At 53.8% G+C, this 229,918-nt stretch overlaps 70 protein-coding genes and 1 pseudogene across 71 annotated transcripts, besides 1 other annotated feature; 37 read left to right on the forward strand and 34 right to left on the reverse strand.

The window, feature by feature from the left end:
- Positions 1 to 269: 269 nt before the first annotated feature.
- NCS57_00108800 (Zn(2)-C6 fungal-type domain-containing protein) lies at positions 270 to 3,057 on the forward strand (the record flags this gene model as incomplete). The annotated part of the gene is made up of 7 exons (XM_053051161.1): positions 270 to 359; positions 645 to 757; positions 887 to 1,757; positions 1,812 to 1,867; positions 1,926 to 2,000; positions 2,050 to 2,246; positions 2,339 to 3,057. The coding sequence occupies 7 exons, from the start codon at positions 270 to 272 to the stop codon at positions 3,055 to 3,057; spliced, it is 2,121 nt and encodes a 706-aa protein (XP_052919676.1).
- A 2,183-nt stretch (positions 3,058 to 5,240) lies between these two features.
- On the reverse strand, positions 5,241 to 8,694 carry NCS57_00108900 (uncharacterized protein; the record flags this gene model as incomplete). Its single annotated transcript, XM_053051162.1, has 4 exons — positions 5,241 to 5,760; positions 5,817 to 7,933; positions 7,983 to 8,540; positions 8,593 to 8,694. The coding sequence occupies 4 exons, from the start codon at positions 8,692 to 8,694 to the stop codon at positions 5,241 to 5,243; spliced, it is 3,297 nt and encodes a 1,098-aa protein (XP_052919677.1).
- A 1,709-nt stretch (positions 8,695 to 10,403) lies between these two features.
- Positions 10,404 to 11,936, reverse strand: NCS57_00109000 (uncharacterized protein; the record flags this gene model as incomplete). The annotated part of the gene is made up of 2 exons (XM_053051163.1): positions 10,404 to 11,587; positions 11,882 to 11,936. 2 exons carry the CDS (start codon positions 11,934 to 11,936, stop codon positions 10,404 to 10,406), a joined length of 1,239 nt encoding a protein of 412 aa, XP_052919678.1.
- Positions 11,937 to 13,862: 1,926 nt separating this feature from the next.
- On the reverse strand, positions 13,863 to 16,234 carry NCS57_00109100 (SYMPK-PTA1-N domain-containing protein; the record flags this gene model as incomplete). The annotated part of the gene is made up of 5 exons (XM_053051164.1): positions 13,863 to 13,987; positions 14,038 to 15,440; positions 15,499 to 15,626; positions 15,680 to 15,845; positions 15,900 to 16,234. The coding sequence occupies 5 exons, from the start codon at positions 16,232 to 16,234 to the stop codon at positions 13,863 to 13,865; spliced, it is 2,157 nt and encodes a 718-aa protein (XP_052919679.1).
- A 650-nt stretch (positions 16,235 to 16,884) lies between these two features.
- On the forward strand, positions 16,885 to 17,218 carry NCS57_00109200 (Cytochrome c oxidase assembly factor 3; the record flags this gene model as incomplete). The annotated part of the gene is made up of 3 exons (XM_053051165.1): positions 16,885 to 16,895; positions 16,957 to 17,081; positions 17,130 to 17,218. 3 exons carry the CDS (start codon positions 16,885 to 16,887, stop codon positions 17,216 to 17,218), a joined length of 225 nt encoding a protein of 74 aa, XP_052919680.1.
- Positions 17,219 to 17,717: 499 nt separating this feature from the next.
- On the reverse strand, positions 17,718 to 19,806 carry NCS57_00109300 (uncharacterized protein; the record flags this gene model as incomplete). Its single annotated transcript, XM_053051166.1, has 3 exons — positions 17,718 to 18,125; positions 18,181 to 18,664; positions 18,713 to 19,806. The coding sequence occupies 3 exons, from the start codon at positions 19,804 to 19,806 to the stop codon at positions 17,718 to 17,720; spliced, it is 1,986 nt and encodes a 661-aa protein (XP_052919681.1).
- A 685-nt stretch (positions 19,807 to 20,491) lies between these two features.
- Positions 20,492 to 22,373, forward strand: NCS57_00109400 (Nucleolar protein 12; the record flags this gene model as incomplete). Its single annotated transcript, XM_053051167.1, has 4 exons — positions 20,492 to 20,502; positions 20,562 to 20,628; positions 20,682 to 21,821; positions 21,882 to 22,373. 4 exons carry the CDS (start codon positions 20,492 to 20,494, stop codon positions 22,371 to 22,373), a joined length of 1,710 nt encoding a protein of 569 aa, XP_052919682.1.
- An 813-nt stretch (positions 22,374 to 23,186) lies between these two features.
- On the reverse strand, positions 23,187 to 24,940 carry NCS57_00109500 (Tubulin alpha chain; the record flags this gene model as incomplete). The annotated part of the gene is made up of 5 exons (XM_053051168.1): positions 23,187 to 23,662; positions 23,717 to 24,220; positions 24,288 to 24,598; positions 24,672 to 24,730; positions 24,929 to 24,940. 5 exons carry the CDS (start codon positions 24,938 to 24,940, stop codon positions 23,187 to 23,189), a joined length of 1,362 nt encoding a protein of 453 aa, XP_052919683.1.
- Positions 24,941 to 26,582: 1,642 nt separating this feature from the next.
- NCS57_00109600 (uncharacterized protein) lies at positions 26,583 to 27,771 on the reverse strand (the record flags this gene model as incomplete). Its single annotated transcript, XM_053051169.1, has 2 exons — positions 26,583 to 27,261; positions 27,308 to 27,771. The coding sequence occupies 2 exons, from the start codon at positions 27,769 to 27,771 to the stop codon at positions 26,583 to 26,585; spliced, it is 1,143 nt and encodes a 380-aa protein (XP_052919684.1).
- Positions 27,772 to 29,896: 2,125 nt separating this feature from the next.
- On the forward strand, positions 29,897 to 30,654 carry NCS57_00109700 (uncharacterized protein; the record flags this gene model as incomplete). Its single annotated transcript, XM_053051170.1, has 4 exons — positions 29,897 to 29,911; positions 30,039 to 30,115; positions 30,237 to 30,533; positions 30,585 to 30,654. The coding sequence occupies 4 exons, from the start codon at positions 29,897 to 29,899 to the stop codon at positions 30,652 to 30,654; spliced, it is 459 nt and encodes a 152-aa protein (XP_052919685.1).
- A 740-nt stretch (positions 30,655 to 31,394) lies between these two features.
- On the reverse strand, positions 31,395 to 32,515 carry NCS57_00109800 (uncharacterized protein; the record flags this gene model as incomplete). Its single annotated transcript, XM_053051171.1, has 5 exons — positions 31,395 to 31,864; positions 32,008 to 32,088; positions 32,168 to 32,332; positions 32,389 to 32,444; positions 32,493 to 32,515. The coding sequence occupies 5 exons, from the start codon at positions 32,513 to 32,515 to the stop codon at positions 31,395 to 31,397; spliced, it is 795 nt and encodes a 264-aa protein (XP_052919686.1).
- Positions 32,516 to 32,971: 456 nt separating this feature from the next.
- NCS57_00109900 (uncharacterized protein) lies at positions 32,972 to 33,671 on the reverse strand (the record flags this gene model as incomplete). Its single annotated transcript, XM_053051172.1, has 3 exons — positions 32,972 to 33,113; positions 33,205 to 33,443; positions 33,552 to 33,671. 3 exons carry the CDS (start codon positions 33,669 to 33,671, stop codon positions 32,972 to 32,974), a joined length of 501 nt encoding a protein of 166 aa, XP_052919687.1.
- Positions 33,672 to 34,571: 900 nt separating this feature from the next.
- Positions 34,572 to 35,526, forward strand: NCS57_00110000 (uncharacterized protein; the record flags this gene model as incomplete). Its single annotated transcript, XM_053051173.1, has 2 exons — positions 34,572 to 34,902; positions 34,967 to 35,526. The coding sequence occupies 2 exons, from the start codon at positions 34,572 to 34,574 to the stop codon at positions 35,524 to 35,526; spliced, it is 891 nt and encodes a 296-aa protein (XP_052919688.1).
- A 1,634-nt stretch (positions 35,527 to 37,160) lies between these two features.
- Positions 37,161 to 37,496, forward strand: NCS57_00110100 (uncharacterized protein; the record flags this gene model as incomplete). The annotated part of the gene is made up of 1 exon (XM_053051174.1): positions 37,161 to 37,496. The coding sequence occupies one exon, from the start codon at positions 37,161 to 37,163 to the stop codon at positions 37,494 to 37,496; it is 336 nt and encodes a 111-aa protein (XP_052919689.1).
- Positions 37,497 to 38,653: 1,157 nt separating this feature from the next.
- NCS57_00110200 (Nudix hydrolase domain-containing protein) lies at positions 38,654 to 39,829 on the forward strand (the record flags this gene model as incomplete). The annotated part of the gene is made up of 1 exon (XM_053051175.1): positions 38,654 to 39,829. The coding sequence occupies one exon, from the start codon at positions 38,654 to 38,656 to the stop codon at positions 39,827 to 39,829; it is 1,176 nt and encodes a 391-aa protein (XP_052919690.1).
- Positions 39,830 to 39,992: 163 nt separating this feature from the next.
- NCS57_00110300 (Cupin-2 domain-containing protein) lies at positions 39,993 to 40,550 on the reverse strand (the record flags this gene model as incomplete). The annotated part of the gene is made up of 1 exon (XM_053051176.1): positions 39,993 to 40,550. One exon carries the CDS (start codon positions 40,548 to 40,550, stop codon positions 39,993 to 39,995), a length of 558 nt encoding a protein of 185 aa, XP_052919691.1.
- Positions 40,551 to 44,085: 3,535 nt separating this feature from the next.
- Positions 44,086 to 45,946, forward strand: NCS57_00110400 (uncharacterized protein; the record flags this gene model as incomplete). Its single annotated transcript, XM_053051177.1, has 3 exons — positions 44,086 to 44,599; positions 44,766 to 44,934; positions 45,016 to 45,946. Exons 1-3 carry the CDS (start codon positions 44,332 to 44,334, stop codon positions 45,944 to 45,946), a joined length of 1,368 nt encoding a protein of 455 aa, XP_052919692.1. The 5' UTR covers positions 44,086 to 44,331.
- A 398-nt stretch (positions 45,947 to 46,344) lies between these two features.
- Positions 46,345 to 47,967, reverse strand: NCS57_00110500 (uncharacterized protein; the record flags this gene model as incomplete). The annotated part of the gene is made up of 1 exon (XM_053051178.1): positions 46,345 to 47,967. The coding sequence occupies one exon, from the start codon at positions 47,965 to 47,967 to the stop codon at positions 46,345 to 46,347; it is 1,623 nt and encodes a 540-aa protein (XP_052919693.1).
- Positions 47,968 to 48,385: 418 nt separating this feature from the next.
- Positions 48,386 to 49,206, forward strand: NCS57_00110600 (annotated as a pseudogene). The gene is made up of 2 exons: positions 48,386 to 48,544; positions 48,634 to 49,206.
- Positions 48,386 to 49,206: a sequence feature.
- Positions 49,207 to 49,747: 541 nt separating this feature from the next.
- NCS57_00110700 (uncharacterized protein) lies at positions 49,748 to 51,845 on the forward strand (the record flags this gene model as incomplete). The annotated part of the gene is made up of 5 exons (XM_053051179.1): positions 49,748 to 49,875; positions 50,052 to 50,149; positions 50,223 to 50,426; positions 50,483 to 51,496; positions 51,553 to 51,845. The coding sequence occupies exons 1-5, from the start codon at positions 49,823 to 49,825 to the stop codon at positions 51,843 to 51,845; spliced, it is 1,662 nt and encodes a 553-aa protein (XP_052919694.1). The 5' UTR covers positions 49,748 to 49,822.
- A 588-nt stretch (positions 51,846 to 52,433) lies between these two features.
- On the reverse strand, positions 52,434 to 54,370 carry NCS57_00110800 (uncharacterized protein; the record flags this gene model as incomplete). The annotated part of the gene is made up of 10 exons (XM_053051180.1): positions 52,434 to 52,516; positions 52,567 to 52,728; positions 52,785 to 52,912; positions 52,962 to 53,073; positions 53,130 to 53,356; positions 53,405 to 53,479; positions 53,533 to 53,603; positions 53,655 to 53,725; positions 53,773 to 53,849; positions 53,904 to 54,370. 10 exons carry the CDS (start codon positions 54,368 to 54,370, stop codon positions 52,434 to 52,436), a joined length of 1,473 nt encoding a protein of 490 aa, XP_052919695.1.
- A 2,424-nt stretch (positions 54,371 to 56,794) lies between these two features.
- NCS57_00110900 (Structure-specific recognition protein 1) lies at positions 56,795 to 57,286 on the reverse strand (the record flags this gene model as incomplete). The annotated part of the gene is made up of 3 exons (XM_053051181.1): positions 56,795 to 56,824; positions 56,874 to 57,091; positions 57,229 to 57,286. 3 exons carry the CDS (start codon positions 57,284 to 57,286, stop codon positions 56,795 to 56,797), a joined length of 306 nt encoding a protein of 101 aa, XP_052919696.1.
- Positions 57,287 to 62,021: 4,735 nt separating this feature from the next.
- On the reverse strand, positions 62,022 to 62,859 carry NCS57_00111000 (CENP-H domain-containing protein; the record flags this gene model as incomplete). The annotated part of the gene is made up of 3 exons (XM_053051182.1): positions 62,664 to 62,859; positions 62,448 to 62,613; positions 62,022 to 62,397 (listed from the first exon to the last, which is right to left on the reverse strand). Exons 1-3 carry the CDS (start codon positions 62,821 to 62,823, stop codon positions 62,022 to 62,024), a joined length of 702 nt encoding a protein of 233 aa, XP_052919697.1. The 5' UTR covers positions 62,824 to 62,859.
- A 302-nt stretch (positions 62,860 to 63,161) lies between these two features.
- Positions 63,162 to 67,680, forward strand: NCS57_00111100 (Autophagy-related protein 11; the record flags this gene model as incomplete). The annotated part of the gene is made up of 3 exons (XM_053051183.1): positions 63,162 to 63,286; positions 63,341 to 67,511; positions 67,567 to 67,680. Exons 1-3 carry the CDS (start codon positions 63,219 to 63,221, stop codon positions 67,678 to 67,680), a joined length of 4,353 nt encoding a protein of 1,450 aa, XP_052919698.1. The 5' UTR covers positions 63,162 to 63,218.
- A 285-nt stretch (positions 67,681 to 67,965) lies between these two features.
- NCS57_00111200 (uncharacterized protein) lies at positions 67,966 to 69,159 on the reverse strand (the record flags this gene model as incomplete). The annotated part of the gene is made up of 1 exon (XM_053051184.1): positions 67,966 to 69,159. One exon carries the CDS (start codon positions 69,157 to 69,159, stop codon positions 67,966 to 67,968), a length of 1,194 nt encoding a protein of 397 aa, XP_052919699.1.
- A 604-nt stretch (positions 69,160 to 69,763) lies between these two features.
- Positions 69,764 to 70,768, forward strand: NCS57_00111300 (uncharacterized protein; the record flags this gene model as incomplete). Its single annotated transcript, XM_053051185.1, has 1 exon — positions 69,764 to 70,768. One exon carries the CDS (start codon positions 69,764 to 69,766, stop codon positions 70,766 to 70,768), a length of 1,005 nt encoding a protein of 334 aa, XP_052919700.1.
- Positions 70,769 to 71,969: 1,201 nt separating this feature from the next.
- On the forward strand, positions 71,970 to 73,826 carry NCS57_00111400 (Ubiquitin carboxyl-terminal hydrolase; the record flags this gene model as incomplete). Its single annotated transcript, XM_053051186.1, has 1 exon — positions 71,970 to 73,826. One exon carries the CDS (start codon positions 71,970 to 71,972, stop codon positions 73,824 to 73,826), a length of 1,857 nt encoding a protein of 618 aa, XP_052919701.1.
- A 1,666-nt stretch (positions 73,827 to 75,492) lies between these two features.
- On the forward strand, positions 75,493 to 76,926 carry NCS57_00111500 (Apple domain-containing protein; the record flags this gene model as incomplete). The annotated part of the gene is made up of 2 exons (XM_053051187.1): positions 75,493 to 76,053; positions 76,123 to 76,926. The coding sequence occupies 2 exons, from the start codon at positions 75,493 to 75,495 to the stop codon at positions 76,924 to 76,926; spliced, it is 1,365 nt and encodes a 454-aa protein (XP_052919702.1).
- A 3,768-nt stretch (positions 76,927 to 80,694) lies between these two features.
- Positions 80,695 to 83,690, forward strand: NCS57_00111600 (Zn(2)-C6 fungal-type domain-containing protein; the record flags this gene model as incomplete). Its single annotated transcript, XM_053051188.1, has 4 exons — positions 80,695 to 81,540; positions 81,633 to 81,689; positions 82,244 to 82,730; positions 82,816 to 83,690. 4 exons carry the CDS (start codon positions 80,695 to 80,697, stop codon positions 83,688 to 83,690), a joined length of 2,265 nt encoding a protein of 754 aa, XP_052919703.1.
- Positions 83,691 to 84,883: 1,193 nt separating this feature from the next.
- NCS57_00111700 (N-acetyltransferase domain-containing protein) lies at positions 84,884 to 85,534 on the forward strand (the record flags this gene model as incomplete). The annotated part of the gene is made up of 1 exon (XM_053051189.1): positions 84,884 to 85,534. The coding sequence occupies one exon, from the start codon at positions 84,884 to 84,886 to the stop codon at positions 85,532 to 85,534; it is 651 nt and encodes a 216-aa protein (XP_052919704.1).
- Positions 85,535 to 86,380: 846 nt separating this feature from the next.
- NCS57_00111800 (NADH-ubiquinone oxidoreductase 49 kDa subunit, mitochondrial) lies at positions 86,381 to 87,896 on the forward strand (the record flags this gene model as incomplete). Its single annotated transcript, XM_053051190.1, has 3 exons — positions 86,381 to 87,028; positions 87,083 to 87,824; positions 87,880 to 87,896. The coding sequence occupies 3 exons, from the start codon at positions 86,381 to 86,383 to the stop codon at positions 87,894 to 87,896; spliced, it is 1,407 nt and encodes a 468-aa protein (XP_052919705.1).
- A 263-nt stretch (positions 87,897 to 88,159) lies between these two features.
- NCS57_00111900 (Ubiquinone biosynthesis monooxygenase COQ6, mitochondrial) lies at positions 88,160 to 89,669 on the reverse strand (the record flags this gene model as incomplete). The annotated part of the gene is made up of 2 exons (XM_053051191.1): positions 88,160 to 89,454; positions 89,501 to 89,669. The coding sequence occupies 2 exons, from the start codon at positions 89,667 to 89,669 to the stop codon at positions 88,160 to 88,162; spliced, it is 1,464 nt and encodes a 487-aa protein (XP_052919706.1).
- Positions 89,670 to 90,231: 562 nt separating this feature from the next.
- Positions 90,232 to 92,385, forward strand: NCS57_00112000 (uncharacterized protein; the record flags this gene model as incomplete). The annotated part of the gene is made up of 2 exons (XM_053051192.1): positions 90,232 to 91,685; positions 91,800 to 92,385. 2 exons carry the CDS (start codon positions 90,232 to 90,234, stop codon positions 92,383 to 92,385), a joined length of 2,040 nt encoding a protein of 679 aa, XP_052919707.1.
- Positions 92,386 to 93,064: 679 nt separating this feature from the next.
- Positions 93,065 to 93,989, reverse strand: NCS57_00112100 (ATP synthase subunit 4; the record flags this gene model as incomplete). The annotated part of the gene is made up of 4 exons (XM_053051193.1): positions 93,065 to 93,087; positions 93,140 to 93,362; positions 93,423 to 93,871; positions 93,959 to 93,989. The coding sequence occupies 4 exons, from the start codon at positions 93,987 to 93,989 to the stop codon at positions 93,065 to 93,067; spliced, it is 726 nt and encodes a 241-aa protein (XP_052919708.1).
- A 358-nt stretch (positions 93,990 to 94,347) lies between these two features.
- On the forward strand, positions 94,348 to 96,115 carry NCS57_00112200 (CBF domain-containing protein; the record flags this gene model as incomplete). Its single annotated transcript, XM_053051194.1, has 3 exons — positions 94,348 to 94,955; positions 95,009 to 95,894; positions 95,948 to 96,115. The coding sequence occupies 3 exons, from the start codon at positions 94,348 to 94,350 to the stop codon at positions 96,113 to 96,115; spliced, it is 1,662 nt and encodes a 553-aa protein (XP_052919709.1).
- A 1,422-nt stretch (positions 96,116 to 97,537) lies between these two features.
- NCS57_00112300 (uncharacterized protein) lies at positions 97,538 to 100,208 on the forward strand (the record flags this gene model as incomplete). The annotated part of the gene is made up of 3 exons (XM_053051195.1): positions 97,538 to 97,872; positions 97,931 to 99,877; positions 99,932 to 100,208. Exons 1-3 carry the CDS (start codon positions 97,559 to 97,561, stop codon positions 100,206 to 100,208), a joined length of 2,538 nt encoding a protein of 845 aa, XP_052919710.1. The 5' UTR covers positions 97,538 to 97,558.
- Positions 100,209 to 101,303: 1,095 nt separating this feature from the next.
- Positions 101,304 to 102,343, reverse strand: NCS57_00112400 (uncharacterized protein; the record flags this gene model as incomplete). Its single annotated transcript, XM_053051196.1, has 4 exons — positions 101,304 to 101,900; positions 101,953 to 102,062; positions 102,114 to 102,239; positions 102,292 to 102,343. The coding sequence occupies 4 exons, from the start codon at positions 102,341 to 102,343 to the stop codon at positions 101,304 to 101,306; spliced, it is 885 nt and encodes a 294-aa protein (XP_052919711.1).
- Positions 102,344 to 103,128: 785 nt separating this feature from the next.
- On the forward strand, positions 103,129 to 104,599 carry NCS57_00112500 (uncharacterized protein; the record flags this gene model as incomplete). Its single annotated transcript, XM_053051197.1, has 3 exons — positions 103,129 to 103,321; positions 103,419 to 104,368; positions 104,426 to 104,599. 3 exons carry the CDS (start codon positions 103,129 to 103,131, stop codon positions 104,597 to 104,599), a joined length of 1,317 nt encoding a protein of 438 aa, XP_052919712.1.
- A 4,196-nt stretch (positions 104,600 to 108,795) lies between these two features.
- Positions 108,796 to 111,128, forward strand: NCS57_00112600 (uncharacterized protein; the record flags this gene model as incomplete). Its single annotated transcript, XM_053051198.1, has 3 exons — positions 108,796 to 110,770; positions 110,822 to 110,960; positions 111,020 to 111,128. The coding sequence occupies 3 exons, from the start codon at positions 108,796 to 108,798 to the stop codon at positions 111,126 to 111,128; spliced, it is 2,223 nt and encodes a 740-aa protein (XP_052919713.1).
- A 657-nt stretch (positions 111,129 to 111,785) lies between these two features.
- On the reverse strand, positions 111,786 to 112,720 carry NCS57_00112700 (Proteasome endopeptidase complex; the record flags this gene model as incomplete). Its single annotated transcript, XM_053051199.1, has 2 exons — positions 111,786 to 112,475; positions 112,595 to 112,720. The coding sequence occupies 2 exons, from the start codon at positions 112,718 to 112,720 to the stop codon at positions 111,786 to 111,788; spliced, it is 816 nt and encodes a 271-aa protein (XP_052919714.1).
- A 681-nt stretch (positions 112,721 to 113,401) lies between these two features.
- NCS57_00112800 (uncharacterized protein) lies at positions 113,402 to 118,030 on the forward strand (the record flags this gene model as incomplete). The annotated part of the gene is made up of 3 exons (XM_053051200.1): positions 113,402 to 113,503; positions 113,594 to 114,248; positions 114,303 to 118,030. The coding sequence occupies 3 exons, from the start codon at positions 113,402 to 113,404 to the stop codon at positions 118,028 to 118,030; spliced, it is 4,485 nt and encodes a 1,494-aa protein (XP_052919715.1).
- A 335-nt stretch (positions 118,031 to 118,365) lies between these two features.
- On the reverse strand, positions 118,366 to 118,731 carry NCS57_00112900 (uncharacterized protein; the record flags this gene model as incomplete). Its single annotated transcript, XM_053051201.1, has 2 exons — positions 118,583 to 118,731; positions 118,366 to 118,525 (listed from the first exon to the last, which is right to left on the reverse strand). The coding sequence occupies exons 1-2, from the start codon at positions 118,597 to 118,599 to the stop codon at positions 118,366 to 118,368; spliced, it is 177 nt and encodes a 58-aa protein (XP_052919716.1). The 5' UTR covers positions 118,600 to 118,731.
- Positions 118,732 to 119,720: 989 nt separating this feature from the next.
- NCS57_00113000 (DNA-directed RNA polymerases I and III subunit RPAC1) lies at positions 119,721 to 120,979 on the forward strand (the record flags this gene model as incomplete). Its single annotated transcript, XM_053051202.1, has 2 exons — positions 119,721 to 119,846; positions 119,900 to 120,979. Exons 1-2 carry the CDS (start codon positions 119,781 to 119,783, stop codon positions 120,977 to 120,979), a joined length of 1,146 nt encoding a protein of 381 aa, XP_052919717.1. The 5' UTR covers positions 119,721 to 119,780.
- A 323-nt stretch (positions 120,980 to 121,302) lies between these two features.
- On the reverse strand, positions 121,303 to 122,852 carry NCS57_00113100 (NEDD8-activating enzyme E1 catalytic subunit; the record flags this gene model as incomplete). Its single annotated transcript, XM_053051203.1, has 4 exons — positions 121,303 to 122,515; positions 122,568 to 122,573; positions 122,624 to 122,722; positions 122,779 to 122,852. 4 exons carry the CDS (start codon positions 122,850 to 122,852, stop codon positions 121,303 to 121,305), a joined length of 1,392 nt encoding a protein of 463 aa, XP_052919718.1.
- Positions 122,853 to 123,503: 651 nt separating this feature from the next.
- Positions 123,504 to 126,565, forward strand: NCS57_00113200 (Telomere-reg-2 domain-containing protein; the record flags this gene model as incomplete). The annotated part of the gene is made up of 3 exons (XM_053051204.1): positions 123,504 to 124,335; positions 124,388 to 124,816; positions 124,869 to 126,565. The coding sequence occupies 3 exons, from the start codon at positions 123,504 to 123,506 to the stop codon at positions 126,563 to 126,565; spliced, it is 2,958 nt and encodes a 985-aa protein (XP_052919719.1).
- Positions 126,566 to 126,775: 210 nt separating this feature from the next.
- Positions 126,776 to 129,286, reverse strand: NCS57_00113300 (Protein kinase domain-containing protein; the record flags this gene model as incomplete). The annotated part of the gene is made up of 1 exon (XM_053051205.1): positions 126,776 to 129,286. The coding sequence occupies one exon, from the start codon at positions 129,284 to 129,286 to the stop codon at positions 126,776 to 126,778; it is 2,511 nt and encodes an 836-aa protein (XP_052919720.1).
- A 2,576-nt stretch (positions 129,287 to 131,862) lies between these two features.
- Positions 131,863 to 133,357, forward strand: NCS57_00113400 (G-PROTEIN-RECEP-F1-2 domain-containing protein; the record flags this gene model as incomplete). Its single annotated transcript, XM_053051206.1, has 2 exons — positions 131,863 to 132,558; positions 132,617 to 133,357. The coding sequence occupies 2 exons, from the start codon at positions 131,863 to 131,865 to the stop codon at positions 133,355 to 133,357; spliced, it is 1,437 nt and encodes a 478-aa protein (XP_052919721.1).
- Positions 133,358 to 133,604: 247 nt separating this feature from the next.
- On the reverse strand, positions 133,605 to 134,111 carry NCS57_00113500 (uncharacterized protein; the record flags this gene model as incomplete). The annotated part of the gene is made up of 1 exon (XM_053051207.1): positions 133,605 to 134,111. The coding sequence occupies one exon, from the start codon at positions 134,109 to 134,111 to the stop codon at positions 133,605 to 133,607; it is 507 nt and encodes a 168-aa protein (XP_052919722.1).
- Positions 134,112 to 135,182: 1,071 nt separating this feature from the next.
- On the forward strand, positions 135,183 to 137,699 carry NCS57_00113600 (uncharacterized protein; the record flags this gene model as incomplete). Its single annotated transcript, XM_053051208.1, has 1 exon — positions 135,183 to 137,699. One exon carries the CDS (start codon positions 135,183 to 135,185, stop codon positions 137,697 to 137,699), a length of 2,517 nt encoding a protein of 838 aa, XP_052919723.1.
- A 241-nt stretch (positions 137,700 to 137,940) lies between these two features.
- NCS57_00113700 (U6 snRNA-associated Sm-like protein LSm2) lies at positions 137,941 to 138,415 on the reverse strand (the record flags this gene model as incomplete). The annotated part of the gene is made up of 4 exons (XM_053051209.1): positions 137,941 to 137,972; positions 138,033 to 138,135; positions 138,186 to 138,333; positions 138,402 to 138,415. The coding sequence occupies 4 exons, from the start codon at positions 138,413 to 138,415 to the stop codon at positions 137,941 to 137,943; spliced, it is 297 nt and encodes a 98-aa protein (XP_052919724.1).
- Positions 138,416 to 139,155: 740 nt separating this feature from the next.
- On the reverse strand, positions 139,156 to 141,829 carry NCS57_00113800 (CULLIN-2 domain-containing protein; the record flags this gene model as incomplete). Its single annotated transcript, XM_053051210.1, has 3 exons — positions 139,156 to 139,333; positions 139,388 to 141,660; positions 141,761 to 141,829. The coding sequence occupies 3 exons, from the start codon at positions 141,827 to 141,829 to the stop codon at positions 139,156 to 139,158; spliced, it is 2,520 nt and encodes an 839-aa protein (XP_052919725.1).
- A 704-nt stretch (positions 141,830 to 142,533) lies between these two features.
- On the forward strand, positions 142,534 to 143,066 carry NCS57_00113900 (Small nuclear ribonucleoprotein Sm D1; the record flags this gene model as incomplete). Its single annotated transcript, XM_053051211.1, has 3 exons — positions 142,534 to 142,547; positions 142,654 to 142,703; positions 142,765 to 143,066. 3 exons carry the CDS (start codon positions 142,534 to 142,536, stop codon positions 143,064 to 143,066), a joined length of 366 nt encoding a protein of 121 aa, XP_052919726.1.
- A 320-nt stretch (positions 143,067 to 143,386) lies between these two features.
- NCS57_00114000 (uncharacterized protein) lies at positions 143,387 to 144,388 on the reverse strand (the record flags this gene model as incomplete). Its single annotated transcript, XM_053051212.1, has 1 exon — positions 143,387 to 144,388. Exon 1 carries the CDS (start codon positions 144,152 to 144,154, stop codon positions 143,387 to 143,389), a length of 768 nt encoding a protein of 255 aa, XP_052919727.1. The 5' UTR covers positions 144,155 to 144,388.
- A 635-nt stretch (positions 144,389 to 145,023) lies between these two features.
- Positions 145,024 to 149,396, reverse strand: NCS57_00114100 (APH domain-containing protein; the record flags this gene model as incomplete). Its single annotated transcript, XM_053051213.1, has 9 exons — positions 145,024 to 145,902; positions 145,969 to 146,032; positions 146,083 to 146,400; positions 146,456 to 147,107; positions 147,158 to 147,482; positions 148,070 to 148,097; positions 148,184 to 148,564; positions 148,616 to 149,232; positions 149,298 to 149,396. The coding sequence occupies 9 exons, from the start codon at positions 149,394 to 149,396 to the stop codon at positions 145,024 to 145,026; spliced, it is 3,363 nt and encodes a 1,120-aa protein (XP_052919728.1).
- Positions 149,397 to 150,872: 1,476 nt separating this feature from the next.
- NCS57_00114200 (Transcriptional activator HAP2) lies at positions 150,873 to 151,805 on the reverse strand (the record flags this gene model as incomplete). The annotated part of the gene is made up of 1 exon (XM_053051214.1): positions 150,873 to 151,805. One exon carries the CDS (start codon positions 151,803 to 151,805, stop codon positions 150,873 to 150,875), a length of 933 nt encoding a protein of 310 aa, XP_052919729.1.
- Positions 151,806 to 160,747: 8,942 nt separating this feature from the next.
- NCS57_00114300 (Thioredoxin domain-containing protein) lies at positions 160,748 to 161,561 on the reverse strand (the record flags this gene model as incomplete). Its single annotated transcript, XM_053051215.1, has 4 exons — positions 161,179 to 161,561; positions 161,063 to 161,108; positions 160,841 to 161,006; positions 160,748 to 160,776 (listed from the first exon to the last, which is right to left on the reverse strand). The coding sequence occupies exons 1-4, from the start codon at positions 161,490 to 161,492 to the stop codon at positions 160,748 to 160,750; spliced, it is 555 nt and encodes a 184-aa protein (XP_052919730.1). The 5' UTR covers positions 161,493 to 161,561.
- Positions 161,562 to 162,459: 898 nt separating this feature from the next.
- On the forward strand, positions 162,460 to 162,936 carry NCS57_00114400 (uncharacterized protein; the record flags this gene model as incomplete). The annotated part of the gene is made up of 1 exon (XM_053051216.1): positions 162,460 to 162,936. The coding sequence occupies one exon, from the start codon at positions 162,460 to 162,462 to the stop codon at positions 162,934 to 162,936; it is 477 nt and encodes a 158-aa protein (XP_052919731.1).
- Positions 162,937 to 168,825: 5,889 nt separating this feature from the next.
- On the forward strand, positions 168,826 to 171,381 carry NCS57_00114500 (Ras-GAP domain-containing protein; the record flags this gene model as incomplete). Its single annotated transcript, XM_053051217.1, has 5 exons — positions 168,826 to 169,027; positions 169,093 to 169,226; positions 169,279 to 169,527; positions 169,577 to 171,170; positions 171,221 to 171,381. 5 exons carry the CDS (start codon positions 168,826 to 168,828, stop codon positions 171,379 to 171,381), a joined length of 2,340 nt encoding a protein of 779 aa, XP_052919732.1.
- A 1,247-nt stretch (positions 171,382 to 172,628) lies between these two features.
- Positions 172,629 to 175,089, reverse strand: NCS57_00114600 (uncharacterized protein; the record flags this gene model as incomplete). Its single annotated transcript, XM_053051218.1, has 4 exons — positions 172,629 to 172,976; positions 173,035 to 173,490; positions 173,546 to 174,227; positions 174,287 to 175,089. 4 exons carry the CDS (start codon positions 175,087 to 175,089, stop codon positions 172,629 to 172,631), a joined length of 2,289 nt encoding a protein of 762 aa, XP_052919733.1.
- An 870-nt stretch (positions 175,090 to 175,959) lies between these two features.
- Positions 175,960 to 176,826, forward strand: NCS57_00114700 (uncharacterized protein; the record flags this gene model as incomplete). Its single annotated transcript, XM_053051219.1, has 2 exons — positions 175,960 to 176,077; positions 176,129 to 176,826. The coding sequence occupies exons 1-2, from the start codon at positions 175,975 to 175,977 to the stop codon at positions 176,824 to 176,826; spliced, it is 801 nt and encodes a 266-aa protein (XP_052919734.1). The 5' UTR covers positions 175,960 to 175,974.
- Positions 176,827 to 177,764: 938 nt separating this feature from the next.
- Positions 177,765 to 178,750, reverse strand: NCS57_00114800 (Histone chaperone; the record flags this gene model as incomplete). Its single annotated transcript, XM_053051220.1, has 4 exons — positions 177,765 to 178,137; positions 178,188 to 178,496; positions 178,551 to 178,590; positions 178,642 to 178,750. The coding sequence occupies 4 exons, from the start codon at positions 178,748 to 178,750 to the stop codon at positions 177,765 to 177,767; spliced, it is 831 nt and encodes a 276-aa protein (XP_052919735.1).
- Positions 178,751 to 179,835: 1,085 nt separating this feature from the next.
- Positions 179,836 to 182,930, forward strand: NCS57_00114900 (MRNA 3'-end-processing protein RNA14; the record flags this gene model as incomplete). Its single annotated transcript, XM_053051221.1, has 4 exons — positions 179,836 to 180,435; positions 180,487 to 180,918; positions 180,968 to 181,976; positions 182,026 to 182,930. The coding sequence occupies 4 exons, from the start codon at positions 179,836 to 179,838 to the stop codon at positions 182,928 to 182,930; spliced, it is 2,946 nt and encodes a 981-aa protein (XP_052919736.1).
- A 1,642-nt stretch (positions 182,931 to 184,572) lies between these two features.
- On the forward strand, positions 184,573 to 187,585 carry NCS57_00115000 (uncharacterized protein; the record flags this gene model as incomplete). Its single annotated transcript, XM_053051222.1, has 2 exons — positions 184,573 to 184,923; positions 184,979 to 187,585. 2 exons carry the CDS (start codon positions 184,573 to 184,575, stop codon positions 187,583 to 187,585), a joined length of 2,958 nt encoding a protein of 985 aa, XP_052919737.1.
- Positions 187,586 to 189,453: 1,868 nt separating this feature from the next.
- NCS57_00115100 (MFS domain-containing protein) lies at positions 189,454 to 191,227 on the reverse strand (the record flags this gene model as incomplete). Its single annotated transcript, XM_053051223.1, has 4 exons — positions 189,454 to 189,838; positions 189,895 to 190,438; positions 190,494 to 190,870; positions 190,923 to 191,227. The coding sequence occupies 4 exons, from the start codon at positions 191,225 to 191,227 to the stop codon at positions 189,454 to 189,456; spliced, it is 1,611 nt and encodes a 536-aa protein (XP_052919738.1).
- A 14,600-nt stretch (positions 191,228 to 205,827) lies between these two features.
- NCS57_00115200 (uncharacterized protein) lies at positions 205,828 to 206,931 on the reverse strand (the record flags this gene model as incomplete). The annotated part of the gene is made up of 1 exon (XM_053051224.1): positions 205,828 to 206,931. The coding sequence occupies one exon, from the start codon at positions 206,929 to 206,931 to the stop codon at positions 205,828 to 205,830; it is 1,104 nt and encodes a 367-aa protein (XP_052919739.1).
- Positions 206,932 to 208,473: 1,542 nt separating this feature from the next.
- Positions 208,474 to 209,319, forward strand: NCS57_00115300 (uncharacterized protein; the record flags this gene model as incomplete). The annotated part of the gene is made up of 1 exon (XM_053051225.1): positions 208,474 to 209,319. One exon carries the CDS (start codon positions 208,474 to 208,476, stop codon positions 209,317 to 209,319), a length of 846 nt encoding a protein of 281 aa, XP_052919740.1.
- Positions 209,320 to 209,655: 336 nt separating this feature from the next.
- NCS57_00115400 (Lgl-C domain-containing protein) lies at positions 209,656 to 212,782 on the reverse strand (the record flags this gene model as incomplete). Its single annotated transcript, XM_053051226.1, has 3 exons — positions 212,628 to 212,782; positions 210,431 to 212,535; positions 209,656 to 210,383 (listed from the first exon to the last, which is right to left on the reverse strand). The coding sequence occupies exons 1-3, from the start codon at positions 212,744 to 212,746 to the stop codon at positions 209,656 to 209,658; spliced, it is 2,952 nt and encodes a 983-aa protein (XP_052919741.1). The 5' UTR covers positions 212,747 to 212,782.
- A 2,369-nt stretch (positions 212,783 to 215,151) lies between these two features.
- NCS57_00115500 (uncharacterized protein) lies at positions 215,152 to 215,838 on the forward strand (the record flags this gene model as incomplete). The annotated part of the gene is made up of 2 exons (XM_053051227.1): positions 215,152 to 215,558; positions 215,607 to 215,838. The coding sequence occupies 2 exons, from the start codon at positions 215,152 to 215,154 to the stop codon at positions 215,836 to 215,838; spliced, it is 639 nt and encodes a 212-aa protein (XP_052919742.1).
- A 3,821-nt stretch (positions 215,839 to 219,659) lies between these two features.
- On the forward strand, positions 219,660 to 220,082 carry NCS57_00115600 (HET domain-containing protein; the record flags this gene model as incomplete). The annotated part of the gene is made up of 1 exon (XM_053051228.1): positions 219,660 to 220,082. One exon carries the CDS (start codon positions 219,660 to 219,662, stop codon positions 220,080 to 220,082), a length of 423 nt encoding a protein of 140 aa, XP_052919743.1.
- Positions 220,083 to 222,217: 2,135 nt separating this feature from the next.
- NCS57_00115700 (AA-permease domain-containing protein) lies at positions 222,218 to 223,977 on the reverse strand (the record flags this gene model as incomplete). The annotated part of the gene is made up of 4 exons (XM_053051229.1): positions 222,218 to 223,146; positions 223,230 to 223,416; positions 223,579 to 223,794; positions 223,864 to 223,977. 4 exons carry the CDS (start codon positions 223,975 to 223,977, stop codon positions 222,218 to 222,220), a joined length of 1,446 nt encoding a protein of 481 aa, XP_052919744.1.
- Positions 223,978 to 224,716: 739 nt separating this feature from the next.
- On the forward strand, positions 224,717 to 226,054 carry NCS57_00115800 (uncharacterized protein; the record flags this gene model as incomplete). Its single annotated transcript, XM_053051230.1, has 3 exons — positions 224,717 to 224,845; positions 224,984 to 225,501; positions 225,556 to 226,054. 3 exons carry the CDS (start codon positions 224,717 to 224,719, stop codon positions 226,052 to 226,054), a joined length of 1,146 nt encoding a protein of 381 aa, XP_052919745.1.
- Between the last annotated feature and the right edge of the window lie 3,864 nt (positions 226,055 to 229,918).

The following is a 229,918-nucleotide window of genomic DNA, read 5'->3' on the forward strand; positions in this document are numbered from 1 at the left end:
CCTGCCCCTCCTATTTTATTCTCACCCTCGCCTGGCCTGTCCGCTTGCGAAGCGTCGCACATCGCCGCTCCCTGGACGGGGCCACCTGAGCTCAACGCTCAACCACCTTTTCTTTCGCCTCGGGGCGCCCTGCCCAATGGAGCCTACCGATTACACCTGGGAATTACAGTCATCTTAGAGAGCTTTTTAGAGCTGCTGTTTTCCCAATTCCTCTCTCGTCGCACTCACATGTGAGCATACGGTCAGAAAGCTGCCCCTTCCATCCCACTATGGACGCTGGGCCACCATCATCCAGCAACGTCTCACCCGGGCCTGGGTCGCAAACCAGTCGGAAAGAACGCGGCGCCATTGCAGCTCAGGTACGTTGAAGATTTGCCCGTCTCTGAGCATCTGGTTCATTCATTCATTCTACCCGTCTCTTGATGGATGTCTTTGTTCTGTTCCCTGTTGAAGATCCTGGCTACCGCTCCCCTCATCCATGGGGCCATCGCAGGGCAGGACAGGATCCCCCCAGTGTTGTCCCCTTCTGCTCTCCATGGATGCCAACAACTCCCATCTGCCCCTGCATCGCCTGTCTTTGCTCCATCCGCTGGAGATGTACATCTCCATCAAGTCGATCCGAGCTGTAGCTGATGTGCCTCTAGGCCTGTGAGACGTGCCGCAACCGAAAGCAGAGATGTGATGAACAGAGGCCAAAATGTGGTACGTGTCAGAGATTCAAGCTTGACTGCCGATACCGAGAACCTCAACCCACAAAGTATGTCTTATGAAAAAGAGCCTGGCAAAACGGCATGGGAGCCGAGCATGGCCATTCCACCGCGATGCCGTTGTTTTCTCGGCCGCCGTCCACCACTGGCTGCTCAAGTGTGCTAAACTCTGCATGCAGGAAGGACAAGACCTTGGTTGAGATCCTAGACCGCCTCAAAACTGTCGAGTCCAAGATAGACAACTTGGGCCTCAGAGAAACCACGACTCCTCCCCTCTTTAGCACTTCGCAGCCGGCAACCGCCTATCCCGCGAGCACGCCGCTTCTGGTGGACCCCGAAACCCAAGATCCTCTTCCGGGGGCATCTCTCCCCTCAACGAGCCCGACGCCTTCCCACCAAGGGGGAGGCTATCGCTATGACTCTTCAGTGTCCAGGATGCTGGAGTGGCCTGTCATGCGCCAGATGTTCGAGAGCCTCGGCCAAAAGCCCCCATCGCCACTGGGCGAGCACGATATTCCCGCGCTCCCAAGGGGGCTCCGTGACTCAAGCATCGCTCTCCCCTCAGAGGGCCTTCAGCCAGTGGGCCTTTCAGGAAACGCCAGCCTTCAGGTGCCTCTGCAGCTCACGGGGTCTCCGTCAGCTCTCAACCTCAGCCCTCCCAGTGTCGACTGGGAGACGATGCAACGGCTCAGCAAGGGCTACTTTGATGTCATCAACTTCCTCCACCCCATCATGGACCGGCAATGGTTCAACTCCAACACACTCACATCCATCCTCAACAATGGGTTTCAGGAAGGAGCCATCTCGTCGCTTGTACTACTCGTCCTTGCCCTCGGAGAGGTGGCGCTCACGACTTCTGAAGTTCCGATATCGGCATACAAACAACGTCCATCGGGGATCAAGGGGGGGACTATTGATCGGCCGCCTGGCCTCGGGTACTTTAACGAAGCAAGAAAACGAATGGGGTTCGCACTTAGCGAGGTCAGCCTGGAGAATATTCAGATGTTTGCTCTGGCGGCTCTGTACCACCAGAGCTGCGGACAGGCCCTAGTAAGTGCTGATACTCGGCCAGGCTGGACAATGTTGTGCTAACTTGTTCCCCAGGAGTGTTGGAGGATGACAGTGTACGCATCCTTGGCTTGCCAGGCTTTGATAACAAGGTTTGAACCCCCATTCAAAAGCAGGTCGGTGCACACTAGGACATACTAACAGACATAGCAAACCCAACGAGCTTCATGGCCCTCGAGCAGATTTGATTAAGCGGATATTTTGGCATTGCTCCATCATGGAAACGTATGAAGACTGGTTGCGTTCGGACGTTCTGTGCTGATGGCCCATACAGATGTTTTCATATGGAGTTTGGGCTGCCCCTGACTGGACTGGAGAAGCTGGACGATGGCATCGGCCTCCCAGACTTTAGCGGGCCTATCACCGACGACGACTATATTGGCAACCAGGCAACCCATTTTCAGGAACACTTTGCATCACAGATTGTCTTGCGGAGGCTTTCTGCGAGTTTCCACTCGACTCTCAGTAAGGGTTAGTGACCAGGAGGTCTAGCTGTGGCTAGTAGTTCTTTCAGGATACGCCTCAACCCCGTGATAGTGACCAGTGATGCTAACACGTCTCAGCATTTGGTATGAGCTCGGCTCTTCCTCTGCCAGGTTTTGGGTCTTTTACAGGGTCGTCTAGCAGCGGTAGCCCAGCCCTGATGAAGCAACTTGACGCACAACTTGACCAATGGCGGGGTATGCTCCCAGGCCACCTTCGATGGCAAGACAGCTTGAATCAGTCGATGGGTTTCTCGGACCCCTCGCACGATGCCTTCGGCGCTGTCTACACTGGTCAGCCTCTGCAGAGCACGTACATGTTTACCCCTGACCTCGACGCACCCCCTGCGAGCTACCCATACGCCGCCGATATCCAGGTGGCACTCCTCCGAACCCGATATTACTACAACAAGTATCTCATCTACCGACCATGCGTGTTCAAAGCTCTCCACCATCCAGAGAGCTTGACGCGCGAAGACGCCGAAGGTGCGGCAGAGTGTCTCAAGGCGTCGCTCAAGTGGCCGATTGCCCTGTCACCGCCGTGCACCAACAAGAGGCTGGTGCCGACCACCTTCTTCTGGTCACAGAACCTGTTTGGCATTCTCATCCTTCTGCATCTATCGCAGCAGCACCCGATGCTGCTACGAATTCGGTCGTCGCTTTGCGGGCAACGCTTCGACGTGGAAGCTACCGAGAGTGTGAACGCATATCTAGATTGGCTACGCGACATGAAGAAGATAGACTCGACGGCGAACTGGTGCTGGAATATCATTCGCTTGATCTACCGACTGGACGACTGAGGAGGAGGAGGAGGAAGAGGAGGGTATGATCTAGAGGCTGCAACAGTGGGGGCAGCAACGGGTGGAAGACTAATGGGTTTCTGCGCTTGACATGGTGGGTTTCGGCGAAGCGTGGCATGATTTTTTCAGCCTTGGAGACCAAGCGTCATCTTTGGGTGCTCAAAAGTTTGTTTGAGACAGTTGAAAGATTATAGAGGCGTTTGGACGAAGCCATGTTGATCACGTCAAGGGGGGACAGGCTCTGAAAGAATCTAGTATTGATACCCAACCTACACACGCCCACTCACCTACTGCATTTGATTTTCCCGCCATGGGTAGGAGGGCATCCTTGACACGCGCTCTCTCTTCATTTCCCTCGTCTCAACATTGTCTTGGCTGCTGCCGATCAAACCGGTCACATTGGCTCAGGGTCTCGTCTGGATGGCAATATGAGCGGACAAGGCTGGTTCCAAGAGGCTGGCTGATGCGAGCCAATGCACTCCCTGGGACCGATTTATGGGCAGCGAACCGATCACGATAAGATTTGGGGTCGATGAAGATCACGGATTGTAGCAAGCTCATTGGCCGACGCGGCCCAGGCAAGACACGCAAAGACACGAGACGACGATGAAGGGGGGGCAGGCGACCAGGAGGTGAGAGGTCGAGAGTGCATGTCTGGGTTATCAATAACTCGACCAACAATTGAATGGGTGATGCTTGGATACGAGCTCCCATCCCTGGACGGTATGTTAGGTAGGAACAGTCATTCGCCAGAGGGTTGAGAATGTCGGGCACGGAAGGGAACGGAATGGGGAATGGGTTGACAGGCGACACACAGTCCAAGCATGGGTCGATGTACACTATATAATGCACTGTGACTGGGATTGTACAGTAATGAAGGTAGTCTTGTCAAATCTGGCATAATGTCAAGCTACTCGCTCTCCAAATGTTGAATTAAAATCACTGGCCCCAAAGTCATCCGTAGACCTACCCGTCCCGAGACACCTTCGTCGGCCGACTCCCCGAGGAGCCACGCCCGGGTCCGTTAGCGGCGGGCGGCGTCCAGCTTTCAAGCCGGGAGCTTGCTTGCTAGCTCTCCAAGTTAACTTAGTTGGTGGAATAACAAACACGGGCGTAGGGCTAAGCAGCCACTACGTAACAGCACTTACATTCGAAACATTACTACCAGTACGTCCGTTCCCACGTCATTTAAAGCCCGTTTTGTTTCCTCGCATCCCCAATCCCTCGTGGCGCCCGAAAACGGCGAAACCGACGGCACGGGCCGGGGGCAGGTGGGGGATGGCCGTTTGAGCGTGGGATTTTATTGTCCGGCGGCGGAGGCGGAGGCGGAGGCGGCGCCCTGCGGTAGTTGACATGAGGTGCATCAGTGGGCCATCCCATCATTCGGCTCGGCCGATAGGATTTTTTTTTTTGTGAAACATGGTGTCAGAAGCTGATGTTTAAGGGTGCCAATAACTAAAGCTGCGGGCAGTAAACTTGAACCTCGGACCCGAGTTTCTTCTGCAAGAACCCATCATCTCGGCTTCACCGCAAAAAAGCAACAGAGAGTCCACCACCCTGTCATACAATGGATCCTATCTGCATGCATCAAGTTATCGCTCACACAGTTGATGCTCTCACAGAGATACATCATCATGCCCTTACAACGTCACCGCTGCTTCGCGTGGAGCGGTCGGGCCGCAGCTTGTGTGCGGCGTAGTATCATTTGTGCAGCAGCATCAATGGACCAACTCAAACGAGAAACTGAGTGATAAAGACTTGATTATCAATCATTCAACACCTGCGCATTTTCTTCTGCATCGATATTTACCCAAATGGGCTCAATCAGCGTCATCATTAATTAAATCAAACGGCTGGTATTTACCGAGTAGTTACTTGGCGCTACGTACTGAGGGGATCTCTAACAAGGATCATGATATTTTCTAACTCGTCTATCTGATCCCTCCCTGTGTCTCTAAACACGGACCATCATATCTTTCATGACGAGACAAGCTTAATCAAGCTCATGCCTCGACCAGTTGTCAATTTCCTTTTCGTACCCGCCAAACCAAATCAAATCAACCAGTTCGCACATCCCATAAAACCATTCCATACACAATCAACAAACAACTCGCATACCCTCGTGTCCCACTTCCACCCTACACCCTCTCACAAACCTCCACTCCATCCCATCCATTCATTCTTTACCAGAACTGGTACTCTTGCTTCCCGTCTCTAGTACTGTCAATCGTGCCATAGGCCTGCCCTCCAGTCGTCCGAAAGCCCTGCGAGGTGCTGTTTGACTCGCCGATATGGTCCATTTTTGTCACCATTCTCAACGCGGGCTCGCAGAGAGCCGACAAAACACCATCTTCCATGAGCTTTTCGACCGTCCAATGCGTTCTTTCCCCAAACACCAGGCCCAAGTTTTCCTCAAAGAGTTCCTCTGCCCGCGTAGACGAAATGTGAGCCTCGAACCACTGTGTAGGTGATCCCTTTCCAGGTGGCGTCGTAGGAACTGTTTGACCTCGGAATTTGGTCTTGTGCTTGTTTGACGCGTTTGCAAACTTCTTGACGATACGTGTCATTGTGATTGTCAAGCAGCTGCGGCCCTTGGGCCCATTCTGATACTTTGCCAAATGTCGAATGTTGATTCTCTCAATTTGCCATCCAAGCCTAGCATCCTGGTCGGCCTCGATTTCGATCTCCCCTGTGTTCTTTGTCCTCGATAAGAGTTAGTCTAATAGTCAGATTGTTCGAACAAGGCTCCCACGACTTACGAGATGCTCATTGAGTGAACCAATGACCTCGCAAAGAGCTTGAAGGCTTCAGGTACCGCCTCCATGTCCACCCGGCTAATCGCAAATTTGACGTCCCAAGCCCGTCTGGCGCAGTGAACATACAGATGAGACAGCTCCTGAGTTGCGGGGAGGCATTCGTACTCAAAGGTATCGGCGTCCACCTTGACCACAAGGGAAGTCGCCCCGTCGTGAGATTTGCAGACGATTTCATAGTAGACCTGTTTTTCGCTGAGCACCCATGAAGTCTTACCAGCAGTCAGCTGCGAAAGCAGATCAGCTTCCGCGCCATTGGTCGTCAGAATCGTGTAGAAGCCAACGGTGCCCTGACTCTCATGTTCGTTGCTGTTGAGTCTGTCCAACACTGATTCTGACGACCAAGCAGGACCTTGCCCAATGTTGACCAAGGATGGCGGCTGATTCTTGAAGCACACCCTGCCAAACTTTGCTTCTAGACGAACCAGACCAGGCGTGACTTGTAGAATCCTTACCAGTTCCTGAAGTTTTCCTTCAGCCTTTGCAACCACTTCGATGCCTTCCATGAAATCTGGAGTCACCAGGTCCATCCCTGGGACAGCTCGCGTGGCACTGACCCGTAGGCTGGTATCTCTCGAAACTGTCGCCAACCCCAGGCTCATTCCTCTAGATGGATCATCGTTTTGGGATGGAGGCTCATTTTCCACAAAGGTTTGAGATCCCATGGCGTTGACACGAGTGTGATTCTCCTTCTCTGAACCTGCTGGCTTGGGAATCGCCGGGACAGTCGAAACTCGAACGTTTGGGCCAAAAGGAGCCTCCTCGTTTTGCCCTTCCGCAGGTTTCTCCTTCGAAGCGATACTGGCCCAGGTAGGACGGGAGGCCGCTTTTTGCCTCATGGTCTGGAAGAATTCTTTGGTAGCGTCTTCCTGCTTTCTAAATACCACGCCGGAACTGTGACCCGCTGCCGACTTGTTTTCCTTCCCGGACTGAGAGTTTTGCTTGCATCTGTCCATGGAATCCATTAGGGCAGGTGTGTGGACATGGCAGTCGAGATAGTCCATCAAACTCTCTCCTGGCGGCAATGTTTTTTGTTTCTCACATGTGTTGCCACCTTGATTTAGGCCAGTCTCCATCGCGAGGGTAAAGGGGTCAACAGGAGCAAACATCCCATGGAATTCCTTGACAGGGGACTCCGAATCCAATAGATTTGGGATATAATCGTCCCCGGGCCTCAGCCTTGGTGTCCGAGCACCAACAGGTTGACGAGAGGGAACCGTTTCTTCAAAATTGAGCAGTTCCAAGTGCTGTGTCTCGCTGTTTTTGGGAGTTTGTTCGAGACCAGTTTGAAGATCTTCTGATCTCAGGTCAAGAAGAGCACCACCAGCGAGCGTCATGGCCGAGGCAGTCATATCAGGGGTGGTATCATGCTGAACTTCATTTCCCTCTGAAAGGCCGGGGATCAGTTCCAGACTCCCTTTAGCGTAATTAAGCTCGATGCCGTCGATCCAGTTTGCCACTGAAGTTTCGGTTGGAAGTGGTGACCTTGAGCCCTGCCAGGAATCGCCACGTAATTCTGAGAAGAGAATTCCCTCCAACCCAGTCTCTTTCTGTACTTTGTTCTTGCCGGTCGCGGAACTGAGTATCTTGGGTTCGTATCCTTCGTTCTTGATGTTAGCAAGTCTCTTGGAGATTCTGCTCGTTTCTTTGGGTGTCTTGACGGTATGCGGTGAGGGCTGTGCGGTTTTCTTGAGCACCTGCTGCTGTCGACGGGTCTGATGGATACTCCGAATCTCTGTTGAAGCTGAAATATTGGGGCGTTTGTTCGTGTACTCATAGTGAACAAACGGACTGAATCCGAGCTTTAGGTCTTTGGCTAATTTGTGCTCCAAAGGGTACACGGTCGGGTCGAGACTCAAGCGGCCCCTGGCATCTGCTGTTACAACTCTCAAAGATGCGGCTCCTTCGATCAGCTTGCGCTCTTGATCAGCTCCGAAAGTGATGGTGGGGTCCATGTATGTCAAGTTCGAAAGACCGGTATGTGTTAGACACTGGTATGAAACTCGAAATGGGCGTGCCGCTTCTGCGAGTATCAGATGCGATTCCTTGGTGAAGGGGGCATCCTGAGATTGTTAGAAATCCTGTATGAGATAGGAAGAAGTCGAGAATTACCATGAAGCTCAGGAGCGTGTCAAGCTTCCGTATCGCGGTTTCCAGGGACTGTGCATCGCTTTCGGTTCCAATATAGGCCAGAGTCTCGGTGCAGTTGTATGTCACCTGAAGATTCCCAGGATCTTCAAGCTTCCGCAAACTGGCCCTGGAGTCCAAGGCCGGCCATAAGATGTCGAACTTGGAAGTCAAATCTGAGATGGTAGCCCCTTCAACACATTCGAGGCCTCTCCATACTGTTTTGTGGGGGAGTTCTTGGATGTGCTGAGGGAATCGGAAGGTGTCGTATTTTCCCACGCTGGCCTCCAATCCCTCAGAGTACACTGGCCATGAAACAATGTGAGGCTTGTCTGCCAGGACCTCGACGTCTGGCTGAACCTTGGATCCCCCAATGTCAAGCTCATCCTCTTGATCAGCGTCTTGGTCAATGGCACCGGCTTCTTCTTCGAGTAGCTGTTCCAACCGAGACTGCATCCATCGGAGTATCTCGGCTTGGTATTCGACATAGGCGATGACCTTGAACCACGGTACTTGGGGGTCATAGAGAATCTCGAGGACTTTCTGCACAGCAATGTATTAGAGCCAAACCGTTTACTTTTCACGCTCAACTTACCGAGGGGCCCAGAGAGTCTTGCAGATCTGTCATGACCAAGGAGACTCCTTCAGGTAACAACGGAGGGTTGCATGAGATGTAAAATTCGATAAAGCCTGCCATGGTTACTATTGCATCCTTGATTGGAATGCCGATCCTAGGTGGGTTTCTCAAGCAGTAGTGTTAGTACGTTCGCGACATCTTTTGAGAATTGAGAACCGCGTAGATCAACATACCTTAGTAAACAGGCAAGATACGGGAAACACTCATTTGCCACAGATGAAATCAAATGTTACAAGAAATCTAAAAGACGGTAGCAAATAGCATGACCACCCTCCCTGTCGCAGCGCTACCTGAGATGCGGCGTGGTAACGAGTCCGAGAAGGTAAGGCGAAAGCGGCCGCGGGTCGCTCGGTCGGATAAGGCAGCACGAGGATCCAGGTCTCGCGAATAGAATAAATCTGGCAAGGAGAATTAACCACGTGATGTTCAAGGTTGTGGTATCGCGGCCGCTTGTTCGTGAGTTAAGGCTTGAAGGTCTTGTCGATATGATCGAGGCGGGGGGGGGTCGCGGCCGGCAGAGCCAACGGTACGGGGGTAATAAGGCAGAAGAAAAGAACTACCCTCGGAGGAGGGTCTAGAAAACTACAGAATGTGCCTTAAGACTTAATACCTCGCGATGTAAAGAACTCGGTGGAAAGTAGTCCTTTTTGTTGATGGGCCTGGGTTCGTGATGGGAGGTGTTTAGGAGAAAGCAGAGATTTCTCACAACAAGATCAGAAACTAAAGAAGGAGGGGTACCTGACCAGGCGGTTAGAAAGAAGGAAGGCACATCGGATTCTTCTCCTATGCACCTTCCCGCGAGCAGTTGTTGGCAAGTGACAAACACTGGTAGACCGTGCGGCATCGGCCCTCACGACTGTGAATTAAGGAGCTATGGCAGTGAATCACTGACCGATAAAGAAGTAAAGATAAGGTAGGTATCTCATAGAAGCTAGCATAACAGGAAAATCTCATCTCTTCTAAGTATTATTATTACTATGGTTGTGATAAAGTTCTTATAGACTGGGCGGGTTGGGTCATTGGGGGTTGATGAGCTGGTCTCAACTTGTGAACGGGCTCGCGAGCATTCTTGCAAACAAAGAAGGACAACCAGCTTTGACGTGCATGGATCCGAAAGCAATACGAGCCCAAATAATATATTCATTGGCTGCTTGGGTATCCCACGTTTTCCCAAGGACAAGAAAAGCTGGCTTAACCCTTTGCCTTTGCCTTGGGCTGTCCCTCTTATCAGCCGCCTCTAAGAAAATCCCAGGTTCCATTCTTTTTCTATTTTCCCGAGTCCGTTTCCCTCATAGTAGGGCAATTTCCGAATTCAACGAGCCACCTGAGCTGAGCAGAGTGGCACCAAACTTCCAGTGCCAGAGAGGCACGCCCAACGCCAGTAGCGCCTATCCCTGCCGACCCCAAGGCCCCAAGGGCGAGTCGTGGTGAGACTGGGGAGAAAAACAAAGCCATATCCAGTAGGTAAATGTCCAGTCCATCTATCTGAAGTGAAGAAAGAAGCAAACAGCAACAACAAGGTATACAATGAGTGGTATCAAGGCAGCAGTGGTCGTGACAGTGTTCGTAGACGTGAAATCGAGGAGCTGTTGATGAAACATCAAGAGGAGAGAGGGTAACTGGAGTAAGCGGCAGGACGAGATGGGTGCTGATAGAGCCTCGGAGCAGTCGGGTTCAGTAAGAGGTCAAGTCAACCTCTTTGTTCGACCTGGTCCGAGTATTGAGTGGAAACGAGAGGCTGGCCCCTCACGACATGCGCGGGGCTGAAATCATTGCGCGCCTTTGACGTTCTCCTTGACGTTCAACGCCCACTTTAGCTTGGCGAGTGCCTCCCTGGACTGCTCTAATAGGCGCTCCTGCTCATCCTCTCGCTTCCTTGCGTTGGTCTTGATGTCCTTGAGCGCGTCCTCTTGAGCCTTCTTGTACTCTTCAAACATGCGGGCGATTTCTTCCTTTTCATGTCGAAGCTGCTTGATGTTGCTGTCTTGTTGGTCGCAGAGGTCCTTTAGTGTCTGTATCTTATCGTCGTCTTTCCGTCGCTCTTCGTTTAGTTGATCGATCTCGGTCTTCATTTTGGAAACGGCCCGCTTCACCTCGTCGCCTTGATCCCGCCAGTGTGAAGAAATGGCGTTGTATCGGCCTTCCATCAGCTGTGCATAATTTGTTGCCTCTTCCACCTGGACTGTCGTCTCCTTCCTTGTCTTCTCCATTTCGTCCTTCCAGTTCCTTTCCCGCTCTAGGGCGCTGACCGTCTTTTTCTTTTCGAGGTCGACGGTGGCTGTTAGCGATTCGACCTGGCGTTCCTTGCGGGCTAGCAGAGTCTTTGTGACGTTGGCTTCGAGGAGCCGGCTCTCATAGTCGCTGACGATGCGCTCCATCTTGTCCTCGACCAACTTTGCGGCCTGCTTGGCCTCGTCGGCTTTCAGGCGCTCGATCTGGATATCTCGCTTGAGGGATTCATTGTCGCTGACGAGCTTGTTGATAACACGCCCAGTCTTGCCCAAACCCGCCTTGCCAATCGTCGAGTCCCATTGACCGTCCGCGTGTTCGGGTCCGTCTGACATTGTGGAATGATCTGGTTCCGGGGTAGGTTCTACCACTCGAGGTGCGCCTGTGCTCCAGCGAGAGGGTGTCGTTGATGTGTTGTTTGGATCGGCCTTGGCCTTGACGGGGGTCTGGGCGTGGTGGTTCGGCTCGGGGTTGTTGGACATGGCGCTGGCGGTGCTGTTGACGCTACTCGAAAAGGCGCTGTGCTTGCTGTCGGGGCTTGACTCGGAACCCTCGAAGCTGGGTACGCTCCGGATAGTGCTCGACCTGGCGACTGCCGGCTTGTAGGTCGCGGGGCTCCGGCCTTTCATGCTGTTGATGGAGCCGGTGGAGGCAGGCGTCAAGGTCTTTTCCTTCTCGGCGGGAGCATGTAGTTCGGTGAATCTGGCGGCGAGAGAGGCGGCGGCTGGAGAGAGTGGGTGAGATTAGCGCAAGTTTTTTTTTCGACGGCCGACATTCATGCGGAGGAGTGGAAAGAGTTTTTGCGGGAGTTAAGTGAGTGAGTGAGGCTGAGGGCTGAGGGTGAGAAGACATTGGACGGGCAGGACGGGACGGAGGGAATGCAGATGCGCCCCGTCAAGATGTGGGGAGCTGTTTCAAAGATGGGGCAGCATCAAGAGATGCAGCTGAATATTCGTAGATAGGTAGGTTGACTCTATCTGAGCAGAGCATCCTTTGTGCGGTATGCGTACATACGTACCGTTGACAGCGTCCTTGTGAATGGAAAATTCCTTTTTGTGCAGGCGATTCCGCATTGCACCGGGACAAGAGGCGGAAGGGGGGTGGCTGTTGATGTTGATGTTTGTTGTTGTTGGGTAAAGTTGCGAAAAAGGGAGGAGGATTGGACAAGCAAGCAAGCAAGCAAGCTTCTCCCCGGCGTAAGCGTCGACCAGTGCAGCACAATAGATTAATCGGCAAGCCAAGTAAAGTAAACACACGCACAGCCTTCGCCTCTTTTTTTTTTCTTTGTTTTTTTTTTTCTCAAGGGAGGGAGGGATGGCTGGGCTTATGCCTGGGCTGTTAGTTCGGGCCTCTGGCTGGGTTACGCTGACTGGCGTTGGCGTTGGCGTTCAATCTTGGGTTGGCTCCCGCTCGCTGTGGCTCTCCCGCTGGTCCCCCGTTCTGCCGTCACCGCCGCCCGCCGTTGGAAGGACGCCGCGTTGGATGGATCGACGGGTAAGTGGAGGATGATCCGTATCCAATCCCGCAATAAAACTGGTTTGACGGACGCTCGCTCCGGGGGGCCCGCTCACGGCTCTTTTTGACTCCTGTTTAATGGGAGGTCCGGGTCGTAGAGATTGATCGGCCAGGTTTTGTCAGTGGGCGGAAATCGCGAGATGAAGCAGAAGAAGCAAATATGCGTATGCCGTGCTAACTGCGACCGGGGATGGAAGATGAAGGAAGAGAGAATGTAAGATTTGAGCATGAGCATGAGCATGAGCAGCACGAATAGAATAGCTAATCAATCCCGCCCTGGGGCCGGTGGACGTCACGGACCTTCAGGTTGAAACTCTAGACGCTGATGCCACAGCAACATGAGATTCCGGGGCATGACGGGATTTCCCAAAACACGCAACCCATGTTTACGACCTGAATGGAACCCTTGGGAAAAGCGCCCGTGAAGACCCAGGATGCTCCGGTGAGCCTGCAGGGGGGTCCCGGCCTGGAGGGCATGACCCGGCTCGGCCGCCAAGGCCTTGTATCATAGTCAAGCACGAGGAATCTCACCTCTCATGCGCTTTCAGATAGGAATTCCAGGAATGCCCAGTTGAGGCTGAACCGTCACTAAGAGATAGGCTTGAATTCGTCAAGGAAGCGGCATGACGATAATGGACCCTTCTGTCGAGGCTTCAACCCGCCACCCATCATGGCCTACATTCCTGTTCCCGTCAACGTCCCAACGCCTGATCCCTAAATTGCATTTCTTGGAGCCTAGGCTGCTAATACGCATCACATTACGACGAGCTGTCAGCCTTGCTGAACTCCATTCTGAACGCCAAGGTTTTATTTACACGTCTCGTATGCATTATCTCTTTGTTATCTCTGCTCGCTTCATCCCCAGCGAGGCCTTGAGAACCATTCGTTCAGCCATCCGCTTCTGAGAATAGAAACGTCACGCCAATTATGACAACTAGGCTTCAGAGCCCGTCAATTCTTCCACTGTTATTTGCTCACACTCATCTCATCCATGTCGTGATACACATCAATACCCCTGATCTGTGCCCGCATCCATTCACATCCATCACGTATCCGTGCTCGGCTTGCATCGAAAGATGCTCGCCCCTGGTTCAATTCTTTTGCAGCCACTTGATACAATAATCATACAGCCCGACAGTGAGGTATCTGGCTGTTCCCTGTCCATCATCTCTAGACCCAGCCTATGTTATGTGTGTGCAGCATCGCAACATTGCCCCTTAAAACGCCTCCCAATGAATGCCCTTGTTTTCGGGCCAGTTTTCGACGGCCCGCCCTCTTTGTTTATAGTTGATGTGTATCCATCCGTATGGGCGTTCCGAAAGCGAGCCGTGTTCCCACCACAAGCCGCTCGTCATGACCACCCAACTCCGTCGTCTGTAGCCTTTACATTTTAATACAATCCGAAAGCATCATTCGCGGCTGCCTTGCACTTTCGTCGCCAAATTTCCCCATCTTACGCCATGGCTGTTTCAGGCCAGAGGGCTTCAAGCTGCGATGGCTGGTGCTGTCGCCTGCCCAGCATTGTCGCCAGCTGCCTCCCGTCCTGCCTCCATGAAAGCAGGCCGATACTTGGACAGATACTTGCCCGCCATAGGCCTCGCCTCCTCGACTAGACACAAGTCAGCATATACCACTAAACGGGATACAGGTTTAACTTACACTCGGTCCAAATATCTTGCACCGTATCCAGAGCAATTTCCTTGATAGGCGGTCGCATCATGACCAAGTAGAGCAGGCTTGTTAGGGCCAACTGCACAATGCTGGGATCGCGACACATGTGCTTCACCCGAGATAGAATATTCCGGTTCAGCTCCGGAATCTCGCTCAGGAATCGCGTGAGCACCTTGTCCTGGGCGTTCAGATATGGCAAGAACCCATCAATCAGCCGCAGGCAGCACTTTTCGTAGTGCAGCAGTCGATCGCCGCCTGACTTCTGCTGTAGCTTGTCGTTGTACCATTCTTCACACAGCCACGAAACTGCCACATCGATGTGTTTCCGGAAGTCTTCCATCACGTAGGCATAAAGCACGTCGCGGATGTTACTGCTGAGGGATTGCGGTGCTGATGGGTCACCCTCGTCCTTCACAGATACTCCCTCGAGGCCAGCCACTGACCGCGTCGCCAGTCGTGCCAGTATCGTCATCCACGAGTCTCGGTTTCCAGAGCTGGCAGCTAGCCTACTGAAGCCAGCCTTGCTCTTCTTTGAGGGATCCTCTAAAGATTTCATCATCTCAATCACCCGCGTCACGGTCCCGTTACCCGCTGTTAGAGCCGTTTCCGGTGTCAGTGCCTGGGGTTGGTGAAGGTGGAACGACTTCAAAGCAAGGCTGTCCTCTAGACCTGACGACGCATCGTGAACAGGAGCGCTATCTAGCTTGTTGAGGATCTGTTCTGTATCCTCAGCCTGGTAAAAGTCGGGCTCGTAGTCGTCGTCGTCTTCATCCACACCCAACGGGGCGGTATTGGGGTTCAGTTCGGGAGCTGGAGCACTGGCAAGGGCGTCTAGACGTCCACGGATACCATCAACCGCCTTGGCCAACACTTGCTGATCGATACTCGCAAGCGTCGTGACTGCGATCTTGGCCACCATGGGTGCAGGGACCTGGAAGATGTCAAAGTTCCTTAGAGCGTCATTATCGATCAATGTGAACACATCTGCCAGGCTGTGCGTGCCAGGACCCAGCGGGGGCACCTGGATCTGGGCGGGAGTCAGCCGTTGTCGTTTAGCATCATATCCGTCATGGTGCTGTGCCGCGAGAGGCCGTTTCCTTCCCGAGTCGTCGAATATCTCAGCCATGGTGCGCATCATACGCTCTACGTGCTGCTGAATCCTGGGCGTCATGGGGTTGTGAGGATCTCGCTTCATCAGGTGGATCAAGAGCAGTCGACTTGTCTTCTCCATCGATTTCATCATGACGCGAGTTTTGGGTGTGAGGGGTGAGTTTGCGAGCTTGAGGGGGTTGAAGTTGAGAAGAGCATTGACAACTCGATTCGAGGTTGCCGGGCGCGTTCTCACGAGAATAGACAAGCAATTGAGCGTCGCATCTACGACCAATGCATCACTACCGATCACAACGAGTCAGCTGCCGAGACCGGAGTCTGTGTTACCGTCACTCTCACCTGCTCTCTTGAAGCACTATAAGCATTCGGTCCAGGAGCCCTGATGCTTCTGCCTCCAAATTCCGGGGGTCGAGGGACTGGTGGCCCGGGGGGACTTTGTCCAAGGAGACATCGAGAGTGCCACCATACTGGTATTATGCGTTAGCGATATCCTGTGCGAACCAGTCTCTAGAAGCCATACTCTGAGCTCAGCACCAGAAGCGACACTCTGCGCCAAAACCACACGTTGCGCAAACTTTATGCAGCAGATCCTCACGGAAGGGGCTGCGTTGTCCCATATCCGTAAAATCTTCTGCTTGATTGCCACCATTCTCTGCCACGTAATTGTATCGTAGCTGTTATTTATGCTGCATCGCAAAAATTAGTCTCAACCTGTACAAGGTTAGGGAGTGCGGACGTACATCCACCTCAACGCTAGCGGATAGATGCTGGCGGCGCACTGGATCACGCTCCGGATGACTTGGGGGTCTTCTCGATCATTCTCGATCATCGATTCTAGTGTCGCCAATACGTAGGGCTGCATCGTCTCCTTCTCTCCGTTCGGCAGCGCTGGCGTCGCAAAGGCCTCGGCGAGGAATTCGGCGCCCCATCGTCGAAGTTCGATCGCCGCGTTCGGTCCAATGATGGGGAGGATTCCTCTGACGATACTTGGATAGTATTTGACGTCTCCCAGGACGAGCTTTCGGGCATCGTTGAGCTGCCGGATCTGGTCCGACACTGACAGGTTCGCCGCCATGGTTGTTTACTGAATGTCTTCGATCGGCAAGGATGGTAGCAGGGAGAGAACCAAAGGTCTAGCTATGACTGGACGAAAAGGATACCATGAGTTGAAGAGGAGCGGGCGATGGTAGCAGCGGCGGCAGCTGTGAGGATGGCAATGCGGCTCTTGGAGGGTGGTCGCGCGACTAGGCTGCTGAGCTTGCCAGTTGTGTACTTTTTGGCATCCTCCGCATCAAAGGCCCAGCATCAGCAAAGACGGAAACAGAGGTCCAGTATCGAATATCCGGTGTCGCAAGGCTTTTAATTCGAGGCGCACCAGCTTCCTGGGCGTGCGCTGCGCGTCGTTGTCTTTGTGACAAAGGGCGAATAATGTATGCAGAAGCTGGGCTCCAAGTTTTGGCGACGACGCGGGAAGTAAAGAAGACGGGACGTGGAACAGACCCTTGCAACGCACGCTTTAGCTCCACCAGAGGAAAGGTACCTCAGACGTCACGACAGGCGTGCCTCCAGCCGAGGTTCAGCCGCAAAGATCTTCCACTGAAGTGACTCTGGCGCATCGACACCCATTTGAAGTGCCGACTGATAATCCCAGCAATTGTCAATTTGTCCGGCTTCTACTTTCTCTGCTCTTGATTCATTCTCGTGCTAATATTTACCATCTCCAAAATGCCTCCCAGGTTCGTTCATCTAGGTTCTACATAGTTGTGCATAGTGGACTGATCATGACCTCCGAACCAGCCCGCAATCGACATACTACGATCGCCGCCTGCGACAAGGCCCTGCCCTCGTTCGAGCCCGACGACCTTATCTTTTCAAGAACGCCGTCACCGGTCTTGGCCTCTTGACCGTTGTCGGAACCATCTGTACGACGAGCCGCCTCCATGCTACCGCCACGCGCTTACACTGCCTAGATTACTATACCCTCAACGCCGTTGGCCAGGACAACTTTGAAGATGTCAAGGTCCCTGATGAGCCTCGGAAACCCGCCTCTTCCAAGTAAATTCTACATATGATAGGCCGCACGCCTGGGGAATCATCTCTTAGATCAAGGTTGCGAATCAAAGCATTGGAGAAGTTAAAAGGAGGAAGAACACCAAAGCAGCTATGTCATTCATGCTACCTGCCACACAGAACGCCTGTTATAACCCCAGAGCCTGCCTGTACAACACGTTGGCGAACTCTTCTGCGCAACATGTATGAATAAATGATCACCATTGTACAATAAGTCTTGAAGCCCGCGAGCCCTCGCCCGCTGCAACCAAGATTCTGCCCCTCTCCAACCGTCATCAAAAGAACCGCGCTGTCCACCGTAGACACACCCAATGCTCTAACCATGTTCGAGTCCAGACAGAAAAAGGAAAATCGAATACATCCGAGCTTCGGCCGATTGTTTTCCATGGGTATCACAAAACGAGTACAAAAGCAATATACTCCATCCTTTCCTAACAAGTCCTATAATAGGGATGACCTGAAATGCACTGGTCTGTGCAATCAATTGCTCAAGCTGCGGCTGCTTTCGATCCTCGGCTTACACTCGAGAGGCTGCCAACCCGTTTCATTGGGTTATGAGCTGAGTTGATCATTGTCCGTGTCAGCTCGGGGGATTCTGACAACCGGTTTGGCAATGAAGGTGAATGTTGCTTAGGATGAGCGGCGTTCAGGTTGGACTTGATATCCGCTGCTGCCGGGATCTGGCCCTGCGGTACTGCGCGACTGGCCGCATTCTCCACTTGTCCCTCGACCGTTGCCACTGGTGTTGGATATATCTTGTGGGCTAGGTGGTTTGGGTTGGCCCAAGGCGTTTCCCGGAGGAATTGCTCACCCGCTGGGCCAAGGCGATCGAATGGCGGCGTATAGTACTCTTCGCGTCGCTGTGGTGGTGGCTTTTGCCGGGCTCGTTTGGCTCGCTTACACAAGTCAGCTCAGCAGTCTCGGGGAGTTGACCTGACTTTGTCAACATACCTCAATAGCAGCCAGGTCATCATCAAGTTCCGAGGGGGACGCTCCCGTCATTTCTGGCCCTGCAGGGAATCCTTCATACTTGGCAATGCTGGCCAGAGTCGAAACCTCGGTGTTGTAGGCAATGGCATTCCGTACTCGCTGGGCAGGATCCTTGGGGAAGAGCAGGCCGCAATCTTGCAGGCTATGCGCGCTTCGCCTCGCTGTTTGAATGTCGTACCACTCCTGGTTGAGAGCTTCCAGCGTCTTTTCTCGCTTCTCTCGTACCGCCTGATAGTATTGACCCCAAACTTGAGCTCGCTGAGCAACTGCGCGCCTCTCATGTGCCTTGACGCGATATTCGAGCTCATTGTTGATCTCTCGGAGCTTCTGCTCCAACCGGTCATCCAGACACTGCTTCATGTTAAGGTACTCGGGATGCGTTGGGACACTGGCGATGAGGGATTGCTCCTCTTCCTCGAGTCGTTGAAGCCGGTCCTTGTACAGTCTGGATGGTGTCAGCGCCATCTACCAAAGATGATGAACCGAGGCCTACCTGTCTCTGAATACCCCAAACATCTCCTCGATATGTGTCCAATCTTTAAACGCGGCGTGTTTTCGCTCCACTGTCGTTGGGTGAGTATGGTCAACCGAGTTGGGAGTGTTGGCCGGGCGATCCTTACTCTCTTCATCGTGCGCAGTAGCTGCATCAACCTCTTCGTCCGCATCAGCCTCCAGCTCCTCTCCATGTTGCTCTACATCAGTCCCCCGAGCACTATCACGGGCCCCGTCATGGCTGCCATTGTCTGTATCATGATCGGCCTCCGCGGCGGCTGCCACTTTGCGTTTTGATCCGCGCGTGCCCTTCTTTGTCGCGCGAGTTGTGCGCTCTACCGCTCCATCCTCGCGAGTTGTGGACTTCTTTCGTGGAGAGACATCTACCTCTTCAGCAGGGGTTTGCGTACCGCTGCTTTCGTTGGCTGGGGTTGGTTCATCTTCGTGCATGACCGTATCCTCAGCTTGCTGGGGAGTCTCTGCATCGGCCACTGGGACCGAGCTGGTCCGCTTCCTAAGTGGCTGCTCGGTTTCTGACTGATCGGCGGCTGGTGAGCGCTTTCGCTTGCGGTCTTGGGAGTCATTCTTATGGTCATCTTCCAATGCCGCGTCATGCTTTGTCGCAGGTTTCGATGGGGATTCTATTCCGATTGTTGGAGAGCCTATAGAGGCGTCGTCTCCCATGGTGGATTCGTCGTCGTGATGGTCGTCTAGGTTGGCGGTTCTTCGGAGCTTGCTCGGGGTGTGTTCAAAGACTTGGCCCTCGTTGAATTGATCCACAACGACGTCCCTCTGTCGCTGGTGCCTCGGGGTGTCGTAGAGCCGCTCAGTCTCTGCTTCAGTATCGTTGCCGTCCGAGGTGTGGGCATCGGAGAGGACGCTGTCAGAATCGGAGGTGGCATGAGGCTTCTTCTTGGGGGTCGGCCTGGTGCTGTCTTCGTCGTCATTGTCAAGATGCATGTGTTCAATGTCCTCGTCGTTGTCGTCCTTGGTGTCAACCTCGCTGAGGGGACTGGAGATGTTGCTGTCCTCATGATCAACAACCCCAACTGCAGGTGAGGAGAGGGGCGGGGGCGCGGTAGCGGTCGCCGCCATGGTTGTTGAAAGACGCGATGACGTGTCTATGGCCTTGCTCAATGGAGAGAGTAGGTAGGCTTGCAGTATCGAGTGCAGAAGAGTGGTGGTGGTGATCGGCAGGTAGGTCGGAGCAGCGCGACCGTGGAGACGAGTGATGAGGAACGGCAGCTGGGTGATTGGGGATCGGGTGTCGTGAAGGGTGGACTTGAAGAGGCAAAGCCGAGCTAAAGCGAAGCTGATTGAAACAGCCTTTGTCCTGCTGCGGCATGGAAGACGCGAGAGGTGCTGACAAGGCCAAGGGCTTCCGGTGACGGACGGTTGAGTTGAGAGGAGGGGACAGAGAGAGGACGGAGATGGACGGTGGACGGTGCCGGTTTGCGCTGGGGGGCCAGGGCCTGCGCCAGTCGCCAGAGGAAAACCGAGAGCGGGCTGAGAATGACGGGGCAAAAGCGGTCATCCGCGGCAGAAACTGGCCTCGGGGGGTGTGCCATGATGGAGCACCCGGCTCAGACCAATGACGCATTGTTCCGGCCAGCAAGGCTTCCGGCGCACTCCAAATCCACGCCCACCCAGAGGTTCATGTGGACCCTCTGGAGCTGGACTTTTTCTGTGCCTTTTTCCAGTCGCGATCCAGAGGCTGGCACTTTTTTTTGCAGCAGGTTAGCGAGTTGGCCGATTCTGTCAGAAACAAGTCTCTGAAATCATGGCTAAACGGTGAGTTCTTCTACCATTGCTCGTCTCGTGCAAACAATGGAAAATCCTGACTGAAGCAGCACAAAGGGCTTGACGGCCTCTTCCAAGGCTGTGGACCCCACACTCGACGCTCTGTTTGCGGCCAGCGTAAGTTTTGCGACATTGTTGTCTTCTCTGCCCTCCTGGCTAATCAATTATAGGCTGGTCCTACCAAGGCTCCCGCCAAGTCAAGATACTCGGCATTGTTGGAACAGAAGCCGCGAGAAGCACCCCAACCAAAGGTAGTCTTGGAGGAGGAGAACGGTGAAGAAGACGACGAGGACGACGAAGTGCTTTCGGAAATCAGTGAGGAGCTGAGCTATGGGGAGGATGATGAGGATGAGGACGAGGATGAGCAAGACTCCGAGGCTGAAGAGCAAGAGGACAGCGAAGGGGATGAAGACGACGCAGAGAGTGCAGACGAGCCCATGACAGATGCGCCAGCCGAACTCGATGCTATTATCGATGCCGCCGAAGGCAAAGAAAAGAAGGACCGGAAACGAAAGCGCAAGAATGATAATGACGACCTCGAGGGCAACTACCTGAGCAAAGTTGCTGCAGAGGAGGAGGCTGAGCGTGCGGGCAAGCGACAGAAGAACGATGGCTCAAAAGAAGACGGTGAGAAGGCTGAGGGTGAGGACGACGACGCCAGCGGCGACGAGAGCGACATCCCCGTCCACGAGACACTGGCCAAGGAAGACAAGTCCTCGGATCTGGAAAAGGCAGCTCGGACAGTCTTCCTTGCCAACGTTTCCACCGAAGCTATATCCTCCAAGACGGCCAAGAAGACACTCATGGCCCATCTCTCTTCCATCTTGGAAAAGGATGCATCTCCACCGCAGACCATTGAGTCCATTCGCTTCCGCTCTGTCGCATTCGCAGGCGGCTCTCTGCCAAAGCGTGCGGCCTACATCACCAAGTCGCTGATGGACGCCACAACCAAGTCGGCCAATGCCTATGTCGTGTACTCGACTATCGCGGCTGCCCGGGAGGCCGTCGCAAAGCTCAATGGCACCCAGGTGCTTGACCGACACCTGAGGGTGGACAGTGTTGCTCACCCCAGTCCCACAGACCACCGCCGATGCGTGTTTGTTGGCAACTTGGGATTCGTTGATGATGAGACTATCCTCGCCACCAACGCCGACGGAGATACTACACAGAAGAAGCGAAACAAGACTCCGTCCGATGTTGAGGAGGGCCTATGGCGCACCTTTAGCACTCAGGGCAGGGTCGAAAATGTCCGAGTTGTCCGAGACTCCAAGACTCGCGTGGGCAAGGGCATCGCCTATGTGCAGTTTTATGTAAGTCTCCGCAAAGTTTGCCACTTACACGGATGAAACAAGGGCTAACAAGATTTGTAGGACGCCAATGATGTCGAGGCCGCACTGCTCCTTGATGACAAGAAGTTCCCGCCCATGCTCCCCCGCAAGCTGCGTGTTACTCGAGCCAAGGATCCTCGCAAGACGGCCCTCGCTCAGGAGCGAGCCAAGGCCAAGGCTGTGGCCACCAACGGCGCACCCAAGAGCATGAAGTACAAGCCCAAGGCGACACCTGAAGAGCAGTCCATGGCTGGCCGCACAAGCAAGCTCCTCGGCCGCTCCGCCGCCATCCAGCAGCGTCACGGAAAGCGTCCCTCAAAGGGCTCTTCCGAAGAGGTTCCTAACCCCCTTGACGAGATCAAGACCCCAGAACAGGTCATCTTTGAAGGCCGACGTGCCACATCCAGGGACGCTCTGCCCAAGGACCTCAAGTTTGGCAAGAAGGGCAAGAACAAGAGCAAGCCCAAGGCCAAGGGAGGCAAGCCGCAAAATCGAAGCGCTAGGAGAGCTGCCGAGTGGAAGAAGAAGAGCTGATGCTGATTCTCGACAGCGGATGACGCATGGATGGGGTAGTTGGTGAGAAGCGGCCGTGTGGGCTTTGAGTGCGGAAAGCGGATGTTTGAGAAGGGCCCCGCGCCCGCACGGGGATCGGAAAAGTTGTGCTGTGAATTTTGGCCACAGCCGTAAAGGTTGCTTAGATGAAATAGAAGTACATATTCCTCAAGCTCACGAGTTCAGTTCGGATATTGAGCAAGTTTGCTTTTTTTTAATGCTACGATTCTGGGCATCTTTTTTATTGCATTGTGACCCAAATGGTTGCTGACATGGCTTCCTCAACTGAAATGTTGTATATCACTAACAGCACATTGGCACATAGCTGAGCAAACGACACGATGGCAACTCTGTGGTTGTTAGTAGAATACCCCAAACCAACCATATTAACTCTGCACAACCACATTTCACACCAATCAAGTCAAGAGATACTCCAATTTACTCTCATTAAAGAAGAAACAGATATCATCAATTTTACTTGCCTGCTTTATCAGAAATAAGTGCCAACTTGCGTCAAGGGATAACCTCGTCTATTAGGACCTGGCTCCAAGAGAAAAAGACCACGTGCTAGCGGGATACCCTGAGCCAAACTTTGGCGTCTGGTGGTAAACACATCCTTCCCCCCTCCATGTGCCACCCAACAACAAATATCGGGAATCTTAATCAACATAATCCACAGCTCTCTTCTCTGTACATTGCATCGCCATAGGCGCGAGCCCTGGCAAGACCATCGCTTCAACACGCCTTGAAAGAAGTCGAAAGAGGTTATACAAGCCAGTCCCAAGATGCAACTGTCTAGTACTCGACCTCCTCCTCGGGCTCGAACGAGTCGGCAGCAACCTCCTCGTAATCCTTCTCCAGAGCAGCGAGATCTTCACGGGCCTCGGTGAACTCGCCTTCCTCCATACCCTCGCCGACGTACCAGTGGACGAAGGCACGCTTGCTGTGCATGAGGTCGAACTTGTAGTCAAGACGCGACCAGGCCTCGGCGATGGCAGTGGTGTTGGAAAGCATGGAAACGGATCGCTTGACGGAAGCAAGACCACCATCCTCGGGAGCCGCGGGAACAGCCATGGGCTTCTGGTAGTTGATGCCAAGCTTGAAACCAGTAGGGCACCACTCGACGAGGTTGAATGAGGCCTTGGCCTTGAGGGCAGCAATGGCAGCGTTGCAGTCGCGGGGGACAACATCTCCACGGTACAGGAGAGCGACGGCCATGTACTTGCCGTTTCGGGGGTCGCAAACCACCATCTGGTTGTTGGGCTCGAAGCCTGGGAAACGTCAGCACAATTGGCGTTCATGACCAAGTTGCGATCATCACTTACACTGGAAGGTGAGGTCGTGGACCTTGAAGCTCTCGTGCTCGCTCTTGGCAGAGGAGATGACAGGAGCGTAGCTGATGAGGGGGTAGTGAATTCGAGGGTAAGGAACCAGGTTGGTCTGGAACTCGTTGAGATCGACGTTGAGAGCACCGTCGAATCGGAGAGACGAGGTGATGGAGCTGACAACCTGGGCGATCAGGCGGTTCAGGTGCTCGTACGAAGGACGGGGGATATCGAGGTTGCGACGGCAAATGTCGTAGACGGCCTCATTGTCGACGAGGAACGTGCAGTCAGAGTTCTCAATGGTGCTGTGAGTCGACAGAACGGCGTTGTAGGGCTCAACAACGGCGGTCGAGGTTCGGGGAGCAGGGTAGACGGCGAACTCGAGCTTAGACTTCTTGCCGTACTCGGTAGAGAGGCGCTCGAGGAGGAGAGCACCGAAACCGGAGCCGGTACCACCGCCGAAGGAGTGGAAGATAAGGAAGCCCTGGAGAGAGTGGCAGTTGTCTGGTCGTTCGATTTAGCAGGGGTTTCAAGGGGTGAGGCGCGCAGCCTCAGGGTTTGCGAAACTCACCAGCCACGCGGCGGATGCGATCCATGACATTGTCGACCATCTCCTTGCCAATGGTGTAGTGGCCACGAGCATAGTTGTTGGCAGCATCTTCCTTGCCGCTGATCAACAGCTCGGGGTGGAAGAGCTGGCGGTAACCACCAGTTCGGATCTCGTCAATGGGAGAGGGGTCGAGATCGACAAAGATGGAGCGAGGAACATGCTTGCCGCTGCTCGTCTCGGTGAAGAAGGTCTCGAAGGAGCCTCCCTCACCAATATCGCCAGCATTGGGGTCGGGACGACCATCGGGGCCGAGGCCGTGCTCGAGGAGGTAGCTATTCAAGATATCGGTCAGCTTCGGGGCCGGGGGTCGAACGATGGCGACGGTAGCGGTGATGGTGGACGTACAGCTCCCAAGCAGAGTTACCGAGCTGGGTACCAGCCTGGCCCAGGTGGAGGTGAAGAATCTGGATCACGGAGCATCAGCATCAGCATCGCGAGCTTCGTTTTTGGTGGTGGTCTTGGTGGACGATAGGGGTCCCGGCCAGAGGACACCAAGTGGAACAGCCGACGCCATGCCGGGAGCGGGAAGCTGCTGCTGGCAGCTGAGCTCGCTGGCAGGGAGCGGTCTCACGGCGACAACATATGGATGCAATGCAACTTACCTCGCCCTTCATTGTGTATGAACGAAGCTAAGGGAGCTACGACCAGAGGTGGAGTTGGGGGAATGGGAGAGAGATATACGCGCGCAGCGCTTGAGGAAGAGAAGGGGAAGGGGGAGACGGGGGCGTGGTGATGATTTTCCGGCGGGTGTTTGGGGATGGAGGTTCTGTAGGTGTAGGTGAGTGGGTGCCCGCAGGAGGTGGGCATTGGCGGGGTCGACAACAAACAAACCATGGGCCGCGCGCGCCAAAAAAGCAGCTCCAGCGTCTCAGGTTATCCCACGGGGTACCTCTGGCGCCAGCCAATTCCCGCGCAGCCACCATGTACCCCCGTGGTGCCTCACCGCCAATTGAAAGCGCAGCATGGGGACCCCTGGCGGGCGAGGGAACTGCAACTTTGCCTTGCCAGGGGCGGCTCGTGTGGTGTGCGAGCAGAGGTGCTAACATGCTACCAACGGCCTCTCTGCCCCGGCAAATGTTGCTGATGCGAATGGCTGATGGTGGCTCGAGCTGCTCCATAGGTATCCGTATCTAGTTACTGCACAGATCGGTAAGCTGTGCTGAGTTGCCCCGTGCTCCTGGAGGCGACAGAATGACCCTTGATCCGCCGTGTCGTGGCACCTGTCAAAGATGTTCCAGGGCAACCTTTAACGGGCAACATGACGTGATGTTTCCATCTAGGTGTCTCTAAAAGCTGACAATATTCAATTGACTTTATTGGGTTTCAAAACGGTTGCCTATTCCTAGGTAAGCTTGAGAATAGTATTCATAAAGTTGTCAGAAGCTTAAACCTGGGCAACACTAACAGTTCCGGTAGCGGACACTGCGGAGTATATACGAGCTCAATCTCAACGATAGTGACAAAGAATTGCTTCAGAGACAAACCTCAGATGTTGACTCCCACGCCAAGCATCCCAATTCATACAAATGACCATCCATAGATCCGTTTAGATGCTGCCTAGATACGCGAACCTTAAGATCGGAGATGCCTCAAGATTCATGCACCTGACGACCCCAAGGCTTCCATCCAGGAACCGTCCCTATGCGTCTGGGTCGCGCGCGATTGTCCAGTCAAATCCGCAGCTGCTCTGTTGCCTTGCTGCAACCTCTACAGGACCGCAAACCAATCGCGACCCAGCAGTGGGTGTGTTCTTGGGCAAGGAGCTGGAGGCAGCCACATTCTGAAAGGAATGTTGGATGAGGCCGTCTTCAAGAGATCGACATTGGCAGTCTCTAGGTATGTGGTCGGGTCTCGTCATGGCTCTTGACGCCCAGAGCTTCATCGGTGATCAAGTCTGGGATTCTCGATGTATCCATGGGTATTTCAAGGTTGTTGATACACTTGAAATACAGTGAGCACCGTATGACGGATCATGCTTTCTCATCCAGATATCATCATCCTGTCCAACACCGCAGATATCAAATTGAGAGAAAGTCAGAAAGATGAGAATTAATTGTTTTTAACTTATGCCTTTTCCCGTGTAGCCTACCCGCTCAATCCCTCCAGCATTTGTAGGTAATTACTCAAAATAAAAGGTCCTCAGCAACACGCTGGGACCGTGCAAAGTGGTATCATATGGAGGTATAGTAGGCCGTTTCCCGTCTAATTCATGATCCCTCACCCTCCTCCTCTTCTTCAGTTTTAGGCACCAGCCGTTCAGTGCTGTCGGTTCTGATCCTGGTTCTGGTTCTGGTTCTGGTCCTGGTTCGACTCGCTCCGCTCCAGCTCTTCGATGCGGCGCTGGATCGCCGCCTTCTGGACTTGCAATGCCCTGAGCTCCTCATCCCTCGTCGTCAAATCATCGCTCAGGCGACTGTCATTGTCCGTCACGCTGGTCGAATCTGTCGCAGCCTCGTATGCAGGGGGTGGCTCTCCGTGGCGGTTCCTGTCTCTCCTGTGGTGTCCGTTGGCCGCAGCATAGAAATCGTCTCCCAATCCGCCAGTGCCATGTCTGGCACGCATAACGTCGAGCTCGTGTGCCCGCTTCTTCTCTGATCGAACCCGGTCTCTGCGGACGAGGAAATAGGCGATCGCTCCGATAACAAATAGCACAAACACCGCGACACCAACTCCAATCCCAATGCGTGCAGCCAGAGACAAGGTCTTGGCTGGCCGGTGAGGGCCAATGTCATCCTCGTCTTTAAGTCCCAATGCATCCTTGTCCCCGTCTTTGAAAAGGGCTCGAATTGTGTAGACAGCAATTGTTGCGCTGTATAGCGTGGTTGTTGAATCAGATAGAACGTCGTATGAACGTGCTGTGTGGTTGTAACTGATGGGAACCGCCACCACCGTGGGCACTAATCGCTTGCACAAGTTGCCATCCAAGGAATATGCCCTACAATGATCAGCGCGATTCATTCCACGTCTACTGGAGGACTTACGATGAACAACAAACAGCTGTGGTGGTTGCATCGTCATGGGCCTCGTCGGTATCTACACGTAGCTCTGCCGTCGTCCACCCATGAGGACATGTAGCTGGACTGAAAACACCAGTGCGACCATCCGTGAACATGCCGTCAGGGTAACACGATAGTGACTTGGCCCCAGGGATGGGCTCCAGGTCGAGCCACGCAACAGGGCCTGTGGCGCCAGGCTCTGGCACTCTCTCCGCATCATAGGTCCATGTACAGCTGATTGGCACGGTCCAGGGAGTAGTCATTGGAGGAAATGTCTGGTAATCGTCGAGGTCATCGTCGGTTGGCGAGGGCGCCAGCACTGGAGATGTCGGGGTCGGTGTCTGGTTGGAAAGAGATACGGTTGACGAGGGAGCGGCTGATGACGAAGACGGGTCACTCGAATCGGTGCCGGAGAGAGTCAGCGACTCTGCATCCTCGAGGGACGACATGATATCAAGCGGCCACGATGGATCCCCAAGCTTGCAAGAATCTGGGCCGCCAGGCCGATTCAACTACAAGCTGCACAGGCCGTGCTTTGCTTGCAGTTTACTCGGCGGTTCAGCAACAATCGCCAATATCGTCCATCCGGGGCCTGCGGTCGGTTGCTGTGTTGGATGCAGCAGCGCGTGGAGCTGGCTCGTGGTGTTGGGAAGGCGACGGGCAGCGCAGAGTCGCGGCGGAGGGGCTCACGAGGCTTCACGTCAGGGCGAATGCGCAGGCGATGACAAGGTCGAGGACGGCGTCTCTGGCGAGTTGGAAGGCCATCCGGGCGGAGGACAGCAGGAGAATATGAAGTAGGCGGATGGAATGGGGGTGGACGAGGAGACAAGGAAGCAGAGCAGGGACAAGAACGACAAGACACGACAAGAGAAGCTAAGGAACGAAAAGAGCCGGACAAGAAGAGAATTGGTCCATGCCAGCAGCGAGACGACAGGTAGCGTTGGTGTTCCCCCTTCTGAGGCCTTTGAAGTCTTGGCGAAATCTTATCACGGGTGGATGCCGAGAAACGCCAAGCCCAGCATTGCACCGATACATTGTCCACGTTGACCGCTGCGAGTCTGGGCATTTGCCGCTTGCCTGTCGTCTTGGTCGCAGCTCCGTCGGAGCATGGAGGTTTTGCTCCCACATCACGGATCCAGGCTGCGCTGCGGTACAGGTAGCTACGGCTCTGTAGCGGCGAGGGCGACCGTCTACTCACCATCGCCAATGCGCCATGTACATAGACAGAGATGGTCGACGCGATGCGATGCGATGCGCTGCGAGAAAACGCCGAGCTCTGCTCATTTTGGGGCGCCCATGACCAATCTGCCCAGGCGGGCGCTGGCCAATGCTCGTAGCGGCCGGCCAGCAAAAGCCGAGCCTTTTGGCCCCAGTGCCATGGTCTTGGCTGATGAGTCGCGGGTTTCTGGGCGACTCGGGGCCTCTGACGAGGGGGAAATGAAGCCGGCTTCGCTGTGCCGAATATGCGGTCTTGGAAGTCTTGGGAGTCTTGGAAATCATGCCCACCGAGAGCCAGAGCAGAGCGACCTCGCATGCGACGACGGCATTGCAGCGAAACCGGGGACTCGGCGACGACCCATCACTTTGTCTTTCGTCATCCTGGTGATTCAAAATGGGTTCATCACCCCATCTCCGGGAACAGGCAGTTGTAGGATCTCAAGAAGCGCAACTCGGCACAGGCAGAGAGGTCAGCGCCGAGCAAACCACAACACGGGCGAGGTTGCACCGCCCAGTGTAGGACGAGGACACAAAAGAGAGGCGAGAGTGGACAGTAGCAAGAAGATGACGGGAGGTGATGCGAGCCGGTTGTCTTGGCTGGGCTTGCTCGCTTCTTTATTCCAACCAACAGAGAAAAAGAGAGAAAAGACAAAAGAAGCGGGCAAGAGGAACAAGGTTGCTCGGTAGCCCGGTTGGCTGATGTCTTGCGGTGGATGGGCAAACTGTCTGAGTTGACGGCAGGCCGATAAGGTTATGGTGGTACCAGGGTACTTGGCGCGAATAGGGTCATTCAGGTCGAAAATGCGGTGCTGGTCTTGGTACGCATTCCACCCGCAAACTTGCGCCGTGTATCCGTATCCGTACAGCATTGGCAAAGCAAATTCGCAACTCTTGCCCCTCTCCCTTTGCTTCTTTCCCAAGGTTGAAACGTGGATGAGCTCATGGATCAGAGAGGTCAAGTCTTGGACATCTTGGGTCTCGGGCATGCAGCTACCGTAAGGTCGCGCCGTTCCGGCACCGAAAACCGGACAGGGATGTATCGGAGCTCGGGCCACCTGCGTTCTCCACACATCTGATGCAAGCCTTCAGCGAAACCGGAACCTCGGCGCACCCTTTTTCCGGGTTCCATTCTCGAGAATTCGCTTCCCCGGTTTTTGAAATCACACAGGTCATCTCAAGGTCACATGACATGAGGGGTGAAGGGCACGAAAACCCTACTGCCAGAATTTTGGCTCCAATTCGTACCCTGCTGCCCCCAAGCGACTCAACAACCGCCTTCAAAGTCGACTCCATCCCGGCCCATCCATATTCGCTCTTCGGTAGATCAGCGAATTCAATCAACACAACACCGCGATCATGGCTGACGAATACGTACGTGTGCCCTCGATTCCTCTCCCTCTCGTCAACCGCCGCGCCGCCGCCGTCGCGCTCACCCGCCACCGCTCGCCGACAATGCAAAACGGATATGGAATTTGACTGACTTGTGCCTGGTTGATAGAACGCTGAGGAGGCCGCCGAGCTCAAGAAGAAGAGAGCCTTCCGAAAGTTCTCTTACCGAGGAATCGACCTTGACCAGTATGTTGATACCGCGACCCTGCGCTCCCCCCGCTCGACCATGGAAATGACTGCATCTTTGGATAAAGGGCAGGGGGACTGCACAGAACGACTCATGCTGATATCTGCTCCCTCCCAATAGGCTCCTCGACCTCTCCTCCGACCAGCTCCGCGATGTTGTCCACGCTCGCGCCCGCCGCAGGATCAACCGTGGCCTGAAGCGCCGCCCCATGGGCCTCATCAAGAAGCTCCGAAAGGCCAAGCAGGAGGCCAAGCCCAACGAGAAGCCCGACCTCGTCAAGACCCACCTCCGAGACATGATTGTCGTCCCCGAGATGATTGGTAGCGTTATTGGTATCTACTCCGGCAAGGAGTTCAACCAGGTCGAGATCAAGCCTGAGATGGTTGGTCACTACCTGGCTGAGTTCTCTATCTCATAGTACGTTTCCCGATCACTTGTGCAAAATCGCAAACGCTGACCCTCCCCCAGCAAGCCTGTCAAGCACGGTAGGCCCGGTATTGGTGCCACGCACTCTTCTCGTTTCATTCCCCTCAAGTAAGAAGGTTGCGGTGCGGTCTTGGGTGGTTTCTGCATTCACGGACATTTATGGGCGAAAAGGACTGGTTCTGGTAGATGGGCAACGCATCTATCAAAGTTGCTGATGACAATGGGTACCACGAAAGTACAATAAAGGAGCATTGTCCGCTTGATGACTACCCTTGACTATCGCTGATGTTTCATAATCTGGTGACGCTTGTTTCATGCCGTCTTTCCTGGTCGTCTGCCACACTTGCTGCCCATCTCGTGAAGATTCAAATTCGAACTCCTCAGGCTACATCACGCATCACCTCAGATACCCCAATTCCCAACGTCTCCGAGACCGACTCTACCACCAAATGCCTCGTCAGGGCCGAGCCATCTACCTACCCTCCGAAGTCTCTGTCTGAGGCGCTGGCCCCTCGTCTGGGGTTGTTGTTGGGATCCTGAGGCATGCTGTTGATGGTCTTCATGAGGCTGTTGCTGGTCTGCTTGAGGTTGTTGCTGGTCTTCTAGGGGTTGCTGGTGGTCATGTGCAGGTTGTTGCTGGTGGTCAGCTGGGGGTTGCTGCTGGCCTTGTACGGGATGTTGCTGAGTCTCTTGGGGTTGTTGCGGGGGATTCACATGTGTGTCTCGCCGTTGATTCTCAGATCTCTTGTGTGTCCGCTTTGTGCCACACACAAGACAGGGAGGGTGTTTTTTCTTGTAGTTGATGAGGATCTGCTCGCCCGCATTGACAGGCCTGAGGAGCCTGACGGACATCTAGTTCGGGTGATCAGATTCGACCCAAGCCTTTGCATTGGCGCATCTACCGCAGGCATGGTTGATGTGTGATGCGATTTTGCAGATGTGGACTCTGCTCCCGCTCGTGTCTACGGAGGCATATGTCTTGACAAAGCCCTCCAGCTGTCGGTGCTGGCTCTCTGACAAGCCTGCCCGAGTGCTCAGCCCGCGCAGGCCGGCAAATTCGTGTTGAAGTTCCTCACGGGTTGGCCCGTTCAACTCATTCCACGCAAGGGCAATTCTTTGATGACGTCGCCAATGCCAACGAGGTTTGTCGCAGGAAAATAGCGGGGTCTCGTGGATAATCCGGCGGCCTGCAGCCATGTTGAGACGTGCACAAACGCCGCGCCGTGGGTCAGGGTTGTCGATGGCGTCGCGGACGTCGACGGCATCCAAGTTCTCTTGCAGAGGTTCTTCCACGGCGGTGGCTGTGGATTTGGAAGTGGCACCTGAGTTTGTCAGCTCTGTGAACATGCCAAGGTATAGTATGCCATGCTTCCACATGTATAGCTAAACTGTCTTGCTTCGAGGGGTGCAGGAAAGCAGGTGGGAACGCATTCAAACAGGGTAAGTCTCTGGATCGATAACGTACCTGAACCGAAAGTGTTTTCTGGAGCTAGGGGTACCGGGTGTATTCCTTCGGGACTCCCTGATCCATGTCGTGAAGAAGTTCCTGCATCACTGTGAGCTGAAAGTCCAACAATTGACCTACAGTGCTACCCCAGTTCCAGGATGAAGAGTGTATAACATACCATGAGCATCCCTTGGCGAGGAAGAACGTGCAAAATGGAATGCATCCGTTAGATCACGGCTTGGAGGGTTGTTCATGTCTCCCGTAGGGTCACTAGACTCCAAAGGACGGAACAATCCATCCTCTGCCGTTTGAGAAGCCTCTGGTTGCGGCTGTGAAGAGGATGCTGGATCTCTGTGAGCAGAACGTCGAGCACAAAGGATTCACATGTGGGCAGCATACCAGGAACGTTGGCTCTATCATGAGACCCATCACCGAGGTCGGTCAACGAGGTAAGCCTATCAACGTCAGCGTCGTAGAGAGAACCCGAAACATAGGGGTCATACTGTGTTCTCTTTTCAGCTGCCATGATTGATTCTGTGGGGCTTGATTGGACAGTAAATGCTCGGTGGATGGTTGAGTGAGTAGTGATTCTCTTAATGAATAACTAGCGATGTGGACGATGAACGACTGATGAAATCCAAGATGTTGAGTGTTGAAGAGGGGAAAGGGAGAAGATTCCACTCCGGGAAGAAGAGGCTATGAATATAGCCAGGTGTCTGTCGTAGCTGCCATCCATGAGATTCAAGTTAGCTAGCTCAGGAGCCAACGTGATCTCAAGCGGACGGAAGGCATCATCGTGCGGGAGTAGGTTCGACCGCAGTTATCGGTGTTGGGATCACCGAGGGCACTTGCCTTCTGAAATGGGGGGAAGTAACAACACCATCGACACACGACAAATAAGCAATTGCGAAGCGAGCAGTAGTCCCTGACTGAATGAGAAATGAATTCATGTGTGCCGATCCACGTTCTAATGTACATCCCCTCATTCCTGCTTCTGGGCGGCCAGCTTCTTCGCTTTCCTCTCCTCCTCCTCGAGGTGCTTTTGTCGGAAGTGCTCGACAACGTAGTCCATGTTGGCAAGATGGCCAGCCTGGTTGTTTCGGGGAGAATAGGACTGAATGGCCCTGTTTCTTTTGTTAGCAATTGTTGAATGTGACTTCTCTCCTCCTTGTTGCTCATGTCGTCGAAGAGTAGGGGCAGGAGGGGATGACGAACTCGGGGTATGTGACATCGACGAATCGGTGCTTGTTTCCACCGTTCTCAAAGAGGTTTCGGTCGAAGCCAGCCTGTTCCATGGCCTTGGTGTGTAGAGCGTTGATCTCCTCCCAGTCCTTGGCGCGCGACTGGTACTTGTCGATGAGGCTGAGGAAGACAGACTTGTCGCCCTCCTTGGGGACGAACTGGTAGAAGAGGACGGTGCCGAAGAAGGCGCCGACGGTGAGGAGAGATCCGGTCTAGAAGGGCAGGTCAGTTCAGCACGCGAGATTGCCATTGGCCTCATCCGGGAGGCGCGCGGGGACCGTAGACGACGTGATGGCGGCGTTGCGGGTGTTTTGACGTACGCTGAACGACTCGTTGACCTCGGCGGGCTTGTGGTGGCCGTGGGCCTCGGAAGCGTAGGTCCGCGCTGTCCGCTGCAGCTGTCGGGCCACGCAGGCTGCCCTCTGTCGTGCGGCGAACATGTTGGGCGGGATGGGCGGCGTTCAATTGAGCGATTGATCGTGTGTTCCTCGTGGGAAGAAGCCGCATCCAAATCCACCGGATGAGGTTGTCGCCGGTCCGCGGGTTCATCCCGGGTTACGTAAGACAGCTGCACAGCCGTTGACCAATTATGTCTCGGAAGTTGGTAATTTAGCTGTTTAGCACCAAGATGGGTCAAGAATCAACAACGTCGAAGTAAACAGATGTCAAGGAAGTTGAACTATTTTCTATCACGGTAATTACATGGCATCTGGGCGGGTTTCAATAAATATGTTTTGTCTTTAACGTATAGAAGCCTACGGTTTACGGCTAAGTACCCGACTGAACCTGTCCTTAACAGCCCACACAATGCTCTTACAAGCTCCTCAGTGAGCGCTAACTTCAACATCTTATTCCATCAACACACCCAGGGAAATCAAAACTTTATTTCTATCGATATTGACCATCTCCGAGAACGTTGCGGCTCATCAATTCAAGCTAGCTCGTCGCTTCACTTCATACGTCACAATCCGCCGACGACAATGGCTGACTTGAGCAGCCCACTCGTTTCCGTCCTACCCGAGTTGGGCATGTCCAAAAACCAGGTTATAAATGAAGGTTCTCCTCTTGATTAGTCCACAATACGGGCGGCTTTACCTCCTCAAATTTCGGATCGTCTCGATGGGTCGTGACGTATTCGGCAAGCCAATCTCCTTGGCTTCAGCCAAGTGGCTGAGGTGAGCCAGCTGGTGTAAAAACACCAAGGTGGATTCATATTTGGGCGTGGATGAGATAATTCTCTTTTCTCGATGAGATACCATGGCCTTTTATATGGATTTAAAAGGCCATGGGCCGGCAGAATAGTCCCAGACCGTCAGGCCCAAAGACACCTCTCAAGCATCATGGCAAAAACAGTATTCATCACTGGCGCGAATTCTGGTGTTGGTTTGGCTGCAACCAAGCTGTTTCTCTCGAAAGGCTGGAACGTTGCAGCTACAGCTCGAGATACGTCTTCCCCAGCCCTCCAAGCGTTGGACGAGGGATCGGGATCTCTCCTTGTCCAGTACCTTGATTTGTCCAAGGCCCAGACCTTTGGGCCAGCCATCGCGGGAGCTACCGGAAAGTTTGGCCAGATCGACGTCCTTGTCAACAATGCAGGATACGGCCAATACGGCGTCTTGGAGCAACTGGACATTGATGCCATCCGGGACAACTTTGAAGTCAACGTTTTCGGTATGGCGCTGTTACTGTTACAATCCGCATTATGGCGGAGGGCTGCATGCTGACGAGTGAATAGGGACCATGGGCCTCATCAAAGAATTCATCCCTCACATGCGCGCGACAAGTCAGGTAGAATCACCTTCCCGTATCATCTATGTTGGGTCAGGCGGAGGGCATTTTGGGCTGCCACTCATCGGACCCTATGGAGCCAGCAAAGCAGCCATGAACATTTTCATGGAGTCGCTGGTGTACGAGATGGAGGGTGTGAACCCCCCTATCCGGGTGAAGCTGGTCTGTCCACATGGCGGCATCAGCGAGACCAACTTTGGGCAGACGTCGATGCAGATGGCAGGATTGGACAAGATGACGCCAGAGATCAAGGAGAGATACGGCGCCTTTGTCGAGAGGACGCTCCAGCGGTTCGGCGCCATGCGGGGCCAGAGCATGGCGGCGTCGGAGGCTGCCATGACGATTTGGACGGCGGCTACGGAGGATTCGACAAAGCTGAGATACTTTGTTGGGCCTCGCGACGGGGGGAAGAACCTTGAGCGCAGGATGCAGGGTGGTGAGGCTGGGGAGGACGCTGACGAGGTGGACAAGAGATACATGGATGGGATGAGAGGCACGTTTCTGTGAAACGTGATCGAGATGGTGCCCTCTGGAACGGAGAGTATATTCAGCCGACCACAATTGGTATCATTGCCGATCCTGTTTGAGGGCGCGCATCTGTATGTACATTTTCAGCGCCCAGCCGGCGTCCCCTGTCTCACATCATCCCGTTTGTTTGACGGTCAGCAAGGGACAGACATGTATGATTCAGCTCGGCGATGAGATGGATAGGCAGACAGTTGCCAGCATTTGGCCAGAGATAAGCCGCCCCGATGATCGAGCCGTGACGTGAGAAGTGGCACAGAGAGACTTGATTGTGATGAAGCCGTTGCCAAACAAAGCGGGAAGCCGTCAAAGCTCCGGGCAAGCCCAATTGACCCTGACCCAGTCGGAGGTGTTCCCCGCGATTAGAGCTCGGGTGATAGAGGAACAGAGGGGCTTGGAGAGACGGGCCGGGACGCGTGTCGTCATGAGTGTGTCTACATTCGATCCAACACCATCCATAACTACTGTACTGTACCTGGGCGCCGGACATACCGTGCCCTGGGGCTGGCTTATCTCGTCGCTGTGCCTCCCCGCAAAGCAGCGGCAGCGAGCGCCTCATCGGGCCTAATGGCAATGGCATGCCCCAGGGAGAGTCCTTGCATGAGGTCAATAGCCTCAAGGTAAATTCCGTCCAGTGCTAGAGCGAAGCACTTTTTAACCCTTTTCGCGGCTGGCGCAATGCGGGGAAGGTTCCAATGGTCACAAATGCATCATCTTGGCATCCCACACACTCTCTCTCTCTCTTTCGCACGCCTTGAACAACAACAAACACCTCGACCGATCATATCACATTCTCCGTGACAGGACAGCCTTAGGTTAGCCACTCCCGCCACGGCTACTGTACAGTGCTGTATGGTACATGCCTACAGTAGCAGTGAGGCCAGCAAATTCGCTGGCCCTCTCACACCCACTTACTCCCATGCCTACCGGCCGCTTGTCCGTGTTTGTGATTCTCTGCCTCATCTTGGCTCCTTGAGCTCTTCTTCCCCCTGGCTCCAAGCCCAGGTGAAACGGTCAGATGATGGCTTTGTGTGGTGACACACGCTCCCTCCCAAGGCGTCTCGACTCCCCTTTTTTTTACCCTTTGAAAAGGTAATTTACCTGGGTTGACACTGTACTGCTGGTAGTCTCTTTCAGACTGGCCTGCGTCATGTAGCAGTCACTTGTACGTGCGTTTCTTTGCCCCCAAACAGTCCTGAACCTTGACTTGTCTGCGGGACATTAAAAGGAACGGCAAAGCCCCCTTGGCTTGATCAGGTCGCCTCATTGTTTGCGCCTTGGTCAGATAAGGCTGTTGTTCTTCTTTCTCTATCCATCCATACATGCCTGGCAAACGCATATAAGCCGCTCTCATCGACAACGATTGCCACTGCGCCCCAGGATGCTTACGTTGTCACTGCAGCGAGGCCTCTTTCTATCTGTGCTACAAAACAACTAAACAATCAGGAGTTCAACACTTTTTGAAGCCCAGCTTCTACTACTATTTACCTGTTCCTCACTGCCTACCTACCTAGCCTCTTCTCCCCCATCTCTACCTACTCCACTACCATCCCTCCTCTCCACGACACCACACCTAGGTGCCAGACTACACATCTACTACTACTACTACCTTCAACATGTGCCATACCGTAATCGCTCAGCGGATGTGCAAGGTCTGCCACCGTAGCCTCGGCGAGACGGTCATCGACTTCACCCGCTGCGCTCGTAAATGCTCGAGCCCCTTCTACTGCCTCACACCCGAACCTCAGATGGAGCTATGTAACGTCTGTACCGCGACAGCGACCCTTTCCACACCGGTACTCGCACAGCAGGCCATCGAGGACACGTCCACAGCCGCCGCCGTCGCCGCTGCCGCTGCTGCCTCGGCCGGCACGAGTCTCTACGAGAGTCCCTTTGCCAAGGCGGCGACGTATCCTGGCCCAACAGTCACTCGGCATACTGCTGCCCATTGAGTTTTGGACGCGCCAAGCTACGATGGGTCGGGTCAAGGGCGTCTGCGTGTAAGAGGCAAAGGGAAATTGAAATGACGAAACGAACCAGCATGTAAATTGGACATACCAAGGGAAATTCAAGCGGGAAAGGCAAAGGGATAGGGAAAGGGAACAAAGGCGCAAGAGGACAATGACAATATGGGAATCAATGGATGCTTTGCTTTACCTGTAGTGTCACCCAAAGACACTTGACGACACAAGGTCCCGGCGAGGACCGCTCTACCGGTACAAAGAGAGACCACTGGAATTGGTCGTGATAGGTACCCAGAGCCAAGAGATGATGGTCTCAATGGGGACACGGTCGTTGCAAGTACATACCTAGTTAGCAAATTGAATTGCGATGAGAAAAGAAGAAAAGAAAATGCAAAGATCGACCTGATTCCTTGTAATTGATGGAAGAACTAATGCCATTAAGCGGGCGGTCAAAGCTGGTTGACCCGCCGTAAATCCAGCAGCCAACACTTTTTTTTGGGGTGAGACGTTCTCCTCTGGCGTGTGCTCCAGCTGCTAGTAACGCTACAGACGCACGCATCATGTGCATTTGCTTCACCTTGTTTTCGCTCAGGGCACCCAGCTCAGCTCTACACGGCCATGTGTGTTCCAGACAATCAACGCTGAACAACAACCCACACGACTCGAAACGTGCGTGAGCAACCTACCGGGCACTCATACGCGGCCCGACTGTCGTACAGCCTTCGTCCTCATGACTCGGAGAGGGCTGCTGTAGTTACCTGTCTACAGCGGAGGGACCACAGAGCCGCCTGCAGAGAGACAACCTCAGCTCGGTCAAGGGTTCACGGATGGACGGGATGCAGTACCAAAGCGGATTCCGCCGCGAATCTCGGAGAGGGAAATGGCGGGAAATAAACATTTCGGTCAATGACAAGAGCAAAAGCCTGTGGCCACTACGGTACGGACACAATCGCCCATGACATGAGCACCTGCCCGTCCATGGTTCACGGACCAGGAACTGGTATAACTACCTGCCCAAGCCGACCTCGTGTGGATTTTTGAATCCTACATCTTTACTCTCTTATCCTCTGGGAATACCTTCATTAACAACCTCTCCTGTGGCTCCTAAATCCCTGCTTGGGAACCTAATGGTCACGCGAGTCATGATGGCTTCAACACGATTGGCCAAGCCCTCGGTCGAGGCTGCTCAATCTTCATGCCTCAACCAGTGCTCTGCAGCAGAACTTGTATATCCTGGAACCCCCTCTCACACTCTCGATATGACCTCGCTCTACGGAGTCGTTCAGCAGGGGAACAAGATCGATGCCCTGGCCCTAGGGGATGTCTGGGCGTTCCACATCCAGGGCATCGACGAAGTTGTGGGCTACATGAAGGACGACGTCCAACGAGACATGATATGGGATGAGAACTTTATCATGAACCAAGACACACGGACTATCCTTCTCAACCCCAAGATTCAGGCAGGAGAGAATATTGCGACGGCATGTTGCAGAGTCTTCTCGAACCTATGTCTCCTGAACCGCGGGCGGTTCAACAACTGCATTGACCGTTGGCTCGCTAAGGATGTGCCACGGCGAGAATTCCAGCCTCTACATGTTGCTGATAGCACACGGCAAGATCTCACCATTCCCCTACCTATCCGAGGGCTGTTTGGGGTTGTCACGGTGGGAGTCCACCTCAACGTCTACGCCGTCAAGCAGGTGGACGGCAGGGAGAACATCGACCGCATCTGGGTCTCGCATCGAGCCAGGGGTGTTAATGTCAGCTACCCGGGTATGCTGGATCAGGTTGTCGCAGGCGGCATGGATCCAACCGATCGAGTATCGGGAGTCTTGTCCCCGTGCGTCACCCTGAAACGAGAGGCACGGGAAGAGGCGGGCTTGTATATCGACCTCAACACCAGAGAGGTCTTTATGGGCCAAGAGGATGGCACTACAAGACTGGTTGGCTCAGTCGAACAGGCTCCCGCCATCACCTTCTATGACTGCAAGGACCATAATGCAGGTTTCATGAACGAAGGTCATCTGGAGCCTGGAGTTCGCTTCGTGTACGATCTCAGGGTCGACACGAGCTTTCAGCCGCATGCCGAGGAGCGTGGTATCGAAAGGTTTGAAGCTCTTTCGGTGGACGAGGTCAAGCAGAGCCTCCATTCTCTAGACTGGAAACCTAACTGCGGGCTAGTCATGGTTGACTTTATGGTCCGCAAGGGGCTTGTCTCGGAGGCAGACGACGTCAGGCTGGGAGACATCATAACAGGACTACAGCGACCACTCCCATTCAAGTTTGCACAAGATGGATTTCGGGTTTTGGACGGTTGGTAGAGATTATCAAATTGGCGTTTTGGGTGGCCTCTTTGGATTCAACGGTTAGGGGGATACAGAAAATGCTTAGAACAAAAGTTTTGGATGTATTCATGGCCACGCATTTTGGCTAGGCCCGGTAAGAGGTAAAGATAATGATAAGTTGGCTTCTTTTAATACGTTCCTATACAATGTTGCTTGCCTCCTCTGCGATTCTTCCCAGGTCAGCCATGCCATGAACCTCGAGCTCCTTGCCCTGGACCTTGATCGGGGCCGAAGGCAGAAGCGTGAAGCAAACCCGAGCCACCTCAGTGCCCGAGTTCTTCCAGGCATGATTGGTCCCCCTCTGGATTATGATATCGCCTCTCCGGAAGGTTCTGGTGGCGCCGTTGTCGAGGACACAGTCAACCTCGCCCTCAATGACAACGCCATAGTCGATGCTGGCGGTTCGGTGCATGACAGCCGGGAAGCCAGGCCAGAAGTCAACGACTCGTAGGGTAGATCCAGACTCTGGAGCTAGGTCCTTCTCATAAGGGTTCTCTCTGTAGGCCTTGAGGTCGTTTCCGCTGTTGAGGTCATGGGAGTTGTCCAGGTGGATGTACGATGAGTGGATGGAGAAGCCGCCGCTACGCTGCTCCTCGACCTCGAGGGGGACAGATTCGTCCCAGATTGCGTTTCCCTCGGCATCGTGGGTGGTGATGTATCGCTTGACGGGAGGGAGGGGCTTGGGCTGAGAAGACATTGTGAAGTGGTTGTTGTTGGTTGTGAACTTGGATGTAGTGTTCGGATGAGATGCTTGATTTTTGTAACTTGTTCGTTTATTGTGGTTCTTGTGAGTTTCTTTTTGACTCTTACATCTCTGTATTCTCAGAAGAACACTCTCTCTTTATAGTTATCCAGAATCCCATCCCGAGGAACTACATTCTATGTGAAGTCATGGTGACATGAACAGCCAACCAATAGGACGTCAACTTGGGCAGTGGATGTCAATGAACAGGCCAATGGCGCTCTTCCGTTTCCTCCATCTGGTACATTAGTCAACATCAAGTCCTCCGCCCAAAGTCCATCATCTGAAGCCATCGCGAGTATTACACATCACCAAGTTCCGTGGAGTTTGCACGGGACTTCGGTGGTGTTTAGAGATTGGGTAAGCATGTGCATCACTAAGCGAGAAGGGGGGCAGGGGTATCCACAGACCGATCCCCCGTCTGTTTCCGGATTCGGATGAGGTGCCTGCCCGTTCCGGGGTTCCATCGTGTTTCAGCAGGTACGTACCGTACCGGGGCCCCCTCGCTAAACGTCCCATTTTACCCTCACGCCAAGGGAGGGGAAAATTGGCAAGGCTGAAACTGCCATGTGCCAAGGAAATGAGGAATTGTGTAGGGCCATTGAGGGTTTCGTTTGTCAGGCTCGGCAAGCCCGTGGAGACCTTGATGACTTTGTTGTTCCTCGTGATAAAAGAGGCATGGGGTGCTGGTCAAACTGTCAGCCGGGCTGTCACCGCAAGTTGATCGAGCAATATAACCCGGCAGAGTGAGTCCCTGGACTGGCTGGCCTAGTCTGCCTTGTTGCTAAGTGGGCGCATGAGACTATCGATGAGGCTTTCCGGCAACCGCCAACCAGGCTGGTCAGGACCCTGGATAGGTGTGAACAGCCAAGATGGCAAATAGGGTGAGTATTTCGTCGCCTCGAGGTGACAATGAATTCCAACAGATGCCAAAATAAGCTTCAAGATGTAATTCTCGCAAAGTGGAGGAAGTGCCGGGCTTGTTCATAGGGCTTGTCTGTCACTTCAACGATCCACCAGGTTCATAACCCCACCAACGTACGACCAATATTGCACCTTATTCAGCCGCTGGAATGCAACAGAGCCCAACTTAACGACTGCCAATATATGTAAAACTACACCGTTTGAGAATCACTAACAAGTTGATGCCGAAGAGTCCGTGAATAACGTCAAATCCACGGATCACCATGAGTTGTAGGGTAGATGCACTTTATCCAGCCCCACATAAAATGGGCAAGTGAATGTGGAATTCAGATGCAACTTCCCCCGGTTCAATGTCCATGGATAAGATCCATGCATCGGCTCTCCACAGCCCCCATTCCAAGTCCACATCACTTGAATCCTTCATCGCCCACTCCAGTCCTTCGCCTGCATCAATTTCATGCGGTCAACCAGCCAACCCGAGGATGGCTGCCGTGGACAAGCTGCCGACGCCCGCCCACCATCAAATTTCCCCTCGCCCCTGCACTGCCAGTTCCGCCTCTCCAGGCCAAACTGGAGCGGGAAAGGTCCGCCCTACGGTTTCATCAGGGCCCAAATCGACACTCAGACGCCATCGGGTCAACTGAGCCCCGAGCCGCCAGGCAGTGTCAGCTTTTAGCGGCAGACCGGCTCAAGGAGCTTTGCGATTTTGGGCTCCTTGCCCATGCCTCTGGGATATGAGCAATCAGCCAGCAATCCCTCGCCCGTGAATGCATGGGTTTGCTGTCTCGGACGGCGGGCCATAGTCGTCCACACGTTGTCTCGGCAGGGGGCGCTCGTGCTGTCCGCCTGGAGTCTCCAGCGGTGAAGATGCTGACCAAAGCGCAACGGTGAGGCTGCTTGAGCCGCACATAGCAGTCCAACAGTGAAAACCAACACTGGGAGGAGCAACAAGGTCGGTTACCCGCACCACGAATCCATGCCCTGGAGCTGTGCTACTTGACCGATAAAATCCGTGCTGCCTCGATTAGGTACGATCAGCAAAATCACTGCAGCCGGGCGACAACAGATGAACAGGGGACGCCTGTTAGCCTGTGAGTCGACATCAAGTGCAAGGAGAACGGGAGGCTGCGCTGCCTCGTTGCGAGGATATGGATCAGAACAAACGGCGCACCATGCAAACCCTCGTAAACGGGGACCAATGTCGGCCCTAGGCTGAGAAACAATCTGCTGCTGCTGGTAGGCCGAGCATGATGGTGGAGAGACGGAATATGAGGGGTGGGCGGCCGACAAAGTAAGCAGCGACCAATCACTCACCCGCATCAGAGACGGCCTCCTCAAGCAATATTAGCTATTATTGACATTGATTTGATTGTAGGGGAAGCGCATGGACAATGTTTGGACTCCAAACGCACGGGAACAGTTGCATCACAGGGTCGAAAGTTTGCACACGGATACACTCTCGTCACTGACTAGAGTAGCGACATGAAATGCTTGACTGGCACGATACGACACGACACAGTACCGGAAAAGTGAGCAACATGGAGGGCATCCAAAAATGGCACCCTTCAAATCGATCGTCGGCGGCCCCCTTGAGCTCGTTCCAGAACGCAGCCTCATGCGCCTCCTCAAGAGGGCAAGCCCAAGCAACGGGCAGCGGTAAAGACCTGGCCTGGGCCATACTCGAGGATGGCGCAGCCCTCCAGGAACAGCAGGCATATCTTTACGTGCTACCCACCTGCCGATGTCCGCTACTCCGCTGCATCACTTGGCATGTCCAACATGATTGAGGTCTTGGTCCCCCAGGGGGTACCTCGCTGGGCTGAGCCCTGGAGGGTGTCGGTGCTCGTCAAATGAGAGATACAGTCAGCAAGCCCCATCGGCGGACAGCGGAGTTGTCAACAGCTCCACCGGATGCTGCTCTCTCCGTTGACGATGCTTCGTTTGCAAGAGACTATGGAGGTTCAGATGAGACGGCCAAGGTACACAATGTCAACGGCAAGCATCGTCATGACTGTATTGCATCGGCAGAAGGTACTTTCCCCGCCATGAGTTTATCTCCATTGTCTAATAGTGGAACAGCAACCTTGAGATTCGCAGAACCATGTGAGCTGGTTGAGCTGTTTTTTTCTGGGTCGACTCTCGCAGAGGCGGGAGACGGTGGTCCATTCTCAGTCCAGAGCTCCAATAAGAACGGCTGGCTTTTCAGCTCTAGACGCTAAGGCTGCTGGCGCCAATAAATGTCACCAAGCAGCGCCACCTTGCTAGGATTAGAACAGAGCTAGCAGGGGCTGAGGCCCAATTCGAACACCCACGAGTCCCCTGTGGCCATTGAACTTTCCGCTAGGCTGGTCCGGGGTCCCTGTATCACTCTGGCACCACATGTACTGGGCTGCGCTGCACTCAAGGCGCCGCGCCGCCCATGGAGGGCTGCTCATGTACGCAGGGCCCAGCAACCTTCCTAGGCAGAGTCAGAGAGAGACAAGCCAAAGAGAGAGAAACAAAACCCCCGTTGATCCCTGCTCTGCCGCACCTCTGGTCTCTGGAATCTGCACATCTCGCTCACCTGCTTGTCGTGACCCTCTGGCAAAGCGTCCTGCTTGAATCCGTGTCGGACAGCTTCAACATATCGCGGAGGAAGGGACTCACTCACACCAAGGATCGGCGGACCCCTATTCACTGCTGTCAGCCCGACGACAACAATTGCAATTGCAGAGTGAAAGGAACTCGGAAGAGAGGGAGGAAAGCTTCACCCAACACATCGCCAACTCGAAACCCAAACCGGAGCTTGGAGAAGCTATACAGGTTCAGCGCAATGTATCGCTCCGCTGCCCTTTTGGCTCTGGGAGCCCTTGGCTCACCTGCCACTGCCGCCTGGCTTAAGCCGGCTGCCGATTCCACGCTCGATGCTCCAGTACAGACGGGCCACCTGGGCCCAGATGCTGGCGAGGACCACCAGATGGCCATTGGATGGTCGCCTGTCCCTACCAACGCGCCCAGACTCGCTGGTGCCATGGATATGCGCTTTGCCCTGGGCAAGCGAGCTGAGTTGTCCCAGACCTGCGGTTGGGGTTCACTAGGAAGTGAGTTGACACCATTCAAACCCGACTGAGCTCTATTCGAAGGCGGTTAGACGAGTGTCTATGTATGGAGCGCTGGCGAGATATCCAGGCGCTTCACCTCGAATGAGATGCACCAGTGCATCTAACCTAGTCGCCAAGACCAAGTCATTAACATAGCATTTTATAGACTCCTTCACCTGCGTTTCTAGCGACGCTTCTTGCGCTTCTGATGCCGGATACGTTGGCTGCTGTGAGACTGGACGATCCTGCAATGCGATCAAGACCAAGTGTATCGACTACGAGGCCTCTTCGGCTGGTGATTGCGACATCCTTGACGACTTCCAGACCATGTGCTGGTACGTTTGATTCTCATATGCTTGGCAATTTGGCCAAGGTAGTACCGCTTTGTATGGCTCTTTGCTAACTAACACGAACAGTGGCTCCTCTGCGTTCCCCGCCTGCTATACCCTGACTGGAACGAGCAAGGGCGAGTCGTTCACAGTCCTGGCCTGCTCCGTCACCTCTGGCACTGGAAGCCTGTTCTTCTCGGACCCCTTGGCTACCACCAACAGCGATGATGAGTCTACCGCGACCGATGACGAATCGAGCACCACCGACGACACGAGCGATTCTACTGCAAGTGGTACCGCTACCGGAACTGACGCCTCGGACGTTACTGTCACGGTCGACCCATCTCCCTCGCAGACTACGAACGGCGGCGACGACGATGACGGCCCCAATGTCGGTGCCATTGCTGGTGGCACTGTCGGTGGTGTCGCCGCTCTTGGTCTTGTTGGTCTCGCTGGCTTCCTTCTGTTCCGCCGCCGCAACAAGAAGACGACTCCCGGAACGACTCCTCCCTCCGACGGCACCCCTCCCGTGGCTCCCGCTATGGCTCAGACTCAGAACCCCCAGAACCCTCAAAGCCCCGGCCCCAGCTTTGTTCCTTCATCGCCGTCCAACGCTGCCTATCCATCAGGCGTGCCCTCCAACTTCCAGCCCGGCTACCAACAGCCCTACGACCCCAACGCGGCTGCCGCCTACGGCCAGCAGGCTTACTCTCCTCCCCCTCAAAACTATGGTGGCTACGCCCAACCGCAGCAGGGCTTCCAGAACCAGTATCCCCAGCAGCAAGGTTATGGCCAACAGGGCCAGTACCCCGCTCAGTACGGTGCCGGTGGTTACCAGCCTGCCCAGTCCACTTCGCCTCCTCCTGGTGGCATTACACCCAGCCCCGGTCCCAAGGAGGGCGAGCCTGGTTTCGCTGGACACAACACACATTCCCCTGCGCCCCAGCAGCATGAGGCTCAGGAGCTGCCTGCCGTCAACCCCATCGGTAACGAGAACAACCGCGCTGAGCTTGGTTAGGAGCCTCGCCGCTGGTATCATGGGAGCGAAGAGGGTTTCTTTTTATGTCAAGAGGTGGAATTTCAAAGGTGACTGATAAGAGGGTCGCCTTTCTGGGAAGACGAGGGAATGGAACATGAAGGCAAGACAAGTCGAATGGATTGCATGGTTATTAATTGCATGAATTTGTATTATACCTCGTTTCTAGCGCGGTCGTATCTGGGGTTGTTTAGTTCATGAGGACCCAATATTATAATGCCCAATATCCCAGTCAATATCCCAGCCTATATCCCGGATCGTCAATCTATCTTGCAACCAACGAATGAACCAACCAACAACCAACGATTATGGGCATGTCATTTTTCATCCCATGTCGTTTTCATCCGATCTCTCTCTGTGCCTCAGAGCCTCATGCGGGTCTATGCTTCGCCACTATCCAACTGCTCCCCAACAGCCTGCTTCCACCACTGCTCCCAGTCGAGAACCTTGCGGTCGAGCCTCGCTTCCTCAGCGGCAAACACCATAGCATGGTTGCGAAAAACCTCGTCGAGAGTGCAGCCGATATACTCGTTCTGAGCCCGAGGTGCCTCCCAACCGTGGTTCTTTACGCGATCGCATGCCATGACAAATTGGCGCGTGAGGCCTAAGTCCCCGCCGCCATGGCCGTGGTCCTCGATGCCCGGGCGGTATGTGTGCGTCTTGCCCGTGTTGAAGTCCTCGACGACGATCTTGGCCGAGTCGGCGTAGATCTCGCCATGCTCCCCGTAGATATTGGAGTAGCGCTGGCAGATCTTTTTGGTCTGGGCGACCATGTGGAAGGTTGCCATTTTGGCTGGCTTGTTGGACTCTGGCCAGGTGATGGTGACGACCTGGTCGTCGCAGACGTCGTTGTCAGCCTCAAAAACGCAACGACCGAACCAGTTGCGGGACTTGACCTCGGACTCGGGAGTAGACTCGTCGTAGTCGTCCTCGAGGGCTTGGGCCAGGACCTCCTCCTTGGCTATCTGTGAGGGGTAGTCCTCGATATCGTGGACGACGACGCTGATGGGCCATCTCGTGTTGCCCGCCCCCAGGCCTCTGAGCTTGGGACCGAGATAGATGTTCTTGGCTGAGAACTTGCAGCCCTCGTCTCCCAGGGGGCACTTTGTGCAGTTGGTGGCATCCCCCGCGGCCTTGGGCTTGCGGCTCTTCTTGAAGAATTGGAGGCTGCCAGATGAAGAGACGGTTTCAGGGAGGTGAGGCTCTCCTTGTCCCGCCTTCTCAGGGGAGCAAAGCAGCCATAGTAGAAGGTCGATGTCGTGACAACTCTTGGTTAGCAGCGAGGGCGCTGTAGTCTTCTCGCTGCGCCAGTTGCCCCTGACATACGAGTGTGTAAAGTGCCACCAGCCCACAGGCTCGGTGTGGACGACGCTCAAGATGTCCCCAATGACGCGCTCCTCGAGGAGCAGTCTGCGTAGCATCATGTTGTGCGGGCTGTATCGCAGGACGTGGCCAATAGAGAAGACCCTAGAAGCTTGCGAGGGACGAAGAGCCTTGTACATGTCAAGGCAGTCCTGAAGAGAACAGGCGAGAGGTTTCTCGCACATGATGTGAAGCCCAAGGGGTGCCAAGCCGACAACGACTTCGCGATGCATCTCGTCCAAGACACACACAAAGGCCCCATCCACGCCCTCAGGGACGTTCTCCTCGCCCGAAGCAGCCCTCCTCCGCCGATCTTGCTCATACTCGAGAAAGTCTCGCCAGTCCAGGAACGACTGGCCCTCCCCGGGGTCACCGTCACCCCAGATGTGGCGGCGGCCCAGGGTTTCTCGCTTGAACTTGAGGGGCTCTGCGACAGCGGCGACGACGCCATTGGTGACGCTGTCGATGGCCTCTGCGTAGTTGCGGCCTCGCGAGCCGGCGCCGATGATAAGGAAGCGAGGAGGGGTATCCGACATGTCGGGCTTTGGGGGAGGTATGACACGGAATGAAGACTGCTCTGGGACGGTCTCTTGCTTTTCGGATGTTGTAAGCTTGGAGATCATTTTCTTTATTGAGGCCATTGTCAATGAGGTTGTGTAGATTCGTAGACGGTTTGTGAGTCGAGTATGCCGTTTATATAAGTTGAGGTTGTTGAGTTTAAACGTCTGCCTTGCGAGTGAGAATGGACTTATGCAAGCCTCTGACACCTGACTTTTTGGTGGTTGTATTCAGGCAGCAGTCGCAGGCAGACAAAATATGTTCGATAGTGATAATTGGGACATGCAATCTGCAATGGCTTGCTTCATAATCTGTCGTATCTCTCGAGTTGAGCTGTCAACAACATCCGGCAGTTGGTGAGATGGCATCGAACAAGCCAATGAGGGGTCGCGAATTAGAATACGCAACGTTCCAGCGCGTTGGTTTGATGCTGGATCACGGGGGTTGGAAGCGGACGCAGTCGCTGTTAGTGGGCTCTGATATGCTCCACTGCTGCAAGCTCATCCACTACTAGCGACTGAAGCCTTGGAGGCTACATGCAACCGTCCACATCCAGAAGAAGAAAAGAGAAAACCTCGAATTATGGCCACGGTAGAAGGTCAGGCTGATAACCAGCCCAAGAGCGCCAGCGATGATCCCCTCGTCTGGATCGACTGCGAGGTACGTTTCTACTTCAACGTTGCACTCGGTGGCTGCAGATGAACTACCGTCAGTGGTGAATTTTATGCTCACATGCCTGCCTCACTTAGATGACGGGTCTCGACCAGGACAATGATGAGATCCTCGAGATCTACTGCATAATCACCACGGGCAACCTCGAGATCCTTGACGAGGAGGGCTTCCACGCCGTCATTCACTGGCCGCAGTCCCGCCTGGACCAGATGGATGACTGGTGCACAAAGACCCACGCCGACTCTGGCCTCACCGCCGCGGTCCTGGCCTCGACCACGACGCCGGAGGAGGCGGCCTCGGCGCTGCACGAGTACGTGACGAGGTTCATCCCGGAGCGTCGCCGGGGCCTGCTGGCGGGCAACAGCGTGCACTGTGACCGGGCGTTCCTCCGCCGGGAGCCCTACGGCCGTGTGATGAAGCACCTGCACCACCGGATCCTCGACGTGAGCTCCATCAAGGAGGCGGCGCGGCGGTGGTGCGCAAAGAGGATCGTCAACAAGGTGCCCAACAAGAAGGGCCGGCACAAGGCCAGGGACGACATCCTGGAGAGCATCGAGGAGGCGAGATACTACCGGGAGGTCATTTTTCGACCGACGTTTGACGCGGCCCCGGCTGGTAAGAACAAGGGGGCCAAGGCTGCGCATTCCTAGACGAGATAGGTGGGTATCTTATTGAGTATCCGTTCTTTTCATGTTTTGGAGCTGGTGCGGTGAGCATGGGAGCTGTCCTGCCAAGCTCATGAGCTAGTTGAGGAGCTCAATGAGGGACATGACATGACACTCAAGCTGTAGCTCATGAATTGGCTGTAGCTGGCTCGATGCCATTGGTCTATGATTTCTGTATATGGACTGCTCAATATAATTTACTCACAAAAGTCTTGGAACAAGGAGGACAAGTGGACAAGCTATGGCTCCCATCATGAGAGCTCTTCGCGCTAGGAGCCCCTCAACGAACTCCGTCTACTTCACTGTACCACACTGTGCAATGCACACAATCAACGCGGACAACACAGTACCAATTGTGCCGCCCCTCCATTAGCGCAAGTGATATCATCCCCTCCAAACCCCACCACCACCAACAAACAGCTTTCCCCAAGATTGGAAGCTCCTCTCCTCCCTCCCCGCCGCTTCTTGCCCAAAGAAAGGTTGTCCGTCGCCGGGTGGGTTCTGTCTCAGTCTCACCACCTTTTCCCTTCTTCATTCCTCTTCCTCAACAATCAACAAACCTCCCCTTTCTTTCTTTCTTCAGCCCTCGTATCCTACAGCCATGAGCGTCCAGACCGTCGAGTTCACACCCTTTCAGGACCAGAAGCCCGGAACGTACGTTGTCCCTCTATCTTCTCAACCCCGCCATCCACACCCATTGAGCGAGCTCCGACCTTCTCCATCCCACACCGTTTACTCCCGAGAGCTGCTCGAGGCTTGTTGTTTATCATCGAGATTTGCCCTCGCTCGCTCGGTTCATTAGAATCTGTACTGACCTGCAATCCTCACAGCTCCGGGCTTCGCAAGAAGGTCGTCGTCTTCCAGAAGCCGCACTACAGCGAGTCCTTCATCACCAGCATCCTGCTGTCCATCCCTGAGGGAGTTGAGGGTATGCTATGCCGGGACCCGAGAAACGTCCTCCGCCGCGGACGACACGAGCCATGATCTGATCCATGTGATAGGTTCTTTCCTCGTCATTGGTGGCGATGGCCGATACTGGAACCCCGAGGTTATCCAACTGATTGCCAAGATTGGTGCCGCCTACGGCGTCAAGAAGCTCGTCATCGGCCAGAACGGCATTCTCTCCACTCCTGCTGCCAGTCATGTCATTCGCCTTCGCAAGGCTACCGGAGGTATCCTCCTGACTGCCAGCCACAACCCTGGTGGTAGGTTTCAATGCCAGACTCTTCCTCTCTGTACATCTCCCTCTAACAATTACAAGGTCCCGAGAACGATTTCGGTATCAAGTACAACCTCTCCAATGGCGGTCCTGCCCCCGAGTCCGTCACCAACAAGATCTACGAGGCCTCCAAGACCTTGACATCCTACAAGATCGCTTCAATCCCCGACATCGACATCTCTACCGTCGGTACCCAGACTTATGGCGACCTCGAGGTCGAGATCATCGACAGCACGGCCGACTATGTTGCTATGCTCAAGGACATCTTCGACTTTGACCTGATCAAGAAGTTCTTCTCTACCCACCCCGACTTCAAGATCCTCTTCGATGGCCTCCACGGTGTCACTGGCCCCTACGGCAAGGCTATCTTTGAGCAGGAACTCGGCCTGTCCGACTCTACCCAGAACTGTGTGCCCAGCCCCGACTTTGGTGGTGGCCACCCCGACCCTAACCTCACCTATGCCCACTCCCTCGTCGAGGTTGTCGACAAGAACAACATTCCCTTCGGTGCTGCTTCCGATGGTGATGGCGACCGAAACATGATCTACGGCGCCAATGCCTTTGTTTCTCCTGGCGACTCTCTGGCCATCATCGCCCACTATGCTCACCTCATCCCCTACTTCAAGAAGAACGGTGTCAACGGCCTTGCTCGTTCCATGCCTACCAGCGGTGCCGTTGATCTCGTTGCCAAGGCCCAGGGCCTCAACAGCTACGAGGTGCCTACCGGCTGGAAGTTCTTCTGCGCCCTCTTTGACGCCAAGAAGCTTTCTATCTGCGGTGAGGAGAGTTTTGGAACTGGTAGTGACCACATCCGTGAGAAGGATGGCCTGTGGGCTGTCATTGCTTGGCTCAACATCATTGCCGGTGTCGGTGTCGAGAACCCCGATGTCACTCCCTCGATCAAGGAGATCCAGAAGGAGTTCTGGACCAAGTATGGACGTACCTTCTTCACCCGTTACGACTATGAGAATGTCGACTCGGATGGCGCCAACAAGGTTGTTGGTGAGCTGAACAAGCTCGTTGCTGACCCCAACTTTGTCGGCAGCACCATTGAGGGTGAGTGAGATCCTGATGCTAACTTTCTGAATGTCCTCCCTAACTAACACCCCCAGGCCGCACCGTCACCAAGGCTGGCAACTTCTCCTACACGGACCTCGATGGCTCCGTGGCCTCCAACCAGGGCCTGTATGCCGGTTTCTCCTCTGGTAGCCGAATCGTTGTCCGACTTTCGGGCACTGGCTCCTCGGGAGCCACAATCCGTCTGTACATCGAGCAGCACACTAGCGACCCCTCGAAATACGAGCTGGATGCTCAGGACTTCCTGAAGGAGGAGGTCAAGTTCGCCACGGAGCTGCTCAAGTTCAAGGAGCATGTTGGCCGTGACGAGCCCGACGTCAAGACCTAAACGAGAAGCGCGAGAGCTGGTCATCTGGCTGCTGGACGAAAGAGATGGAAGCAAAGTAAAAGATAATTCTGAGATTCTGAAATTGTTATTCGCATGCATGCATATATATGACAAATTGAGCGTTCTTGAGACAAACCAACTGAGATGAAAACAGAGGGTGTGTTGAGAACCAAGGAATACGGCAGCTCAAACTGACAGACATCACGAAACGAGGGGGAAAAAAAGAAGAAAAAAGAAAAAGAAGAAAACAATTCTCAATATCGAAAAACACGAGACGTGCCCTTCCAACTGACCAAGGAGAAAAGTGAAGCCCTGCTGGCTATCGTACAATCTTATCCCGCGACTCTTGATGGACAAAAGTGAAGTAGGTCGTTGCTCGTAAAAAACCGTCAAACCGTTGCTGGAATAAATACTCGTTGGGCGCCGTCGCTAAAAAGATGAATCGAAATCAAACGCTGTAGATGAGAGAGAATAGAAGAAATAAAGAGGAACGAAGAAGAAAAGTAGAAGAAGAGAAAGAAGACAAAAATACAAGAGGCAGATGGTTGGTGTGTCAATCTTGGACGTAGCAGGAGGCGAATTATCCTCTTAGGTCTTGGTTGGTGATTCTGTTGCTGTCGTTGTGCTCATGTCGGTCGATGGGGCAAAGAGTTCCTTGAATCGCTTCGTTGCTAAGACAAAGTGTGAGATATTGTTTGACTGCTAAACGGGTCAAACTTACCCTCTTCGCTGACGAAGCAAATCTCAAAGGCACCAGCAGCGCCTCGTCGCTGATTTTGCTGCCGATACTCCTGGCAAAAGACGTAGAGCTGGACGTCGGCGAGCCGTACCTTTGTCTTACTGACCCGCTTGATCCATTTCGGTGAAGCAGACTGGTGAGTGACTGCGAGAGTTAGCCACCCAATAGATTTTAGCAGTTGAAGCTGGGGTTTGACATACTGAATGCCGTCCACACGGGACATTGGCGGAGTTCGCCGTCCCAGACAGCGGCGTGGAGGCGGAGACCCTTTGTCATTGTATCCTCGTAGACGATGAGGGAGTGCATAAAACCGTCATCGACAATTCGACTGTAATGGTTAGATGTGTGATTAAAAAGAACTATGATTTGAAGCTTACGCTTGAAACAACTTGCGCTCACCCCGTAGGATGAGGTCCTCTGTGGCAACTTGAACAGTAAGGCTGTTGCGCGTCTTGAATGACACAAAGCAGCAGTACATGAGAACAAGTTCTATGTCAAGTTAGCTACCAAGACAACTCAAAAACCACTATGAAAGGGAGATATACCTTCCCAGGTCATGAAACACAGGTTCGCCCACAGCTTGGCGCAACCCTCATTGGGGCTCCACCGCCAGAACTGTAAACTGCTTCCATCACGTTCAACGCACAGTTCATGTGCGCCGCGGAGTGAGAACCAGGGGCTTCCCATGTGGTAGATCCGTAGGAGGAAGTATGGGCACCTATCTCGGGTGCTTTGATAGACGATCAGGGTTATTTGCCGTTCATTAAACGGGCTGTTCGTGTAAGTGGATTGTCGCGTATAAGCGGAGGTCTGATCTTACCGCATGAATAGAACCCTTGCATCGCTAGGCATTCTGATTTGATTCCAGGGAAGATGTGGACCGTATGACTTGGACCTGGATATGATTAGTTGGAGCAGATCACGTTATGAGTTACATGGAGAACTCACGAGTGCTGGTGCTTTAGTGCAGTGCGGGAAGGCAAAGGTAAAGAAAAGATTTGCTCGGCCCAGTGTACGCTCTAAGACCCCGTTAGAGATGTTCATTATCAAGGTATTCAACGTGAACTGACCGAAGTAAGGTTCGAGTCGTCTAGTATGACATCGGGACGAATCGAAGGGTTTAGACGGATAGGAGGAGGGGCTTCTCATGATTAGCATCATGTCTATATTGGGAACGCCTACACTTACGGATGCCTCTGGCCTCTCGCAGTTGCATGATCTGCAGTCGAACACTTTCCATGGAGTTGAAGTCAAAGTTTGGTGACCTTACGGGTGTCAGTGAATGGGATTCACGAGCGTTGGGCGATGTTGGAGCCAACCTGGTTAGCAGCTCTCGCAACAATGTCAAGAAATGGTTGTAGAGGATGAAGCGTTGGGGTAGTGAGAGACCTCCCGCTTCTTGGGTCATGGAATGGTACATCTTTCGCCAACGGTTCTCCTTGGTGAGAGTCCTGTCTTCATAGTGTGTGGTGATGTCTCGCAGGGATCGTGACAGACAGGGAAGGATGATTTCCAGATAATCGAGCACGACAGGGACGCGGGAGAAATGGGTCTGGGAGTACTCGGCGAGTTCACGGAGCAGTTGGGCCGAGATCCTGATCTCTTCGGTAGTGACAACCAGATGGGCGTGAGGGGCTTCGGGAAGAGAATTGCGAAGCCCTACGAGATGAAATGCAACCTTGTCTGCCCGTTGTGCTTCGAGCAGACAGCCTTGAAGTAGATGCAGCCCAAGCTGGCCGCTTGGGACCATTTCCATGTTGGTAGGAGAGAGGGAAAGCGAGTCCATGGTCGATTAGGGATTATTTCATCCTATGAGGATGAGTTGAGTATTAGAGTGAATAGTGTATATGGCGGTTTTCCTGTTTCCTCCCAGTGCTGCCCTTGTGGCCTCTTGATACTGATGAGGAATAATCGATCGAGGTACCAAATGCGGTGAGGAGGAGGTGCTCGCCGGCGGGGAAGTTGTCGTGGGGTCGGGGAGCGAAGTAACTCTGAGTAGATGGAGGGTGCTGAGAGATGGATGAATATTGATGGTTTGTTGGATATCCTATTTCTAGATAGGAACCAAGGATTAAGTCAAGGGTAGAGAAAAGAAGACGTGTAAATAATAATAGGGCAGGATAGGATAGGAGATGAGGGGACGGCCGATGCAGGTCGTCAACAAACGTGTGATGCGAGCCGGGCAATCTGTTCAACACCATCCAGAGGGTGCACCCGCGCCAGTCTACCCATACCCATGGCCTTCCCTGACGTGGTCGGTGCACGGTTCTTATCGTGCTCCATGAGTGAGCCCATCAGGTCGATGCACGTAATGTCGGGAGGCTCTTTGGGGATTCGTCTTGTCCTCCAACTAAACAAGGGTCTTGACCACCTGATGCCCATATCCCGCATTTCCCGAGGATGAGCTCTGCGGGACATCAATTTTGAGGTTCCATCAACACCAGCAGCACGCAAACACATTGGGGGGCAATTGCGCAGTGTGTATGGCCGAATTGAGCTGGGGAATTGGCGCGCCTCGTCGAGTCAACTTCTCAGGCGTTGCCACGATAGCAAGCGTCTCTCGACATGACGCCAGACCAATGCATGAGGAGCTCGGGGCCGGCGACTGGGCTAGATCGGGGAGTGGGTGGGCACTGGGCGCTGGGGAGACAATGGAAATGGGTGAAGGATGGCCATTATTCGAGGCCACCGTCCACTCAGAGTCGAGGTGCGACGTGTTGCGACGGCGGCGACTCTGGTGGTGCATCCGCGGCAGGTGGACTTTGTGTGGAGAAATCTGATGATGATGGAGATCGCAAAGGCCCTCGACGACCTCAAAGCGCCTTCAAAGCGCTTGGGAACAGCGTCTGTGCTGGGGTGCAGGTCCTCGCCTCGTGCGCTTCTCAACGCACAAACTCCACTCCATCCTGGGTGGTCGTCGGCTCAACGGCGCCCTCGTGCTCAAGCTCGAGCCTTGCTCAAGGGGCCATCCTGGCCATGAGGCTCGGCCGGCCACGACATGATGCCACTCTCGCCGCGCTCTGCCGTGGGGTTGCACATCCATGACAGCCGAGTCATGACAGCCTTCATGTCATGTGTGAGGTATAAGAGGCCGAGGGGGGCAGCTCACTTGTCTCTTCTCACTCCTTGTCCCTTGGCTGGGTCGCAACCCTCTGCGCCCTGCGACTGGTTGCTTCACTCGATACGACAACGTGGTTCCTCTGGACGATGCTGACGAGAAGCATAGTTGTATTGGGTTTCGGAACGTGATGGAGGTGATGAGATCTCGACCCAGCCAAGCGTGTTTCGAAACCTCGCTTCATCGACAGTGGGGGGACAAAAGTGTCACTTTGTATACGCGAAAACCCTCGACTATCGGTACCTGAAGTCAACAAGTGGAACCTTGTTCCAAGGCACTGAAATACGATAAAATTATGAAAAAATATGGTATAAGCAAAAGAACATATAGATTACATAGGTCTATCAAATTCTATCTCCCAATTGGCAATTATTGTTGCAAATCGGTATAAATGTTGGATAGTCTAAGTATCGTAGGTAAGCGACTAAGCTGGATACCGAGGGATACCCTGACCACCGTGTTGTCAGTAGCAGCCTTCCTCATCTGCTCATCTCAACACCACCAGCAACACCACCAGCAAGCCACCACTAGCCACATATCAGCCACATATCACCGGCCTCAATTGACCCGTCACTTGAGTCTCACCATCAGCGCCAGCGCCAGCGCCAGCCTCACATAATCACCAGGTCAACACATCGCATCTACATACATCATGCATAGTCTCACTTCCATCTCATACAGTGCCTAATGGGTTCGCAAATCGCGTTGGCTGTCATGTATTTTGCACATCAAATATTTCGTGTTGCTGAAGCTCCCATGCTTTGTACAAGCATCTTATTCCTCATTGATGACCCGAGCTCATTATCAGATGCTCATGATCATGGGCGTTCGAGTGGGAGCATGCAGCTCGACCAGCCGCCCTCTAGACCTTAATAACGCGTCGAACGACCATATCCCTTTGAGTTTCCGGTAACAAAAATGAAAAAGCAAAGCACCCATCCTGTGCCATCATACAACACCGCCGAGACCAAAATACAAGGAAAGAGAAGGACATCAAGTGCGAGCATCTCCGATGCGACTCTGAATGCGGCGACTATTCCCAGTCACATCACGTTCATCAGCGCTTGGTGCCTCTCAGTGTGGTGCCTCTGCCTAAGAGGACTCCTCCTCTTCCTGGTCGGCCTGCACAGTAATTAGCAACGAATTCTTACAAGTCGGCGGTCACACGTACGTTGTAAGCCTGCTTCTCATCTTCGTATCGCTTCTTGTCGGCAGCAGCCTTGGCCTCATAGGGGGCACGCTGCTTCTCGTTCAGGGCCTTCCATCGCTCACCGAGGAGCTTGCCGACCTGGCCGAAAGAGATGCCGGGGTTCTCCTCACGAACGTTCTCACGCTGCTCGTTGGCGAAGAACATGTAGGCAGAGAGACCACGCTTGGGGGCGTTGGGGTCTGGACAAGTTAGTTATTATCCCTTAAGAGTCTTGATCGTAGGCGACACCATTGGGTTATGCTGCGACAGAGAGTGTATGCGGCAGCTGCCAATGACGGCATCGGATCAGACAGATCGGGGTTGAATCAGGACTTACCCTTCTTGCCTCGCTTCTTCTCAACCTTTCCACGCTTGCCAGCAGCAGCCTTAGGCATCTTGGATGTGTTCTATGATGGAGTGTGAGTCAAACTTGCTCAAGACTTGGAATGCGCGAAGGTGAAGTGATGGAGGAAGGGCGCTGGGGGGAGAGCCGAAAGAGCCATCGCGGTTGACGCGATGCAAACGACGAGGGGTAGCTCGAGCTAAGCTCGGGCAATAGGTGGTTTGAAGAGATGGTGGATGAGGCGCAAACGCAATTGCGTTCTTCGTCGCGTGAAAATCCGTGTTTGGTGCAAAGAAAAAGCTGGATCCAGGGAAGGCGCGTACCTTGGAAATGAATTTGGGAACGAGAAAGTGGTGGTGATGTCGTGAACTGTGATGCGCTTCGGTCAGCTATGCTTGCTTAGACAGGCGCGCAGAAGGCGAAGGTGAAGATGATGCAACGCGAGCGAGCGACGACGCAGCGCGCAACTCCCAAGATGATCAGGTTTTTCAACAAAGATAAAAACGGGATCGGAGAGTTGACGCGACGCAATTCGCACGAGCAGATGCGGCAAAGAATAAGAGAATGGGTATGTGGTGCTGGTTCTGGTGATGCGCGTCGCAGAGAAAGGTACTCACCACAAAGACGTGTCGAGCGTGGACGAGTAGGTATAGAGAGACGCGGGTATGAGGGAGGATTTTGGGTGAGAGATTGTATGGGAGAGGAGAGAGGGAGGGAAAATGTATGGGGGGAGGCCAAGGCAGCCTTTTTACTATGGGGAGGTGATTGTGCGTGGGGAGGGAACGCGGCCTGCCCAGCTACCACACTTGGACGGACTGTTATGCTGGGCACTGGCAACAACTGGGTGCGGTGCTTGCTTCTTAGACGAGACCCCCCTTCCTTCCCTTCCCTTCGGACCCTTCCTGCCCTTTGACGAAAAAATGGGTGCGCGCGCGCACTCTGGGCTGCGGTGCCTCGAGCTTGCTTGCCTGGTGCTGGCCTGGTGCTGGTGCTAGTAGGAGGTACTGTCGCAGCAGAGCAGCCTGTACCAAGTACCTGCCGCACCTGCCTGCCCTCTTCCCCCCTTGGCCCTTCCTTGGTGCTGGGGGAGAGCGACCAGGACTCAAACCGAGCCCGGACATCCAAGCTCCTCAGAAGCACCTGCCTTTGGCCACTCACCAGCCTGCAAGCCTGTGGTCCTGCTGCTATTATTGCGTGGTACTGTACAGGTACAAGCCGCACGCAGCCCGCCGCGCCGAGGTACAGTACAAGGGCCTTGTACCGCGACACCTGCTGCGCAATCCGCACCGTATACCTGGACCCAAGGCCTTTTTTGGGGGGGCCGACGGGACTTCGACTGGGACTCGCAAGCCCCTCTGCCTTTGACCATGAGTGATCACCCTTGCTGTTGACCACACTCTGTGCCTCTCCCCCTCCACTCTCCTTCTCCGACTCTCTCTGCTCACGCTGTCTCCGTCTCCCTGCCCGGCCGCCGCTCAGTCTCGTCCTTGCCCAGTCAACGAGCTCAGTCCAGCGGGTTCTCTGGGTGATACCGTACCCGTGCCCTGCCGCCGCCCTCATCCGTTGTCTCCCTCCACCACTTCCCAGTCCCTCCACCTCCACCTCCCTGAGGCCGCTATCCTTCATCAATCAATCTCGGGCTTCCAGTCGCGCTCGACATGGACGCTACTGACACCCTCCTCCCTGTCTGCGCGCCATTTGTTTCTTTGCTCTCGTTACTTGTGCCACACCATTGCCTGCTGCGTACAACATTGCCATTACGGACCGTGACTGTGGACTACATTACCTTACCCCCATACCTGGCTGGACTAGGAGTGAGCTCCTGCGCCGGCGGCAGAGGAACTTTAACCCGCGTACTCAACCCGCAGCGGACTGGCGTACCAGGCGCTGACGTTCCCCGACTCCATCCAACGCCATCTCGGGCTGTCTGTCTGTCACCTTGCCCAAGCGCGTCTTCCTCGTGTCTCGCCCATCGGTCCTTGTCTTGGGTAGACTTGATACTGGCTGGCTCCTTGTTAGCCGTTTGGCTCCAGCCCAGCCGCCTCTGCTCTGGGACTCGACTCGAAACGTCGACGCTCCTCCTCTTGCTAAGAAAACACCCGTCAGCAGGGCAGATTGTCGCCCACAAAAAGTGGCTCTCTGAAAAGTGATACCTTGCCGTACTCGGAGGGAGGCTGGCTGATGATTGAGAGACTCTGGTGGATGCTCATTGTGTTGCTAATTCAGAGTTTGGCGCTGCTACGGCGGAGCACCCTCACCTCACCACCACGAATATCACTGTTGCACCCTGGCATCGGAGCATGCTAAGACTGGGGAAAGTATCCGATCTTGTTCACGACAAAGAATCCGTGCCGGGCAACCGGGCGACTAAACGCGACCACCCGCTTTCGGGTTCGTCTCTGTTCCCAGCTCTGCCGTTTGATAGACGGGCAGGCAGATGAACGTTGTCTCTGGAAACCCCAGCGCTATCCTGTGCCCAAGACAATCTCGGGCTATGTTTTACCTCACTCTCCAACTCTCACACCCCTGCGCTGCGCTGCGATACGCCGAGGCTACTGCCTCAAGCATACCGTATGTGCACACTTGGCGATGACACTACCTAGAGACATTTGTATCACTTGCACAACCTCCGATGGCCAGCAGAGATGATATTGATACAATGGGCGTAACAAGCTGGCCCTTGCCTGCTCTGGGCGACATCATCTCGCCTCTTGTTACGGCTTTCGGCGCCCATGGTTCTTCTGACTATGCTCTCACGCCAACCAATTTTACCTACGCACGATCAACTCTGGGTCGCCTCCGTGACTGTCTCTCATCAGTTCTAGACCATTGGGATTTTTCCCCCGGCGCCTTATGGATTATGCTTCCTGCTGATAACTGGAGCAACGATGGACTGGCGGGGTACTTTGATCATGCATGACGGAGAAGTACCGTCATACGAATTTTCCATGTACAGGTACAAGCCGGCGCGTACCCTCCTCACATGGATTGGATGCTCGCCTCCTCACAGCCATCCCCTTCATACCGGCCTCAACGCAACGACACCTCCCTGTGCCGCCTTGCCTTGAAGGGGAGAAGACAGAGTCCAAACATCATCACAATAGGCGCTCTAACCTACAGCACGTTTTCATGGTTCCCTGAAGCGAGCTTGAGAGGCACCATTTGGTTTGAGACTACACCCCAGCCAACTGCTGAAAGCCTGGCCCTCGTTTCCCATGCCACTCTTCCAGAGTCAGTGTGCAAGGACACAATATGGTCCTAGCTTCCGGCGCGGAAAGGCTGGTATTGTGTGCCATTGAGTGTATCACCGCAGTTCGGGGTTGTCGACTGGCATTCCTTCTTCAAGCGAGTTCTGCGGAGAACAAGACGAAGATCATACGCAGGAGGTGCATCATCGGTCGTTGCCCCTCGATGCCATGCACATCAGTGCTCTCAAACGCACCGAGAAAAACACGGCCAAGACAGGCGACAAGAAATGGCAGATGACGAGGGATACCTCATGACGCATACATTGTCTGCGGGCGCAGCGGGTACCACGAGTCGTGCGAAAAGGCCTTGGTGGGCTACCCAGCCTACCGCGCGCCGGGCGTGGTGGAGGTAATGGGCGTGGTAGGAGGAACTCCTAGCCTCCAAGGCAAGGTGCAGCCGGAGCAAAGTGACAAGCAAGCAAATTGGCCGGCGAGGGCGGGTTTGCCGGGCTTGTCTGGATAGGCTTGTCTGGGCTGTGCGCGCCATTTGGTCGCGCCGGGCCAAAACAAGGTGCAGAGGCACGCCGTAAGTGGCCCACGAGAGAGGTACCAGCAGAGACTTCCAGCGGGTACGCGACACACCTGTCTTTGGGTGGTCATGTAGTCCTCCTGGCATCTGATACTGTGCTGTACCTGGGCGCCGAGCGGGCTCTGGGCTCGCGCCAGAGCTCAGAAGGGGAGCTGAGCGTCCCCCCGCCCACGCAAACACTCTGCGTTCCTCTCCACTCGCTCTTCTTCCTGCCAGGGCTTGTCCTTCTGCCCCTTTCTATTTCCTGCCACCTGCTTTCTGTCGTGCTCCTTACTTGCTGCTGACCTGAGGGAAATGGCAAAACGCGCAAGGTTCAGCGCGCCTCGATGGCTGCCCAACCCGGGGCTAGTGACGACTCTTGCGGCTTGCCGATCTGGTCTGGTCTGGTCTGGTGTCTGGTCATTCATTGTTTCCCAGGGAGATTGGGAGAATGATTTCCGCAGCGGATTTTCCGGATCAGAACGCCTCCCCCCAATCACCCCATGATTGATTTTTCCCAACTTCTCGTGCTTCCTTGTCGTTTCTGCTCTGTCTCGTCGACGTCCGAGCTTCCAGTGCCGTGCGTGCCTCGAAATCGCCAAGCCATATCACGTGCATCCACGCGATGGTCATAGCTCCCTACAGCTGCTAAGCCCTATCGGGAGTTCCTGGTGGATGGAGACGAGGGAAATCATCTGCTGGGACTGGCGAATTCTTGGGAAATCGAGCAAGGGAAGATGGCCAGAAGAGATGGGTCCATGATTCGAAGCCTGACACCTGCATTTGCATGACGAGCTGTTCCAGGCACTGCCGTCGACGCGCATCGCTAGTCGCAAACTCACGGCTCAAGGCGCGTCGTCAGAGTTTTCTTTGAGCCCTCGAGAAACCCCAGCAGATCTCGAGTCTCCATCCTAGGGGTACGTATCTCACTAGAGAGCCGGGATGCAGACCGGTGCGGAGGCCATTCCCAGTTGTGGATGGAGCAGGTAGTCACGATGAACATTCTCGAAAACTCGGTGTCATGTGTGGTATCATTCTTCCATCTCAGGGTCAAGAACAACATCGAGTAGCTCATCATCGCGCGCCCAGTCGATCCCGCTGCCGGCGATTATCCCGCTTGCCACGCCCTTCATTACTCTCCATCTCTGCTTGCTCACCTTGAGCTCTGCCTCGAGTTTCGCTTGCTCTTGCATCATCTTGGTGTTATTCGGCGGAATCCTCTTCTTTTTCTTGGCCTCCTCTGCCAACTCAAATAGCTCTGCCGTTGATGCCACGTTTTTCCGAGAGGCAAGCAAAGTCTCGCTCTGCGTGGAGGTCAATTCGTCCCAAACTCTGCCAGTCTTGGCCGCCTCCTGGGCAACCGCAATGGATGCCTCGTCTCTGCGTTCCACATATGGGAGAAGCTCACTGGTGAATGTCAGCCATGCGTGATTGTGTGGGAAAACAGGGGATCAAACCGTTCAACAGGCGCAGCTTCTGTCCCGCCATGGACGGCTTTGAGGATTGGGTTGGCCATTACAACGGCGTCAATCACCTCGTTCCTCAGGACATACTTTGCCCTCGACTCGAGAAGCTCCAACTGCGCCTTGCGTGTTTCTTCTGGTGTGAATGATGATGGTTCATCTGCGGGTATGTGAGCTTATGAGACAGAGTTTTTGCTCGCAGAAACAAACCTGGCTGGTGAGAGCGCTGCGCGTTGATGATTGCGATTTCTAACCGAAGCTGTTGTATTCTGTCGTAGAGGGCGAGGACCTTCTCCTCATCTTCTGATATGGGCAAATGAGATGCTTCATCCTGGCCGTTGGCCATGGGGTGATCGATCGAGTCCGCCATGAGAAAGGAAATATCACTGTTCTTCTCTTCGTGGCGATAACCTCAACCAGACAACCGCGTCGTGAAAGTATATGCGCAATAGAGGATGAGAGCCATGTTGATGTGGCTGTGCAATGCGGCTGAAGACTGTGGCGCATACTACCAATAAGCGCAGGCAGCCGTCACAAGGCACCGGTCACGCTAACATGCACTCCCAAGGACAATCACGGGTGGCTTGGATGTCGGTCTAACTTTCGTCACGCGAATACACACACTTTATGAGAAAGTCAGGCATCCCTAAACACCGGCCTTATCGTGCTAAGCTCCGGTGATTCTGTTCATATATTCCCTGACCCACGTTCTCGCCCTCGCCGGTCGCGCATCGCGGCATCGCTTTCCATGGGAGATGTCTCGGGATGGCTCTCCAGGTGTTGATAGCCCATACGGGCCAGCGGCTGGAGGTCGATATCGCACAGTTCTCCGTGTATGACTCCCCATGTCAGATCTTGTTCCCGATTGCTTGCTAACTTGGCCGCAGCCTCGATGATCTTAAAGCCTGGGTCTCCAGGAACACCTCGATCCCACCTCAGCATATCGTCGCCTTGACCCCTCACGGGCGCACCGTCAAGTTTGCCAACCTGCATGCGGAGGTGTGTAACACGTCCAAGGACAAATCGTCTCTAACTCGCCCAAAGAAAGAAGTCTTCATCTACGACATCCGAATAAGCGCGTCGGGGGCCGCAAACCTGATCGTCCCAATCTCTGCGCCAAAGCCTTACGCTATCACAAGTGCGCCGAACTCGATCGACGACGTACAAGCGATATCATCATGGCAAACCCTGTACCAGGATCGCCGCAACTGGGCGATGCGCCTGGCGGAAGACTGCGGACACATGAATGCAGCTACACACGCACGATACGACGAAATCGACGTCATCATCAAGTGCCTGGATGCCGCAGTAACCAACCTCGAAATCAGCATCAAGCAGATTGAACCGAAATACACTGACCTGAAGAAGTGGGTCACACCGACCTTGGAAGAGCATGGAAACCTGGTGTCGAGATGGGAGCGATGTCTCGACCTTGCGAAGAATACCCCGATTTCGCCCTTGATGGTCAAATTCATGACTCGACGAGAGATCAAGAAGTCTAGACCAACCCTGGAAGACCTGATCGAGCTGGATACTGCGAAAAAGGCAGGGAAGCTAGCACCAACCGCTCATCGGAGGTTCAGTGACAAGGCCAAGGAACTCGACAATGCGGCTTCGCGCATGTACCAGGGCTTGGAAGCATTGATTGGCGACTTCGAGAAGTTGATGAGCCGCTCTGCTTTAACTCACAGCGCCGACTCTGCACAGCTCCTCGAGGACATCGAGGCGGTAGTGAAACAGATGGACTCTGACTATCGCACGGCTCTATCATACAGCAATTCGCAACGCGACCTCGCCCAGGCGTCCAAAACAGCCTCTATTCACACTGAGCATATGGTGCCAACATTGAAAATGCGAGCTCAGGAGATGGACGGCATGCTTCACTATGCCACCGATGCGCGCAACTCCATCGCCTCCGAGTCGGCCAAGTTTATGCGATACGTCACAGAGATTACATCTCTCCACAGCAATGTCAAGACCCAGATCAACGTGCTCAACCAGTCCGAGGACGACATGACAACATTTGATTACTTGCGTCTGATCCATCAGCTCCCTTATATGTACGCTGCCTTTGTGGCAGAAGCTGTTCGACGCCGAGAATGGGTCGACAAGGTCAAGACTGATTCGTCGACCCTGGCGAACGAGATGGCGCTTTTTCAAGACGAAGAGTCGAAGCGGCGGCGCAAATGGCAAAAGATGATTGGCAGTATGTATGGGCCAGACCTAGACACGAATGTCATGGGTCTCGAAGTCAACTTGCTGGGAGAAGACATTCCCTGGCCTTCGGTGACAAAAGAGGATCTGACAGATTTCATTCAGATCCTGCAAGAGCAAGATATTGACCAGGCTGTTCTAGGCGACGTGGTGAAGCTTGTGCAAGATCTTGATCATCCGACAAAGCAGCAGTCCAAGAGACTCAAGGCCTTTAAGAATGGGAGTGTGCATGAGGCGGCTCTTGGGAGGAGCGGGCTGATGATCCGAGGAGATGATGATCTCCTCCGGTCGCTCCAGGACGACAAGGGCAAACTCGAGAACAAGCTCAAGACAGCTGAGAGTCGGGTTCGGCGGTTGGAAGACCTACTACATCGGCAGAGCCAAGCAACTCGTCCGGGAAATCTCTTCCATCCTTCAGGTCCTCCTCCACAACGCGAAAGGGGCAACTCCGGTTCTTCGGTCAGATCAAGTCGGTTCGACGACCGCAGACGATCTTCAGATGGCTTGGATCCATTACTACGCCGTGTCACTCAGTTGGAGAATGAGCTACGGGAAGAGAAGCAGCGTTCGACTCGTTTACAGCAAGAGCTCGCGGCTCAAGCAACCCAGCATGAGGATGTGAAGAGCCACAATGAAGACTTGAAACGCCGACATGAGGACCTGAACGGCCAGATACAAGAAGTTAACACCACCAAGAAGGATCTACTCGAAAACATGGAGGCATTCAAGCGCGAGTTTCTCGAAGAAAGGAAGTCTCTGGAGAGCGAGATCAAGACTCTCAAAGCCCGCCTGGAGGACACTGAGGACGAAATCGAGCATTTCGATGAGTCTAGGCAGCACGAAAAGGCTGGCTATGTTGTCAGAGTGGAAGAGCTTGAGGCCGAGATTGAGCAAATCAACAAGCAACGCCAGGACGATGCTCTCAAGGCTCAGGGCCAAGTCGAATTTCTCAGGAAAGAGACGAGGATTCAGAGGGAACAGCAGGATGCTCTGGAACGACAGGTGCAGTCAGCTCAAGAGGAAGCTCGCAATGCCTCAAGAATGTTGGCCACCGCCGAGGAGACCTCGGAAAATCAGTGGCAGGCCTTGACAAAGCTCTATGCGGAGCTTTCACCCGATGTTGCCATCCCTGACAACTTGGTGGATCTTTCAGACTCTCTCCTTGCTGTAGCGACAGAGATCATTGCCAAGCTGCGCAACTCAGATGCCGACATTGATCTGCTCAAGACTGATGTGGAACACCTCACAGCAACCGTCAAGGAACTGCGGGAACAGATTTCTGAAAAGGATTCAAAGCTTTCTGAAGATGAAATCACAACTGTCCACCTTCGGGAGAGCCTCTCCAAGGAAGAGGCAAAGGTCTCTGCTCTAGAAAAGGAGCTGGCAGATGGCAGAGAGCAGCTGACTGAGCTGCGTGCTAAACTCAGTGACGGTGAAACTGGCTCGGAAGCCTTGCAAAAGAGGGTCGAGGAAGAAGAGAAGAAGGTGATGACACTGACGGAAGAGGTAGCATCGAAGCAGTCCCAGGTCGGCAGTCTGGAGGAAGAGCTTCACCTGTTCCAGGAGAAGGTTGAAGCCCTCCAGGGCAAGCTGTCTACTCTGAACACCCAATATGAGCAACGAGATGAGAAGACAAAGGATCTAACACAGCGACTGTACTCGCAAAACGACCGCATGTGTCGTCTTCTCGAGCGTGTGGGCTTCGCCATTACGCGGAAGGATGGGGAGGTGACGGTTACCAAGATTCCGCGAGCCGAGAGGAACGTCCAGAACCCCAACGACTCATCCGACCCTGGCTCATCTCTACGCCGATCAGGAACTCTGAGCCGTGCCATGGCCGACAGCACGGATCTTGAGCTCCTCTACTGGCTCAGCAACTCGGACATGCAAGCTGAGGGCGAGAAGTACGAGGCGTTCATGAACAAGCTTGGCAATTTCGACATGGACCTATTCTCGGAGACCATTTACCGCAGAATTAAAGAAGTGGAACACATGGCACGGAAATGGCAACGAGAGGCACGGGCTTACCGGGAAAAGGCTCACCACTTGCAAAAGGACTCGCACGAAAAGATTGCGTTCAAGCACTTCAAGGAGGGTGATCTCGCCTTGTTCCTACCGACGCGTAACCAGCAGGCAGGAGCATGGGCGGCCTTTAATGTCGGGTTCCCTCACTATTTCCTCCGAGAGCAGGATGCTCATCGACTCCGTCACCGGGAGTGGCTTGTTGCCCGAATCTCGCGGATCCAGGAGCGTGTGGTGGACCTCTCCAAGAGTCTACAGCCGAGCAACGAGACGGACTCGATCAACGACGAGGAGAATGATAACCCTTTCCAGCTGTCAGATGGTCTACGGTGGTATCTAATCGATGCCTTCGAGGACAAACCAGGGGCTCCTTCGACTCCGGGCATGGGCAAGTCAACGGTGGCAGCCAACACGGTGGAAGCGACGGCAAACATTCATACCCACGCCACGGGCGCCAGGGGTAAGAGCCGTGACAGCGTCGCCAGTATCGAGGGTATCAACAAGACTCTATCCAAGAGTCTCGAGAGCAGACGCAGCAGCACCGGGTCCAGAAAGGCTCTACCGTTCCAGCTTGGAGGTACGACTTTGTTAAAGAACAGCGCCCTGGCCAGCGAAACAAACTCACTCCGAGCTCACCCAACAGACACCCCTTCCGGCGCGAGTCCCACACAAGGAGGGCTTCTCACGGCGACCAATGCCAGCACTGCACACCGGGCAGCAGCAGACGGCCAAGACGCACAGAGGAACGAACAAGCGGACAGCCTTGCCAAGTCGCCCCCGAGCGAGTCATCAGCAAAAGGCGGCGGCGCCCGACCGGACGAGGTACGAAACGTCGACTCCCTTCTAGGACCCTAGGTTGCTGATGGCCACTTGGCAGCCTCGGATTGCGGTACAGCGGGAGGACTCGATTGAGAGCCAGACGAAGAAGTCGGTTGTATGGGATTCACTGTGGAGTGTGGACTACAACTATGAGGGTAGTGGACGAAAGTAGTCCAGATGTGCGATTGTTTGAGTAGGATTTCACTTGTCACGGTCTGAGCCAAAACTCCTGGGAAGCCTTCATCATGGTGTTATGGAAGGGTGTTTCTACTGGATGCATCAGCGGCACTTTTCCTTTGTCCTATGATATACAGGCGGGACGGTAGATAAGGGCAATGTTTTGTTTGATTTTGACAGCTATCTATGGAGGCACCGACGTAAGAACTGTCTAGGCAATCTTGGACCAACTCTCGATGGTGTCTGTCAACAGTCAATACACAACATTTGGGCAATCGTGTCAAGTCTGGGAGTTGGGCACAACCAGGCGCAGCTCGCCGCCTGGGCGAAGGCATTCCTTGAGGAAGTGGATGTAGTTGGTGAGTTTGGTGTCAGGATTGTGTTCATCCCCTGGGAATACCAGAAACTCGTCATCCTCTTGTTGCGCAACATACTCCTTACTGCCGACCGAGTTGGAGTCAATCAGGTGGGGGACACCGATGAGAACAAGGGTCTTGAGACGAAGGTGCTTACCCAGCTTGACGAACAGGGCCTCGAGTGGTTGGCGCCTGTCTTCAGGGATGCCACGGATGTCTAGACAGAGGCTCTCAAGGTTGCTGAGAAGCGACCATTCGAGGTCAAACAAGGCATCTCGATCGCGGCAGTACCTTTCCACAGCAACATGATCGATATCCGCCAACTGTTGAAGGGGGATCAGGGAAGAAAAAGTGCGGCGCGCTATCGAAGACAATAGCTTGTCACCTTTGCGAATCATGAGATGGCGTATGTGCTGGCACTCGAGAAGGGAGTCGTCTGGCTTCAGCCGTCTTGTCCACGCCTGAGCGTTGGGGCCGTTCTGTCCGCCAAACAAGTCAACAGAAAAGGGAACATTGTCAAGCAACCTGGTGCTTAGAAGGGGGGTCTCCTCAACGACCTCGGTGAAGTCAACAACTGTGAGCGCCTCGATGGCTGCATCAAGGGACTTGATGTCGTCGCCTCTTGGTGCCTCCGACACACGCTTCTTGATCCCGTCAAGAAGCACCGCTGCCTGGTCCAACAGGCGGTCCATATACTCCTCGCCCTTGAAACGATCATAGACGTGGACGCGGTTTGCAAAGTGGTGGTTCATGAGTTCCTCCCTGAAGCTGGTCTCTTTTTCGGGGGAACACCTAGGAAAACAAAACCCAGGGATACCCTCCCTCTCGGCGATAGGCAAGTCAAAAATGCAACTCTTCTCAGAAGGGACAACTTCGATCTTTCCACGAAGATAGTCATCCGTTCTCCCGTCCGGCCCTGGGGTGGGCTTCTGGAGTTCCCCTCGAGTGTAGACAATGGTGGAGAAGTATTCGCTGTGCTTTCGGCAGGTCATCTCGCCGTCAAGGGCTTCGCTTATCCAGCACTTGACCTTCTGTGTGTCACGCTTCGCAAGCTCGAGGGTGTGAGAGATTGCCGCCCGGTCGGCTAACTCGGTCTTATTACCTAGTTTGTTGGCCATGTTGGTAGCTGTACTAATCTATATGTAGTAAGTTGATGGTTGTTGGTACTGGTGAGTGAATTGTTATTCTCGAGGCTGATCACAAAAGCTCGAGTTGGAATAAGTTTATGCTATACTTATACTAAGTCAAATGCTTGGTCCTTTGCTCTTCATTGTTCTTGCTTTGATGTTTATAGACAAAGGCATGGTGGTGTTCACAACCAGACTTGGAGGGCGTGGGTATAGGGGTCTTTTTGCGTCTTTGTCCGTGTTCTAATTCGGGTTACACGATTCGACGGGAACAACAAGAGACTCAAAAGTTAGCAGTGATATATCTTTCAGGTCAGTGAGTTTCTGAGCCATCATGGCTTTGAATCAATAACATGGTGTTGTTGGTAGAGTTGCACTGAGTTAGACCGCTGACGTCAGCTTCCAGTGAACGTTCCTGGCGTCGGTATTGTCGCTTATCGCAACCCTTGTCATGACGCTCGATAAGGCTGAGTCCCTCTCCTAGCGGGCGGCGGCGCCTTTGGACCGCCTCTCTTTATACAAACTCCAACCGCACCCGACGCCCGGAGCGCGAGTCTTCAATGGGGAATCAGCCATGTAGGCTGCCATCTCGTCAATGGCAATGATCTCTCAAACGTCACAGGCGCAGCCTGACGCGCCAGACTCGATGCGCGTTCTGCCCACCGAGCTGCTCTACCACATCATCGAGTCCGTCCTCCCCTCGAATCCTCGCGCCTTGATACCGCCGTCGCACATCTCGACAAAGACGCTCCTCGCCTTGACTCGGGTCTCGCGCGACACGTACCGATTGGCTACTCGACTTCTGCGAGAGCGATGCCTCTATATCGACACGGACCGCCGCCTGGCCGACCTCTTGCTCTGCGTCCCTCGCTTTGTCCCGAGCCTGCCGCCCGTCTTGTCCCTGCGGAACATCACATCTCTCTATCTGGCTCCGTTCGGTGAATCCCTCGATGATCAGCCCACGGCGATCTGGGTGCGGGAGCTCTTTTGCGAGGTCTGCGAGACGCTGAGGAGGCTGGTGGTTCTCATGCCATTCCAGAGCCTGGATCCCCTCGATGACCACCTCAGCATCCGGAGAACCCTCCGCGAGGGGTTTGAGCGGCTGCACAGGCTGCAGGAATTTGTCTGCCTCGGCGACTATCCGGCGCTGAGTGTCCCCGACAGCCCCACGGACGTATGGAGGCTATGGCCCGACCTCGAGCGCCTCACGCTGTTCGGGGCGCCGGTGGACAGCCACTGGCTGTGGTGGGACATTGCGACGCTCCCCAAGCTGCAGCATGTCATCCTCGCGCGGTCCCTCAATGTCGAGGCCACCAACATCAAGGATGAGTACTTTCATAAGCTGCCCCGGGATGACGCCAAACTCGACCGGGACATCAAGATCGTGCTGCTAGACGCCGGGTTCGTGTGGAGGGGGGTCAAGACGGATCGCTGGAAGCAGATTGACCCCAAGAAACGCATGACGGTTGAGCTGTACGATGTTCCCACCTCGTTCTACGGTGACGAGATGCCCCGAGAGCTGGTGACGACGTGGGTGAGGCGAGGAGCATTAGATGGAAGCTTGTGGGATTGGCAAGGGACCGTTGTGGAGGAGTCTTGACAAGCAAGTCACGATATAGATAACTTGAGATATAATACCGGGTAGAGTCGAGGACGGTCTAGACCTCGAAGGCGTTTGTAAATGATTATTCACACCGACGCAAAACTAGGCTTCCCTGTACAACTTGTATATGGATCATCTGGTATCGAATGGAGATCTCGTGAATATCTGTAATCTGTGGATATTTCTGCTGAGTCGTTAGAAACTCGGTGCCTGGTTCCCCACGTTCGGCGAGTTGTGGATCTAGAGACCGACCGCCAAGTTCTGGTGATCCGGCAAAACGGCAAAAACAACAGCAGACCAACAGTAACGCAGACAAATGGAAATGCACCTCTTCGGACTATTATTCCTAGTACGCGGATCACAGCCCCTCCCCCCTCACTCGAGGGTCCCGCGAGATCGCAGTCCATCCGCGGGTTTAACGGGAAACGGTGAAGGTCCAGGGTAGCAGATATCCGCGCCTCGCTGGTACGTTTGGTGGTCAGCAGCAAACGACCTTTCCCCCACCGAAGCTTCCGAGGCCTGTTCCCGGGGGAAGGAGAGGGGGCGGGGGATCCACCGAAGCCCCCAAAGGACGCTAGAAATCCTCCACCGGAGCCCCGTGCCCGAGCTGCTCCCCCCTTGCGACCTGCCTGAATAGGGCGACCCTTCAGCGGGTTCGGCCCATTCTTTCGCAGCGGGCTCCGGCTTCGCTTTTTCCAGAAAACCCGCCATCGCCATCGGATTGGAAACCACCTTGCTGCCCCCCCAAAAATACATACGCCCTTTTGCTGCGGTTCGACGTTTATCGTCAAACTCCCCCTCCACGCCGCCATTCGGAACTTTTTTTCTTTTCTTTTTTGGCCTTGAGATTTGGGTTACAGTCTTGGTTGCATCTCTCCACATCATTCCTCCCATCCCGACTCCCTCTCTGGCATCTTCGACCTTGCCATGTCCTCGTCGGCCGTCCCAGACAGGAGCTAGCAGCAGAACACAAAAAAAAGGCTCTGAAACTCTATCCGTAACCCAACCCTCCCTCGCATAAAGAAAAAAACAGCACCGGGCATGCCCGCGCGCCACAGCCTGCTGTAAAACCGTTTGACCTGTCAGACTCGAGCTTGATTCCCACTTGCTGCTGCTGCTGCTCGACCCTCGAAACCCCCCGAGATCCCGATCCTTCCGAGCACCGTTTGAACGGTTCCCGCTCCGCTCCCCGTTGACCATGCCCGACAAGTCGGCGTCGGTCGTCACCTACGCCGCCGGAGCCTCTCTCGCCGCCGCCGCCCTCATCTACGTCTTTGCGCCCAACTTTTCCATCGACCACGATCCTGCGAGCTCAAAGAAGAAGTCCATTGTCGGTCTGCGGAACCAGGCCAATGACTGCTTCATCAACTCGGTCCTCCAGGCCCTCGCCGGCCTCGGGGAGCTGCGCGTCTACCTGATCCGCGAGACGCACCGTCGCCGTATTGAGGATCCCGCCGTCTATGCCAGTCTCGTCCAGCCCGAGGGCAAACAGATGGCACAATGGAAGCTACAGGGTCTGCAGGAGGGTCTCGTCACCCAGGGATTGAAGGAGATGCTGGATGCGCTTAACGAACGCCCCATCTATAGGAAGTCCATTTCCCCTTTCCAGTTCGTCAAGGTCCTGGAGGCTGCTTTTAAGCAGAGGATTAGCCGCCAGCAGCAGGACGCGCAGGAGTTCCTGCAGATTGTCGCTGAGCGGCTCAAGGATGAGTATCACTGCGGCCAGCGCGCAAGACTCCACGCTCGGAGAGGTCTCATAGCCAGGCCCAGCACTGTGAGCCTCGATCAAACGTCGAGCAGCCAGGTCAACGGGAATGATAGCGATGGATCGTCACAGGAGCAGTCAGCCAGCAACGACAACGGTGATTCTGCCATTGAACCGTCCACGGAAGCCGAGATCCCCCAGATCAACGGCCAATTACCAATTGAAATAGAGGAGGGCTTCCCCATGGAGGGAAAATACGAGTCCCATCTGGAGTGCCAGACTTGTCGATACAAGACCAAGCCACGGGAGGAAACCTTCTGTACCATCACACTGGCTGTGCCACAGGTCTCGAGCACAACCCTCAACGGGTGCTTTGACGGAATCTTCAAGACCGAGTTTATTGACGACTTCAAGTGCGAGATGTGCCGCCTGCTGCAGACAAGGAACAATCTAAAAGACGAGATTGCCAAGTCGACATCTGACAGCTTCAAGGCGCAAGCCCAGGAGAGCCTCGATAAGCTGCAGTACGCCATTGACACCGACCCCGAGAACCCCCCAGAGGATGTGGAGCTTGGAGATATGCGGTATGCGCCCAAGCGGAGAATCGCAAAGACGACTCGCATGTCCATCTTCCCCAAGATCTTGGCCATTCACCTCTCGCGGTCCATCTATGACGCTGGGCAGATGACGCAGAAGAACTCTGCCAAGGTCTCTTTCCCAGAGCAACTGCCCCTGGGTGGCTTGATGGACCAGAGGAAGTACAAGCTTCTCGGCCTTGTAACCCATCGTGGTGGACATAACAGTGGTCACTACGAAGCCTTCAGGCGGCAAAATCTCCCTGCCCCCTACTCCAACCCAAACACTTTCCACCCTTCCGAGGTCTACAGCAAGACCCCGACGCCTATTTCTACCCCGGTGATTGGGGCTCGCCCGACACACAGCCCGGCAATCTCGACCCCTGATCTCCTCTCGGCATCGTCGGGCGACAGCTCGTCGACGCCGTCCCTGGAGTCAATGGCTGCCCCTCCGAGGAGCGTTCCCTCGGATCTGCGCACCTCGATTAGCCTCCCAGCAATAGGCAAGAAGGACTCCGAGACTGTCAGTCTTCGCTCTGTCGCCGCATCTACCAAGTCGGCGCTCTCCAAGCTCACGTCTCCGAAGCAGACACACGACAGCCCGTCACCTCCAAAGCCAGTGGTTTCGCCGCCCAGACGATCGAAGAGGCGCAAGACGACGGACAAGTGGTGGCGGGTCAACGACGAAAAGGTGCGCGAGGCAAAGACCAGCGAGGTGCTGGGCATGCAGCGGGAGGTGTATCTGCTATTCTACGAGCTCGAGAAGGATTCCTAGTGGGCTTCGGCTCGGAAGCGTCTATTCTCGGGCCGTTGATCATGTGCCACGAAGTGATGGATGTGTATTTGTTACTGCTGATGTTTGCTCTACTCAAAGGGGGCGTGGCCGGGACTTTTTGGTGAAAAGTCGGCCCGTGTTTCATCTTCATGCTTGTTTATTATTTTTGTTGCATGGGTTGGCGTTGCAAAATGCCGGTGTTTCGATGTGGTTTAGATTCCATTGTTTCTTGATGAAGGATATCAGTACTTTTTTTTGGTGGGAAGACGGGGTTGAAGTTGAGCGGGTTTTGTAGATGGTGACGGTCTTTCAGAAGAAGATAGAACGGTACCAGGCGTACCTGCATATGAAAATCAATACAGCGCATCTCTTAGAACGATAGTCCCTCTATATATCTTGTCTGGAGAACTGGAGTATGGGAGTACAATACATCGTCGGAGCTATTCTCTTTGCTAGTGTTTGAGAGACTCTGTTTCGGCTGTTCCTCACGTCAATTAGTTGCTCAAGCTCAACCGCAACCGAAACAAGGACATTGTGGGATACCGATATTGGATGCTACCTCGCAGCCTAGGGTGGCCTTCTAGAAGACACACCATGTCAGCCTCGTTGCAGACTGCAGAACTACTGGCATGTTTCCGAGAGCAGGGTGCTTCTAGCCTGCAGATTGTCAACAGCACCTGCCGAGAGTCTTACTCGAGTGATGACCACAGGGAACACAATCAATATCCTTGTCATCATGCGCATGATGCATGTCATGAACGGCTGTCTCAATATAGCCTTTGTCCAGTTACGGTCATGGTGTGTACATATTAGGCAAGATAGAGTTTCTTGGCTGATACGAGAATAATGGGAAAAATGGCTAAATTCTATTTTGACGAGGGTTCGGTGATCACCTGTGTTGGCTTTGAAACAATATCCTTGTCTGTTTATGTTGGCTCTCCTTTTTCCTTTGGATGGACGGGCCGACTATGTTGTGTGATCATGCTAGGTATTTGGTCATATTCTGGAGCAGTCAGCTTGCCTGAATAAAAAGAACGGTTGATAGATAGAAACCGGCAGACACCATCACCGATGAAAATAAGGATCGATATAGGGTATACAGAGGCTAATTGAAACATTTCACGATCCAAATCTGCCTTGGAGGGATTCACAAGATTGCGCATCACCCTAGCAGCCAATCATGTTCATCTCATCCCTTGCACCCGCGGCTGCTGAGTCATCAAAAGGAGTCGAGGCCAACGTCAAGCATGACGACCCAGCCTTGGTCGTTGCTGTTCCAAGCCTGATTTCGTTGCATCTGGCCTCATCGATAATCATCATTTCACTCCTTTCTTTTCATCTGGATTCTGAAGTCCTCGGATTGAAGCTGGTTGTGTTTTTTTCTTACTCTTCATGCTGAAATTGTAGACGCAAAAACCTACAGCTACGACTTGCCCATTTCAGTGGTCCAGAGTGGGCAAAGGATCAGCACACACGTCTGCATTGACGTTTTCTCACTTGGATCAAGGCATTGACAAAGAAGAAACGTTTCCTTTGCGGTTATGAGAACTTCATGAGAATAGTAGCCTCATGAGAATGGTGCGGCGCAAAATTGGCACCTCAGCAAGTCACATCGGCTCCCCCTGAGCCTCACATCACCACATTCTAAACTCACCCATTTCCCAAAATGGCTATACTTTCTCGCCGCCTCCGTCGTCGTCTCAAGACTCCCTTCATCCTAATCATCCTCTCCCTCTTCATCATCTACTCCATTCTCCCACACGACTCAGCCATCCGCTTGGCCCTCGTCTTCAACGTATCACGCTTCTTCAACCTTTTACGCGGCGCCACGACAGACCGTGACGCATGGCTCCGAGCACCGGCGCGGTATAGCGTGGATCTGAGCACCGAGGTCGGCTACCTCATCAAGACCGGCTATGGTACCCGCCACCGCGTGCCCGACCAGCTCGCTGCGTTTGCCTCAACCGGCGGCTATCTGGGAAAGGAGGGTCAGAGTTTTCTCGTCGTTGGCGATTGGACCACGGTGAACCAGACGGATGCGGCGCTGATGGGCGTCACTGTGCATGATGCCATCAAGAGAGTCATGGAGACCAAGATCCGAGGCAAGGTTGAGGATTACCCGAGGCTGGTCAAGTACAGGAGCCTCCAGGAAAAGCTCGAGTCAGGAGATGAGGATGAGGCTCTGAGAATTGGCCAGAGCTTCGGCTGGGAGTTGGATGCACTCAAGGTATGTCCGTCCCTTCCGATAGTTGGTTGGCGTTGGCCAAATATGGATACCAAAACTAACCTCATGCAGTTCATCATGGGCATGGAGATGATCTACAAGGAGCTACCCGGCAAGAAGTGGTACATCATCCTGGACGATGATACCTTTCTAGTCCGCCCTTCACTGGAGCTCCTGCTGGGTCATGTTGACTACCGCAAGCCTCAGTACATTGGCAACGCCGTTGGAGACTTCAAGGCTCGCTTTGGGCACGGAGGATCTGGCATTCTCATCTCCGGAGAGGCCATGAGGCGCCTCTTTGAGCACCCGGGGATCGTCCAGGAGGCATACACCGAGTCCATGACTGAGACGTGGGGTGACCGGCTCGTAGCCACAACGCTCCAGAAGCTGGGGATCTATATCGAGGAGAGCTACAACCATCACTTTAACGGCGAACCGCCGTCAATCACGCGCATCTGGGGCGACCGTTTTTGTTCACCCCTGGTCTCCTTCCACGGCCTGCGCAAACCCGGTGAGATGCGCCACGTGGGGCAGACGCTCGCCGAAAGAGACCAGCCAGTGCTATGGCGCGACGTATGGGAGCTGTTCGGGGGCTCTCCCATGTCGACGCTCGAGGGACGACCGACCGAATTGACAGCCGACCATGTGGGCAAGCCTGACGAGCACACGCGTTCGTGGGGGGATGTGAGGAGCGCAAACGCCTGTCAGACTCGATGCCAGCAGAGCGGTAGGCGGTGCTTGGCATGGACATACGAGATGGAGAACGAGAGGTGTCACACGAGCCCTTGGGTTCTGCTGGGGGCGGATGGCGCTACGGCAAAGGCATCGGGGGTGAACTGGCCTGAGGTGAAGCCACTGCTCAGAGCCTGCTCATGATGGAGACGGTGAGCTTCTGTGCAGCTGAGAAAGGGAGGATCCGAGAATTCAGTTCGGCTAGGGGCCAGCCCAGCTGTCGAATTCGAGTCCGGGACAGAGGGTATGGTTTGGGATGGGCTCCGGTGCATTGTTTTGCAAGGATGGGCGGCTTCGCCTGGCGGTATGGCACGCATGGAGTTCGTTAGACGGTGTATCATATCATGTATCATAGGTTGCCATAGGTTGTCATAGCTTGCCCCTTTTAGCGTCGACAGCAAAGCAAAAGCACGGCGTCTCATTGGAACAGCATGCACGGCCGGGCTAGCGACTCAAGAGCCGACCGATTTGGATAACCGGCGTGGAGAGGGACACTGGAACGTGGATCCCATCGTACGGAGGGGGCCCGGGGAGGCTACGGCGGTAAAGCCCGACCGACGTTCCAGGAATTCGGGAGCTAATCGCAGGCGAGTCACCAAGGCGAGATGGTGAGATGCGCGAAGGGGACGTGGTTGGCCAGACAGTCTGCAGCCCCTTGTTGACGGCTTTCGCTCGCTTGCTTCCCGCCGCGTCTGTCAACCGGGATGTTTGCTGATGGTTGTGTGCCAGGATCCATCCATCCGTCCATCCAGCGAGCGAGCGAGTGTTGAGGAAGCCATGGTATGGTTGGATTGGCGTCGGGTCGGCTGAGTGTGGAGAGGGTCTTCCTTTTGGTTCCATCAGATGGAGGTGTCGAGCTGAGAACTGAATCAGTCGCAGCAGCTGAAGAGGAGCTGCGAGAGTCAGTCAAACTCAGACATGGCTGAAGGCAAACAACGGTCGGCTGTGTCACTATGACTGAGGCAGTCCAGGACCCGTTTTGGGCCCTTTTCCCTCCTGTTTAGGCATCTGCCTCGGAGATGGAACATGGCATGGTGAGGTTACACAAGAAAGATGATAAGTACCAGGGGGTGTGAGAAATTGGAAGAAAGGGAAGAACCTAGGGAAGGGGAAAAAAAAAGGTTCCCAAAGGTCGGTCGGTCCAGGGGGGGAGATGAGATGAGATTGGGGGGGAGTGTGGGCAGCGAGGAAATTTGACGGTGGCTTGGCGGGTACCGTTGTACCTTCCATGTGCTGTGCTGAAGTTGCTTCCATGGGAAGGGCCGGGTAAAACACACCTTCTGTAGAGATGGAGATATGGAAATGTGCTGCCCTGTGCTGTCCTGTACAGTAATTATGACGCTAGAATGATGAGCCGAGGATCGGGGATTTTCTGTGACGATCGGTACTGTAGGTTATGGCTGGATGGCTGGTGCTTGCTCGCCCCGTCCGTCAACCTCGCGTGTGCCCAACTGAGATGGATTCCCGTGAGATTGGATCAAATGTGGGTTTGTGAAGGTTTGGGTAGGTTCGCTGTCACCAGCTGGACGGGCTCGGGTAATTGAGTAGGTACATTAGCGTCTTGGGACCTCCCTGGGAGCTAAGGGTTTTAGGGACTCGTTCACTCGTGGGGTCCAGTGGCTTGCGGGGGATGGATGGGACCTGGAAGCAATGGATCCAATGGAGGGAAACAGGGCCCTTGCCTGACAGTTTCCATTTGTCTGGTCGTTGGACAGTAGAGGAACGGGCCCGATGGGCCCGATGCCAGCACGCCCCTTGGAGTTCCCACGTCCACGTCCGCCCATGGATGATTTGATTTGATTTGATTTGCGTATCGTACCCAGAGGGAGAAAAGAGAAAACAGAACCTTACCTTTCTTTACTCCATAGGTAGGTACCTGGTCGTCTTGTCTTGCGAAGTACATACCCCTAAGGTCAGTCCAAGCGACCTTTCCCAGTCGTTCACAGCTCACTCCTGAACCACCACCACCACGACGCATACGACTTGTCACCGCCAAAAGCACGAATAGACGGACTTGTCGGGAAAAAAGGGGGGTGTGTGTCCTCGATTGTTGGGTGGACGAGCCTCGCGGCCCCTTGCTCCCTACGAACCATGAGTGGCACACAATCAAGCACGGGCGTGCGCCCTGCTATCAAAGCTCTTTCTTCTTTCACTCTCTGGCTGCTGGGTTTGCCCAGGCTTGTGCTTGTCCAGATGGAGTTTTGATGTTTTACCATGATGCATGCTCTGGGATTTCCTGTCAGACACCCATCTTTCCCTTCCCTTTCCTTCCCGGTGCGACAAGAGATTGCAGAAAAAACAAACCGGTCCCTGTTGGACGGGGACAAAGTGCGATTCCGTGCCGGAGGATGCTGATGCAAGTGGTTAATCCCGTCCATGGATCTGTCCCGGATCCATATCCTATCCAATGCCCACCCCCTAGCCGCACTTGTGCTGAGCCGCGTGCCCTCTTCACAAAAGTCATGGAAGCCAAGGAGTGCTACCTATGCTCGCCAGCTCCATGCCAAGTAAGGTCAATCCATGCTATATCCGCTGTCATGCCTTATGGACAGGGTCACTACTTGTTGTTTCGCAGAGGGAGCTTGGGTACGGTAGGTACCTGCCTACCGTATCTACCTAGCTTAGGACTAGCTGCCAAAATAATGAGCTGCCGTTAGACTTGCCCAAGGTGGTAAAGTCTGGCTGAGGGAGGTTGCTTCCAAGGGACCAGCCTGCAGTTGGATGGAACCGTAGATTCTCATGCCCTGATACAACCAAGACTAAGACCTCCACTGCCACTGCCAGGATGGAAGCTCTGGAAAGCTTGAACGCCCTTACTGCTCGGATTAAAAAAACCCGACCGTTCAATCAGCTTGTTCATGCTGGTCGTTTGTGGCAGGAGCATGAGCAGGATGCGCCGCTAATGCAGCTGCCTTTCAGCAAAAGCCTCTCTGTAGCTCGAGCTGGAGCTTCTATTCTTCCGCGCGGCTGATTGCCCAAAGAGATGGGAGGGAGAAATAAAAAAAATTAATTAAAAAAAAACTTATTTTTTTTTTGTCCCCCAACCTCTTTTGAGCCTCCCGGCCCCGTCTCTCGCAAAACATTAATCCGACTTGTTTCCCATCTTCAAACCTCCTTCTCCCCCCGAGAGCAAGCGAGCGAGCGCAGCGCCCAGGTTGTATTCGGCCTCTTGTCCTGCCTGTCCCCACGATTGGAGACTAATTTTGCCCCCCGTTCGTCTCCATTTGCCCGTTCCCCCTACCTCTCGCTTTTTTTTTTCCTGCCTAGGCTGGATTCTTCTCACAGGGAGAAAGAAGCTCGCGCGCTTGTTCGTCGAGTATCGATCGTTCCGCATGGCACATCGGCCTACCAAGCCCGGCTGTCCCCACTAGAAACTTACAATTTGCGGCCAACACCACCACCACGGTCACCACTCCCACCACCACCACGCGGCAGCCGGGCAGGGGGTAGAGTGACCTCGATGTTCGACGACGACAGCGAGTTGATCCAATCCATCCCCCATCCCCGTTTGTTCCCGATCTCCTGGAGCCATCCTCTGTCTCCCGTCTCCGATCCCGCTCCCCATCTGCCTGTCGCGGCAGCGCCTCGTCACCTGTTGTTGGCCTTGGCCCAGTCCACCATCACGGCTTTTGCCTCTTGCCTCTGCCGCAGGCGCATCGCAAGCCGCATCGTATCGCGTTCACCACGGTAGCTTGCTTGTACGGGGCCCGCTGCTCTCGGCCCTGGTTCCGGAGACGAGACCCTCTTACACGCCTCTTGCCCCCCTGCTGCTTCCACGCCCTGGGCTGCTGCTATTCACCTTCCCTGCCCAGCAGGTCCTCCTCCGTGGCCTAGGGTCGCCTCCCCCCGGTCGCCTCTCGTTATTCCTGACTCTTGCCTCGTGGCTCCATAAAATTTCTAATTAAAAACAACATGGCTCAAGAAGTCCAAGGGCAGAGTCACGGCGACTCTCCCAGCAATCCTCTAGTTTCTGCTCCGACGTCGACATCTCCCTCTCTAGCTCCCATCGCCGCGTCTGCTGCTCCCCCAGCCTACGCCGCCAGTTCAGCAACCGCACCTCAAACTGCTGCAGCCGATACGACCCTCCCGTCCATCGCCGCCGCCATTGCTGGCACCTCTTCCTCAACACCATCGGATAACCCGACCGCCTCGACCGCCTCCGCAGCTCTTCCCTCCGCACCCGTGCCCGCCGCCGACCCCGACGTCCCCGCTGCCTTATTCGCGCCGACATCTACGCCGGCCTCGGCTGCTGCTGTCTCTGCTGCCCCGTCCGCGGTCCCTCAGCAGAACGGCGACAGCAGGGCCTCCGAGGGTGCATCGACGCCCTCGTCCAATCCGGAAATGTCCAACCAGCACCCAGGAGCTCCCCATGGCCAGCCTGTGAGCTATCCAGGTCCCTCGACGCCGTACGCCACGACGGTTGGCGCGACCACCGCCCAGTATGCTTCTTATCCTGCTGTGACGAGCCAACAACCGGTCGATGCCTATCGACCGAACCCCATGCCCGTTGGGAGCAACGTCATGTCACTACCGAGCATGCGTACGATCGATCCGGTCCCCCAACAACCGGGGCCGTCCGTGACGAATCCCCAGGGCATGCAGATGAGCATGCCCATGGCGCCTGTGTCGGGAGGTTTGCCATTCTATGGCCACCACGGAATGCCGATGGCTGCGGGTTACGGGATCCCCTCGGACCCCATGTCTCGATACGCGCTTCCGCACGATCCACGACTGTTGGGACATAGGGGGCCAAAAAAGGTGTGTTGGAACCTCGAAGCTCGACCTTTCAAGAGGTCTTGTGTGAAAATACGGTGAGGAGAGTGAGCTGACGCGGGATTCATCCGTGGTAGGAAATTAAGCGTCGGACCAAGACAGGATGTTTAACCTGCCGAAAACGCAGGATCAAGGTAAGCTGTGATTTCATCGTTGTTGAATTCCTCTTGCGGCTCAAGGCTTTGCCCTACGTGACGAGACGAGACGCGGTTTCTTGGGAGGTTGGGCTGGGAGGGGGAAAAGGGAGCAAGATACACACCCAGCGAGCCACGGCCGGTCACAAGCTGACCGAGATGGTTGCATTGTACTGGCGGTTCCTTGCAGATTTGCTCGTTTGCCATGGAGCTACAGCAGAAGCGAGCAAGACTCAAACTCACGTAGCGTCCGTGGTCAATGTTTCTTCCTCCCAGTAGAGCCTCCCTCTGTCCGAGACAATGCGCGCCCCAAGCTCGCCCAGATTGCAAGCTTACCTCGCAAGTAAGCCACTGACGGAGAAACCGTTTGGAGGCCGTTTGCTGAGCTTTGCTGAGCTTGCCATTGGCCGTTTTGTCGTGTCGCGCCTTGTACGGCGTCTCGCATGCTGCGGCACTGCCAGCCAGCTGCTTGCCCACCTCGCCCTACCTATTTTCTCTCTCTGGTGGAGATGCCCACCCCGCCCAACACCAATCTCTAACATATTCTGTGCCAGTGCGACGAGACTCATCCTACCTGCAACAACTGCAAAAAGTCAAAACGCGAGTGTCTCGGATACGATCCGATCTTTCGACAGCAACCGGGCGGTCAATCGTCGTCGAATATTCAGCCTGCGCCCTCGAGCCAACGCACTCCACCTGCGATACCGAGCTCTGTGCCCTCGACGATCCCCTCGTCAATCGCGACCAACCCGGGCCTACCTGCACGGGCGACCAACTCCTACGGTAGTCAGCCGTCTATGCTCCCAAGCTCCTACGCTACTGCACACGCGACCACTGCCAGCCCCAACCCGTCCATCACCTCGCTCAGCTACGAGTCCAGCCTCTCCACCGTCGCGTCTCCTCCCATCAAGTCCGAGTCCGGATACGAATACTCATCCGCAATCGATCCGGCACTGCAAAGCCTAGCTTCATCATCGGCCCAGGACGGCTCAAGACCAGTTGACCAAAAGCCTATGGTGGACAACAACCTGCATCTCAGAGGTGGCGCCCCCTACTTTTGATTTTCCCCTCGTTCGTCGTTTGCTGCGCTGCTGTGAGAACATCCGCTTACGCATGTTTTCGACAGCCAAGAGAATGAAGATCGATGAGATTATCGACCTCCTGGGCGCAGCCCCACCTACCCAGCAGACGGCTCAAACTGAGGAAGTCCTCAATGAGGTGACCAAGGTGTATCATGAGATGTACGCACCCGGGCTGAGCTCCTTCTTTGAGACTGGGTGGTACTACTTCGCGGAGAGTGGAAAGATGTCGTTTCCTCGGGACCCACGCTTGATGGACTTGATGGCGTCCTTTCTCAACATCCTGGAGGCCGTGAGGGCCAACGACCATGCCCAGATGGCGTATTCTGGTATTCTCGAAACACGTATTGTGTGGGAGCTTGCTCGGACCTCGTACCAGTCCCCTGACCAGGCACCTTCCATGGGTACCATGGCACTACCTCGAGATGGTGACGCAAACGAGGCTAAGAACCGCGTCAAGGTTGTGGAAGCACTCTTGTGTGGTGACTATTTGCAGGCCAACCCCCTTTGCCCGCCTTTGCAGGATGTCGACCCTCACCGGACCCGTCAGTTTGATTTCTGGTACAATCTTGCAGAATTTGTTCGCATACGCGAGAACCCAACACTACAGCCGGCCGTCAAAGCGAGGGACGATGTTCTTACCCGGATGCGTTATCTTCTTGATGGTCGCGAGAATCGAGATGTTCTCTACTCGATTGCGGTTGTCCGGGAACTGTCGCCTCACTTCGACCCTAGTTATGGCAACACAATTCCCGCGCACCTGGATGAGAGCGACCCCAAGAACAGGCTCGCAGTGGCCTCCAAGTTTATTCTGGATGAGTCCCAAGTCACAGGAGGTACAACCAACGTGGTGCGGCGGTTCAGCGATATTGCCTACAGATCGTTTGTTAACCCGGGCGTCAACGTTACTCGGAGGACTTAGGCAGCAGCCGAGGCCGCTTGAGCGGTTATACCATGGATACCATTGCCCGAGCTTGATTGTGGACGAGAACCGGTTTCGATATATCACCTTCAGGTTAATTTTCTTATGTTTTAAACAGAGTTGGAGTCGACTCGCCCGTCACTCTTTTCACCCACATTTCCTATCAAAAGCACCACCTTGTTACTCTGGAGCGGCTATCTCGCTTGTATTCGTTGCATCGTTTGGGAGGCATGGCGAGGGGTTCACATAAAAGTTTCTTTGTCTGATTGCTTTTTTTGTTTTGTTTGCTTTGGGCGTTTGTTCCCTACGGGGATGTGGGAGGCACTTTGTCTTTTCTTTATTCCCCCAAAGTTTGGACGGCCTACAGAGTTATTGGCCGAGGCGTTTGCAGATAGTAATGGCCTAGACTGGCTGAGTTGTACAACTAATGCTCCTGCGACATGGCAGAGAGGGAGAAGGAGGCGGCGGTTTTCTTTTTTTTCTTTTTTTTCTTTCGTCTTGGGCAGAGAAAAGGCACCGGTAGAGACTGAACATGGAGCGATTTCTGCAAGGAAAGGGATACCACACAGCTTGGAGGAATTCTAGAAGCCACGCAGTGGCAGCCATACCCATGTACGATATGACGGCCGTTTGAGCGTGCAAGGCAAGACAAGGCAGAGCAAAGCAAAGCAAGGCGAGGTTGAGGTGTAAGAGATGCGAAGGAATAGACAAGCGGCCTAGGCCATGTTTCCGGGAGAGCGTTGTCGATGCAAGATTGCCTGCCTAGTTCGCCTTGCCAGCAATGGTTGGTTGATTAGCTTTGGTTGAGACAGCTCTATTGTTGTGTCGTGCGTAGCCTTGCAACTCTCCGAATGAGTCAAGGATCTGGGATGTTGACACCACCAAGTAGCCAACAGGACAAGGTCAGCCCCACGATCAGTCAGCTTGTCCTGTGAGGAATACGAGCACCTACCTGAAAACCACTAGCTCCGGAGGAGAATAAGATCCTTTGTAAATCAGCAGATGTGACTGTGCGTTATCGGTGAATCATGTCCACCCCTGGCATAGTATGAGATTCCCTCCGCCTAGAACTATGGTTGGAAACTCACAATTGACAACCACCATCACTGGTCGCTCCAGGGATAGACTACGTGTTTGTTCAAGCAACCTTGGCCTGAGTCCCATATTACTTGTCCTAGGTATCCCCGTCCAACATGGCGGGCCCTACAATACTATCCTCGCCCTCACCCCCTAGTGAGGAGGCCGGCACTATCCTCTTGGAGACGGAACGGCTCATCATCCGCCGATACTTCCTCTCCGATGCCCCAGCCATGGCCGAGACGGGCAACGACACCTTGGTCACGGCCAATCTCCGAGCGGGGTTCCCATCGCCATATAAACTATCGGACGCTGAGGCCTTTCTCTCCACGGCGTGTAAGCCTGATGGCACGGCCTACCCTTATCACAACGGCATCTTCGTCAAGCCCCTCACGGCGGACAACCCATCCCCGGAGCCGCGCTTCATCGGCGCCGTGGGCATCATTGCTAAGGGCGACGTCTACTTTCGGACGTGGGAACTGGGTTACTGGTTGGGTTCTGCGTCGTGGGGCAAGGGGTACGCAACTGAGGCGATCGGGGCGTTTGTGAGGTGGTGCTTCGATACGTGGCCTGGGCTAAACAGGATCGAGGGGGAGGCATACGGACGCAACGAGGCAAGCCAGAAGGTCATGAAGAAGTGCGGGTTTGTTGAGGAGGGGACGAGGAGGGGAGCAGCGGAGAAGCTTGGGGTGCTGATGGATGTGGTCAACTTCGGATTATTGAGGAGTGACCTTGAGGGGGTGAAGGAGTTGGTGAGAGATTCATGATGGGATTGGGGCAGAAGGAAGGAGGTGACTAGGCGTAGAGGCATATGGACTTCGTAGGCTTGGTTCGCGTGTTAGGTAGTCGTGAGGATATACATGGAGTTTATGAGTTTATGTCAAAAAGGCCTGACATAATTGTTGATTCACCTCTTGCGCCATACTCATACTAAATGTGTCATACATTTTAGTCGAGTGACTATCTCATTGTTACCGAAACACGATTAGCTACTGGTATAAGTCAAACTCATAATCAATTGCACTATACCTGATTAGATGAATGCTTGATTGTATTACACATAGACTATTGGACTTGGTGTTGAGTTGTGGCGATTTCCTAACTGCTCAGTACATAGGTAACATTATGTGGATGACGCCGTACATGGAGGATGAAACTTGGCTGGAAGTCTGCCTCACATTGCAGAGATAGTACAGGCCCAGGAACATTACTACTGCTTCAATTGTATTCGAATGATGTACTATAGATCGAGAATAATTTTATTTAATTTTTCCCGAGCTTTACAGTCACATTGCCATGTCTATCAACTCTCGGCCGAGATGGATTGGACAATTGGTGACGGCGGACGCTCGGGTAATTGTATAAAAACGAACGAGTAATGGTCGGACGTTGATTGGGCAGACCCCCGCATCAACAATAGTCCGGCCCACCACCAAGAGCAAAGCTCCCAGGTTTCAACAGAGATCCCCGGACCGCGGGAGATGACGGGCACAACCACCAAGGCGAATTCCCCTCCATCAACCAGCCATTGACCTCGAGCCAGAGGCCCTCCTGGGAGACTCTCTTAATCTCGCCTCACTCACGGCCGACCCTCCCTCTCCGCTCCTCTCACAATGGCCTCCCTCAGACTCGCCAGCCGAGGCGCCCAGAGCCTGTGTCGAATGCGGCCCGCTGCCCTCGCCGCTCGCCCCTTCTCGACGACCTCCCTGCGAAAGTACGCCGCTGCCGAGCCCGTCGGCACCAGACTCGTCCCCGTCGATGAGGACTTTGCCAATCCCAGCGATCCCTACGGCCTGTCCCGCCAGCTGCCCGGTGCCACCAGAAAGTCGCGCGAGAACTCGGTCGAGGACCGCAAGGTCCGACACTACACTGTCAACTTTGGTCCTCAGCATCCCGCCGCCCACGGTGTGTTGCGTCTGATTCTTGAGCTCAATGGCGAGGAGATTGTCCGCGCCGACCCCCACGTCGGTCTGCTGCACCGAGGTACCGAGAAGTTGATCGAGTACAAGACATATCTCCAGGCCCTGCCTTACTTTGACCGACTCGACTACGTCTCCATGATGACCAACGAGCAGTGCTTCGCCCTCGCCGTCGAGAAGCTGCTCAACGTCGAGATTCCCGAGCGTGCCAAGTTCATCCGAACCCTCTTTGGCGAGCTCACTCGTGTCCTTAACCACCTGATGTCCGTCCTCTCTCACGCTATGGATGTTGGTGCTTTGACGCCTTTCCTGTGGGGTTTCGAGGAGCGTGAGAAGCTCATGGTAGGTCAATGGCGGGCAATTGGTTGAGAATGACAGAAATTGACGACTATCAAGGAATTTTACGAGCGTGTCTCGGGTGCCCGTCTCCACGCCGCCTACGTCCGACCCGGTGGTGTTCACCAGGATATCCCCGTTGGTCTTCTCGACGACATTTACCAGTGGGCCACCCAGTTCGGCGACCGTATCGACGAGACCGAGGAGATGTTGACCGACAACCGTATCTGGATTGAGCGATTGAGGGGTGTCGGTGTCGTTCCCGCCTCCGAGGCGCTGAACCTCTCCTTCACCGGTGTCATGCTCCGAGGTTCCGGCGTGCCGTGGGATATCCGAAAGAGCCAGCCCTACGACGCCTACGACCAGGTCGAGTTCGACGTCCCCGTCGGAACCAACGGAGACTGCTACGACCGATACCTCTGCCGAATGGAGGAGTTCCGACAGTCCCTCCGCATCATCCACCAGTGCCTGAACAAGATGCCCGCCGGCCCCATCCGCGTCGAGGACTACAAGGTCTCTCCTCCTCCCCGATCCGCCATGAAGGAGAACATGGAGGCCCTTATCCACCACTTCCTTCTCTACACCAAGGGTTACGCCGTTCCTCCCGGTGAGACCTACTCCGCCATCGAGGCCCCCAAGGGCGAGATGGGTGTCTACGTCGTCAGTGACGGTAGCGAGCGGCCATACCGATGCCACATCCGAGCCCCCGGTTTCGCTCACCTGGGTGGTTTCGATCACGTCTCCAAGGGTCACTTGCTGGCTGATGCTGTGGCGGTTATTGGTACTATGGATCTGGTGTTTGGTAAGTTACTCTGGTTTTTTGCGGTAGAATATGCACATGCTAACAACCATCATAGGTGAGGTCGATCGGTAAAGTCGAGTGGAAAAGAAAGAAGATTAGAATGGGTTCCTTTTGTTTGTAATCATAGCTGATAGGGAGACCACGGTAAATACTCCCGCAAATGTCGTGCGCTCGAGCGAGAAGCTATGTAGGTAGAGGTGATGTTGTGCTGTGAGGTATCAATGAAACATGTCAGTTCCAACATTTTTGGCTTTTGACCTGCCCTAGAGTGATTATGTACAAGTCTAATGTTACAGATCAAAGAGTACATGCGTTAAGGGGAGTATAGAGGGGTTCTACAGCAGCTTGATGCCGGTGCCTGAAGCCTGCTGCATGAAGAAATTCTTCAGGGGTCCAAAGGCATTGACAGCCCTGAGACCAACTGAGCGCAACGGAACCAGAGGACCGCTCTCCACAGAGTAGAGCCTGTGGAGCTTGTCACAAACGCCGAGGATGACGTGGTTGGCAGCATAGCGCTCACTGTTGTACGACTCAAGAGACAGCTGCGTACCCAAGTCCTGACCGTGAGACACGGCGTACTCGATGGTCTTGGCCAGGCTCTGAACATCACCCTGACCCTGGTTCAGGCCCTGGCCAGCGAGGGGGTGAATGGTGTGCGCCGCATCGCCAACGAGGGCAACGCGTTCGCCGGTATAAGTGTCGGCATGACGCAGCTTGAGGGGGAAAGATGCGACGGTGCCCTCCTGAACGCCAACGACGGCTTGAGGGATCGACTCGGCATCAATGGTTGTGTGCTCCATGCGCCATGAGAACTCCTCCGCCTGGCCATCTGCTTGGGTGTGCATGAAGCCAATGTCGACAGGGCTGAGGCGGAAAGCGGCATTGACCATGGCGATAAAGTCCTTGGGGGAGAGGCTCTTGAGAAGGGCAGCCTTCTCTGGCGTGGTAGACCAGACCAGCGAAGCATGGTTACCAGGAAGGGGCAGCATCGCAACGGGACCCGTAGGTAGGAAGCGTTGGTAGGCAATCTTGCTGAACTCGCCGCCCCATCCGTCACCCTCCAGCTCGAGGGTTGCCACAACGCCGTGTCTACCATAGTCCCAGCCGCGGCTGTTAATACCAGCAAAGGTACGCACGGGGCTGTTGGCTCCGTCTGCGCCGATAAGAAGACGTGCCGCTAGGGAATGACCACCTGAAAGCTGGACGATCGGCCACTCGCTCAGATCAACCTCTTCAGTCTCCTTGCCCAGATCAATATTCTCCACCTTGGTCTTGTCGAAAATGTCCACTCCGCCAAGCTCATGGAGCCTCTTGAGAAGTCCAGACGTAAGATTGAGGTTCTCGGCCATGTAAGCGATCGTCTTGTCAGCGGCGGAGCCCGGAGGCCAGTCGAACTCGATGCGGGCACCCGTCACTCCATCCCACACCTGCATTTCCTGATAATCCTGGATACGCTCGCGCTTCATGTGCTGCCATGCGCCTATAGTGTCGAGGTATCGGGCCGAGGAAGGGGTGAGGGAGCTGCATCGGTTGGAGAATTGGGTGGGAGGGAGCGAGAACGACGAGACCTTGGAGAGATCCTGGGCTTCGACGAGGGCGACTCGCAGGCCGGCGGTGACGGGATTGGCCCCTGTTCGAGTGTTAACAAGATTCTGAATATAAATATAGAAACGTACGAAGAGCTGTGAGGAGACTCAGGCCCGCTGGGCCGCCTCCAACACAGACGACATCGTAAATGTTGTCTTGAGCGGCAGTGGACGCCCGGCGGATCTGGGACTGGTATTGGCGGACACAGCTCCGACAGACAAAGCTGGACTGTCCCAAAACAGACCTTCTGGCTAGCATGATGTGTGAAAAGTCAATTGAGCCCTCAATGCCAGAAAAACGCCGTCGTGAAAGGCAAATCACGACTCACGATGTGGGATGAGACATCGCTTGAAGCTCCCCAGCGAATGTCGTCCCTCAATCGTTCGATAGCTCGCGGGACAAATGTGGCGCATCGTGGCTCTGTGTGGCGGTGCAACCACCGCACGGGTCAAGTGACAAGGAACGTGCAAGTTCAAGGCTCCAGTTGCCACAGACAACGGCGCTATCAACTTATCATTGCGTCAAGGGTCTTTGTATCAACAATCTGTCCAGACGAGAGGGAAAAGTCCATCACCCCACCTCGAGCAGGAATTTCTCACGCCGCCTGGGCATCTTTTGCAAGACGCTACTCGCGACTGCGCTGCGACCATTGCGGTTTCAGGTGATAACGCGGGCGCAACGTGCAGCTATCTTTGTTGTTGATCTTGCTGCGTGACCTCACCTACACAACGTGGACGGTCTATGATCTGCGGCCATCCCACACTCTTCCATCCTTTGCAACTTGTCCTACCATATCCCAAGCTCCAACAGAGCAGACATCATGGCGGACGTTGAGGATTACCTCGAGGAGGGCTTTGACGCCCACAAAGTCACCATCCCGCGACTACGATCTATACTCGTCACCCACAACATCGAGTACCCCGCAACAGCAAAGAAGGCACAGCTGGTTGAGCTAGTCGAGGAGCATGTCTTGTCTCAGGCTCCCAAGCTCCGAGCCCAGCGGGCAAGAGCCAAGCGATCTAGCATGGGTATCGTCAATGCCGGTAGCGCCGAAGACACGGGTACCTGGGACGACTATGATCTTGCCCCCCCATCAGTCTCGAAACGGCGATCCAAGTCTCCTCGAAAGGTGTCAAGAGGAATCAAGACTGAGGACGATGTCCCAGCAACCCCCGCCTCTAGGCTTAGAAGCCCGACGAAGCGGAGCACACGATCCGTGAGCCGGGCACTCTCCCATGTCGATGACCACGATGACTATGAGGCTCCTCGCTCGACCCGTCAGACTCGGCGAACCGTTACACCTAAGATCAAGGCGGAGCCCGAGGAGGAGGAGACCATCATGCCAGATCCCGATGAGAGCGTCTTCACATACGATAACCCATTCCAGAGTGGGAGCTCGCCCGCTCAGAAGACTCCAACCAACCGACGACGCACAACTGGCGGCGGAGACACTATCCGAAGCGTCAAGTCGACTTCGAGGCGACGAACAGATGGTTATTCCGATAATTATGAAGAGACGCTTGAAGCCCCGACTCCCAAATATCGCGAGCCAACTCCCAAGTATCGTGAGCCGACTCCTGATCTACTTGAGCCCGGCGAGGAGTTCACTCCTGATGAGCAACTCGAGTTAGAGGAGGCAGCAAGCAGAGGGGAGACTACGATTGAGCCGCGCAAACCTGCTGGTCAGGTCGCTCGCAAGGGTGGTCTTGGCGCGCCCCTGCTGGTCCTCTTCATGGCCCTCTTGGGCGCGTATCTTGCCTGGTATCGACAGGAGAAGATGGCCGTCGGTTACTGTGGGATCGGAGCACCAGCAAAGTCGTTGGTTCCACCAGAGATTCCTGTTCCTGACGCTCTCCTCCCATACATCGAGCCTCAGTGCGAACCTTGCCCTCAGCACGCCTACTGCTTCAAGGACTTTTCTGTTCAATGCGAGCATGACTTTATTCTCAAGCCGCACCCCCTGTCCTTTGGTGGCCTAGTTCCTCTGCCACCTACCTGCGAGCCTGATGGCGAAAAGGCTCGACGAGTCAAGGCTGTAGCCGACAAGGCCATTGAAGAGCTCAGAGAACGTCGGGCCAAGTATGAGTGCGGAGAGCTTGTTACTGAGGATGGCAAAAAGGAGGAGTCTCCTGCCATCCCCGAGCAGGAACTTAAGAAGACTGTCAGCCGAAAGCGCTCCAAGAGACTCAACGAGGATGAGTTCGATGAGCTCTGGGCTGCTGCCATTGGAGAGGTTACTGCAAGGGAAGAAATCGAGATTGTCGAGACAGCACCGTAAGTTCCATCTCTTTATCCACACGCGTCGACAACGGGCTCCGCGACAACGACGACATTGCCTCAAACCGTTTCTGACCAAAACACTAACCAGATCCACTATTGACCCTACAGACCGCCCGGTTCCCCCGATCTTCCAGAACGACGGCTATCGTCCACGTCTCTCGCTCGCCTTCCGCTCACCTGCGCGCTCAAACGATCGCTCAGACTCAGCCTGGCAAGATATCGACTCACAATTGGACTTTTAGTCACGTCAATCTTGACTGTCTTGTACATGCGAGCCCGATATCGCAAGCATGTCGCTACCTCGGCTCAAGTTCCTGCTCTGGTTGACTTGGTCCTGGGAAGATTGGCCAACCAGAAGGAGCTGGGTGAGGAAGATATCGATGACCCTTGGTTGTTTCTGCCTAACCTGAGAGATGATATCCTACGCTCCGTGCACTCGCTCTCGGAGCGTGAGCGCATCTGGCAGAGAGTGCGAGTTGTGGTTGAGCAAAACAGCAATGTTCGAACCAGTCAAAGAGAAGGTCGCAGCGGCGAAGTCGGCCGTGCTTGGGAGTGGATTGGTCCTGTCGCAGGCGATGGAGCTAGAAGACGACGAAGTGGGCGCGTGTCACTCGGCCCCGGAGTAGATGAGTCTCCAGCAGCAAAGGGGACTCCGGAGCCCAAGAAGTGGGAAGATCCGAGGCCGATCTACTAATAGCTGTTCTCACAGCAGATTCTTCTGACCTGTTTTCACAACAGACAGTCCTTTACCATATTTCTTTTTTATCTATTGGTCTTGATGCGCCGGGCGGATGGGTGGGTGGTTACCTATGCTTTGGATCTTGAATCCGTGGAGCAGATGGCCGGCGTTGAGGATTGCTGGTTTTCTCGAGTGTATAATTACCCATGTACAGACGCACAATAATTTCTTACTGAACATTCTCAAGGTCATTTCGATCTGTGATCTGCTTCTTGTTGTCAAGCGTGTGCGCGCCCCGTCAGTTTGTCTGCCAGCCGCGTACAGCAATCCAATGCTAGATGGCATTACGGAAGATTGACAATTGATGTTGGCGATTCCAATTGAGTCACTGTAAAGAGAATAGACGACATCGAGTGTTGATATTTGTTTTGATTTTTTGCTCAACTCGGAAAATAGGATAGGCGATATCGGAGATCCCGACCTTTCCCGAAGAGCAAATTATAGCTCCGACAAACCCAATTGAAACGCAATTGACCCTGTCTTGACGTATCTCACAGGCAACAGCTTTCCAGCACTGAAGGAACTAGGGTCTTGATTGATTCGGCTAATGCACAGGTGTTGTTTTATGACACAAAAGGGGTACAAAGGGAAACCGTGGAATCTAGGGATCGAGACTCTAGCGGCGGTTGGTCATCTATTGCTTGGCGGCGACGATCTCTGTAAACTGTGTCAGCATAGTCAATTGGATGTCCAGGGCATATCCACGCACTCTCAACGTCGGCAACGCTCTGCTGGAGGATCTGCTGGAGGACCTTGGGGTTCTCGAGCTCCTTCTGGACCTTGGCGATGACAGACTGAGCGAGCTCCTTCTGCTGTCGCTGCTTGACCTGGCCCTCGTATCGGACCCAGGAGTCAAGGACGCTCTTGGCCTCGGCGGCCAGGGCGGTCTTCTGCTCGAGCTCGAAAGCCTCAGCCTCGAGCTTGGCGGTTTCCTAACACACAATGCCATCAGCACATGTCGCCTCGGGGTCCGACGGCCATCTCGGAATTACCTTGGAAACCTCGAACAAGTTCTTGGTGATCTCGACGACGCTGCCCATCTGCTTGACGTCCTCAATGCGGCCCTTGACGGCCTCGGTGTGGTCGGCACGGGCGCTGTTGAGGATGTTCTTGATCTTGTTGTTCTGCGACTCGGCCCACTCCTTGTAGGCAGGGCCACCGTACTTGATCAGGCCACCCCAGACGGAGAGCAGGCAGATGGCGATGATGGTCTCCTCGTTCATGACGTAGTACTCGCTGGAGATGCCGTAGATGGAGAGACCGGCGGCGGAGCTCAGGATAGCGGTCTTGCTGAGCAGGCTGTTTCCGGGGAGGGCGTCGATGAGACTCTGGGCCTTCTTCTTGGGCTCCTCGGCGGGGACATTGCTGTTGAATCGCACGGCGGCGGCGGAGATGGCAGGGGCGGCTCGGCGGGCGAGGACGGGTCGGAGGAGGGGAGCGCCTGTTTGGGGTCAGAAAGAGTCGTCGCGAAGGCCAATTGGGGTGGGAATTGGGCCGGGATCGAGTATCGAGGGCTCTCAGAACGTACCGACGGCGCTTCGGGCCAAGCGTGACGCCATTGTGAGATGGTTACGTGATGGGGGTATCGTGGGCTTGTCGTTGATCGGGGAGCTGGAAGTGAGGTTGAGGTTTTATCGCGCTAGCTCGGCAACAATCAGATGCACGTGACCTTGAAAATCGGAGGGGATCTGGCACGGCCGGGATTTTGCCGTGGGAGGGTCTTGGCGCCGGGGTCAGCTGTGATTGGGCGAAATTTCAACAGTCAAGTAAAGATTTCTAGACGTTGAACTTTATGAACTTGAATGAACCGAAGTTTTGAGACCTGCAACAGAACCGGCGATATTTGGGTCTTTTTTTTTCTTTCTTTTCTTTTTAATCTTATTGTATAGGAGATACATCTAAGGAGACGCGACAAAAATGCCCAAGGCCGCTACAGAGGAGCGCTCCAAGCGCAAGCGGTCCTCAGCTCAAGAGAAGCCCACCAAGAGACGGAGGTCATCAAGCGCCAGCGATGAGTCCGAGGATCCCAACGCCAAGATCCTGCTCATGGAACAAGGCATCCTAGAGTCGCGGAAGAACTACAACGACATCACCGTCCTTCTCAGCACCGCCAATGACTTCAAAAAGGGCGAGCCCGAGAGCATGCTGGCAACCGTCGCGCTCTGCCGCATCTTTGTGCGGCTGCTCACCCAGGGCGCTCTCATCTCCAAGAAGAGCCTGTCCGAGAAGGACTTGGTCGTCGTCGGCTGGCTCAAGGAGCAGTTCGGGGAGTTTAAGAAGACTCTGCTCGCAATGCTTCGGGATGAGGAGCTGGCCCCGACCGCCCTGACTCTTTGCATGAGGACGCTCAAGGCTGAGGGGCAGTTTATGTATGACAAGGAGGAGTACATTTTCCCTCGGGCATTCCATCGCGACATTATGGAATCACTCCTTATGAGTGAGAATGAGGACGCAAGCAAGGTCTATATCGAGGAGTTTGCTGAGCAGTATGACGACATCCGCTACTTTACATTCAGCTCAGTCAAGTACGTGATCTTTACAACCTCTGGTCAACAGCCTTAATTAACATTTTATCTAGGTACATTGTGGAGAAACATTCAGACAATAATGCTTCACCAGAACTCTTTGATCGATGTTTTGCGCTCTTGTCTGCTCTAGATGGCGTCCCAGAGTCCGCTGATGAGCTGGAGGATTACTACGTCCCGCGGCCAAAGAAGAAGGCTCATCCTCTTCGAAATGTCACCCAGCACAAGAAGCAAGGCCAAGAGGCATGGCTTGCCATTATGACCCTCGCTGAGGAAAAGGAGCAGCGCAAGCGGATACTCGACATCATCTCGACCGTGATTGCTCCCTGGTTCACAAAACCGGAGCTGCTCGCCGACTTCCTGACCAACTCCTACGACGTCGGCGGTTCCATGTCCCTCCTGGCCCTTTCGGGTGTCTTTTACTTGATCTCGGAGCGGAATCTGGACTACCCCTCCTTCTACACAAAACTCTACTCCCTTCTGGATCGCGATATTCTTCACTCCAAGCACCGATCACGATTCTTCCGCCTATTGGACACCTTCCTCGCCTCAACCCATCTTCCGGCAGCGCTCGTCGCTAGCTTTATCAAGCGCCTCGCCCGGCTTTCGCTGAATGCGCCCCCCAGCGCCATCGTATTTGTGACCCCCTGGATCTACAACCTGCTTAAGCGTCACCCGACATGCACATTCATGATTCACCGAGAGGAGAGGGACCCCGAGGTCAAGAAGCACATGAGCGAACATGGCGCTGAGGACCCATTCCTGCCGGACGAGACGGACCCAATGGAGACGCAGGCGATTGACAGCTGTCTCTGGGAGCTTGTGCAGCTCCAGTCTCATTACCACCCGAACGTTGCCACTATTACCAAGGTCATCTCTGAGCAGTTCACCAAGGTTTCTTACAACATTGAAGATTTCCTCGACCACTCATATGCTACTGTAAGTTGTTGCTACGTGTGAGATTAATGACAAGGTTCTAACCATTGTTATAGCTCCTCGAGGCCGAGATGACCAAGAACGTCAAGAAGGCACCTGTCGTCGAGTTCCATATTCCCAAGAAGGTCTTCCTGCCACATGAGACCGGTGACGCTGAGCCCGACAGCCTGCTTGTCAAGCTGTGGGACTTTGAGGGATCGCCCCAGACCGCTGAAGTTGCGTGAAGACGATTTAAAGGACTGTAAGGATGGCAAAAGCTAGTTTGTTGCGTATACCCAAGTTAGACTCGCGTGTAATTCTTAGAGACGTGAGGAACATGGCGCAAATGGCAATGTGTTTGGGCATTCCACGAAAAGTTGGTACTCTAGAATGATATGCAATGGTTACTTTGTTAGTCTCAGTATGGACACAGGTTTCAATGTAGCTGGATAGGCGAGCTGCGGCGCTGAGACAAGCCTTGACGTCAAAATGCTGTATTTCCTTGCACAGCATGTGGTATTGGTCGTTGCTAGGGTTGCTGAGTGCTTCTTAGCAAGCCTCACACGAGGGCACAAGTTCTTAAAGCAGGGATACTCTTGCTATCTTGCAACCTCAAGTACCTAATCCTAGATAAGAGGCAGTGGCGACAAAAAGAAACGATGCTGAGTTGTCGTCCCGGTGGCAACAGAAACACCAAGAGCAAATACTCACCAATCGCGAAACAAGGCAAAAAAAGAATCATCAACAACAGCAAAAAGAAGCAAAAAACTAACCGACGTGGGCCTGATTCGAACAGACGCCTCCGAAGAGAATAGATTTCTAGTCTATCGCATTAGACCACTCTGCCACCACGCCTTTGCTTGTGATAGGTTGCATGGTGTTGCGGTATATTGCGCTGGCTTGACGGCGCGTACCGGACGTGATACCGAGCTAGTGGTGACAACCGATAGCTAGTGGGGCCGGTGATGTTGTACACCATGATCATGACAACTCGCTGGCTCCTCTTTGATGTTGCGGTAAAGATGAAAAGAGGAGTTTCGGCTAACATGTTGTTCAGCGAGAAACGTCCTCAGCTGGACACATGTCACCGGGAACCCAGCGAGTGAACGTGGTGAATCTAAGACCCAACAGTTGTCATGTGGTAACGCCTTGAAGCCCCAAGTTGGCGAGGGCCGGATATGGCCGATTGACTGGTGAGTGTGGAGCAGACATGCGCATCCAGGCTGCAAGGCATGACCGACATTGCTGGCCTTGAGTCGCATACCAGAAGAAAGGAAAGAAGAGACAAGGAGCTAGGTTCAACACCAGAAATGTTGTCGATCTACAGCCATGATGATATTCACTTCTGACATTGACCTCCTTTTTACCTTTCTCTGCAACCCCAACTCTCATCGCCCCCCGCTGCGGGGATTGACCCGACGGTAACTTTGGTGGCCGGTTAGTGGGAACCCAGCTAAAAGTGCCCTGGGCCAATTATTGCTCCAGGCGAGCGCCCCCCTGTAGCTGGCCGATGCAGGCGCCAAACTGTAGGCAGGTAGCCCCAGGTAGCTGACATCATCACTGATCCATGGATTTGCGGCTTGGTGGCACGGCGCAGTCATTCCTACGACTTTCCCACAACCTTGGACGCTTCCTTTTCTTCTCCTTTTCACATAATTCCATAGTGTCCCTGTCTTCAGGAGCACGATATGGCTTCGAACAATCGCTTTAGCAACTTGGCCAACCCAAGCAATACTCAATCGCCTGGCACTCCCACCCAACGACCGGCTGCCTCTGGCTCCGCCTCCGCCTCCAACTCTACCCCCGATCGACCCAAGCCCAAGAAGAGGAAGGGACACCGAGGTGGCAGGAAGAAGCGCGCTCGCAGAAAGAGTTTTGCGGCGTTTGACGAGGATGATGGACGCGACGAGGCTGAGGAGGCTGCCGGGGAGGGTTTCTTCAACCTCCCCACGGCCAATTTGAGCGACGCGAGCATTGATAGCGAGGCATTGTTAGATCATCGGTGAGCTTGGCTTCCATGAACAATTGCTTCCATAACACCCAACTAACATGTAACTTAGTGGTCACCACCCTATGCGTCCCAGACGATCATCGACGGTCCCAGCCCCGGTCTCGCCCTTTACAGGTCCAAGTAGCAACCGTCTCCGCTCGATCCCAGCCGTTTCCGCCGAAGAGGAGCATCCAGAACATTCACAGTGGGATGAATCCGCGCCTTTGCTAGGCGAATCGAGGCTACGACGTTCACAGACTGGTCTATCTGGCTACGGCGCAAGTGATGCGGTATCAAGTCACAGCCGAAGTCGACGACCCTCCAACAAGTCCTCCATGACACGGCTAGGAACTTCATCTGGCGCAAAGGACCGTTACGATGTCAACCATCCGCCATCCATGCCGGGCTCTCCCACGTTTGGCACCGCCGATCGCATAGAACTCAGTCTAGGGGATGTCATGATACGGGATGAACTCGGCAGCGTCCGTGACGACTCCCCACATCGCTTGATAGGCGAGATTGACGGCCTTTCTGATGTTGGGAGTGTTCTAAGGGATAATCGACCTGAGCTTGGTCGAAGAATGGTGACTGAGGCTGAGCAGGATGTTTGCTTCCCAGGTCCTGGTATGTCCGAAATAGGAGATGACGAGCCTCAGTCACGAGGTCAGGAGCAACGCCAGTATCGAACACGCCGTCGTCGCGGTCAATGGCCCGACTTGTCCATCCTGGAAGAATGGAGTCACATGGAGAAGGAGGATCGAACTGAGGAACGTCGCGTCAAGAAGATCACGGAGCCGCAGCTCATTAATGGACGGCTCCGCCCGTTGCGCAAAGGCTGGTTCCAGTCAGATGAGGAAACGCCTTATCGGTTCACCTATTTCAACGAGGAGTTCCAGAGCACGATTCACAGTCAGACAATATCCGAGCTTGTCCAGCCTGGTGGCGGCTTTCGAGAGCTCTTCATTCCAGATCCTAGAATTCTCTCCGACGATGAGTCTGATGAGGAAGATTTGGACCCTGTCACTATTCCCACCAAGGCTCGCAATCAGGGCTCGGGGACAGATAGCGAGTCCAAGGCTAATACGCGCCAACCCTCATTGTCAGCTACCCGCGATACTCTCGAGACCCGGCCTGAAGGAACGACATCACCCTCGAAAGATCCTTTGGCACATGTGACCTCGAGAAGCGAGTCAGGGCGCGCAACTCCGTCGGGCCGCAAGTCAGCAGAAGAAAGCTTGTTGCACATCTCACAGGACACTACGGCGGGTTCAAAAGACAAGATCATAAGATATGGCGAGCGACCAGTCTGGTGGCTTGATGTTCTCTGTCCCACAGAACCTGAGATGAAGGTCATATCCAAAGCCTTTGGCATCCATCCACTTACTGCAGAAGACATTATGCTACAGGAGGCTCGCGAGAAGGTTGAGCTCTTCCGGCATTATTACTTTGTCAACTATCGAACCTTTGATCAAGACAACAACAGCGAAAACTTCCTGGAGCCTGTCGATATGTATGTGGTTGTCTTCCGAGAAGGCGTCCTGAGCTTCCACTTCTCCAAGACGCCGCATCCTGCCAACGTTCGTCGACGAATTCGTCAGTTGCGCGACTACTTGATACTATCTTCGGACTGGATCTCGTATGCCATTATCGATGACATCACGGATGTCTTTCAGCCCTTGATACAGAATATCGAGGATGAGGTCGACGAGATTGACGATGCCATCCTCAAGCTACATTCATCCGCCGATAAGCGGTTGAAGGAAGATAACTCGAAGCCAGACGACGCTGTCACAACGTCTGATCCTAATAGTGACATGCTTCGACGTGTAGGTGACTGCAGAAAGAGGGTCATGAGTCTATACCGCTTGCTGGGCAACAAGGCGGATGTTATCAAAGGATTCGCCAAGCGCTGCAATGAGCGGTGGGAGGTTGCGCCTCGGTCCGAGATTGGCCTCTATCTTGGTGATATCCAAGATCACATCATCACCATGACTGCCAACCTTGGTCATTACGAAAAGTGAGTTGTCTATGTGTATAAGACCAAGGGACAAAGTTGTACTAACACGCATAGAATACTTGCTCGATCTCATGGCAACTATCTCGCCCAGATAAACATCCGCATGAACGAGCGCCAGGAACAAACAGCCGACGTGCTCGGAAAACTCACCGTCCTGGGCACAATCGTGCTTCCCATGAACATCATCACCGGTCTGTGGGGCATGAACGTTTGGGTGCCCGGTCAAGAGTATGAAGGCGACCTCACCTGGTTCGTCTGGATCACGGCTGGTCTCCTTTTCTTTGGATTTGCGTGCTACATGATAGCCAAGAGGGTATACAACATTGTATAAGGGGCGCTCCTACATCTAGGAGAGCCAAAGCGAAGGATACACACAAGAGTGCTACTTTCAAGAGTTGGGCACACATGATATAGCGGTTGGCACACAGTACACAGTCTTGCCGCCGTCCCTCTTTTTTTCCTTTCAATTTTGCCTATTGGCATTTTCAACCTGTAGGCCTGGAGTTTATCACGGTACAGTACTTGTTCGTCTGGAAATGGCTGGTTGGTTTAGGGGGCTTTGGGGGCGCATCCAGACAGTACATCTGGCGCTAGGCAGTTCGGGTTCCCAATGCTTTCCGGTGAGCGGTTTACATGGGAGGGCATACATAAAATTGACATGTCTTTTGGGGCGCGAGCCGTAGCGAAAACCAAGTATCTTAGCTATTGTGACCACCTTCTTAATTGTAGTGTTGAAGATACGCAAAGGAAACCCATCTCCAATGTGCCCTAGAAGTACTTCGCACCAAATCTAAAAATCGGAAACGAATTGCATCAACGAGCCTCAACATAGATCAACTGGTTCATGCACGGCTGAATAGATTGATTACGTGGAATAGAAGCTGTCATTCTTGCCCACTACCTTTAGTCCTCACTACCCTACATCACCCCGGAAGCACAACTGGGTTCGCATCGGAACCTAGACAATTCGTAGATATTTAAAATGACACCGGGAATAGAATACTGTTTCATTTTCTCTTTGGTAAACCTCAGTCGCGGGTATCTGTTCAATCCCTGTCCGATAACTATTGCAATCGCGTTGCCTCTCTTACACCATCATGACGATAGCCCTCACAACGGCAACTGGCTTTAAAGACACCGCCATGTTACCCTCTCCTCCCTGGCATGACGGAGTTGTGACCACCAGAAAGGACGTCCGGACAACTGCAATGTCGCATCATCTGGCTACCAACCCTCACCCTACGACCAGCAACTGGTTAGGAACCATGCTTACGCCTGGACTATGTAAATCAATGGCCCACATCTGCGCCTGAACGCCTAATACATCCAAATACCCTCCAAGTGCATGATGCGAGACGCCTCTGGCGAGTCTCTTGACTCAACACGATTGGCGAATCACTGCGCACGAATGTATCTATACATGGAATCACCTCCGCTGGCCAGCAAATGTAGCCCGGAGAGCCAAAATCTGTTGCCTCTCAGCCTCAGGAAGCATGTCGATCTGAGATTGAGGAAGCTCCATGACAGCTCGCATCAGAGCATCAGGATCTTGGGCAGCCGGCGCGGGCGCAGCGGCAGGAGCGCCGTAGGGCTGAGCAGGCGCCTGATATGGCATACTGGCGACTGGAGGAGTGTTACTCGCTCCGGGGTAGCCAGGCATTGGGGCGGGAGGATAGGCAGCAGCCGGTGGGGGTGCTCCGGGCTCGACGACCGACTGAATAGCTTCGGGGGAGACGAGACCCATGAGAAGAAGAGCCTGAAACACTGCGTATGCCAACTGTGGTGCTTGCTGGAGAAGCTCGGCAGCTCGCTGAGGTTCGTTGGTCGCGAGTGTCTTCATCTGGGAAAGAATGTCGAGCAGCTGGGGAGGCGGGAGGGTTTCAAGAGTGCGCGAGATAGCATCGGTGCAGGTGACGCCGTGTGGAAGCTCCTTTCCGGCGGGCAGAGGAGGGAGAGTGCTTGGCTGAGAGCTGTAACTGGGGCCGGCGCCATTAGAGCCGTGTGGGTTATAGCCTGAGCCGCCCTGGTGTCCAAGGTTAGAGTATGAATCTGAATAGAACTCGCGCGCGTAGTACCTGGTCCTTGTCTTCATCGGTGCTCTTCTGCTCGTTAGAGAAGTCAACGCGAAGCTTCCTGCCCATGATCTCGTAGTCGTTCAGATTGCGCACAGCTGAGGAGGCCGAGTCTATCAAGGTCGGTTAGAAGTGAATGTATGTCGGCGATCGAGGAATCGTACCGGTATCCGGGTAGTCTGCAAAGCCAAAGCCCTTTGGTCGTCCAGTCTCGGAATCGTAGACGAGGCGAAAGCGTTCGACCTTGCCGGCGCTGCTGAAGATTTCGGTGATTTGCTCCTCGGTGAGTCCTGCGAGCCTAGTCAGATAGGGTAAGCCACGAACATAGCTGGCGGCGCCTACCATATGGGATGTTGCCCACAAACACAACGCGAGAGGGTGGCCTCGTCGACATGTTGAATAGGCGGCCGGGGAGGCAACAAAGAAGATTATCTCGTATACGAAAAGAGAGATGGCGTGTTTGTCGAGAATGCGTAAGTGCGGCGCAGAGTATGGAAACGAACGAGGAAACTATCTAAACCGGAATAGTTGGTTTAGATGGCGGTTGCAGAGAGAAATGGTGATGGTGTAGGAAAGTTGGAAGAGAGTGATGGGTGGAATTTCTCAGCCTTGCGATCTGATTTAGTGGACCTACAGCGGCAGGCTGAACCAGAGCTTCCCTCCCTTCCCGTCTGCAGTACCTGACGCATGCGAAGCTCCAATAGAAACCGGAGATTTTCCGGCCCAGTGCCTTGAAGCTCGGGATCAAACCCTTTTAGGCTTAGCTCAATTGAAGATACCACGGAGGGGGGACCCTGTTCTGAGGCGGGCAGGCCCCAAGCTAGGCGCGGAAGGACCAAGAGATAGGTACCGTACTAGGTAGTCAGCCGCAGTTGGAAAAAGGTGGCCTTTAAGAAATGTAAGAATAGGAACAGCCAAACTCTATTCTCGCATTGCTTCGATTCTTCCTCTTTTTGCTGCTCGAGTGTGAGGTACCGGTCCGCAGCCACTCTCGACGAATGCTGTCTCTCATTCACTGCATTTGACCCTTTTCTTGCCCATCTTCTTGTGGTTGCTCCTGAAGCCTGCTCTCCTTTTCAGCTGCTCTTTAGCGACCTGCGCTGCTGTCGCATTCATACCTACCAACTTATACCCGTCTCGAACCTCGTCGCATCCAACAAGCGACACGCTTCTCCCAAAATGCCTCCCAAGTCGAGGTTCACAAGGCTCGATGCCTTCACCAAGACAGTCGACGAGGCGCGAATTCGAACCACAAGTGGTGGTATTGTCACTATCGTGTCTCTGATCGTCGTCATATTCCTGGCCTGGGGTGAATGGTCAGAGTATCGCCGGGTCGAGATACACCCCGAGTTGATTGTGGATAGAGGACGAGGTATGGGATAACATCTAGGTCCCCGGGGATAGAACCGCGATTGCTTCCCCGTTGCGACTTTAGAACCGCGAGTTGCTGACGTGGATGTGATTTACAGGAGAGCGAATGGAGATTCACCTCAACATCACATTCCCCAAGATGCCCTGTGAGCTCCTGACCCTCGATGTCATGGATGTCTCTGGCGAGCAGCAGCACGGCGTCATGCACGGTGTCAACAAAGTCCGTCTTCAACCCCAGTCCAAGGGCGGCGCCGACATCGACTCCAAGTCCCTCTCCCTGCACGATGATGCTGCCGCCCACCTCGATCCCTCCTACTGTGGTGGCTGCTACGGTGCTCAGCCCCCTGCGAATGCCCGAAAGGCCGGCTGCTGTCAGACTTGTGACGAAGTTCGTGAAGCCTACGCCCAGGCGTCGTGGGCATTTGGCCGTGGAGAGGGCGTCGAGCAGTGTGAGCGCGAGCACTATGCTGAGAAGCTGGATGCTCAGCGTGAGGAAGGTTGCCGCATTGAGGGTGGCCTGCGCGTGAACAAGGTCATTGGCAACTTCCACTTTGCTCCTGGCCGAAGCTTCAGCAGCGGCAACATGCACGTTCACGATCTGAAGAACTACTGGGATGCTCCCAAGGGCAAGGCGCACGACTTCACCCATATCATCCACTCCCTTCGCTTTGGCCCTCAGCTCCCCGACGAAGTCGCTCGCAAGGTCGGCAGCAAGGGAACGCCCTGGACCAACCACCACCAGAACCCTCTTGACGGTACCCGCCAGGATATCAAGGATCCCAACTTCAACTTCATGTACTTCGTAAAGATTGTCCCTACATCATACCTCCCTCTGGGCTGGGACAGCAAGGGTCTCAAGATCGCCGGCCTGCTCCAGGACGACACGAGCCTCGGAGCCTACGGTTACTCCGAGGATGGCAGTGTCGAGACTCACCAGTACTCTGTCACTAGCCACAAGAGGAGTTTGGCTGGCGGCAACGACGCCGCTGAAGGCCACGCTGAGCGCCAGCATACCAGCGGTGGTATCCCTGGCGTCTTCTTCTCCTATGTAAGTGCCCGATGGCATTTGTCTTGACAAGTGAATCGTAACTAACGCTGGCTGTAGGATATTTCCCCCATGAAGGTTGTCAACCGTGAGGAGAAGGGCAAGACCTTTAGCGGTTTCCTTGCTGGACTCTGCGCCATTGTTGGTGGAACTTTGACCGTCGCTGCGGCGGTTGACCGCGGACTGTTCGAGGGTGCCGCTCGTCTCAAGAAGATGCGATCCAAGGACATGTAAGCAGAGAGTATATAGATGCGATGTGGGGACGAGTGAGTATGAGCAAGGTACGACCAGCTATGGTGAGGGACCTGTGTAGCTATTGTAAAAGTCCAATGCTCCCTATGCATTGGTGGGTTAGGCGTTCTGGAATAGTTGGGAATTTTTAAGGAGCATTATCAAATCATGAGAGGAGACGCCATGAACTTGATGGCACATGCATCTTGTTCAGGAACCTTGGTCATGGAACGTCAACTGGAGAGAGAGAAGGGTGAATTATAGGATGGGCTTTCACATGTCTCATGAGGGCGGCTATGTAAAACAACGTCCGATTGAAGACAGTTTCAAATACGGCAGCGGGTGGGAATTGAGATCTGCAAATCACCGACATCGTACCTGGGAGATTCTGTCATCCTCGCTGGGCCAATTGCGCGTACTTGTCCGTATAACCCCTGAAGCAGGGGATCGATCGTTGAAGACGCTGTGGAGAAATGAAGCACATCCTTGAGGTTGGCGAACCTTGGCTTGTGCCTGGCCTTGTGCGAGCACGGAGATTAGTGACGAGATTGTGAGATTGTTGTGCACAAAGTCCTCGTGCCCAGGGACCAATCGAGGACTGAGTCGAGCGGTGCTGTCAGCAGGGGACCATGTCCCTGGATCATGGGCAGTCGAGAAACACCGGCGGGATAAGGACCGGGGTCGGAAGCTGGACAGTGTGACGGGAGGTGTTTCATTGGTAGGTGCCGCTGGAGAAGGCATAACAAAGTAAAGAGGCTCAAAATGAGACTTGAATGCGTCTTGACCAGTTGATTCTCTTATAGAGACAATGGCTGTAAGATAGATGGATGGACTGTGTAAGAGGACTCAGGAGAAGTGCTGGCAGAGTGTCTGATTGGCCCATCTTGGGTGATCGTTCATTTGCGATTGACAGGTGAGGGACAGAACAATGGCTGCTAGCGATCTCTGCGCTCCCTTGCAGAGTACTGTACTACACACTGTCGGGTGGAGGAAGAACTTCAGATGATGTACAGTACCCTTGGTGGAACGGGTAGATGCAAGATTCGGCCATGACAGTGGTGAAACCGTAGCCACATGTACGGAGTACCTAGCAACCGGTTTGAGGTGTGATCCAATTGTCCCGTCCGCTGTCGGCAACAAAGGGCCGCCTGCGTCATCCCCTGTGCCCTTGCGTCAGGCTCTGTAATACGTGGGCCGTCGTGGCATCCAAGGCCACACTCCATCTGGCACCAGTGACACGGCGTGGCTTGACCTTTGAGGTAAACAGAATTATGATTTGCGCCATTCGCTGCGGCTGAAGTAGCAGTTGCAGCGCTCCACGTCAAGGCTCCGATAAAGACGGAAAAGAAAGACGTTTACGCGTGCAATTTGCCTTTGTGGCCCGGGTCGCCGTCTTGGTGGACTAGCGCTGGTCATCAGTTGCTATAAAAAACTCGTGAGCGAGAGAGAACTGGGGTCGGGCGTGAACTAGTCGTAATCAAGAGGCAGAGGCGGAGGCGGAGGCGCATACAGTACGGATATGCTGAGAGGCCTGTTGACGAGACCTATGTTTGTGGCTGTTTTCAACTCGGCTGGCATGCAGAACTGGGTCTTGGATGGACCGCCAGAGACAACAAATGGGCCTGGCCAGGCGAGACTGTTGCTACATACGTGCGTGCGTACGTAGCACACAAGGCTAAACGAGATCGGAAGAGTCCAGACAGCCAAGCAATCATTGTCTAAACCTCTCCTCTGTACCAGGGGCCGAGAACAGACAGGCAGACAGGAAAGGGTAGGGGAATCCTGGAGAGCTGAAAGGGGGCGATGAAGAGAGGCGAGGTTCAGATACCCGACTCGAGGTGAACCATTGACAGCGGGAGCCAGCGCTAAAAGATGTTGACTGGCAGATGTAGACCGCTCTCGAGGCTGAGTCTGACCTGCAACGGTTTATCAATGGCCAGGTAGTGCACCCATCACCAGGCATAGGCCTTCTGATGGTCAGATAATAGACTCCTCATAACAAAGATAACAATGGAAGGCCTAGAGCATGTACCCCAGACTGGGAAGTGGCTGCAATAAGACAAGTACTTTACACTGGAGCCATGGAGTCTGTGGAGCCTCAAGCCGGCCGACCCTGGTCTGGTCTCATTGTTTTGCCGTCGTCTTGGGTTGGGGTCTGACAAGTTCCCCTTTGCTTTTGGACGAGAACAAGGGAGCAAGACAGTTATTGTTGGAGATGGGGGAAGAAGCAGGGGATCAAGTGGTAGAATAAAGAAAATAATGACGGCCGTAGGGTGGTAGAATGTGCAAGACGCATGCAAGGCACCGAAATGAGGCGTCGAGGCCGTTTTTTTGCTTGTGCGACCGCGGCTGCTGGTCCTTGGAAAACAGCGAAATTGGATGCAACTGCGAGCAAGAGGTTGCCTTCCCGAGTTGGTAGCCTTGACGGGCGAGCAATAAAATCTCCCTGGGTACGGCTGACTTGAATCCATATTACACTCGAGATCCCCTTTACTGTAGACGGACATGCCTCCGTCTTCAGTTGGACTCGGTCCCCGCCCGTCAATATCAACTCGAACCCTGGTGATGGTCCTGGGGCCTGGGAGCGGGTGGGACTATTCGAGTCCCAAGAGAACGCCTCCTTTCGGTCATGGGGGGTGGTCTAGAGGGACCAGCTTATTAGACTTGCCACGAGGGTCGGCGTTGTGCAGAGCGGGGAGAGAAACATGCAGCGTAATAGTGCAGGTCAAGGGCCTCGTATTTTGGACATGGATTGTCGGTGCATCGCTGCGCCGCCACGCCCTCTGAGAGAATTGGATCTTGTGCAGCCTTTTGGCCAAGAGTATGTACAGAACACCTCATCAGCACAGACCCGGTGGAGAGAGGGCATCCACATCAACAACATTGAAGAGAACTTGAGGCGAAGTTGGCGAGATCAAAAGGTCAGTCAGCACTTGGATCCATGACATGACGTCCATGGAGGCAAAGCCCCTTTGATAGTCACTCTCCGGCTGGGCTGGCTGGATGCAGAATACAGCGTAATGCAAGACCGGCCTAATCAAAATGCCTTGTCCTCTTGGAGTGTTGCACAGCACAACGCCAGAGACCTCCCTCTCCCCATCCGGTATCCCTCCACCCTGGGTCCATCCAAAAGGGACCCGACGGGATCCATCCATGATCCATCACCTCCCTCTCCACTCTTTCCACATCGCATCCATCAATCTTCTGCACTGTAACCAAGGTCTAATAAAGCCACCCAGGGCAAGGTAAATTAGTTCCCTGTTCGCGCTTGGGGGCTATTGCTTGGGGGGAAGGACGAGAGAGACACTACCTTAGCTAGGGCCGCAAGTCTATGCTCTCTACAGATACCTTAGACCTTAATCCTACTTCCCGTCTACAAACACCATTCATCCTCCCTCCTCTACTCCGACTCCCCTGTTCTCGCCGCTTCCTCTTTTACTCCGAGTCGTCATTCGCATACTTGGCCGCTCGTTCTCTCGGTGTTTTCCCCCTCCCCCTCGTTCTAATATTCGTTCGCGCTTCGTCTCATCTTGGCCCCATCAACGAAGGAAGGGCGTCGCCCCGTCACCCCACGAAGACCCGAGACCCGTCAACAACACCGCCGCCGCCGCATAGCATACATACATAGCATAGCACGGCTCCGCGTTGCGCCGTTCACATCTCCGACAATCTCGAACCCCGTCTTCCGTCTGCGTCGCCGATTTCCTCTTGGTCATAGTGGCCGTCGCTCGTTTCAACTCCGTTCCATCGAGCTTCTCGTGGCACTAATCGCATAGCGCGGCCCGCGCAAAGATCCCTCTTCCGCCGCCGATCACTGCTTGGCTGTCTTTCGCCGTCACCCTCGTCTCGCCGTTCCTGACGTCTGTTCGCCATCATCCATTCTTTGTCGACCCCCAATGTCTGCCGCAGCTTTGTAACGCCTTGTTAATACCGGTGCCCCCTGCTCATTGACAATCGCTCGGCCTGTTCTCCCGACCATCTCGGATCCTGGTCCTTCCTCGCTGCAACCGAGCGTCAAAGCAACGAAATAATACAACCAACTCTCCTGCTACACTCTCTGGCTGCTTTGGTTTTTGGGGAACTCTCGAGAGGGACAACCTCAGTTACGCTTCCGCATAGCGCATTCGATTTTCCATAATAGTAATATCTGCATGGGCACCAGACTCTACCGCTAGAGTTGTACTTCAGAGCGACCAACCATGTCGACACGACCGTCCATTTTGGACTTGCGATCCGACTCGCAGCATTCGAATATTTCCACCGTCTCCAAACCTCTCCGTTCACCTCGCCTTCATGTCGCCGGCGAAATCCCCCCCGAGTTGTCCCCATTGGACGCCTTTGCCATGCAGAGCCGGTTGCTCGCAAGGCAATTACAAGAGAGCGCCAAAGAGGGCAATAGGATGAGCCGACTCCCTCCCCTCACTGTTGAGAGCCCTTTGATTGTTCAGGGGCGGTCTGAATACTTTCGGTCCATGTCCCAAGATTCGGGGTCTGAGGCTGGTGATCGCCCTGGTTCTAGTTTTGGCCCGAGGACGGACGTAGAGCTGGAGGACGCGTTTAGCGATGATGCCGACCGACCAGTCTCGATGCATCCACGAATGAGCCGCATACCCCCTACTCCAGATGAGGATATACCAGCAGTGCCTGCTCGTGATCCAGCTCGGTCTCGTCCTCTGCTAAACCAGATTGACGAGACAGACCCCTTTTTTGGTGCTAGGAGGGAACGCTCACCTTCACCGTTGCGCAGTGAAACTCAATCGCAGTCTGATAAGCGAACCGAATCATCTCCTTCTCGAAAGGAAGACGCTGCCTCACTATCTTCTCACCGACGACCTAGCGGGTCAATCAGTGGTTCTATCCATGGATCTGTCAGTGGCTCTCCTCACAAGCCGAAGCAGCCTTCGTTCGATGAGCTTGGACTCGCGCCCCCTCAAACCATGTTCACGAGGAGATCATCCAGCACCGTTTCCACCCCCCTACTACCTACTGATGAAGAGTCAACCGGTAATATGGCTAGCTCATTCCATTCGTTACCTCCACGAAAGCTCTCTTCTGGGAGCGCCGCCTTTAACGGCGCAGTGACGTCCCCGGGCATTGGCTCTTTTCAAAGATCGCCTTCAGTGAGCTCGGAAACGTCTGCTCTCCCCCGACCGTCCTTCAACTTCTCAAGACCTCTCAGCAGGTCTGGCACGCCTGGTATGGAGTCACCTCTGAGACAAGCCTCTTCCGATAGCCAACCCTCATTCATCTTGGCTGATGACACGGCCCATACACCAGTGAGCATGCATAGCGAAGCCTTTCTAGAGCAACAGACCGACGACAAAGGCGCACCGTCGTACATTTACTCCAAGTTTTCACTACCCAGAGGCAAGACTATTCAGCGAGCCGAGCCCGCTGAACATCCAACACAAGCCTCTTACCGATGGGAGCAACCCATGCTTCCTCCTAGCAATGTGCAGCGAATCCATGCTGACGCTCCTCCTTCGCCTCCCACCCGCCCATCTAGCTCTTCAGCCAAGATTGTCCCAGAGGATTCCTTGACACCTAGCAGCCCGATGCCGAGACCATCGACAGATCTGAGAAAGGTCTACTCAGAAACAGCGGTGCCCCCAATGCCGCAGGCACCTTCTAGTCCCGAGAGACCTTCAATCGACGACCCACGATCTTCAGAAGATGCACCCAGGGGCCGAGGCAGGACCCCTGTTTCCACCACAACCAGCGACACCGCTAGCACGATCCGACCACCGCCTACGGCTCGGTCTGCGGCTCCCACCGCTTCAGAAATGTCGGCAGAGGAGCATCTCGCAAAGGGCATAGAATGCCATGAGAACGGATCCCTGAAGGAGTCGACATATCACCTTCGATACGCGGCCCGACTGAACGATCCTACCGCCATGCTCCTGTATGCGCTTGCCTGTCGTCACGGATGGGGCATGCGGGCGAACCAGAAGGAAGGCGTTGAATGGCTCAGGAAGGCGGCCGAATATGCCAGTGTCGAGATTGCGGATGACGAGGATCAAGTCAAGGAGGGCAAGCATGTCGATGTTGTTGAGAGGAGAACTCGAAAGGCGCAATTCGCTCTCAGCATTTACGAACTTGGTGTTAGTCATATGAACGGATGGGGCATCGAGCAGGATAAGTCTCTGGCGCTGAGGTGCTTTGAGATCGCTGGCAGTAAGTCTATATGCCTCAACTGTCGATGGGTTGTCACTAACTGAGAACTAGACTGGGGCGATGTCGATGCACTGGCTGAGGCTGGCTTCTGCTATGCACAGGGCATAGGTTGTAAGAAGAACCTCAAGAAGAGTGCCAAGTTCTATCGTATGGCTGAAGCCAAGGGTATGAGCATGGTTGGAAACAGCTGGTATGTATCTGCTGAGACAGGCGTCTCATTGTGACCCGTTACTAACTGCCATGCTACAGGATTCACAAAGCCAAGTATGATGATGACGAAGACTCAAGCGCACCCAAGAAGGACAAGAAGAAGGCTCGGAGTAAATCTCGAACCCGAACCATGTTTGGACGGAAGTGAGCTCACGAGCCGCTTTATTTGACACGCCTACCACGATAATGATGAGATCTTCGACATACCCATTTCATCGGAGTTTGAGTTGCGCATCGCATTTGGGATTCATGGGTTTTCTGGGAGGAGTATTCTTGTGCTCTATGCACCGACTTAGGCGCAACACTTGACTGATTATACGACATACCACAAGCGCGACGTTGCTCAGGGAGAGCAATGATGTGGTTTGGACAAAGGGAGTTAACTTCGCTTCTGTACCGGGCTTGGATTTTGGGATGGGGGGTTTTTAGCGATGATTTAATCCCCAGCACGGGCTACGGCTTTCGTGGCCTGGCAGAGGCGATTGTATGGCACCGATTTGCGCATAGCAGATCGGTTGGCTGTTATTATTCTATTCTATTCTTGTAACCTTCTTTGCACATAGAGATAGTGGACATATCCACGGGGTGCAGCCGGAAGCATGTATGAAGCTTGGATGCTTCTTTCGAGAATCATAATGCTAGCCAAACAAACAAGCTGAAGCTGTTCACCTCTAGACGAACATCAATGGTCACCTCTTGGAGATCGAATGAAGACAGGTTCAGTGCTCCAGTTTATAGTGTACCCGGATTGTGTTGTTACATGCCACGCTCTAACCATCTAACTGCCCAAGCATAATCCAGGCGCTTAGGTGTCGACATCCATCTTTGAGTCGTCAAGAGGCACCTCTTCCACGCTAACGTACCGTCCAATCTCGTTCTTGGTAATGATCTTCTCGTTCAGCACGGCTGTCGTGCCCTTGGGGAAGGCGTAACTCTGCAGCTTGGGCTCCTTTTCGTTGGGCTTGATGTAGTTTCTCTTCAATGTCGTCTTCTCCTTGGTAATGATGGCCACATCCACGTTGGAACCAGAGCCCAGATCGTTCCAGATACCCGCCAGGATGGCGTCGCTGGCCAGCTTCACCGCCTCCTCCTGGCTGAGGTCGGGCTTCCACTGGGTCTCGAAGACGCTCATGGCGGCCAAGCTACCACTGCCCATGGTGACGTAGGGGAGCTTGTCGGTGCTACCGTGGGCGTGAACGGTGAAGAGGTGGGTGCCGGTGGGATCGACACCGGCGACGACGAGGTAGGCGCCGATGTATCCCTGGTAGCGGAAGAGGTGCTGCTTCAGGAGGGTCATGCAGGTGACGACGCGGGGCTTGCGGCCGGTGGAGAGGGAGTGCAGCTCGAGCTGGGAGGAGATGAGGGCGGTGGTGAACTCGGTGTCGGCGGCTGTGCCGGCGCCAGCGCACCAAATCTGAGGTGAGATGTAGTGAAGCTTCTCACAGTTCTTGTCGGCGACGATGGGGCCGGATGTGGCTCGAGTATCGGCTGCGATCTATCGATGGAGGCCATGTCAGTGGGTGATGCTTGAGATGGGGAGCTCTTATCGTCATGACGATAGTCCCGTCCAGAGAATTAAAGCATGCGCCATAAGAGGGACGCAGAAGTACTCACCACCACACCGCCATCAAATATGCATCCAACAATGGTTGTTCCAGTACTGGTGGCCTTTGGCAGAGGGACTCCTCGGGCGTGGAGGGCCGCATTGCGGTTGTAGTTGGAGAAGTCGAAGCCGGGCATCGTGGGTGACGTTGGTTTCCCCGATTCAATATCTCAATTTATGCGTAATTCCAGGCGTTATAAACGGGCACGGTATCGCAGGTTGGGACAGTCGTTCGGGGGTATCTTTGTGGTTGGGACGTGGTTCACAGCGACGAGTTGAGGTTAACAAGGCAGAGCTGATGACGAGGCTAAAAGCTGCCTTCCAGAGGCAGAGGCACGTCGTTGAGCTACCCCAGGGACACGCTCTGATTGGGCTGTGGCGCGCAGGTAGAGGCTGGTAGTTGGCGGTGGCTCGAGCTTCGGCACGTGATGATAAAGCTCCAAAAAGTCACCAGTCGAGGCGAGGCGAACTCTTTGAAGCAAGCAGTTGCGAATCTCGTCGTGGAACAATATCTTCGTCCCAATTCACACTCACTTTGTTCTTCTTTGGACATCATCGACAACGCGCCCCAGATTCTGGTTAACCATCCGTCTCGATCCATTGCTTGCTGGGCTCCTGGCGCTTCAGCTGGCCAATCACGATTATTTACTGGCGCTCGCACTGAGCACGTCCCCTGGCCTACCACCGCCTGCCTAAGCCTTGCGCGAAAGCAAAGCAAAAGCTCCCCCGGTCTTCCCAGCCCACTCCCATGCGAAGGGCAAATTTATTGAACTCTGGGTCCTCTTCTCCAAGTCAAGGCCGGCTACTCTGCTACAGTCATGGCTTTCGGCTTCGGTAACTCTGGAAACTCCATGCTTGGGGGCGCCGGTGGAGCAGGAGGGCTTACTTCAGGTCCTGATTTGGAGACTATCCAGACAGAGGTGAGTTTGCGCTTGTGTTGATGGCATCTTGAGGCTGGATTTGTTTTGCTCGCCCATTGAGGCCATGCTAACCACTTGCGCCAAACACAGGATCTAGGCTTTCTTACCATCGCCGGCGACGCCAAAGTTCGTCTGACCTCTGCCTGGTCATCTCTTCCATCTTCAACCGCGTCGCTCCTGAGTGTTGCTTCGCGAAAGGGTCTTGTCGCTGCTGCCGGACCCGACCAGGTCATCATCGCCACCACTGAATCCGTCCGAAAAGCATTCGAATCAGAAAAGAATGGCGACTCCGACATTCGCGCATTCGAGCCTCAGCTCAAGATTGCGATGCCCATGCGGGTGTCGCAACTCGCCTTTACCGCAGACGAGAACTACCTGATTCTCTCAGCGGAATCTGGTGGTGGATTGGCCGTTTACGAAGTGCAGAGCCTCCTCTCAGGCTCGACAAACTCTGCCTTTGAGCTGTCGACGAATGGCGAAACCCTTCGAGCTATGATCCCGAACCCGACACCTGAGAAGGCTGAGCTGTGTGCCATTGTAACCAACGGCGGCAACTTGCACATGGCGAATCTGAAGGAGCGTCAGATCAGCAACCCTCTCAAGAACCAGGTCAGCTGTATCAGCTGGAGCTCCAAGGGCAAACAGCTGTGCGCGGGATTGGGTGATGGCACAATAGCTCAGATGACACCGGAAGGTGAGGCTAAGGGGGAGATCCCCAAGCCCCCTAACATGGGCGACTTTCACGGTAAGCGATGTCAAGACATCTGACAAGACCTCAGTAAGGCTAACACCCTGATAGTATCATCTCTTACTTGGCTGGAAAACAATCTCTTCCTGTCTATTCACACATCGAACAACGAGTCTCCACCAACATCCATTTACCACATCATCACGCGCCAACCGCCATCATCTTTCAACTTCCAAAAGCTAACGGATCCCGTTGAGCCCTTTGGTTCAGAAAAGACTCCCCACCACACTATTCTACGACTCCGGGATTTCCCACCAGCTCTCCAGGACCTTCTCATCGTCTCTTCTACGGCTGCTACTGAGATGGGTGTATTGAGTCGATCCAAGACCGCTTTGGCTACCGATAAACCGGCCGACTCCATCACCGGTGTTTTCACTACGACTGAGTTCTTGGATGACACCAAGAGACCGACTCTCCCTATGACCGACTCCATGGATGACTCAACACCCGTGGGCGTTGCGCTGGACTTGTCTGGCACGGAAAAGGTCTATAAGCCCATCCCTTCGGATGTTGAGCTGGAGGAATCACCAGGGCCCCTTCCTGGATTTTGGGTTCTGACACATGAGGGTATTCTATGCGCGTGGTGGGTAGTCTACAACGACTCCATCAGGCAAGGTACATCCTATCCTCACCTAACTGCCGTAGAGGGCTCTGCTGCCCCTGCACCAGCTCAGGCGGCTCCCGCGGCAGCAGCACCTTCTGCATCTCCGTTTGGTAACGCCTCCACCTTCGGCTCATCAGCTGCCGCTCCTGCTTTTGGCTCGTCCTCTCAACTCGGACAGAAGCCTTCGCTCTGGGGTTCAGGAGGCTCCGGCGCCGCAGCCCCCAGCACGGGTGGTGCTGTGTTTGGATCGAGCGGCTTCAGCAACGCAGCACCCTCTTCCGCACCAGCTTTCGGCAAGCCCAGCGCTATTGGCTTTGGACAGTCGTCACAGCTGGGCGCGAAGAGCTCCCCTTGGGCGGCTGCATCAAGTGGAACGGGATCAACTCCTGCTTTTGGACAGTCTGGCTTTTCGAGTTTTGCGAATAACAACAACAACACTAGCCCCTTTGGCAAGGCAGCCTCATCTAACCAATCAGGCGCCTCTGGGGGATTTGCTGGTTTCGCCAGCCAAAGCGGCTTCGCTTCTGTTTCTAACAATAACACCAGCAGCAGTGTATTTGGCAGCGGAGACAAGCCAGCAGCAAGTCCTTTTGCCTCTACCTCTAAAACCGAGACAGCTTTCCCATCCAAGCCAGATCAACCTTCCAGCAATCCATTCGGCTCCACTCCTTTCAAGCTACAGAGTTCATTCAAGCCGGATGGATCTGCCAAGGACGATGTTAAACCAAGTGGACAATCCTCCATGTTTGGAAGTGGATTTGGCTCTGCTCTTAACGACGCTGCTAGCAAACCCACCATCACTACATCCGCGGCGAAGGATGATGATATGGATACTGCTGCTGAGACGCCTCAAGAGACTCCTGCTAAACCCAAAAGCTCGTTATTTCCTACGCCCCAGAGCCCCGAATCTACCACCCCGACAACTACTCCAGCACCATCCAAGTTTGGGTTTCCTACCTCGCCTGCCCCCCAAAGCTCTGTCTTTGGACAGCCTTCCAAGTTTGGTTCGTCGACTCTCTTCGGAACCAAGACAGAAACTCCAAAGCCCGGTGGCTTGTTTGGATCCTCATCCGCTACGCCCAAGCCTGGAGGTCTATTTGGATCACAGCAAAACACGCCCAAGGCAAGCATATTTGGAACTCCACAAACGGCGGCCAAGACGACTGGATATACAGGGATTTTCGGACAAAAGTCAGTCCCTGATGCGGACACACCAAAGGTCAAAGTGGAACAAGACGCTCCCCTGCCTCCTGATACCACGAGCAGGACTGCCTTTCCTCTCGGCGATTCGTCTTCTTCATCGGCTACTTCTGCTGCTCCTTCTAATCCATTCGCAGTGGCGACAGCTCCTGCTAAACCCGAAGCAGCTCCTTTGCCGCCAGACTTTCTGTCGACGAAGAAGACGAGCAAGCCTGCAGACTCAACAGACGCCCCACTGCCGCCCGACTTTGTCAATGTGTCCAAGCCCTCAGAAAAGTCGACGGCTGCACTAAGTGCCCCCTTGCCACCAGACTTTACCAAGCCAGCAAAGAAGCCCGCTGCGGAACCAAACGATGCTCCGTTGCCTCCCGATTTTGTTGCTCCCAAGGCCCCCTCAAAGGAGCCTTCCTTTGTGCCCTCTGTTCCCGAGTCAACTGAGGATGAGAGTGATCTGGAGGATGAGGATGAGGATGAGGATGAGGATGACGACGATGGCTCCGAAGGTAGTGGTATCGACGTTGCCAAAGATCTGAGCCCAAGCGTCAGTGGCCTAACCCCCACGCCTGGTTTCACCCCTCAAAGCTCGTTTGGTGGTCTGGGCGGACCTGCCCTTGGTAGCAGCAGGGCCAACCAAGAATCATCCCGGCCCCTGTTTGGCGAAATCAGCCGCAATGCTCCCTTGTTCCCACGCCCAACTGCGACCAGCCCCAGGTCCCCTAGCCCGGTTCGGAGTGCTATACCAAACCGAGTGATGAGGTCGGAAGCTATGAGGTCAGTGAGCGCCCCCGGGATGGCATCGCAAATCCTCGGACCCAGACAGTCTCAGATGGGGGCTTCTATCACAAGTAGGGATACCAACGCGCCGGAGGATCCTTTCATGGTCCAGCACCGGAAGTTGAAGGCGAAACAGGAGGCAGCGGAAACCCAACCACTCGTGGATGAAGAGGATGACGAAGTGCAGAAGATTCTCGCATCCGAGGTTGAGGGCAGCTTGACGCTAGATGAGTTCGTTGCTCACTCCAACGTTGCACCTCCCGCCAAGGAGAGTATCCCAAGCCAAGTCGAGGCAGTCTATCGAGATATCAACTCGATGATTGACACTCTCGGCCTCAACGCGCGCACTGTCAAGTCATTCATCAAGGGTCACACTGAGGAATGTAAGCAAGGCGGACGAACCAAGGATGATCTCGAGGATCCCGATGATTGGGTTCTTTGCGAGATTGATGAGCTTGGGGAAGTTCTGGACAACGAGCTGTACCCGGATCTTGAGGATGGTCGTGTTCGTGACTTGGAAGCTAAGCTCGACGCATGCCACGAACTGACAAGAGATATGCACCGCCTACGGGCTAAGCAGGAAGATCTCAAGAAGATCCTCATGATCAGGACGGACCCTGACCAGGCCGAAGTGACGCGGTCTATGCCACTGAGTGCGGAGCAAGCAACACAGCAGAACGAACTCAGACGGGAGTTTGCCAAGTTCTCGAAGCTTGTTGCTGAGGCGGAAGAATCGCTGACGCTGCTCAAGACACGAATTGCATCAGTCTCGAGCGCTTCAGGCAAGGGCAAGACAAGCGTGCCAACGGTGGACGCCGTGATCCGTACCATCACCAAGATGACGGCCATGGTTGAGAAGCGAAGTGGAGACATTGACGTCCTGGAGAACCAGCTGCGCAAGATCCATCTGGGCGGTTCGAGCCGAGAGGGATCCCCAATGACACCTCAGGCAAGGAAGAGCATCATGTTCTCTCCTGATTCGACGCCTGCGCGAACTCTTCGCCACAGTTTCGCGGGCAGCGTTTCCTTGGGTGCGTCGGTGCGGGCCACCCCCCCTCGCAAGAAGCTCAGTGGTTTCAGCCGGGAGGAGAAGGGCGACCTGATGGAGAAGAGGGCGCGCAGACAGGCAGTTCTCCAGAAACTCAAGGGGAGCGTCGAGAAGAGAGGCGTCAATGTGTGGAACATGGAGGATATTGAATAATGGCAAGAAGACTGGGATATGGGTAGAGAGAAGTTGAGGATGAATAGCACATGAAACAAACGAAATAACCAAGCAACTGTAGTTTAGAGCTTAGATAGTGTATCAATTGGTCGGGAGAAGCACTCAGCTAATGTATTCTTTGGATTCTGGACTTATCCTGGGTTAATCAAGTTGTTGGAGATAAGAAAACAAGTAGTTTGAGGATATCAAATGATGTGAGGTTTTTATTAATTCCTTCTTTCCTATTGCTTGGCCCAAAAAACACCTGACTCCATGGGTATTCATCCCCAGACATTAATTAAGATACATGATGCGTATGAAGCCGAATTGTCGACTCAAGAAGTAGTGGTAGAGGGAGTAGATCGAGGGACGGCAGGCTTGGACTCGACAGCCGGGGTCTCGGTGGGCATGGTGCGAGGGATAGCAGCCGTAGGCGTAGAAGGAACCCGGCAGTGGTCCTTGTTCTTGTGCTCGGGGTGGGTTCGAGGAGTGTAGCTGAGTTTTGTTAGTATTGCGAATGTTTTGATTGGAGCTGAGGTGGGGGTGAATTACTTGACGAAGGAGAGCATCTTGAAGGCTGTGGAGGGTTGGTTGTGGTTGTGGTTTTTGTTGTGTAGTTGATTGAGGCTTTGAGAGTCTTGATTGTCAAGGCTGATTGATTGCTTTGATGGTGATGATGGATTGAACAAGCAGATCGAACACCAAGAGGGAATTGGACAGGCATTATATAGTTTTGGAGTCTGGCAGAAATCTCCAAGGCCGGACCGGTTACGTTCTGGTGACTCCAAGGGAGCCTCTACGTGTGACCGGCATCATCTAGGTAGTACTCTGCTGGGACAGGGATGGGCTACTGGAAAGCTGGGCACGGGACTGACGTCGTCCGGGTTGCCCGGACAGGGAAGCGATGGGGGAATCTCTGCTCTGCAGCGGGGGATCAGAGTGCGCGTGACGCCTTCTGCTGCGCAGTTGCTCGTCCGTGAGATCCTTGCCCGAGAGAGGAGAGCGAGTCGCAGCCCAGGGGTCCAGGTCGCGGAGAATGCTGGGGGTGTGGGCATGTGCTGATCTGAACCTGGACAACGAGGCCGGCCCGGTGAGCGGCGAGCTGGACAACGGAGGAACCGCACCGCAATTGTGGCCGTGTAAGCGAGAGGCTCTGCTTCTTGCTTTCCCAGGGATCTCTATGGTTTTTCCTTGTTTAGAGGCGAGGCCGAAGTCGCAGGTCTTGATGAGAGCAAACACAACACCTGCCGAGTATGAATCATGACACTTATCATAGTTTGTATTGATAATTCAATTCTGCGATTGATTGCACTTTTTCCATCCCACACACTCCACATGATTTTGACATCTGCCCCTCGACTCACGCTCGTCTTGTAAATCGGCCCATTCGTTTTTCTCTGCTTTCAAAACTCCGGTCGTCCTCTGGTGGGGCTCTCCTGCGCCGGTCCGCTTTCGCATTTCAATGGAACAGCCACCGAAGCTTAGGCCAGGTCACCGGTCGGCGGTCTCGGGGTGGGGCCATCTCTGCGCCGTGCTGCAGTGGGTCTCCCTTTTTTTTCCTGCTCCTTCCTTTCCCAAACTTTTGTGTGGGGACCTTCTTCACCTTGGCTCACCTTGATTTTTTCACCGCTCACCGAGGAGGGGCACCCTTCAAAAAATTGTTTGGTTCTGGTTCTCTACCAGCCATAGCCCTTCACTCCAACCTGTCTGTACCTATATCCAACCCGCGCGAGCGCATAGTGATTTCAAGATGCATCCCACACAGCAGGCTGCGTGGAGGAGGGCTCCCGATGCGGAGGAAACTGCGCGCCGCCAGGTAACGTCAATTGATCCTTCTCAAATTATTGTTCTAACTTTTCCATGCGCCAGACCGTCGGTATCAACAAGGAGACGGTGACCAACATCTCTTCGACCGACTACCCCGGACACCACCCCGGCGAGGACGCCGCCTTCACCATTGAGCGGTTCCGCGAGGGCTTCTCCGTGGGCTTCCACCAGAACGACCAGTTCCTGTCGTCCTTCTCCCTCGTCGGCATCGACGCCTCGCTCGCCAACGCCTTCCGCCGCATCCTCCTCGCCGAGATCCCCACGCTCGCCGTCGAGAACGTCTACATCGAGAACAACACCTCCGTGATCCAGGATGAGGTCCTCGCCCACCGACTCGGCCTCGTCCCCTTCAAGGGCGGCCGGGAGGGCCTCCGCGACTTCCTCAAGTGGTATAAGAAGCCCGAGCCCGGAGAGGACCCCTTCTCTGGATGCTTCGACTACAACACGGTCCGCCTCGAGCTCAACGTGACGTGCACCGTGAACCCGGACGCCTCTCCCACCGAGAACGACCCCCTCAAGGCCTACAACAACGCCCACGTCTACGCCCGCGACATCGTCTTTGTCCCCACGGGGAGGCAGGTCGAGTACTTTAGCGGGGAGGACGCCATCGCCCCGACGAACCCGGACATCCTCATCGCCAAGCTGCGCCCGCGCCAGACCATCAACCTCGCCATGCACATGCACAAGGGCATCGGCGCCGACCACGCCAAGTTCTCCCCCGTCGCGACCGCCTCGTACCGCCTCCTGCCCACCATCACCATCACCAAGCCCATCCTGGGTGCCGACGCCGACAAGTTTGCCAAGTGCTTCCCCCAGGGTGTCATTGGTCTTGAGCGCGTCACCGCCGAGGAGGCTGCGCAGGCTGGCAGCGGTTACGAGGGCCACGAGGGCGAGACCAAGGCCGTGGTGGTGGATGCCATGAAGGACACGGTCAGCCGCGAGGTCCTACGGCATGAGGAGTTTGAGGGCAAGGTCAAGCTGGGCCGGAGGAGAGATCACTTCATCTTCTCCATCGAGAGCACAGGGCAGTGGGACAGCGACGAGCTTTTCCTCGAGTCGGTCAAGCACCTCAAGCTCAAGTGCAAGAAGCTCGAGCAGCAGGTTGTCAACATGGTGCGGTAGTCAACAGGGCAAGCATGCATGGTTCTTGGGGAGTCTTGATTGTTTAGGTTGTTCTCTATTGCGGCTGTATCATAATCGTCTTGTCTTGTTGCTGCTTCATCTTTTTTCTTGCGGTCTCTACGGTTAGATAAAAAGGAATGATACCATGACCACCTTCTTCATCTTCGCCAGTCATTTCTTCTCCATTTCATCATGACAATCGATGCTCACTCCTCTATTCTTGGTTGTGTCTGCGTCGTCATAGTCTTTTCTGCATCATCATGTCCAACGCCCGAAAATGCCCAAAAAAATCCCAAACGCCGTGTCTATCTCCTGACCCCCAATCAGGAACTCGTCTTGAACTTGAGGAAGAAGTTGAACTCGAGGGGGAATGCGGGGTCGGTTACTACAATTTCCTGCCCTTCCTCAAGACCAAGCTCATTGAGTGACTTGCTCAGGTTGGGACGTGTCTGCTCTTCTAGGCCAGGGGGGAACTGCATGTATAGGGTCTTGCTCTCGGCGCGGATGGATGGCTTCTTGAGCTGGGCTTCGGGTCGTACAGCGAACGAGTCGATAAGGTCTTGCAGAGTAGTCTTGGGGTCGACTTCGAGAGGGCGGGCTTGGCGTCCGCAGACGGGGCAGTCATCCTTCTTCTCATGCTTGAAAGTGTAGGTGTAGATGCTGTCGTTCCCCGAGTACATCATATAGTTGGACTCGAATCCCAGACATGGGGCCGAGCCAGTGGCAATCTTGAAGGCCTCGTTACAGCAGGCGGCAGCAATGATGGCATTGGTGGATGCAATGGCCGGGATAATGTTCTTGATGGTACCTTGCGTTAGGGAATACGTCACGCCCGAGATGCCAAACTCTTGGGCGCGGATCAGGGCCTTCTGGAACAGCCAGGTGACGTGCTCCGGATCATCCTTGTCGAGCTTGGGGAACGGCTTCTCCTGCTCCCAGGCAATGACATGGGCCCACTCGATGCAGTGCTCGGGCTGGCGCGGGATCGAGGCGATGGTGCAGAGCGGGACAGCTGCACGTGGGGCGTGCATGTCCAGCTGGCACTCGATGCACGAGGTTATGGATGGTATGATGACTCTGGCCTGGCCCTTGAAGCCCTCGGTGCCGCCGTCGATGAGTGGCTTTATCGCATCGGGGTCCTTACCCTCCTCCGCGATGGACACCAGCATGGCGTTGATCCACCGACGCGCCTCGATGCTGTCCAGGCCGCAGATGATGAGCTGGAACTGGTTATAGAACTCCTCGTCAAAGTCCTGGATGCGGTTGTTGTGCGCCGTGATGGACACGCCCTTGACCCTCTTCTGCACGAACTCGGCGGCCACCTCGGCCTTGTACTTGCCGACATCGGACTTGCGGAAGAGGAACTGTCGGTTCAGGTTGGAGATGTCGATGGTATCTGGAGAGCGCCGTGAGCTGATGGTCATGTCAGTAGCGGTGGAGGGGGTGGCGGACGGACCCATGTCTATTACGTGAATGTTTTTGAATCGCGACATGGCGAGGTTCTTGAGGATTTCGCATCCTAGGCCACCAGCGCCGCTGTTGTAGTCAGTACGAGTACGGATCGAAGCTCGGGGGGTTATAGACAGACATGACGCTGGCTAGGTTAGCACGATAGCTCTAGATAGCTCGGACGGGACGACTTACAGAACCTTGAACTTGTCAAACTGCTCGAGAAACTCGGGACCGGTAGCATCGGGGTCGGTATAGGGGCCTGGATTTCGACGGATGTGGTTGAGATACTTCCTTTTGGTTGCGGTCAGCAGGTGATGGATCGTCGACTAGGTAGCTAGCTCCCTTACCATCGTCTCTCTTCAATGTCGGCCGCTGAAGCCGGAGCCGCAGCAGCAGCAGGTTCTAGAGTATCGACGCTCATGGCCTAAGGATTCCAATCAGGCTTTCTAAAGATCCAGGGGGAAATGAGGTGTAGGAGGTGTAAGATGGGGGAGATGGTCGAGGTGCACAAGGCAGAACAGATCTGGGGGATCCGTGCGTTCGCGGGGAGCATCATGATTGCTCCAGGTGGCGCGGTGAGCTTCGGTGAGCGTCGGTGAATGTGGGGTTGACTGTCTCAGGTTGACGGTCTTTACCAGGCAGGAGCGGGAAGGAATGACGACTAAATATAGGAAAAGACAGAGAAAAGAGAGGGAAAACATGTTTGTTTATTGTTTTGATTGAATTCCCAACGGATCTATAACTGTGATCCTAAATCTACTGATATGAATAAGTTTTGAGAATCAAACCTGGTAGCACAGCCCAGCTCCACGAGGTCCCTGCAGTGGAAGCTTCTATTGTGGCGGCTCGTGGCTGCAGAAGGCTCACACCCCACCAGAGCCCACTGAGGCACCAGCCAGCTTAGTATCACAGTTACCAGCTCCAGCTTGTAAACTTGACTTTGTCAACTCCAGCACTCTATTTGCATTTTAATATTTATCTCCCCATACAGCATGAGCCGGTTCTAAGAACTCATTAAAAGACCTCGGGCATTTGTTGCGCATAATCGATATATGGTTTGCCAACCATCACCATGGACGACCTACTCACCCCCGTCAGCACCACCTATCTCAAACCTCGAAACGAGCCTCAACAGTTCCTCACAGAAGTGAAGCCGGCCATTGAGCATAAAAAGATCACTTCCATCTCGACTCCGGATGAAGCTTTGGACGCTCTCAAGAGCCAGCCAGATTACGACACTCTCGTCGCAGTCCTAGAATTCCTAAATGGCGACAAGCCCGCGTCCGACGGTTTCTCATTCCAAACTCCAAACCCGAAGAGCGCCGCCATCGTGCACCTTCTAGTTTCCGAGATCGTGCCAAACTACTACACGCTTCTTGTCGAGGGAGCTCCCGAGCACGATGGCTCGTCAGAGGAACCTCATGTTGAGCTCCTGCTACGCTGCCTCCGCAGCTCAACAGGTCTCAACGCGACCATGACTCAGATCAGAGCTCTCATTCAAGAATCACGGCTCGGTGGAAAGGAGGAGAAGCGCAGCGATATTTCTCTCAACCTCGGCATTCTCCTGGATATGCTGGCCTCTCTCCTGCGTGGCTTCGAATCGATCCGCGACATATGGGCCTCGTCAGTTAAGCAGCTTACCAATGCGGGTCTTCAGAGAGTTCAGGCGCAGAAACTTGGCTCTCTACTCACAAACGGCCAGATCGTGTCCGTCTCTGCTGAGGCCCTCGAGATTGTCGGACGTGATCGAGTGCGTAACGAGAGTCAGCGGATAGCCGATGGACTGGAGTATAGCAGATGGATGGGAAACAGCATTGTTTCATGGGTCAAGTCCTCGCCCGGGGCAGAAGAGATAACATTCTGCTCTGATCTCTTCCAGAAGTCATTATCCCTTCATCACTCAGGTGAGATTGTATAGCATGCCTATATTGATCTCTTTTGCTCACCATGCCCTAGAAACTCTCATCAAGATTGCCATTGATGGGCTTCTCCTTTCTAAAGGTGTTTCCCCAAGTTATTTCGTCAATTTGGCCTTCAGCCAGCCACGATCATCCAAGAAAATCCTCCATCTTGTTCTCCAGCATATTTCCCAGAAGCATCTCGGCCACCTAGACCTCGGCGACACATCTTCCGACGAGAAAGTCTCTGCAGCTGCAAACATAATCAAGCAACTAGCCCTGGACAATGAGACGAGAAAGAATATCCTGATAGACTGGTGCGCCTCATCATCTGGTGCTGGACTTGGTGATGGCATTGGTATCCGCCGTGCTGTAATAGCTGCCCTTTCACAGGACCGAGATGCTATTACTACTGTCTTGGAGAAGTCTCTTGCACAATTCGGAGATGAGTTGTACATAAAGCATGCGGCAATACTACAGCAGGATGGTAAGACACACCTGTCCAAACCAGTAGAATCTGAAGCGTTAACAATTTCCAGTTCATACTCAAATCTTGCTCCTCGCCGCTGGCTATGTGCACAGGCTTTCGCCCATCAAGCTGACTCTGCTCATGCGGGCAGGCTCATACATGACCACTATCTCCAACAGAATCGGCTCTAGCCAGGCCAGGGCGCAGTTCCTCGGTCTAGTTGTTGGAGAATCCCTCTCGGCTCTTATCGACGACAACAAGAAACGACTGGATTTCAAGATGGAAGAGACGGAAACCGAAGAGGCGCAGCAGCTCAAGAGCCTCACAAAGGTCTCTGATGCTATAGGACCCATTGAGCCCATCCTATCAGATCCTGCAACAGAGACGTTAACCCAGTCTCGGAAGTCTACGACAAAACCCAAACCTCTGCAGAAGAAACAAAAGCAGAAGAAGAAGCCTCTTATCGCCGAGGTCAAGCCAAAGGCTATCATCGAGGAGATCGGTTCTTCTGATGAAGAAGATGACGATCTTGCTCCCTATTCCAAAGACTCTGACCCCGAGGATTCCGATGACGATGCTACGCTGGTTGAGCGCAACAGACCAAAGCCTCCCGTCTACATTCGAGACCTCATCACCTTCTTCCGCGACTCAGAGTCGTACGACAAGCAGAAGCTCGCCCTGCAAACCGCCCCGGTTCTCATTCGCCGCAAGGCGAACTATGGCACCGAGGTCAGCTACCATGCCGACGAGTTGGCTGGGCTGCTCGTGGGCATACAGGACAAATTCGAGATGGACGACTTTCAAGATCTGCGGCTTCAGGGTATGGTTGCCTTGGTAGTCTCTCAACCCAAGACCATGGCACCTTGGTTCGCACGCACTTTTTTCGAGGGCGACTACTCCCTTTCTCAGCGAACCTCGATTCTTATCACCATCGGTCTATCGGCGCGTGAGCTAGCTGGCTTTGAAGTATCGCAGTATCAGTCAGCTGCTGCTTTCCCATCCAAACGACTCCCTGAGAAGATGGAACAGCTCTACCTCGAACCCGCCAGTAACAGCAACACCAACGTCCTCCCTGCCTCCCAGCTCAAGGCACTTCCGCCCAATGCCCTTGACAGCATCTCTCAATCCCTAACATCCTCTTTCCTCGCCCCCCTAGCCGCAGAAGCTGCTGATGCCAACACGGGGCCTGATATCCTCAAGCTGCAGAGCTTCACAGCACGTTACAAGTCCAAGACCAAGTTCAAGCCTCGTGTGCGCGCCATCCCCAACACTACAGCCGCCCTCCTCGCGTCGTCCTTCTTCTCGCCGCTCACGGCTCACTTCCAGGTCGCCCTCCGCTCTGCAAAGCCCATCATCCTCAATCCCGCACTCCTGGCGCTGTATCTGCAGACTCTCGGTATCATCGTCCATGCCGTGGGACCTTCCACACTTTCACTTCCTCAGCTGACGGCGGAGTTGTGGGATCTGCTTCTCGGCGTAAGGGTACATGTCTTGGGCGATCTCGGTGCTATGAAGGGATGGCTCGTGGCCATGGCTTCACTCTTAGAAGTCAACGGTGGCGACATGCGTCGACTCTGCGAAGTGCAGGGCAGGGAGGTGATGGAGACGAGAGAGTGGGTAGCCATGGTATTCGAGAGAACGAGAGGAGAGGACGGTGGGGAGGAGAATGAGGTCAAGATGTTGGCTGCAGGTGTGTTGATCAAGTTGGGCGAGGCCATTGAGAAGTATCAAGCTTTGTTGATGGGAGACATGATTGGGTTTCAATAGGCAGTCCAAACAAAGAAGCCAGAGATGGGATCAAGACTATTATTGAGGCATTCTATTCGTGATTAAGATTCATGATCATACGTCATGTCATGCAAGACGGCATCCGTCCCAGATCCAAGGCCCAAAGATGCTACTAAACTCATTCCGAGTGTGATCGAATTATATCATCTCTCCTCCCTATCCTGGCTTGATAATGCAAACTGTAGTAGATCAAGGTGTGTCGCCGATAGACTCGACCCTGGTTGTGCTCGCTCGACGAATGGGCAGGCCTGACAGATATGTATTCGCCTGATTGAGATGGTCGCTGAGGCTCATGGCCATTCGACGAAGTTCCTCCTTGACCTGCTCAGACGACGCCTGGCCCTCCATCACCTGGGGTGAAGGCGCAGTAGGGGCAGGTGGAAGGAATGGCCTTTGCTGGAACGAGCGGGTGTAATCGTCTTGAAACGATGGTGGCGGCTCCTGTAGAGGCGACGGTTGGCGGGGGATCTCAGCGATTGTTGTTGGCTGGGGGGTGAATGACTCGGGGTCCGTATCCACGAATTCACTCAAAGAGTATGGCCTCTCGCTGCCGTTTGTTTGCGGGGGTTGGGATGGCCCTTGTGGCGGTGGCTGCTGGGCTTGGAATAGCGGTTGTGGTTGCTGGAATGACGGCTGGGGATCGTGCCGTTGGGTGTCGTTGAGGGAGAGATCCGCGATGGCATTGGCGTACTCCGAGTCGTCTGATACATAGATGGAGGGTTCCCGGATAGTATTGGGCATCACATAAAGAGAGGCGTGTTTCTCTAACTCGAACGGGTTCGCTCCGCCCATTTCTGAGCCAGCTATCGAGCCCACGTCTGAGTGTGATGTAGACGGTCGGGGATAATCATTGATAGGATCTGCCAGACTCATATCCAAATCGATGAGACTCCCTGACGACGCTCGGTTGTTTATTGGCGAAGGAACTGCCAGATCATTAAACTGAGAGGACGGTTGGATTGGCTCAGTGGGTGGGTGAATGAGACGGCTGGTGCTCGGCCCCTGGTCATCATTGAAGGGGAACCTGAACATCTCGGGGTTCGCTGAGGCAGGCGGGGCCATGGATGGGAATTTCCAATCTTGAGTCCGCCGATTGTTGTTTAGTTCCGGATCACTAAGTGGCGGCTTGTTGTAAGACACATCGCCAAAGTCATAGTCTGTCGATGCTCTAGGATCCCCCGCCCGGATGGTGTTCATATCAACAAACTCGGAGAGGTTGCTCCCGTCCAAAGACGCGTCAAGATCAATCAGAGATTCCCTCACGCCCTGGGACTGGGACGAGTCATCTCGCAGGGGCAAGTCCGAAGCCGGGGGAGGAGGGGGAGGGGGATAGTCTAGGGAGGGAGGAGGAAAACGACCATAGTACGCCCGGGAGTTGTCCTCATAGTTCGAAATGGTATTCGGATCAAAGAGCTTCTCCAGAGGCGCTTTAACCGAAGGCAGATGTGGCGGAGGACGTCGGCGCGACTTTGGCTTCTGGGTGCGCGACGCATCGTCGTAGCCATCTTGCCTGAGGTCGATACTAGACCCATAGACATCATAGACCGCTTGGTCATTATCCATCTTAAGGACTTGTTGATCGAATGCAGCGGTCGTACTAAAATTCCACTCATCGTTTTCGTATCCTGTCGGCGCGAAATCCGACGGCCCTTGAGCTCCTCCTGCAGAGAAGAGAGATTTGCGGTTTCCGCCCTTAGCTTCCCACAACTTGTAACCCTTAACCAGCTGTGCGAGAGTAGATGTCGGGAACATCTCCTGCGTGTTATGTAAGTATCGATGATGTTGAACCTCCTCGATTGTTGGGCGCTTCTTGGGATCGTCCTCCAAGCAATACGCCACAAGGTCCTTCAGGCCCGGTGAATATCGATCACCTTCAAGGCGAGGGATATGTTGCTTCAGATAGGAGCCCAGCCTGTTGAAATCCATGCCAGCCGCCACATTAGGCGGCAAGCCCGAGGCAATCTCGTAGACCATGGCGCCAAAGGCCCAGATGTCAACTTCAGTGCCGTACGAGGCAGCAGGATCAAAGAGCTCGGGGGCCATCCAATGCGGCGTGCCGATGACGGTTGAACGCTTGTCAAACTTGGTCTCGATAACACCGGCGACACCGAAATCGCAGAGCTGAACGTCTCCAACCTCGGTGACGAGAATGTTTGCGCACTTGATATCTCGGTGGATGATGCCCTCCTTGTGTACCCAGTGGACTGCCTCAGCCACCTCGCGCAGGATGGGTATTATCCATTTCTCTTGGAGACCACCGGGTGAGGTTGGCTTCATGAGGGTGGCCACACTGCCTCCAGCGCAGTACTCTGTGATCATCCACATGGACTGGCCTACCGGCAGGGCCTCGATAACATGATTGATGTTCTTTGCGCCCGTGTCGCTCAACAACTTCAGGGCGCTGATCTCCTTGAGCAAGTCGCTGTATGTGTCGGCGAACTTGGGGTTGGGAATGGCAGTGTCACTCTCCTCAATGTCGATAATCTTGACAGCGACCAGTTGGTTTGTTGTTAGAGAAGTGGCCTTGTAGACGCGGCCGAAGCTGCCCTTGCCGATGAGCTCCGATAGGCGGTACTCAGGGGGGTCCTTTCCGGTCTTTGAGCACTGCTCGGTGACGAGCTTTTGCATCTTCTTGGCATCCTCGATGGCCTTTTGCTTGGTGACGGAGAAGTCCGGGCCTCTAACCTGGAGCGACGCCATATTGATGGGATCTTGGTGCCCGTCTGGGGCTGAGCTGCCTGAGCCGGGGAGAAGACGGACTTGGGCTTGGGGCGTTTGGCGGGACTAGAGAGCTTGGGGAAGGACCGTTTGGTTCACGTCATGGTATCCTTAGCCTGATCACGTGTCGCTAAACTGGGCGGCCGTGATCCTTGACCAGAAAACGAGAAGCGAAGATGGGTGGTGTTGAAACTGAGATCGTTGGACATGTTGGAAAGGGGCCACTTGACGCTTGTCGTTCAGTGTCTGACACGGCACGCACGAGCCTCGCGTCACAGCAGCCGCCATCCTGGTAGCCAATGGGCGGGGGATGTGGCGGTGCGGGACAAGTCAGGGTGGCTAGTGAGTGTGCCAGTACAATAGAAGACAACAAAGACGATGGGACGGGAATTGTCTTCAAAGCAACCCCTGGCTCGGATTTGACGTATTAGTCCCCCTCCATTATCAGTCTGGCCTGAATCAAAATCAACCAACTTTTTAAGTTCTCTCGTGCTTTTACCCAATTCATCTATGCCACAGTTGGAAACCAACACGCAAGCTAATTCTTCAAGTGCATGAGTCAGCCCAGCCAACTATCGAAAGGCCCTTCTTCGCACCGCTAGTGTAACCAGCAAAAGTGCAATGAAAAGCAGCCAACTAAAGAAACTTCGCGTCACTTGGAGGCAGTGTGATACCAAGGACACTCTGAGGCGGGCTCGGGCTACGCAAGCGCAACCAAGAGCTTAACCCCGACGAAGCAAAAAATTAAGTCAACTTGTTTGGAAGGGCGATGAACCCATGCCAGGGGTTAACCTGTGCAAGAACAGATACTACACTTGATCTAAGCCGAATGGCAAAGGAAGCTGAGGAGGAAAGAAGAGAGTGCCAGAGTCGGGGAGCATGAGGGCTCTTTTATACTCGGACACATCGTCTATGAAGCCTTGAATCTGAGGATTGAAGTACAGAACCTGACGATCCCACGTCAATGTCAATCACTCTCGTCGAATCGCAGGCAGCTGCCTAGTCAGGGCTGAGACGGGCGATCATCGCTGCCTAGAGTTTCCATTAGAAAACTGTGGGTGGGGATCGACAAGCATACAGTACCCCGATAAAGACCGGACATTTGAAGACCACGCCGACCCGGGATCTCGTTCGCCGACCGGTCCCAGGGGCTGGGGATTCGGCCGATAAAGAGGGCCCAATAGTCCAGTGCGCGATGGCGCCGTCAACTAAACAACTAGAATCGGTCACTTCGCCAAAGAACGATGCCGAGGCTTGCAGATACAGAAGCTGTCCGTGCGCCGACCGAGGCAACGCGCCACGGAATGACACTGAAAGAAGTCTGTTTGATCGCGACGTTTATCGAATCTCGAGCTCATCGCCACATGAACTGACAAACGGCATTCTGCAAATGTCTCGGGCTACTGGTCCCCCTTGTTGTCAAGGTGCGCCTTTATTTCCACGGGCTGCGAAACAAGTCCGCGGTCATGGCCACCAACAGCCTCTGTTCAGCGTCAAAGCACACCTGCAGCCGCCTTCCCCAGAAGGACAAGGCTTGAAACAGAAGAGAAAGGGGGCTCACATTCGAGAGCTTCTAATGGCTGGCGGTTTTTTGGTCCCAGCTGAACGGACTTGGCCAACACCAAGCAAACGCCAACCGTTGGTGCCAGCTCGGAATGAGCGAGCCTGCTCTCGGTGGTTACTAATCGAGGGGCGAGGCTTTATCCGTCGATCACCTCTCGGCGGTTTGACTGGTTTCTGCTGGTATGGCCCATCTGACCCATTCCAAGGTGCTGGGTAGTGCGGCCTGAAGATGATATCAGAGTTGGAAGCAATACCGAGACCATCGAAACCACTACGAGCATGACAAATATCGACTCGAATCGTTGAAACACACATCGGCGGTAGGTCCCGACATTGTTCGGGTTGACGTCATGTATTCATCTCCCTCATCACAAGCAAAAAGCCCTCTACTAAACAAGCTCCCAACGGAAAGCCTCTCCATCTAAGCCATCACTCCCAAGATCGCGGTCATCTTGGCTAGTCCCGTCAAAGCCCGGCCCCTAGCCTCGACTCCCCGCGACGCCGATCTCATTCTCCACGTCCGTGCCCCCCTTTTTCCTTTGAGATTCACGAGTCAGTACCTGCATCTGCATCGATCCCCCTGGCTGGGAGTGTGCGAGAGTGCTGAACGGTGCGTCCTTGATGGCGTCCGTGATAGGCTCGAGCCACACCTCGCCTCATCATCGGATGCTCGGCTTACATCTGGCGCGAACTGTTGGATCGAAGGGCCTCTGAAATGCTACTACCGATACGGCAGCTACCTTACTGTAGCTAGTCCTGCCCGGGAGGTGGGACGGCGCATGAGGGCTGGATCCCACGCTCAGGGTCGTTCAAGTATTACAGTACGTAGTAGGTGATGATCCTCAAAAAGAAGCTTGTTCCATGTCGAGGCTTGAATCCCCTGGCCCTTTTGGTCTGTATCTATCTTCAGTATCCATCATTCAGTTTCCCATCTCCTTCCTGATGACTGCCGGACTCCATGCAGCCCGAAGCCCAGCAGCATCACCACCATCATCATGGCAACCGTAGGTGAAGAGTACTTGAAGGCGCACTCGGAAAGCGAGTCCATCGCGCCTCTGCCAGCCAGCCTCCGCAACGGTCTCATCGCCATCTCCGTCTTTGCTCTGCTCTCCTTCCTCCTCGCCTCAACTCTCTTTCTATACTTGACCTACAAACTCCTGGCATGGCACATCCAGAAGAAGACTCGCGCCGACAACATCGCGAGAAACATCCCCGACCCTGAACCCGTGACCGACTTTACTTATCAGGAGGGGCCGTTTGGGCCTCAGGGGCAGTCTTCGAGGGCAGTACACGGCCAGAGCGCCGAGCGCATCAAGGCTGCCGGAAACAGCCCTCCCAACCAGTTCCTCATCCTCGTCTTCAACCTCATCATCGCCGATATGCACCAGGGCGCTGCCTTTCTTCTGAGCGTTACCTGGATCCAGAGAGGCGGCATCTTTATCAACACTCCTACATGCTTTGTTCAGGGTCTCTTTGATTCCAACGGGGACTTGTCATCTAGTTTGTTCATTACAGCCATTGCCGTCCACACATATCTCTCCGTCGTCAAAGACTATCGACCACCCCAAAGGATCTTGTATGCAGTCATTGTAGCCATATGGATATTTGTCTACTCGCTAGCCATTATCCCTTTGCTGGCCACAAATAATGGCAGGAATGTCGGGGGTTACTATGTTCGCGCAGGCCCATGGGTAAGTCTCCTGTTAAGGAGGTCACTCATCGATTGCTACTATACTAACACGGTTCAAGTGCTGGATTAACGACGCCTACGAAAATCTTCGACTTCTCACTCATTACCTCTTTATTTTCCTTTCTCTCGTCACAACCAGTGTTCTCTACATCGCCATATACATATCGCTTAGACGACAGGCCAAGGAGACCGCAGAAAAAGACGGCTCGAATAACACCCGAGTCAGGTTCAACCACAACCCGGCCTTCCTTGTGTACCCTCTGATCTACGTCATGTGTACTCTTCCTCTCGCCCTCGGCCGTATCGCCACCATGGCTGGCGCCCACGTTCCTATGGGATACTACTGCTTCGCTGGAACCCTCATCGCCAGCAACGGATCCTTTGATTGTCTGCTGTTCGGCACGACCCGACACGCCATTGTTTTCGGTTCCAAAGACGATGTCGATATTGAGGACACGGGCCTCGAGACCTTTGCCTTTATGCGTACCCCTGCCAACCGATACGGCAACACTGTCTGGATCCAAGGCGGAGAGTCCCATTCCGGCGGAGTTGGGGGATGGTGGCAACGACTGGGGAGCAGGTCTGACAAGGTATCAGGAGCCCTGCGCACCCGGACCATCAGCCAGGAGTCTCTGAGGAGTGCAGCACGCAACGAGATAGCCATCCAGATGGATGTGGTCACGTCCGTGGCGGTGGAAATTGAGGCGGACAAGGATAGAGATCCGAGATTCCCTGACCCGTCGATGAGCCAGACTCCATCGCTGAGCAGCGGAGAGAAGCATGTCATGAGGAGTTTCTAGGGCAGGCCTTTGTGACTCGCTCAGACCCCATTCATTATTTGATTGAGGGTACCGAGACATGCTGTATATAGACCGAGAACACCTATCCATACATACCTAGATACCCAACATTCTGTACTCTTGGATCATACCATAGCCAAGATCTAGTCTTTTAATCTAAGCATTTCTATCAAGACATCTCTATAAAACAAGTCCTGTGAAGCCTTCTACCACACCGCACACACTGTCTGGATAAGCTTACTTGGTGTCACGAAGATCCCTTTAGCCTCTCGACCATCTTGCCATGCACCCCTTTCCACCCATCCTCGCACGAACCTTTGACCACACCCACAAGCAATCTAGAACATGCAATGACGACATCCTCGACGATCTCGCACCTCCCATCTTCTGCCTCCTCGATCTGCCACACCGTCTCCAGTACCATGCCCATCGGACCTCTCATACGGATGAAGACCCCCCTCTCAAGGTTAAAGAACTCTGCATTGCTGACAACGTCGGAGTCCCAGAGGCCCGCCGGCAGGGCATGCACCCTGTCTGTGATTGAATAGCACTTGGGCGAGGCGACGACGGGCTGACCCCCGGGAGGAGGTGCAGGCGCCGGATCCTGGGACGTCTGCAGAGCCTCGTACTTGATCATGTGAGGGTCGCACTTGATGAAGAACTCGTGGTCGTGCAGCATCTCGACACCCTTGGACGCTGGGATGCCAGCGGGGATGGCTGAGACGTGCCGGATCTGGGCCGTAGTCCGGAACATGTTTTCCTCGAGAAGAAATAAAGAGGCGTCACGGAAGTGGTGAAAAGCTCATGTGGCTGCAGCTGTTGGAGGGAGGGCTGGTTATGGTTTTGCGCGGGCGTTTTGGTGTGTTGATTGCGGGATGATACAGTAACTGTAACCGCTGAGCCAGTGACAGGTTTGGAGTTGGAGGGTAGAGGCTGAAGATGGCGGCGGAGGTGGCGCCCTGGTTTTAAGAGCGAGACATCATAGCGTAGCGCATGGTAGAGTAGCATTTGCCCGGGTTAGAGGTATGGGGATTCCAGTTTCATGGGAGGAGAGATGCAACCCTCATCTCCTCATGTTGCGCCTCGGTGGTGATTAGCTACAGTAGCTGCGGCTGCGGTTACAGCCCGGACGGTTATTGTCTCGTCTTGTCTGAGCGTCCATGCGTTGGTGCTTGTCAAGTCGTGGCGGCACGGGTCGAACCGCAGTGATTGTTGTGAGGATATTGTGATGTCGCATTCAATAATGGTAAAATCATCTTGCCCGTCATATTCTGAAGTAGACACTCCAAGAAGGACTCGTATTAAGGGTATGTGCTCTTCTTTTCCCTTCTCATGACATCCTAGTCTGTTCAGATTTCGAAGTGGTCATTGCTTCGCCAAGGAATTCAACGACGAGCCATGGCTAAAGTATACAACAAATCAAGCAACAAGGCTTGAAAAGATGAGTAAAGTAAAACTGACAAATTTCTCCCATCGAAATCAATGGGCAATAGCACAATTCCATTTGGGTCACTAAGAACTGTATACGTCGAAATAATTGTAGTGCAAATGGTTGCCTACGATCGTCAGGGCCGTCATGGCGATTCCCAAGACACCACATAGACGTCATGTGACTTCGCGATTCCCGCTTTGCCTCCCAGCGCGGTCTCGCGTGTAGCGTTAACCCCCATCCCACTTTGACTGATTCTCGTGCTCCTCGCAAGTCGTCGTGTCTGCCCCTTGGGCGTTAACCCCCATCTCAATCCTTCCCGATTAGGCCTTTCTTGGATTTTTCATGCAGTGATTCAACGCCCCTGGTTTCCGTCGTCTCAAATCACCCTTCACAATGGTTACGTCAACCAAATCCAATCGATCCCGCACACCAAGGAAGCCCGCTTCCAACTTCTCAAAAAAGCCCGTCAAGGCCAACCAGAGCATCCTCAGCTTCTTCAAAAAGGAAGGGAAGCAGGAGACGTCGCTTTTCTTGGGTGCAGCGCCGCAAACTGTCGATGATGAAGACATTTACACTGCCGACGACACGGCTCGATACAACGAGGATGAATCGCCCAGCAAGAGAAGGAAGCTAAGCGAAGAACCCGAAAATGCAACAAAGAAGGAATCAATTATAAAAACTGAGACGGCGGTCACCGTGAATCAACCCTCGTCGCCTCCCAAGGCAGACAATGCCTCACGGCCAAAGCAACCCAAGCCCAAAATCAAGACCCCTTTCGTGATGGACTCGGATAGCGAGGACGAAGGCGAGGACGAACCCGAGACAAAAACCGCCAACAAGGAAACTAAAGAGACTGGCCAATGTACAAAGCTACCCCCAAATCACGAGGTCCAAATGGACGGTTTTGCTAAGGACGACAACAAGGACGCAGAAAGCAGGACCCCCACGTTGAAACAGGACGACTCGACATACGAACAATTCGACCACCTCCAGGACGTCGCCGATGAAGACTTACTCGAATTAGACGACCTCGAAGGTGAAGAGACACGTGAGATGCGGTTCATGAGGGAGCAAGCCCGGCTCGAGGCTGAAGAAGCCGGGGGCGTTGAGCATGAAGACTTTGCAGATGACACCCTCGATGATGGTTCCATGATAGAGAGTTGTCCCATTTGCAACGGGAGTCTAGCCGGCATCTCCACGGATGAAGCAACTCGACATGTCAACTCTTGCCTCGACGGAAATCCGATCCCCTTATCAAACAAGCAGAACCAAGCCCCGACAAAGCCACCCGAGCCCTCCAAGACAGAGTCGACTGAGGTCATTAAAAGGTTTGAGCGGGCTGCTATTCCTAGGCCCGGCCAAGCCAATCCTTTCAAGATGAATCCCTCAGGCTCCGCACCTAAATCAGCATTTGCAAAGCTCATGTCAAACAATGCTGAGGATTCGGCGTGGGCAGAAGCCGCTGCTGCTGAACACTCTTCTCGAGGGAAGCAGGCTTATGAGAGGACGTGCCCCTTTTACAAGATCATGCCTGGCTTCTCCATCTGCGTTGATGCCTTTCGTTATGGCGCTGTTGAGGGTTGCAAGGCGTACTTTTTGAGTCACTTTCACAGCGACCACTACATTGGCCTAACAGCTAAATGGAGACATGGGCCTATATACTGTAGCAAGGTTACCGGTAGTCTGGTCAAGCAACAACTTCGAACCGCAGAGAAGTGGGTTGTCGAGCTCGAGTTTGAGAAGCCCTACGACATCCCTGGAACTGATGGGGCATCAGTCACCATGATACCTGCAAACCACTGCCCAGGGAGCTCCCTGTTCCTCTTTCAGAAGAATATGAAGCATGGGATAGGTAGTCGAGTTCAGCGCATCTTGCATTGTGGAGACTTTCGGGCTTGTCCTGCTCAAGTCCAGCATCCACTACTCAAACCAGAGATCGTCGACTCCATCTCAGGAAAGGTCAAGCAGCAAAAGATTGACATCTGCTACTTGGACACGACATATCTCAATCCCCGTTACTCGTTCCCGCCCCAAAACGACGTCATCAAAGCCTGTGCCGACTTGTGCGGATCAATGTCGCCTGACCCTGATTGCAAAGATGATGTATGGGACAAAGCCAGTGCCCAGGGAACTCAGGGCGTCAGCAAGTTCTTCAAGGGCCCAAAATCCAACGAAGCAGGGAAAGACGGTGCCAAGAAAGGACCTCGGAAGCGCTTGTTGGTAATATGCGGTACCTACTCGATCGGCAAGGAACGCATCTGCATCTCCATCGCCAAGGCATTAAAGTCCAAGATCTTTGCGTCACCCGGAAAGATCAAGATATGCAAGCAACTCGGTGACCCGGAGTTAACGGCTCTCCTGACTTCTGACCCCCTCGAGGCACAGGTTCATATGCAGATGCTAATGGAGCTACGCGCCGAGACTCTCCAGGAATATCTCAACAGCTACAAACCTCACTTCAGTCGCATCGTGGGCTTCCGTCCCAGTGGCTGGAACTTTCGGCCCGCTGGCAAGGCTATCGGGGCAAATACTTCACCTGGAAGCATCCAGACAGAGCAGATCCTTCACGGCAAGGGTTGGCGAACCCGTTTTGGATACAAAGACTTTGTGCCGCAGAGGGGCAGCACCAAGGAGGCCATGTGCTTTGGCGTGCCATACTCGGAACACAGCAGTTTCCGGGAGCTGGCCATGTTTGTCATGAGTTTGAGGATTGAAAGGGTGGTCCCAACCGTCAACGTGGGCAGTGAGCAGTCTAGAAAAAGAATGAAGTGCTGGATAGATCGTTGGATGGCAGAGAGGAGGAGGGGAGGCATTGTAGTGCCACTCATTGAGGGTGAAGACGATGAGAGGATATCAGAAAAGGATTTGTGGGATGGTAAATCGGGCAAGGGAGGGGGGGCCTATTGGTAGCGAAATGGTTGTAGGATAGGATCGTGTATAGTAGCCTGTAAAGTAAAGCCTCGTTTGGCCCTCTAATGTCTCGTCATGACAGCATCACAAGCACGGAATGGGAAAAGAAGAGCATTTCATTATCCATATCAGGAGCCAACGCCACATGAATCCCCCTTTTGCCACTCCAAGTTATCCATGCATCTCTCCCTTGTTGGGAATCTATTCCATGACACGTCGCTTTGCTTTCATAATACTCTGTTTACTTGGCCTTTGCCTGCTGAGCCGCAGCTTCTACAACGCATCCAGTCAGTCTTCTTCTCTCTCCAGTAAAGAAAATTCAGGACTACTTACCCCTTCGGGTGGCATCCTCCAGCAGCTGCGTGTCCACCGACGCAGCGGGGAGGTGGACATATCTCACCACGGAACCACGGATGAAGACGTTCTTAACGGAGCTCTATTACAAGGTCAGCGTTGCAAAAATTGATAACAGTAAAGGGGGCGCACCATGTGGGGGTACTTGAGCTCCTCGACAACCTGGATATCGTCGAGCTTGATGTTGAGGTACTGGTCCACGCTCTTGAGGATGCCCTTGAGCTGGATGTCGTTCTTGAGCTCGACCGTGACCTCGTGGTCGATGAGGGTCTTGAAGAAGCTTGAAAATTCATGTCAGAACGTGAACAGGTATGAAAGGTTACGTTGGGAGGAGGGCTGAATGAGTACCTGAAGAAGAGCATCTTGTCGGCGGTAGAGGGTGAGTGAGAGAATGAGCCGGGGTTTCTGAGCCTCGCAACGCCTTAGTCTCACGTTTAAATGGAGTATTTGTCCGTGTGCAAGAGGTATAGGGACTTCTTGATTGATTCACGGACTTTAACGGCGTAAAAGAATGGTTCAGATGAGGACGTGGGCGATTTAGTTGGTTGGTGGTGCAGGATCTCCATCATGAACGCCTAGGCACACGACGGTGATTGTCACGTGACTGTATCAAACTCTCAATCGCCTCCCATCAGGGCACGTCACGCGTGAATCAAGTGGTAATTCAGAGAAAACGAGCAAAGGTGACATGGTATTATAAATATAATTCCTATGCTTGGGTCTCTTATTGTTGATTCTATCAGGCATTCAGTCTACTTCATATTCACTCTGTAGTTACACAGTCCTTGAACAGGACGAACCATTCAACTCCCCTCCCCGCGCCTTGGTACACCTCCCCTGGATGTGGTCAAACATCTCAGGAACATGTCAAATGGCATTTTCTTTATGCAGCAGCGAGTGCCTTGTTTCCCATATGCACGCCCTCGCTTTCCAATACAGCTGGGCCACACAGTAAAAAGCGCTCCCGTGCCCAGTTCATGCGCTACGTTATGTAGTTAAATCAATCGAGATCCATGCCCCCTCCCAACGCCATGCAAAGCCCAGTAAATGGTGGTTTTCACTTTCCTCCTTTCGTGATTTCGTGACATTAGCCATGGCGGATTTAGGCCACGTAGCGGTACAGTGATGGCATGCCGTCCTCGTCGGGTCGCTCCAGGTACTCTCTCGCGATGAGATCCTCGATACGCTTCTTGATGAGGGACACTTCGGGTCGGAACCGGCCAGAGAGCTGAGTGAGAACTTCGCTGACGAGCTGCGAGTGGCTGAGTTCCTTGCGGGACCTGTAGCTGGTTAGTATGTCTACACGCGTGTGGTTCACCATCCCAAGTACGTACTTCATGATTCTCACAACCGCCGCGTCAACGATGTGAGCTCTCGTCTGGTTGTTCTTTTCCTCAGTCTTCTTTCTCTCACTCGTGTCCTCAACCTTGGATACTGCGTTGATTATGGGCGCCTTGATTCTGATCGTCTTGCTCTGGAAGGAGGCGTTGAAGGAGAATTTGTCAGTGGGCTTCACCGACTTGGACAGGGGCTCCTTGGCCAGGACGCGTGATTTGGGTGCCACAGCAATGGCCGTTAGAGTTCGCATAAGATCCGGGGTCGAGATGTTGGTCTTGGCTTGAATCTCCTCAAAGCTGAGAGACTCGCCCTCGGCCAGGTCGTTGAAGAGTAACAGAACAACCATGCCAAAGGTTGGCACATTGATCTCATATCTTCGCTCCCGAGACAACGGACCAGATTTGCCAGGGATAGCCGGGAATGTACACTTGACATCGGCACTTCCAGTTGTGCCAATCCAGGTGAGCTTGCGTCCGTTGCGGTTGGTAAGATAGAACTGCTCGAAGCTCGCTTGTAGTCGTTGCACCTCCGGTGGGTATTCGCACGTCACCCGAGAACCCTCGCCAATCTGTGCAGTTCGACCCATAACTTCAGGAGGCCAATAGTTTGTCGTGAGCACGTTGATGTTGAGATCTATGACCTTGGCACCGTCACCAACGTTGCGGATGTGGTCTCGGTAGCCGCTGCTAAGATCAGAGGAAGTGGCCAGGTCTCTGAACATGCCCTCAAACTTGCTAGTGAACTGCTGGCCCATTTCTTGCTTCATCCGAGAAATGATTTGTTTTTCCACGTCATGGCTCTCCGACTTTCCGTGGAGAAGTCGTCGTGCTAGGTGTCTCTGGTAATACGTCTGGAACAGGTCCCTATCCTGCAGGTACCGAATCAGAACAATTGCCTTTTCAAGGACGACATCGACCTCAGCCTCCGTCTTGCCCTTGATGCCTCTCTTCAGGTTATCATCGATAAACAACGAGACGTATTCAGAGCACCGAGCAAACATGTTGATAAAGTCGGAGAAGCTCTTGGTCAGGGCGCTCTGGATGATCAAGTCGTTCTGGAAGCACTGCGTCCAGAGAGCATCAAACTTGTCCTTCAGACGCAACACATCATCCACCCACTTGACAGCAGCAGCTGTCTGCTGCGCAGCAGGGTTCAAAGTCTTTGCCTTGTCTCCTTCGCCACCATCCTCGCCTTCACCATGGCCAGTCGAGAAATCGGTGCTCTTGAGGTTTTTCTCAATCTCCAAACCAAGCTCAACCACACGGTGCTGCAAGATTTCTTTAAGTGCCGTTTTCTTGGGGTCGACTCGCGAGATAAGACGGTAAAGGATAGAGAGTTCGTCAATCTTGTCGTTGTCGATCATCCACCTCAACCCGCTCCCTTCCAGCGCAAGGAACTCGGACATGTGGGCGACAATGAGCTCCTGGTCGATGGTCTCCGTAACCTTTGGTAACGTCTCCAACTCAATCGTAGTTCCGCACCGGTCAATTTCCTCGTTTAGTCGCTGCTGCGTGTGTCGAAGCCAGGTGCCGGCATCTGACTCACGTAAAAGCTTCTTGCCTTCCGCGGCATAATACGCTTTGCTGTTGGCGAGGAATCGAGGCTCGAATACGGTGAGGTATAACTTGTCGTTCTCGCTCTCCTCCTCAGTCTCGTAGAGACAACTAAGCATACGACTGCAGCTTCGAACGAGGTTTCTGTCGATAATATCTCCCTCACGCTCCATATCGATCTGGTCAAGGATGACGGATATCAGGATATCAATGACGGTATCCTTGGTGTTGGAGTTCAGGCAAGAACGTAGGATGTGATCTCGGAAGAGGGCGATGGTGGTGGCGAAGATGGGTACTCGCTGAGCCTCGAGATGTGAATAGCCCCGATCGAGGTACATGAGAATATCGGCCGTCATGTTCATCGACATGTTGTGATCCTCCCACGTGTCTCGTAGTCCCTTGAGGAACTTTTCTCCCGTTTGACGTCTCTCGTTGACCGACGTCACCGATGTTCGCTCGACGCCGATGTTGATCAGGCTCGTGGTAACGAGGTCTCGGATCTTGGGGATAACATGATCGGCAAACCACTGCTCTTCGAAAGCCTTGACCCGATCATACAAGGCCTCACCTTTCTTCTTAAGAACAATTTTGTAGGCTGCGCGATAGAGTTCTTCGAAGGACAGTCGGCTGCAGTTCTTCTGGTGGATGTCGCGGAGGGCCTCCTTGAGCATGTTCCAGCAAGCCTCAAAGTCGCCTCCTTCGTCGCGTTCGTTCGGCTGTAACGGTGAGATCAGCATACTTCACCCAAGCACATAGCCTCCCCTTGCATAGTTCGAATTCTCGACATGCCCGTGGAAGGGCGCTTTCCAGACTTACACGCACGATGCGACGAGGGGGCCGAATCCGCCCAGCTCGTGCGCCAGATCCGCCTCTTCCGGATATCATGTTGCCGTGCCCAAGATCTCTCGAGATGTCGTCGTCAAGTAGCAAATTAATGCAGGCAGAGCGCGTTCGCGTGGCTCGGGTTGGCTTGAACTCAGAGGATAGTGGGGTAACGGTAGAGGGGAGTCGGTCTCGAGGCGGGGGTAGAAGGGCCGCTGCGCTACAGGCAAAGAAGCGAGAGTCAGTTAATGCAACGGAACGGAGGATTCTGACCCCGAGTATCCAGCGGATGGTCCAGGGGGAGAAGAGGAAACTCGGGGCACAGGCATCAGGCGAGCTTCGTGAAGGATGACATGCTCAGGATTGACGAGACGAGGCTGCAATCCAATTTATGGGTGGCCATTCGGTCTCCAGCTGGTCCGCGAACTGGGTTACTGAGCGCCCCGAACTTCTTATCGATAAGGCTGCCCAATTAACTTTGGTCCGGGGCAGCATGTGGGTGCTTGTCCGAAGCTCAACCGGTCACGTGGGGAACTCTCAAGCAAACATTGACCTTCCCTTCCAGCACAGGAAACGTCACGTGCACCTTCCCAGCTCCCGAACCTGGATTTTTCCGACCGACTTTCTCGAGGCCGTGTTGCAGCCTCAGCCTCACGCCGAATCCACGACGCGCGCGAGACCCAACCTCGACCGACCGACTTTTAGAGCATTCACCACTCAACATCTCTTAGCGGCTGAAGCGCATTTTACACTCATAAGCCGCCAAGATGAAGCTCGTTCGGTAAGCTCAAACCCCCCTTCCATATCATGCGCCGCGCCGCAGTTGGGAGATTATGCTGAGCTTTCTCTTTCAAGCACGAGCTCCTGGGCTAACATGTCACGACCAGATTCCTAATGAAATGCGCCAACGAGACGGTGACAATTGAGTTGAAGAATGGTACGGGAGCAGCATACCCCTCATTCACAAACTCTCGAGCTTAACACTGACCTTGGTACAGGCACCATCGTCCACGGCACCATCTCCTCCGTCTCCCCCCAGATGAACACGGCCCTCCGAAACGTCAAGATGACGATCAAGGGCCAGGACCCCGTCTCCCTCGACACCATGAACATCCGAGGCTCCACCATCCGATACTTTATCCTCCCCGACTCGTTACCCCTCGACACCCTCCTCATCGACGATGCGCCCAAGCCCAAGAACAAGGCCCGCAAGGAGGCCGAGCGGGGCGGTGGCCGAGGGCGCGGCAGGGGTGGCGGCAGAGGACGTGGTCGCGGCCGCGGACGGGGAGGACGACCTTAGAACGGCTACACGGATGGGGCCAATGGCCACACGAATGGAATCAATGGCCACACGAATGGGTATACAGACAGAGAGATGGATGGGAGAAGGTCGAGTAGGGCTTGAAGAGATCGGGACCGCGGACGGGGCGCGACGACGTGAGGGGTTTTATCAAACGGTATCGCGACGATATCAACTATTCACCAATGGATTGGCGTTCGGGATGCTTGGCCCTAAAAACTGTATGAATCATCGGCGGGTGGGTATCGCTTGTTTGGTATGGAAAGATATCTGAATACATGCTCTTGCACGCCTCCAACCCGGCATTTCCTTCTCTATACCTATTCCTCTACTAGGTTCGCATACTCTCGCCATATTCGCACGATCTGCAGCTTCTCCCAGCCAGCCTGCTTGCCGCTGGTCCCCACGGTAAGAGTCCGCCACTCGGGTCCGAATCTTTGGATGCGCTGCTTGACCTCTTCAGGCTTGTTTTGGGCACAGAGGAGGATGTAGGCACATCCACGACGGGACAGGACTTGTGGTAGCCCTTCGATAAGCCTGTCGGTCGTCTCCATACCGTCTAGTCCACCAGCGTACGACAAAGCCAAGAGGTATGAGTCTTCATCAAAGGAGGGTTTCGCGCTCACAGCCAGATCATCCGCTGTAAACGACTCGGGTCGAGCAGGCATCTCGGGCGTGGGTACATACGGCGGGTTGAAGATGAGGACGTCGACAGAGCCCTCACGCCAAGGAGTGACGAGGTCGCCCATGCACGAGCCCAGGTACAAGCCGTGGGTGTCGGCATTATCAGACTCAGCCTTGCCAACGGTGCCGACAGTGGCGCGGCACGCAAAGGCATTCATGTCGACGCCCGCGGTGAGGATGTTGCGTGTGCCAAAGAGAGTCTGCGCATGGGCGTTGACAAAGGCGAGGACGACTCCTGAGCCAGTGCCGACCTCCACCACGAGGGGGGCAGCATCCGGGAAGGCTTGGTTGAGAAATGCAGTCTCTGTTGCGGATGAAAGCGTATCTAGGAGGAGGTAGGAGTCCTCTGCGGGTTCATAGACTCGCTCGTAGGGGACGTGAGAAGTGTCCGGGGTCGGTAACATGGTGTATGCAATTGGGGAATTTAGGGATGTAGTTGAGTTGTGAAGCTTCACAAGCTGCACGATGAGAAAAACTATCACGGAGGAAAGTGGGTGTGGCACGTGATGCAGCTGGAGTTCAAGTATCAGAGCTGTCAATATCAACCGAGGGTAAACCAAACAAGGGAAGAGCAATGAATTGTTGAATTTCAGATGCCTCGATGGTATGCGATGTCGAAATATGAGGTCGTCTCGAGAACATATAGGACCTCTTCAGGGCTTCGATCACAGCCCAGCTTTGGACACTCTTAACTCAGGTCCTGCTTCAACAAGCCATCTTGACCCTCCATCATCACCCATCCGTTCATCATGACTCATGAAAATCCTCAAAGAACCACACACTTCATTTCGCAACCCCAATCATCTCTCCCAGGTCCAACCCCCCACTTGATCCCCCATCCCATACCCTCAACCATCCGGACCAGGTTGCGGTCGTACTCGCCGTGGAGATGGCAACGAGGGCAGGGTCGACTCTTCGTGCGATAGTATTTGGGAGGTTGCTTGGCCGTGCCATCGCAAAAGGTCGGGCAGTTGTTGAGACCCATGAGCGGCTCGCACGGCTCCGTGAGGACGACCCAGATGTGCTTGCAGTCTTTGTGCTCGAAGCAGGTTAGGGTGCACATGTTGGTGGCTGTTTGAGGTTGGGCGAACTTGAAGGTGGGGAATATCGCATGAGATGTTGGTTAATAAAGAAAGTTGTATTGTTAAGAAAACTTATTGGGCCAGGGCCTGTGAATCAGTATCCAAGCCCTCGCATACAAACGCCGAGCCAGTGCCTCTTTCTAAACGCATTCTGATGAGAATCACACCCTAAAAAAAACTCCACGCAATGCTTATGAAACCCGATCCATCAAGCCCCTGAATGAAGATGCTGCCGTGTTGTCGTCTCTAAGTGTACCGCTCTCGTCTAGCTCCGCATCGTTACTATCGTCTTCAATTGCTTCCTCGCTGGATGGGACGAGCCGTGAGAGCATGGTTTCCATTCTGCGCATGGCCCTTTCCATGTTTGCGAGCCTCTCCGCCGTTCCCTCTAGAACATCGGCGTCAGAAAATGACCCTCGAAGCTTCTGTGGGATGCCCGGGAACATGGAGTCACGTCGGGACGGACGTCGAACACTAGGATCGTTCGGGCGGTTATGGTCGAGCTCAGCTGTCGCATTCCGCGTAAACTGTCTTCGAATAAGATGATGTGTCAAGTCGTCGTCGACGGCGATATCGTCGTGCACCGTATCCGGTGGTGGAACCTGGAACACGGCACGCAGATCTCGGTGGACGGTCAACCGCCACTTCTTCCAAAACCGACTCTTGGTCGGCGGTGGAACCTTGACCTCGGTAGGGTCCTCGACAACCCGAGAAGGCCAGAGCAGGCGACGCTCGGCAACGGCGATGAGGATAAGTACCGGGAAGTTGAGGGTTTTGACAGCCGCGACGTGGATCTTGTGGAACCACCGGGGGTTGACGATGAACTTGAGGGGGATGAACAGAAACACTGCGAGAATGTTGAACGGGGGCTGGTACGCAAAGACGGCGTCAGCCTTGACGCCCTCGAGGGTGAGAACTGCTCGTCGAAAGTTGATCTCTTGTAGGGCGTTGGATGAGATGTTGCTAAAGGTGTTGGACAACATGGACACCAGGATTGTGAGGAACAGTGTGTTACCCAGGAAAGCAAAGGCCACCATGACACTCGGTCCTAATAGCCAGTGAAACTCGGTCTGGACATATGTTAGACATCTCTATATTGAGAAAACTCGATGGGAAGAGGAGTGTCATGTACTTACCGATCGTTGGATGCCTGTACCGTCAAGCCCAAACCAGATGTAGATCATCCATTTCGAGATGGTCCTAGAATATTGTGAGTGCAAGACTTGTCAAGGTGTCTGAGCGAGACATACACTATGGGGTGAGCTCCCTCGCCGAGCCAGAGAAGCGACAGCAAGAAGCCCAGGAAACACCAAGCTGACAGCGCCGTCAGAAAGAAGAAATCAGCCATCATCGACCTCAATGACAAAAAGACCAAGTTGTCGCTAAGCAGGTTGAACGCCAACCGCGGAACCAGCACAGGGGCTGCGAGCGCCAGCACATCGTATGCTTGCTCAATCATGTTTGTATCACCAACACGCCATCCGTAGATGCGCAAGACGAGGTATACCCAATAGATAAGTACAAAGGCGACATCGAGAAATGACCAGAGGTTCTGGGTATACACGCTCCTAAATACAGTCAGCAAACTCCTGAAGTATCAAGTGGTGATAAGCGTAAACTCACCATCCGTGTGCTAGGATGGTAGCAAACTGGTCCAGACCCCATCCAAAAGCAAAGATGGCAAAGGCAACCTCGACGCCATTGTGTAAGCCCTGGCTCCTTAGAATCATGACGCTAAAATACAGAGCGAGTAGCACTGCGAATTGGAGAGACTCGAGAATGTTCCGGGTGCGAGGAACAATGAGCCGGTACTGGTTGAGAAGAGGTGACTCGCGAGGCTCGTAGATGGATATAGGCTTCAGCTTGTAGTGATCGGGGATTATGTCCCAGAAAGTTGAAGGAGTATAGACGATACGGCCCTCGTAGATGGCATTGACAACCTTTTGGCAAGTAGCAGAGCTCAAAAAGTGCTTGCTCTCAGTCACAATGGCAATCTCGAGAGACGGCAGGGTCTTGTGGTGAACCCAGGTGGTGATGCGCTCCGCCTCGGCGCGGATCTCATCAGGGGCGTTCTGGAAGGGTTCGAAGCCGGCGACGAGGATGTGGGCCAGCAGGAGGAGGCCTTCGTGGCCGCCGTGAGCCTCGCCGAAGCGACGGAGGATGCGTGTCGCGATGAGCTCGCACAGGGTGGCGCGCGTAAAATTGACATTGTGTCTGTTGTTGAGATGAGACTGCTCATCGAGAAACTGAGCACGGTTGACCAGCAGACAGTAGACTATGATAGGTCAGTAAGAAGTTGTGAGAATAAAGTTGAGTCTGTCTTACTGATAGAAATGTCATTCAGGCCATAGAACTTGTCCACCAGCGGCCTCACAACCGTGACGTTGATCCTCAGGTCCTGCAGCTGCTCCAGGCTCAGATAGTCCTCAACCACGCTGATAATGTCGCGACGGATGCGGTGGATGTTGGTGTACACGGGCAAGTGGCTGTGAGGATCCGTCATGCAGCTGTAGACGGCCTCGGCGTTCTCGACGCCGCCCGTGCTGAGGCGGGTGCCCAGCAGAGGACGCCTCTCGTCCGCTCTCGGATCGAATCCGGGGTCCGGCAGCGTGATGCGCCGGCGGATGTTGCCAGCCATTGACGGGCCGGCCTGAAGTGGTCAATCAAGTGAGGCGTTGGAGATGGTGAAATCCAGCCGATGATCGCGTCGTCGGGTTGTTGAAGAGATAAGTTTTCAAAAGTCCGAAGGGCAAGCGAGCGATTAACCTGGCTACCAAGATAAGAAGGCTCAGGCAGTATCTAAGGGTATTTAAGCCTTGGCAAGAAGAGTCAATCAAGATCAAGATTCAATGCACGTCCAAAGCCTTGAAGAAGAGAAAAACTATGCAGGAAATGAAATCGAATCCCTTTGGCAACGTGCAACGTCATAAACGCTCAGTGTTTTGGATCTTGAATCTCGCTGATGTCGCACTAGAACTGCGCCACTGATTGGACGATAGCTGTGCCCTGGGCGAAAAAACGTGGCGAACCTGGATCGGCTTGGGCCAAGTTTCTTATGCATCTTTTGACATGATGTGACAGAAGCAAATCAGATCAGGCATTAGATAAGGGACCCTGAAGGGAGAATGGGAGGCTTCATTTGTTGGGTTGCAGTCCATCGTTCATTGGAGACTTGGCGTCCACGTGCATGAAATGTGCACAGAACCATGGAGAGACACTAACAAGAAGACAACCTACAATCACCATCTCTTTCATGCGCATAGATCTAGATAGTTATGATCTGTATCAACTCTCTAAAACACATGCATACCCTGTCAAAGCACCACCCTAATTACACATCCCTTCCCTCACAGCTTTGCCTCCTTGCCAGCCCCAGCCTCCTTGGCCAACTCCCAAGCGACCTTTGCCAGCGGTCCCCTGGTCATCGAGTACTGCTTGGCCTTTTCGCTGCTCGCCTGCCTCGCCGCGTACCGCGCCGCGATCCCCTGGCACACACCCGCCAGCTTCCAGATGCTAAAGGCCATGCCCCATGGCACCTCGGCTCGGGGGTCGTACCCGCTCTCCGCCGTGTACCACTCCAGGATCTGCTCCGGCTGCGGCAGGCCCGGCGTCCGTCCGGGGAGGAACTTGGACACGTCGTAGGGCGTGGTTCCCGGGTATTTGGAAGTGTAGAAGTTGGTCAAGAAGTTGCACACGTCGGATAGAGGATGCCCGATCGTGGACATCTCCCAGCTATACCAGAAAGTCAGTCAGATGTCACCAAACAACAAGGTAAAAACATACTCTAGAATGCCAATGACTCTCGGCTCCGTCTTGTGAAACACCAGGTTGTCGATCTTGTAGTCGCCATGCACAAGAGTCGCCCGGTCCTTGGGCTGCAGTCGCTCATTCTTGAAGAAGCGCACCGTCTCGTCAAAGTTGGGAAGCCTTCCAACCGCCTCCTTCGTCTCCACGTCCACGGCCTTCTCCTGGCTCCCGCAGATGGTGACCCACGTGTTGATCTGTCGAGGGTAGAACCCTGATGCCCTGCCAAACTTCTCCAGACCAACCTTTTGAAAATCGACGGCGTGGAAGCGCGCGAGCGTCACCACAGCGTCGCGCCACATGGCCTCACGCTCAGCGGGCTCGATACCCGGCATGGTAAAGTCCTCAAAGATGCGCCCGTCGAGAAACTCCATGATGTAGAACGGGGTGCCGATGACCGAGTCATCCTCGCACAGGCAGTACGTCTTGGGCACCGGAAGGTCAGTGTGCTCAAGAGCGTGCATGATGCGATATTCACGCTCAACCTTGTGCGCCGTCTTGGAGAGGAGCTTTCCAGGAGGCTTCTTTCGCATCACGAAGCGCTGACCATCAGCGGCCGTGATCTGGTACGTGGGGTTGGATTGACCAAAGCCGAACTGATTGACGTCACATGGTCAGCATCGCAGCCATTCCTATCATCGAAAGACGGTCGTGAACTCACCTGCTTCAGATCAATCGGCGTCTTGATAGCTGGCACATTATCCGAGATGTACCTCTCGAGCGCCGCCTCGTCGACGGGCTGCCGTACCCTGCCAGCCATGACCAAGAGTGTTAGTTCCTCGTCTTAATGGTGTGGGCTGCTCAGTGATGAAGGGAGCTTCCAGGTCTCGCGAGACGTAAATTGTATGTGACAGGAGAAGGTTATAAAAGTCTCGACAGCTAAACAAAGCCCAAGTCAGTCTGACCGGGGTCGCCAGGTCGCCTTTACATGCTTATGTTGCAGCTGAGGTCCCCGTACTAGGACATGCCGAGGTCCAAATCTGGGGTCGGTCAGGTTACATACAGTTCATCGCCGCGGGCCATGCCTTGCCCCTCTTCCCCAATCTCTCCACATTGTGTCACGTCTCCTCGGCATCTTGCCATGGAGACTAATAAGGGGCCGCATTTTGATCCCGAGCCAATGAACAATCGATTCATCTGGCTGAGTTCGGCTACGCTTATCAAAGACGTTCATGGATAGCTAGACAGTGGTAAGTGGACAAGCCAGACACGAAGGGTTGGTCACCATAGCTTTACCATGTGTTGTAGTGACAGTCATTCACTTATGCCAAATACCTAGGTAGATGAGAATCTTGAAGAATCTACCAAATGTTATGCCTGTTTTCTTCCCATGTTAATACAGCCACTTACACATTCACAACAGAGAACAACAAGCCAAATTAAACAACAAAGTGTAAATCATGTACACGCTTAGATTTTCAGACACTGTCTCCCTCTGCTACTGGTGATCCGGCATTGAATCATACTCGGCGGCAACTCTAAACTTATACATCCATGGGGCCACGAGGAGCACCAAGTCCATAAACCAGTCCTCATTTCTTCTCTCTTCCCGAAGTATTTAACATGTGACAAAATATTCTTCTTTTTTCTTTTTTTTTCTTCTTTTTCGCATATTCGGGTTTGTTGTTCTCCTCTCCATCCCGCCCTCGCTTGTCAACTTGTATTGGAATGCCTGCCCACATACATGGGCAATATGCATCAGCAGCCAAGTGACTGACTTCGTTGGTGCCAGACCCACGTCGCACGAGCTGCGAACCATCTTCAAAGAGTTCGACAAAAATAAGAATGAGAGAACCGAAAAAGACAAAGGAGAAAGGCCCGAACGAAATAACAAAGAGGGGGTATCCATCATGTTGAATCGTCCATGCATTCTGTCCATCCGATATTCCTGAGGCCACACCCATCCGAGTACAGGCGTGACATGCTGTTGCCAGTCCAGTGCTGTATTACAATGAAACAAAAAATCAAGAGAGCTGCCGGGTCCTGGCATGGCCCCGACAGCCCTGTAAGAGCCGTAAACGAAGGTGTCAAAACTTGAGAAAAAAAGACACAGACCCATATTAACCGAAGACACCCCCGTCCGGTCGACAATAAACCCCCTCGCCCGTCGCCGACCCCCTAGATAGACTCGAGTGGGGAGTTGAAAAGAAGGAACAATCGTGCTGCTGTCGTGACGTCGTAAACCGCTTATAGGTCAACAAAGGAGACTTGGGTGATTTATACATATAGTATACGATCAACCCTCGTCTTCATCTTCGTCGTCCCTTGGGCTCGCTGTGTCCGTCTTAGCTCTCTTGTTCGTTGACGAAGAGTCGGCTGCAGACTTGCGCTTGGTTCCTGCGGATCCAGACGCCTTATCTCCGGCCGCGGAATCATCAGCTTTGCCGTCTCCCTTGCCAGCGTCGCGCTCCATGGCGGCGACTTCTTCTGCTGTGAGGAATCGACCACCAGGGCCACGCGGACGGCGCATTGCGTGGTTATGTCGCGATTCGTGAAGGTAGGGTTTTCGGCCTTTCGAGGTCAGTCGAAGCTGTTCCTCAAGCTTTTGTCGGGCAACACGCCGCTTGAGAATTCGATGAAACTGCTTGGCATTGACATATAGTGGCGATTCCTCAACGCCGCCTCCGGCCGGCATCTCCGGGGATTGCGGATGTTGCATCTGTGCGGCCGGCATTTGAGGTGGGGCAACGCCCGGTCGCGCGCCGGCGTGGCTCATCATGGTCGACGCGTTGGGAACCCCAGGGCTGGTGACCTGGCTCATTCGGCGGGCGGGAATCTGTGTCATGTTGTTCATGCGAGGAGACTGGCGATTGTCCTTCTTAGCGGTGGCGCCGCCCATACGAGGGGAGCTTTGAGGCATGTTGGGATCTGAGGGCATATAACCATAATTGGAGCCAGACGCGGCAGCGGTCGCAGCCATTGCGGCCGCCTGGATTCCGGGCATGCCATAAACTTGCTGCATGCCCTGCTGTGGCACGCCGTATTGTGGTTGATACATGTTGTGTCCTTGAGGCTGAGCCTGGTGCGGCTGCTGGGGGATAATGGGCGACGTCTGCACCGTGTGCTGGTTGATGTTGTTTGTGGGCGAAGTGATGTTGTTAGCAGCACCAGAGTTCGCGTAGCCTGAGTTCGTGTTTTGTCCTTGCTGTTGATATTGGCCGTAGTCCATTATCCGCTAGCAATCCAGTTTGATTGGCAGGTGTCGAGGATAGGCGTCCTCGTCGCGTTTCAATTCGTTGATGGCGTGTTGGGGTTCAGAGCTGGATTCGACCAAAGATGTAAGACGCGTAACAATTCTGACGTCCAAAAATCCGTTCGACAGAGAAGCAAATGACGAATAGTTGCAATGCAATGGGAAACCGAGTTGGAGAGTTGTGGGTTTAAGGTCCAGCTGTTTGGCTTGGGTAGAGTTGGGCTGTCGAGTCAGGAGCCCTCTCTTCAAGATGCTCTAGTCGCGACAGATCTGGGAGAAGGCGTACCCAAGTGATTGGGCATACGTGTGTGAGGTGGCAAGCTGAAATGGGGCAGAAGCGGTCTCTCAGACGGTCAACCACAGCATATGCGAGCTGATGTCGTGGCTGGATACTGCCTGTAGTGGCTGATGCGGCGGTTCACACAGCCACGTGAGAAGTAAGCGATGCCGTTTAGGCAAGGGAACAAGATGGCAGCCGAGAAGACGGCAAGGAGCGACGAGAGACAGCACTGGCTGGTCAGTTGCTTTGTCTGGAGAAAACTGTCCAACCATAGGCGTTAGCTACGCTGTATATATGCTAGGCTAGGATGAAGGGGTGGGACGGTGGAAAGAAAAACGGGGGCGGGCAACGGGAGCGGGAAGGGGTGCAAAATGCGCGTCTGGAAAGCCACTCTTGATGCGTTGGCAGCCCAGAGTCCCATGCATGACGGAATATGCAACAGGCGGGCCCACCAGCCCACCCCGGCGTGCTAGGCTGGCCAGGCCTCGAGTTGGAAGCAAGGGCTTTGACTTGAGGCCTCAAAGCAGAGGGAAGCCTGTTGCGCCGAGCAGACTGGTGACGGCCATGTCAAGAGACACTGGTACTCTCGACACCAGCTTCTACCGCTTTTCGTCACGTCCCTGGCCAACCCCATGTCTGATCGTCAGTGACGATGCCGAGACGGATGAGGTTGAATCGGTCCGCTATGGCCATGGGAAGCGACCTGCCTGCCCTTGGGCTGCACTCATCCAGATAAGCGCCGTTGGACTCGCATCGAGGCAAGGCAAGGCGGCGCCCAAGCTGGTTGGTGGCGGAGACTCGATTCCCTTCCGGGACTCTGGATAGCTGCGGCCCTGCGCCTTGCAACAGGGTGCCAGAGCGGGTTATTGGCTGGCCAGAGGAACGGGACGCAAACAAAGGGACTGGTGTGCATATCAAGGCTGAACGACAAGGATAGGGGTGAAAGCGAGAACCAGGGGACAATATCTCTTTCAACAACATCATTGACTCTGTGTCACGAAGCGGACACCCGAGTAGGCTGTTTCGTGGGGGAAGAGGGGATGATGCTTATGTGGTGGAGTGGAAACCAGAGTGGCATGTCTGGTCGGTGACGTTTGAATCAGGCAGGTCGGCGGCGGGCGAAACGAAAGAGGGCGTGCTCGAATTCCACGCGACCGCCCTTCTGCCAGAACACTGGGGGTAAAAGAACCAAAATGGAAAAACTTGTACGTACAGCAATGGCGTGTAGGAGCGCCTCGCTTGAATTTCAAGCCGTGACAGAGGTGCGGCAGCTGTGATCGCGTTGTCAGCATGAAACGCGGTAGATTATCGGCGACGTCGAGTCTGTGTAAGTGACACCAGAACCATGCAGTGCAGCGCAGCGCAGTGGCCAAGGTTGGAGTGAGCCGTGGGCAAGCGGAAGAAATGCGCGCCAGTGAAAATGCCAAAAAGAAAAGACGCGTTTTGGAGACGAGGCAGAGACAATGCTGGGTGTGCTGACACGGTCGACTGCCTGCCCCAGCTGCGAACGACGCGCTGTCGCGTATGCACCCAGAAGAAGAGGGATGGCCTCAAAGGGAAGTGCTCTGGAAGGGGAGCTTGGGGAATATGGTGAAAAGCAAGCAGAAGCGGCTCTACGTACCTTTTGTGATGCAGGAAACCGACAGATGCACACGAGGCGCGGATGCACGGTTGATGAGCGGGAAACGTAGGAAGCTTCGGCGCGCTCAGAGCTTACTCGCACGACCTTGATTCACACAAGGCCAGTTGAGACGAGAGTTGAATCTGGGGTAAATCGGGATCCGCAGGCAGAAGTCGTCAGGTGACGGACAAAGCGGCCAATGGAGAGGATCAAGACGATGCTGGCGACGATGATAGGCCTTGTGGTTGAGATGTTGAAAAGGCGAAGCGAGGTGAGAAAAGCGAGCTGATTTGCTGGTGGTGCGTGGTGGATTTGATTTGGGGTGGGTGGGCTGTCTCGGGCGAGTGACGAGGGTTGGTCGTTTTGTCGCGCGGCAGCGTGAGCCTTGCCAGTAAAGTAATTAATTGTCTGACGGGCCACCAGATGACGGACGGCAAGGGCCAGGCTAAAGATGGTCCGAACCGGAAGCGACCGTGACGGCTGAGGAATCGCTTTGTCAGAAAAGGCCAGGGTGCGAGAGATCCCGATGCTAGCTCGCTAAGTCAAGAGACCCGGACGCGTCTGGTCAGACTTTCAAAACAATTGTCCGCTGACAGCCGCGTGTATGAGACGAGTGCCCCACGAAGTCGCAACGTTGGCCTTGACTCGGTCGAGTCAAAGAGTAGAGCCGGGTGTGGAGAGGTAAGACAGGATAAGAGGGGGTTGGGAGTTGAATCAGATATGTGAGAGTTTGTGTGGAATGCGTGAATGTGCGAGTGGTGCAGACCAAGAGGGGAGGGTAACGCGGCAACGCGGCAGTTGTTGCGCAGCAGGCCTTTTTGGTTTAGCAGACGTAAGAGACCCAGGACGTTTAAGCGGAGAGCTGAAAAACACCCTTGGAGCTGAAAAGAAACAAGCTGAAACGTAGGTAGGTTGGCTGTTGGGGAGGGAGTTGGGCGATGGAATTCGCGGCTGAAGAACAGCACGAGTATCGACACCAAGCTATTGATTGAGGTGAGGTGAGGGTATCTGTTGTCGATAAGGCGCGTGTTAGTCCTATTGGTGAACAAGCTTTAAGAAACTGTAGTATAACTACAGTTTCTGGGCGTCGTGCATTACCGTTTGGGGCGGTTCGGCGCGCGATGAGCGAATGGCAGAAGCTCAAGGCGGGCGGAGGCAGAAGCTTGTCTCTCGGACGGGCCAACTGGAAAGCAAGGGCAGAGCGTTTATCGGTCGCGGTTCACGGGAGCGTTTGCGCGCGCGCGTGGGATCCAATCAAGGCGAGATTGGATGCGATTTGTGAATGGCTGGCCAGTAGACACAATTAAGTGTTTCGAGGCCTGGGACGAATCTGATTGCTTGCTGAGTGGATGAGAAGGAGAGCAGGAAGATTGATTGGCCGTGAAGGAGGAAAGGCCGCGAGAAAGGACGAGGGAAATGCGACGAGATGATTTGAGGGGCGGGCTCCAGACTCTTTGTAGACTTGTGACTGGCGGAAGCAACCTTGGGTGGGGCTCGCATAGGTGGCTGGGGTGCGAGGCCGAAATCTGATTCGAGGGGCATAGCGTGACGCAAGGGCTGAACCTTTGAGTCCTGAGGCAGCAGTCCAGGGGGGGTGTGAGGGGAGATTTTTTGGGCTGGCCTTGGCTCGGCCTCGGGCTCCGGATGACGGTTTCCCGCACCGTACCGCACCACGGGCAGAGAGCTTTTCACCTTGACCTGTGAATTGCGGCTTTTTGTTGGCCAGCTGCTCAACATCAGTCAATATCAGGTAGTTTTTGGCTCATCTGCAAGCTTCAAGTCATGATAGTCTCGGGCACCGACTTGTCTTCCATTCTATCTCTCTCCCTCCCGGCAGCACAAGCCTCGATGGCCCTGGCCCATGAGCCGTGATCCGGTGCCCCAAGTATCAGATCTTGGATACATCCCTTTATCTGACGCGCTTCATGTCCTGCCTTCCGTCTCCCTCACGACTGACCCCGCTCTTCGTTCAACTCTTTTTTTTCTCCTCTGCAATTCTCACCTTGGAATGCAGGACGGGGGGTGATTACGAAACACTCTGAAAAAATGGGGCACTCGCAGGAGCCAAAAAATGATTTTGGGCTTGTCTCGTATTGTCTTATTTTTTGTCCTGTCCTTTTTAGCTTGCTCAGCCACTCTTGTTTTTCCTCGTTTTCTCAGGCTGGTCCCTGACCGCTTCTCCCAACTTGTTGTCTCCTTGATGCCTCTGCTCCAGCAACAGGCTGCCTGCGAGGGTGTTGCAAAACCGGTGACGACAGAACTTGCAACCAAGCTCGAGCTGTCTTCACCCCCTCCTTCTTGTCGGCCGATCACCGCCCATGATGGATGGTGTGTGGATGAGCTGGCAATCCGGCTCGGGGACTAAAATTAGCCCCAAGACTTTTTTTAACCTTCCGGCGGACGACGGGGCACAAGGCCGTGTTGCTGAAGCTGCTGGGAAGCTTGGAGTGAGCTTGTTGGAGCTGAAGCTCCAAAGTACCGAAGCTAGAATGAGGTCAGAGGCAGCCTGTCCTGCTCTGGACCACGACAAGCGGTGACTGGGCTGGGCTTTGTTGACTCACGGGGCTGGCCGTTACAGTGAGCGTCCTGCCGATGATGGATGTCGATGTGCTGCCGTTCGATGTGACTTGTCTCACATTTTGAGTGTTGGTTCGCAGCGCCAACATGGTTCCAGCCTCAGCATCCCCTATCGATACGCTATCGATTTCCACCCCATCAAGGCTGGCTGGGCGGGACTTTGACGACAGATCCTGGACCTGGACTCATTCAGGCTGTTGCTGCTTGCCTCCTGCTGCTGGTGTTGCTGCTGCTGGCCTCAGCAGGCTCTCCCAAATTCATTACTTTGCTCCGTCCCGTGTTGCTGTGACTGGGTTGGGCTCCAGCGCCGGAACCGCTCGTGGCGTCGGGTTTCTCTGATCTGGGCTAGCATGGAGTTAGGCGTGAAATCACACACACCCAAGGACCAACTCGGCTCCACGTGACGACGCGAAATTCGCCTCTTTTCGGTCACTTGCACGGCAGCGAAACGGACCAAGCAAGCAGGCTGGGCTGGCGCTGGCGCTGGCAGAGCAAGGTAGCAGCCGCACAGTAGCAGCCACCCAGGGATCGAGAGTATCGATCACCAAGAGACGAATTAGAAATGTCGGTGTGCCGAACCTGAATCCGGCGATCTGGACACCTCCGTCACTGGTCGCATCTCATCAGAGACAAACGCAATGCCAGCCTCGTGTGCTTGATTTTGTTTTGGCTTTTTGCCATGGCCTGTGGCTCATTCACGCAGTCAGGCAGACAGTCACGGTACTGCACTGTAATGGCAGCTCCACACAACTCTCTCGGATCTGCGAGTGCTGGTTCCGAGTCCGTGTCTGCTGTTTGCTGGTGCCAGCTAACTGCATTGATGCCAGCTTTTACAACCCAGACGCCCGAGGAGGGGAGGGGAGTTGAGTGCCGTGCTGGGACTTGAAGCTGTCGAGGGCAGCAGATATCATGCAGAGGCACCCGACGCTCGCTTCCAATCCCATGGATGGATCCAGTGCCACTGCCGTTCGAGCCCTGTCGTCAACAACCTATGTACCGACCGTGTCGAGGGGATGGGATGGGGCCTTGGATGCCGGCCGCAGCAGTTCGTACGTGAGCGCTATGAGTCGGTGAGTGGCCGTGGATCCTGGCCCTGTGGATCAGGGTGGCACGGTCGTAGCACCTCGTTGGGATGGATGTGCGGGACGACCTGCCGAAGGGTCCGTGGGCCTCTGATTCTGCCTCTCTGGTGGTCAATTTTCACGCGTGGACGCGGCGCGTACATTACCTGCTCACTAATGGGTTTTCCGGTCAAGACGGACAATGGCATACGTTGACGCGTCTGTATCAAGGCATACAAGCTCGACTGCACAAGTCAGGTCAGACTGGAGACCGGCCAGCGAGGACGATGGGGGAGTGCTACGTTGGTGCGTTGTCGGTTGTGCCTCTTCTCACGCATCGCATGCAAAGCTGCTGCTGCTGCTGCTGCTTGCTTCTACCTACTTCTCCTGCTGTACAGTCATATCTGCTGCCGTTATGCTCCCCGCCGTGTTTCGCACGTCTCGGGTGGTGGGGCCCTACCGCGTGGTGGTGTGTATGCCCGTGTCTTTGGCGTCTTTCATTGCATTCATGGAGGGGGATAGTCTACTGCCTACGTAGGGAGGTGTTGATGTGGTTGGTCCCATGGGTGTGGATGGGCTTCAGTGTGGATGAGATGAGGATGGGGTTGGGCTGCCAGCTTCTGAAAGGCGGGAGCATCAACGGCATGGCCGCTCAAACACGCCGAGGCTTCAAGGATCGATTGGACAAACAACGCACCCGTCTCGATAATCTTCCGATTGGCCATGCCCAAGAGGCTCACACAACTTCTTTCTCTGCTCTCCAAAGCCATGACGCATTCATCTCTGCCGTCCCCTTGCCGCATGTGATTGATTACGGTGATGACGGAACACATGCGCCATGCGTTGATGGCATCCCAATCATCCCACATCACAACGCGATGCACGTAGCCGCCCTGTATGATCTACGGGGACGGACAAAGTCTGGGCCTGAGGGGGCCAACGTCGGTCGGCCTGGCCTGGCCACCTCTATTGTATGGGTTGTGCTTGGGCTTGACACGTTGTCGTCTCAACAGATGTATCAGAGTTGCCAGGCAAGGTAATGGATGGATCGCATCAAGGCCCGATGAATTGCATCGAGGGTCGGGTCTGCACCCCTAGAATCGGCCTGTCCGCCTCACCTTGGCTGTGCTGTATGTTGGCGTCGCTGGCTGCAAGCCCTGGATGTGCCATCAGGCAAGCAAAGGTCCGTCTGGCTTGACAGAGATTGCGGGCGTCTTTGCATGGCAGCGGAGGAAAACCTACGAAGCCGTATTCGCGTGCCTCCTCTGTTCCAAAAGTTGTTGACTTTTGTCTCCCACTCATCAGCCCACCTGCGCTGCCAGCCTGGCACCACTTCGAACTGCTTGCTCCCAACATGCACGCAACATTCTCCCTTTCTGACCTTGACATCTGCTGCCCAGTAACTTGAGCAGCCTCACCTTTTGCCCGGACGGTCGGTCGGTCTCGGGGCTCGTATTGCTCCGTCATCCCTTTCAGCTCCTCGACACGGACGCCCGTCACGGACCTGTTTCCATCATCCTCCTCATCACTATCACCGCAACACGACTCGTACCCCTAGAGATATCACCTACTATCACACAAGTCACAGCTCGAATTCTAGAGCCCTTCTCCCGTCATACTCGGCGCCCCTGGGACTAGGCCCGGGTCGCACGCGGCCGTCACCATGCCGCTCCGATTCGCCTTGACGAGGGAAGAAACTGCCCAATGCTTTTCCTTGCTGCGCGCTTAACCCGTCCACTCAGGCAGGATATCACGTCCCAGACGCGTCCCAAAACCGCAATTAGCTCTCCCCTGTTCGTGACGAGCCCGCTCCCCTTGCGACGGCCTCTCATTTGTCGCCACAGCTTTTGGCTCGAAATCGACCAAGAGAGCTCTCACCCATCCGAGCTTTCGCGGGGCCGCACGCGGCGATCGTCATCTCGGGCCAGGGCGGCTCTAGAGCCTCGGGGGTTCCTTGCTTCTGTCTGTTAGAGCCGAGGCGCGACGCGGTATTTCCGTGTGATATTGATGACGGGCTTTTTTTGATGCTGTGACTGTAATATCACTCTGCCTTGAGACTTCAATTGAGCCCCTGTGACATGTCACCAGCTCGTAATACTATTATGATTAATCACTGTAATGTCTCGCCACTTGTAAAATGCAACTGAAGAGGAGGCTGGTGAGTTGCTTGTTGAGAGGTAATTTCCTGTCTTGGCGTGGATGTAACTCCACAGCTATCGTAAGACTTGAGTGTTTTTCATCCCAAACTCGGTTGGCTTCACTGAAAAACGTCTCTAATGATCGACCAATGGCTTCAGTTAGTGGCGAATTGGCTACTGTATAAACTAATGACAGAGTTGTGCATTCCGGTTTGGGCGAGGAGGCTGGATGTGGTCGAAACTCTCATTTCGGCGGAGATGCAGGGTAGACAACGACATCACGAACACTGGTCCTCATACTCTTGTTCAAAGTAGCTAGTTATAGTAATTTTGTCACTTTTGGCATGCAAAGACGTACAGTTAAAATATCTCCCCTGCGCAAATTCGGACCAGTGTCTAATGGCGTGCTATGTAACTTCAAAGGGGGTGTGTTCACTTACATCAGTTAGGAATCGGTTGTGAATTCAACCATCCCATCAAAATACCCTCACCGCAAATGCGATACAACCACCAATTAGACAAAACACAATATCCGAGAAGCACACTATCACTGGCGGTTGTCGCCAAATGATGTTCACTGAGCAAACCCAATCCCAACTTGGGTGTTGTGTACTCAAAGCTTGACTAGAGCTGGTGCTTTATTGTCCAGCAAGAGTCAACGTGGGCCAATAGATTCAAACACAACACGCATGATAAGCTCGAGGTGTCTATCATAGACCCGTCCGGGCCATATACTTTCCGCCACTCTCATCCACGGCATACACCTAGAGTGCCCTTCACTGGTACTGCTGGACTTGGCTGAACAATACAACACACCCCAAAATGGACCAAATTGGAAGGTATTCCCGGTATGAAATGCCACAATCAAGGCAACTGACCGAGAAATCTGGTCTCATCGGGTCCATGAGCTTTGCTCTGTAATGAAGATGTCATTCGTGCCGCCATTAACCGGTCCCCAACAGCTCGAGTCACTCCCCGAGGAAGGTAAAGAGACAATAGAGACGAGTAAAGGAGAGACTGCAAACGTCATAATGAAAACCCAGATTCGATCTCGACAACGAGTTTTGTGAGTGACTTGAGCTCGGATTCATGTGGTAGACTGGCGAATGGGAGTGGAAGTAAGGTCAAAGAAGTATCCTGCATCAATTTCCAATCCACTGCACGGATTCTATCTGCAGTTATACATATTCCATACAGATGGCACTGGAGTTCGATGTTCGCTCCGGGACCATGTCCCGTACTTAACCCAGCACCTGCTCGGCCATGGACACTGGATGGTAACGATGTTAGCCGCGGAGCCGGAGCGGAGCCGATATCACATAATAATGACTTACCACTGCTTCCAGTGTTGTCAGGCTCAACATGCGCCTCCTTGACCTTGCCATCCTCAACCTTGAGAGCATAGCGTTTACCTCGCATACCTCCGAAAATGGCGTACGCATCAAAGCCAAGATCCAGAGCCTTGGTGAACTCTCCAGTAGGGTCACCGAGGAATCGGATCTGTGGAATGAGTTAACTCAAAAAACACATGCCCGTGGCAATATTCATTTACTCACCCCGGTCTCCTTGGCGGGATCCAGCTGCTCGCTCCAGGCCTTCATACTGCGGGATGAAGTCAGCATCGGGCACGCAACGAGGCCGGCCGAAAGATAATTTGAGCCAGGAAACTCACACGAAGGGGTCGTTGACAGACACGACAAAGACCTGGCCGGCCTCCTTGAGCTTGGGGTGGTTCATGTACGAGGGTACATGCTTGCTGGAGCAGGTGCCGGAGAAGGCGGCGGGGACGCCGACGATGTAGCCGTTGCCCGACTTGAACTCCTCGGCGAGGTTGACCTTGTTTCCGGGCGAGTCCTCGACCAGGACGTCGAGGTCGGGGATCTCCTGGCCGACGCGGACCATAGCTCGAGGGGTCGAGTGGAAGCTGCGTGCGACGGTGGCGGGCCTGGCGAGGGCGGCGCGGCGGAAAGAAGCTCGGAAGGCCATTTTGCGAGGGTCAATTGAAGTTGCTCTGGGGATACGCGATGTTCCTGGGGGGCGTCGGGTTGCCAATTGTGTCTGGGGGTTGTTTGCGGGGAGGTTGTCGTTGAGGAGCTTGGGGAGCTTGAGCCACAGGGCAAGTCCAATGACATCACGGGTTTGGGTTCACGATCCACCACGCTAAGAGATACGTACTCCAACCTCACCCTTCAAGGTTCTTGTCTCACTGCTGGCTCTTGCATGTTTTTGTTGAGAGTAGATAAATATTGTAGAAGATTACGGTACTTTATAACTTGTAACTATGTCCACTACTGGAAGGATGCTTCAATGCTGACTTGGCTGTGACTATACATTTGCTTCCGGAAGCGAGTGCGAGTGAACTCTAGAGACACTCTCGAACCCTTTGTTGGAGCCTATCGAAGTAATAAGACGATTATAGTCCGAATATAATGAAATCCAAGTTACTACATGAATGGAGTGAGTCTTTCTGATCTTTCGATAGACAGTTTGCCATCGAATGGGATTCAGGGCCTTGTGATGCTCCTGCCGGGTGTTGGCACCTGCCAGTGCGATGCCCACCAGGCAGAACAATCCAGAGCTTTATCCGTTTGCCTGTTGTAGAAAACAAACGCCCAAATTCACCTAATTCGGCTCGTTCACACTCCTCAACAGCCCTCAATAACCCTCAATAGATAAAATGCACTGACGTGCGCTCCTGCCCGCGACAACTCTCCGCCTTCACACAAACAACTCACCCAACGAGCAACACTTCCCTTCCACCTTCTCTGCCTTTCGCCCACAGCTTCCTCCCCCAAGCCGAGAATACTTCACGACATAAACTGTGCCTACACTACCACTACGGCGCAAGAAACGAGTTCATGTCACTCCCTCGTTGCCAAGGCACCAACTCCTCATCCTAATCACCAAGCAGCCACTCCGATCCTCTCCCCAAAGCACTCGTTCAGTATCGACTATGGCTGCTGATAAGGTGGACTATGTGGCCTGGGGACGCTTACGGGGTTTCTTCGCAACGGAACCGCCTTGGCTCGAGCATATCTACGTTGTGCGTATCGTCGACTTCACTGTTGGTGTTCCCGCAGACGAAGGAGGCACTTGTGACGATGGAATTAGCCCTCGACCGGATGAAGAAATCAGAAGCGCCATCTTCATCCAGACCTCCGAGGATGAAAAACTCGGCGGTATCCTCTACGAGACCCATCGCTGGCCAGGCTCCAGCAAATTCAGGCTCAGCGTCACTCAATACGCCAACATGGGGCGCCACACTCACCTGGCCACCGATGCACCCATCGGTTTCATCTGGAAGAAGGACGCCGAACAGCACCTTCCCGACATTATCAATTCGATCCCAACTCCTGACCCATCCGCCATCTACGCCCCTGGGAGCGTCCCCGATGGCCCAGACCTCCCACCTCAAGACTCGATTGAATAGGTGACACGCGTGATTGAGGCGCTGGGAACCCGGGGCATGCTCATAGACAGGAAGCCCAAGGACTGGTACATTGACGAATCGGGCGTGTTTCACGAGCGTGGCCGCGCGGAAGCGGGTGTTGGAGAGACCATCCACGTCGGGACATCTACGCTGGTTGCGCCGCGGACTGGGCAGAACTGAGGGTTGCCTGGGAACTTGAGGGAACGAGATTTGCACATGTGTACACATCATGCGATGGAGGCAATACCTAGAGAAATGCGCTGAACATGATACTCGTCAAGTGTCTTTTCCTACCTGGCATGACAACTCCCCGTGTAACTGACCTGATCATCTCGGCAAGAAGCATGGAACGCAGCATAATGATATAGAGGTGACGAAACACGTTCTATTAGTAGCAGGTATGCTAAGCATCTAAATACAGAAGCAAAGCGTATATCGCACCATGTGCTATAGTTTCACATGCTAGTTTCAGCGACGCTGAGATCAGCATACGTACGCCCTCCCCTATAGAAACAAGGTAGTCAAGCTATTGGCCGAGCAACCCCTGGCCTGTCGCAAGGGGTTGACGGTGAACATGGGAGACTGAGTAGCATCAATGCGTCAACCTCTGAGGCTCAGCCCCGACTTGACACGGAGGAGTTGATCATTCAAGCAGGTTTAGAACCTGGCACCGGAATCAACCGAGGGCAAGGGTGGCAGGCTACATATACCGGGTGCACCACACTGCGTCGGATGAGCCGGCCGTGATGGACCGGGTGCGTCCCCGTTCAACGGTCTTCGTTTCAGAAACCTGTACTTGTAGATGTTGGCTTAAACGGCTCGTCCGGAACCCCAGATGTTGGGGTTGGCAGGGGCAGAACCTGGAAGTGATGGGGAAACCTAATACTAGGCGGGCGAAGAATATCAGGAATAAGACAAGACAATGACGCTCGACTCAGCTCAGTCGACTGGACGTGCAAGGCGCCTCCCTGCAGTCGGAGTCGCGATATCGCGTGTTGCACAGTCGTCGGTCGAGAACTGACATGTATCCCGACAAGGTTGCGCTGCAGACTCGGACGCAATTCTCCCATAGGTCAGACAATATCGAGTCACGCACGCACGCGCAACGCAACGCATGCACGGCAGTTGGACGGTTTTGTTAGACGTCAACCAAAGAAAGAGAGAGAGAGAGAGCGCAAGCGCAAAAAGCCGCCGGCACGTGGGAAGTGGACTCGACTCGCATACGCAGGCAGGATTAGCATCCCGGGCTCGAATGCGGGTGAAGCCAGAAGTGACAAGCGCTGAGGCGGGTTGGAAATGACGACTCACGCGGAACATTCTCGTCGACGACGGAGGCTAATATGCCGACGAGGGAATACTACCTAGTTGCGTATGTCCAGAGATAAGGATAAGGGACCTAGGCTCGCTTCTCCTTGATGCACAAGGCGGTTCTCATGGACGCCATCTCGTTGTGCATCTGGGCGTTGGGACTAGGACTGCTAGTTCAACACCCGCTTTGACATCTGCTTTCTTTTTCCATCGGGCTCTAGATCCGACAGGCTGAGCAGCGAGCTGAATCCATGCGAGGCGTCTTGTCTTGTCGTGTACTGCACTGCAACTTGACGAGAAGTTGCTGTCGAGTCTCCTCATCCTCCCGTTGGCGGCGGAGTCGGGGTTGCAGGCTCTCCTAATTAAACGAGAGTGGACGTGATATATCAGGCGGGTGACGTCCATTGTCTGTAATGGTTGTGTGGCACGAAGCCGTCTCTGAGCCATGACTTGTTGATTGGCACAATCCGACGCCCAGTTATCCAAGCAATCCAAGCCATCTCGAGGCCAGTCAAGAGTTGGCGTCGTCTAGGCCCTGGATCGGACTAGCCACCTTGAAAGTGCAGCGTAACCACGCCGGGTCTAGGCAAAACGACCACGATCCGTTAAAGAAAGACGTTGATCTCTGTGGCCGAGTGGCACATGGCCCTTTGACAAGCCTGGTCGTGCGCCGAGGTGGTGATGGCCACTAGCCCGTGATGTATGGGATGGATACGAAAGTGGCTTGACCCGTCTCCCTGGTGGACGAACTGGGCTTTTGGCAGGACCTGGGCAACACGACGAGGCTTGAGACGAGAATGTGGGGGTTTGTGTTGCATCTTGGTATGGATGGATGATGGGATATGCTCTTCGGGCGGAGGCTTTACGTGTGGATTTAACCAACGACCGCTCGCTGGGCATAGGGTCTTTGAGCCTTGAAACGGGCATCTGAAATTGTCGGTGCTTATCTTCAACAGCGACCCCGAGTTGATCTTCAGGGCTCGGTTGCATCGCTCCTTGATGGTGTCGTTTTGCCCACTTGGCCGATCGACAAGGCCCTCTTCGCAACTGGAATCGCCGCCCGCACGACAGGGAGCCTGGGAACCTGGGCACATACATGGCAAGGGGAGGTCGCATGGCAGGCCGGGGGGACGATGGCCTGCCAAGAGGGCACAGCACGGAACAGGGGGACATGGGATCCTAGAGGGAAAGACACAGAGAGTGATGATGGATGATGCGAGACATGCAGCAAGGGGATTGCATCTAGGTAACTGTACCAAGGTTAATAAGGTGCTGTTGGCGCTTGGAATGGGTTGACTGACAGCCCGGACATGGAAACAAGGTATCTCTCTACCTAGTCAAATTGCGGCGCAGAAGACGGGAGCTTGGACTGTCCATGGAACAGGGCAGGCCCACGGAAGGAAGATCACTTTGTGACCTGGAAGAAAATTTCTCGATAATGGCCTGAAGTAATGTACCGTACCGTAATAATGGAAGTGGATGCTGGGGAGTTTTTTGATGGATGGGGCTGATCTGATTTTCGAGACCGTGAGCTCGCTACCCGCATTATGACCTCACTCGGTCACAGCGGTCAGACGGGTCTATAGCACAAGAGATTGGCCATCACGGGAGCAATCTCTGCGGTGAAATTGCAAGAGGACGAGGCAGAGAGAATTGCGCATGCGCGGTGGTTGACGACGGCGATACTCGTCCTCAATCGCAGTCAGATCTCGCCGTCACCACCAGCAACAAACCATCCGTCACCAAATCCCCCCTCCTCCGGACAGGACAGGCACCCTTTCACGCGTCTGGGCCGGCTCCAGCCCCTCCATCATCCCACGCACGCGGGCATCCACAGCGACCCGTAACGTGCATAAGCACGGAAGCAGGCACTTTAATACTGGAGCCATGTGCCCTGTGCCTGTGCCTGGGCGAGAAAAAAACTGGCGACGGTCCAATCTGCCCCTGGCTTCGGTGGACAGGGATCTCGGCTTCCCCCCCTCTTTCTCCCCCCCTCCCTCTCCGTTGCCCCTCAAGTGTCCGTTTCTCCCAGGCACAAAAGACAAAAGAGCTGTTTTGGGTCTGCAGCCCGTCCACCAGTGAGGTCCTGCGGCGACCCTCCAGTTGCTGCCAATGATCCCCTCCCCTGCGTCGTCCCAGACATCCTCTATTATGTGCCTGGAACAATAGTGAAAAGCCGTTGCCATGCCAGACTATTTCTTATTCGTTTCTGTCAGTCCCCTCAGCTCGGGCATCAAGAAGGCCGCAGCTTTCGAGGCCCAGACGTGAATGTGTGTGAAAGAGAGACGAACGGGCCATGAAGATGACCGTGTTCCGCGTCCGGGAAGAGAACCTCCGCTCAAAGTTTTCTCCCCCTTGTCCTTGGTCTTGAGAAACTCGGAACGGAAGCCTCGAGAAAGATCATCGTCGTGATCGACCTCCCAAGGCTCTGGCGGTCAGAGGATGATCAATTCCGCTTGTTCATCCTTCAACCAGTCTTCATTCTGTCAGAGGCTTTTTTGTACTACCCGAGCCGGACACATTGAGACCAAAGAGAGGAAGAACTCCCTCCCCGCCGTTGACACCTCTGTTCCACCCGGGAGGGAGATTGAAGGAGGCGATTTCCAGCCGCGGGGCGAATAAACGAGAGACCATTCTTTGATTTTTATAAACAGAAAAGGTCTCGGATCGGGAACCGGAAGCGAAGAATTGTTTCGAAAGATGTCAAAGGCATTGACTGATGGTCGTAGTCGATGCAATGGATGCTATGCATGTTGCTTCAAACGTTAGGTTGGGCTAGGTGATGGGCCGTCTAGGGGACTCTCTGCCCTGTGGGTTCCCGCTGCGAGAGCCCGCCCGCCCGCTCCAACGCTGCAGTGCCTCTGGGCAGACTCCACCTTCCTCAGGTCCAGGGCATGGACGGGCAGGTACAGTAGGTTTCGTCTCTGCCCCTGATCCCAGCCGGGGGCACCTAGGACAGTCTTGGCCGTCTTTGTCCTTGTCCCTTATTCAACCCCGGCATCCCTGTTGCCGTGAGCGACTCTTGGCTGATGTCTGTTGTTGTAACCCAAGAGACTGCGGAGCGAGGATGGACGTTGTCCATGCCCGTCTCTGGCCGTCTAGTGATTGTCGTAGCGGATGGTTATGGTTACAGGGCAGTTGGAGCTGGCTGCAACGCTCAAAGGGTCTCGAATGCTTTCCCAAACCTAAGTACCTGGAGCTACCTCGAAGCTGAATGGAAGCCTCCCGTCTATTGGATCGCCCGCCTCTGTAGCCTAAACATCTGGCCTGGCCACGCTCTTGCATTCCCACCACCACCACCTCGGGGACATCATCAGGTACCGATTCTGTACCTTTTTTTGCTCTCCTCAGTGTCCGTTCGTCACCCCAACCTGCAACCTGAGAGCATCCATCACATCCATTCCCATCCGTATCGATTCATCCCTCCCTCCCTCTTAGTGTTGCCCCTGACTCCTGCTTTCTTTGCTCTCTTCTTGTTGTCACCCTTGGCCTTGTTCTGCTTCTTGCTCGTGCTTCTTCTTCTGATTCTTCCAAGCGTCGATCGTTTCCCTCTGTCACCCTCCATCGTCCTTTAGACCATCGTCTGTCGTACGTCCTTGGTCACCCTTCTCGTTTCGCTCTCTCTCGATTCCATCCATCCTTCCTTGCTCCCCACACACACAAACCCGCATGACCCTGCAGCTTTGGACGCCCGCTCTCCACCGACCGTCCCACGCGCCGTCTCTCCCTCCTGAAATCCGCGTCTCAGCCGTGCATAAATCTGCCCGATAATACTCCTCAGCCCAGCCTAGGTACCTTGCAGTCCGTGACCTGAGCCGCCGCACGCCAAGTACCTGCCTTGCTCAGGTACCTCTCGCCGCCTCGCCTGTACAATTCCATTACGGCCCCCCCTTACCCTTTTCTACCACCACCACCAGCACCACCACTACCACTACTGCTACCACCAGCACCAACACCACCTACCTCCACCGCTGCCACCTCCACTTTCGTTATCACCATCTGCCCGCCGTCGCTTGTCGTCCTTTTTGCGCTTCCATCCTCCTCGATCGCCTCCTGCGCTCCTTGTGAGAACTCGGGTCCTCGACGTCCGCTGAGCGACACGCAGAGCTGCTCGATTGAGTTGCCGTCGCCTGTTGCTATCGCCCCTGCTTGGTCCTTTGCTCTGGCCCTGTCTGCCTGCTTCGCCCTCGTCTCGTGTCGACCACATCCTAGTTGCGCCTGATCCATCGTCATTAGCTTGAAATCGACGCCTGCCACTTTGCTCGAGTACTGTATACACGAAAATCGCTCGACTATTGCTTCTCTCGAATTTGCAACGCTTTTCGCTTCATCGCACCCAAGTCCGTTTAGACACGACACCATCTACTTCGCATCGCTTGACAACGCCCTTTTACCGTTCTCCGCGTTTCTCATTTCGGCTCGCCGCAACCGAGACATCGACCTCGACCGTCGCTTTTCCAACTGCCTTGGCCGTTGAGACGCCTGAGCTCAACATCGCTGCCGCCATCAGGCGCTGTATGAGGTCAAGAGGCCCGCGAGCCTGATCGCTCTCCTAAGCCGTTGCTCGCCATCAACAACACCATGTCCGTCATGTTGCAGACCCCTTCCCGAGCCTCTACTGCCTCCTCCTCGTCGTTCCAACCTATATCACGCCAAAACACCATGTCTTCCTACGACGGTTCGCGCTCTGCGCGCCAATCCAAGCGCTACTCCATGTCGGCCTTGTACATGTCCATCTCGGCCAACGAAGGAGACCTTCAAATTGAGGATGACCTCGCTAAAGGTGAGCATTATATGCCGTGAAGAATCCCAGGATCAAGAGTAAATGATTAACCACTTTCTCTACAGCGCAAAAAGCACTTCGTGATCTCAAGTCCAAGATCTCATCTCAGTCCAAGAAGAACTTCGTTCTTGAGAAGGATGTGCGATATCTTGATTCGCGAATTGCGCTACTTATTCAGAATCGTATGGCTTTGGAAGAGGTATGACTAGAATGGTCTCGATGAAGAGAGTTGATTCTAACGCTATCTGTAGCAAAATGAAGTCGCGAGCCATCTCGAGGATGCTCTCGAGATGCAGCAAGGTGTCTTTCCCAACGACGACAAGACGCAAAAATACGGCAACCTCTTGTTTCTTCTGCAATCCGAGCCCAGGCACATTGCCCACCTGTGTAGGCTGGTCTCTATGGCGGAGATCGACTCTCTGCTGCAGACGGTCATGTTTACCATCTACGGAAACCAGTACGAAAGCCGCGAAGAGCATCTCCTTCTCACTATGTTTCAGGTACGTCTTGTCGATGATTTGAACCCTTCAAAGCTCACCTGTTTCCCAGTCTGTTTTGACCTACCAATTCGACAACACTCCCGACTACTCCTCCCTCCTCCGCGCCAACACCCCCGTTTCTCGAATGATGACCACCTACACTCGAAGAGGACCCGGTCAGAGTTTCCTCAAGTCCGTGCTTGCTGATAGAATCAATGGCTTGATCGAGCTGAGGGACCTGGACCTGGAAATTAACCCGCTCAAGGTGTATGAGCGCATGATTGAGCAGATCGAGGAGGATACCGGCCAGCTGCCTCCTCATCTTCCCAAGGGAATTACAGGCGAGCAAGCTGCCGAGAACCCTCAGGTTCAGGCTATCATCGAGCCCCGTCTGACGATGCTGACCGAGATTGCTAATGGCTTCTTGACCACCATCATTGAGGGGCTTGAGGAGGCGCCATATGGCATTCGATGGATCTGCAAGCAGATCAGGAGTTTGACCAAGCGCAAATACCCAGATGCTAACGACCAGGTTATTTGCACCTTGATCGGCGGATTCTTCTTCCTGCGCTTCATCAACCCAGCCATCGTCACGCCGAAATCGTACATGCTCATCGATGGAACCCCGGCCGAGCGACCGCGACGAACCCTGACCTACATCGCCAAGATGCTCCAGAACCTCGCAAACAAGCCATCCTACGCCAAGGAGCCGTACATGGCCAAGCTTCAGCCGTTCATCCATCAGAACAAGGACAGGATCAACAAGTTCATGCTCGATCTTTGCGAAGTCCAGGACTTTTACGAGAGCCTCGAGATGGACAATTACGTTGCGCTGTCCAAGAAGGACCTCGAGCTCGAGATTACTCTCAACGAAGTGTACGCCATGCACGGATTGATCGACAAGCACCATGACGAACTGTGCAAAGACGAAAGCTCGCATCTCGCCATCATCATGTCCGAGTTGGGAACATCGCCAGCCCAAGTGCCGCGCAAGGAGAACAGGGTCATCAACCTCCCTCTGTTCAGCAGATGGGAGACGGCCATCGATGACCTGACAGCAGCCCTGGATATCACGCAGGAGGAAGTGTATTTTATGGAAGCCAAGTCCATCTTTGTGCAGGTTATGCGATCGATTCCTTCCACGAGCAGCGTGGCGCGTCGTCCGCTACGACTCGAGCGCATCGCAGACGCCGCCGCAACAAGCCGCAACGACGCTGTGATGGTTCGCAAGGGTATTCGGGCTATGGAGCTGTTGTCTCAGCTTCAAGAACTGCGCGTCATCGACAAGAGCGACCAGTTTGGACTCCTTCGAGATGAAGTTGAGCAGGAGCTTCAGCATCTGGGCTCTCTCAAGGAGGGTGTGCTTACCGAGACGGCGAAGCTGCAGGAAGTGTACAAGACGATCCGAGACCACAACGTCTACCTGAACGGACAGCTCGAGACCTACAAGAGCTACCTGCATAATGTGCGATCGCAGAGTGAGGGCACAAAGAGAAAGCAGCAGAAGCAGCAGGTCCTTGGTCCTTACAAGTTCACTCATCAGCAACTCGAGAAGGAGGGTGTCATCCAGAAGAGCAATGTTCCCGACAACAGACGGGCCAACATCTACTTCAACTTTACAAGTCCCTTACCGGGAACCTTTGTTATTTCCTTGCATTACAAGGGTAAGTTTCTTGGTAATTCGGAGCTGAGCAACATGCTAATCCAAGTATAGGCCGCAACAGGGGTTTGCTCGAACTGGACCTCAAGCTGGATGACCTGCTTGAGATGCAAAAGGACAACCAGGACGACTTAGACCTTGAATACGTCCAGTTCAACGTGCCAAAGGTGCTGGCTCTGCTTAACAAGCGCTTCGCTCGAAAGAAGGGCTGGTAGACGATCTATGACAACACACACACGACTCTCAGCCGAACATCCATCTCGACGCATATTGATCCATGTACTACGACCACATCAAACGGAGGGGCTTGGCGTTATGGACACTGATACCACGGAATATTCTGTTCTCTTTACCTACTACTACTACCTTTGGTCAGTAAGCTGACTGGCTGGGAGGATTGTTACCATTGATTGTTTCTTTTGTGCTGTTTTCATTTGTCAGTTTTTCTTCTCGACATGAGCGTCTGTTTCATGTGCTCTTTGTGATTGATTGATGGGTGCGCTGGGGGTTTGCTTCTTTTATATACCGAACGCTTGCTTGCTTCCTTGCTTGTTTCTTGGACGGCGGTATTCTGCTTCGGCTGGTCCGCAGTGGGAGTTTGTATGCGGCGCCTTGATTACCTATGTATGCATGCTGGTAGTTTGTCCACGGGGCGAACTGTTCCGTTGGGACACGAGGAGTGATGGCTCAGACGGAGGGATAGTTGGCGCCTAGTCTGGAGTCATGCTCGTAATGAAGGAAGGATTTCAATGTCTGCGATACTGTACATGTCCCAGCTGTGCTAGCTTTGTTAATCTATGTATGTGTATATGTCAATATCATGCTAGTTATGCCAAGGTCCACAATGACTGTTGTGAAGTGAGATGAAGTGACCGGGCCGAGTGAGACATGGACTGCCAAACTCGTCGTGATGGAGGCTTGTGAATGGTACCAATGTTTGTTTCACCTGCTTGCCACGTCCACGTCCCCGGGTAGCGGCCGTGCCAATGAGAACGTGTACCGACTACCTGCCATGCCGGGCTAGATGAGTTGGCAGGCCGGGTCAGAGATGAGCTCTGCTTACGGCCTCTTCTGGAACGTGATTCGCTGGAGGTCGAGGTAGGCCTCAAGAATGAATCACGCCCCGGATGTAAGACGGCAGAGCCGCCTGGAGATTAATTGCTGGCAGATTGGCGAGGGTTAAGTCTGAAAGGAGAGTGAACGAGCTGGGTAGGGATGTAGATACAAGTACATTCTTGGTAACTATACATGTGTGATAGCGACAGGAGGTATCTCTCTAGTTCTAATCAATCTGTCTCTCTGATCTCATAAATCATAACCGTGGCCGTCATAATCGTTACAATACCGTGTACAAAACCAAACCTTAGATAATGAAAAGTGTGGCCACAATCTGTTATCGAACCAAAGAAAGTATAACGTTGCACAAAAGACATCATAGCAAACAATATCATATCATATCACATCAAACACGCTCTCCCCTCTCCATGTCGTTCACCTCATCCCTAGGGGGTTCCCCGCCCCAAGGCCACGTCAACCTCCCACCGCCGGTCCGCAGCCACGGCCACGTGCCGCTGCTTCGTCTCAACCGGGCAACGGAGCGGCTGTCCGGGATGTCCGTGTCACGGGTCTTGCGGCGCAGGAGACGGGCGGGTACAGCACCGACGACGGCGAGCTTGCGAAGGAGGAGGCCGAATGAGCGGGTTTGGAGGAGGGTTATGAGTAACATGAATGGGACGCAGACTAAGATCATGGTGAGGGCGAAGCGCCAGTCTGTTGCGGGGATGGTGAAGACTGTCATGCCAAACACGGACTGCAAGGTGTTAGTGAGACTATAGAATTTGATGCCAGTGTTTCGGACAGGAACTTACCGTGACAAATGTCAGGGGCAGAAAGATCATGCTAATCATGGTCAGGATGCGGATATTGTCTCCCTGCTCGATGGCCCTCCGACTCTCCTTGATGGAGCTTCCGCTGAAGAGTTGATCCCTCAGGTTTTCGATCTCCTTGCGGGTGCGAGCGTTTTGCTTGAGCACCTCACCAAGTTCTTGGACGACCTTGTCGAGCTCACGGCGCAAGTTGGCCATGTGTTCGCGATAGGCGGCGGCATCAGCAGTCTCTGGCGACGGATGCGGCCACAGAGTCGCGTGGGTGCCAGCCCAGAAGCTGTCAGTAAAGGTCTCGTAGTAGGCGTCCATCATGGCTCTGATGCTGTTATTAACCACGGCAAGGGTGTTGTACGCCCAAAAGTAGCGTCGGATATAAGTGAAGTGCTTGTCCTCAAAGAGAAGCTTGTCGCGCAGCTTGGGGTCAAACATGAACTCGGTCTGTCACTTCCTGTTAGTCGAGGATCAGCTGGGTAGATAGGGGAGGGGAAGTTACAGGAGGAGTGATGAGCTTGGTAACTCTCTCGTGAAGAAACTGGTTGCGCGTTCTGGCGTCTCGATATTCTGAAATGAGGAGATCCAGAAACGCGGACGGGCCGTTGATATACTTCTTGCGCTGGTAATCCTCGCCCCGAACTGTGTGGGAGTTGTCTGGGAAGCTCTGGATAGCGAGAAGATGCCAAGGCCCAAAGGTCTCAAACAAGACACCCTCTCTCGTGCGCTCCCGGCGTGATCGCCAAGGGGGCGCCCTGGTGGACTCACCCCCGAGAGAGAGAGCTAGAACGGCACCACACTCGGCAATGTCGATGTGGTCGCCGCTACGCTTGTCGAAAGGACGCTTGTCAAAGCGCTGCCAGGGAGCAGGCTCTAGCTTTGGGCTGACGACGGTGTAGTACTTGAAGGCAAAGAAGAAAGAGCGTTGGCGGAGATTGGCTGTAGTTCGAGGGGGTGGCGGTAATTCCATAGGTAAAGACATTGGTGAAGAGGGAGAGATAAAAGGTGAGCTGGATGCAGCTGGGGAAGGGGGCCGTTCATAAGCGCGATTCATGAATGCATGAGTGCGGCCAGGGTTTGGCTGATCAGTAAGGAGATATTTCAACAGCTCAGACATGTCAAAGTGAGAGGACATGGCAACGTGAAGAGCGGCCAGAGCGAGAGGCGTTGGCTCCTGGACGATACTGTCATTCGTGTCAGTTTCTCTGCCTCATTCTTAAGTAGACATGGGATGGATACGTACGTGATACGGCCAACAGACTCACTATTCATGTTGATGTCTCGAATAGTATCCCACACAGTTGGTGCATCGACACCATCAGTCGGACTCTCATCCTGCTCAGTACAATTGTCCTTGACGTCGGACGGGTCCTCGGAATCGCTGTCTGCGCTTAGCTTCTTCATCTCGAGGTTCCTACAGACCTCGTAGACTTCAAAGGTACACTGATTGTAACACTCGCGCTCATAAGCGGCAAAGTCACGAAAGGGCGCAGACAGGTTGATGTCGGCTCGGCGCTTGATGGCCTCGTCGAGGAGAGAGGCCATTTCTGGCGTGAAGTCTGTGTCACGGAGATAGCGCAGGAGCACGTCGTCAGGCAAGTGCATCTGTTTGAGGGGACTCCGGACTACATTGAGCGCATAGTCCTCGACCTCACGTGTGGTTGCGGTGCCAGTCGAGTCCAGCAGCGGGATGAAGTTGACATCGTCATCCTGCGTGTAGACGGCGCGATGGCTGCCACTTGGAGAGCTCGTGAAGGGGCGAGACTCAGCAGTGAAGGACGGCCGCTCTCTCGTGCTCTCAAAAGTAGAGGCTCGAGGGCGACGATGCAGGGGAGATAGACGGGCAGAGTCAGTTGCAAAGATGGGACCGCTGTCCGCTCTCAGGGGTGGCGTGAAGGCACCCTCGACAGTCTCACGCCGTCGAGGGGCGAGGCTATCTTGGAGGCCGCGGAGAGTGCGGACATATTGATCATGGAAGAGGTCGGCTGCCCTGACGAAGTCGTCTAGAGCTTGTGGAGTTGGCTGTGCTGGTGTTGCTGTGGTCATTGACACTTAAACGTCACTTGGCTAAAGATTATGGATGAATGCCCATATTCAACTTGAACTGAACAGGGCTATGAAGATGTTGAAACACGTCGATATGGGCGGGAGAGTAGAGCCCTATTTCTACTCCTCCTCATCCCCCCCTTTCACCTCAGGTTGGGCAGCATGATGCTTCGGAGGACCCCGACGGATCTGCGGCTGAGCCCAGCTCGGTCAACCTCCATGGCTAAAGCAGAAGGGCAAACGAAATCCTTCTGCGCAGTAGGGCGAGAGGATGCACGATTAAGCTGCTTCTAGCGCGACAAGGCAACCGAGCACGCCGACACCTTGTCGCACGTGGGGGGGCAGCACAGCAGGACGGACGCTTGTCTGTAACAGGGCTGTAGGAGGTTTGAGCTTGACTCAGGCGGGCAAGTCGGAGTGCCGAAGAGGATTCGCAGGACTTTGAAGGGGGAGAAGAAGGTTGAGGCTGTACCCGAAGGGCGTTGGTCGATCTCGTCGCTTCGGCTCGGCTCATGACGGCTGGAGACGGTATGACGCTTCATCCGCGGTCGTGATGGTTGCACAGATGAGCTCTTGTTGGTTGTTGGTTGCGTCGGCATTTGATAGGCGTAGAAAGTTGCTAGATAATACCATGGAAACTACAGTAGCACACAAGTCAAGGGAAAAAACAAGAGATGAGGATGACAGAGAACCTCTAATTCCTCTCAGTATTCTACCTTTCTTATGCCTAAATTTAGTTAATGGTAATAACAAAATTACTAACAAAGAAATAAGTTTTTCAAAATCATGTACTAAACTTTGAATGTTTTGATAATTACCATTAGGAGAGCATGAGCAAATGATGTCCTTTACTGCCAGCTTTCTGTCAAGACCAACCCTTGCACCATGGCATCTGACGAATCCGCCATCACGATCCAGTTCACCACTGTATCAAAGTTGTTTGAAGAGATCTATGCTGGTGGTACCCGAGATGCCCTTGTGGTGCAAAGTATGTTGCTATCTGTCTGATTTGTAGATATCTACCCAGGTAACTAACCAGCCATTCTCGTCGCAGATGTCTCCCAGCAAGACTACGCCGACATCGACAATGAGCGAGAACATCGGAGGCGCAAGTTCCGCCTCAAGCGATACTACTCTGAGCGCCAGATACTCATTGTGACCATTCCAACATTAAAGCACGAGCTCCTACACTTGCCCCTGTTCGGACACATTTACGCCGCTGTTGATAAGGCGGGAGTGGGATTCGAGTGGTTTCCAATGGGCGCCACGACGTGGCGAGGCCATCCAAATGGAGATGCAGGCGAGGGAGACTCAAGCGGTGGTCAAATAAGTCGCCCAAGTCCTTGTTGGCCGACACTCGTCATCGAAGCAGGACATTCTCAATCCCTGGAGAGCCTGAGAAGCGACATGAAGTGGTGGTTCAGCGCTTCGGATCATCAAGTCAATATTGTTCTCCTCGTCAAGTTGGACTTGAGCTCTGAGGACATCATCATCGAAACTTGGCAAGCTGCACAGGGCGATACAGCAAGACTCGAGCCCAGCCGTTCTCAGGTCATCACCATCAGCCGAGGGCCCAACGCGGACACGGACGACAGTGTGTCCGGAGGACCATTACGACTAGATTTTGCGCTCCTCTTCCTCAGAGCGCCACGGCAAGGAGAGGGTGATATAGTGCTGCCCGCTGGTGTACTTCAGCGGCTGGCTGACACAGTCAGGAGAGTACGGAGTAGGCCCTAGAGGCTATCTAACCCCTTTTAAAAATAATACTCTAATAGAATTAACACTTTAGATAATTTTATATATTATTTTACTCTCCTTATTATACCTCAGTAGCAACCCTTAGAGGAAGGTAATAAACTAAGGCCTGCGTGCTGGTGTGGTGTGTCTTGATTATTTCTTGACCTGCGGGGAAGATGAGATGCAGCCATGGTTACGCACGTGATGGATGGGCTTTCGATCGGCATTGAAGGTTGCTTGATAATCCTACCGAAGCGAAGCTGTCCTCCTCGATAGCTTTGCGACCAAGGTACGTCATCATGGTCCGCCAACACCTCTCAAGGAGCCGGGCGAACCGTGGGGAGATTCAAAGTGAAGGGGGCGCCATATCGCGGGGGTTTGATTACTCCGCCTGCGATTGAGCGTCAAGAGATTGCCGTTTCAGAGACAGATAGACTGGTCTGGGCCAACTTCTACTCGTGGGCGCTTGTGCTTGAGCAAATCCTCTTACGTACCGGCCTAGTGATACGCCCGTCCTAGCACCTTGAGCCTCACCTCGGATGCATCCCTCCACGTGCCGACTTTGGCTGGCTCTGCTTTGACACCTCCCGCCCTGCATTGAAATCGTCCGTGTGACCTTGACATGATGGCATCAGCACAACTGACAGCTGCATGTCTCGGTCTTTCTGCAAGTTTAACAGGATTCTATGCACGTCGTATCGAAACTCTGATGTCTAGAGTCCCTCATCCGACAGACCTAACGTGTTTTCCGCCTAGCTCCAAGCCTCCAAACCATTGTTCCCCTGATATCATTCCCTTCGTGTCCTCGTAACTCTATTAGACAATCAACATCCTCCAACCCGATATGTTAATATCCATCACCGTCAAAGTCCAAATCAGGTGCATGTCTCGACAAATGCCGACGTAGCCAACAGCGAACCAACCATTGCAGGCTGTCCCTAGGACGCCACAGTGACAGGCTTGGCCGCCGGCGCTGCGGGCTTCTCGGCGCCGTCAACCTCCATGGCGTCGTCACCCTGTCCCTCACCCTCACCTTCACCCTCGGCCTCCTCCTCTTCGAGCTCATCCTCGCTCTCGCCCTCGATGTCGACACTGCCGTCTTCAGACATCTCGTCCTCTTCCTGGGCGGTCTCTGTCTCATTCTCCACACCAGCCATCTCGGAGTCCTCTCCGTTCTTGGCCTTGGCCGCAGCCTCAGCCTCGGCGGCCTCCTCTGCGGCCTCCTCTGCACCGTATTCGTCGCCATCAGCGACAAGATCGGCCTCAGGTTGCTCGGGAGGGAACTCGGCAGGAGCAGAAGCCTCGGAATCCCTGGTCATGTTAGTTTCGGGCATTTTTGATGGACAACTTATTCGACTAACCACTTGATGGCAAAGCGAGTCACTCGGGGCTTCTCTGCCAAAACGTTTCGCTTCACTCGCTCGATGATGGGCTTGGCTGGGGGTTCCGCGTTGAGCTCCTCCGAGTCGTATTCATTGTTGACGTAGTAGCCAACTCGAACAAATTCTCGTCCATCGTAGGCGCAGGTCAGGAGGATGACGGTAACGCCAAGGATGTCGGTCTCGGGGATGCGTGAGGTGTTGGGGGCGTCGGCCTCGAAGATGAACTTGTTAACGCCGACGGGGATGGGGCCGACGAGGAGGGAGTCGAGTTCTTGGTCCCATTGATCGCTGCGGGGCGTTAGAAAGAAGCGGTGTGATGAGAACAAAGAAGCTTTAGCTTACGAGGTGGCAGATCCAACGTAGGTGAGCTTCCACTCGAGATCTGTTCTGAATTAGCGACGCGGATTTTGCACAAGGTAGAGGTCAAACGAACCCTTCTCGAGCTGTTCGAGGCACTCGAAAGTGATCTCAAACTCGTACTTGTCGGTGAACTTGGCAGGGTTGTTGTTCACCTTGACGCCCAGGAGCGACACGACAGACATGTTGGCTAGTGATGAGGAGAGACTGATGGGTGTTTGCGATGGGTGGCAAAGCGAAGTCGAAGAATGCGCAATGCGAGAGGCAACGGAAGGCTGTCGAGGACGGTGATGGTGTATGAGAGAGTCTACTCTTGATAAAGCGTATGACAAGAAGCGCAGCAAAAAATAGATGGAGAAAAAGGGGGGAGATAGTGTGGATAGTGTTGCACGATATAGAGCGGCGAGCTAGTGGTTTGGTTTGAAAGAGCAAAGAAAACAAGAGCGGATCGAAAGTGGTTGCGATGGGCGATGGGTGGTCGAGGAAAAAGCCAGGGCAGGCAAGGCAAGAACAATGGGCATGGGCATGGGCGGACGCGTTTTCGGGTCGCACCCCGCGTAGAGGGGTTGCATGGACCATAGACGCGAACCTACCTAACCAGACTGGAAGCATCAAGGGAAATTACGAGTCAGCTGAGATGTCATGTGATGCCTTCTATTGCGACTGTTTGCGCTCTTGGTCCTCAGGCCCCACATGCAGAGCTGCCTGCGTGCGGCTCTGTCACCGCCCAGAACCCACTAGGCCGCTTTCGGTTTCTGCCGTCTCAACTTGCTCAAGGCTCTTCGTTCTTTGTTGAAGCTTTTGGACATTGCAGGCTCTCCTCAAACATCTGCGCTCTAGCCTGAGCCACGACACGACTTTCGACCGTCTTTGCTTACTATACGTGGCGCTTATTCTGCCGCTTTTAGGTTTTTCTCTCCTTATCGCCGAGTCTAGCTTTTGCTCAATCGGGGCCAGTTGGCTCGTCTCTGAGCTTGTCCGTGTTCGCGACAAGTCTCACCACATCTTCGACCACCGCATCAGGGGCCTTACTCCCTTCAATCGGTTCCGTCGCGCTTCTACGATCGACGCAAACGCGATCCCTCTACCGAAACACGTACATCCAGTTTTTGCCTTTTCGTCGCCGACTGCCAGATCGCGAGTAAGAGCCCTTCACGCTTAGCCCCTGTGGCCTTGGAGCAGCGCCCTGCCCATCGACGACGCGCTCGTAGCCGGCGTCCGAGTCGCGACCCCGATCTTTCCATCCGGTGCTATTCTTGAACCTTACAATATGGCTGCCGAAGGTGCTTCATGGGGCGGAGAGGATGTTGGGGCTCCCCAGGGTGATCAAGTTCAGCATAGCGAGGAACAAGTTGATAACTTTGCTCAAGACTCCCTTGTCTCTGGTGATGCAGCGGATAATGGTACAGAAGATGGAGGAGAATATGATCCAGAGTCGGTCACGATTGGCACTCCCGTCCAGGTCCCTGAAAAAGCTGCTTCCGCCACGGCTCAACGTCAGCCTTCCAAGCCAAAGATGTCCGGTGGTTTCATAGTGGAGGCATCTGACGATGACGAGGATGAGGAACCAGCTTCTGATGCTCCCAAGGTGGAATCTGTTCCACCTCAAAACCAGCCGGAGCCTTCTACTGCGTCTCACCAAACCAATATCCCAGCCCCTGCCGCCGTTCCTTCTCCTGCTGCCTCATCCAATGTGACTCCAGCCTTTGGTGGTCTCGATCCAGTTGCCCTGCTCGAAGCTCGTGTCAAGCAGGATCCCCGTGGAGATATGGATGCGTGGCTTAATCTGATTGCCGACCACAGACGCTCCAGCAGACTGGACCAGGCTCGAACTACTTACAACCGATTTCTAGAAATCTTCCCGCAAGCTGTAAGTTGACAATCCAGACTCTATACGGCGCAGCAGCTGACCCTTTTGAAGGCTGATATCTGGGTCGAATGGATCGAGATGGAGCTTGGACTCGATAACTTTGTCGACGCTGAGCAGCTCTTTGGAAGATGCCTCATGACTGTCCCCAACGTCAAGCTGTGGACCGTCTACCTCAACTACATCCGTCGGCGCAACGACCTAAACAACGATGCATCTGGGCAGGCTCGAAGGACCATCACACAATCCTACGAGTTTGTTATCGACAACATCGGTGTGGACCGGGATTCGGGCAACATCTGGCAGGATTACGTCCAGTTTGTCAAGAACGGCCCAGGCCAGATTGGTGGCACAGGATGGCAGGATCAGCAAAAGATGGACCAGCTGCGCAAGGTCTATCAGCGCGCTATTTCAGTGCCCATGCTCACTGTCAACAACCTGTGGAAGGAGTATGACCAGTTTGAGATGGGACTGAACAAGATGACTGTAAGTCTCATTTGATCTGCTTGATGAATGTACTAACCTTGGCCGATAGGGTCGCAAGTTCATCCAAGAACGATCACCGGGATACATGTCAGCCAAGAGTGCTAACATCGCGCTCGACAACATTACACGACACCTCAAGCGCACAAACCTTCCAAGGCTTCCTCCTGCTCCTGGTTTCGACGGCGACCAGGAGTTCCGGGATCAAATCGAGATGTGGAAGAAGTGGATTGCTTGGGAAAAGGAGGATCCGCTGGTGCTCAAGGTTGACGAGCCCAAGGTCTTCAACCAGAGGGTTCTCTACTGCTACAAGCAAGCATTGATGGCAACGCGATTCTGGCCGGAGATTTGGGTGGACGCTGCGGAGTGGTGCTTCCAGAACAATGTGCGCGAGAACGACAAGGAGATGGGCACCGAACTGCTTCTGGAGGGCATTCGGGCGAACCCAGAGAGTGTTTTGCTTGCTCTGAAGCATGCTGACCACATCGAAGCCAACTACCCAGCCAAGGAGGGCGACAAGTCGGAATATGCCAAGGCAGTCCGCAAGCCCTACGACGATGTGCTCGAGACCTTGTATGAGATGGGAGACAAGGTCAAGGAGCGAGAGAAGATGGAGGTGACGGCCTTGAAACAGGCAGCGGCGCAAGATCCCGTCCAGGCATCGATCGAGCAGAACGACGCCGACGATGATGATGACGACAAGCCTAAGAGGTCCCCAATGGAGGAAAGGATCCTCGCCATTCAGAAATCATACTCGAGCGAGACGCTGCTATTGTCGCGCACCATCTCGTACGTCTGGATTGCCCTTGCTCGAGCTATGCGCCGTATTCAAGGCAAAGGTAACCAGTCAGAGGGTGGTCTGCGTAAGGTCTTTACGGACGCGCGCCAAAAGGGACGACTTACGAGCGATGTGTATGTTGCAGTCGCACTGCTCGAGTCAGTTGTCTACAAGGACCCCGTGGGCGCCAAGATCTTTGAGCGCGGTGCTCGCTTGTTCCCCAACGATGAGATGTTCATGATAGAGTACTTGAAGTATCTCCATTCCAAGGACGACACAACTAGTAGGTGGTACATACCCAGCGACCAAGACTAAGACTGACCGTATGACAGATGCCCGGGTCGTATTCGAGACTTGTGTCAACAGGCTTATTTCCAAGCCCGAGACCTTGGCCAAGGCCAAACCCCTGTACGCCTACTTCCACAAGTACGAATCGCAGTACGGAGAGCTATCACAGATCTCCAAGCTGGAGGACCGGATGGCAGAGCTCTTCCCAGAAGACCCCAAGCTCAACTACTTTGTTTCTCGCTTTTCTTCTGACAAGTTTGATCCAATCTCGACCCCTCTCATCATCTCAAAGGCAGTGCAGATGCGGCCCAAGCAGGCCGTGCCCGTGGTTGAACAGCCTATCTCGCTCCGAAACAGCCCACTTCCGGCCAGACAGGAGCAGAGCCCCCGACCACAATACGTACGGGCCACTGCATCACCGAAGCGACCTCTGGGTATCGATGACGAGGAGTTGAACCCCCCCAAACGACTTGCTCGGGGAGTGTCACCCCTTAAGGGTGCGGCTGGCCGTCGGCTCGACCAACAACGTCGAAACCAGGCATCGGCACTCCACAGAGACATCACTTTCCTTCTCAACATTCTCCCACCGGCCCAGAGCTTTGACATGCAGCGCCTCAACCCCACAGCGTTGGTCAACATTCTCCGGGACACCAGCCTGCCTGACGCTGCCACGTTGAAGGCGACGGGAGGTGGCCAACAGCGCTACAACAACCCGTCTCACGCGCGGCAGTCTTCCGGTGAGTACGGCAACCGGCCGCTGAGCCCCTACGGGCGAGTGTCGTCGGCAGCTGGCGGCTACCGGAACTCTCCCTTGCGGCCGGAGAGCGGTGGCGGCTACCAGGCCAATCCCTATCCTCCACCCGAAGCGGGTGGTGCGTCGTCGGCTTGGCAGCAGGCGCCCAGTGGATACGGCGCGCCGCCACCAGGACAGTACGGGTACCGATATTGAGGTCGACGGAGGCCGGATCGTGATGCGCAAACATGATGCCACTAATATTACTGTTGAGTATTTGCCTGGGGTTGCAAAATGGGACTTGGATGACGTTGGAGGATCGGGTCGGTTTGTCTTTTGCCTCGCATGGGTTCGGCGTTCGGAAGGGGGATCGACGACATGCCCAAGCGGTGGCTGTCACGGAGGATATTGCTTGCCAAGATGAAGATGTGTGCAAAGACGGCGAGAAGATGACGGGTTAGGCTGGGATGCGTTTCATTCATAGCTTTACCAATCACATAGGATGGTATCAATATAACTCGTTGGATTAGGTATCGAGCGGTTTGTTGCGTGTGAGTGTGATGTCTGGTTTCCTTTGATTGCCCAAGTGCTGTATCTGTGCCGTCTTCCCGTTTGATGGCCAGATCATTATTGCGTGCCATTTATCCGTGTTGCAAACGATGTTGCCGCTGTCTCGGTTGGAGCTTGATACCATGACGGATCGCCACAGCTCGAGATTGATTGGTCACACAACACGCTTGCCACGCACATGGCCGCGGCTTTCCTCTGCAACCACATATATTTGTTTTCTATTGCCGGACGTATAGCAGTGTTACTTGATTTACAACAATTGCATCCGTTTGACTTGCCAGGCCCCCAAACCACGTGTGGCTGGCCCAACATCAAGTGACAGCGTGATGTCCCCCCTACTGTAACTCGCAAAATTTGGGACAATAGACCAAGCTGGAACCAAATTAAAACCATACGCACCATAATTGGAAATCAATTATGCTCTGTGCAGAGTTTTTAATCAATCTGTTTGGTAGATAAGACGCAATCAACCGTGACCTGTCTACGTGGAGCGCCACACCGCGCGGTGCATCTGGTCAACAGTGTCCGCTCCTTCCCTCGCTGGAGGCATTGAATTCCCCCTCCTTTCCGTGCGTTCGTTGCCCTTGGTTGCGGGGTGTTTTTCTGCCTGAGAGAATAGGTTCAATCGCGGTCGGTTTACAGCGCTTGCCCAACAGGGTTTTCTCTCCTCTTCTTCACCCCTCCACCGCACCTCCTCCTCCTCACCCTCTCCTCTCAACCTCGGAGGAGCTGCAGATCCCGCTCGTCATCCTAAGGATCTTCATCTCTCTCGTTCCCTCTCGCTCAAGCTCGAGTGCAACCGTGAGTCACAGTCCCCCCTCTCCCTCTCTATATATTCCATCTCTCCCCGCCCTCTTCTCTGCCTTTCCTTCTTCCTCCTTCACCCTCACACACACCTCTTCTCTTCGATTGGGCCCTCAGTCAAGCACCTCCAACACTCGTGCGAGCTTCTGCAAGCACAGCTTCCTTCCTCTCATACATCTTCTGTTTCTCCCGCCGGTTGCTGTGATCCTCACATCAGCTAGAACAAACTCTCGCTCCACGACCGCGATCTGCGCAAGCAAGGCATCCCACCTTTCTCGTTGCCGGTAAGCTCCTGTTCTTTGGCTTGTAGCCTTCGCTTGGCCGAGGGCTATAAATCTTGCCTCCCTCCCCCTCTTCCCTCTTCCTCCTCCTCTCTTCCTCCACCAGACTTCGATCAACCACTCTTCCACCCAGCACTACCATTACCTACCATCACTCATCTCCTTGATCTCAGTCGCTTACTTTTTCAGACTCAGTCGCCATCATGTCCGACAGAGGACGTTCCCCTGGCCCCTCCGGGTCGGGTGGCTCTTCTGGGTCTGGGAGACGACCCTCTCAGTCTCCTGGTGGCTCAACCGCCCGCTCTTCTTCCCGTGGCCCTGCAGCTGGATGGGCCCAGGGTCCAGGTTTCGACCCTGCCAAGCCTCAGCAGCAACAGGATCAGGGAAACACACGCATGGAATTGCCGCCTGATGCATACGTGTCCGAGACCAAGAAGGACTTGTTCACGCTGCGAAACGGCAAGTTCAACACCGAAGGCAAGCCCGAACAGATCGAGGTCAACCAGTACCGGATGACCAAGTTTGACTTCAGCAAGAAGATCCATCAGTACGATGTGAGTACCAATCGTTCCATGCCCACTTCTTGCTCATTACTGACAATGACTTCAGGTCTTCATCTCGCCCAACCCTGACAAGCTCGGCCCAGTCATGAAGAAGATTTGGGCCCACGAGGTCACCAAGCGACAGCTTCGCCCCTTCAAGGGCGACAAGTGGCTCTTCGATGGAAAGAAGCTTGCTTGGGGTCCTGCACTTGTTGAGCGTGGAGAACTCCGGTTCACTGTCGATCTCGACGAGGGCAAAGCCAAGGCCCGCGACGGAGGCAAGTTCCATGTCACGATTCGCAAGACGACCGAAATCCAGGTCGCCGCTCTTCAGGGCTACCTCGAGCACAAGATGTCCTTCAACAACAGTGTCCAAGAAGCACTGAACTTCCTGGATCACCTTGTTCGACAATTCCCGTCTCAGAACCTGCTCGCCATCAAGCGCAACTTTTACGATCCGGCGAGCAAGCAAGTCACGCCCCTTCTCGATGGTACCGTCGTCGAGGTCCACAAGGGAACTTACGCCTCGGTTCGAATGAGCCACAACCTCGCGCAGAGAGGTGTCGGACTCGGTTACAACATCGATGTCGCCAACACTTGCTTCTGGATTGGAAACCAGACGGTCGACAAGTTGATGTGCCACTTCTTGGCCACCTTGGACCGAAAGTTCCAGGGACACACTCCTGCCTCCCTCTGGGAAGTGCTGAAGCCCGTCCGAGACAAGACTGGCCGTTGGGCTTCTTCGGATGCTTTTAAGCAGCTTCGAAAGCTGCGCCGGCTCAAGTTCAAGGTCAAGCACCGAGATCGCCCCAATGTCGACAAGGTCTACACCATCATGGACTTCAGCTTCAACGAGAAGTATGGCGAGCATGGTTGCACGGCGAAGACGTACACTTTCGAGTGCGACGGCAAAGAGGTGTCCGTTTTGGACTACTACCGCAAGAAGTACAACGTCAACCTCAGACTGGCCAACCTCCCACTCATCGATGCTGGCAAGGGAGGAATGATCCCTGTTGAGCTCGCTATCGTCGAGCCAATGCAGCGCTACCCCTTCAAGCTGAACCCTGATCAAACCACGGCCATGATCAAGATCGCTGTCACCCGTCCTCCCATCCGCAAGAGAGACATCCAGCAGGGCGCAGCTTCGCTCCGCATCGGTGAAGACCCCTTCTTGAAGGAGTATGGCGTCTCGTTTGAACCTCAGTTCTCCAGAACCGAAGCTCGAATTCTCCCTCCCCCGACTGTCAAGTTTGGCACTGGCACGGCCGAGCCCAAGTTTGCCGGTCGTTGGGACCTTCGTGGAAAGAAGTTCTGGAAGCAGAACGCCGCACCCTTGATGAACTGGGGTTTCATTGCTCTCGAACAGCCTGTTACTCTCCCCGTGCTGTCGCAGTTCGCTAACACTTTCAAGAGCACTTTCATCGGCCACGGAGGCAAGGTGCTTAGCGACGCTATCATGCTCAACACTCCAGGAAACCTGCGCTTCGACGCTGCAGCTGCGGTTCAGTGGGCTCATGAGGAGATCACAAAGAAGAAGGGCTACACGCAGCTTTTGTTTGTTGTTGTGTCCAAGAAGAACAGCGGAACCTACGAGCGCCTCAAGAAGTCTGCCGACTGCAGATTCGGCATCCTCACTCAGGTGGTTCTGGGCAGTCATGTCCAAAAGAACAATGGCCAGTATCACTCCAATGTGTGCATGAAGGTCAACGCCAAGCTGGGCGGCGCGACTGCCTGCACTCCTCCCCTTTGGAAGACTCCTACCTTCTTCCCCGAGAACCGCCCAACCATCATGATTGGTGTGGATGTCTCTCACACTGCCCCTGGCGGCACATCTCCCTCTACAGCTGCCATGACCATGTCTGTCGACAAAGATGCCACACGTTACGCTGCACTTGTCGAGACCAACGGCTACCGTGTCGAGATGCTGACGCCCGGCAACATGCGAATGATGTTTGGGTCCCTTCTCGAGCAGTGGAAGGTCAACCACCCCGGAAAGCTCCCCGCGCATGTCATGTACTTCAGAGATGGAGTTGGCGAGGGTCAGTTCGCCTACGTGATTGATCAGGAGATCGCAGAGATCAAGAACTTTCTCCGTGAGAAGTTGCCTGCCAAGGCCCCTCTGCCCAAGTTCACGGTCATCGTCGCTACTAAGCGACATCACATTCGGTTCTTCCCCCAGAAGGGCGACAGGAACGGCAATCCTCTTCCCGGTACCTTGGTCGAGAAGGAGGTTACTCACCCGTTCATGTTTGACTTCTACCTGAGCTCGCATGTCGCCATTCAAGGCACAGCTCGGCCTGTTCACTACCATGTGATTCTTGACGAGATGGGCATGCCCATCAACGACCTTCAGAAGATGATTTACCAACAGTGCTACTCATACGCTCGCTCGACTACTCCGGTTTCCCTACACCCGGCTGTCTACTATGCCCATCTCGCTAGTGCTCGAGCTCGGGCACATGAGAACATCGCCACCAGTGAGGGTTTCCGAGCTGGTCCCAAGGGCCACGAGATGATTCGCGAGAAGGTTGCCCGCGGTATTTCTCTGGGCGGACCTGACCGAGGTGCTGATGCGCCCCCATTGCTGCCTCTTGGTGGCAGAGTTGGAGAGAATGCCATTGATGGTGAGCAGCGACAGCGCGCCTTCTTCCGCAGCACCATGTGGTACATCTGATGGATGTAATCGACTCGGCTAGGTGGCACAGATTCGCGACGGACAGCGTAGGTGATGTGGCGGGAAGGTGATGCTTGTGATGGATAGCACAAGCTGAAGAGGAGCGATCGCTAGGGCGGAGGGTAGGGCATGGACTGCATGCGAGCGATCTGATCACTGGCGCATTATGCGTGAAGAGGTCAACAAACTAAAAGGGGCGACCGGTTTGGTGGAAGAGTGGCGGTGGAGGCTGTTTTCATGTTTTCTAAAATAGTTCTGGATCAATATCAGTGATTTGACCCGGCACATGAGGTTGTCTCTGTTCTGCTTTAAAGTGAAGTGAATGTAATAATGTCGTGATGAAGGTTGGGAGGATGGAAGCGGAGAGGGATTGGATTGGATTGGGGCAATATATGGCTCAGCTATGATGGGCGGCTTGTCACGGTTCAGAGTGATTGGATGAACTGTTCGCGTTGCTACGTGTCTTGGGTAGTACCTAAGGTATAAGTTTTGGGGTAAGTAATGGATATGTACATACGTATGAGGTTGGGGGATTATGCAGAGTAATCTGTTAATGCCTCGCCTCGCCTCGCCTCCTAAAGCAGGCCTCGATTTCTGTGGGTAATGAAAAACACTAGAATCGCCCACCCACAATGCAATGAATGTAATCAGTACCCAGCTTTTGATGGAAATATGCGTCCCACCATCTTACAAAGGACCAAATCATGGTCCAGAGCTGTAATTCTCCAATTTCTCTCTATGAAGTGGTACAGATATCTCTACCAACCCGTCCGTCGGTACCAGCTTCGTTAGTCTCCCCCTAACCAAGTTATGCAACTGTGACACCATCCACACAGTGTCCATCCAAAGGACTCAACGCGTCCAGTACCCTTCGATAGCGAAGCGGCAGGCAAGGGGAGGGTGTGAAGAAGTTCAGGAATGGGGGGGTGCTGGTGGTGGGTGGAGTTTTGATGCATCACAAGTCACACACACACGACTGCACGATCCGATCCTGGAGAAGGTGGGCACGGCGTCGACCCTGAAAGGAAGCACAAGAAACAGATTTCTGTACGCCCCCCTGCTTGGCTCTCCCGTGGGGGTCCAAAGGGGAGGGAGGGGGTGCGGACACATCCTGGGCGGGCACTAAGGGGGATGGGACGGGACGAGGCAGGGATTTAGTGTGAGGCTCTTTCGTCAGGCCCCATCGTGTGCAACTCTAGATCAACGACATGCCTTGGCTTGGAGGGACGACGTTTAGGAGGAGTGAGGTGGATGGATGGGTTGCTTTTCCCTGTCATGATGAGCTGTCATGTCATACTCTGGTGGACTTCCTTTATCTGAGCCATATAAACCTTCAAATGGGTAAAAGGACATGGAGAGGGTCAGCCCTGAGCTGGGGAAGAGTCAGAAAGACATGCTCAAGAGGGTTCGGCATGGGTTAGGGAAGGGCGAGAACGGCATTGCGAAGAGGATTGGTTAGATTTTGCTCAGCCTTCACCCATGGAATTGCTCAGTCATGAGGTGTCTTCATGGCGACAGCTGATTGGCCAGTCATATATTGCTTTTTCTTCACCAAGGACATATAGGGTAAACAGGTTAGAGTTTGCACCCCATGCACGTAGTCATAAAACATGAGATACCAAATCAACCCTATCTAACTTCTTACGCAGAATAGTCCCTAAATATCATAAATAAAATATGAGAAAAATACTAGGGGTAACTAAATAGAACATCCAAAGATTTTTGTCATTATTTATTATTTTCATCTCTCATTTAGCTCATAGTTAGACCATAAAGTAAAGACTCTTTATTGGCTTAATGAAGCGCAGCCGTCCTGGTGTCTCAAGTTTTTCGTTACGACCGCGTGCGATGCAAAGCATGCGCCAGCTCTAATACACGTACACAAAGTTGGGGTTCTCCTTATCTGTTAGGTCATTGAACGCGGTCGCGTTCAGCTCATCAGTCGTGCCGTCACCCGCCACCCGGAGGGCCTCACGTTGCCTCTCCTTGCGCTTGTTCTCCCACATGAACGAATAGCGGAAGACGAAAAAGAGGGCGAGTTCAATGCAGTTGGAGACGAGAAGCGAGCCAATGCCTAGGTGGTAAGAGGGAGCTTGCTCGGAGCGGTAGAAAAAGGGGCTGGCAATGTTGCCGATGCAGGCGCCGAACCAGATCATACCCGACACGATCATCTTTTTCGACTGCCCGCCCGTGTTGGAGGTGATAAGAGAGAGGCAGATGACGAACGAGGCCTGGTAGGAGCCAGTGAGGTAACTGACAGAGTCGTCAGCGCGGTTTCGGGTGGAATGAGGAACTCAATTGGTACTCACAAGCAGATCAAGCGACCGACGTAGGCATCGGTAGGAGCAAGGAGGAAGCCGAGCGCCCCAGCGATGGTGGGGAGCATAAAGATGGCGCAGACAAGTGTCCGACTATTGGGCGGCATGTATCTATTAGCCAGCGCGCCGAGGCCGATCCAAATGATGACGAACACGCCCTGAGGGATGCCCAGGAGGGCAGTATGGAGCGTGTCAAAGCCAAGACCCCTGATGACGAGCGTCGAGAAGTTGGAGATGCCGCCGCTGGGGATGTTGGACACGAATCCAAGGAGAGTGAAGAGCCATGTCTTGTAGTCGAGGTAAGCCTCCTTGACCTGGCCCCAATTGATCTTGCGCTGTTCGATACCCGTCTGATTGCGACGGATACGTGCAATCATGATAAGTTTCTCATCGTGACTAAAACCCCAGATGGTCCTGGGGGAATTTGGTAGCATAAACAGCAGGGTGATGGCCCAGGCTGCGCAAAAGGCGCCGACCACGAGGAACTCGTAGCGCCAGGACTGAAGAGCTCCCTTGATGTTGCCGATACCATATCCTATTGAGGCTCAAGTTAACATTGTTGAACAGCAAGACAAGAGGCAAATACTGACCGATCAAGCCTCCACCCGCAACACCGACACCATTAAAGGCATACCAAGCTGCGATGCGGCTCGGCTGCTCAGCACGGGTATAGTACATCGATGTGATGAGCATGAAAGCCGGGTCGGCAATGGCCTCAAAGGCTCCCGACAGGACGCGAAGAGCGAGGAGGCCACCGAAGTTGTGCGCCGCGGCCTGAGCCATGAGGAGAGCCCCCCACATGAAGATGTTGAAGGCGAGGTAGTATGCTGGTGGACTGCGCTGCATGAGGAGGTTGGACGGGATGGCCCAGAGCAGCCAACCGAAGTAGAAGCTACTTGAGAGCCACGAGTACTCATCACCTTGAAGGTTGAGGTCCTCCTTGAGACCGAAGATGGCGGCGTATGAGCTATACAAGGCTGGTCAGCCATGGACAGGCGCGTACGACTCAAAGAACTTACAGAGTGGTCTTATCCACGTAGTAAAAGAAGTAGCAGATGCCTAGTAGAGGAATTATCCTCATATCAATCTTCCTCAGGACCCTCTTCTCCTTCTCCGGATCGATGTCGTCGTCGGTAGGGTACTGGGCAAGCGCCTCGACGTACATCGCGTGCTGTTGCTTGTCAAGATACCCGGGCTTCGCTACAGAACTCTCGTTGATCTCTCCGACACCCTCTTCGACTTCATGGTGGCCGATGCCGTTGCTTGAAGGTTGCTTATGGGGCTTGGTCGCCGGCGGGGCGGCATCGGCGTCGGTGCCGGCCATGGTGGAGTGCAGAATAAAAGGGACTCGATATATAAGTCCTCTAGTCTTATAAAATCGGCCAGATCTGCCAGATTCTGCGAGAAACTGGCCAGAGAATGGCAGAAGAAGATGAGCGATCGCGGCTTTATAGGTACCCTAGGAGGAGTAGATCTGCTCGCCGATAACGACGCAAGCTAGGCCCTAGAATGGGTCGAGGAAGGGATTTGGTGGAGCATCTCCACACACAACCCAACTCCCCTAGAGGATAGAAACGAACGACTCCCGCACAAGCATGGGGAGTGAACCGCTGTTGGAGTCGTGATGCTTTCATGGTGGGGTTTGCGGGGCTTCATTAAGCAGCCCGCCCGACTGAGCAATTTCGCTGATGAATCGAGGGCGGCTCCGAGTTCAAAACGACAATCATTAGCTAATTGAATACAACAAAAAAGGCGGTGTCTGACCTGGGAGCTGAACCTTCCAGGCGCCGATATCGCTCCTAGGCCCTGTCCTTATCGTGGCCCGTGTCCATCCTGCGAAGCTGGAGCACGACCTCGTCATGATGATCCTTTCCGTGGATCCCAAGGCCGACAATCATGAGTTTCCCGGTCGGCATTTGATCAAGCCCCGAGCGATTCAATCACGGCAATAACTGCTGGGTCCGGAGATCTGCTTGGCGAATCGCTTGGCCATGCCGTACTCCATTGAGGCGATCGCATCTAAGCGACGCAGATGCCGAGAAATTCCCTCAAATCAGGGGTATTAGCGACGCCGTTATTTCCCACCAATCCGATATTATAGTTGGGAACTTGGTACATACCAATGCGCCATGTCGATCTGGGGAAGCTTGTTGACGATCTGGAGATGGTTGGGGGTTCCAGATTGGGGGTGGGTTCTAGCTCAACGCTAATTGCTGCTTCTAAAGTGAAAACAACGGGCCAAGACGCGGAAGACCTAGACTTGGAGGTGATGTAATGTGTATAAAAGTTAGAAGGATCGTCATGAGAGTGGCATCGAGGAACTAAACCGTAGCGAAGCGTAAACGCCGATGGGATCAGTGAGGGATGAAGTGAGGGATAAAACAAGGCAATTGAACCCACTTACAGACAGGCCACGGAGAGATAACATGAATTTCCTGTCAAAACGCACCAGAGGCTATGCCTAAAGGGCAACGAAATGGAGGGCGACCTGGTTGCATCTGTCTTTGAGTCTTGTTGATATCCACGCTTCTGCACCAGTAGAAGTTTAAGTCTCGCTGTTGGGTTAATAGTTCTCCTGTAGATGTGTCCGGTCTAATAGTGTTTGATTGAGGCAAAGTGAAAGGCGAGGGAAAGAAAACTGTTGGTTCATTGAGGCTATCAGGCGAGAAGGGAAGCAATATTGACGCGACAAAGCCCAGCCCGTCACTATCCAGCGGTACCAAAATCAAACTCGGGGGAGACGGGTAGCTATTTGCTTCCAAAGGCAAACCTCCACGAAGGTAAAAACCTGTGATTGTAACAAGCAGGGGCAGATATGTGTTATCAACGAATAGAATCATGATATGGGTCAAATGTAAATGTTAAAATGGCCTTGGTCGGCGTACAAAGAGAGTCTGGCGCTTGCTGGAGTGACAAATTCCGCCACGACTGTCAAGAATGTGAATAAAAGACAAGACTTTGGCGTAGGAGCGGCTTAAAAAAAGAACAAGAGTAAATTCAAGCATGAAAGAACCAATCAAGCAAAGAAATGACAGTCTTCTGCAACGAGCCGAAGCGGGCAGCCTTCCCTGGTCATATTGGACTAAAGGATCGACATCTCTGGAACTGACGGAGTCAATCCCGACAGCTCGAAACTTTTCTCTTTGACCTGCGTGCTGATGGCGAAGGAGCATGATTAGGGCGTCGGTAAGGCGTAGGTTTGTGGATTACTGTTGTGGACGACCGATTGACAGGAGTGCTGCTACCCGAATCATCCCTTTCTATGGAAGTCTCTGAAGATCCTTGGCTGGTATGAAAAGGGCGATGGAGCGTGTTGGCGAGTGGATACAGGTAACGAAGAGAGTTGATGGACCCTTAAACTCTGCACTCGGTCCCCTTTGAATCGCGCGGGCATTTGTATCGGGTGCCATTCAAACCTCTCCCTGGCCGAAGCGGGCATGAAACAGTTGACTGAATGATGCAAGGCGCTTTGCATGAGCTCAAGTGTACCAAAACTGGGCCCCAAGTCCGGCCAGATCAGCCCTGACATCTTCCATGTTTCGTCGGAGACGGACACAAAGAGACAACAGGTTGATTATGGTTTGGGTAACACGCCCGTCGCGAAGAACATAGGTGGAGAACGGATCATCGCGGGCGGGAGTATCCAGGTAGCGAGCCAATGTGTAAGGGAGCTCGATCGAAGAAAAGGAGGGTTGGCCGGCCTGGGCGTTACCGTCGTGGTCTCCGCTGCTGTAAACGGTACGGTTAGTCAGATGCCAGCATAGGAGAGATAGATTTGTGCTGGAAAGGGAATGGCCTCGCGATGAATGAATGCTGTGTCTGAATCGTACCTCGTCACTGATAGCCAAAGACTCTGCTGGTCTCTGCTATCCTGGAAACTCATTCTCAATATGTTAAATAAGCGTTTCTTGCTTAAAGAATCGTGCTGTGCCACGTGAAGAGCTGAGCCGTGTTCCGGACGGGGAGGAGCGTTCAACCTGTGCTTGAAGAATCTTGGTGAAGAGCAGTAACATCAAGACATCCATGGCCCAGATTCTCCGTTCCCCTTAAGTAGTCCGGAGAAGCTGCAAGAGCTCTCGACTTGCCGGTCGGTAGCCCTCCCCTCGCCGTCATCCTGGAGCCATGGAAAACTGACGATGTCTCACACTCCTCATCCTTCGTGGTATTTCAGAGACCACCATGCAAGGGAGACGAGACGGGAATTGGCTGGAGGGACGGCGTCGGCTCGTCCCTTAGGTTGCAGTAGCGTGCGGGCTTGGAAAGCGGGAAAGAGTCGGTCGTGCGTTGAGTCGTCGGCAGACTATGCGATTATGGTTAGTAGATGTCTTGGACAAGAAACAAGAGTCGAGAGACGAGGGGAATGGGAGGGTCAGGGCAGATAGAGATAGCTGACGCGAGCTTCAAGAAGTTCATGGCATAAAGCAGAAAGTGACAGATCACTGGATGGACTCGGTGGTCAGACGGACATGGCGTATGCCGGTCTGCAAGCCGCTTCACCGTGATAAGCTCAAACGAGGCGAGGGAAAGGGAGACAGACGTCCTCGTTGAGATGGATTGTTTTTCGATGCGTCTGAGTGCGATGGCCCTCGGCTTGGACTGATTGGCTGCGATGAGAGAAGGGCAGAGATGCAGGGGCTGATTCTGAGTCTTGTTGAGAAGATAATTGTGATTACGGTCGAGCTGGAGGCCGGGGGAAGGAAACCCCGGTAGAAGTGGATGTGACAACCTACCCCCTCTCCCGCCGGGCCGCTTTCCTCCCCGCCAGGAAGGCGCTGTAATTACCCCCCGCAATCACACAAAGGAGGGGGGGGGGGGGGGGATTCCCACAGCCTTGTCTTGCTTCCGCCCAGCTCGTCTGGTGTCTTTGGCTTGGCCAAGGGCGTTGTGCGACGTCAACATGGCTGGAGAGAGATGAGTGTTTCACTTCCCTCACCACATACCCGGTTGAGCCAGAAGATAGCCGGTGTCTTGTCTTGGATTAAACAGCGCATTTTACGCAACCGTCGTCAATTGCCCATTAGTGTTCTTGCCTGATGTGGCTCGTGGTGGTGTAGCACGGGAATAACTTGACGACTACCTAGCTGCAAGCGGCCAACTCTAACGAAAGCTATCTCGATCATTCTTTCCCGTTTTTACCGGCTTCGTATTACCGGAGCCCCGTGCTGTTGCGCCAGGATCCCCTTGCCCACTCTCTACGGGCATTGGAGTTGGCCGGGTCTTGCGTGCCCAAGGCTGCCCGGGAGCGAGGTTTTCAATTGTATTTATGCAAGCATGAGCAAAACCCATGCATCCATGTACGTACCTGCAGCCGGCTCAGCGGGGAAATACGACGCTTGGAGGCCACCAGGGAGATGTGCTCACCGCCATGGATCCTCGCCGGATGCGGCTGAGCCCAGCAGGAGCTGTACTCTGTCGCACAGTTTGTACACTTTACAGTAGGTACTTTACGCAAGTCATAGCCACTGCGCTGATGCTACTGTAGCCATCAACTGAGCCATTTACCATGAATTCCCCAAGTGCCCAGCATAAGAGCTTTGCGCTCAACACCAAGGGAGCCCGACGATGATGACGGAGCAAGCCATGTCTCTTTCTAATCATAATTTCTTTTTTCTCTCCGTTGTTTCCACACTGTGCCTACCTACCTTTCTTTGACGACTCACACCCCCAGGCCCCCCCACCACCACTACTGCGCCTTTCCTTTCTTTTTTTCCATTTCACTGCTTCCCCGTTGACATTGACAGCAGGAGGGGTCTATTTAGCATTCGTTACCTTATGGATCAATCCATGCTTGAGGCTGGGGGCTGGCATGCCACGTTTACAGTACGGGACCCATCCAACGGCGCCGCACGGATTAGATCGCCGTAGTGTTTCGTACGGGGAAATAATCATCCAGTTGACGACATGCCGTCTCGTCGCTTTGACGATGAGGTTTGTTACGATTTCCCTCAATATCTAGGCTTGGATTCGACAATCAGCACTATTGTGAGTTTCGAGTGTCAACATGTGTTGGCTTTGACGCTCTGCCTGGCGACAGTCCACCCATTTCGTGCTGCGCCGAGGCACACTACCTGTTGGACATTGCAACACTGATTGATGGTACGCCTATTTCACCTGGAAACTGGATTAAACTGCTTGAAATCGCCATGCGCATGGTGGTCTGAGCGACCAAAATGAGCTTGGCGCAGATCGCCGATGATGGAGCCCCTGCATCGGGTGTGTTGAGATGAAATCAGCTTGCCTACCTTACTTCGCATCCGCTGGGTGAGAGCGGCGGGATGAGAGACGATACTCTAGATGCGGTGCGACCGAGAAAATTTGCATCGCGTCTTGGCGTGGATCGCCTCTTTGCTTCCCAGTTTTTGAGTCCATCTGTTCTGCTCATCCAATATACGAATGCTCTACATCGAGGCCATCGGCGAAGCCAATCACTCTACTGCGCGAGGCACAGTTGGAGAGCCTGTTCAACGGCGGGCAAAATACGGTGAGCGCCTGTGAAAGCCTTACTTGCGTGCTCGCTCTGGCAGCTCGGTTCTCGAGTCATGAACTCCCGCCACACCACCGTCCCGCTCTCTCGTGAGGCTCTGCTTGAAGAAAGGACCAGATCTCATTGGGCGTGTTGGTCATGTTTGTCGTTACGATGGGAAGTTGGACCCTCGGTAGTGAGATGAGAGACAACAAGACTTGAGATGGATCAATGGGCTTGCTTTTATGGGTTAGGCGCCCACGACTCCAAAAGTATGACGCCTCACTCGTTCGATATCGCCTGAGGAAGCGCCTGCTAGCATTGTTGTCTCTCCCCAGAGACCAGAGAGAACTGTCTGCCCCTGGATCCAGCGTTGAGGTGAGGGCGAGGCGACAATGAGTGCCCTGAGCGACGTGCCTCGTAGTGCGCTGAGCAGAGAAAGGGGGCGTGTGCCGTCACGCCTCTCCTCCACGTCTCTCCGGCTCGGCTACAATTCACCAGCAGTGCGATTGATCACTGTTACTGATGCGGGAGGCCGTCCTGAAGCTAAATTAGTGGCCGACAGCGGGCAAAGGCCTCATGCTCGGGGCTGTTTGCGGCCTCAGTCCGTCGCCAGCGCAAGCGCGCTCCGCATCCCCGCTGGTGATCACCATTCACGGAGACGACACCGTATTCTTCGCCGAGTCTGTCGCTCCGGGTCGCTTTCAGGTAGTTTATCACCGTGATGGCCAAGCTGGCGATGATCTTGGGGTCGATATCTTCAGCTAGGGCGGTCGTTGGGCAGACCCTGCGCATGTTTCTTACTCATTTCTTGTCCAGGACGAAGATAAATTTGCTTCTTGAAGAATCTCAATCATCTTACCCGTCCTGTGGGAAAGGAGTTAGCTGATACATGGCCCCTGAAGAGATGACTGCTCTCTTCTCCACTGGAAACGGTCTGCTCAGCGTTGGCTGTTGACTCACCAGGATGAAACATGAGCGCGTCAATTTGAGCCCTCCGCCGCCAGTGAGCCTTACACTGGTTTCTGCACAATTAAAACCTCCGTCAGCCTCCCTGTAGGCATGTTGGTCGCGTCCTCTTGAAGTTGTTTGCGCAACACTGTCGAGACCACCCCCACTCGTTTTTCTCACGCCAGGCACTCTCGCCCACCACCGCCCCGAGGAGCTGGAATAACCATCACCTAGAGCACTGAAGCGGAGCTCCGGATCTTCATCCGCCTGCGCTACTGCGCAATTCCTGCACGATGTTCGTTTATCTTGCGGATAAGGTTGTTATTGATGGGTGCGATTCCTCCCCCTTTTCCAGGGCGCCATGTTGTTTCCTCAATTGATGAAAAATTTGCACAGGAGCCTACGTGTTGTTTTGGACCCTTCCTGACCTACGTATGCGAAGCCTGCCACGCGCTCTCCGCGCTGCTGAAGAACGGGAGCCAACGGTGGGAGGCCTGGAAGCTGAGCCTGGCGCCCCCCCACCCCCCTTCAACTCCGTCACGGCATCCATTTTAGTGGTATCCATCTGAGGTAGCACTCCCTAACAGGCGGAACTTCAAGCCGAAATGTCTGGGGCGAAACGGGCCTCGGAGGATGCTTGAGATGCTATGTAGTATCAATATCATCGTCAATGTGCAGGCCCAGTTCCCCTGGGCGGTGCCGATGCCAATCTTGAAGCCGAATGCAAAGAGAACTGCGCTTGGCCGGCACTTCTGGCAAGGCGTTGCTAAAGCCCAGGCCAAAGGGCGGGCGCGCCGCTGTGGCGCGACCTGGGCAAGGTAGGGCGAGCCTGACGGCGCCGCTAGCTTGGTCCCGAGGAAGAGGTAGTGAAGTTTTGAGAGAGAACTCGGTCTTCGTTTGTTTCACTTAAGCGCTACCGCATCAAGAGCCAGCCCGGAACGTGTTCCGATCAGTGTGATGAACAATGGGATCTCATCAATCGTCAAGTGAATGGCACGGGGCGATCCTGTCCTCATCATGGACATGGAATAGAAGCAAAGACAACTGCCCATGCATACCTTATTCGAGAATAATTAAGGCGATGTGTTTTGGACCATGGTTGGACGTCGAAGCTGTAATCCTGTCTCAATGAGGATCGGTCGAGATCTGAGGAGAGCGTGTGAGCATCGTCATCGTAAACAGCGCCCAGCGTGTGTCGTCTGCTGGTGTAGCCGATGGGACACAATCCCGGCAGCGGTGCCGGTGGCGGTTTCAAATCCCGTATGCAGGCAGATTGTGAGGAGAGAGAAGAGAATGCAATGGATCAACGTGCAGGGAGGCTTGGAAAGGACTGTCATCATTTGGGACTTGAATATCCCAACAGCTTTCGGGACCAGCAAGGCCCGAGCCGAGGGCGTGATAGAGACCTTGTTGGTGGGCGTGCCATGATACGAAGCTGAACTGTGCGTAGTATGGGCTGGTCGGCTGTGAATCCCGTCGGCACCTAGGTGTGTCTTTATTCACGATGGATCCTGGAGTATTCACGGTACCATCCGCGGCAGACGGTCTAATCTCACCACATCTTTACCCCAGATCCATGCTAAGTAAGGGATCTAGACAGAAGCACAGTCTGGTTCTGACCTATCAAAAGGGAGTTTCAAGGCGGAGTTTCCGCTTCAACCCTGGAACAGTTCCAAGCCCAACACACACATAGGTCTAACTCACGAATCACGGTGGCAGAAATCACCCACCGTCGGTCAAAAAAACATCGGAGGAGGGTATCTTGTGCAATTCCCTTCCATGTATCAGGGGACAACCTGACCTAATCAAACACAACAGCCGTATCACCCGATTACGCCGCGATTCTGAGACGCACTGAGGTTGGAACTGGGGGCCAAAGTGCAATGGGCAAAGACAAGGCTCTGAGACAATCAGATCATTGCCAGAAACAAATGGAAGATTCTGGCATTCTGCGGCATTGCGCCATCACTATTGGTTGACCTGACTCGTAGAGTTCTTTTGCCAAGCGCCACCACAAGCGCACACACACAGCCTGGCCGTCAAAGGAAACCGCCGAGTCCAGGATGATGAGGGCTGCTTTCTTATGGGCCGATGGATTGTTCCATAATGTGCCCATTCTTAACAGGAAGAAGGGAAATTGGTAGAGCAGGCTGGAAGGTTGTCCCGGGCTTCTGGGACCATCGGCGGCCCTGCTTCGGGATACGACCATGGGATATGGGCCAAACGCATCATGGGCCATTTTTGACGGTTAAAGCGCGTCAAGACATTAGAAAAGAGGCTTTATTTCTTCTATAGGTAATAGACAGTCACATTAGAGACTGATCAAAATAAACTCAATGTGCTAGGTACCGTGCTTATCTGAAAAAATCTTCTCACCAAACGATTGAGCAAGATCCTTGTGAGCAACTCGTAATAAAGGCAGTGTGAAATAGGCTACCCAATAGTAAATCTTTAATTAGTTACTCAAGAGGTATCGTGGTAAACAAAGGGTACAAGCTTCGTTAGGGACAGCCTGACAGGACCTCTAGACTTTGAGACCGCCATCTCCCACCATATCAACCAAATCAGCTCAGCTACTCTTCTAATACTCCTATATTCTACTTATTAGATACCCTCCTCTAACTGCAAGTTACTCGGCTTGGAGACGAGAACGATGGAAGTGCCAGAAGGGAGCTTCATGTTCCTTAGTTCCTTATCTTATCCTATCCTATCTTATCGCGATTCCCTATCTTGGAAATAGGTGATGCTGATTGGCCTATCAGAGCGGATGGAGTCCAGCCAATCAGCTACAACGACTTCGAATGAGAAGCTGAATGGTCCATGTTGGTAACTGAGAATCTACTGGGTTGGAGGGCGGATTGTTTAACATCGGGGGTATGGATAGGAGAGTGTATAAATGATAGGTAACCCAGATGTGTTGCTAGAACAGAAGGACGGGACCCAGGATGGCGACCATGTCGAGTGTTTTGTCAAGGCGACCCCCAACCCGCTTGCGAGCCGACACCCTTTGACACCCCATTACCCAATGGATAGGTTTGGATAAGGGTTATCCTTAGGGTGGGGTTAGGATTCGGGTTATGGTCTTGACTGTATACAAGGCGATGTCTGGCACGAAGGCCGGAGTAGGGAGAAAGGAATGTTGCATTACGTCTTTAAAGACAGAATTAACAGAATCAACTAAAGATAAGGGGTAAAGGAGCTTGGGATATTAAAGCAGGACCCGTCAGTTTCCGGGGAAGCTGAAGCGGGCACGAAGACATGCTTAGCAAAATGCGTTCGACCATCGTAAAATTTCCGACAGAGAACAGTAGAAGAGAGAATAGAAGGAGCAGAAAGCCCCTGTAGGGAAGAACCAAACAGTTTCATCAACCTATGCTTCTTTCACTCGATGGTGGAAACCTCAGCGAGCACCAGCCACAAGAATGAATGTTGAAGCAAGGATGAATATTATCTGGCCATGCACCACGGCGCCATCGACCAGCCCAAGCATTAGGAGCTAGGGCTGGTAGATATGACGGCCTGGAAGAGCCAATGTAGAATTTTCTCCAAAGAATTCGTCTTGAAGACCAAGCTGGGATCGGATGCTGCAGTTCCTATCGTTGATGTCTCCCGAAGAGACTGGACTTCGGTAGCCAACTTTTGGAGCCGCTGTAAGCGCGTTCGGTATTTTGTAGTTGCTCTTGGGATATTCGGTATGCCGTATGTTCGGCACGCTTGGGGGCCATCGTAGCTTCTGCTCAAGGGGTATCAAGTAAATTCAGGCGTATGTCCAGCTCGATAACATCTGAGCCTGACAAGATCCAAACCCAGAGCAAACGGGAACGCCGGTAACGCGAGATTACCACGAAACGATAGGTGCGAGAGGGGTCGGTGTATCGGAGGTTGAAGACCGAAAGAGGGTCTTCGTAGGCTCGAAGATAGCGGTCCATCGCATCGGCTGGTGAAGGTGTCGGCATGTTTGGTAGTTCGTAGCAGCTTCGAAGGGTACAGGTAGTTGTTAGTACGAGGTTCCTCTCTCACGTGAATACTTCAACGGGCTCTATGAGGCAAGACTCAAGGGCAGAAGACCCTAGATGAAGAAAGAGGACTCACCCTGGCATGAACACTTTCAAGGGGTTGTTGGGACTCCGTGTTGCTCAACGACGACCACACGGAGTATGGCCTAAAAAGGTCAACTTCGATGAACGCAACCAAGACTACCAGAGCTTGGAGGAACTAATAGACATGGAATGGACTCAGTCTTTTAATAGTCTATTGCTCCACCCACAAGGAAGAAGCATCCCATCTAGACATGACGATCGTTCCGTCTCTCGAACGCCATGTGGGCGAATAGGGCGAGTCTTGACAGCTTGACAGCTCATGGCGAGGTAAGGGGGTCCCAGGGAAGGACAAAAGCAAGAGAGTTGCAGTAGCTCGTCAGCGAGCGGCGGCACTAGACGGGAATTAGCAGGGAAGGGCCAACAACAGAGAGGTTACTTAGCTGGCCGATTCCTCGAATGTGTGGGAGAGAAGGAAAAAGAAAGGAAAGATTTGTGGAAAGAGACAACCGATAGGTATGAAGCAGGTTACAGAGGGAACGGGGAAAGAGAAAACAGCTGACTAGGCCTAATTCGACGCAAAGTCAAAAGAGTGTAGGTACTAAGTAGGGATAGTACTAAGCGCGGCAGCGGGCAGAATGGGGCCGGGCGGCAAGGTCTGGAGTGCACACATGGATGGGACATTTCTCGTGGCACCACAGGGATGTCCAATGCCGGCAATGATGGCTGGTAGGGGTACGTCGATTTGGTGGTTCTGGGTTGTGGTCCCAGGATCTGTTCATGCATGCAGGTGGATAGGATGTTGGCTCGGCTAGTGTTCATCGATTGAACTGGCCCCCGTGAGCTGCTTCTTCAGTTCATAGCGGAGACACGCCTCAAATCTGCGTCGGACTGAAGAGAGACTGATTCCTGAGGGTGGGAAAACGGTTAGAGGCGAGCAGAAGAGCCGCATGTGGAGCCTGATCAAGGGGGCATGTGGCAAAGACGCCTCGGGCGTTGCGTGTTGACATGGCGTTGCTGATGAATGGAGACAGGGCCAGTCACAGTGGGAAGCTGGCTCACCTGATGTCCCATGGAAGTGTTGTGAAACATGGAGATCGTCAGCGTCTATCCCGGAGGGGGAAGGGCTGCATTCCAGAGGCAGCCCGTCTCTCTGGATGGGATCCGGCTGGTAACCGTCATGGCGGGATCGAGGAAACCCGCTTCCGGGGCCGGCACTATCCAGTCTCCGTCCGGCATTGCCAGGCTTCAGCTTCGCGTGGAGACGACTTGAGGTTCGTACATTGCAAGGTGAGACACTCATAACCTGCACCATGTTCTCGGTGTCATCCCAGGATCATGGCAACCTGATGGACCTGCATTGGCACACGAGACAAAGAGATTGTTGCTAGGCTCCTTATCTGTATGGTTCTCGAGTCACTTTGACCGCCATTTGGTCAGATGTTAGTCTGCAAGATATGGGTATGCAAACGAGGCGGGCTCGGGCCGCATACACGGTCCGGATGAATTGACAGAGAAGCAAACATGACCAAAGTGGCAAGGCTAATATCAACATATAAGCCACAGGTGCACTTTTCGGTGAAGGAGGGATGTTTGAAAGGTCCTGGTTCCCTGTTGTCGGTTGGTTTTTAGAAGCCAACGAGGCTTGGCCTTTTCTCTTTGCTCTCACGCCCCTTGGAGCAAGCCGTGCACGACTCGATCTTATTTCCGACTGGTGGATTACTGCCAACGATGCACTCGGCCGGCGATTTCAGCTTGATTAGGTTTTGCCTGCAGTTCGCCCTCATTTCCTTTTGGCTGCCTTGTTTCTCCAAACCTGCAAGGCAACCTGTCTCAATTGGGGGGGCTGGTCGTTCATCACTTGCATTTGTCACTGACGCGATGTCCCCGTCATCTGACTTTTCGTTATACTTGAGTGGTTGGAATAAGGGCCCCAGAGTTGGCACGACCCAAAGACTGAGCACAGACAATCTATCAAGGCATCCCGAATGATGCAGACACTGGAGAACTTGCTTTGGTGTCACTTTGACAGCTTCAGCTCTGTCCAGGAAGCCTTGCCTAGAGGGTTGCAGTCGGGTAGACAGAAACCACCCTCCTATACGAAAACGAATGAGAGAGAAAAGCTCGGACGAGGGGAAGGGGCAAGAAACTACGGATGCAAAAAGGGCACCCACAGATGCTGTGCAATGAGGCTCAAAGGGTTGGTTCGCCTTGTTCGCCTTGTCGCCTTAACTGAACCGAGACACGATCAGTGCGTAGCGATAACACGTTTCTGCCCGGTTGACCGTTTGTTTGTAAATAAACAATTGTCGCTGTTGAAAGTTCTTCTTTTCAGCTAGTAGAACATTACCGTTTGGTCTCGAGTCCAGGGGCGAGTGTTCAACAGTGGAAACTAAAAGACTTGTCCCTGAATCTTCCTAACGAGCAAATCCCTCGAGCACAACGCAGCCATCCTAAAGCAGAACTCCTCTGGTGTGCATACACTTCCGAAACACCATTCATCAGCCACGATGGCCACTGTTGACACCCCTGGAACCACGCGTATCTTAACGCGTCTCGAAACAGGCCCGAAAACTCGTACTTGCTGACCATTTCCTAACGCTTACAAGAACAGAAAACACTGGACCTAGAGCCTGGACGTTGTTGGGTGCTTTCACCTCTCAACAACCTGTTCTCGTATAGTTGTCAACTCAACAGTTACAGTGGTGTGGTATGGATCCATTTCGAACCCTGGGATTGTGTGCGGAGAGAAACAGGGAAGAGTATTAGCGAAAGAGCTACCTAAGTTTGAAACGTAGCCCATGCTCTCAGCTCGATTTGGGAGGTATAGAAGGTCAGAGATGGCAAGCCTGTCACGAGTTGGGCCACGTGAATCTCATTCATTCGTCTCTCCTGGCTGCAGCGTTGAGGAGTGTGGCTCGTGCTTTTATTAAACCAGGGCCAACTGATGACGAGACTGCAGTTCTGCCTCGAGAGGGTGTGCTGTGCCACATCCGTCTTGAAAATTTCTTCGAGACATACTCGTCATGTTGAACAATGGCACGGGATTACGGGTTGATGTGGCCTGTTTTGGCATCCCACTTCAATTGTGAGACATGTTCCTGCATGATCTCAATATTAATTTGCCGCTCATATAAATCGGGCGTGTCGATGAGCTGTCATGATCCAAGCGGTCGCCGGTCCCCGCAAGTCGCCCCTTTCGGACCCGGACCCGCGACAGCGGAAGGGTTGAATTGCCGGCGAACGGCTCGTTTACCATGCCACCGGGATTATAGCCGTCTCGCCTTCGGAATCTTTCAGACTACCCCTAGCGGGATCTCGTCAAGGCGATACGATCGTCGCTAGAGCCGTACTACTTCGTAGGGCTGGTAATCTAGTATCTGATACTTTCGGTACTCTCGCCGGCCCCGAACTTGGGTTTCTTGACTCCTAAATGACCACACCTCCTCTGAAAACTCATCATTCTTCCCCTTTTTACAGTTTTTTTTTATTGGGGTCCCTGCTGCCTGCAGTCGCTGCCTCATTCGCTGTCGTGCATTGGCGTGGCCCGTTGCTGCGACCTTCAGGGGTTTATAGAGGTACATGAAATTACAGCTTCACTTTTCTCTGTATCTTTCACCCTCCAACTTAGACAGAGGTATTCCAAAATTAGACAGGATTAATCTAAGTTGGCAGCAGTCAAGGTCAGGTAATCAGGTTGCATGCTCACCAAGGATGGCGGCTTCGCCGAAGTAGTGTGTGTGGATGCTGTAATATCAGATGCTGTGAGATAAGAATAATTGGACTGGATAAAATTGTGACACCATCACACGGACGCGAGATTGGCATCTGAAACATGATGTAGAGAAGTCATGAAGATGATGCAAATATTAACGGTTGGGTATTGGTGACAATATAATAGAGGATGTTAACGTGGGGTAAACTGCCTTGAGTGCGGTTGTGATATTTTTGTCAATTTGAGCACGTGAAGATCTTCTGGGTGAGGTGAGCGAACCTCAAACAAGACAAGCTCCCGTCTTTTGCAACCAAAGTCTCTCTTTGACCAAGCGCTCTCTGCGTTTGACCTTGGAGTCGCGCGCACAACGTTCTACTGATTCGTTCTATTAGTCCGAAATGCTTCTCGGAAAGATGGAAAGATGAGTTTGTCGACCCTCATGATGCACCTCCTCTACACTGCCTCCCAGTGTCAGTGAACGCGAACATGCCTCTACACAAGTCACCTCGACCAAAGCGGACCGAGCCTTCCGATGTGAGATTGTAGCATATCGATGCCGCAAGCATTGTCGACATCACAGAAGACAATGGTGTACTTCACTGGACAGCAGACTGGAGCAGAAAGGTAAGACCCAAGACAAATATTATAGCTTTGGCAAAGCTAACGTTAAACTTAAGCAAGACTCCGTTCCCGTTTTCTATACGAAATCAATACAAAGCCAAACGCGACCTTCCTCTCCCAGCCCGACCCCGAGCTTTTTACCACAGACCAACCAAGACACCGGCGAGGACTGCAAACATCAAGCTTCCAGCCTCAGCCTTGATACCCAAGCTGACGGGAGTCGGGCAAGTTGTTCCAGTACATCCGGACTGATCACCTTGACCCTGTCCCTGAGAGCCCTGATCCGAACCTCCTTGGTCGGAACCACCCGCGCTGCTTCCACTGTCTGTTCCGTCACCTCCTTGACCAGCACTGTCCTGGCCGGAACCATCTTGTCCTCCGGTTGCGTCGCTACCAGACTGGCTCCCAGAGCCCCCATTGCCCGAATCACCGCCGTTTCCTGAGCTGCTACTGTCGCTCTGGCCTCCTTGAGATCCGTTGCCAGAGTCTCCTCCAGCGCCTCCGTTGTTGTTACCTCCCTGACCACCATTTCCGCTTTGTCCGTTTTGATCTCCACCGCCAGGAGTAGGACCTTGACCAGGGGGGCAGCCGCCAGGAGGACACGCAGGAGCAGTCCAGTTCTTGCCACCGCTGGGGGGGCTACATCCGTGGCAAGGCTGAGGGATAGGCTTGCTACCGCCACAGTTGCCGCCAGGGCACTTTGTGCGATAGGGGCAGTCAACAACATCTGGGGGACAGTCGTGGAAGACATCGCCAGGCTTGTGTCCTGGGTCACTGGGGACCGGGGCGGGCGTCTGTCCAGGAGCTACAGGAGTAGCAACGTCGCCCGGGAACGGCACAAAGACGACTCTGGCATCATTCCTCTTGTAGAGGTCATAGATCGGCCAGCCGCGGACGGTAGCACCTCCACAGGTTCCCTTGGACTTGTCGGCTGGGTCGCACCATTGGTTGCAGAGCGAGTTGTCCACCTTGGTCACTCGGTATGGGATCGGCTTTGGTGACAGATCCAGGCGATCGCAAGTACAGGAGTTGCCGTGGAAGGCGATGATGTTGCCATTGGTCGAGCAAGACGATGTGCATCCGGCCTGACCCAAGTCAAACTGTCGAGGAAAGGTCCCAGGCTTGATGGCAACACAACCCAGATGTTGGAACTCGCCGCCTTTGATGAGACTGGGGTCGGGAGTCGACTGAGCGTAAGCGCCAGCGGCGATGAGGCTGAAAAGGAGAAGAGACTTGGCCATCTTGACTGAATGACAAAGAACAAAGAAAAAGAGAAGGAATGACTTGAAGAAAGAGAAAAGAAAGACGGGGTGAAGGTTGATTGCTTAAGACAACTTGGGAGTCAGATGAGAGGAGGGTTCTTGTCTGGCGTTTAAGTAGCTCGTGGTGGAATCTTGTTGTCGATATCATTCCTCCTCCTGGCACTCAGGGGAAAGCTGGGTTTTTATGGAATGAGGGCTGAACTCTACAATGGTTTCGCCTGGCCTACGCCTTCGAGATTCCGACAACGTTCCAGTCAAACGTTAGCAGAGTGGCCGGTTTCAGCCCTCCTCGCAGCAACAGCTGAGACAGAACCCAGGCACGGCTGCGGTATGGACGAATGAGACATCAAGAGGAGAGACATGGCACCCGGACTTGACAGAAAGCATCTGGTGGAATGAAACGGATGCGCCGCTCTAGGGCGAGACCACCGGTTGCAAGGTCAAGTGGTTTCACGTCGATCTGCCCTGAAAGGCATCCCGGGGGATCTGGCAACAGCTATAAGCTTAATGCGTCTCTCAGCAGATGTGTCTCGGCTGTAGCGGTTGGAATTCCTACACAAGGGAGCCTCGACAGTGTGCTTGGCACGCGACAATCGGCCTCCCTTGACAACATCACCCAGAAACGGGAAGACAAGTTGTAAGGCTCAGACGTTGGGATTTCTGACGTTTTCATTTGGCGCGACACCCGTGAAGATGCTTAAAGAGATGTCTTGGGCAGCGTCCGACTCAAAGCGTCTAGCTGAGAGCTTGAGACATGTCAAGATCTGCAAGCGTTGGCTGTTCACCCACGAAAGCCCCCGCGATGGCTTCACCTCCTGGTCCAAGGCATCACAGACGCCTTGAAATGCAGTGAAGCCAGCCTGTCACATGATGGCCTGATTCGGAAAGACACAGTGGTTCGCCTTGTCTAGCTGCCTTCCCAAATCGGCTTTGTTGCCTTGTCGCGAAAAAGTAAACGGAGACGCGCCAGACAAAGACGAGCCCTATGGCGCGCTCTGATCGGACTGCAAAGTCTTCTTGATGCTCTGCTTCCGTGGCGTTGACGAAATTCAAAAACATTGGCCTCTTGCTGATGCTCTCGCGAACCGACGATTCGACAAAAAGAACTACCGATGTTCAACGACGAAGACCCCACCGCGATACTAACGACGACCGAAACGAGCGAACATGATAATATTGATGTTGGGGGTTGAATTCAGGGCTTTCAGTCAGTCTTTTGTTCTGCGCCTGGAGTGAACAAGGCATTGTTGACATTGTCGCGGGTTGAAGATACGCACTGAGCACACACAAACGCCATGAACAATTCTCGCACCTGATGAGAAGCCAACAAAGTCCATGTCGTCGGCTCTCCCTTTAAAAGGCTTCTGTGTTGCCACGCCAAGTTCCAGCTCCTGCTGAACTGGCTGAGACATCACCGCTCAAGCCGACAGTTGCACTTTATCTGTCTTGTACGCTGGGAACACACTGAGATCGTTATCACCAGATAACTTGCAACAACCTGACTTCCCCTCTGTACTCGCCATGACGGTCTCGGAACTGGTATTCTGGCAGGTCGGGTTTGCCATTGCCCTGGGCCTTGTGGGTGCCCTTCTCCTGGTTTGCAGTTGCTTGCTGGGCGGAAGATATTACAAAGAGGAGGCCGAGAAGAATCTTGAACAGTTCTCTCTGGTTCTACAACATCAGGCCGGGCTCTGGAAACAGGAACGTGAGCGACGGGAAAAGGAGTACGAGTTGCGGCTTGAAGAGCAGAGACACAAGAACGCCGCCTTCCAGCAGAACTCGGAAATTCGGGAGGACATGGACGATGTCATGGAGGAGAACAGAGTCCTTCGCGAACAGAAAGATGAAATCAGCCACCGCAATGAGCAGCTGATGCAGGTGAGTGCGCGCCTGAGGATGGAGAATGCGGGACTGGCGGTGCGGATCGCCCAAGCCGAGCGGCTGGGACAGGAGGCTGAGCCGGGATTTGGGCTTGAGTCTGGGCCAGACTCGGGGTCGGAGCCGGAGCGACCGCGCAATTTCTCGTCGACGCTGTTCGGCTCGGGGCTACCTCCAGGTTCGACTTTCAGCTTGCAGGAAGCTGTCCAGAACGGCCCGGACAGCACTGGGTCTCACGCCTCGTTCCCATTAGACTCAGAACCGGGCAGTCCTCCGCGCACAGAGCTGCCTTCACCCCCTCCTGACAACGGGCAGGATCCACACAAATCCAACCCGATGTGCAGTATGGTAACGATGGGTGGCCTTCTGTCAGGTCCCAACCAGCGCAACACATGGGCTGCGCATTCAGGATCATCCGGCCCTTCCCATGAAGAAGACGACAAGTGGAAGCCTGTGTCCCCTGGCCAGCGCCGTACAAGTGTGAGCTGAGGGGATCTACAAGGGAAGTAGAAGGTGAGTTCACGGCCTCCTTTCTCTTCCTGTCCTTTCTTTATCCCCCTTTTACGTGGTGTTCGGGTTGAGTCAAGTGACTGACCCCCCTTTATCCTTGGCCTTTTGTTGGGACACTGGTTTCAGTACAGTTGTAGTGCAACTTGATAAAGTTATCTGCTTAATAGAAGCCTTTAGGGCCAAATCATTTATCCTCTGCTTGTCATGACACTGTATGCAAGTGCTGCAATGTCCATCTCGCCAAAGCACAATACATTCCATGTGGTATCTATCGACAGTCCGGGAGTTAAACACATCAACAACATTCTCAACATCTTAGAAAAATTTGCCCTTGAGCCCTCCCAGTACCACGTTCCTCTTTTGCTTGCTGATAAACTTGTTCACGTCATTGGCCCATCCCGCGCTCTGTTCCTGAAGATTCTCCATGTTGTCACCCATCATGTTGAGCTTCTCCGTCCTCTCGTTCAGCTGCCTTGTCAGGTAGTCTCCCCACCCTTCTTGGGCATTTGAGCCTGATGCCAAGGGCTCGCCGGTTCTAGCGGCACGTTGCTCAGCGGCAGCTGCATTAAGCATCCGCTGGCTTGGTGGTCGATCAGGACCACCAACGAGTAGATCTAGATCTGTCGGAGAAATGTATTGTGTTCCCGAGATCCACTGGAGGTTGGATATGGTCGGCCGAGGAGGACATTCGAGCTTTGGGTTGATCATGGTATCAGGCGACTGTTGGGGCCCCTTGCCTGTGCCCCAGACGTGAATGACAGCCAATTCGCTAGGTCCTGACCAGGCAAAGATGTCTCCCGTCTGGGTCACGATCGAGGCTGTGCTCCGGCTTACGTCCATCATGGGCAGGTCTGCTTTACCTATCTCTTTCAGACCGGGTATAGAGAATGCCCTTGCTGTTCTGTCTCCGAACACGCCTACAACGGCAAAACCTTGCAACTCAAGCTCCGCTACGCAGGCCGCGTCGCATAGGATGTTGTCGAACTCCTTGGATGCGCCCTTGGAATTGGCTGGTCTGAAGATGCGAATCTCGGTTTGTGTAACTGTAACCTGTCAGTCGTGAATCACTATGCTGTCTGTTGAGACAAACCTGCTACCACCACGCCATTGACTTGGCGTCCTTCTCTGAGACCTGCGACTATTGGTCCAGTGGCAAAGGCCGGCTTGCCAGTATCAGCCTCGATGGGACTAAGTGAGATAATCTTGCCATCAAATGACACGACACCCGCTGGCTGGGCAGTATACGTTCCATCCTGGCCCGGGAGCAGCTTGAAGGTGACGACCTTGCCCAGATTTGTTCCCACAAAGCAGCAAATGCTTGAATATTTGTCCTCATCTAAAGTCATTACGCCAAACTCGATCACGACAGGCCACTCCTTGTGTGGCTCGGAGGCCGAGTGGTGGTGACCCTTCAAGAAGGTGGAGCGCTTGTCTTGCTTTGCAAAGTCCGTCATGGGAGCCTGGAAGATGATGGCAGGTCCTCTGAGGTCGATGATTGTCAAGAATCCCAATTCTGAACCCACGGCCACGAAGCCGACGTTGGACACTTGCACAGCCGTGATGGGTCCTGACACCATCTCGTATAGAATGGCTGGCTGAAGACCTTCCTTGAGACCCGGCTCGGCTCTCGAACTGATGTCGGTGAGCCCCTTGGGGTTCGGATCCAGTTGTGGTGGTTTGTCTTGGCCGAAGAAGCGGTTGCCGCCCCAGCGGAAGATGATGGCCTCGCCTGTTCGTGTTCCTACTACAAACTCTCCTGTGTTGGGTGCCATGCTCATGCACGTGATGTCGATATCATCAAATCGGTCCAGTGCTCGAGCCACATCCACCTGAAGTTGAGTCCCGTTCTCGATATCGTCGGCATGACCAGAGTCCCATATTCTGATGGTGCTATCGGCATGAGCAGCTTGAATTATGGTGCGCTCTTCGTATCTCTTTCGAGGTCTTTGGGCTTCAGCACCTCCCTTCACCAGCGGCTCTCCTTGGTTGCGCTTCTCAAACATGGACAACCATCTAGGTCTTTCTAGACACGATACGTTGACCTTTGTGACGAATGGATGAACAAAAGAGACAGAAGGGTGAAGTTGATTGGTGGGACTGATTGGGTATCCAGAGGGGAAGCTCATGGTGATGAGTTCACCAGACGACAGAAGGGTAATGACGGCAATAGGATCCTGGGCACCGGCGAAATGGGGCGAGAAGCGAGGTATGAGGAGGAAATCGACAGCCTGGGCGCCAGCGGGGAGGGGAAGGGGAGTTTGCCGCTTTCCACGAGTGTAGTTTGCAAGGACTTGCCATGTTGAGGTGGCATAAACCGGCGTCTGTCCAAGATCAATAAAGGTCAGGCCTTTGGGCGACGCGTCGGGTTTTTGTCCACCAGCGATCAGCAGACCACTGTCGTCACAGTTCTCCTTGCAGCACCAGGCAATCTTGGTGATGGGCTCGTTCAAGGAGGGAGATACGTCGGCTGATGGCTGGTTGACATTGAACTCAGTAAGTGTCCTGGCCATAATGACCTTTTCCTCCTTGGGATCCCAGAAAACCAGACTTCCATCTTCATGAGCGGTCAAAATGAAGGTTCCTGAGGGATGCCACAAGGCGTGTGTGACTCTTGGCTTTCGGACTGTGTCGGCAGCCACGCCGTTGCCTCCCGGAGCACCCGCTGGGAGGACGTATTCGTAGAATTGCACAGCTCGGTTCTGCTTGAACGAGTAGGAGACGGCTCCGTTGGTGTAGGCCAAAAGCAGCTTCCCGACATCTCGAGGGTGAAGCGACATGGACACGAGGTTGGAGATCTTTGCGCTGGGGTCCTTCTCCTTCCAGAAATTGGGCAGGCGGAAAGATCGAGCCAAGCTTCCTCGATCAAGGTCAAAAGCCATGACGTCGCCATTCTGCAAGCCAATGAAGGCCCAATCCAGCATGGGATCGGTCAGGAGACAGGCGACCTGACCAGCGACGACCATGGCGGCAACTCGGTCGCCCGTATCGAGATCCCAGACTCCCAGCTCATTTTTGGCATCGACGCTGACAAGGCGGTTCGCGCAGAACTGTAGGGTGCGGAAGGAGGTGTTTCGTGGAGGCTGGAGGATCTTTTGGACACGGCGCTGGCCAAAGACGTATATCTTTCCGGGGCCGAACTTGGTCTCGCTGGTTCCGATGGCTAGGAGGGACTGGACGGGCTCGTATGCGTAGCAGCTGATGAGAGTCAGAGAAGGTCTGAGAGAAGGGACAACTAGAAACGGGCTGGCGGGGTTGGGTTGGGCGGGAATGCATGGAGTTTGGCTCACCTTATTTGGGAATTTATTCCGTACCTGGCTTGGTCGTCAGGCAGGAATAGCTCGGGTCTGATGCTCGCGGACAAGTCATTTTGCATGCCCGTCTGCTTGCCTCGCAGGAAAGCCGCCATCTTGAGATGATGCTTGCTCAGCTGGTGGTGTTGAAGTTATCTCTTGTCGCAGAGCTCGAGAGGGAGCTCCGGGCCCCGAGTGTTTTTAGTGGGGGAGGGAGCCAGAGCTTCCGAGTGCCAACGTCATGCATGGTCCGTGCAGGTAGACAGTAGCAGGAGCACTGTATTCACTGTGGCTCCCGTAGCACCTGGTATTAATGCCTCTAGCCTTTCTTTTATCTCCCAACTTATGCATCTTCTACCTCTTTGTCAACTATACAGATATTCCGAATTGCTTTTTTCCCTCTCAAATCTACAATTACCACACGATATCATCACCAAAAACCTTTCTCTACCCGCTCCACAACGTCCAATTTCTCATCAACCACGGCCCATGAGTCTTGGCTGCACAGCCCCAAACCCAGACTGGCATTGGAACAAGGCCAGTCAGTGCTCTTCTTCCGTTTTTTCAGCGTGATTAATCCCAAGTTTCGGCCAATGCTGTCAAGCCGAGACGGAACACCGGCAGACCCGGAAGCTTGGCGTGGCCAGATTCTTAAAAATTGTTGAGAATGGCTGCTACTAGTTCATATACAGGACACATACATAGTATGTCGACCGTTGCAACTAGCTACCGAGTGGCTTTGGTTAGTCTGTGCGTTCGAGCCGCGCTTTGATAGTGAGTTGCATAGATCTACGGTGGTTTATATCACACACCGCTGGTTGGTTTGGCCAAGTGCAAGTGCAAGTGCAGGTGCCAATGCGAGGATCCATGTCGTTCCTTGATTGCCGATGAACCATCATTGCCGAGATGCATCTTTAAAGTGTATATAAATTCATATGTAGTCTGTGCGAGTTCTTGTCCTCTTCAGCTGAACGGATCTTGCTCGTAAACTTGTGCTTACGCAAAGCTTCTGGACGGCATCGAAGTATTGTGTAGTTTCAATAGTATTTCTCCTTGCCTTAATTAGGCATTATCAAGTCTAGCCAATGTTTGAATATAGTTGCACAAGGTTTCTAGATATTGCTTGTTGTCTCTTTTTAGGCGAGTTGTAGAAATCTGCTCTCATCAGATGATCAAACTCCAGAAACTCGTTGCCAGCTGTCGACAACTCTAGCATGACAACGACAGTCCTTTCGCATCAAGGTATGTTCTCTCTTCTCTCGATCTATTCTTATTTTAGTTTGGAATTCTCAACTGGCATGCCCACTCCTTCGCGAGGCGTTCTGGAAAGTGTCTAGTCAGCCAGCCGCCAATTCAAAGCTGCAAACTCTCATCCAACCAAACCTATGCGTCACCCATCTCAAACAATTCTCAAACCCTCATCCATGTCCATGGAATGAACGAAATTACACGCATTAGTGTCCGACACCTGTCGTGCTACGACGTTTAGGCATAGGAGCAGAACCATCCCGTGACAGTCTTGACAACTCAGTAACCTGACAAGAAACGGGGCGGTTCCATGACAGTTCGAGTAGATTACATGAGCCATTAATATTCCACGGCAGATTAATGCCCTGAACCAAGTCTCGAGGCTTGCGGTATCGAGATGGTGGGCTTCAATCGAGACCAAGCGACACCCTCAGGGTCTCCGAGCAGCAAAACCAATCGTCCACGTGTAACGAAAAGGAGCCTGGAGGATGCATATAAGGCTGTAATGGGTCCCCTACTTGTCCACGTCGGTGCCCAGTCATGTCCAAGTGACGCTTCGCCTCGCCTGCACAGGATAAGATCGTGTTGGGCCCGAAAGCTGAACGCCGCGGCGGGAAGGGAAATGCAAGGCATTCATTCCCGCATAGGTCAGCAAGCCCACCGTCTCTTACCCCTTGGCCAGATCTCGCGGGCTCAATGTCGTCATTGGGTGTTTGGAGACGGGGAGGGGTGTAAAATGACGAGAAGTAACAACGTGTAATCAATCGAGACGACGTGTCGGTTGGGCATCCATCCAGACCATTGACTTGCAGCAACCCGTGCCCCTCACCTGGCCTCTGACGTGGGCCTCTTGAGGAAGCCCTGCGACTCTCTTTGGCTGCAATGGTTCGCTGGGACTCTTCCAATAAGCAGGTCATTCTGCCGGCCGCGAAAACGGCCAGCTGGGCTGCTTTGCTGTCAGTCGGGCTCACATCGAGTACGCAGGTACCTACCACATCGTGGTCACCACGTTGACGACTCAATTCCCGAGCCCTACTCTTTCTGCCCTGAACATAGGTAGTTGACTCGAGGCCCAATTAATTCCAGGGCCAGCATGGCCTAGGCCTAACGAGACTGGGCATCAGGCAGGCCTGGCAAATTTAACTGTCTCTTTAACTGCTTGTGCCAACCCTCTTATGGATACCGAGCATAGAATAGCATCGATCGACATTACCATCAACACCATCACACATCCACCCATCCACAATCCTCCTCACATTACATACCTCCCGACATGAGCTACAACCCGATTAGCGAGGTATCCGCGGATCAGTATCGCCACCCGGATCCCAACGCTCGCTACCAGCAATGGCCATCCTCATCCTCATCCTCGGGCTTCTACCCAGACCAGCAACCCTCAGACCCTCGCTCCTACGCCTTCAGCAACCACTACGCCAACCAATCACACTCTGGATCCCAGTTCCCCTACCGCGTAGGAGGAGACTACAATGAGGTGCAGCAGGTAGAGGATCACCAGATGTGGCCACCTCAGGAGTACGGCGGTGCATCCTCATCCTCTGTCGCCACCTCAAGTCCCCCAAACGCCTCAGACGAGGCTTACACCTGGATGGGTTCTGCAGAGAGCAGTGATCGCAATCTGTGCCAATGCGGCAAAGCTTTCCGACGTCCCTCTGATCTTGCGTAGGTTTCAAAGTATTGCAAATCTCTCAGAGACTAACACACAACTAGAAAGCACCAAAAGTACCACATCAAGTACTTCTCTTGCCTCTTCTCAGGATGTGACAAGGCATTTGCCACACAGAAGGACCTGACAAGGCACATGAGAACGCACCGCAAGGGCGAGGGCTACCAATGCAAAGTAGAAGGCTGCCGCAAAGCTATGTCTGGGCATGTCTACAGCCGCAAAGACAACTTTGATCGGCACATGAGGACTGCGCATCCAGATCACCCGCATATCTGAGAGAGGCGAACAGTGACTCTCCCATGTTGAACGACAGAAGAAATGACACACGACGTGGCACTGCAGAAGCCCACAGACAGAATATTGTGCCAGACGACATCGAAACGACCGGTACGACATGAGAAACGTACAAGAAAGCGATACAAGACACAGGATGTCTTGCAAATGTATTGATTATGGAGGGGGCGTGTGTTCGGAGTTTATTTGTTTCTCAAATAGAGAGGATGCCGAGGTTTCGCTCATATTTTTTACACTTCTTGTAAAGGCTTTTTATTCTCTTTTACCTTTTAGATGAGATTATGAAGTCACTTGGCAGGCTCGGGGTTTATGGTCCGTTACATTTTCTCTTTTTGAATTTTTCCAAGTTTCTTTCTCATATACATAGTTTGAAAGCCAATATGTTGAAGAACGAACCAGATATTGCGCCTATTCACATGCTCCAACTTTATTTTCATCAGCAGAGGAACAGCAAGTATCAAGACTTGGACAGAGAGGTTATTGAAGGTGAGTGAGGCCATTTCACAACATGTCCGTGTTATTCGAGCTGTATGTTAATACACAACTGAGCAACTTGACCCAGAATTACCATCACGACGAGAGAGTCCTTCATTCGTGCTGGATCTTTAACACCAGGTTGGCGAAGTTCCTTTATTTTATCCATTTCTCTCGGAAAATTACCTCATGACGTCTCCTGTTTAACCACGTTATTCCAGGTACTTCATATCCTCCCAGGATCCCCCGGCTCTCGCGCTCCGCCTCAAACACGGATGTTTCATCACAACCAACAACCAACAATGGCGTGTTTATGAGACTTTACGGCGGTACTGAGGCGTAATTCTAGACGCGCAACCGGATTACTTGTTCAATCGAAATGCGAGTAATGTCTGCCTTTTCCAGTTACTGTTACCAGAGTCTTTTCCAAGTACTCGAATTCTTTTCAAGAGGATCGAGTCTCTCCATGAATTAATGTTGGAGGTGCCCGGACCACCCGCTTTCTGCAACCCCGCCACGAGGAAGGCACCACGGATCGCAATGCTTACCTGTATTGTACAAGGACACTACCTCCGTCAGTTACAAAAGGACGCACACATCCTGCTCTCATTTCTCATCTTCATACAACACCCTCGGCATCACACGACAACATTTCCATCTTAAGAATGCCTTCACAAACCCCTTTCGCGATGGAAAAGGTACTTGATGCCATTGTATCCGATTTCAGGATGCTACAGGAGGAGCATCGGAAACACGGGAATGTACCGTTCGAGTTTTTCAATCTCTCACGAGGATCCAAGCGCTCGAAGCCATCCGCTACAGCTTCTTCTGCCCAGGCAGCTTCAACGAATCCTCCGGTACCAACAGCTAACAGCCTACTGGCGGCAGTCGGATGTGAGAACCAGGACGGGCCAGATGAGTTTTGGCAGTCCAACAAGAAGCTCTTTGCCAAAAAAATTAGACTGGGTCTACAGAATGGCATCAACATGAATATTACCTGGGCTGAGAGTGAGATGGACCCCCCTTGGCCAAATATGGGACCTCAATACGGGTGCTGCATCAACATTCCTCGTCTGCCACCGGGTCCTCTTTGGTTCTTTCGGAACACACCACTCCATCAGGCTCTAGCTCACAAGGACTTCGAAACGGCAGAGTTGATTCTTCAAGCAGGCGCAAACCCCGACATATACAACTTCCACGGCTTGACACCACTTCATCAGGCCCTCTTGGAGGATCGTCAGGATGAAATCTTCTTCTTGCTCAGCCATGGAGCTGACGCAAATGCTCCCACCATTCACGACAAGCTCCGCCTTAGTAATCAGATCAGAGCTGATAGCTCTGAAGGTGTTCTACCTATCCACAGAGCCATATGGGCTGGAAACCTTTCCATGATGCGTTTACTTCTGGAAAATGGGGCAGACTGCTCCTGGATTTCCTCGGGTAGATGGAATCTCCTGGATCTGGCTCTACTGGCTGGTAACTCACGAGTAATGGCCTTTCTAATGTCTCATGGTCTTCAACTATCACCATCGCCCGCAGCAACATCGTCATTGCCTGATGAGAGAAACTCTTCAAAGAAACTCCTTGCGGTTTCAACCAGCAGACTACTCGTCCCGCCAGCTGAGCTATATCCAGTGTACTGTCATATCATGTCTCAGGTTGACCATCCACACAATGACAGTTCAGCGCCTTCAGTAATGATTCTCCAAACAGTCGAGAGTTTGATTGAAAGATTCCTCGCCTCTCTTCACAGAATGGCTGCGTCAAAGAGCCAGGACAGTCGAGAAAATCTTTGCAATCGCTGCTCCAAGTTTCAGTCACTGCTACGCCATCACTCGGCCAAGGACAGTCAAAGCCCAAGATTTGATTTCCAAGTTCACGAGAACTGGCAGCAACTGGAAGCGTCTGCGTCCAACGGTTGCCCTCTTTGCAATCTCATGGCGGACACTCTGGACCACGCACGAACGGACATGGGGCCAGATAAAGGGAAACCCTCCTCATCGGGGGCCAGCGAGGTCCAAATAGAAACGGAGACTCAGGAAACTAGTAACGCTATCCTCCTTCATGTGTCTGATGACATTGAAGTTCAATGCGGACAGTTCTATGAACGGTTCCGTGCCTCGGAACAAGATGAAGACATTATCTCCAATATCAAAGTTACTCATGACGAGGAGTTTCTCGGAACTGGCTCGGAACAAGCTTTTTTTACGGCAAGAGCCTGGCTTCACAATTGCAGGTTGTCACCGCAACATTCAGTTTGCCAACAATATCCAAAGGACTTGCAGACCGCTGAGAAAGAGTACCCGTTGAGATTAGTGCAAGTCGGAGATGGCCTGGATCATATCGTCCTTATCGAAGGCGTGACCGGCTCGATGTCATATACTGCGTTATCTTACTGCAGAGAGTCGTCAGACATCGCAGCTCAAACGACACAAGCCAATCTTGAGACGCATATGAAAGGGATTCCGCTCGAGAAACTTCCAACCCTTTTCCAAGAGGCTATCCTGGCAACCAGAGGCTTAGGAATTGAATACATCTGGATTGAAGCACTCTGCATTATTCAAGATGACCGCCGAGACTGGGGTTATCATGTCCAAAGAATCCCCGAGATATTCTCATGCGCCGAGTTGACCATCTCCAGCTTGGTTGCAAACAATACTTCGGATAGACTATTTTGCCCTCGATCTACCCGGTCACTATCCATAGTGCCTACCGAAGTATGGAGATGCAAGAAGGACCGTGGGCATTTCGAGGCTGGCGTCAATCGATGCTATACCTTGTCACGAAGGTGGCTGGTCGAGCGGTCTGTTGTGAGGGAGAGCCCGATTCATTCGCAAGTCTGGGCATTCCAGGAGCATCTTTTCAGCCGCAGGATATTACACTTTGGGGATGGGATGCTGCACTGGGAGTGCCCTTGTAGGCACACAACAGAAGCAGATCCTACCCCGACTATTTCACTGAGCACAAGTGAGTGGCAAGAGGCAAGAAATAGGCTACTTCAAGGGGGTTCTTCTGGCTTGTCCACCTTCTGGATGAAGCAGATCGAGAGATACTCCAAGCTGACACTATCCAAGCCTTCCGAACGTCTGCCAGCTTTCCTCGGATTCTCTAGATATATGGAGAAGCAGCTCCAAAGCACGTGCCTAGGAGGGATAATGATGGGAGATAACTTGCTTCAAAATCTCTGTTGGAAGGTCAAGCCATCCGACACGCCAGAAGTTGTTTTCCCCACATGGGCGTGGGTGTCTCAACCAACTGACGTGTCGTTTTGCTTCGTTCCCAGGCCAGAGACGCACGAAGGCATCATCCCGCTCGCAGCACTAGTCTCAATGGACGCCAAGGTCGACGAGAACTCCTTGCAGGTCTCGGGCTCTCTCACACTCAAGGGATCTCTGTATCCCTCACACCTTCTCAGAGACTTCTCTATTAATGGAGGCAAGGGACCGCTCTCACTGCATCATTTCTGGGACCGCAAGAGCTACGAATCTCGAGAGGACTATTACGCCTTCGATTTTCTGGGTTACAGCTGCGAGAAGAATCAAGCATGGAGCAGTTACCACCACAAGAAGTCGCAACCTGCCAAAATGCTCCTGATGCTGGAACCAGCCGATGAGACTCTCAGTCGGTTTCGCCGGCTGGGGCTTGGACTCTTGGCGTGGAATGCATCCTATCCCTCGTATGGATCTACACCTGTCAGACCAATGTGGGCCGATGACGAGACTCGGTTTGAGCACACCATCACTCTTGTCTGAGGGACCATGTTGTGTCATGTCTTTCATATAGAACGGTTTCTTACTCTCGGATATCACCGGGTTTGCGTCTCCAAAGGTTAATACTAGAACAATATGTCGTCTGCAGATGAGTTGAACCAAAGCATATCGTTGACGTTAAAGTCCATCCCCTCAAAATCAAGAGCAACCGAGGGGTTTCCTATATCCCCTAATGCTCTCATACCATCTTGGAACATGACTTCTCGTATTTCCCCGAGTGGCAGCTCTTCGTCGACTTCTTCCTCAGATCTTGACTGGCCCTTGATCTTGGTTGAAAGAATTTCTAGAGCCGCCACGCAACGTTCGGCTGACTCTCCTACTCGCGAATATGCCCTCAATAGCTGAATGGCTTGGTTTCAAGGATTATTGGCATGCCGCGGCTCAGGTATTGAAGCACTCTGGTCCGTACGCCTGAGCAGCTCATCCAGAAGAGCTGTCGCTGCAGTATACACGACTATATTATTTGAGTGACTGAGCTCCTAATGCTCTGGGATGATATTCTTACACAATACACCAAACCGCCATGCAGGGACTGGGCCCGTCACCGTGTCAAGGTCCAAGCTTGGTTGAAATATATCGATGGCCTCATGCGCAGCTTCAAAGTAGAGAACGAAACACTCTTCTACAAGCTTTTGTGACACACTGTTGTCTGTCCGCAGGTGTTCTTGAAGATCCTTTAATTTCGCCTGCTTGAGGTAGAACTCGGCATCTATCTGTCTGAGAACCAGCATCCTCGCATGAAGATATCTTTTGATTCTGTCAGCTCTTCAGAGAATTAACAAGAAAAATCACACCACTCACCGCGCTCGCAGGATGATACGCTGCCGTTGGAAGAGAAAATCTTTGTACGTACTTGTGTGTGCACAACTGAGCTGCTGGGGTATGGAACGAGCTGGAGTATAGCAGTCCAGAAATCGTGTTCTCTTACTTTTCTCTCTTTAGGGCTCATGTACAGCTGAAGAAGGGAGCCGTTGACGATACTATAAAGCTCGAGATTTAACAAAGGAGGCAACTTTGGTGGTTCTGCCATCAGGACGAACTGCGGGAGGGTTCGCTTGCGTGTCTAGAAAGTCATCATCTATCATCACGGGCAGTGGGACGGCGTCTATAGCCAGCCTGCTTTCATGTTAGGGCGTCCAAATGTCATTAATACGGCATTACTACTATGTTAGCACGTTGCATACTCATCGTCAATCCACTTAGAGTTAATCATCGCTACTTTGTCCATCTCTGGGTTGTTGCCGGATCGTGACATGATTGGCTCCCGCTCTGTGTGGATAACCTCAGCCATGAGATCAAGGCTTAGTATGCGCGGAACATGGACACAGAGGAAACGGGGCGGTAGGGTTACAAGGACAAGGGACTAGACAATATGCTGCCCTAGACCATCGCTTGCGTGATTCCCTGTTGTTAGCATGATATCAAGCTCGCTAAGCTGTCCTAAAATCAAATGATAACCCACAAGATAAGAGGTTTTACTTTATAGGAGCTCGGAGAGCAGCAGCAATGAGGAGCTGACCAAGAGTTAACTTACGCAATCCATCCTCGACTTAATAGGTCTATTACTATTAGTCCCTCAGTAAACATGAGTCCGTAAGTGCCGTTTTACAAAACATCTCTTGGCACGATATGCAGGTTAGGGATGAACTGGGGCGTTCTAGTTGACGACGAGGTAGAGAAACATCTCCCAAGTCCCTGGTGTCTCATTGATTCGTCGCTCTGAGCTCATTAATCTCAACGTTGTCTAGATGCACTCCTTTATAATGAAGCAAGCTCTCATCATCCGACAAAAGAAAGATAGACAAAAGCTTTGTCGTTTGTTGATAAGATGCCCCACAGCAAATGGCTTCTTCAAGTATCGAAGCTAAGGGCAAAAAGAAAACTTCTCCGGTACAGGGAATCGAACCCTGGGCTCCGCGGTTAAGGATCTCTCAACTGAGTTGATGAGAGCGCGAAATGTTAGCCACTACACCATACCGGATTGTAATTGGTTGAAATCAAGGTTTGCAAATAGTGACCATGACTTACAGCATCTACAGCTAGCTAGTGATTTCGAAGAGAACATCCATACCCCAAATCCAATATCCAGGTCCAAGTACAAGCCCCAAGTGACTGCTCTACCAGAGAAAGTTGAGCTTCCGGATTTCCTTTGGTTTCAGAGGGGGCGGTGGATCAGCGTTTGCAATGTCTAGGAACACGCGGATAGGGATCTCATCAAGAATGATCTTGGTCTTTTTGTAAAACCTGAATCCAAAGTACAAGATCAGGACCAACGGGGTGTTGAAATAAGAAGACATAAAGGACTTGGTATTCCAGTTACCATGGACAAAGTTCTGCCATCCAGACGTGATAAGGATCAGGATGAACAGGCTGATGCAGGCCCAGCTGAAGTAAGGCTGGAAAGGAGACTTGTAGGGCAGCTCGTTGCGGTCGATGCCTTGTATCTTGCAGCCGTAGAAGAAAAGGAGGTAGGTTGTCAAGATGACTGTCCAGTTGACCAAGATCGCGATAGAGAGGAGATCCTGCAACCAGGTAAGGATAGTGGATGCTCCTTGAGACGTGGTTGTGTATCCAAGAGCCATGAATAGAGTAAAAAGAATGACGGCCACATATGGAATCCTGAATCGGTTGAGACGAGTAAAGATGCGAGGCGCGTGTCTGTTGTTCACCAGACCAAAGAGGTAGCGGACATCACTCATCATACCGTAGCTGCCGCAGGACCAAGCTGAAGTTACAACGATGGCGCTGATGACATGCGGGATAACCTTGATGCCATCCAGTGAAGCAGAAATAACAAAGGGAGACGCAGCAGTGTCCTCTGACTTGGGGAGCCGATCATCGTTGGAGGGAACGACCAGGCCGACCAGGAACATGGTCAAGCTGTAGAAGATCAGGATTCGCCAAAAGACTCGCTTGGCAGCCTGAGGAATCACCCTTCGAGCACTCGCGATCTCCGCAGCGGCCAGGGAGATGTTTTCAATTACTGAGAAGGCGTCAAGAGCGTTTTTAAAGGTGGTGTAGAACCCCAAGAACCGTCCAAGAGATCCTTGGATGCACAAACGGGTCTGGGTTTATAGCTGAACCTTGATTAGCATTTGGAGTTATAGACCACAGTGAATAATCACCCACCTTTCCAGTATCTAAATCCAAGAGATTCGCCCTTGGGGCCACCACCAGCAATGATAACAACCGCCATGATGTTGACGATAACGATGAGGGCAATCTCGAGCAGGGCAAAGCCGAACTCGAGCTCACCAAAAGTCCTAACAGACAAGAAGTTGGTGAGGGCCATCAAAAGTCCAAGGATGGTAATCCGCTGCAGATACTACTTAGCAGCCACGCTTCCAAATCTCAGGGGGAAACTCATACCACAGCGTTGTTCACTTAGACCCAGAACGACATCATGACCGCGGCGGCAACAATTTCGGTGCGGATAAAGATGAAGCCCTTCTAGGCCAGATTCTAGCCATTGGCAAACGACAAGGCCGGGGTCGACAAAGACCTCGGCATATCTCACGATGCCTCCGCTCAACGGGAAAAGGGCCGCCTTCTCAGCCACAACGAGAACAACACCAGCAACCGAGAAGCCAATCAGGGTATATCCAAGGAACGCTCCAAACGGTCCGGCCTGAGCAACGGCGCGCCCAGAGCCGAGAAACAGACCAGTTCCAATGGTTCCGGCGAGGGCCATCATCTACAAGTGACGCGAGTGCAGACCTTTGTTCATGTCCTTCAGCTCCGACATGTCCAGGGGCGCGTTTACAATGGCAGCTTCATGGGTGATCATGGTGCCTGCAGCAACATCTGATGAGTTGCTTCGGGCGTCGTAGGCGACGGCTTTTTCGCCTGCCTCCATCTGATTGGCCTTGGAAGCCATGATCAGGGGTGAAGAGTCAAAGAGGGAGAAGTTAAGGATGCCAGACAAGAGTAATGCTTCCAAGAACAAGTCTATTTCAACGAAGAGAACTTGGGATGATCTCTAGCACTCAAAATGGGAGCTGTCCAAGGGGTAAAATGCTCAGTAGCCTCCTAGCGAAGGAGTCTGGGGTAATACCAGAGCTCCACATGACATCTCCGTGATGCCAACTTTCGCCAGCGATATCCGGACGTCGAAGCTGAAAAGTAAAGTGTAGATAGGGACTGACCGATTCGTGGATACCCCAGGATCTGAGTTTCCTCATCTCCGGGGAAGCAGAGGTAGTGGGCTCTCACTCGAGGACGCTCCGTGGGTGCACGATCGAGATAAGCTTGGAGATTTCGGATCGTGATGCCATTGGGACCTCTAAGTCTTGGCCGATGGCGGTTCCCTGTCACCCCGCGAAGGGTGCGGACTACAACGGCTTGATAGTGCTGGTATGGTGACCTTGCTTGGTCCAGCCGCGCCTTGAGGAGCGCCCTATTGTCGAGGACCGGCGCCCAATGGAGGGTTTTGCGAATACACGGAATATCAGTGATTAGTCCACACGTAATGGTTCCCTGACTTACTCTTGCTTGTGTGATGGACACTTCCAGAGTCTGTAAGCGATAAAGAGGCCCCCTGTTCGAGGTCCTGTGAGTTCCCCAAGCAGATCTGGAGCAAGACACCAAAGTCCAACCTAGCTCAAGACTTAGACATTATGGGATCAGTTCAGGAAGACGCAACATCTAAGACCTTTGTCCTGACGGCGCAGGCCCTTCACAAGGTCTTGCCTAACATGGGCATGGTTACCAGGGCAATCCATGCTGATGACTTCTCAAGCCTCATGGTGCCATTGCTTCCCCCATGCAAGTTGCTGTCAACTATCAATACCACCGAGACCTTGAACAGTTGGTGCCGATGCAGAACAAGGACTTAATTTACCATCTTGACCCTGTTTCTTCGGAGCCCAGCTGACTGATAGCAGCCGAATGCACCATTTGACTCCCACATCTACTCACGTTACACTGCCCCCGACTCAACCCGCTTCGAGACAGCCTTGCACAATCCCTTTGGAGGCGGTGGTGTTGTGACATACTCGAGTGGCCTTGCATCGTTCCACGCCATCATGCCCCTGCTGACGCCCAAGCGCATCTTTATCGGCGAGGGCTACCACGGCGTTCACCGAGGCATCAAACTCCAGCACCGAGTGACAGGGGTAGAGAAGCTGACTCTGGAGGATCTGAATCAGCTCGGGCGCGGGGATCTTCTACACATTGAGACGCCACTCAATCCCACTGGGGAAGCCCGCAACTTGGAATACTATGTCGCAAAGGCTCGTCAGGCTTCGGCTTACATTTTAGTTGATGCGACCTTTGCATCTCCGCCTCTGCAGGATCCTCTCCAGTATGGTGTCGACATCGTCATGCATAGCGGTACCAAGTACATAGGAGGCCATTCCGATATGCTCTGCGGCGCCCTGGTCGTGCATCAGGACCGAAAGGAGTAGGTAGAGACCCTGTATCAGGATCGCAGAGTGAAGGGATCAATCGTTGGTAGCTTCGAGGGCTGGCTCGGTATCCGATCGCTGCGAACTCTTCACCTTTGCGTGATCAAGCAGCCCCAAACTGCCGAGAAGCTGGTGTCTTGGCTCCACGAGGAGGCCCAGAAGTCCGGCTCTCTAGTCAGAAAGATGATCGACAAGGTACAGCATGCGTCTCTGCAAGAAGCAGACCTTAAGGGTGGGTGGCTGCGGAAGCAGATGCCCGGGGGCTTTGGGCCAGTCTTTTCCATCTGGATGAACAAGGAGGAGCACGTGCGGAGACTGCCGAGCAGGTTGTACATATTCCATCATTGCGACGAGTCTGGTGGTGTCGAGAGCCTGATGGAGTGGCGTGCCATGAGCGACGAGGGAAGGGACCTCAGGCTGATCCGGGTCAGCTGTGGCTTGGAGGATGTTGAAGACGTGGAGGGGGATATCCGGCAGGCTTTTGAGTCGCTTCTCCGAGAGACATCAATTGCATATCGGATAGATAAAATAAACGTGCCCCGAGATTGAAGAGTGAGCCCCGCCCGTGTGGGAGGGAGTGCATGACAGCGCTCAGCCTGGTTGGCGCGATTCATCCATATTCGGAAGGTAGTTACTTGCAGGCTTAGGAACACGACGGGCCTCAAAGACCTGCATAGTAAACAAGGGCTTTGCAGAAAAAGCAATTGGACACTGACTTGCGTAGCCGTGCGGCCAGTGTCAGCAGGCACACTCTCCCATCCCATATACAGTCCTATGCGTCCGCTACCGAAGGTCCATTTCCAGAGACGCAAGCATGCGGGCGCGCGAGGGACCCAGCCACTCGGTGTTGTGCAACCCGACTCGACCTGGAGAACGAAAGCTCGCAGCTCAGCTGGCCAGCCGGCATGGAAGTATGCATGGAACCTTTGTTGCCGGGTCCAGGGGTGCAGCAGATCACACAGTTCCATGAGTCTTCTCGAACGTCAGCGCTGTGCTCCCCAACCTGCAGCATGCGCCCGTACATACCTCCCTTGAGCATTCATAGAAGAGCATTCTATAGCTGGAGCTGTCTAGGAACTAATTCAGGGTGGTCAGAGAAGCGCCTATCCCGTCCTGTGTCCGTCGTCATCCGTTCGTCGGCACCGTGTGATACGAGTCAACCCCTTATCCTGATCCAGGATCAATGCTATCTGTCAAGTTTCGACGCCTCTCTGCCTCGTGCACGGCCCAATGTCACATCGCTCTCTCCGGTTCCGTTGGGGATAGAGTAATCACACGTGCCGAGAGGTAGCATAGCTGAAAAAAGGCTGGGCAGGGGGTCGAGGAGACGGAAGACGTGAGATTGTAGATCTAGATGGCAGTGGGGGCGGGACAACAAGGCAGTACCAAGTTTTTATCCATCAGGAACAGTACGGGGTGTTCTGCCATCAGCTTGGAGCTACGTATTGTTGCGTTCCTATGCACAGTGCAATGTCCGAGTGGTCCGCTCCTCTCTCACCTCTATCCATCGTTGACGGGCGCGAAAGGCACACGTGCTGCATCAGGGGCAGGGAATTTGAGCACAGATCGACCAGTCCTACAGCTCGCACAGCTCGCATGATGGACCCCGCGATTCTTGAGGGGTCAAGCGGCCCAGTCGTTCACACTATCCCGTTTCAACGAGCCAGCTAGCCAGCTTATCCCAGTCACGGATCCCTGATGCCTGTCACTCGCGTGGCAACAGGGTATTGTACCGCAGTAGCTTCTCCACATGGATCACACGCTAGGGGGGTTGCTCTCGTTTGAGTCTTGAGCTCCCGGGCGCCTTCATCTGCAACGCGGCGGGAAGACTGGCTCATCTGCCCGCCCACTAGACTTGCACTTCTTCCAAGCTATTGTTCCCTCAGCATTGACTGGCACTTGGCCTTCGTGTTGGAGAGACCCATGCATCCCGAGTCTTACCAGAAGCAGCATAAATAGGGTACCGGATTCCCCTCGATGGCAGGCAATCTCGCCTTCCCCAAGCAAATAATTCTCATCCACTCGGTACTCCTACCTCTCTATCTCTATTACATTATATGATCCCTCCCTGGCCAACTTTCAGGGTTGTCTTGAAGTTCCTTCGAGAGACTGGCTGCCCCCATCTCCTCACTACGGCCCTCAACGAACACATCATGACCAGGTCTTCTGTCGATGCAGTTCATGGCTCAAGCCCATCTATCAATGGAAAGCACAGCGAGTACGTCGAATTCTTGGCGGATGATGAGACCTTGGGCCTGACACTGATGCGAAACAAGGATTAATCGCAGCCAGCATGATGAGCTCCAAGATGGGGCGGCAACGAGATCGTCGCTCCATCTCCACGATCCCACGGAACCCGTCAACGCTCGGCTCCAAAACCCCCTCCATGTATCTAAATCCTGCCGAGACGCCGTTTCTCAGCATCCGACAGCGGGCGCATCCCTTAATGTCGCTGTGCCGAGCACCATCTCGGACAAGGAACTAGCTGGCATTGGTGATCAGTTCTCGGCCGACTGACTTATCGGCCGAGAGTTCGGCCGAGAAGGGCTGAAAGCTCCGTTCCTCGAGTCCTACGCTTTGAATGCACAAATTTAGAGAGGGATAGCGTATTCGTCTTTATTTATCTATTTTTTCTTCTTTTTTTCTTTCACCTCTTATGCGTTTCGTCCAACGTTGGATGGGTAGCTTGGAGAACTGTTTGCGAGAGATTAGTGACTACTGCTCTGCCAATGTCGCCGAGCGTAAGAACCCGAATAACAAGACGAAGCATCGGCAAAGACATAACCGACCAACGCACCCAAGAAACGCTCTGGGTTCATGATTTCTGCTAGTGCGCGAGGCCCCAGTAGATTATCCCTAACAGCCTGCCCGTATATATGTCTGTCTGTTGCTGACTGCTCATCCTCCAGTGACCGTCCGAGCAAATGGTAGCGCCGTGTCCACTGATCTCTTGGGCTACCAGGTGGGGTTTCGCCCCAAACCCGGGATCTAGGCAGGATGACGGGGGTACTGGCGGGTGTATTTTGTTTGTCTGGGTAGCAATAGTTGTTCGTGCGAATAGCACTACTCAAAAAAAAAAAAAAAAAAAAAAAAAAAAGCCACATGAAGACGGGCTGTCAAAGAAAAAAGCCACACGAGACGCGTTGTCAAAGAAAAAAGCCACATGAAGACGGGCCCCCATGTACACCAATCATTGCGTCTCGCGGGTCAGCCATGGATGGAACAGCACAGCTGTGCGCCCGGGCACCATCCACAACTCCCGAGTCCCGGCCTTCATCCATTACACTCGCGCAACTGGTTTCTTCTCGAGATTTGAAAATGTGTTATAAAACACAGCTTCGCTCTCCTTAGATTCTGCTTATGACCTCAACTTCAATTCGAAACGAGATTAATACGGCCTTCACCAAACATACCTCTGCCTGTCTTTGTGCCTTATGCTGTTCTCTTTCCTCTGGCCTTGAATACCTACCTCCCCTCTGGAGGTACTGGCCAGTACCTGCACTGCAGCTTATCCTTTGCCCTTGTATCCCTCTCTGCCCGAATTTACTGTTGTTTTTACCTCTCTGGGCTCCCTAATAGCTGCTCTTCTACATAAAAACACCATCAGCTTCACAACTTTCCAACGACAATGTCTACCACTTCATTCAAGGCTGACCACGGCTCGGTCGAGTCCAACGACTCGGGCCAGTCACGCAGCGTGTAAGCCAGCTGCGCCCTACCTACTCGTCAATTTGTGGGACCCCCTAACGCGGTTTAGCCCCCGGGAGTGCGCCAAGATCGTGGCGGCTCCACAGCAGGAACCGGGCAGATCGCACCAAATGCTTCGGTACCTCAACGACACGTGCAGCGGGAGCGGCAAACCTGTCACTGAAACGCTCCAAGACCCCTCCCGCGTGCCAGGTGCGCGGTGCCGGATCAGCCTCGACAACCCTTTGTACTGCACCCTCTCACACGATAACAAAACTGCACCTCCACACGAAAGTCTCTTGGCTGAGGCCGGAGCCCAGTTTTCTGACCACAAGCAAGGCACGGTCCACCCCGCAAAGTTGGACCTCGTTGATGTCACCTCCACGGCTTCTTAGTCCATGGCATGGAGGTCATGATGAGGTTTTCACAATCTGCTGTGTTGCCTTTGTTGATTCTTGGTATATAGCGTCGCTGAGGTGCATTTCTGTCTTTACCTCATTCCCGCTTTTCTTTCCTTATTTGTTGTCTTATTGGGGGAATGTCCAGCAGAGCGACACGTAGCGTCACATTAGGTAGCTTCAATTATAGAATAGCTCATGTCAATCCAATTAAACCGGAATACCATAAATGGAAGTGTCACACCGAAAACCTTCGACGACGCGGTCAGCGACCTTCCATACACCTTCTTTGCAGTAGACCATGTAGGCGCCTTAGCGGCAGCCCGGA

The sequence above is a fragment of the Fusarium keratoplasticum genome, chromosome 1 (assembly GCF_025433545.1).
Source record: "Fusarium keratoplasticum isolate Fu6.1 chromosome 1, whole genome shotgun sequence".
In the NCBI taxonomy this organism is placed as follows: domain Eukaryota; kingdom Fungi; phylum Ascomycota; class Sordariomycetes; order Hypocreales; family Nectriaceae; genus Fusarium; species Fusarium keratoplasticum.